The following is a 243,793-nucleotide window of genomic DNA, read 5'->3' as shown; positions in this document are numbered from 1 at the left end:
AAATGTCAGATCTGTGTTTGCCTAGCTCTTTAGGTGTCACATAAATAAGTCTATGAATCCTAATTTATCCTTTTGTCTAAGTCACCATTGAAGATAATGTGTTAATAAGTGAAAAATAAGTGAAATCAACAAAAAATGACTATTTCTCATTTGAAAAAATGAGTTATTAACAGCTTGTCTTAAAGTTCTGAAGCAGCACATTCAGTTCTTAAGGCAAAAAAGGCCAAACTTATTATTATAAATTATAAATTCTGGTAATTCTTCTTTTGGCATTAAAAGTCACAGCACAAGTTCTTATGCTCTAATAGATAATATATTAGTGTATATCTGAATATATATTTGCTATCATTCTCCATCAGTATGAAGTTGTTCTGCGCAGTAGAGGTGGTGAAGTGTGGCGGGGCAACATTTAATGGTCACCCGGGGCATCAAGGGACATAGAATGGCTGAGTCTTGACTTCCCATTCACATATATTGTATTTGATTGAACTGTAACCTAAGAGAAAGAAACACACTTTGCAGCCATCAATGTAAAAATGGGACAGCTATCTAATTTTGAATTTTCATCAATTACCAACATTTTAATTTCTGCTTAATTGTAAATAGTAACATTTCATGTTATTCAATAAATTTCAAATAATCAAGAATAAATGTTCATTTTACCATGAAATTAAAAATTAGCTATTTCCACAACAAACAAGTTAAATAATCCATTAACACATCTTAGTCTTTACAAAATTACCAAATCAACTCAAAGGACAAGAGCATCAACAGACTGCAGGCCAAGCTGTTAAAGCGCATTTTTAGCTAGATTAATCCTGGTTCCCTCAAAGTACCTTGGAGAATGTAGAAAAATATAGTGAATCCCACACAGCAATGAATTCTGTAATTTTCATATTGATGATAGATATTAACTTGAAGTTACTCTCCCAGGTACCCCTTATTTATAAGAAAAAATAGCTTTGGTTTTTAAAATGCCTTCATTTGAAGGGCTAAAAATGTCAAACCTGTGACTGTTCTGCCAAAACTGCAAATATATTCCTAAGTTCCAAAATTTTATGGCAAAGTTTCCTATTTACAAGCTGTAAGTAAGTAAAAAACACTAAAACCAAATTTCCTAAATAGCTTGAAATTCCAACATTATAAGAATATAGAAGAAAATTATCTGGATTCTGCATAGTAAGCAGATATAGTATTTTAAAATATTACATGTAAAATATAACAATATTTTAAGAAAAATGATTTATCTCTTGATTATAATTTGACTAGCTTAGCTTCCTAACCAAACATGATCCTCTTCTCCCAAGCAGAGAACTAAAGTACAAAAGGCCAGATTCTGCCTAGCAACAGAGTAAGTTAGTGGAAAGGAAAATGAAATTGGCAAATTTAGTTGGCTTTGGTTTCCTGGTGCTTCATTTCTTGCCTTTTACTAAACAAAGATAAGTAATCCAAACTAATCAGTTTTCTTGACTATCTTAGGAACCCAAGACTGAGTAGAATGGTTGACAACCATCCACCTGAAACAAAACAGCTAAGGAAAACAAGTTGCCACAGAGGAAGACACTTGTCTGCATCCTTTTCAGTACTCATGTGGGATTACTTTCCAAGTACAGCCAACGGACAGGTAATGGCTTTTTGCTATGCGGTCTTGGTCTGAAAAGTCTGTGTGTGAGGGGTTATTGTTGTAATTCTTGCCAAAACTGCAGGTCTCACATTCTTTGTAAAGTAAAACAGAGAAAATTTGGTTTAAGCATTTAAAAAACATGCTGCTGCTGCTAAGTCGCTTCAGTCGTGTCTGACTCTGTGCGACCCCATAGACGGCAGCCCACCAGGCTCTGCCATCCCTGGGATTCTCCAGGCAAGAATACTGGAGTGGGTTGCCATTTCCTTCTCCAGTGCATGAAAGGGAAAAGTGAAAGTGAAGTCGCTCAGTCGTGTCCGACTCTTAGCGACCCCATGGACTGTAGCCTACCAGGCTCCTCCATCCATGGGATTTTCCAGGCAAGAGTACTGGAGTGGGGTGCCATTGCCTTCTCCGTAAAAAACATACAGATGGTTCTAAATATCTACAAGTAAAGGTGCTCATTGCAACATCATTTATAGGGTAAAAAAACTAGAATCCAGTTAAATGTCTACCAGTAAGGAGCAAATACGCTATGGTTCTTTCACACAAATTCTGTGTAGTCTTTTTTTTTTGGCTGCGCTGTACAGCTTCTGGGAGTAGGAAATGGCAACCCATTCTTGCCTGGGAAATCCCATGGACAGAGGAGTCTGGCAGGCTACAGTTCATAGGGTCGCAAAGAATCCAACACGACTGAGCAACTAAGCACAAACACACACACACACACACACACACACATATATATATATATATATATATATATCTTAACATAAAACACATTTTATAAACTACTGTGCTGGATGTAGTAATGCTTTATATGAAGACAAGACAAATCACCATGATTATATGCAGGTTATATGAGATGGGGGTAAGGTACAGGAAAAAAAGCCTTCAGAAACATGAAAATTCATGACTACATTTACACTAGAGCAATCAACTAGATAATTGTTCTAATGTGAACCAACTATATAATGAAGGTTAATTGCTCAAGTATGAACAAGAGCCATGAGGCAGGTTGGTACCTGGAGTTAAAGTGAACATTTGGGTGCCAAAATACAGGCTAACACAGAGCCAACTTTCTGATGAACAGTCTAAACCCACTGTCAAAATCACTGGAGATTTTGTTTGGCACTATAACTGTTGTTCTATAAAAGAAATGTTAGAATTTAAAACAAACCAAGAGAAATGTTCAGAACAGCACAGAAATATGGGATTTAAGCATACGAAAATTAGCGTAGGGAAGGAAAAAAGCGTAAGAAATTAGAGCCTTGTGTCTGTTTCTACCACCTTCTGCAGTTTTTTGAAATATAATACATGTACAGAGACGTGCATTAAACAGCATAATGAAAACAGACATATATGTAGCCCACCACCCAGGTCAAGAGAAAGAATACCTCCAGCTCCCTACTGATCTTGTCTTTATTTAAAATTTTGACTTTATCATGGATTTTTGCATTAATTTTTATATTTAAAAATATTGCATTAAGATATATCTTTTAAAAAAGAAAGTACAGTATTTATCCTGATTACTAATATTTTTGGTTCCCTCTTAAATTGTGTTCCAGTCTTGCTCCAATAAACCTCTAGCAACCCCTTTTCTTCCCCTCTGGAAGTAACCCTATTGTGACTTTTGTAATTACTTCCCAACTTTTAGGAATAATTGCCACCTATGCATGTATCACTATATAATTTAGTTTTGCATGCCGTCAACTTTACACATATCTTTTATTGTTATCTTTAGTATTTCTTATCCAATTTATTGCCATTTGATAGTCCATGCTTTAAATATACCACTATTTATTCTACTATTTTTGGATATTAAGGTTATATGTATTTGGAGCTATTACAAACAGTATTCTTGAGTCTTGGCACATAGAAACACCTTTTTAGCATATATAACTAGAAGTGAAGATGTTAATCATGGCATATAGATATCATAAACTCCACTAGACCCCGTGTCTTTCTTTAGAGGGAGAAAAAGGATTATGTAAGGGATTTTCCTTAAACAGAATTTAGGAGCTGGCACTATAGAGAGTCAGAGCTATCAATAACCTCCTACTGAAAGAGAGAAAATTTAGATTCAATAGAACCTAAAGTAATGAGTAATAAATAGGATACAATTATAGGATCATCATTTAGGGCCTGCTTTCTGTGTTGATTCACATCCAGCGCGTTCTGGAAGCAATGAGAGCTTTATCTGTGAAGAGACTGCCAAATCAGGGCCCATAACACACCAAGTGTACAGCTGCCTGCCTGTATGATTCTGTTGGCCTAAAAGGCATTTCCAACTTAATGCACTATTTTCTGCAATTAGTTCATTGAAACTGATTATTAATAACACATCCACTGACTTAATACAAAGATACTGCAGTTATTTTCTGTTCTGCCGTGAGCCTGAGGAACCACTGTTCTCAATCCCTGGCTCTGAACACCCAGAAGGCAGAGGCTTCATTTGACTCAATTTTGTATCCTCAGTATCTAGTACAGTGTTTGGTATTTTTCTGTTTTTAAAAAATGCTTATCAAATTTTTGAATTGAGAACTTTGAAACTATCCTTAATTTATAAGATTAGAAACAATTAGAATTATTTTCATGAATGAGAATGTACAATTTATCTACAGGAACATATTTCCCCCCAAAAGTATAAATGTCATGACCTGTGAAATACCAATTTTAATATTCCTTTTTGCTGGTGCTGTTTGCTGCCTGGGACCTAAACTCAAACTCTACAAAAATTCTACGACATTCAGACCTACCCCCCTGAATTATTCCTTTGTGTTTCCTCCACTCCTGACAGCACACAATATTTTGCCTTGTCACCATGTGTGCCCAGATGGGAATGCTCAGTCCTCTGGACAAACAGCCGTCACTCAGGGCTCCACTGAAACCCACGAGGAAACTGACTGACACTCACAAATGGCTCCCCCTTTTTCTATCTTTGCAGCATTTCTGTTCCTTCGCAAATTTCATTTTTGTTGAGTTCAGTGATTTGCTCAACAAGTCTCTTACTCTTCTCTAAATAGCTTCTAAAATGATTAGAAAAGCAATTCACAAAATGAAATGCCTAGGGAGTCAGTGAAATAATGAGTACTTTTCTTGTCTTGGTGTTGAGGAACTTGCAACCAAGATGACTAAGGGAAGAACAAGAAAGACATTTGGGGAGACTGCAGCCTCTGGAAGTCCAAGTCATGATGCCACGCTCAAGGCTTCACTATATCCTGTTTCAGAGGATGAGGGCGACAAAGAGGAAACTCATCTGAAATAACTCCCTGTGTTGCTTTCTGGTGGTTACCCGAGAATGGAGGGCATCACCTTGCTCCCTCACATATCAGTAGACGCTAGACTCCGGCAGTACATTATTAAGACTTGAATTTCTGCATTAGATCTCATCTAAATTCCCTAGATTTTCCCTACATTTTTTTTAGTTTAGCCTATAAAACTCCTCCCCCCTAACCAGCCAGTCAGTACAGTAGTAACTGATTACTATAGGAGCCAGGACTGAAAACTTCCAGGCTCTTACAATAGCACAGCTTTTCTGGAGTAAAGGAGGGACTTTCTTTCCAAAAGACTCTTTCTTGCTGTGCTAACAGGTTCTTAAAATGAGAGTCCAGAGCACTTTCTATATATAGTTATATAATAATGAGCAAAACTTGCTTTCTGCACCTGGCCCATGTTTTGGAAAATAGACCTGACATAGTTTTAAGGATGTGTAATACTCTGGACTCTCTCAGCTTCTACTTCAAAAGTGACCCTTGACATAAAAGAGGAACTTCTGGCATCTTCCCTATTCAGATTTAAAAGCCAGAAAACAATTTCCCCTAAGTATTAGTTTGACAGTGTTGAAAATAAACCCAATGTCACCCATATGATAAAGAAAACTTACCCTTTTCAATTTGGCAGCAGCCTCTCCAGAACGAATTGCAGTCAGCAAACTCTGTCGGATCTGTTCTGGGTCAGAGCTTTGGAATGTCGAAGAACTTTGTCTCTTAAGGGTGAACGACGGGCAGTCAGTTGGAGATGGTATTTGAGGATTCTGTTCATTATGCACAGAGTTATTTTCCTATAAAAATAATTGTGAAAGTTAGATGAATACTAGGTGAAGAACGGGCCAATGTTCAAAACACTTTCATCATCAATAGCTCTTTAAGAACCCCCATTTGCTACACTGCTGTTTTAAACTATTTTCTCATACACTGAGTTATCTCTGATGTCAGGCTCAGCTGGAAGATGATGGCCTTACTCTCCCTCATTTTGAACTCAGGAGGCTAAGGAAGAAAAGTGATATGTCTCTTTGTTTCACAAATGCAGTGGTAATTTTACTGTCCTTGAGTAAATGAAATAATGCTGATTTCTCCAATAGAGTCAGTTAGAAGAGACAAAGTAATAATAAAAATCCACAGATTTGAAAAAAAAAAACACAAAAAAACCATAGTTCCAATAATATTAGTATTATGAAGTTATTTTTGATGGTACAAATGGAAAAATACTGGCAATTTCATACTGGTTGAACCTAACACATCTTCTAATAAAGGAGTATTAATGACTATGTAACAGCTTATTTTGTCTTTCTGGAAGTCACTGGGACGAAGTGATGCCCATGTTTTATTTTTCCCATGAGACTGAAAATAGATATTAGAAATTTCCAAATTTAAGAATCAAAATTTAATTAAACTTCTTAGAAAGAAATATTTAGTAACTGATTTCACTGGCAACTGTATTCAAACAATCTTAAAAATGTCTTTTTCAAACTGCCAAATAAACATCTTTATAAAAGATGAGTTAAACAGAACTCAGGCAATGGCTCAAAAACTGTATTATCTAAATCAAGCTTCTGTTGTTTAGAAATGGTATTCCATTCTAAGTGAAAAACACAGGCTTTGCTCCCAAGTAAAGAATTAATCTTTAGATCATATATCTCTTCCTGATATATCAAAGAAATAAACATAAATGCAAAATATAAAGAAATATTTTTCAAGGTATTTTTTTAAATTATGGAAAAATCTTTACTTGGCAACATGGTTAATGTTCTGTTACTCTGGGAGTGTTTGAAAAAATAGTATAAAATACTTCTGGAACTGTCATACAAATATGAAAGTATTCTTTAAACACTATCAGAAAAAGTACACAATGTATTTTTTTTTAATTGCATGGGGATTATCGTAATTCATACTGTGAATTGCATCCTCTGACTATACTACTTGAATCTAGCAAATTATATCATTTAGTTGATCCAACATGAAGTCAACAGATTCTCCTTTTTGCACATCACTAAGGTTAGATGGTGGTTAAGTGATATTTTGGTCAACATACATATAACTGGAAAGTTAACACTGAATTAACAAAATGGGAAATTTAGAAAATTACATATTTAAACTCTGGTTTTAATTTAAATTATATATAACAATGTTTGGTAAGCTCAGGTTGAGTGTATATGATAGAAAGTGCAGGGCTGAGATATGTTTGGTTATTTTATCTAGTCTTTGATGCTGCTTATGTTTTTATATAATTAAAACAATTTATTTTGCCATTATGGAGAATTGGAGAAGAAAATAAAGTAAACCAGGACATCCAGGAAAGTTTTCAACAAACAGATAAGCAAAACCCAGAAAACTAGTCAGAACTATAGTACACTATACAAATGTATGAGCAAAGAAACTTTAAATATTTGCTAATGGAGGTGATTATATAATGACCTTATAGTAATATCTGATTAAATTATATGAATTATAATGACTAAGAGTAAATAATAAGATTCTATGTATTACTACTCGTTTTTTTTCCCTACAGCATCTTGATTGTAGATTATGAATTAAGTAACACACATGCTTGTTAAACCCATTTAAGTCATTTTGTTAAGAATCCCCTATTTTATAAAAGGTTACATTTACCTTATCACTCACACCTACTTGTGGCATGTTCTCAAATGTATTTACAGAAGGAATCTTCCCTTTCTCTGCATCAGTTGGAGTTCTGGCAGAGGCACCCTTGACTTCCTCACTGCATGACTCTGTACTGCTTTTGCTGAAAGACTGTGACCGTTTCACCACAGCGAGGGCAAACGGTGAAGGAGCAGAGCTGGAGTATGGTCGTGGGGCACCAAAAGTTTTCAGAGTTTTCAGATTTAGTGTTGCTAACTGACTCTTGGGAAGAGGAACAGGTTTGGAGGCCACGGGAGGAGGGGGAAGGGGAGAGGCCACGGGAGGAGGGGGAAGGGGAGAGGCCAGAGAGGGAGGAGGAAGGGGAGAGGCCACGGGAGGAGGGGGAAGGGGAGAGGCCACGGGAGGAGGGGGAAGGGGAGAGGCCACGGGAGGAGGGGGAAGGGGAGAGGCCACGGGAGGAGGGGGGAGGGGAGAGGCCACGGGAGGAGTGGGCAGGGGGGAGGCCACGGGAGGAGGGGGGAGGGGAGAGGCCACGGGAGGAGAAGGAGGTGGCAGAGAGGCCACGAGAGGAGGAGGAGAGGTTTCAGTAGGCTTCTGATTGCTGTCATCATCAGTGTTTTGAATGTGTGGCTGTGGAAGAGATTGAATAGTTTTACTTAAGGGAGAAAGAGCTGGCTCTGGAGGAGGTATTGTATCTCTTTCCACCTCTTTCTTTATTAATTCCTTTGGAGCAGGATTAGAGGCAGCTTGAACTCTCTTGGCGGCTGCAGATGACACATAATGATCTGAAACTCTTTTTTGCATCTTCAAGAAAAAAGCACTTGGTTTGGAGTGGGGATTTGAAACCCGCGATTTAAATTTTGACTCCAAAATATTGTTTATATCTTCCAATTTTGGCGCAAAAGGAGCTGTGCCGGTGTCGCTCGTCATTCTGGGAGTAGGTTTCAGAGGATTCATCATTGTGCTGCGGGTAAAGCTCTCGTCACTTTGCATCTGATGCTCTGTTCTCAGGGTAGGCTTTGATTTCAGGTCTGCTTGTGACTCCTTTGGGCTTTCAGAAATGACAAGATCTTCTGTTTGGATTGTAGTTTCTCTCACATTCTCATAAGTGTCCTTTTTCCCTAAAGTATGTATCTCCTGATCATTTTTATACCCTATGGTTTCTGAATCCCAATCTTTTGATATTTCTAGGGATCGGGGAGGCACTATTTTATAAGTAGTCATCCCAATTTTGGGTATGTACTCTCTTGTAATTTCATTTGAAGGTTTTGGCTTGGGATTATAATCTTGTCTGTAAAATGGATAATTCTTTACATAAGAAGCTGTTGAATTTTTATCAGTTCCGTCTACAGGAAGCAAAAGATTGTCATTACCATGTGCACAAGTTGGATCTTTTATGGTGAGTTGCTCTTCTGTATGTACAACAAGGGGGCCCTGACTCCTGAATTCTCCTGAGTTATCTATAGAATCTTGTGGGCTTAAAGATGAACGTTGAGTTGATTTGTTATTACTTGAAGTTTGCACACTTTCATCAACTTTGACGTGAGACAAATTATGATCTTGCTGATCCCCATCAAAACTGTCACAGGAAGGGATTGTCTGAATTGCTGCATCTTGCATTTTTGTCTTTTCTGCACTGGGTTGAATCAGGTTTTGATCTGGTGCTGATGAAACAGGAAGATGATTTTCTTTGTAATGTCCAGCAGTATCAGTTTTATATGCCTGATAATTTGATAGTCTGTCAACTTCTATGTCCACATTGTTATTTTTGGCGACACCTGCTACATTGACTTCTGTTCTCCTCACTCCATTTTTCATATTATTTTCTATGTTTGTTGGAATGACAGTCATTTCATGTTGATCTACTGAGAAAAAAAATAAAGTATATGAAAAAAATAGAAACAAATTTTCAGTACCCATCCTCCACCAAAGTGAACAGGTTGATTTGAATTCTACAGATAAATATTCAGCTCACCAGTTATACAGTAATTATACAAGTAATGGCATAAAGAGAAAGTGGCATGGACTTTGGGATCATAGAGACGTGAGTCAGGAATCCAGCTTGACTAATTACAATCTGTATAGGCCACATCATGTTACTCACCCCGTTTGGGCCTCAGATGTCAAAAACAAAACTATGTATTATATATCACTTATGTAACATGCTTATTAGGATACCATATTGCCCAAAACAAGTACTCATAGAAGATAGCTATGATTTTAAGTAAAGACCATAAACAAGTACTCATAGAAGATAGCTATGATTTTAAGTAAAGACCATATTTCAGTCATTGTTAAGAATGACAAAAAGACACTGACAAATTTTAAAAAATGTTTTTATTCTGTTTTTTTCCATTTTGATTCTGTCTTTTCTATAATCCCTAGTATATTTATAGTTCATACTTAGCATTTGTTAGGATTGTTTCCCTTTTAATGTTATCAGTTTTAATTAAGGCAGACCACAAAACCTTACCTTTAAGAGCTGAAATAAAAACAACCTAAGTTTGTCGTCTTACTAATTAGGTGTCCTTGCTAAATAATTGTAGAGGATTTTGTTTTCAGTCACAATATGGGTGGTTTCAGCTACATTAAAAACAACCATGTGGGTTTTTATTTTTTCCTCTGTGAGAAAAGATAACTTTATTTTTCTCATGTCAGAATCCGGGTAGAGAAAACAAACTTCCCTCTCCCGACACTACTTTTCCTCTTAATTTTAATTCAGACCTCCTGAAAACAAAAATCATTTGCCAGTATCTAGGTTAACAAAGCAACAGTTTCCAGCCAACAACATGATGGCAAAGAGTTGGAATGAGGCATCTGGAAGGAAACACAGGCTTATGAATGTGCACCATGTGTCTTGTACTGAGCCAAGTGATTTATATATACTGTGCTCCTCTAGTCAAGTACCATGAAGAATCATTTCTTCTGAATAACCAGCTAGCTCTCTTCTTCAAAATCCTTGGTGGCCTTTCCTTTCAGATATGACAGTTTGCACAGCACAAGTGAAATGTGGGCCTTAGAAATCAAATTGTGAAAGGATGTCAAGTATTTCTCTATGGTTTTATAATCACTCACCTTCACCTATAAGATAAAGTTCACTGTCTAAAATATAAAATGGATCCTCTGTGAAAAATGAAAAGAAAAAAAGGAGCCTAAATGTATTTCCTTTCCTCTTGCTTATTTCTCATTTTCCACTGAATATAGATATATCCCAGTTACAGAATGGAAACACTTTCTAAAAGAAGGTAAATCATTATAAAAATATATTTTTAAATGAAATTCCCTATAATAAATCCTAATTTATTGGTTTTAGAACTTGTTCACATTTTCTGTGGGTTATAATTACTTTACCATTATCTACTGAATTTCTCACCAAAATTTCAAAATTTTCAATGATTGTCAGGCCTGGAAACCTAGAATCACTACTGAATTCATTAGCTTGTCCATCCTGCTACATATCTGCTGATAATGCAAACAAAATGTCAATGAATGGACAGACCATTTTTCAGGAATGGCCAGTAGAGGGAGAATGTATATTTTGTACTATATACTATCCTTTCCCCTACTCAAAACTGACGCGAACATCAACAACCTGATGAAAGGATAATTTATATAAGTGCACAGTTTAGGTTTAAAGAAAAACAGAGAAAAGCAGAATAAAATTAGTTCTAAGGATAAAAAATTATTTTAAAAACCACCCAGAGTTGACAGTGGTCATTGTAAATCAAGTGCAAATCAAAATAAGTATATTACAGAAATGTGCTTGGGACCCTAATACTAATATGATACCCAGATCTTTGCAAAAATGATTTAATTTTACTATGATTTTAAACAGTAAGCAGCTTTTAAATCACATCTTCTCAATACAGATGCTATTGCCATCATAGTATATGTTGTTAAAAAGCTGTGTCAAGAAGAAAACAGGGGGAAATTATATACAAGTATATAAGTTGTACACTTGTATCTCAGGAGGTGATTGACCATAAGGAAAATGAATCAAAGACATTCGTATTCAAATTAACCAACACATACCACATATATAAAATGACATATCTATATACATCTATCTTGTTTGTGACATTGGGATAATCCAATACCTATTGGATTTATATACGTATATATCTATCTATCTATATATATATATAGATATCTGTTTTCTATGGATCTTAACCTAGTTTTAAGTACTAACAGAATAGATTGGACTTGAGAATAAGCCATTTCCTTCATATCCCCTTAAAATACCATTGTGTATTCACTGCAATTCTGATTTGTATAGTATCATTTTTCTGAAATTCAATCCTAACTATATATTTTAACTGTTATCTCAGTATTTTGCTAGGTTCCATAAGGAATTCAAACAAAGTATCAGATATAATTTCTCTGATCGAAGACTGTCCAATCTAGTCAAGTAGTCGAGATACAGAACTACATGGCTTCCAGCAGTCAAACAACGGAATAAATGAAGTGGCAGGATTTGCATAATAGTTGAGTGGGTGAAGATTATTTTCCAGACAAAGACAATAATAAAATAACCATAGGCCTAATGATAGAACTGAGTGAAATATATATATCATGAGAAAGAATAAACTACCTTGATCTGGAGGTATGGGAGGAGGAGTGGGAAATACTGGTAAACTTTATTACATGATTAGATGGCTTGAGCCTGAAATATCAGGCAGACAAGTTTTACCCAAGGTATATCAACTTGACTATGAAATAAAACAGGCTTGAGTTAGGGAGTCAGTAGAAGGGAAAAGGAGAAGTAGATCATAAGTATGCACAGAGTATACAATGGTAAGATTCAGAGCCAAGTTAGATAACCGCTAAGATTTAACAACAACAACATCAGAACACATGGTAGTGAGAAGCAAATTTTGGAATCAACACATATTGAACACATACTGCCTGAGTTCAAATCTGAGGTCTACCACTTACTGTGGGACCTCAGGCGAGTTATATAATATCTTTGTGGATCAATCATCTGTAAAATGGGACTAAAGTAACAATACCCATAAATGAGTTCATATACAAGATTAAATGAGCTAATATAAAGTGTTTAAGAAAGGTCCTTGACACATAGTAAGTGCTATGAAAGTGTTAGTTATTAGTGCTTATGGAACTCACCTTTCTCTTGGTTTGGGTCCAGTGACTTCAGGTTTCCTACACTGTCAACTACCCTCTCTTTGTCGCTTGAATTACATACCATAGTGTGTGGCCTTCTGTAAAAATGATATTGTATATTATATATGATACTATTCAAACACACACTCACACAACAATAAAACAGGCAATAATTTCCAAAGACAGACTGGAATAATCGTCTTTTTCTGCCAAATACTGGAAATTTAATAGCAAAGAAAAAATACAGGTAAGAGGAAATGGTGCTATGAAACATTAGCTTTCATACGTGGCCCTGTAACAAAGAAAGATTATTAGAAGCTTGGTAAGATGGACACTTTCCCCAAGAGAGTATCTTTTTGTTATTATCAATTATTATCTTTTAAAGAAAAAGGAGCTAAATGAAATTTACTTTCATAGACATTCCCTTACATCTGGCAAGGTCACCTTGAGGCAAGTCAGAATGTGAATTAACTTCACTGTTGTTTTTTTTTTTTTTTAATGATAGAGGAGTTTAATTTGGAGACAATCTCATGCAAATTATAGTAAAACTTCAATAAAATCATTTGTTTTACGTTCTTGATTTCATCTTTATTCCTAGTGTAGTATTTCTAACAGAATGTAAGTGTACTTTATTATAACTTTCTATTTCTAGAACCAAGGAGAAAGTGCATGCTCTGCTTCATAAAATTGACTGTAAAAATGATTAGTGGCTTAACATCATATTCTAATATGCAGAATTGTTTTATAAACCAGTCCGTAAAAGTTCTTTAGGAGTATTTGGTGAAAATTGAGATCAAATATTTCAGTTAGGCCAAATAGGTAACAGGCAAAACAAACACAACACAAACAAAAATGCTAATAATATTCATACAAAATAACTACATATTGTGGTTTATCTGCCACAGGGACACCAAAACGGTTGGACTTGCTTTTATTTAAAACCAATCACATGTAAATAGATACTCTATGAATAAAATTTTTTTAATGATGGTAAAAGGGATAAAGTATAAACTAGAGAAATGACTTCACTTGTGTTTAAAATATCATTTCTGTATCTCAGAAGACTACTATCAATTAAACAAAGCACCACCACCACTTCTGGCATACAGACTACTTACTGTTCATCTGTGTTTCTAGTTCCTTGTTTTTCTTCTTTGTAGTTTTGTGAGGACTCTCCAGTAGCACTGCCAGGGGCTGAGTCAGGATCATTTTTCAGTGTATTTATTGTATCAGTAGATACAGTAGGAATGTCTTGTGACTTAAGAGAAGTATTTTCAGCCTCATCTTTAGGCATTTCACTCAGTTCTTCCTTTTCATCTATCTCTTCAAGGCTATAATCAGAGCTTATTCCAGCTACAAAGAAATGAGGATATAATCCTAAATATTAATTTGTCTCATTCATCCTATGCAATTCTGGCAAGGAAGGTATTTTTAAAATAATAATTGGTTGGACTCTTTTAAATTCTGATTCAAAGCTAATAGTAAAATACTTGTCTAATGGTGAATAATTATGTTAATGTATAATCAGATTATCTCAGACATGCATTTCTAAAAATAATATGCTATCACTCTAGGTTTTCTTTGTGGTAGAAAAAAGGTTATTTAAGCTTAAAAACTTCAAGTTATATATTTCATTTAAGAATGTATCTTTCAATTTAAATGACTTTTACCTTGATCCAATAGCAATAAATGTAAACAAAAAGAAGACAAATTTTTAGATAGTCTACAAGTGTAATTACAAAGTTTGACTCAGTAGTTATCAGTACTATGATTGAGAACTGTCTGAGCATCTTCTAAAAATACTGATGCTCACCTCTACTGTTTAAATCGGAATCTCTGAAGGACAGGACCAAGAATTTTTAAGATTCTTTGGGTGATTCTAGTGTGTAACCAAGGTTAAAAGCCACTTACTTAGATGCTTAATATAATTTTTAAGATAATAATAAAATAAGTATTATCCTATGAAAATTAATTTTAATTCCTATCGAGTTTGATTCTCAGAGGCAACTTCCATTAAGTTTTCTTTGCTCTGTATTATCAAAGTATAATGAGCATATACCTTTTAAGCAGATATACATATATTTCCTTCTCTCTTTCTTGTTGGTTTATTTAATATAAATGGAAGCATCCTGTATCTGATGTTTTCAACTTTTCTTTCTCCACTCAACTGTATCTTAAAGGTTGTCCCATATCAATGTGTGTGTGTGTGTGTGTGTGTGTGTGTGTGTGTGATTCTTTTCAATAGCTGTGGTTAATATTTTGTTGAATAAAATGGTTTTATCATTATTTCTTAGTTCTAACAACAAATAGCCAACAGGGTGAAAGACAAGGAGCCATCCTAAGTGGTTAGTGTCCACACTAGTTCTGAAAGTAAATGTAAACCAACGATTGAGGTTCTGGATATCTGCTTATTTGAATATAATTCAGAACCCCCACCTACACAATAGCAGCTGAACAAAGTTTAATTTTGCCCCAACTGAGGGAGAAAAAAAAGTAGTGTAGCATTGAATTGTAGTGATCTGCACATCCACAAAATTTAACAAAAAGTTTAATATATTTCAAGAATATTTGAAATACTTAAAATGTATTTATCTTTAAGCATATGGACAGACTAGTATGCCATTTGTGATTTTTAATAAATACGGGGAATTTTAACAACATTTTTGTTATAAATTGAAAAGTAGATTACTAAGAAAAAATAATTTGACTTTAAGTAAATTTATATATATAAATATATGCACATACTTATACATACAAGTCTTTATTGTGACATGAAATAGTTATTTTGATGCCAATGTACAATATTATTCCTTTAAAGTAACTATATAGATATGACATCTATATAGTAAGAGCATATTTACATAATTTAAAAAATGTATCCAGGAAAACTTAATGGCCATTATGGTTTAGATGCAAGTGTGTTTTATAGATGGCTCCTTGATATATGTTAAGCTCTTCTGAAATTATATTAACTGAGGTAACATTTAGCAAATTATTGATCTTTCTCCCTATTTCTCTCTTCACAATCACAAGTATTTTATATAGATACACAATTTTAAGCATGAGGTCCTCGCTGAGAAACTGGTCCTAAAGTATGAAGAATGAGTCACATGTTTCAAAAGTCTTTTCAAATTATTTTTCTGGGGTTTTATACTTAGTAGTTATAAGCATTATATGTGTGGATGCTCAGTTGTGTCTGACTTTTTGTGAGCCCATGAACTGTAGCCCACGAGGCTCCTCTGTCCATAGAATTCTCCAGGCAAGAATACTGGAGTGAGTTGCCATTTGCTACTCCAGGGGATCTTCCCGACCCAGGGATTGAACCCTGCGTCTCCTACATTGGCAGGCAGATTCTTTACCATTGTGCTACCTGGGAAGCCCACGCATTATGTAGCCTTTCTTAAATAAATGCATTCCTGTCATTAAAAGTTTTAGAAAAGGCTGTGATTCTTTTAAAAAAAATTCTAATCATCCAAGAGCACTTTCACACTTTTGTTATTTGATTAGTACAGATTTTCCCAAGCTTTAAAAAATATTAAATCAAGTTTGTTTTGAATGTATTAATAGATTTATACTATGGTCAAATGACCAAATTTTAGAACTACTACAACAACAACAACGACTATAACAAAATGAAGTGGGGGCTGTGAACAATTAATACTTTTCACAAATGTTATATTGCAACTATCATATTTCAGCTTCATACATTCTAAGGGAAGACAATTCACTTTCAAAGAACAGAATATCCAAACCTTTAGTGTAGCTTGAAGATACAACAACTTCCAAAGTATGTTTAAAATATATATATATCATTTGAAAGTGTAATTATTGAAATTTCTTTTACATTTACTTAGCTTTCTATAATTTGAATATATTTATCATAATTTTTTCAATCCTAAAGTTTGCAAAATTGAAACAAAAATAAAATTTAAAATATTTAAAATTCAATTATGTAAAAGAAATTCAAATAAACTTAGTTTGTAGCATCTTATGTTATTAAAGCTTAAAATTTCACTAAGCCTTTTGGGACATCGTGTATATTTTTCCTGGAAATGGTGAAAAGGGCAAAATTGTTTGACAGACACTACCCTTTGCTAAAACAGAATTGTATTAGATTAAATCTATTCTTGTGAACTTTAAAAAAAATTCATTTATTCAGGCAATGCTCACTGTACCAGACACTGTTGTAGTTGTTACATGAGTTGTTTTCTCTTTCATTTTTAGAGACTGAGGAAAGGCCAGGTAACTTACAGGGCAGAGATGCGGCAGCAGTGTCAGGCGTTCCAGGGCGCCCCGAGACAGGGGCTCCGGCCGGCAGCTGGGACACAGAGCACTGTTCGTGTCCAGGGCCGAAGGAGGCTTCTGCCAAGAAGAAAAATCTGTGGTGATGGCACTTAGAAAACAGAATTAAGCAAGCAGAGACCGAGAAGCATTTTGGAAGAAATTATATTTGTCACCTCACAATTAGCCATGCATTAAATAAGAAGAGATAAACGAGGTGGGGGGAAGAACAGAAGGAGAAAGGGCTATGAAGCAGAGTTCAAAGAGCAGCCACTTTTCTTTAACACTTCAGAAATCCTCTCACTTCATTTATACAGTTTGATATTATTTAATAAATTTCCATGTGAAACAGAATGGTGTTATTGATATTACTCTGGGTAAGACGAGAAAAATCATTACTAGTTACCTAATGATAGTGTTTTTAATCACAGAGGAAAGGAGAATTCTATGTCAAAATCTTAAATTCCTAAGTATCACCTAAGGATTAATGATTCAGGAGCACTTGGGTGCATCTGAGTTTTTCTCTATTTGTGAACATGTATTATAAAAATTAAGAAGTTATATTAAGCAATTTTTATACCTATCAAATTATCACCATGTTAAAGTACTGACATAGTAATATTCTATTTTTATCATATTCATTTATATCTAACTAAGTCTAAGGAATAAGAAATTTTATCATACCTATAATAGCTACTAAATAGCTATTATTTAAAATACTGGGAAACAGTATTAGGCTGAATTATTTTTTTTTACTGGAATTTTACTTATTTGGAGAGAATCCAAAATAAAACCATATAACAGTAAATATTTCACAGTAAATTTTTACCATTAGATTAGGACACTATGAATTCACACCTATGACAGTTGCATAAAGAATGATACTTTACACCTTCATATAAGTTTTCTTTTGAACACACCAGGGTACATTCCTGACTAACATGTGTTGTTCCTCTAGGGGAGAAGATTACTAAATGGCAACCTGACATTGCATAAGGAGAAGCAGGAGACCTATAGGAAAAGTACTCAGGGTACCATCACAGAATTAAAATTCTGATTGTTGTATTTCATGCTCTGAGCTCAGGAGGAGAATATTTTTCATTTCATACTATATAATGTGGGTGTTAGCCACTCAGTTGTGTCCGACTCTTTGTGACCCCTTGGACTGTAGCCACCAGGCTCCTCTGTCCATGGAATTTTTCAGGCAAGAATACTGGAGTGAGTTGCCATTTCCTTCTCCAGGGGATCTTCCTGACCAGAGACTGAACCCATATCTCGCGCATTGCGGGCAGACTCTTTACCAACAGAGTTACCAGAGAAGCCCCTCTCTGGTGGGAAATGGAGTCAAAGTATCTATCTCCTTCATGTACAGAGCATTACAAGTAGCTTCTAACTTCATTCCCTAACTCTACTGGAAGTTCTTAGTGGTTACAAGATGAGGAACAGAGGTGTCATACCTGGGTTGGACAGGCCCTCAGAAGAGCTCACTTCTCCACCACTGTTGGTAGGAACTGCAGGTACTAACTGCGTGGCTAGAGGACAGAAGAGACAATAACTTATATAAGCAGGCAGGTCACATTCACCAATGAAACAATTCCTTACTAGCTTAACTTAGTGACGTTTATATAGTTCAGAAAGAGATAGCCCTAACCTCGTTAGAAACCACTTTACTAGTCTAGCTCTGATACAGCTAAATCTGGTTAGATTCCCAATCCTACATGTAGTCAATCCTGGAAAGACAGTATCTTTCTTAATAGACTCATAAATTATAATATGCTCATTTTAGGATCATGGAGCTGTACAGTTTTACATTTTATTTTGTTATGTTGCAGATTTTTCAAAGATGGTGAGAATAATCAGGGACTATCTAAGTATTACTATTAAAATCAATTAAAAGTTAAGTTTAAGTACTATTATTATTTAATAAAAAGACATGATTTTTAACCTATATCATCTCTGTTGTCTAAAGAAAACACAGCACAAATGTAATGTTGATGGGAAAATTAATATTACCAGTCACATGACTGTTCTCATCGCTTTGCAGCAGGACTGTTTTCAAGGGCGGGGAAGGTGCTTTTCTCTTTGTCCTTTTCAAAGATGAATTCCCAGCAGATGTGCTGCTGAGCTGCAGAGAACCCGTCCTCACCCTGCCTGCTCCATAGGAACTCTATAGAAAACAAAACGACCAAATGGAATCTCCATTCAAAAATGAACAGCAGGCTTTAGGAAGACACTGACCTTTCCATTCAAACACATCACATTGCCAGCATGGAGCTTAACAGTCAGAAAGCATTTACAGAGTATCTGCCATGGGCCAGAAATGGATATGTAAAGAAAAATAAAACATGGTCCTTCTCAAGAAAGTCAGGCTAGAATGGGAGGCAGGCATATAAACAACTAATTAAAATGTACATGACTCATAAAAACTAGCTTCCAAAGAAAAATCTAGAGGAAACTACTGGAGTAAAGTCAGAAGTGAAAAAGGGAAGAATATTTGTACATTGAGACTGGCTTGATTAATCTTTCTCTTTTTAGCACAATACATCAATGACAAACATTTCAAAAATCTATATGTTTACCAAAGGCAAGGTCATCTGAGGTCCTTGACTCTATACACAGCTGATGCTCACACTCACAGCATGTGACTGTCAGCAGGCTGGCCAGTGCCTCCTGGCCCATTGCCACGTCATCTTGCTCTTGCCCTTCACAACAAACCTGCTTAAAAGAGTTATTCATAATTCTTTTCTCCCATTTCTCATCTGCCACTTGAACCCCTCCAATCAGACTTCTCTCAATCTTTGATCCATTAAAACTATTCCTGTCTGTGAGATAATATAAATACATGAAGGTCTCTGTCCCTGTTGCTGGCACAGAGCTCCTAAAACCCTTGAACTTTCCTAAGTGACAAGAACACTAGAACCATCTCTTGTTCTAATATTGGTCTTGGACCCTGGTTCCTGACACAGAGCTCCTGAAACCTTTGTAGTTTCCTGGGTGATAGGAGTATCTTTTGTTGTAATGAGGCAACTCTGGAGGCTTCCTGAATGAGGGCTTGTCATGGGGAAGTCACAATTAGAAGCCTGAAATATTTCAGCCCTGCCCTCACTCTCTTGAGAAAGGAGAAGAGCTGAAAATGGAGTTAATGACTGACATGCCTGTGTGCTGAGGCTGCCATGAAATCAGAAAAGTATGGAGTTCAGAGGGCTTCTGGGTTGATGCTCATCTGGAGCTGCTGGGAGAGTGCCACACCTGGACAGGTCATTGCAAGCTCCATGCCTCTTCCCACATACCTTGTCCTATATGTCTCCTCAATCTACATGTTCACCTATATCCTCTATCATATCCCTTAAAAAACAAGTAAATATAGGCAAGTGTTTCCCTGAATTCTGTGAGCTGTTCTAACAGATTAATTAAACTGGAGAATGGGGTCGAAGGAACCTCTGGTTTATAGCTAGTCGCTCAGAAGTATAGGTAACAACTTGGACTTGGAAATGATATCTGAAGTTCAAGAAGAGGGTCACTGGAACCTCTAATCAACAGCTGGTTGGTCAGGGCTTGTGACTGGTGTCAGAAGTGTATATGGGAAGGGAGGGTGGGCATGTGGGACGGAGCCCTTCTCCTATGGAATCATGCTGACTCTGGGTAGATGGGTCAGAATTGAGTTGAATGCTGGTGTCTAAAAATTGCTTGGTGGTGTGGGGGAAAACCTCCACACATCTGGTGAGCAGAAGTGAAATGTTTTGTGTGAGTAGCAGAGAAGACTCAGGGAAGAAACACACAGTAGGAAAGAACTGGGTTTTCCCTACATTTGTAGAAAACTGAGTTTTTATACTATGAAAGTCATCAATGACCTCCTCCCTGACTAAATCAGAGGTTACTTCTTAGAGCTTACTTATTGGACATATTAGCAGCATTACATAGCTGACCATCCTCTAAAGTCTCCCTTTTCTTACATCCAGAATACTATATCCTTATTCTGCATACATCTGAACTTTCTATTTCTGTGTGGGTTCCTTTACATCTAGTCCTTGGACATATTCTCTTTAATATCTATGCTCACTCTTTCTTAGTAATCTCCACTATCTCTAGGTTTTCTGTATTATTTATATTATTTACAGGTCTTGAACCTTGTGTATATATTTTCTGTATTTATTTATATAAATAAATATTTATATTATTTATTTTCTGTATTATTTATTTGTTGGTGATTCCAAACTATGTCTCCATTCCTGGATCTCTGTCTGATCTTCATTTAGTGTCAAAGCCCATTTCAAACTCAGCATGTCTAAAACTAAGATCCTGATAATCCCTCCTTTCATCTCCCCCATTAAAAATAATCCTGTTTTCACAGTCTTCCCTGTTTCAATAAAAAGCAAGTCATTCTTCCATTTGTTTAGGCCTGAACTTGTGGAGTCATGCTTCCTCATCCCCTGTCTCTCACACTGCACATCAAGTCCATCCTGTTGGCTCATCCAGTTCGACTGCTACCACAGAGTCTGAGTCACCACTAAGAACCTTCTACCTGGATTGCTTCTTCCACACTGCTTCCCTACAGTCCTTCTGCAACATAGCAGCAAAGGCTCCTGTTAAAACAAAAATTAAGGGGCTTCCCTAGAGGCTCAGTGGTAAAGATCTGCCTGGTCAAAGCAGGAGACACAAGTTTGATCCCTGATCTGGGAAGATCCCACATGCCAGGTAACAACTAAGCCCATGTGCCACAACTACTGAACCAGTGTTCTAGAGCCCATGAGCTGCAACTACTGAACCCATGTGCCACAATTACCAAAGCCCACATGCCTAGAGCCCACGCTCTGCAATAAGAGAAACCACTGCAATGAGAAGCCCACACATTACAACCAAGAGTAGCCCACACTCAACCCAACTGGAAAAGGCCCATATGCAGCAACTGAAGACCCAGCACAACCATAAATAAATCTTAAAAAAAAAAAAAAAAAATCAGGTGAAGGCACTTTGTTCAAAACCCCCTAATAATTTCCCAAGTGATACAGAAAAGCCAAAGTCCTTGTAATGACTTCTAAGGTTATCGGTGACCCAGCACCCAGATCTTTCTGACCACCTCCTTCTCCAAGCGTGGAGCGGAGTGAGCCACACTGGCCTTCGTGCTGCTCCTCAAATGTGCCAGAAGGAGTGTTCTCACCTCAGGATGGTTGCCCTGGCTGTTCCCTATCCCTGGAATGCTCTTTTTGTAACTTAACATCTTACCCTATCATTTTCTTCAGGTCATTTCTCAAGTGTCACTTCTCAGTGAGATCCTTCTTGACTCCCTCCCCCTACCCACACACATACTTCCTATCTCTCTTCCTAGCTTGATTTATGTGCTTGTGCGCTTGTGCTAAGTCGCTTCAGTCGTGTCTGACTCTTTGCAACCTTATGGACCATAGCCTGCCAGGCTCCTCTGTCCATGGGATTCTCCAGGCAAGAAAACTGTAGTGGGTTGCCATTTCTTACTCCAGGGGGTCTTCCCAACCCAGGAATTGAACCCACATCTCTTGCGTATTCTGCATTGGCAGGTGGGTTCTTTACCACTAGTGCCACCTGGGATATTTATTGTCAATGTTTAATCATCACTCACCTAGAGCCAGACATCCTGGAATGTGAAGTCAAGTGGGCCTTAGAAAGCATCACTACGAACAAAGCTAGTGGAGGTGCTGGAATTCCAGTTGAGCTATTTCAAATCCTGAAAGATGATGCTGTGAAAGTGCTACATTCAATATGCCAGCAAATTTGGAAAACTCAGCAGTGGCCACAGGACTGGCAAAAGTCAGCTTTCATTCCAATCCCAAAGAAAGGCAATGCCAAAGAATGTTCAAACTACCACACAATTGCACTCATCTCACATGCTAGTAAAGTAATGCTCAAAATTCTCCAAGCCAGGCTTCAGCAATATGTGAACCATGAACTTCCAGATATTCAAACTGGTTTTAGAAAAGGCAGAGGAACCAGAGATCAAATTGCCAACACCTGCTTGATCATCGAAAAAGCAACAGAGTTCCAGAAAAACATGTACTTCTGTTTTATTGACTATGCCAAAGCCTTTGACTGTGTGGATCACCACAAACTGTGGAAAATTCTGAAAGAGATGGGAATACCAGACCACCTGACCTGTCTCTTGAGAAACCTGTATGCAGGTCAGGAAGCAACAGTTAGAACTGGACATGGAACAACAGACTGGTTCCAAATAGGGAAAGGAGTACGTCAAGGCTGTATATTGTCACCCTGCTTATTTACCTTATATGCAGAGTACATCATGAGAAACGCTGGGCTGGATGAAGCACAAGCTGGAATCAAGATTGCCAGGAGAAATATCAATAGCCTCTGATATGCAGATGACACCACCCTTATGGTAGAAAGTGAAGAGGAACTAAAGAGCTTCTTGATGAAAGTGAAAGAGGAGAGTGAAAAAGTTGGCTTAAAGCTCAACGTTCAGAAAACGAAGATCATGGCATCTGGTCCCATCACTTCATAGCAAATAGATGGGGAAACAGTGGAAACAGTGTCAGACTTTATTTTGGGGGGCTCCAAAATCACTGCAGATGGTGACTGCAGACATGAAATTAAAAGACACTTACTCCTTGGAAGGAAAGTTATGACCAACCTAGATAGCATATAAAAAAGTAGAGACATTACTTTACCAACAAAGGTCTGTCTAGTCAAGGCTATGGTTTTTCCAGTAGTCATGTATGGATGTGAGAGTTGGACGGTGAAGAAAGCTGAGCACCGAAAAATTGATGCTTTTGAACTGTGGTGTTGGAGAAGACTCTTGAGAGTCCCTTGGACTGCAAGGAGATCCAACCAGTCCATCCTAAAGGAGATCAGTCCTGGGTGTTCATTGGAAGGACTGATGTTGAAGCTGAAACTCCAATACTTTGGCCACCTGATGCAAAGAGTTGACTCATTGGAAAAGACCCTAATGCGGGGAATGATTGGGGGCAGGAGGAGAAGGGGACGACAGAGGATGAGATGGCTGGATGGCATCACTGACTCGATGGACATGGGTTTGAGTAAACTCCGGGAGTTGGTGATGGACAGGGAGGCCTCGCGTGCTGCAATGCATGGGGTCACAAAGAGTCGGACACGACTGAGCGACTGAACTGAACTGAATCTTTCTCTAACAGACTATAGGATGGCCTATTTACCTTGTTTATTGTTGCTTCCACCAGGTTTGACTGCTAGGGTAAGGATGTTTTTTCCTCCTATTTTGCTCATTGCTGTATCTCCAGAATAATGTCTGGTTCATAGAAGTTGCTTGATAAATATTTGTTGAATAAATGACAGAAATGAACCAAAAATTGCCTTCTTCATTTGTAAATAAAGGCTTTTGATAACTTGGAGAATATGTAAAGCTTGGGCCATTCCAATCTTATGAGACAATGTAAGTTACAGCTAAGGAAAGCAATTCAGTTCATAAGATGTTTATTAGTCATTGTTTTGCTACACACCACAAAAAGTTCAGCAAATTTACTCTTTTGAAATATTGTAATATTTCTGTCAGAGAAGGAAGAAAGCTTACCCTCCCAGAGAAAATTTTGAGTCAGCTGTTGTCACTGCCAGCTCTGTTAGGTACCAAAGTAGACAGCAGATCATCTCACAGGGACAGAAGCAGAATCCAATCCACAGTGGCAGGCACTTGGCGAAATACACCTCTCACTAAGGTTAAGTCATCTTAACAAGGGGCCAGACAGGGTGGCACCAAGCTGACCTTATCAGTAAGTGAAACATTAGACTTCTGTACCAGTTGATAAATAGCTGCAACCATCAGTCTCCTCTCCTCGCATTACTCTGGTCCTGTCTACAGAACCCTTTAGATGTCTCCAAAATCCAGCATGAAATGAGTTACAGCCTTCCACCCAAACCCAGATTTTGATTCAGAGTCACTAAAGCCAATTCTGATTAAAATCAGAGGGTCACCCCCCACACACACACACCTCACCTGGATAGGCATATGGGTGGGTCCTCACTCATATGCTGCTTGGGCCTTTAAATAATTAGGAGAAAGGCCCTTGATGATAAAGAGATGAGAAAGGAATGTAGTGATGAATCAGCAGTATTTAAATGTCATTTTGAGTAGAACATAAAGTTTAAATAAAAACTTTCTTATGATAATGTATCTGTGTTTGGAAATGTTCACTTGCCATCTTATAAAAGTAACAAATTTAGGGATGGTTAGGAAGAAGGCCAAAAATTCTCCTAAAACAATGAGGCACTTCACTTTTTGAAACATTGATCTAAAATATCAAAAGCAGTAAAAATGTCATTTTATTTCTTGATGAGATTACTTCTGTAAAGCCCTATTCACGTATGCCTCATTCCTATCACAGACCTAGTTCATCAGTAGAAACACAGTAGGTGATCAGTAAGTAACTGGTGAATGCATGAAGTCATGGCAGCAGCTGAGCTTCCTCCAAGTTCTACGCTGACATCATGTTTCCCATCTCTGGACTGATTGCTTTCGCATCATCTGAAAACAACTTATGTTCCCCTTCAGGTCAAGTTCCCAGCCACAGTCATTTATTGGTCTTTTCTATGACCTGACAAAAGCAGTCACAACATGAATTTCTCAGACAACTATATCTGTTTAAGAGTTAGAGCTCTTAAAATTTCATTATAATATAATAAAGCAGATAGCACAGAAATAAAAAAAGGAAGAAATGTATATACAGAGACTCACAAATTTATATGGACCTAATAACTCAAAGACAGAGTAAAAATAAACTCATGTATTTCATTTATCACCCTAGAGGTCTTAAAATAAGCTAACTTTTCTTTTGTACAGGATATTTATATTTCTATGGATAAATAATTTAAAATTTATCAAAATATACATATTTCAGCATCACAAATGTTAAGCTATTTTTAATTGCATTTGTGAAGACAGTTGAGGGAATGCATGTTAGAAGGGCAAAGCCATGAATGTCTTGCGGGGAGCACATGTTTTATAACCTTATTCTGTAAGATTTACCCCCTTCCTCTATTGTACGGGTGTGTAATGAAAGCAAATGCACTTGTGTTTCTAGACCAGCACATGGGTCATACAGGCTTAAGAACAAAGACCTTTGAAGAGAACATGATCATCACTGTGTGTGACCAGGTCAACTTATGTTAACTGTATCACTAGATTCCATGCTATAATTAATGTAAGAGCTTACTAAGTTGATGACAAAAATGTAAACTTAACAAATGCTGTAAGATGGACCAGGCAAGATTTTTTAAGGACTAAGAATGGTGAGTTTAAAAAATAAGCCTCAATTAGTGATGGGAATATTACTTTCGTTCTGAGATATGAATGATATTAACATTCAAAGAATAGCTTCATATACATTTTTGGTTGTCCTATAAGAGACAGCCACTAGGGTTTTTAAATGTGTGTGTGTGTGTGTGTGTTTAGAGGCTGTTAGAAAAGAATTTTAATCAGCTAAGCAGCAGCCAAGAGAAAATCAAACTTGGACTTATTTCGTGTTAATTAAAATACCGCTATTAACATTAAAATGAAGAAACCCCTGGATCCTATATGAAAACATTTCTCTTGGGTAAAAACCTGCAGAAAAAGAAAGGGCATTTAAGGTAGACGATCTAGGTATTTCTAAATAGATTGTAGCCAAGAAAACTGGCATGTACCTTGGGATACTTGTAGACTATACAGATCCAGTACACAAGCTTTCTAAAAAACAGACATACTAAACTAATGCAGTTATTTAAGTAAACACATCATGAGTTCCCATATAAAATATTAAAGAAATAAAAAAGGGTGAGGAAGGGCATTGTGTTCTGTGCACTTCAGGAATATGCTCCTTAATCGACTCCCAGTAGTTCTACTCTTTCATTCATCAGGGTTGAGCTACCCAGGATGTTGAGTGTGAATCTAATTGGAGAAAAGTTTACAGAGGGTTTGCAAGCTGGAAGAGAGGCAATGTAATGGTTACCAAACACAGGAGCTTTGGAGTCAATGCCAGGGCTTGCACCAGGAGAGCGTAGTATTTATTGTCCCTGCAACCTTCTGCCTCCTCCTCCACAAAGTGGGAAAAGTAACAGTACCTGCTTCATTGGGGCTGGATGCTCATGTGAAATGATCTGTGTCAGGCACTGAGTGCTGCATGTAGTACAGGGTACCTGCTCCATAAATAGTAGCTCATGTTATGACACGTTAATTTGTCTGTTTACAAGTATGTGAAAGTGTAAATAAGATAAGCAAATGACAGTTATAATTAGGGGTTAGAGTAAAAAGTATAGATAAAAGGAGGTATTTAAGACTGGTCCTTTCTTTAGTGCTGGTGGTGGTGGGAGTCCTGCTAGAGTCAATCTCAGTTATAATCAACCTCAAACAACTACAGGAACTAGTGCTTAGTCCACTGCACGAACCAATTCCACTGTGTGTAAAACTCCACCTTAAGTCACTTCAGGCAGCTTCATCATACCTTCATCATACGTTAAAGGAGTTTAATAAAAGCTAAATGTTTAATACCAGTTTGTTAAATCTTAGTGAGGGGGTGTATTAAAGTATATAAATCTGAAATATTTCATACATTTAGTGCAAACATTTAAAATAAAAGAACTGCTTAGAACTGTCTTTAGTTTTTACCAGCTAGCCAAGGTACATTTCGTTTGTTCAAATTATGATGGAAATTTTTAAAAGGAGCTGAGATCAGATTATATTTAAGTCCAGAGGATTTACAAAACAAGAAAGCAGACAGGTTTCTTCTTACTATGGGAAAAATGCTTTGGTTTATGATTAGAGATCTCCAGTTATTTATTTTAGTTAGAGTCACTAAGTCTGCCTGCCTTCAGCAAAAACTACACCTCTAATGTACCTCACTGAATTTTATTGTCTGTGAAAAAAAACAATTACTGCATAAACAGAATTCACTAATGAAAGTGATAAGGTCAAGATGAAAACCATGCCAGATAGTTAATCCCTCATAATTCACATCCAGATCAGAATTCACTGGTTCAAAATAAAAGTTAACTTAGTTGAAGAAAACAGAATTGAAAGTCATTCAATAGATTTACTTAGTACTAGCACTGTAGTAGTTATTAAATTACTGATTATTCACAGTTGAATTATAAGATGTGGATCACTGAAATCAATATATTCTGGTTAAAAGAGAAGAATACAAATAGGAAAATAAAAAGACTAAATCAAAGGATGGAAATACAGTGATTCAACTTCAATGACATTGTTAAATGTTTCTATTAGAAGCTTTTGGATTTTAGTTTGTTTATAATACGATTATCCATGTACAGTGGGGTTGGGTTAGAGAGAACTTAAGCAATCTCTTAAAATTGTCTTAAAACTCATATAATTTTCTTTTCTTCATTAGGCACAGATTCCCATTATCCTTCTCCAATTTGGACACTCTCAATAAATGCTGTAAAATATTATAATACCTTATAATTGACATTAGGTTTTCCTAATTTACTATGGATTAATCATTTCTATCCTAATGACTAAATTTCCACTTAACTGAAGGTCATGCTTTAACGTTTTTTTTTAAGCCAGAGCCATGGCTTTCAGGACCTTAGTTCACTGACCAACAACTGAACTCTGCAGTGAAAACATGGAGTCCTAACCCCTGGACCTCCAGGGAATTCTTTTTTTTTTTTTTTTAATTTTATAAATTTATTTATTTTAGTTGGGGGCTAATTACTTTACAATATTGTAATAGTTTTAGCCATACATTGACATGAATCAGCCATGGGTTTACATGTGTTCCCCTTCCTGGACCCCCCACCCACCTCCCTCCCCATCCCATCCCTCTGGGTCATCCCATTGCCCCGGCCCTGAGCCCTTGTCTCATGCATCGAACATGGAATGGTGTTCTGTTTCACATACGATAATATACATGTTTCAATGCTATTCTCCCAGAACGTCCCACCCTCACCTTCTCCCTCAGAGTCCATAAAATTGTTCCATGCATCTGTGTCTCTTATTCTGTCTCGCATATAGGGTTATCGTTACCATCTTTCAAATTCCATATATATGCATTAGTATACTGTATTGTTGTTTTTCTTTCTGGCTTACTTCACTCTGTATAATGGGCATTCTTAACTCTTAACTCTTGATAGAATTCTAAAATACTTTTACAACTTAAACAACAAATCAGTTTTCCTAAACTTTAAACATAACTATTATACCAGAGTGAATATAATATAGAAGTATAAGATATTCTATTGAATTTCAAAATAGGCAAAGCTCTGAAGGTAGGTTTTTCTTATTACAAAGAAATCGGTTTTATTATTGATTTGATCATAAAGTTAGCACAATCTCCCATGAGATTCAAACAGTGCATATGTTGACGAGGAAAAAAAAAAAAGAAATATTACTATAAATTTCAGTAAATACAGGTTACCTCCTAGAAATTTTGTTGTCCAACCTTTACCTTATACTTGCATACACTCACACCGACAAATGCACACAAGCTTTGACTTGTACTGGATGAAAGCATACATGCCAGTTTCTTTGTCTATGATGATTTTTCACACAGCATGCTATCTTTTGGTGGGTCTAGAGCAAGTAAAGTAATGCTCAAAATTCTCCAAGCCAGGCTTCAGCAATAAATTGCCAATATCCGCTGGATCATCGAAAAAGCAAGAGAGTTCCAGAAAAACACCTATTTCTGCTTTATTGACTATGCCAAAGCCTTTGACTGTGTGGATCACAATAAACTGTGGAAAATTCTGAAAGAGATGGGAATACCAGACCATCTGATCTGTCTCTTGAGAAACCTGTATGCAGGTCAGGAAGCAACAGTTAGAACTGGACATAGAACAAAAGACTGGTTCCAAATAGGAAAAGGAGTACGTCAAGGATGTATATTGTCACCCTGCTTTTTTAACGTATATGCAGAGTACCTCATGAGAAACGCTGGGCTGGATGAAGCACAAGCTGGAATCAAGATTGCCAGGAGAAATATCAATAACCTCAGATATGCAGATGACACCACCCTTATGACAGAAAGTGAAGAAGAACTAAAGAGCCTCTTGATGAAAGTGAAAGAGGAGAGTGAAAAAGTTGGCTTAAAGCTCAACGTTCAGAAAACTAAGATCATGGCATCTGGTCCCATCACTTCATGGGAAATAGATAGAGAAACAGTGGAAACAGTGTCAGACTTTATTTTTTTGGGCTCCAAAATCACTGCTGATGGTGATTGCAGCCATGAAATTAAAAGATGCTTACTCCTTGGAAGGAAGGTTATGGCCAACCTAGATAGCATATTTAAAAGCAGAGACATTACTTTGCCAATAAAAGTCTGTCTAGTCAAGGCTATGGTTTTTCCAGTAGTCATGTATGGATGTGAGAGTTGGACTGTGAAGAAAGCTGAGTGCTGCAGGATTGATGCTTTTGAACTGTGGTGTTGGAGAAGACACTTGAGAGTCCCTTGGACTGCAAGGAGATCCAATCAATCCATCCTAAAGGAGATCAGTCCTGGGTGTTCATTGGAAGGACTGATGTTGAAGCTGAAACTCCAATACTTTGGCCACCTCATGCGAAGGGTTGACTCATTGGAAAAGACCCTAATGCTGGGAAGGATTGGGGGCAGGAGAAGAAGGGGACGGCAGAGGATGAGATGGTTAGATGGCATCACTGACTCGATGGACATGGGTTTGGGTAAACTCCGGGAGCTGGTGATGGACAGGGAGGCCTGGCGTGCTGCAATTCACAGGGTCACAAAGAGTCGGACACGACTGAGCGACTGAACTGAACTGAACTGAGAGCAAGTTTATTTTGCTGCCTTGAATCCTGCTTTTTCTATACCCTTTTCCCCCTTGGGCAGCACTTTGTCAAGACTCCTAAACATTTAGAACTTATATATTCTGTTTTATTCTCTCTGTAATCCTGTTTTAAGATTCTTCATTGATAGCACTGAAAGTCTAAGCTTGCTTTAGTCAACTTAGATTGTAAAAAGTCATATCAGTGAAGGAGTGTAAGAAATAGGGGTGATATTCCAAATGTCAGACAACTGTAATTAGGGAAAGGACAAATAGGGAAGCAGTCTCAGAGCCTGGAGCTCTCAAATCCACACTATATAAGCAGGCATCTATTCTGCTAATTTTAAAGGTGCTTCTATCAATCCCCTGGAATAAATTCTACAAGAGGTAACAATGAGATTAGAGCTGGATCCACTTACAAGTGTCTAAATGACTACTACCACCTTTCACTTGTGACTTTTGGAGTTAATACAAGTTAAATCTCTTCAGAGGATTCTGCGTGGCCAAGCCCGCCAAAGCATTTGTCTTAGAATCATCTAGTTTTAAACTCACTGTTCAGTTCAGTTCAGTCGCTCAGTCTTATCCAACTGTTTGTGACCCCATGGACTACAGCACGCCAGGCCTCCCTGTCCATCACCAACTCCCAGAGTTTACTCAAACTCATGTCCATTGAGTCAGTGATGCCATTCAACCATCTCATCCTCTGTCGTCCCCTTCTCCTCCCGCCTTCAATCTTTCCCAGCATCAGGGTCTTTTCAAATGAGTCAGTTCTTTGTATCAGGTGGCCAAAGTATTGGAGTTTCAGCTTCAACATCAGTCCTTCCAATGAACACCCAGGACTGATTTCCTTTAGAATGGACTGGTTGGATCTCCTTGCAGTCCAAAGGGCTCTCAAGAGTCTTCTCCAACACCACAGTTCAAAAGCATCAATTCTTTGGCACTCAGCTTTGTTTATAGCCCAACTCTCGCATCCATACATGACTACTGGAAAAATCATAGCTTTGACTAGATGGACCTTTGTTGGCAAAGGAATGTCTCTGCTTTTTAATATGCTATCTAGGTTGGTCATAGCTTTTCTTCCAAGGAGCAAGTGTCTTTTAATTTCATGGCTTCAGTCACCATCTGCAGTGATTTTGGAGCCCAAAAAGATAAAGTCTGTCACTGTTTCCACTGCTTCTCCATCTATTTGCCATGAAGTGATGGGACCAGATGCCATGATCTTAGTTTTCTAAATGTTGAGTTTTAAGCCAACTTTTTCACTCTCCTCTTTCTCTTTCATCAAGAGGCTCTTTAGTTCCTCTTCACTTTCTGCCATAAGGGTGGTGTTATCTGCATATCTGAGGTCACTGATTTTTCTCCCAGCAATCATGATTCCAGCTTGTGCTTCATCCAGCCCAGCGTTTCTCATGATGTACTCTGCATATAAGTTAAATAAGCAGGGTGACAATATACAGCCTTGACGTACTCCTTTCCCTATTTGGAACCAGTCTGTTTTTTCATGTCCAGTTCTAACTGTTGCTTCCTGACCTGCATACAGATTTCTTGAGAGGCAGGTCAGGTGGTCTCTGGTCTTCCCATCTCTTGAAGAATTTTCCACAGTTTGTTGTGATCCACACAGTCAAAGGCTTTGGCATAGTCAATAAAACAAAAGTACAGGTTTTTCTGGAACTCTTACTTTTTCAATGATCCTGCGGATGTTGGCAATTTGATCTCTAATTCCTCTGCCTTTTCTAAATCCAGCTTGAACATCTGGAAGTTCATGGTTCACGTACTGTTGAAGCCTCACTTGGAGAATTTTGAGCATTACTTTGCTAGCATGTGAGATGAGTGCAATTGTGTGGTAGTTTGAGCATTCTTTGGCATTGCCTTTCTTTGGGATTGGAATGAAAACTAACCTTTTCCAGTCCTGTGGCTACTGCTGAGTTTTCCAAATTTGCTGGCATACAGTGGCAAACTCACTGTTAGTCAATGATAATAACATCTGTGTTATCTTCCTCAAATTTTATTACCTTCAGCCTCTTTTAAGGGATGCTCAAAACACATATATTTGCTTTTTGTGTTACAATCAAGAGTTCAAGGAGAAAGATCTCAGTTAGCCCATGATTTATTTTGCTATCCTTCTTCAGGTTTCAAAAATCTTTAGATGAATAATACCAAGACTAGATATCACTGTCTAGTGTAACACTGACCAAACCAAAGATCTCTACAACAGAGCACTTTCATTTGTTAAAGCTCGATTTTAAATGACTCAACAACTTTAACAAAAAACAATTTTATAATACTAGAGTTGAAAAGGACTTCTGGAAATTTTGTTACAAAACCTATTCTACAGAGGAGAAACCCAAGCCACAAAGTTCAATGGCTTCTCCTTCAAGGTAGAAGATGATGAAGAAGACAATGAGAAAAATGACCCCAAAACAAAGAAGAATATAAGAGACCTCTGGCAGATTGAAGACTCTCTCTAAGCCAGGCTAGGGTTTATTCTGCCACAAAATAATTCTTTCCAGCCCTCTCCACATATATGAGAACAAAACTAAAACACAAATTTTGCAACCTGTTGTATACCTGTTCTTGCAAGGGTTTTACATTTCTCTCCTTCAGGCCATCTGCTTCCATTTTATCCACCCTCCAATATTTTGAGAAAATATGTAATCAAGTCTTATTAGTGGTAATCCCTTACTTATAACATTTTTTTTAAATGCCTGAAGATATGGGCCTAAGTAGTATATCTTGAATGAAAAAAAGACAAGATGAACCAGGAGAAAGCAGAGCTCAGGATCAAGTTAAAAAGAGGACGGTGGTAACTGTGGTTCTCTGTGGTCATAGTGATCAAGACAGAGGGGTGTCTACAGGCAGGGCAGGAGAATACTCTACAGGTAACTGAATTAGGGCCTCTACCAGAGTAAAGGAACAATCAAGGGAACAAACTAGGACCAACTCAGTTCATCCCAGAAGAGAGTTCAGGCTGTGTGGCCGCCATTATCCAAGTGACCCCACCATTTTATTACTGCAGCTCCAGGAAAGGGGCCAGCTTCTCTCCACTCTGACCTCTGTTAATATGCTGGTTACCAGACAAAGGCATGTCTTTAGAACCATGTGTTCCCAAATATCACAGTGGTAGAAAGGCTAAGAAAGCTTCGTCCTACAAGAACTTGTAAAGGAATACCCCTAACACTGATTATTTTCTATAACACTTAAAAAAAAAAAGTTTTGGCTGTACCCTGCAGCATGTGGGACCTTAGTTCTTCTATCCAAGATTGAACCTGTGCTCTCTGCATTGGAAGGTGGAGTCATAACCACTGGACCACCAGGGTAGTTCCTCAATGATATTTTATCCACTCAGAATACATAGAGAGGCAAACTAGATAAGGACGTGAAATCCCCACTAATTCCACAAATGACCTATTGTTCCTTGAATAGTACTCTTCTTTAAAATTTAGCAACTTTATAATGTGCTTAGTTCTTTGCATTTAGGTCAGAGGTAAAGCTGGCAGAAAAGTAATTACTCAGAGGAATGTCATGAGCATTAAATGAATAAAGTGAGCTTTGTCTGAAATATTAGCAAATGTTATATAAACATTAGTCATTATTTCTGCCCTTGTGTGATTATGACCCTTTCAAGATCTGATGAAACTACAATGCAAAGTATGTCTTGTATCTGTGAAAACCTTAAAAGAGGAAGCATATTAAATATTTTATTGTGCTGGTGCATTTCTCTGCTCAATGAAATAAGTCATATTTTTGGAAGTACAGACAGCTGTATACTGTATATCAAGCTGAAAATGCCATGGCAACCACTGTTCCTAGGCAATTGGAGAATTATATGTGTGGTCCACTTTCTATATAATAAGTGGAAAGTGGAGGTGAAAATCAAATGTTACGAGATAACCTGGAGAAAAAAATTAAAAAGGGGTATATTTCTGAAAAATTATAAATATATGCTCTATTACAACAACCTTAATGCCTCTGCATAAAATGACTAGATTAAACTCATTAAGTGAAGCTAAGACCAAATATATGCTTGCACATTTCATAAACGTATGACAACCTCTCATCTGCTTGTAAAGCATGATAAATATTAAAAGACGAAATTGGGTAGAAGATGAAAAATGTCAAGTATTTAAAAAAAAATCAGCTGTTAAAAAACTAACACTCTAGGTATTATATTTCACTTGCATAAGACTATATGGCAAAGAATTTCAGTTTCTCAACATTTGAGTGTTTGTCTGCAGCAGAAAGCAAAAAGAGACCAAGTGAAATGCCCAGTCAAAAGCATTCCTTATTGTGTTTCCAGCCAAAAGTCAATATCCTAAAGAAAATGAGATGTCATGCTAGTAGCCCACGAAAAGCAGTTTTCTGTTGTATACACACACATCCAAGCAGCAAAGCCACACCAAATGTATGAAGAATTCTCTGAAAGGTTCTTTGGATTCTATGGGTCAAGATTACTGCAGCTTCTGTCCAACTCTCCTTCCACTTCTTCAAATGTAAAATAAGCATAAAAGGTTAACTTGTCAATAATACTAGGACATCCTTTGGCCACTGATTTCATTAAATGTCCTCTTCACAGATACTTGGTCAGCAGACGTGGGTCAGAAACTGGATTTCTGAACTTAGTTTCAATCCCAGAATTCTAAGTCACTTTTAAGTCAATACCACTGCATTTCTGACTTCTGTCATGTATGAAGTCAAGGACAACCTTATTTGAAAAATTATGTGCATTTTATGTAGTGATACATGTGATCTAGTCCATGAAATGACAGCATGGGCCAGCTCTTAACATATGTTGTTGCACAAATGGCATTTCACATCTTCAGGCAGAATTATATTCAAAAAATGCTTTAAAAGAACCAAGAAAAAATGCCAGAAAATTTCTAATTGGATAGGTTTTCTCTTCCAAATGAACATTTCCATAAAAGACAAGGTGTTTCACCTTTACAAGGAAAATGACACTGTAGTAGTGACAGTAAATTATGTAGTCTTTTAAGATATATGCTATAGATGGATAGAAAGAATTTTAGATGCAGAAATGTTCCCCCAAAAGGTTAGGATAAATTATTTTACTAAATAGGATCATCATTGAGTTCTCTTTGGAAACTGCACGACTGGTTGCCAAAATTAGCTCAGAAAATCAACAGCCTTTTATGTGAATATTTTCAGTTGATGCTCCAAAATCACTATCCAAATACCTTAATTTGCCAGTACTGAGAAATGCCTTAGAGGAATGAAGCAAATTATTAAATATAGACTGCCAAAAAGTATAAAATATATGTGGTTAGCAACATTTTTTCCAAGCTACAGACAGACTGACTTATCTCTAAGCCTAAGGCAAATAGAATATCAGTGATTACCAAAGAACATTAAAATAAAAACTCAAAATGAATAAAACTGTGCTAACTATAAATCACTTTCTCACACATTACTGTTATTTCTCTCTCTAGCTTTGTTTCCTGGTAGTTCACCCACAAGAGATAAGCATTTGCTATTTCTAATATATTGTAACTATTTCCAATGTTTTCTTTCGGCTTTATTCAAAGGATGTTTTGGGGGAAAAAACTGGAAAAATCAGAATGCTATAGTTCTGTTAAACAGCGCACCCTTGTGGTTTATTTTACCACCTAAACAATGAAAATCATAGGACAAGGATGTATCCAAAATTTTCACAGACTTAGAAATTATTTTGTTGCTTATTTTTTTCCAGTAATTTTTCCCAGCTTGGTATTACTTTTAACCAGTAAAAACGGTGCATTTTAAAAATTTCAAATTCAAAACTAAATTGTTAAAACAGATATAAAATGTCTACAGTGATTATGACTATATGCTTTGCTGAATTTCCTGAATATTTTCATCTGACACTGTAAAGAAATTTCAATTCAGGAGAGAATTTTAATTATATGCATTATGTAATGCACACTACATTTTAGTTGTTGGTCCTTAAGCTTTTAACACAACCTTGCCATAATTCTGGCTTCTTTGTAAAAGCTTAGGAAAAATATTGCCAAGAATTATGTGAGCCAATTACTATTAAAAGTAAATGTAAGCAATGTTTAAATCATCCAAGTACTTCTGAAAATTTACCAGATCTACCCATGAAATACTAGAATTTTATTTGACATTTTCATTGTATATCCTGTACCTGATTGTGTGAAACTGTGGTTAAAAGTTTACTTATCAATTCTCTTGAACACCTACTGTGTTACAGAATTTCTCTGGGAAACACAAATCCCATCCTCTGGTTGAGAATTTAAAAAGGGAGAATTTAACGATGTTATAAGCTTTAAACAATAAACTAATGTTTATATTTAGAGGATGGGGTGTCTATCCCATAACATGTTATATGCATCAATGGAATATTATGCAATCTTAAAAAGGGAAGCCCTTTATGTATTGATAAGGAAATCCAAAATATATCATTTAGTATCAACAAGTGAGGTATAACATAATACATGTAGCATATGACTGCCTGAGAAATTAACAGCATATGTAGGTTGAATACTGACTTGAATATATATACATATAGTCAGGCTGGAAGAATACACAAGACTGTTATTGGTTGCCTTTAGGCATAAGAATTTGGCAGGCAGCAAGGTTGGAAAGAAGAATTTTCACTGTATTTTCCTTTTCATCTTTAGAAATATATATCATAGGAATATACTACTTAAACATACACATAAATTAAAATGAAACATAAAGACACAAGAGAGACAAATTCAGAGAAAGTAAGATCATCCCATGTTGGAATCTTTAAAAAATTCTCCATGAAGCAGGTAAAGGAAAGGTATATTTGAATTAGTGAGGAGGGATAAAGATGAAGCTGGGGGAATTACTCTATTCTAAAAGCATAGGAAACAGGGTTTTTGCACAAGTGATTCAAATCTTCTGGTTAGAGTTAGAAGCATACTGAAAATGATGAGGAATTAACATTTAAAAAAAAAAAAAAACTTGAGCTTTTGTACAGCAACAGAAACCACCAACAAAATGAAAAGGCAACCTGCAGAAAGGGAGTATTTGCAAATCATGTATCTGGTAAGGGGCTAATATCCAAAATATATAAAGAACTCATACAACTTGGTAGCCTAACAAATGCAATTTTAAAAATGGGCAGAGGAACTGAATATTTTTACAAAGATTTACAGATGGTCAATCAGTATTAGAAATGGTATTTAACATCATTAATCATCAGGGAAGTGCAAATCAAAATTACAATAAGATACCATGTCATACTTGTTAGAATGGCTATTATCAAGACTATAAGAGATATGTGCTGACAAGAATGTTAAGAAAAGAGAATCCTTGTGCACTCTTGGTAGGAACATAAATTGGTGCAGTCACTATGGAAAACAATTTGGAGGTCAGTGAAATAATTAAAAATAGAAACTACCATATGATCCAGCAATTATACTTCTGGATATGTATTCAAAGGAAACAAAAATAGGATATTAAAGAGATATCTACACTCCCATGTCACAATAGCCAAGACATAGAAACACCCTAAGTGTCCATGTATGGATAAAGGACAAAGAAGATGTGATATGTTAAATATGTGTGTGTATATAATATATATATATATATGATACACACACATATGCACACACACAGGAATATTATTCTGCCATGAGAAAGAAGGAAATCCTGCCATTTGTAACAATATAGATAGACCTTCAGGGCATTACAGTAAATGAAATAAGCCAAAGACTGGCAAATATTGCATGGTATCATTTACATGTGGAATCTAAAAATCAAACTCAGAGTATAAGAGGTTACCTGGGCCTGGGGGGATGGGGAAATAGAAATTGATAAAAGAGGACAAACTTTCAACTAGAGGATGAATAAGATCTGAGGATCTAATTGAAACATAGTGACTATAGTTGACAACACTGTATTATATAATGGAAATTTGCTAAGACAGAACTTATATGTTCATACCAAAAAAACTCCGATAATATGTTAATTAAATAGTGGGAATTCTTTCACAATGTATTTCAAATTGCTACAATGTATTTAAATAGCTTACAATTTTATTTGTCAATTATACCTCAAAATAACTAGAAAGAAAGAGAGAAAGGGGAGAGAGGAGCGGAGATGTGTGTTGAGCCTTTCACACCCACCAAACTGTGTGTAGAGGGCCTTGAATGCCTGGAAAATAACAGAGAAAGTTATCTAAAGTTTCTGAACTGAAAAGTGACAATTATAAAATATAAATGTGGCAGCTTGCCACATCCTTCATATTGTGAAGACGACAAGGGGCAAGACAAACTAAGTACTGACCTTCTACTTACATTCCTGGCCCTAGACTTCCCTGAGGCATTGCTTTAGCAGAGGGAATGGAAGAAAGGGACAAGGAGACACTGAAGAGAAATTCAACGGTTAGTCACTAAGTGGATGTGGAAAGAAAAAGAAAGAACATCAGAGATCATCTTGAGCTTTTCAAACTGGGAGAAAAAAGTGAGATTGATTTTACATACATTGATCTCTAGATGATCAATGCCTAAGTCAGACTGATTATATTCCTTGTAGCCGGAGATGAAGAAGTTCTATACAGTCAGCAAAAACAAGACCAGGAGCAGACTGTGGCTCAGATCATCAGCTCCTTATTGCAAAATTCAGGCTCAAACTGAATAAAGTAGTGAAAACCACTAGGCCATTCGGGTATGACCAAAATCAAATCTCTTATAAGTGGAGGTGATGAATAGATTCAAGGAACTCGATCTGGTAGACAGAGTGCCTGAAGAATTATGTATGGAGGTTCCTAACATTGTACAGAAGGTGGTGACCAAAACCATCCCCAAGAAAAAGAAATGCAAGAAGGCAAAATGGTTGTCTGAGGAGGCCTTACAAATATCTGAGAAAAGAAGAGAAGCAAAAAGCAAAGGAGAAAGGGAAAGATATACCCAGCTGAATGCAGAGTTCCAGGGAATAGCAAGAAGAGATAAGAAAGCCTTCATAAGCAAACAATGCAAAGGAATAGAGGAAAACAATAGAATGAGAGAGACTAGAGAGCTCTTTAAGAAAACTGGAGATACCAAGGAAACATTTCATACAATGTATGGGCACAATAAAGGACAGAAACAGCAAGGATCTAATGGAAGCAGAAGAGATTAAGAAGAGTAGCAAGAATACACAAAAGAACTGTACAAGAAAGGCTTTAATGACCCAATTAACTACAATGGTGTGGTCACTCACCTACAGTCAGAATCCTGGAATGTGAAGTCAAGTGGGCCTTAGGGAGCATGACTACAAACAAAGCTAGTGGAGGTGATGGAACAGTTGCGCTCTTAATCCTAAAAGATGCTGCTGCTAAAGTGCTGCACTCAATGTGTCAGCAAATTTGGAAAATGCAGCAGTGGCCACAGGACTGGAAAAGGTCAGTTTTCATTCTAATCCCAAAGAATGTTCAAATTACTGCACAACTGCATTCATTTCACATGCTAGCAAGGATATGCTCAAAACCCTTCAAACTAGGCTTCAGCAGTACATGAACTGAGAACTTCCAGATGTACAAGCTGGATTTAGGAACCAGAGATCAAATTACCAACATCTGCTGGATCACAGAAAAAGCAAGGGAATTCCAAAAAACATCTGCTTCATTGACTGCGTTAAAGCCTTTGATGGTGCAGATTACAACAAACTGGAAAATACTTAAAGAGACAGGAATATTAGACCACTTTACCTGTCTCCTGAGAAACCTGAATACAGGACAAGAAGCAACAGTTAAAACTGGACATGAAACAACAGACTGGTTCAAAGCTGGGAAAGGAGTATATAAAGCTGTATATTGTCACGCTGCTTGTTTAACTTATATGCAGAGTACATCATGTGAAATGCCAGGCTGGATGAGACACAAGCTGGAATCAAGACTGCCTGGAGAAATATCAATAGTCTCAGATATGCAGATGATATCACTTTAATGGGAGAAAGCGAAGAGGGACTAAAGAGCCTCTTGATGAAGGTGACAGAGGAGAGTGAAAAAGTTGGCTTAAAACTCAGCATTAAAAAAAATGAAGATCATAGCATCCAGTCTCATCACTTCATGGCAAATAAATGGGGAAAAACTGGAAACAGTGACAAATTTTATTTTCTTGGGCTCCAAAATCACTGCAGTGACTGCAGCCATGAAATTAAAAGAAGCTTGCTGCTTGGAAGAAAAGCTATGGCAAACCTAGATAGCATATTAAAAAGCAGAGACATCACTTTGCTGACAAAGGTCTGTATAGTCAAAGCTATGGTTTTTCATTAGTCATGTATGGATGTGACAGTTGGACCATAAAGAAGGCTGAATGCTGGAGAATTGATGCTTTCAATGAACTGTAGTGCTGGAGAGGACTCTTGAGGGTTCCGTGGACAGCAAGGAGATCAAACCAGTCAATCCTAAAGGAAATCAACCCTGAATATCCATTGAAAGGACTGATGCTGAAGCTCAATACTTTGGCCACCTGATGTGAACAGCTGACTCCTTGGAAAAGGCCCTGATGCTGGGAAAGAATGAGGCAAAAGGAGAAAGGGGTGACGGATGAGATGGTTGGATGGCATTATTGACTCAACAGACATGAGTTTGAGTAAATTCAGGAAATAGTGAAGGACAGGGAAGCCTGGCGTGCTGCAGTTCATGGGGGCTCAAAGAGTTGGACATGATTTAGCAACTAAACAACAACCAGGCAGTGAGGAGTCAATAAACAGCCATGAGTTCAAACTGCAAGTGGAACGATATTGGGATTGGAATACAAAGCTGATGTATTCATTTCCTAGACTACCGGAACAAATGACCATGACTGGGTAGCTTCAACCAACAGAAATTTATTCTGCTGCAGTTTTGGAAGCTAGCAGTCTGAGATCAAGGTGTCAGCAGGCCCATATCCCTCAGAAGCAGTGGCGGAAGTGTCCTTCCTTGCCTCCTCTAGGCTCCTGGAATTCTCTGGCTTGTGGCAAAGCCACTGCAATCTCCATCTCTCATCACATGACTTCTCCTTTGTGTCTTTGTGCCTAAGTCTTCCCTGGTGGCTCAGTGGTAAAGAATCTGCCTGCCATTGCTGGAGATGTGGGTTCCATTCTGGGTTGGAAAGATCCCTGGAGAAGGAAACAGAAACCCACTCCAGTATTCTTGCCTGGAAAATCCCATGGACAGAGGTATCTGGTGGGCTACAGTCCAGGGGGCTGCAGAGTTGGACATGACTGAGTGACTAAACAACATTCCCCTCTTGCTGTTGTAACAACACCGGTCACTGAATTGGGCCCAACTTAAGTCCAGGGCTTTCTCATCTCTAGATTTTTGGCTTGGACTTATCTTTCGGGGGACATTATTCCAAACACTACAGCTGAGAACTCAGAAAAGAATAGATGTTTTCTCTGAAAGAGTAGACATAGACTAACGTCATGGATTCAAGCACCTCCAAATTTAGAAAATGGGTAAAGAAGTTGTGGCAAAAAAAAAAAAAGAGAGAGCTGATCTATAAAAAGAGAATTAGGACGACAGAAGAGAGAAAAAATAAGACTAAAGGGTGATCTATCCCATTAAATATGGCGAAGTTGTTAAGGAAATACGTGGTAAGATGCCTCGGAAGGCATGAACTCATATGAGCATGCATGTGTGCATGTCCACACACTCATACACATACTCACACACAGAACCACAGCTTCACTGTTAAGAATTTTTGTAATGAATAAATTTTTAAAAATGATTTTTCAGCTTCTCTAGGGAAAAATAAATAATTCCAGATCCTGCTAAACAATACATCAAAGAACTAACCAGATGTCCAGATCAAAGGAAAAAATAATTAGAAAATTATATAAAAATGTCTAATTTTCCAAAGGCAACAAACTAAAAAAAAAAAAATTAGTCTTGAACATGGGGGCATCGACTGGTCACAAAACAGAGAGTGAGAATCAAAAGAAATGGTTTTTGGTGAGGTCACTGGTAATACGGCCTAGAATTTTAAGAAACTGACTTTTAGAAAGACAATGTAGACCTCTTTAGGCTCCAAACACAAAGGAGGTTTACTGTAATAGATTGGATGAAATCATCTGGAAAGGTTTGTGAGCATGGGCTAAGATGTATTTCTATATAAAGGAAAAGACAGACTTTGGTAACCACTCAAGAGTGTAATAATTTGTACTCTTACAGTACAGTTTTATGGTAATTAAAAATATAAAATGATCCTGAAAGTGCTACCTTTTAAATGACTTGCTATGAAGAAGTACAAACTAGTTATGGTCACAAATGAAGTCTCTGACCCTGAGGTGGGGTCCCTGCTTCTCTCACTCCGTTTCAATCTCTGTTTCTTGCGCATGCCCAGACTCACCAACAGTCCTCACATTCCTTGCATCTTTCAACAGGGTTCCTCTTGCCTGACTAATGCACTCCCACATATTTTTAAAGACTGAACCCAACCACCAAGCATTTGCCCTGGAAAATTCTATAGTACATGATTCTATAATTTGAAAAAATCTTCCTGATGTATGAGATTTTATACCACAGCCATTTGACAAGAGAGCCTTATAGAAATAATAAGACAGCTTAATAAATGACTTTCTAAGTAACTACTGAGTTTCAGCATTTTTTAAGTTCATTTCTATCTAATCCAGTTGTTACTTTCTAAACACACATATGACAGTTTATAAATTACAATTTAAAACTATAGTTAAAATATCTCTAAGATTAAGAAAATACAAAAAAGTTTATTAGTTGAGAAGGGTTAATTTCTTGAGCATTGAATTTACTAAATTTCTAAGGCAGAAACAAAATCCTTCAACTAGACACAAGAAAACTGACTTTCTCAAATACCTCAAAATAAAATTTGCTCTAAGTTACTTAAAACAATTGTCAACTCCAAGCAACAAAATATATGATCTCATGTTCAATCACAGTTACTTAAAACGTCAAATATAATTCACCTGAATAAAGCAAAGAATGTACAGACATTACAGACATGAAAAGTTGTTTGCAAATGGATTTCTACAAAATAGAATGTTCCAGGAAAATTTGGGATTAAAGAGAAGTAATAGTGAGAATGTTTGGGAAAAAGGTATACCTAGAACAGTGCCTTGAACATCAAAGTATATGATAGTAACTGTAGTATTTTATATATAAAGACTTTTTGATAATAGACTATATATGTATCAGGCACACCCCCTGAGAATCTGACAGTCAGGTCAAGACCTGACTGTATCTAGTTAGAAACCCATGAAAGTAACGTAAAGACTGTATTGCTGTTAACAAAAAGAAAAAAAGTTGTGTTCAAAAATAAATATTTCCTTTCCTAATACATGCATCAAGCAAGAACCTCCAGCTGGGCCTTAATAAACCAGGACTTTAAGGTTTACAGATGATGTATTCGCTTGCATATGCTGCTAAGTCACGTCAGTCGTGTCCGACTCTGTGCGACCCTATAGACGGCAGCCCACCAGGCTCCCGTCCCTGGGATTCTCCAGGCAAGAATACTGGAGTGGGTTGCCATTTCCTTCTCCAGTGCATGAAAGAGAAAAGTGAAAGGGAAGTCGTTCAGTCGTGTCCGAATCTTCGCGACCCCATGGACTGTAGCCTACCAGGCTCCTCCATCCATGGGATTTTCCAGGCAAGAGTACTGGAGTGGGTTGCCATTGCCTTCTCCATTCATCTAATTACATATGAGTAAATGTTACTATTAGCAGCCTATGTAGAAAAGGACTAGTTAAGAGGAAAAATGGATGGTCCCCTTCCCCATCTTAAAAATACAAACAGTTTAAAAAAAAAAAAACCTTCATTTTTTGGACCTGCATATTTAGGTGTTTTGGAACACAGTTGTTTCCTCGAGTTTCAAATATAAGACTGCTATAGTCACATGACAATATTGAGAGGTGGAATCTTGTTTGTTACTGTCATTCCCATTCCTTTTCGTTTAGAATCAGAATAAAGTAGTATTTCAAATATCAAAAAAAAAAAAACAAACAAAACAAATGTACATACCTCCTCTGTTTCATCCACACTCAGGGATTTCACCACACAAGAAGCTGGCCTCTCCTGGATGTGCGCGAGTTCCTGGGGGACACTCTGAGACCCTGGCATTGGAGGCAGTGGAGCACGCCTCTTCTTGGGGGCATCCGACGGCAGGGTGTTTGAAATATACTGTTTGGAAATGGTATTGCTCTTTGTAAAAGTTGGCCGGTGCTTACTTACTAGAGGAGTCGCAGGGGCACTGACAGTCTAATACAGAATGAAAAGGCAAAATCTACAGGTAATTCCATGGTAAAAAGCACATGCAATTAAAAACAGATTAGAAGAATCTTATAAAATACTACATAAGAAAATACGTACTTGCTCCCGCTTTTTCTTACTGCGTTGAAATAAGCTGAAAAACCCTTTACTTTCTTTATCCTTCATAAGGTCTAGGTTTTGTGATATTTGGCAGGACTCTAAAATAGAAAAAAAGCACCTTACTTTTGTTCACAGGGTTATATGTTCACCTCTGAGGTTTCTCTCGATTACTTTTCCTTGATAACTGTATTTAATGGTAAAAGCTACTAGCTATGGTCTACTATGAACCAGGCACCTCATATTTTAATTAACTCAAAGCAGCAAGCACATTTCTTATTATTGTTCCTGTTCCACAGTATGGAAAACTGAAGCTTAAAGAAACTAAGATACATACTTGGGGCAAAGGTCAGGAAATGACAGAGCCAGGACATAAACCCATTTTGTAGTGACTCAGAGTCGGTTTTATACACACCTACCAACATTTTAGAAGTAAAAAAGACACTTTTTACTTTTAAAAGGACGTTGTTATCATACAGTTTGTCTCTTTGTTGATTTTGAATTATACTTTTTTGTCTCAGAGCTAAACCATCATGAAGTATTTAATTCTCCAAAACATGATTCATTATAATTACTTTGCACTCTGTTAAATGTTTTAAAAATTTTATTTCTCTAATCCAATGGTTCACAACTGAGGGTGATTTTGCACATACAAACACACACACATTCACCCAAGGACATTTAACAATGTCTAGGGACAATTTTTGGTGTCACGACTGAGTTAGGGTGAAGAGAATGTGCTGTTGGGATCTACTGGGTACAGGCTAGTGATGCTGCTAAATAATACTGTAAAGCACAAGACAGCCCCCCAACAACAAAGAATTATCCAGCCCCAAATGTCAATAGTGCTGAAATTAAACCATATTTTAATCAGAATGGCAAATGTGAAGCCTCAATGTTGCATAGTTAACATTTCATTTTCTAAACAGTATTTTCTAATGTCAACTGAAAGGGCCTACAAACAACAAATCCAGTACCCCTGAGTCACCCTGGCCCAGACTGTTTCTAAATCCCATTTCCCACTAAAAGGAACCATCTCAGGAACCAATCTGATACGGTTTCTCCTGGCCACAGTAAGGACAATTTGGACATCATAAGAATAACTCAAAAAAGTGAAACATAACACACATGTTTAATTCCATGAATTCATAATACTACTAAAAAGTAACTGATTCTCATTGGCCATTATTTTAAAAATTAAGGGAATCACATTTTATCCTGCGTTTCTGAATGAATTCTATTGCGAGAGACAAATAGCTGACATAGGAAAACTGGCTTTTTTTAGCAATATCTCAACTACTAATTACAAGAATATTTGTTACAGATTATAATTGTTTTATAACTCTTAATTAACTAAGACATGTGCAGTGATGTTCACAGTAGCACTACCAACAATAGACAAGACATGGAAATAACCTAAATGTCCATCGACAGATGAATAGATAAAGAAGATGTGGTATATACACACAATGGAATACTACTCATCCCCCAAAAACAGTGAAACGATGCCATTTGCAGCAACATGGATGGACCTAGAGATTTTCATACTAAGTCAGACAGAAAGAGAAATACAAATACCATATGCTATCATTTATACATGGAATCTAAAATATGACACAAATGAATCTATGAAACAGACTCAGAGACATAGAGAACAGACTTGTGGTTGCCAAGGAGAAGGTAGGGGTGGGGAAGGAATGGAGTGGCAGTTTGGGTGCAAACTGTTATATCTAGATAGGATGGATAAGCGACAAGGTTCTACTGTATAGTACAGAGAACTATATTCAACGTCTTGTGATAAACCATAGTGGAAAAGAATGTTAAAAAGAATTATATATATGTATAACTGAATCACTTTGCTGTAGAGTGATATATCAACTATACCTCAATTTAAAAAGATACTGGCAATGATTATTGATGGCTAACATCAATAAAGGTAACTTGTTATTACATGTCTGCTAATGGAAATATACAACACAACCCATGAAATATTCTTATCAAAAATATCTCCCCCAAATCTGATCAAGTCTCTAGATTTAACAATCAATTTACAGGAAATAGAGGATAAAGGAACATGTTAAGTGGCACCACAGGATGCAGTCAGCCAAATTCTGAACGTGGAAAACATCATAAGACAAATGACCTGGTTTCTTCAACAAGTAAGTTGCAGATTTTAAAAAGAGAGACAGGAGTGGGCATTTATACATTTTAAAAACATCTCTCCCGTGAAACACATATGAGTTTTATGGCAAGTCACAATATAATCTCTGTGACATTGGAGACAAAGTACTATACATTGAAATGTGTGGGATATATCTGTAGCAGAACTTACAGCTCAATGATAGTCTTAAATACATAGTCTTTTCTAGTCTTTTTATTTAAAGAAAAAGTTTCAAAAATTAAATAATTTATGACAAAGTAGGAGTTATTCCAGGAAAGCAAAGACAGTTAACACCAATAAATATATTAATGCAATATGCCTCAATAAGACACTAAAGGAGAACCATATTTCACAAATTAAAACTTCATAAATCTGATGCTTCAAATATTAAATAAGCATTATGTATTCTGTATGATGAGTTTACTGACAATGCTAGCAAGTAGCAATAATAGGCATGTGGACAGCATTTTATGGTTAAAAAATTTTTCACATGCCTAATTCATTCTTTAGAACAATTCTGTGAGGTAGGTGTCACAAGCTACCTGAACTATTCTGAGCCCTTATTATAAGTTAGGGACTGTAAAGAATTGAAAGGCCTGGGTGACAGTGACTAGACAGTTTGAGAAACTTGCACCAAAACAAACAGACATTAAACACTAGAATTGAATCCAGTACCCATTTAAAGATGACGCGCAATACCTCTGACTTCTTTTTTTAAGAAATGCTACTATTTCATTTTAAGATAGACTCCTCCACTAGTTGAATGTAGATATACAATTAAATTTCATTGGAACAGTAAATAGCAAGTTCACATGGCGGTGTAGTGCAGTAACTATAACCAGAGTACTCATGTAGTTATTTTTGGCAAAGTAATTTCCAGGCATCCTCAACAGTGGTTAATTCCTAAGTCTTCAGTTAAAGCTCAATTTCAGTGATCACTACAAGTCAGAGTTAAACACCAGGACAAACAAGGACTTGAGCTTACTTAGAAAAGCAACTCAAATACTGTAGTTTCCTGTTTCTCAAAGAGAGGCTGTAAATAATTGCACACAAAGTTCTAAGCCTTCTGATCATATCAGACAAAATAAGGAGGCAGGAGCATTTACAACATTTGGATTGACCTTGTAGATTCTGACACTGTAAAAGGAGCTTTTGACGTTTTCCTGTTACAATCTCTTAAGATTATATTCACAACATTTAATACTCTGCATAAACCACATACTTTTTGGGCTGGAGGGGATATTAGAAATCAGCTCATTCACCACTTCAAAATGAGGCCAACAAGATTATGGAATTTGCTTTGGGTTATGTATGTACGGAGTGGCAAAGTTAGGAGTGAAAGCCATGTACAAGTAACAGAATGCTGTTGCTTGAAAGAATCAAGGGAACATTTTTTTCTCTTGATTATCATAAAAGTGGGAGGTGAGATCCAGACAAAGTCATTAGCCTGATCAGCTTGCCAGATGAGCTTAGTAGCTAAGGTAATATCAGGATTAACATGCCTATCTTCTGATTATTCGCCAGTATACACTTTACAATCATAAGAATTTTCAACTCCTTTGATTAGTCTACTCTTCATGATAGCCACTAGAAATAAATAAGTACACTATTACTTATGTGGGCTTAATTCTTGGAATCGAGAGGTTCATTGTGTTTTGAAAAAATTCTAAATGGTGAAGAAAGAAGATTTCAGTCATTTAATAACAGTTGGACACGACATAGCAACTTCACTTTCACTTTTCCCTTTCATGTACTGGAGAAGGAAATGGCAACCCACTCCAGTATTCTTGCCTGGAGAATCCCAGGGACGGCGGAGCCTGGTGAGCTGCCAACTATGGGGCCGCACAGAGTCGGACACGACTGAAGCAACTTAGCAACAGCAACAATGTGTATGGTTTATTAAGTTTTTTTTAGTAGGGGGTAGTTATTACAGTAATCAATTATCTGAACCTATTCTTTTTTAATGGGGAAAAGATTTCCAGACTTTATTATCATTGGCTAATTTTTAATAAAGTTTTCTGCTATGAAAGTAATATATTTCCATTATAAAATTCTATAATATAAAGAAAAGAAGGATGAAAAAAGTCACTCATAGCCCTACCACCCAAAGGTATCCTCACTTAAAATTTTTATATATTCCTTTTCAGAAATTTCATGTAAAAGTTTTTTTTAACATATACTATATTAAACATTAAAGAGCTTTAAAAGCTGATTTTAGCATAAGCACTTTCCATATTATTACAAAATATTCACAAGCAATTTAAATTTGCAAACATTTCCTATAATGAATATGCCCTTAATATTCTGAATAGCTATTTCAAAAGAAATAATTTGGGACCCTTCTTGGAACCACCAAGCTTTCAATGTATGTACCCAATAAAGGCCCTAGCAAAATCACTTTTTCTTGTCTGAGAGTCAAGGATATGTTTTTCTCATTCTTAATGTGATATTAATTTTCAAATAGTTGTTGAAATGTAATTACTGTATTAAATTCAGAAATCAAGTGGGAGCTTATAAACTATTTTTCAGAAATAAAACCCAAAGATTTTCTAAATTAAAATCTCTTACAGAATGTACATATTAGTAGTGTTACGAAAATAGATAATATTATCAGCTTAATTAGTGTTAGTCACTCAGTCATGTCCAACTCTTTGCAATCCTGTGGACTACAGTCCACTAGGCTCCTCTGTCCATGGAATTCTCCAGGCAAGAGTACTGGTGTGGGTAGCCATTCCCTTCTCCAGGAGATCGTCCCAACCCAGGGATCGAACCCAAATCTCCAGATTCTTTACCATCTAAGCCACCAGAAAAGTCCCATTAGCAGTTTTTATAATTTACCCAATAGAAATAGAGATTTCATATTTAACCTTTCTACAGATTCATATATCTTACCTTGTAAAGATGACTTACTGAAGGCAGTAACAGAAGTGGCTACAGAAGAAGGGAGTAAAAGAGGGTAAATTGACTGTAAAGAAAATGTCTGTTCAAGTATAAAACATCACTGAGTTGAAACATTTGTCTATGAATTATTTAAAGCCACAATCTCAAGATAAAGTTGAAGTTCTCTACATAGAGAAGATGTAAGTAATCATTCTTCACAAAGCTTTTATTACTCCTAATAAAACAGATTTGTGTTGAATAAATAAACTTGCATTTATCTATTAGATATCATATAAACCAACATTATCTAAAATCTCCAAGTTTTAATACATTATTTCTATAGATTTATACTCCAAGTTATTCCTATTTTGAAGATTTTTGTAACTAGACTGACTCATTTTATAAGCTAATTGATTTTGGGTGCTGAACTTGGAAAAATATTTATCAATATACTCCTAAATTAGAAAGAAAATTAAGACTCAGACAAAACCATGGTGAGTTTCCCACAGTACAATCGGATTTTTTACTGTGTGAGCCACCAGGGAAGCCCATGAATATGGGAGTGGGGTAGCCTATCCCTTCTCCAGGGGATCTTCCTGACCCAGGAATCAAACCAGGGTCTCCTGCATTGCAGGTGGATTCTTTACCAGCTGAGCTACCAGGGATGCCCTAAATATTCAAAGGTAGATGGAAAAGTGTAAAATGTAGACAGCTAAGAAAGACAAATCTTTATTCCAATTTAGTAACTGAACTCAAGTTAAATTTTATTACATTTAGTTTTCTCTTTTTATTTCCAATGACATGTTCTGACTTTACTACAGGATTCATTATGAATTTGAGAATTCCTATACATAAACACAAAACATGCGCACATATGTACATCCTGTCAAATGAACAACATGAAAAGTCTTACTTACCTTTGCTGACATCGATGGCATATAATTCTCTCAGTCCCAGTTCATTAAGAGATTTTGTCAAGTCAAGGGGCTCCTGAGACTGATAGTCCTTCAATAACTGTGTGTGTAATGGATCAAACTCACATTTGCTGCATATAATGGCGATAAGTTCTTGAAGTGGTGCATGGGGGCTAACTCTCACTATTGTCTTCTGCGTTTTCTTAAAATTGATCACTACTCTCACAGTTTTCTGAAACACAGATCAAAGCCAGAGTTACACCATAATTTACTGGGGTTTTTTTTTCAAGATAATAAGAACCTTCATTTTATTGTGTAAGAATCCTTCTTCCATAGCCAAGTTCAATAATATAGGTAACATTAAGAATTAAAGTGAATAACATGATGATATACAAGTCCTGTGACCTTATTTTTAACTTATGGTGTTTCTGGTGGAAGTAAGTGGCCTGAGTTTCCATCCTGAGATCTGGAGAAGATTGGAGGCATTTTCTAGAATAGTCTTTGTAGCACTAGAATGTCATAAATTTCTGTCTCATACTTCAGACTTTAACCTAAGCCCCAGGTTCTATTCCTATATCTCTAGCACCCTCACATTGCATAATATGAAATTATCATAGTTTACTGACAAAGTTTCTACAGTGATGTCTAGAACAATGAGATAATCTATGGAAAATTATGTATTGGAACAAATACAATATACAGTATTTTTCTACTTTGTGGTAAAATTTTCATTTTGATTAATGTTACTTCCTAAATCCAAACCAGATTCTTGGAAAAAGTTTGCTTATTAAGTAATCTAGATTAAATTCATAATTCTTATAAAGTATTACGTAGATTTAAATCCAAAATGAAACATAAAAGCCTCTTATCTAGTCCTACAGGTGTTTTTGCTTTATTCCTTAAAATATTTACTTTAAAATTAGCATACATAATAGAATTATAAATGTTTTATTCTAATATTTATCTTTTTAATGGTTTGTCAGTTGTCTCAATGGAAAAAAAGGGATATTTTAATTAACACACTAACATTTTTGAGCTTCTATTTGAGATAAGTGAGTTAATCCATATGAAGAACTTAACACACTGGCATATTGTAAATTATCAACACATAAACATTAGCAATTGTAACTATTGTTGTTGTCACTACTATTATTACTACTTTGGTTAATTTTAATATATTAGTAAAGAATAGTATAATAGTCCTCATTTAGATATTTAATACTGCTAACTCAAAGTTACCAATAAGTTTTTAAGCCCCTCCATATTTTAATGCAATTGAATTAAATTTTGTATGTAAATGGAATTTAGAAACATGACCACGTTAAGTGAAACTTACTGACTGCAGATCTTTAAAGTTTAAAATATATTCCTAAAATACCACATATAGTCCAATGCTATAGCACAAATAATACAATTTCCATTTAGATAAATAGTATACATATCTTTATGGAAAATAGCCCAATATCCTAATTAATATTTAATATTCAATCAAATGTTGTAGAAGGCAAAGAATTTTTAGTATTGTCCAAAAAAGTTAACTTTTTTGTAAAAAAAAAAATTCTCATAAGAATATGAAGAAAACATGAAAATGTATGTACTCAGCTCACGTGTAAATGAACTAATTTAATAAATAAACCTTTATACATTTTTGAAGTTAAAAATGGTTTATGTTGTTCCTAATGAAAGAGTATTTCTAGAAACCCATTACTTCTACCCCCCCTTTGCTTACAGAAACACAACAATTTTATAAAGGAGAACTGATAATATTATCACTGCGCTAAAAAATTTTTGCTTAAAATTCATACATTACAGAAAACCGAGCCATCATGCAGCTCAAATTTTTTTAAGATTTTGTTTTTAAATAAATTTATTTATTTTAGTTGGGGGCTAATTACTTTACAATATTGTAGTGGTTTTTGCCATACATTGACATGAATCAGCCATGGGTTTACATGTGTTCCCCATCCTGAACCCCCCTCCCACCTCCCTCCCCATCCCATCCCTCTGGGTCATCCCATTGCCCCAGCCCTGAGCATTTGTCTCATGCATCAAACATGGAATGGTGTTCTGTTTCACATATGATAATATACATGTTTCAATGCTATTCTCCCAGAAAGTCCCACCCTCACCTTCTCCCTCAGAGTCCATAAGACTGTTCTATGCATCTGTGTCTCTTATTCTGTCTTGCATATAGGGTTATCGTTACCATCTTTCAAATTCCATATATATGCATTAGTATACTGTATTGGTGTTTTTCCTTCTGGCTTACTTCACTCTGTATAATGAGCTCCAGTTTCATCCATCTCAATAGAACTGATTCAAATGTAGTTTTTTTTTTTAATGGCTGAGTAATATTCCATTGTGTATATGTACCACAGCTTCCTTATCCATTCGTCTGCTGATGGGACATCTAGGTTGCTTCCATGTCCTGGCTATTGTAAACAGTGCTGCGATGAACATTGGGGTACACGCATCTCTTTCAATTCTGGTTTCCTCGGTGTGTATGCCCAGCAGTGGGATTGCTGGGTCATATGGCAGTTCTATTTCCAGTTTTTTAAGGAATCTCCACACTGTTCTCCATAGTGGCTGTACTAGTTTGCATTCCCACCAACAGTGTAAGAGGGTTCCCTTTTCTCCACACCCTCTCCAGCATTTATTGCTTGTAGACTTTTGGATAGCAGCCATTCTGACTGGTGTGAAATGGTACCTCATTGTGGTTTTGATTCATGCAGCTCAAATTAACAATAATTTATAAGTTAAAAAGTTACAACCACCACTTACCAAGTATAGAGAAGTCAAAAAAAATTATTTTAAATTCTTAGAGGAATTTGTATTAAAGAATTCTAAAGCCTTTTTTAAAAAATGTAAAATATTTTTTAAAAGAATAGCTCAAAATATAGATCTTTCATAATTGTCAGATTCTGATACTATCAAAAAGATCACTTTAGCACATTTAAAATTTAAGTATTCCCCAAATCCTAGTTAATCCAAGGATAAACAACCAAGTGAATCCTAAGCAAAAAGGTCCAGGAAAACATGATAGCCATACTTACATCGAATTAGACCAGGAAAGGCAAATTTTATTTCATTTACACTGAGCAGCAAAGAGTGATTTTAAACATTAACTTAGTATTACATCAAAATCTACTATGAAAAACTTACCTCTGGTATTAAAGGTGTAGGCTTTTTCTTATCCAGAATTTTTGGCTTTAAAATCACTTTCTCCACCTCCAACATTCCTATTGGTGTGTTTGGCTTAAATTTAATGGGGTTCTTTTCAGCTGAGAGCAGATCAATTGTGTGACTTGATGGATTTAAGTGATATTGCGCACAGAGGAAAATCAACAAGTCCATCATAGGTTTACTGTAAAACAAGAGTAGTGCTGATCATGGAACAGCTTCATTAACCTGTTCAATTTATTGTTTCAAGCATTTTTTCTAGGGCCTCTGGGGAATGGCAACCCACTCCAGTACTCTTGCCTGGAGAATTCCATGGACAGAGGACCTGCCAGACTACAGTCCATAGGATCACAAAGAGTCGGACACAACTATGTGACTAACTTTTCTTTTTTTTCTCATCTTCAGCAGATAAAACAAGCCTACAGAATACTGTGAAAGCTGCTTAAAAAGCTAAGTACAGATATTATATTTAAGCATACAAAATTATAATAGTTTAAAAATTCTAAGTAGTATTCAAGAAAACTTGGATCCTTGTGTTGATTTAAAACTTCTGTATATTTTATCTGCCAAACTGTCTTCATATCATAGATTTCAGGAGAAGGAAAAGATCTTCCTTACCCAAAAGCAGTCATTTAACTTAGCAGATGCTCCTTTACAATGTCATTTGGAATATGAGCAATCTTTAGCTTACAAATTGGTTGTGATAAGAATACGGTATTGTCACTTTTGGTCTTTAGAAAGCATAGAATCTACATGAGGAAGCCCACAAAATCCTAACAAAAAGTGTCATACAGAATTCTTAATTCATTCAAACAGCATTTAATATTCCTAGGCACTGGTGACAGGGTACAACTTTATGGCATAACTTCTCTCATATACCCAAAACACTGCTAGATGGGCTAGACTAAGTGTCAGCAAGCTACCATCTGCAGGTCAAAGTGGGTCCACAGTCTTGTTTTCTTAAATAAAAGCTTATTAGCATGCAGCCAAGTTCATTTGTTTCTATAATATCTAGGGCTACTTTTGTGTTATAATGACAGATTTGAGTAGATGTGACTGAGACTGTAGGGCCCGCAAAACCTAATACTTTTTTACTAATTGGCTCTTGACAGAAAAAGTTTAGGGATTCTTGTGCTAGACAGTGAAAAAATAACCAAGTAAGGGTATGATAAAATTTCAAACAGTGATTAAGTGTTGAACACTAATAGTAATACAGAACCTATTTCTATACGGAATTGCTAATCCAACGTGAGATTCAGAGACACTTAATTTTTTGCTTCCCTTTCCACAGATTCCAACTGCTGACACAGACTTGTTTTCATTCACTTCATCTCCCTTCTCTCTCCCACTTACAAGTTGTACCCATTATACATATACCAAGAAAAATAAACAGAATCGTGTGGTCTCAAACTCTTTCTTAATTGTCAGCATTTGAGGAAAGCATACCAAAAAATCTTTTGTATATGTGCTTTCTGCAAATGTCTGGAGGTCCTAAGCTGTTAGCTCATACTCAAAACTGAGGCACTAAAATGCTGTCTAAAAGTCTAATTTTTGTGAACTGTGGTTTACAGGTTGATGGGCTTCACTTGAGGGTAATCAGGTGGCCAGCTTTTTTTCCCCCCAATGGTAAGTATAAATGTCAGTAAAAGATAATTCTCCAATTTCTTGCCTAGATTATGAACAGCTATCAGTCTTTTAGAAACTTGACAGGGAAATGAGACTAAAAAATCTCACTGTTCAGTATGCTATTTTTAATTTACTACATCTATTCCCATATGCACCCACCCTCGGTCTCCTAGGTGGAATTCCCAGGTCTGTAGCCTCTCCGGTGCAACGCTTCCAGAGAGGAAGTATCCTGCTGGGGAAGAATTAGTTGTCTGACACTGTGTGGTCCTGAGGTCAAATACTTTATACAGATTTTCAAACCATCCCCTGGGTTCAGCTCCCTACCTCACCCTCAGCTTCTGTGGTTGTTGCCCATTCTTAGGCCATTCCACTTGTTACGGGATAAAGAGGCATTTTTCATAATGATGCACTCACTTCCCTTCTCTTTCTCATATACTAGTTGTACCCATTATATATATGCCAAGAAAAACGAATAAATAAAAAATAAGTCCCTCAGTAAAAAAAAAAATTAGTTCTCTGTAATATGTTTCAGTCCCCCAAACATGTTTCCTATGTCTTTATTAAAGGCTTGCACGGTAACATTTAGGAGTTTTATTTCTTTCTCTTGAGCTACCTAGTATGTTCATACATAAATTTTCTATAATTGCCCAAATTTTGGCTTTGGATAGTACACACTCAATTTGATCCAGAGAAAGACTAGCATAATAGTATTGTTGAAGTTCATTTTTTGGTAACAGTACTCTATGATAGCAATTTGATGCTAAATACCAATTCTAGATTTGGAAATGGTACTTCTTTCCCTGATAGTAAATAAAGTTAAGAAGGATTAGGTAATGTCTAAATAAATACAATATAAATACAAAATATTTATACAAAATAATTATAAATTACAATAAATTATAAATCCTTATACATATAAGCTGGAAGAGGAGAGAATTTTCAGTGCCAACTCAATGGAGACATGTCCACTGTGGTCTATGAGTAAATGGTGTTATGGTAAGATTATATTTCCCTTTCTCTCTATATATAAATGTGCCAGTTAACACATGTAAAAACTCAAAACATACTTCACACATCTTTTACTTGTTAAATGTACAGTCCTTTTAGAATCTCTGCCAGAGGGCTTCCCTGGTGGCTCAGAGGGTGAAGCGCCTGCCTGCAATGCAGGATACCTGGGTTCGATACCTGGGTCAGGAAGATCCCCTGGAGAAGGAAATGGCAACCCACTCCAGTACTCTTGCTTGGAAAATCCCATGGACAGAGAAGCCTAGTAGAATCTCTGCCAGAAATATACACTAAACATTAACAAGACAAAAACAGTGATTAGTATAAAGTTTTGTTTTTGTTTTGTTAATCTCTTATTTTTATGCTACCATTTTTTATCTTTTAGGGAAAAAGATACTTTACAAACTTTTAAAGAACAATTTGACACTCTAACTCTTCTGATATGCCTTAATGAATTATTGTATTTTTATCTGTGATATGCAAATTTTCTAATTTAATAAAGGTGATGGAGAATGGGCCAAGAATATTATAATTACAGCTTATTCCTTTAGTCAAAGTGGTCACCTATAATTTGCACACTATACCAGATTTCACAGCAAAAAAGTTGCATGGTGACTAGAACCTTTGAATTCACTGCCTAAATATCTTCTAAAACAACTCTTGGAAAAGCAACTAAATGTTACAGATCTTCTTTATGACCTTATTCTTTCATTCTATAATTACAGTTTCAACTTTTATTTAATACTTCCAGAGGCCAATTCTCTCTAGAAAATATTGGTAGGCAGATAAAAGCAAAAGATCAGTAAGTTCTGTAACAGACAAAAATACACAGGGATTTGATATGCCTATAATAATGATATTTCGAGTTTCTGGGCACAGAATTGAATTTTCAACAAACTTGCTCAGTCATGTTCAACTCGTTGTAACCCCGTGGATTGTAGCCCATTAGGCACCTCTGTCCCCAGAACTCTCCAGGCAAAAATAATGGAGTGGGTAGCCATTCCCTTCTCCAGGGGATATTCTGGACCCAGAGATCAAGCCTGGTCTGCTTCATTACAAGTAGATTCTTTATCATCTGAGCCACCAGGGAAGCAAATCTGACTTAAAAAAAAAAAAAAGCTACCCATCTACCTTATTCCTTACACTAAAGTAAGCCTAGGCAGACCACTGTATAAATATGAGAATATAATTCTGGGGGAAAAAACAGAAAAGAAATCCATCTTCATGTAGTTCATGATCTAGAGCAGAATGTCCAATAGAAGTTTCTGCAATGATGGAAATGTCCTGTATCTGTCTTGCCCAATACAGGGGCTTCAAACTGCATGTGGCTGTTGAGCATTTGAAATACACTAAGCTAGTGGACTAACCGGAAAAGGCAATGGCACCCCACTCCAGTACTCTTGCCTGGAAAATCCCATGGACAGAGGAGCCTGGTAGGCTGCAGTCCATGGGGTCACGAAGAGTTGGACATGACTGAACGACTTCACTTTCACTTTTCATTTTCATGCATTGGAGAAGGAAATGGCAACCCACTCCAGTGTTCTTGCCTGGAGAATCCCAGGGATGGCAGAGCCTGGTGGACTGCCGTCTATGGGGTCGCACAGAGTCGGACATGACTGAAGCGACTTAGCAGCAGCAGCAGTGGACTAACAAATTGAATTTTTCATTTCACTTAAATTCAATTTGAATAGTTTAAACAAACGTGATGAGCAACCACTGTACTGGACAGAGTAGCTCTACTGCACTGATTCTCAAAGCGTGATTCACAAGTCAACAGTATTTGTGTTACTGAGAACTCATTAGAAATGGGAATTCTAAAGCTTCAGTCCCAATCCTTGAATGGGAAACTCTGGTAGTGAAGCCTAGGAATATGTGCTTTGACATGCACTCCAGCTGATTCTAACACATACTATGGCTTTCCCACCAGTGATCTGGAGAGAAGATAAAGAAACGAGTAAATTATATGGTATATCAGATAATGATAAATGCTATGATGAAAATAAGGAAGGAGATTAGAAAATGTCCTAACTGAAGAAAAATGACATTAGAAAAGAGATCTGAACAACAAAAGATACTGGTGAAATAGCAATCCCAAGCAGAGCTGACTAGTGCAAAGGCCCTGAGGCAGAAGTGTGTCCCACGTGTTTAAAGAAAAACAGAAACCAGCTTGCTGGGGTGAAAGCAGTAGATAAGATATTAGAGTGATTTTCTTATAGAGCTGGAAGGCCTGGTGGAAGCCTGGGATTTTATGAAGTGAGATAGAAAACCACAGAAGGGCTGTGAGGAGTGATAGGATCTACATTACACTTGTAAAGGATTATATTCTGATTGCTGTATTCACAGTGGTCTGGGGGAGCAGTTACAAAGCTACTGCAAAAATTTAGGTGTGAGATGGTGGTCGTTTAGATTAGTCAGATTCCAGATGTATTTCATAAGGTGGTGAAAGGATTAAATCTAGTGTGGGAAGAAAGGGTAAAATGACACAAGAGACAGAAAGAGGAGACAGGACTTCCCTGGTGGTCCAGTGGCTAAGATGCTGCGTTCCCAATGCAAGGGGTACGTGTTCAATCCCTGGCCAGGGAAAAAGATCCCACATGCTGCAACTAAAGATCCTGTATGCCACAATGAATACCTAAGATCCCAGGTGTTGCAGCTAAGACCCAGAGCAATCAAATAAATAAATTAAAAAAAAAAGAGAGCGAGAGAAGCCAGCCAATGGGAAGAGACCAGGATTGCGGGAGACACTACCAAGTGGCAACGTTGCTAAAAGGACCCTATGGAAGGTCTGAAATGCTCATTGAAGTGATTTGGTATGTGATATGCTTACTAACCTCTCCCCAGTGACCCCAAACCATTGTGCTGGTAGCTTTGAGAGTGGTTAAATCAAGGACAGAAAGAACATTTCAAAAAATAAGGGACTGAAAAATAAGAATCCAAAGTTAAGATATAAAGTCCAGGTCAAAGGTGGCTCCAAGAACACAAACCCTTGGGAATTTACAATAATATTATAAAGGGTATTTATGAAGCAAGGGTTCAGGCCAATCTTTCAGAGACCTGGAAGAGCAGAGTGATTTCAAGATGTTATCTGGGTACCCCTATACCTAGACGTGAACTCCTCTCTAGCAGGTCCACCTCTTAGCAGACTTTCTTTCCAGGACCTAATACAACACAGGTCAGCATCACTGAATGAGGAATTTATAGAAGCCAATGATTATTTATCTCTTAGGTAATTCTGCTTAAATATCCATGAGCTCAAATACACACCAGACAATATGCATTTGAGATGGCTGTTCAGTGTCTGATGCATGAAAAGGTGAAACTGTCAAAAGGAGACTCACATGCTTAAAAAAAAAAAAATACAGAGGTGAGAAAGTGGTTTTGATTTTTGTTTTTTAATTAACAAACTTGACTAGTAGCCTTGTTGCATGCAAAGACAGTACACTTAACATAGAAGTGTGGTATAAGCATTAAGTTGGACTAAGACTTTTTCCAAAATCAGCCTCAGATCAGTTCGACTGCTTGAATTATTTGATTAAAGGCTCAGCATTTGGCCCTAAAACCACAGAAGAGATGACCCTGACCTAGCCAATTCTGAGGGTGGGAATTACTGACCATCTGGTTCTACCTTAAAGGAGTTGTAACACAATAAAAGCAGGACACTAACTTTAAAGCAGGCCCTGCACACAGTGGGACTGCTTTGGGGATTAACTAGTCACAAAATGCTCCCCTAGAAAGCAAAATCCTCTCTTGAGTATAGTTTAGAATTATCCACCTGAATGCCAAGTTACTTCTACCAAAAACAACAATTTTAGTTTGATGGTAATTATCCTAAGCTGATGTACCTAACAACCATTGGCTGAAAGGTTTAACCACGTGATCACCATAGTAAGGACACTTGTTTTCTTATTTGCTAAGGTGGGAGCACATACCAGCAGTCCACCCGAAACCCAAGCCAAATAACTAAAAGTTGAATAGGATTGGCTGAATTTGATCACCACTTCCTCATTCAAACAAGAAACAGTCTTTTCCTCCTCTATATCACCATATTACTTTGATTTTTGGCTTATTATTTAACAAAATCTGCTTTGCACTATTATTTACAGATTTTTTTTTGTAATCTTGTAAAATAATGACCTTCTAAAGAGCGGACTTCAAAAAAAAAAAACCTCTTCTTTGAACCAGAAGAAATCCCTATGAGATTTCCCACTCCATTTTGAAATAACAATCCTTTGCATTAATTTCATATCTAGTATCTCCTTTGAGTTCACAACCACCACAAAAGCTACTTCCACTTTATGAATGAAGAAACTGTGGTTAGAAAAGTGACATAAACAGATTACAAAGAGCATAAATAGAATTGGCTGCAGTCAGAGTGAAAATGTCCTGACTCCTAATCCAGCTACACTTTAGCCTCAGGATCACATGCAGGACTCAGAGCAGATGGCTTGCAACAGGTTATCTGCTATCTACTGCAGTTTTACTTCAAAGATTGATGGCATCACTAAATAACTATCTGAAATCCTCCAATGACCCTTCCTGCATTTAGGGTACATATGAAGGGTAATCTTATTCTAGTTTTATTACCTGCTAGATAAAAGAAGACTTCTGCTTTGAGATTTTAAAAATCCACTTAGGTATTAAAAATGAAAGTCAGGATTCACCAAAGAGCTTTCAGATTAGCTCCAACAACTGCTGCTGCTAAGTCACTTCAGTCGTGTCCGACTCTGTGCGACCCCATAGATGGCAGCCACCAGGCTCTGCCGTCCCTGGGATTCTCCAGGCAAGAATACTGGAGTGGGTTGCCATTTCCTTCTCCAGTGCATGAAAGGGAAAAGTGAAAGTGAAGTCGCTCAGTCGTGTCCGACTCTTAGCGACCCCATGGACTGCAGCCTACCAGGCTCCTCCATCCATGGGATTTTCCAAGCAAGAGTACTGGAGTGGGGTGCCATTGCCTTCTCCGGCTCCAACAACTACCTACATGAATTTCCAAACCCTAGAGGTGCTTAAACAAAGTCACTTACCAATAGGGTTGCTATGTAACTGACCCAATCTGGACACCTGAGAATGAAAGGGGGTTAGTAATTACTCTGGGAAAATAGACACAAACAGGGACTGTCATAAGAAAACGAGGATGCATGATGAAAGTACTTTTTATGACCAGATGGATTTCAAGCATCTGATAAGGGGTTGAGGTTGAATGAATAAGATTCTTTCTTAATAAGATCCTTTAAATCTACCCTTGTGTCTAATAAGGTATATTTTACTCATTTTCAATAAATCCTCAAAACTGAGTTGAGTTGAATTGGTTCCAGCTGTCCCTTACAAATGTATACCAACAACCCAATTAAACTTATTGATGACAGTATAGGAACTTTTAGGACATTCTCTGTTGTTACTGATGTTTATCTTACGATAACCCACCTCATTCAATAAAGAGTTCAGGAATGAAGCTAACCCACCTAGTTCAGAATGAGTTCAAGAATGTCCATGTGCCTGAAATGAAGTGGATCAGGTACATAAAACAAGAAACCTAATCTCAAAGTTGAGAGTGCTTACTGAATTATGCAATAGGAAAAGGTTATATACCACAATGTTAATAGCTGTAACCGGTCTTCTTAATTATAACATGGTGTTTTAAGTATTATTTTTTTTTTCCTGGCTTGTCTGTATTTTCCCACTTTCTATAATAATCCCCAACCACTGCATTTATCAGGCTTCTCTGGGCTCAGTTGGTAAAGAATCTGCCTGCAATGCAGGAGACCCACACTGTTCGATCCCTGGGTTGGGAAGATCCCCTGGAGAAGGAAATGGCTACCCGCTCCAGTATGCTTGCCTGGGAAATTCCACAGAGGAGCCTGGTGGGCTACAGTCTATGGGGTTGCAAGTCAGACACAACTAAATGAGCAAACTAATCACCACCACTGCATTTAGAGTCATAAAAAATTAAAAATAAAATTAAGAAGGGTCATTGTTGCAAGGTATAGATTCCAGGGAAAGAAAGGGATGAGGGCGGCCCTTCTAGGAACCACACTTGGAGGGTGTTGTTAGTATTCAGTTACCCTAACAACCAGGAGAGCCATCAGCCAATAGATGCTTATGTGCTGCCTGGCTCAGGGCTGTGGGGGGCAGTACTGAAGCCTGGTGTACAGGATTCAAACTAGGTAAAAACTCAGGCAGGGCTGTTATACTTAAATGACTTAACAGTTAAAATTCCAACTTTTATTTAGCAGCTGTAGTTGAATAAGTATCTAAATCAAAATTTAGAGCTTTCTTATGGAGCTCAATGGAAATGACTCTGATGCTGGGAAAGATAGAGGGCAAGAAGAGAAGGGGGTGATAGAGGGTAAGACAGATGTGGATGGCATCACTGACTCAATGGACACAAGTCAATGCAGCATGCCAGGCTTCCCTGCCCCTCACCAACTCCTAGAGCCTATTCAAACTCAAGTCCATCAAGTCGGTGATGCCATCCAACCATCTCATCCTCTGTCGACCCCTTCTCCTCCTGCCTTCAATCATTCCCAGCATCAGGGTCTTTACCAATGAGTCGGTTCTTCACATCAGGTGGCCAAAGTATTAGGGTTTCAGCTTTAGAATCAGTCCTTCCAATGAATATTCAGGACTGATTTCCTTTAGGATGGACTAGTTGGATCTCCTTGCAGTCCAAGGGACTCTCAAGAGTCTTCTCCAGCACCACAGTTCAAAAGCATCAATTCTTTGGTGCTCAGCTTTCTTTATAGTCCAACTCTCACATTCATACACGACTACTGGAAAAACCATAGCTTTGACTAGATGGACCTTTGTTGGTAAAGTAATGTCTCTGCTTTTTAATATGCTGTCTAGTTTAGTCATAACTTTTCTTCCAAGGAGCAAGCATCTTTTAATTTCATGGCTGCAGTCACCATTTGCAGTGATTTTGGAGCCCAAAAAAATAAAGTCTCTTACTGCTTCCATTGCTTCCCCATCTATTTGACGTGAAGTGATGGGACCGGGAGCCATGAACAACAACAAATGGAGTTCAATGTGGTTGTGCCATGCAACAGATTTTCAGCAGTGTGTTTTTGAAATCTATCACCCTATCATATAATGTATTTACTACACATCTGTCATTTGACATTTTTCAGTAAATATAAGAATGATTCTGAAATTCTGAAGTTCTTCTGAGATCCATACCACTTGCTGTATTACTGGTTTAGGGGTGGGATGTAAACAAAACTGACCCACATTAATTCAGTAATATCTTGTCATTTTTCATAGCCTACTTTCTTCCAGTAGGTGGCACTGCAGTTCACGTAAAACACTCTTGAGTTAGTTCTCTGACCCACCGGGTACCAGTCGAAACTCTGCTCACAAAGGTCAGAGATATGAGGTGACTTGCTTGAGGTCACATAGCAAGTTATGGAATAAACTGTAGAGCCTGAGACTTCTAACTTCAAGTTCCATGCTTTCTTTATTTGTGTTTTCATTCCTGATACTCTAAGATTTGCTCATATCAAAACAAATCCCTATTTATGGTATTCAGGACGTAAAATATCACAAACTATAGGAGAGAGAATAGACTAATAGACATAGAGTGCTCTCCCTGTAGGCCAACAGAGAGTTAATGTCAATCTTTTATCAAATTTCCAAATGAAAACTGCTTTTAAAATGTCCCCAGAGAAAACGGTAAAAATATTTATTCAATGAGAATGACACCTGACTATAAAGCAAGGACATAGGGTGACGTACAAACATACCTACATACTTCCTTTTTCACTGTAGTATCTATCAGAGTTTAACCTATAAGCTCATTTTTATTAAAAATTAACTTTTCCCAAGCACTAGTAGATACCACCACATATGCTATTGCATAGCGTGGCATTTTCTGAGGAGCTCAGCCCCTACGCAGCTTGCCTCTAACAATATTCTTTAATGCTCACTTTTTGCAAGGCCCAGAGCTGCTTTGTCTAGTGAAAAAGATTGTTTACTTGACCTGCACACACAGACAGATATGTATATATATATATATATGTATGTATGCATGCATATATATATATATATATACACACACACATGCATACATATACATACACATATACCTGTACTTCCTTCCTTCAATCCAATCATTTGTAATAACAGGACAAACAGAAATGCCCAAAGTTTTCATGCTGCCACTCAGCTATCTTAGATGTAAGCCAAGGATCACAAAGGCAAGATGACAGACATTGGGTGACTTTTGGTCACTAAAGAGGCAATATCACCAAGCTCTGATACCGAAAGATTGGTAAGCCTGTACAGGTAGCTCTTAACCTGACTCAGGATAACAAGCTTTTAGTTTTCCCTTGAGCATAAGTCTATTACCATCTCCAAGTTTATTGTGTTCCTTAATCTGAATAAGCTCTTCAGTGAAAAATCAAGGTACAAAGAAGCGTATTCTAAGATAATATTGTGTGTTACATTCTCAAAAATGGGACTTTCTGAGCATACCTCTGCATGTGCTGTATGAGAACAGAAGGCAACTTTCTAAAGAACTTCCCCAAGAATACATTTTGAAAAGCACAATTTTTCTGAAAAGTTAAATGAAGCATAAGTTTCTAAATATTTATTTCAGGCTCATATTGACATTATTCTTCAAAGGAAATATATATAAGTAACACCATTGAAATATACAATACAAATATACAAATTAAGAATAAATGGCCTCAAAATAATAAAAATATATTAGCCCCTTCATAGTGACATAAGGAACTTTGATTTATTAATTGCTAAGAAAACTTTATGCCCTTAATTAAATTACTTAATTTAATTAAAATACTCTTCCATAGCATACTCTTCCACTAAATCCCTATATCATTTTGTTGAAAACTGTCTTATTCCATTTATGGTAACAAAGCCAGGAAGAAATTTAAGTTATCTATACCATGGCTCTGCATATTGGGTAGCTAACATATTTCAGAAATAGAAAATTTTTTTCTATAATTACATTTTTTGTTTTTCTTATTATTGTTAAACATTGATTTTTTTTTTTTTAAACAATGGGCCAGCAATTGCTGCAACCTTCAAAATATCCCAAATCACACTGAAGATAGCCTGAACTGCCCTCTAAAATATTTGGAATCACTTCTAGATATCCATAATCATACTCCTGAAATATTCAGAATTGCACAATCACTTTTAATCATAAACAATATAAAAAAATTAGTCATAGTGTTTTCAACTTGAGTCATTCCTGAGTGATAAAACTATTAGGAACAAATTCTAAAATCAAACTCCCTCATAAAAATACTGATATAAAACAAATTCTACTCTCAGAAAAGTTTTTCAGCCCCAAACAAAATTTAAAAAGCAATCGGAATTTGGGGCATTCTTGCCTTGCTCTCTACCTGAGAAAATATCTTTATTTAAGAGATTCTGGGAAAGCTACTGAGGCCCATCCAAATGTCTCTTCAAGACACATCATTTAAGTTGCTATCTCCATCAGCACACAAGATTTAAGGAGACAATATCTGAATTTACTAAATGTCTACTACATTGCAAGAAACTGTAAAAAAATAAATAAATAAATAAGAAAAAGAAAGAAAAAAGAAACTGTGATAAGGACTAAAAAGAAAAGTCATCACACCTGCCTGGATGTTTTGGTTTGTTTAAGAAGATAAGACACACATACAAATTATAGCCTGAGATAATGTATGATAACCATCAATGGTATCAAGTGTCAGAGGAGTTTGGAAGTTAGAGGTAAACAGTTCTTTCTTGGGAGATCAGGGAGCCTTTATATAAAAAGTTTCACTTGAGCTCTATTAACTGGATAAATGTGGCTGGTATGGTACTCAAGATGGAAAGGCTTTCAAAAAAAATGTGCGAGTGGACAAAGCAGAGTATCTGTAGAAGAAAAGAGTCATGTGGCTAAAGCTGAAGCAATTTAGAGGGGAGTAGTGAAGGAAAGCCTGCCTAACTTCAGAGAAGTTAGGCGGGGCACCTCATGTGCAGGCTTGGTAGCTTGGACTTCCTCACTTTGGTGTTGAATTGCCATTCCCCGCAGTCTTTTATCATAGGGAGTGCCACAAACAGAGGGGTGTTTTAGTCAGATTACCCTGAGGGTGGAGAATGAATGGAGAGAGCCCAGGATTAAGGAAAACAGTTCTCAATAGAAAATGGAGAAGGCCACTATGTGCCAGGCACTGATAGTATTTCATTTAATCCCCAAAACAATTCAGTTATAAAACATTTTTATAGATAAGAAAACTGAAGCAATTCAACAATAGTTGGCAGCCCAGAAACAAAAAGCTGACTGGTGGAAAATTACTCCGGTTTAGGACCCTGGAAGGCAAACAGGCTAGAAAGTCAAAGGGGTGCAGAAAATCTAGGGTCCTTGCAAGTACAAATGCAGTAGAAATGACCAATGAATTCAAGTCAAATATGAAAAAAACATGCAGCAATCGGAAGAGAAGTCATCAATTAGACTTAAGGAGGATGAAGAACAACTCCAATTTAAAAAGTGGATAAGCTAGATTCAAAAAAACTGTGTCAAAGTGGAAACCCTAAGATCTCACTTTTGAAACAGTTTCAAAGTAATAAGATACAGCTGTCCAGTTGGACAGGGGAAGTAGACTATGGACACAGTTTTCCAGAGTTAAGGAAACAGAAGGAAGTTAGCTTGGTGTAGCAGGTGGGAAAATCTGAAGTAATTACAATGGGTTACATGATAGAGAGGAAACCTGTGATTCTAATACTGAAGTCATTGAGGTTAAAAAAAAAAAATCTAAAGAACCCAGAGGGCTAATAGTAGGGAAGATGGCTGTATAAACAGGTGACTGGTATATTCAAGAAGAAATTTTGAGTACTGATGAAACCACTGTTATCTGTCAGCATTAGTGAAGAACTAGGAAAAATAACTGACTTAAAAAAATCACCTTGTATCCAGGGAACATAAGAGGAATTGCCTTTACATTACCCAAGCCACATCCATTATCATCATTATTTTGAAACCAGGGTAATGGTGTGATTTCAAGGGTTAAAGATGATACAATGACCATTGTCTCTAACTCACAAGATGCCTTCTTCACCCAGAAGCGGTGGAAGCCCCCCAAGGTCAATCACAGGGTTCCCAACCTCAAAACATGATTCAATGTGTCAACTCCAAAACTATTTTCAACACAAAACAAATGGCAGAGTACAACTTACTTGAATTTAATAAGAATTTAATATGCAATACTATGTACTGTTTGCTAATGCTGAACTTGTCTATTTTCATGTACTTTCAATAATTCATAAAGTTGTACATAATCTTAAGGATAAATCTCAAAAGTAAGGTATCTTGAATGAATTTCTTCTAGATAAAACCACATTACAAAAATGCAATACCCAATAGATTGCTTACTTATTCTTTCATTCTACAAACAAATATATATACATACACATGCAACTAAAGGTCAAAATAGCTTCAGTTTCTAAAACACTACCCCTGATAACAAACAGGTAGTTAAAGGTGAAAGGAACAAGACCAAGTATACAACTCATGTAACTTTCCTCTTCAAAACGAAATGGAAAATTACACTTGGCTGCATTCCATTTTTCCAGTTTTTATTCAGGTATTTAAAATATCAGTCTCCTAAATCACATAGTCCCTTCTTCTGGGTTGAAGTTTAATTTTCTGTTTCTATTAAATTTATCTACATTTTAATAAATTCATTAAATCATTCAATGATGTAAAAAAATGCTGCTAGTTTTAAAGACAGATTTATCTGTTTGGATAAAGAGAGTACCTTTTAAGAGTAGCTTCTGCAAGTCAAATTTGGAGAAGCAGCTTAAAAAAGAATAATTTGGAAGCGAAGGGAAGGAGTTTTCTTATGGATCTCTGGCTTGCTTTGTAAGTTTGACTTAGAAAATCAATAAAACTGATGACTATTTTAAAAAAAACTTAGTAAATGACTAACAAAATGTAAAATAGTTCCAAATTACAAGAGTCACTTCACCAGGGTTGTGGAATCCATATATTTGATATTTAAAGCATTGTCAGGAAAATTCTAATACCTCTTATCATCTACTTCTTTTTTTAATAGATAACTAAACTGAGTGATGAATAACGTATCTGTCAAAGAAAAAAGATGTCCAAACAGAGGGTTTCAATTACAGAAGAAAGGGAAGTCCTGGTGTTTCATTCACTCCACCGTACCTGCCATTAACAGTAGTAGATTTGATAATATCTCCAGGTAGAACCACTAAGAGTTCAATGTCTTTATCTGTCATGTTCTCTTTCTGATCCATGATAAAGGCAGAAGATTCTACAGAATCATCAACTGAAGAGGCATCAAGGCATTTGGTCTCAGCTGGAGGAAGTGGTGCCTTGGCTTTTGGTTTTCTCCTAAAACAAAAACAAAACACAAAGAATAAAGTATACATGTTTTAAAAATAACTTGCTAATATGATCTCATTTAATAAAAACACAAAATGTGTGTATGCTTTTTCAGATCTAGGAAAAATGCACTGAAACACTAAAACTGTTAGCTTACTAGGGATGGTAGAATAAAGTTAAAAAATTTTTTTTGCCTTTTTAAAAATCAGCATATTTGTTTGTTTTCAACAATACGCTTGCATTACTTGGCAATACAAATGGGATAACAAAGAGATTAGATATCGGCCTTCATTAAATTCAATTAATGTGTGTTCACTACAGCAGGCAAAAGTATTGCATTTTGTTTGATGGAACAAATTATAAAATTCTTATTGTCCTAATATCTCATTTCCATACCCCCTACTAGCTCTTACTTTCATGTCTTTCATTGTACTTTTTTCTAATGTAGTGTATTCTGCATCTTTATCCAGATTAAACTCTACTTATGCTACTAAATCTAGCTGCAACGACCCTCCTCCCACGCCCTACATCAATATGAGGTGGCACATATCCTACATGGCACATACAACAAATTACACAAATGTAACATTTTTTTTTCCATTTCCCCCCAGTGGAAAATTTCATCTCTCTGCCTACAATTATTACTCCCTGTAAGAAAGAAGTATGCTGTATTTCCCACTGGGCTTACTAATCAACACTGAACAGCGATTGGTTATTTGTTAAATTATATGGAATTTTCCAGGCAAGAATACTGGAGTGGGTTGCCATTTCCTTCTCCAGGGGATTTTCCTGACCCAGGGATGGAACTTGGGTCTCTAGCATTGTAGGTAAAGTCTTTACCAAACTGAGCCACCAGGGAAGCCCCCAAAATAAAAAATGTTACAAGTAATTATTCTAATGAATATGTTTCAGTGTCACTTACCAGGACAACCCCTTAACTGATTTATAACAGAAATAATAGTAGACATTCTGCACAAGACCAATTCAATGATTTGAGGGGTTGAAAAAAATGAGATATGGAAATAAACATCATGTAACTATAAGTAAATACATACACGTATTTTCTAAGTACTGCAAATTAGAGCTTTTGAAAATGTTACTTTTTACTTTTTTTATTGAAATATAGTTGACATATAACGTTACAGACATATAACATTAAGTTGTGTCAGGTGTACTACATAGTGATTTGACATTTGCATATGTTATGAAATGATCCTAAGTCTAATAACCATCTGTCCCATACAAAGTTATTACAATATTACTGATTATATTTTTGTGCTATTAATATATTGTATATATCCCTGTGGCTTATTTAAAATTGGAGATTTGTATCTCTTACTTATGGGCTTCCCTGGTGGCTCAGTGGTAAAGAATCCACCTGTCAAGCAGGAGATGCAGGATCAGTCCCTGAGTCAGGGAATACTCCCTGGAGAAAGAAATGGCAACCCATTCCAGTATTCCTGAGTGGGGAATCCCACGAACAGTGGAGCCTGGAGGGCTATAGTCCACGGGGTCTCAAAACAGTCAGACATGACTTAGCGACGAAACAACAACAAATCTCTTAATTTCCTTCACCTATTCTTTCCCATCCCCAGACTGATTCAAAAAGAAAAAATACTTCTGCTTTCTACCTCTTTCCATTCCTAGGTAAAAATAAAAACCATAAAGATAAAAGGGCTTCTCTGTAAGTAAATATGTAACATCCAGTCATTCAGTATTTTCAAAACTTAATGTCTCACAAATCTAAGCACCTTTGTGCACTCAGCATCATGAAAAAAACAGAAACAAGGTTACTACATTAATTTTCTAAAATAATAGAACTTTAATTTTTAGGAGTATAATTGCAAAGTTATATTACACTTTAGAAAATATTTCTTTTACAATAGTGACAAAAAATGAATTTTTAGAAGTATTTCAGTAAATATAACAAGTTTATAAAATTTCTATGAAGAACAACTTTATCCAGTTTCCAAATGTTTTTTAATATATTAAAATTGACTGCTCATCTATTCAACAAACATTTACCCTGTATCTGACAATCATGTAGTGCAGGGAGCCAGCTCACGAGATCCCACCCATGGCAAGGTCATGAGGAGAGGACAGATTGAGCACGGCTTCTCAGGCCTCAGGGATTCTCGGAAGGCTGCCTCAGCACTCACCTTAAAGACGGTATCTGTCTTTCTGATGTTTGCTACAATAAACCTCTTCTTATTTTCTGTGACTTAGACAAAAGGCTTTTCCTGATTCTCTTCTAAAATAGATCTATCTGAAATCTCAATCGACAAGGCCCCTGAACGGTAGCACCCTAATAAAATTATCTAGGATATAGAGAATGCTAATCTAAATTCCTCTTGCTAGCATATTGGTTTGTTTAATAAATGTACCTGTGTCTTTGGAGCTAATGTGTATGACTGCTCCTTAACAATAAACAGCATTGAGAGCCTCCACACAGAAAGCCCCAATGGGCACGGAAACCTTTTGTAGGGAAAAAGATTTGTTAGGAAATATAGGAAATATTGCTTTATGAAACTGTTACTTTGTTTATATTTACTCACTATGTTTTTGCTCTTAACGTATTTAGCCTATATAATGAAAGCATAATAGTTAGAGATTTATATAAATAGAAGTTTAGCTTTAATACAAATAATAAGACAATTGTTGATTTAACTGATGATTCTTACTTAGAGCTGACCTTCAGCTTGCTGTTCTATGACTTTATGGAACCACATTCTTTTCTGTTAAGCTCAAGGCATAGAATAAATTACCGAAAACAGGTTTTACCTTGAAACTTTCTATTGATGAATTCTTTCCTGCTGTGCCTGATACAAAAGTGTTCTGACTGATCAACCCTTGTCAATGGAGAGTCACAAGATGTTAGCAGGCCCCCAGGCCAGAAGATGATGTAAACAAAATGAGGCTTTTTGTAACTAAAGATATGCAAACGGTTTTGATGAGGGTCAAAACTGGCGACCCGTTAAGCTGATTTGGTATGACTCTACACTTTACATTTGTTTCTATGTACCACTAAAAATATAAAAGCTGTCTTGAAAACAATAAAGTCGGGAGACACTTGGAAACACCGGGACTCGCCGTGTCTTCTCATTCGCATCGCTGACGCCGTCCATCCTGAGGGAACCCCTGGACCAGCTGGAGCTGGACTCCGGCAATGTAGCAGATTCAGCTAAACACTGGGGATGTAAAGACTGTGACAGCCAGAACCAGTTCTCTTACCCGGAAAAGGACTGATAGATACATGCAAAATTATAATAAAGTTTGATGACTCTTCTAGTACAGGTATGCGGATGATACAGCTGAAGCTCATAGGAAGAGAAACCTGTGTAGCAATCCAGAAATGTTTGAGAGATGGGAAACATGAGTTGAGTTTGGGAAATGAATAGAAACTCACAGGAAAAGACAAGAAATAATTGATATTTTAGCAGGGAAAAGCAATCTAACCATGAAAGAAAGTGGTACTTCTCAAATTTGAAGAGTTTGGTAAAATTCAACAGAGAAGTCAAAGGAGAGGAGAAATCAGTGAATCAATGAAAAATTTTTATAAATAAGAGAATTCAACAAGGTGGCTTGGCACAAAGTGAACATGCCAACATCAATAGCCTATGTAAACATAAGTCAAAGTATAATGAAAGAGAAAACTTCTTTTACAGTAGCAACAAAAATGAATTTTAAAAATTATTATAGTAAATACAAGAATTTTGCAAAATCTATATGAAGAAAATCTTAAATGCCAAATATTCTGCTTGGATCTTTCCCTTCAACTCCAGATTTGTAAATCCAATGCCTACTTGACATCTGGACTCAGATGACTGACTGGAATCTCCAACTTAATTTACCTTCCAATTCCTCTTCGCAGCTCCTCCAAACCAAATGATTTACTCTCCAAGACTTCCATCGCAGTAAATCATAATTAGCTCAGTTGCTTGGGCCCCAAATCTCCTCTTTGATACACATACAATCCAATTCATTGACAAATTCTGCCAGCTCTATATTATAAATAGACCCAGAATCCATCAACAACCTTGACTACTAAATATCTCCATTCAAGCTGCTCTTGGTCTTCCCGTTCCCAGCCTTGTCACTTTACACTCTAGTCTCAACATAGCAACTGGAGTGATCCTCTTAAAATGTTAAGCCTGGTCACAGAACTTCCTTTCCCACCCTTCGATGGCTTCTGACCTCACCTAAAATAAGATCTAGAGTTTTATAATCCGTCCACCCTTACCCTAGCCTCTCTAAGCTCCTCTCCCACATTCTTCCCAGGCTCACTGCACTCCAGTCCTATGACTCTTGCCTTTTCCTTGAACACTTTTAGGACAGTTGTACTCAGGCCTCTCTAAGGGGTCTGTCCTGACCTTAAGATAACACCTCTATTTCTCTGCTTTACTTTTGTCTGAGGGCTTATCAGCAACTAACATACTTGCTTATCATGTCTCCTTCCATTAGTAATTAACCCCATGAGTACAGGTTCTTGTCTCCACTGTCTAGTGTCACACACAATTGCTAATATGTGAAATCTCTAAAGCAACGTCTGCTACATAGCAGACACTCAAATTGCTAAATGAATGAATTCCGTGAATACTTCCCATAAGATGAGGTACCTAAGCATGTAATTGAGAAAGAAAAAAGTCGTACCACTAAGGTGCATCAGAATTAGCTGTGTTGGATTTTAGAAACTGATTGTTTTATTTTTAAGAAGATGAATATTGAAAAGTGTGCACTAGTTTTATTAGCCAGGGATAACAGAACTTTAGGGCTTTAGAGGAGTTTCATGAGAAAGGTCAGATGACAAGTCCAACTCGCTATAGGCACAGAGGTAAAGCATCAAGAACGATCTTGCACACAATGAACCTGGCTTTCAAGAGAAGTGGTACCATAGAAGGTCTAATAGGCACCGCCGTCTACCAACGTCTCCTGCGTTCATCTTTGAACATACCTTCCCATCTCCAAGTGTTCCTCCTTCTGGTCTCTGTTTGAATGCCCTCCCTGTTTTCCCTGCTTTGACACATAGTATCTACCCTTTGAGGTCCAGATTGAATCACAATTCTGTGTGACATTTTCCCTGTCTATTGCATACTGAAATGAATTCTAACAGTTTTAATGTTCTGTATATATGTGACTGTCTCATTTCCTAAGCTTTGAGTCTATGATGCAAATCCACCTTAGATTACTAAAGGTAACCCAACTTAAAAGAAAAAGCAGAACAAAGCATTTGTTGAAATATTTTTTACATGGAACATCTATTAAGAACATCTCAGTGTTCCCTATGATTATAATAAAGCATTTGTCACCTTTGGCCCTGAAAATTGGTAAGCATATTGAGAATCAAACCAAGATCCTTCCACAATGAATCAGAAATCCAACAGGGAAGATGCAATATGTAGGTAATTAAACAACAAATACAAAGGAAAAAAAAAAACATATAACAGGTAACCTTGAAAATTCAGAGCAATGAGAGCAAGCTAAAATCCTCTGTGAGGGTGAGAAGACAGGTATCAAGGTATACTTCAAAGAAAAAGAAAAGTGACTCAGTTTGTGAAAGAAAAGTAGTATTTAGGAGGTAGAGGCTGTAGGTCCATCTACGCCTTAGTTCCCAACTGTGATCCGTTTGCGCTAAACTCAGGAATGTGTCTATCTAAAGTTTACTCACTATATCCTGAAGTCTAGTGAAAGGAATTCCACACAGAGGCCTGGATTGGGCCTGAATTCTAAGTAGCTTTAAGACTTTGTTAACTTACTTGATCTTTTACTCATCAGCAAAAATTTCTTAAATGCCTTTCACTTACTCACATACTTTCCAATGTTTTAAATGTTTTAGTTGTGATGCTTTGAAGTGATAACAAAATTAGGTTAAATGTCACCCAAACCAAAGTATAGTAAAAGTAATCAAAGTTTTTAGCATAATCTAAGCATAGGAAACTCTGGTAAAGAGAGTAACGTATCAACATGCAATAACAACTATCATTTATGGCTTATGAATGCTAGTTTTTATTAATACATTAAAATTACAGTACCATAATTGCCATTGAAGTCCCTACACCTCTTTTAAATAAGAATGATGTTTGAGCCAGTTTTCTCCTCTAGGGATTTCCTCTTAAGCTCCTCTTCACCAGTGGCCTAGTTTGACTCAGTTTCTGCTCCTCAGAGGCCACTACTTTCAACAATAACAACAGCAAATTTTATCCAAGAGTGGTAGCTGCTGCTGTTGCTGCTGCTAAGTCGCTTCAGTCATGTCCGACTCTGTACGACCCCATAGACGGCAGCCCACCAGGCTCCTCTGTCCACGGGATTCTCCAGGCAAGAATACCAGAGTGGGTTGCCATTTCCTTCTCCAATACTGAAAGGATATTTAAGATAGAAATATTTCCTATGTCAAGGCAAAAATCCATTAATCGAGCCCTAAAAATAACAAGCCACAGTAAAATTATTGCTTAAGCACTGTTTTACTCATTAAAATTATCTCAATATTATATTCAACTTTCACAATGAAAATTAAGGTACCATCCCACAATATGAAAGAACATCTCTTTAAAATACCCAAACTTAACTTTAACACAGAATTTAAATGGTATCCTGTTACTACTACTGATCGATTTTTTTATCATTTGATCTAAAAAGTACTTAAAAATCATGTATCCATTGCAATCATCTCTCCATCCCTGTCAATATTAGTATCTTTAAGATAAATGAAAAGGAATAAAAGAGAAGCTCAACAAAACAAGTGTCTGCTAAAATACCTCTACCTGGCTTAAAAGAAAAAAAGCTTTCAGTTGTATTGGGTTGGCCAAAACTGTATTTGGGTTTTTCCATAAGATATTATGGAAAAGACTGAACAAACATTTTGGCCAACCCAATATGAGATCTACTAGCATTCTTAATAAGCTACTCAAGTCCAATGGGATCTCAATTGATTGATATATTTATATTGTATCCTTATAGGTTCAGAGAAATACTATACAAAAATACAGCTTTGATATTAAAAAAAAATGTAAGAATGAAATCATGTCTTAACAGTAGGTTTTTAAAGTATTAAAGTCTAATGAACAAAAAGAAATTTAACAGCCACACTCTCTCAGTACTGGGCTTCCCTAATAGCTCAGTTGGTAAAGAATCTGCCTGCAATGCAAGAGATGCCGGTTTGATTCCTGGGTCGGGAAGATTCACTGGAGCAGGGATAGGTTACCCACTTCAGTATTCTTGGGCTTCCCTTGTGGCTCAGCTGGTAAAGAATCTGCCGGCAATGTGGCAGACCTGAGGTCGAACCCTGGGTTGGGAAGATCCTCTGGAGAAGGGAAAGGCTACCCACTCCAGTATTCTGGCCTGGAGAATTTCATGGACTGGAGTCCATGGGGTTGCAAAGAGTAGGACAGGCTGAATGACTTTCACTCTCTCAGTATAGAGGGCTGTACTAATCAAACATTAGAAGCATTGTAGTTAAGTGTTGACGAGGCATCCTTTAAAGCATCTGGCAATATTTTGATGGTTCCTAACTTACGCATTTCAACGATAGAGACCAGTTCTTCAAAATAATTTCTTAGTGTGTCTCCCTGGGTTTAATAAAACAAGGGAAGATTATTTTAAACAAAAATCTGTTCCAATGGTGAACATAACACTGTGCTATGTGCTTGAGGGAATGCAATTAAGTGCCTTTTCTTGATGAGCCTTATAGCTAATCAAAGTGAATATATCAACGTGGCTTTAAAAGATAAGCAGTGATGAAAGGCAACATGGGGAGACCCAAGGCATTTTATGACTCTTAACAGACATCTCTCTGGTCAAGGTCACCAATCACTTTTGTGTGTTCAAATCTAATAGACAAATTATACAATGCATCTCAGTCACATTTGAGTAACCTCCTAAATTCCAATAAGGACACATTTCACAGCTTCCCAACCACCCTCTGCTTGGAGTTCTCTTCACTTTATCTCTTTGTGTAACAACACAATCTACTGTTTTCTTCTTTACTGCCACTTCTCAGCCTCAATGCCCTTAGAAGTCTCCTGGTCTGACTTCTAAGTATTGGGCCACCTAAGGGTTTCCTGTCTGCCCCTTTGTCTTCTCTTTCTACAATCCTCACCCTCAAGTAATTTCATAAACTCCATGGCTTTACACATCATTTACAAGTTCAGTTCAATTCAGTTCAGTTGCTCAGTCATGTCCAACTCTTTGCGACCCCATGAATTGCAGCACGCCAGGCCTCTCTGTCCATCACCAACTCCCGGAGTCTACCCAAACCCATGTCCATCGAGTCGGTAATGCCATCCAACCATCTCATGCTGTTGTCCCCTTCTCCTCCTGCCCCCAATCCTACCCAGCATCAGGGTCTTTTCCAATGAGTCAACTCTTCACATGAGGTGGCCAAAGTGAAGGGCATGGCAAACCACTTCAGTATTCTTGCCTTGAGAACCCCATGAACAGTATGAAAAGGCAAAAAGATAGGACACTGAAAGATGAACTCCCCAGGTCAGTAGGTGCCCAATATGCTAATGGAGATCAGTGGAGAAATAACTCCAGAAAGCATGATGGGATGGAGCCAAAGCAAAAACGATACCCAGCTGTGGAGATGACTGGTGATAGATGAAAAGTCCGATGCTGTAAAGAGCAATATTGCATAGGAACCTGGAATGTTAGGGCCATGAATCAAGGCAAATTGGAAGTGGTCAAATAGGAGATGGCAAGAGTGAACATCAACATTCTAGGAATCAGCGAACTAAGATGGACTGGAATGGGTGAATTTAACTCAGATGACCATTATATCTACTACTGTGGGCAAGAATCCCTTAGAAGAAATGGAGTAGCCATCATGGTCAACAAAAGAGTCTGAAATGCAGTACTTGGATGCAATCTCAAAAACGATAGAATGATCTCTGTTCGTTTCCAAGGCAAACCACTCAGTATCACAGTAATCCAAGTCTATGCCCTGACCAGTAACGCCGAAGAAGCTGAAGTTGAACGGTTCTATGAAGACCTACAAGACCTTCTAGAACTAACACCCAAAAAAGATGTCCTTTTCATTATAGGGGACTGGAATGCAAAAGTAGGAAGTCAAGAAACACCTGGAGTAACAGGCAAATTTGGCCTTGGAGTACAGAATGAAGCAGGGCGAAGGCTAATAGAGTTTTGCCAAGAGAACGCACTGGTAATAGCAAACACCCTATTCCAACAACACAAGAGAAGACTCTACACGTGGACATCACCAGATGGTCAACACTGAAATCAGATTGATTATATTCTTTGCAGCCGAAGATGGAGAAGCTCTATACAGTCAGCAAAAACAAGACCGGGAGCAGACTGTGGCTCAGATCATGAACTGCTTATTGCCAAATTCAGACTTAAATTGAAGAAAGTAGGGAAAACCACTAGTCCATTCAAGTATGACCTAGATCAAATCCCTTATGAGTATACAGTAGAAGTGACAAATAGATTTAAGGGACTAGATCTGATAGACAGAGTGCCTGATGAACTATGGACAGAGGTTTGTGACATTGTACAGCAGACAGGGATCAAGACCATCCCCATGGAAAAGAAATGCAAAAAAGCAAAATGGCTGTCTGAGGAGGCCTTACAGATAGCTGGGAAGAGAAGAGAAGTGAAAAGCAAAGAAGAAAAGGAAAGATATTCCCATCTGAATGCAGAGTTCCTAAGAATAGCAAGGAGAAGTAAGAAAGCCTTCCTCAGTGATCAATGCAAAGAAATAGAGGAAAACAACAGACTGGGAAAGACTAGAGATCTCTTCAAGAAAATTAGAGATACCAAAGGAACATTTCATGCAAAGATAGGCTCGATAAAGGACAGAAATGGTATGGGCCTAACAGAAGCAGAAGATATTAAGAAGAGGTGGCAAGAATACACAGAAGAACTGTACAAAAAAGATCTTCATGACCCAGATAATCACGATGGTGTGATCACTCACCTAGAGCCAGACATCCTGGAATGTGAAGTCAAGTGGGCCTTAGAAAGCATCACTACGAACAAAGCTATTGGAGGTGATGGAGTTCCAGTTGAGCTATTTCAAATCCTCAAAGGTGATTCTGTGAAAGTGCTGCATTCGATATGCCAGCAAATTTGGAAAACTCAGCAGTGGCCACAGGACTGGAAAAGGTCAGTTTTCGTTCCAATCCCAAAGAAAGGCAATGCCAAAGAATGCTCAAACTACCGCACAATTGCACTGATCTCACATGCTAGTAAAGTAATGCTCAAAATTCTCCAAGCCAGGCTTCAGCAATACGTGAACCGTGAACTTCCAGATGTTGAAGCTGGTTTTAGAAAAAGCAGAGGAACCAGAGATCAAATTGCCAATATCCGCTGGATCATCGAAAAAGCAAGAGAGTTCCAGAAAAACATCTATTTCTGCTTTATTGACTATGCCAAAGCCTTTGACTGTGTGGATCACAATTTACAAGTTGATAACCCTCAAATTCACATCTCTAACCCTGACATGTACGCTGAGTTCTGACTTACATGCCCCCAAATTTCATTGTCTTTTCCACCAGAAAGTCTCAAAGGTATCTCAGAATCAAAACTCTTGATTCTCCTCTCTTCCCCCAATTCTCATCCAACCCTTCCCCAGGATGTCCCATCCATGTAAAAGGCTCCACGCTAACCACCTTGTTAACTCAAGCAAAAATTTTGAGCATATTTTGATTCTTCTCTATTCTGTTCTAGTTTCAATCCATTATCAAGTCTTGTGGGCTTTTAACTCTAAAACATAACCTGAATCTGTATCCTTTTCACCAGCTTCTCTGCTACACCCTGGCAATTAAGCTATCACCTCTTACTTGGACTGCTCCAATAGCCTCCTCACTGATCTCTCCCCTTTTCCTCTTGTTCCTTAAAATCTTCTCCTCTTGTCCCTTAAAATCTATTATTCTCTGTAGTCAAGAGGGATCTGTTAAATATGTAAATCAGATTACACCACATCTCTGACCCTTCACTGGTCTCCCAAAGCACTGAGAATAAAACCAAAAAATGTCCTGATTTACTAGCCCTAGATGAACCAGCCTGCTGGTGGCAGCTGGGGTGAGAAATGCAAACTCTGAGGCCCTACCCTCAACCTAAATAATCATAAACACTGAGGATAGAGCCCTGCAATGCACCTTTGACAACTCTCCCAGAACTCCTGATGTAAGTGAATGTCTAAGAAATCACTGAGCCAATCCATGTCAACATCTGAGCTCCCCTCCGATTGTGTGTGTGATAGTTGCTCAGTCATTTCCAACTCTTTGGGATCCTGTGGACAGTAGTCTGTCAGGCTTCTCTGTCCATGTAATTCTCCAGGCAAGAATATTGGAGTGGGTTTCCATTCCCTTCTCCAGAGGAGCTTCCCAACCCAGGGATTGAACCTAGGTCTCCTGCATTGCAGGCAGATTCTTTACAGCCTGAGACACAGTGGAAAGCCCTGGGAAGCCACTCCTATTACTTGGTTACAGCTCACTGTGTAGCTCACCCTGGGCTTCTTTCCTTTCCTTCACATCTGAGTATTTGTAGAGCTACTCCTTCTGCCCCAAATGCTTTTAACTACAGAACTTCAAACTGCCTGTGCCTTCAGCTCCTTCAGATATCAGATCAAATATTAGTATTTCCTTGTCATACAGGTATTCTCTGACCACTCAAAAAGGGTGCCAATTCCTATACCCACTCATCTCAGCCCAATCTTCACCCAGTGGTGCTCAAATTTGACAACAGAATGAACTCACCTGAGGAGTTTTATAAAATGCCAATGCCTGGGTCCCATGCCCGGAAATTCCAGTTTAACTGGCTACCAGGATTTGTTAATTCTCCCCAAGGGATTCTAAAGGGCAGCCAAGTTTGATAAGTACAAGTCTACCATAACGCCTGACAGATAGTAGGTATTCATTTAAAGTTAATGATTTATATTCCTAAGGACTTTGCAGAGTCTGAAGCACCCCCTGAAGGTTGCTATTTAGGTCAATCAAGTTTGTGTAAATCAAGAAGGTCTTAGTCTCAGTGAAGGTAACAAATTTTAAAAGTAGGCCTGAAGTTTAGTAGTAACTTTTCCAAATTTAAATCTTCATTATATTTTTGCTTCTTTTTCTCTAAGAAGGAAATCCTTTATGAAAGGAAAGAAAACATAAATTTCCCTTGATATTTTTCACTAAGTTACAATTTATACACAGAAAAACATAAAATACAAATGGATACATTTTCATATATATGTGAATGTGGAATATGGAACCATCACACAAAGATTAAAGTAGGCAAATGTATCTATAAATTAAAAATCAAATATTAAATTTCTAATATCTGTCCCATAAATGTTGTTGCAACTTCAGCTTGTTTCAGGGTTTTCTAAATATCTTATGTGGGATGTTTGTTTTACACACAGTTAAGAAACTCAAACATCAACAAGAGGAGAAATGAGGAAAGCCTTCAAGCAAAGAACATATCAATGGAGGAGATACAAAATTCATCAAAACAAATGAGCAAAGTTGAAAAAACAGACTTGAAAGCAATGTAAACAGTGAGTCAAAAGACAGTCTTCCGCATTAATTGGTCACCCACTGTGTCCTTCATTACTATAAAAAGAATCCGGGTAGGTTAAAGAAATACCATATGAGGTCCTCTGACACTAGTAGCTTAAAAATGAAATGAGTCCAAGCAAACAATTTCAAAGATATCCTAAATGCGCCCTACAAAACTAACTTAACTGAAGCTTATCTAGTTCTAGGAACTGTGCAAATGTTTTACATAGATAATCTCTTAACAAGTGCTATTCCTTTTTGAAAAAAAATTAGTATCTTATTAAACTCTTAAACAGTATAGAGATTAGTAGGTAATTTTTTTCAAAATAAATTGTAACTCCAAAACCATCACCCATTGCTCACTGGCTAACTAACCCATTCACTCTCTGCATTAGGCTTCTGCTCAGTAATAAATGTCAGTAGCAACTGGGTTTAGCATCATTTACTGACAGCTTCCTTTGAACTTCATATTGTTGCCTTGCAGGCAATGTACATGGAAAAGTTGATGCAGTTTATGAAAATTAGTCTGAAAGGGTAAATAAAAAATATGATTGACAATACAACTTAAAAATTCAAAAACGATGGGTAGACAAGACTACATAAAACTTCTTGGGCTTCTTTTTTCTTTGCCGCATAATAATTACGTATAAAAACCTTATATATTAATATTTACACTTTTTCAAAAGAGGTTTACTTATTAAATTTAAGACAGAAAAATCATCCACAATTGTATTGTTTTATATACTAGCTTCTCTGAAATAACAAAATAGTAAAACTAAAAAAAAAAAATTTTTACCCCTAAAAGGAAGTTAAAATGATCTTAGTTTGCAACCTAGATACTCTTCAATAGGTCAATGGATAAATAAAATATGGTACATACAGACAATGAAATATTACCCTATCATTTCTACTTTTCTACTAAAAAAGAAATGAACTATTAAGTCATGAAAAAAACACGGAGGACCCTTAAATGTATATTACTAAACACAAGGAGCCAGTCTGAGAGGGCTGTATATTGTATACTTTCAACTATATTACATTCTAGAAAAGGCAAAAATATGGAAAAATGAAAAACACCAATGGTTGCCAGGTGTTTTGGTGAGAGATGAATAGGTGGAATGCAAAAGATTTTTAGAGTAGTGAAAATACCCTATATGATACTATAAAGATGAATACATGTCATTATGTTTTTCTCAAAACCTGTTGAATTGAACTTTCCTGGTGGTACAGTGGATAAGAATCTACCTACCAATGCAGAGGACATAGGTTCAATCCCTGGTCCAGGAAGATTCCACATGCCATGGGGCAGTTAAGCCCATGTACCACAACTACTTAAGCCCATAATCCTAGAGCCCGTGAGCCACAACAAGAGAAGCCACTGCAATGAGAAGCCCATGCACTGCAAGGAAAAGGAGCCCCTCCTCACTGCAACTAGAGAAAGCCCACGTGCAACAGCAAAGACCCAGCACTACCAAAAATAATTTCTTTACAAAAATCTGTAGAATGCACATCAAAAGTGATTACTAATGTAAACTATAGACTTAGGTGATTATAATGTATCAGTATAGGTTCATCAGTTGTGATAAGGGTACCATTCTGGTAGAGAATGCATGTGTAGGGGCAAGGTTATATGGAAAATCTGTATCTTCTGCTTAGCTTTGCTGTAAACCTACAACTACCCTAAAAGTATTAAGTCTAAAAAAAAAAAAAGTTCTTAGTTGAAATGTTTTCTTAATTTTCCAAATCAAGCTAGGTAAGGAACTTAAAAACATTAAATGTGGATTAAATGTGGATATTATAATTATTAAAATATATGCACACATGCATATTAAACAGTAGGAATGTATATGTCAGCCAAGCAAGCACACTGGTAGACTAACCAACCCTAAAATGAAAGCATAAGATGCTTTCGAATCATAACCTCAATAACCTACTCTCAAATATGTACTTTTTGGTAAATACTAAACAGCACTTAGTCATTAGTCTCTGTTAAAGTTTTCAATCTATGTTTGGGAATGGTGTCTGTTGTCATAAACCATGTTCAAAGGCATAACATTCACTGCATGTTGATAAAGAAAAATCCTAGGAATGAATTGTCCAAGTTAAGTTTCCTAGCGATAAGCTTTATCAAACACTGGCTAGAAAAACTACTTAGAAACAGTGTCTCCGAGTTTACAAAAATTAACCTAAAACTGATCTAAATGTAAAATATAAAATTATAAAATGTTCAGGTCAAAACATAGGAGAAAATCCTTGGGACCAAGGCTTAGGCCAAAGGATCTTAGACATGACAAGATTCAATCCAGAAGATTTTTTAAAGTATCAGTAAACTGAACTTCATCAAAAACTAAAGCCTTTTGCTCTGTGAAAGACTAAGTTAACAGGATGAAAAGACAAGCCACAGACCAGGAGAAATTATTTCTCAAGACACATAGCCAACAAAAAGTCATATTCAGAATATATAGTTTTCAAAATGCAATAGTTAAAAAACAAAGAATCCGATCATTAAATAGGAAAAGATTTGAACACTTCACCAAAGAAGAGGTAAGAATGGCAAAGAGGCACATGAAAAGATGTCCAACACTATTATTCATTTAGGAAAATGCAAATTAAAGCTATGATGAGATACCACTACCCACCTAAATCAAAACTACTGATAATATCAACTACAGACAAGAATGCAGAGAAACTAGATCTCTCATAGATGTCTTAAACAAAGTGAATGAAAAGTGGTATGGCCACTTTGGGAAAGAATTTGACAGCATAATATGAAACTAAACATATGCATACCATTGACCCAGCAATCTCCTCCTGGGTATTGACATGATAGAAACGAAAACTTTTATGTTTGCATAAAACCTGTAAATGAATGTTTATTGCAGCTCTCTTTATAACAAACCCAAAGAGGCAACAACCGAAATGTCCTCCAACGTGAGAATGAATAAACTGTGATGCATCCACACAATGGAATACTACTTAGCAATAAAAAACAAGCCTTGATATACATCATCTTGGAGGATCTCAAGGGCATTATGCTGAGGGGGAAAAAATCAGTCTCATAAGGTTAAGTACTATATGTTCTATTTATACGAGTCTCAAAGTAACAAACTTATGGTCAGATCACTGGCTGCCAGGGTCGGAGGCAGGGAGGGTTGGAGGCAGGGTGTAACCATTAAGAGTGACATAAGGGAGTTCCTCTGTGGTGATGCAACAGTTCTGTATTCTGCTTGTGGAATGCCATACAAATTTACACATGTATGAAAATTTCATAGAATTATAAATCAAGACAAATTTTTTAAAGTAAAGAATGCATGTAAGAGGTGATAAAAATCTAAATAAGGTCTCTATCTGAGTATTGTACCAAAGTCACTTCCTTGATTTTGATAACGTACTATGGTTATGTAAGATACTATTATCAGGGGAAGCTTGGGGGAAGGCAAAGGGAAACCTCAGCATTATTTTTGCAATTTCCTCCAAATCAAACTATTTTAAAATAAAACTATACACAATTTCATTTACAATAAAATTATATCTAAGGTAGAGATTCTCAAAATTCAATGAGCATTTGAATTATCTATGAACTTGCTTTTAATACATATCTGCTTGAGTGGGCCCACATTATACTTCTTAAAATAGATTCTGAATATGGGGTCCTAATTCTATATACTAGTGGTCCAGCACATTACAGTTTGAGACCCACCAGACTAAAATAAAGGAAAAGGTATTAGAAAGAAAAATGATGATTTCCATCAATACATATTGTTCTATTTAATGGCTAATTACTAAAGAAGTCTTAACTACACAAAACCTCATTCACAGACTATCTTACTGAGTCAAGAGGCTCTCATTTATAGACTAAATGAAAGACATAAAAATAAAACCAATACCTGATCTATTTTTTAAAGTGCAAATATCAATATTCATAACACAAATCTGTTATATCAATACAGAAGGGAAAATGCTGGCATTAAGAGAAATGTTATTAAAACAAAGGCATGTAAGGGAAACATTCTCAATAAGAAACACAGGTCACATTTTTAAATGTCTATTAAAGGTCTTTACCTGTGCGCCTATGTAAAACCACTATAGTTGGCAAATTACACACACATACATAAGCATGAACGCATTTGATCTAAAAGCTTCTTTTTGAAAAATAAAATGTTAAAAAGATCAACCTAGACATTACTTCACATACAACAAATTAAAAATTAAAACCCAAGAAGTCTACCAAGACTTCCATCAATTATCCCCTCACTAAGCAGTTCAATTTTCAAACTCAGACCAATGGTTTTTGCATTTCTACTGGGAAGTCTTTGTGCAAATGACCTACTGGTTCCTTTCACTTTCCTCAGGGAGAATGACTGGCAGTTTCACACTGTCTTCCATCCATCATATTACCAGGAGAAATGTAGCAATATAACAATAAATCAAGTGTTAGAAGACCTAAGGTTGCTAATTTCTGAAAGACTGCTAATCTCTATCTCAAACAGATGCTATAAACTCTAAAATGCTAGCTCCCTTGCTCTCAGCTCTGTAGAAAACTAATTCAAAAGAATTCAAAAGGATGAAACATCAGTCATTTTCTGATTATGCTCAAATAGTTCAGCTGTTTAATAATTATCAACATAATAATTATCAAAATCTAGAATGTGGATAGTTTACAACCCAGTTTCTCTAACAAATTGACAATGTGGGGGAAAAGATGGAGGGGTAAGAACTGATAGAGAATGAGAGAGTTAAGTGACATAAACACCAAAGTAATGTGTGAAACTGAATCCAATTTGGACAAAGCGAACGTTAGAAAAATTTAAATAAAAACTGGGTGTCAGATGATATGCAAAAGGAATTGTTAATTTTGTTGGGTACAATAATACTGCAGAAGGTATGTTTAAAGTCTTTATTGCTTCTTCTACTCAAATAGTTCTAGTGAGTACTTCAAGTAAGCAAGGATCATCATTTTCCTTTCTAATATCTTTGCCTTAACTTGAACACATCTCAAGCCCTAAGCAATCGCAAAGCAACTTTCTGTCTCAATACACTTGCCTTTTTGGACATTTCATACAAATGATATCATACAATATGTGTCCTTTTGTGTTTGGCTTCTTTCACTGACCATAACCTTTTGAGGTTCATCCATGTTGTAGCATGTTATCTGTACTTTTTTACTCTTTATTACCCGATAGGATTCCTTTATACAAATATATACCGTTTTATTTATCTACCAACTGATGGATACTGAATTGTTTCTACTTTTTTCTATTTACTATTGTAAATAATGCTACTATGAACATTTATAGGCAAGTCTGTACACATCCATTCTTGGTACAGTATGTCATGCATATGAAGACTTTACAACAAAACTAATACAGCCTCTTCCTAGTATTCCTAGTACTCAGTGTAACTACATGCATGCTCAGTCCATACTCGGTGTAATAATTCCTCCCAATTCCCACAGGCACAAGGAAATAGTTTAAAGCCAAGATTCCTCAACGTTATTTGAAGTCACTTGCACTTAAAATTAACACATAGTTACAAAAGACCAATAAATATTCAAGAATTATAAGCCACATGTAGACTATACAAAACACAGCTTCAGACACAAACTGATTATCCAAGAAACATTTCAATTATAATTAAAACAGCTCAGACCATAGGGCTTCCCAGGTGGTTCAGGGGTATACAAGCATCCGCCTGTAATGCAAGCAACAGGAGTTCGATCCCTGAGTCAGGAAGATCCCCTGGAGAAGGACATGGCAACCCTCTCCAGTATTCTTGCCTGGAAAATCCCATGGACAGAGGAGCCTGGTGGGCTATATAGTCCACGGGGTTGCAAAAGAGTCAGACATGACTTAGCGACTAAACAACAAGGACCATAAGATTCTGTTTTTCCATTAACTATAATGAATAATATAATTAAACTGATTTGTTTTTAGACAAGATACAAAGTAATAATCATTGAATAGACTAACATATCTATCAAAGGAAGAGGTAGTTGATAATATCAAAACTCAGTATAACTGCATTTAACTTATATACTGGCTTCACTACCTAAACACAGAAAACATAAGATTCCCCGCTAGGTATTGCTTATATAACAAAGTGTAGTTCTAAACTGTACTTTTATACTCATACATAAAACTACACAAATGTTTTTAGTATTTTTCTCATATATTTAAAGTTTTCATTGGGAGAAAAAAATCTATTGCGTTTCCAAATATATAAATAGAATAGACATTAATGTTATCTTACAGAAAACAGTTTGAGAATAGGGATTTAGGAAAAGGATCAAAAAGGAATGCAAACATAACAAAAACCCTTTAAAATTTCTAATCAGTAGGTTATTTTAAAAAGCCATTTAAAGTGAGAAATCAAAAGTTCAAGTAAACCTTAAGCATTGTAACTTAAAATACACGATAAATTAATTCTTGATCTTTGTTGCAGAGTGAAATGTTTATATCTGGAACTGTACCCACTGACTGAATTTTCAGCTTGTCCTTCCTGTATAAGCAGCACATAAAGGCTTGCCTCCTGCTTCCAATTTTTTTAACTTTGTCAAGAATTTCAAGACACCTGCAAGCAATTCGAACGCAAATTCCTTGATTTTAGCATTTTATTTCATTCTTCAGTTGCCTCATTACATGTAATTCAACAGTACATTTTTTGGAGGGGTGGGGAGCTGGCTCACCAAAGATTCTTTCTTAAGTATTTAACTTGGCTTTTATCAGACAACTCTTACTGAATTCAAATCATATGTCTGTCATATTTAGGTTAATTACATTATTATAATAAGTAATTATAAAAACAGGCCTTAACAGGTTAGGAAATAGTCAAAACAAATTTTTGATGAAATATAACAAGAGGCATGTGCAGACAATCTAGAGCGCATTAATAGCTTACTGACTTTGGGAGTTCATTGTGCCAAGGACAGCCTTCGGCACGTTTTACTAAGGGAATGGAAAGTTTATTTGACCCAATGAATGAGCTGTCTGAAATTTAAGAGCTTCGACAGTATTACTAGACATAAGATTGCTGGAAAACTGACCCATACACTGACAAATCTTTAAGACACTGTGGCCCAAAACTCAATTTGTTAGTTCATCCAAACACTTGAAGTCCAAGCAAAAACCACACCAGCTGCCTCTTCATTTACCACTTAATTTTGTAAGAAAGATAGTGAAAAATGAGAACACTATGGATCAGTTCACACATGTCAGTTCAGTTCAGTCACTCAGTCATGTCCGATTCTTTGCGACCCCATGGAATGCAGCATGCCAGGCCTCCCTGTTCATCACTAACTCCCAGAGTTTACTCAAAGTCATGTCCATTGAGTCAGTGATGCCATCCAACCATCTCATCCTCTGATGTCCCCTTCTCCTCCCGCCTTCGATGTTTCACCAGCATCAGGGTCTTTTCCAATGAGTCAGCTCTTCGCATCAGATGGCCAAAGTATTGGAGCTTCAGCTTCAACATCAGTCCTTCCAATGAATATTCAGGACTGATCTCCTTTAGGATGGACTGGTTGGATCTCCTTGCAGTCCAAGGGACTCTCAAGAGTCTTCTTCAACACCACAGTTCAAAAGCACCAACTCTTCGGCACTCGGCTTTCTTTACAGTCCAACTCTCACATCTATACATGACTATTGGAAAAGCCATAGCCTTAACTAGACAGACCTTTGTTAGCAAAGTAATGTCTCTGCTTTTTAATGTGCTGTCTAGGTTGGTCATAACTTGACTTCCAAGGAGTAAGTGTCTTTTAATTTCATGTTTGCAGTCACCATCTGCAGTGATTTTGGAGCCCCCCAAAATTAAGTCAGCCACTGTTTCCACTGTTTCTCCATCTCTGTCAGAAATGATACTATTTTTTCTCTTAATAGAATAACAATCTAAGCAGTAGTAGGATATAAATACATAAGTATAACTCTCCAGAAGCCATCATTTTAAACTTCTGTAGAAATAATCCCTTTTATCCAAGGAAGAAGGACATGAAACAATCCAATTCTCTTCCCTGCTCCCCCCATTGAAGTGCAGTTGACCCACAATACTTCAGGTGCACAGCAAGTGACTCAGCCATACACACACATGTGCACACACATTCTTTTACAGATTTCCATCCACCACAAGGCACTGAAAATAGTTCCTATGTCACACAGCAGACCCCTGCAGTCCATCTGTTTTATACACAGCAGAGTGAATCTGTTAATTTGAAGTTCCCAAATTTATCCCTCCCCCAGAAACAATCCATTTCTATTAATTAAATGCTTTCATGACTACTTTTAGTCCTCAAGTAAATAATTTCATAAAAGGAAGTAAAAATTTATTAAAAACTGTATTTATGCCATAACTAAAAATCACAATGAAATTAAGACCAAATAATATTTATTGACAAAGAATACTGACAAAGAGATAAAGACCTCTGTGAAAGAGTTGTCCTTCCTATCGCCTTAATTATCTTTAAGGTATTTATTTGTTGTAAGCACATAGTGGCATACTAAACGAAAGATCCCAGTTTACATACCATATCCTTTTCATACAGTGTGATGTTCAAATGGCTTGTTATATATGGTCACATTTCTGATTAGTGATTAGTTCAGATCAGTGAATGGAAACTCACTGAGTCAAGGCACTTTACTCTCTTGTTTAGTACTATATCCTGAAGGATCTAGGAAACTTTGGGCACAAAGAAGGTGCTTAATAAAATATTGTTCAATGAATGGATTCTCTCTTTTAGATAAATAATGTACACATGCGCGTCAGGTACTTAACTATCTTCCTAATTTTCTAAAAAATATCCAAATTTCTTAGAAGCATACTGGGATAGAACATTTGATGTATTCAGTATGAAATGACAATTTCCTTTCACCATTTGACCCTGATTTTCAGAAAACAGAAAAACTTATAAAAGGAATAAATTATCCTCAGTCCTACAAAAGTCTGATTGTCTTTAAGCAATGGATAAAAATAACCAATCAACACTTAGGATTCCTAACATCTATATCCCGTTAAAACTGTTTGTTTTCCTCCTTCCATCTAACAGAAAGTCATTTATCTTTGTCAATATTTTCTTACATTGTCAGGCAACTCTTCCAAAGAAATTATTTTATATACATAGTTTCCCATAATCATCAGCAAATAAGAATGTACTTTATATTTCAGTTTGTGAAAAAAATCAAATCATAGATTAATTAATTAAAATGAGCTCTTTTAATGTAGTAATCATAAATTAAAGGTAAGGATACAAGAGAAAGACTCTGAACCAGGAGATAAAGAAACACTAGGGCTCCCCACATACACTCGCATACAACAGGTAATTACCTGTTCAGCACCTACACTATCTTATTGCCTTTTCATACTGTTCATTGTGGTGCTGGAGAAGACTCTTGAGAGACCCTTGGACTGCAAGGAAATCAAACCAGTCAATCCTAAAGGAAATCAACCCTGAATATCCATTGGAAGGACTGATGCTGCAGCTGAAGCGCCAATACTTTGGCCATCTGATGCAAAGAGCTGACTCATTAGAAAAGACCCTGATACTGGGAAAGATCAAAGGCAAAAGGAGAAGAGGGCAGCAGAGGATAAGATGGTTAGACAGCATCACCGACTCAATGGACATGAATATGGGCAAACTCCAAGAAATAGTGAAGGACAGCCTAGTGTGCTGCAGTCCATGGGGTCGCAAAGAGTTAGATGTGACTTAGAGATTGAACAACAACAGTTCGCTTCCAAGCCCATTTCCTTTCTCCGATGCCATTCTGTTGGTGGATTTCCTACTACATACATCCAGCACTGGTCAAACAACTATTGGAAATCTTAAAATTCTACTTAGAGTGACAGATTGGAAAGAAAAAAACATTGTGTGAAACTATCCAATAAATACAATTTATTTTCTCTGGAAGAAGCACTGACTCAGCAAAAGAAAACCATGAGACATGTATATATGCTAAAGACTAACTTCATCAGAACCGTGCCTTTGTGCTCTATAAAAGCACAATCCTTTCAAACAGGAAATCACTCACAAGCTAAAAGGTAAGTTTTGTGTCATCTGCATAGTTTAAGCAACCCAAAATACTATTCCAGGCCTTCCCAACTACCATATATTTCATTTCCACAAAAAGGTAGCGAATTTACCATAGAAATACAATAAAATCCATTGCAGTTCTTCCTCCTGAGAAACAACAGAAGGAAATGACAAAGAAATATACAGTAGTCTCATTTATATAAACTTTCCCTGAGGAAATAGGTGGAACTAGAAACAAAGGCATATATAACATGCCAAGTACTGGTGGGCAATACAGCACAAAGTCTTAGCAAAGATTTTGTTCAAAAATAGCTCTTAGAATATCAAAGCCATTAAAACAACTTTTTTTTAGCAGAAGAATTCTGGTATAATAGGTGTGGTCCTGTTATGATAAATGCCAAGATAAAGGAGCTAAAATAATAACAACACATTCACTTTTTGACCCTAAAATAAAAACGTATTGGATGTATTTATTGCAACGATCTCACAAAAAGACCATTACATTCTTTTTGTCCCCTAAATTTCTTAAGCACCAGTCCCATGTTATTTTTACATTTAGGAAAACTAAACATGTAAAAAAAAATAATGACTAGAAAAGATAAAGAATGTTATATTTTATCTCACAAGCAAAACTAACCTTTTTTCTATTTCTCTTTGATAAGCTATTGCATGTTTTCATGAATTAGATGAGATATAATGTATCTGCACTTCAAAAAATGACAATTAACTTTGACCAACAACCTTTTTTCCAATTCATTATGAAAACTGGAAAATTATCTTTAGTGATTCCATGAGAGTAATTCTCAAGCAAACAAACAAACAAACAAAAAAGCCCTCAATCAAATGTAACCAGTCATCAGTTTAATACTTCATCCAATTTTTGTTTGTTTATACAACAGTTTTACATTGTTTTCCAAAGAGGTTCTCTTTGAGAAAAAAAAAAATGGGTAGGTACATATTTTACAAAGTGAAAACGATTAACAAACAAATCACTCTGACAAACAAAACCATCAGTGGATTTTCCATATGACTTGAGAGTTTAAAAACAGAATTGACTATAGGCTGAAGTTTAATAAAAAGGAAAGAGGGGAATGAAAGTCATTACAAGGGACAGCATTGTGGGAAGGCTGAAACAGTAGGGTTCAAAAAACATGAGTTTCTAATTGTATATCTCCATATATATGGTTTATAGACTAACCACTGCAATCTGTCTTTGCACAAATAACTCTCGTCTTTGTTTTGACAAAGTTAACGAGTGAGAAGAACGCATCCTCACATTCCATTTAAAGTCATAACTATGTAACTCCAAGATTCCGCAGAAAACACTCACCCAAATTTAATTCTAAAGACTAATGCATAATCATTTCAAACATGAACATGGAATATAATTATATTCTTAATATTGAATCTATAATGACTTTGGGTTAAATAATTCTATTACTCACCTTAGCTTTTCCCTTATTCCATCTGGTTCAGTAATTTGCTTTCTAAAGAGCATATGCCTAGTGGGAGTAAACAAGATACCCCAGAAGTACTCTCTCTACTTCCTTATTAATGGCATCATTAAATCTGCCTATTTATAGTCTCAACTATCTGACCTCATGGCTTACATGGATAAATGGATTTGTTTAGTTTTTAATCCTCAGTGTGTGCTTAGCAGCAATTAACCAGAAGGAGATAATAACATGATATATCTTTTTGATCTTTAAAATAAAATATTGTGTTACTGCATTTTCTAGTTTTGACTTACGTGAACCTTAGGTATGATAATGTTTCTTTGTGAGTAAAATTAGAAAAACATAAATCTCATGTACTTATTTCTATGAGAAAAACTAAATTTGAACTATGCAAGTCAGATTTCTACAAGGTATTTAGAAATATAGCCATTGTGAAAAATATAACCACTTTGATTCTACCAAACAAATTATTTTTCAGGTTTCAGATCTATTTTATAATAGCATGTTGATTTATAATCTGAAACACGTAAAATCTTTCCTAGGAACAGATAATTGTTGCTTTTTCTCTATTCCCTAAGGTTTCTATAATCTTATCATTTCTAAGACTTCTTTAAATACTAAACACCTGTAAGTAATACTTCTATGCACTGTGATGGAAAGGTAAATTGGTGCAGCCACTATGGAAAACAATGTGGATCTTCCTTAAAAACTTAAAAATAGAACTACCGTATGATCTAGCAATCTCACTTCTGGGTATATATTCAAAGGAAATAAAAAGAGGATATCAAAAGATATCTGTACTCATATGTTTATTTCAACATTATTTACAATGGTTAAGACATGAAAACAACCTAAGTATCTATCAATGGATGAACGGATAAAGAAGATGTGGTATATATATAATATATCATAATATTCCATATATATAATGAAATACAATTCATCTAGGAGAAAAAGGGAAATTCTGTCATTTGTGACTACGTGAATGGACTTTGAGACCATTATGCTAAGTGAAGTAAATCAGACAGAGAAGGACAAATACTTATGATATCACTTACATGTGGAATCTAAATAGCTGAACTTGGAGAAACAGACATTAAATGGTTTTAACAGTGGCTAAGGAGTGGAGGAAACAGATGTTGGTCAAAGAGTACAAACTTCCAGTTATAAGATGTATAAGTTCTAGAAATCATTAATGTACAGTATGGCAACTATAGCCAATAACAATACTCTTATTATATACATGAAAGGATTTGCAAGAGTAGACCTTAAATGTTCTCAACGTAAAAAAAAAAAAGTAATTATGTGATGTGATAGAGGTGTTAAAGCTATGGTGGTAATAATTTTCAGTATGTAAGTGTATCAAACCAACATGTTGTATACCTTACACTCATTCATACATGTTATAGGTCAATTACATCTCAATAAATAAACTCTTCCCTGGTGGCTCAGATGGTAAAGTATCTGCCTGCCATGTGGGAGACCTGGGTTCTATCCCTGGTCAGGAAGATATCCTGGAGATGGAAATGGCAACCCACTCCAGTACTCTTGCCTAGAAAATACCATGGACGGAGGAGCCTGGTAGGCTACAGTCCATGGGGTTGCAGAGTCGGACACGACTGAGCGAATTCACTTTCTTTCTTTCAAAGCTGGAAAAAGATACATTCCACCACAAGACAACAGTAGCTCATATTTTTCTTCATCTTATTATTTAAGTCACCAAACCTCCAGAGATATCTACCCACAAATTTCAGCATATACAAAAAGACTCATTTTCACATTTCATCTAAGGTTATGTAATGCCAGGAAGCTATTTTAGCAATGAGATTAGTGTAATCTTTAAAAAGAAAAAAATATTTTCAAAGGAAAATACTAGACCATTTTCAAAAGCAGATGATTAGAAAATGTGAAATTATTTTAAAAGTTGTACAAATCATATTTCTGCATTTTTACAAAAGAAGTACAGTACTCTAAGCAAAGTGATGAGTCAGGTTGTGTTCTTTGGTTAGTTAAGTGAGCAAAGTTATATGTAATCAAGCACCAGCCAAGTCAGAATTTCCACTAGCAACTTTCTTATATCATATGCTGACAGAGTTAATATTACATTCAGAGTCTGCTCTAAAAGTATTGTGTTAACCATTGGATATTTTTTTAATTCAGGTAAATTTGACTAAATGCTATTTTAACTCACTACCTAAAGGGGTCTTAACACAGACAAGCCCCATGCCAGGAAGGTATAATGAAGAGCACAAATCTAGAGATCAAAATACTACATTCTAGTTTGAATTTCTCTGTTAGACAACTTCACACCTCTGAATTTCAGCTTTCCTGTTTACTGATACTGAGTGAAGAAAACATCCGAAGAGTGTTTATAAGGTTCTTGTATTTAAAAAGATAGTGATTAGTACTTTGTAAAAGTGAAAACTCTAGATAAGTGTAATTACCATACGTTCTTATTGAAAGTGAAAGTCACTCGGTCGTGACTCTTTGCGATCCCATAGACTTACAGTCCATGGAATTCTCCATGGCCAGAACACTGGAGTGGGTAGCCTTTCCCTTCTCCAGGGGATCTTCCCAACTCAGGGATCGAAGGTGGATTCTTGACCACCACCACCAGCTGAGCCACTAGGGAAGCCCAAAGTGAAAGTGAAAGTTGCTCAGCTGACTTACTGAAATGTTCATGATAATTTGAAGAAACTTTACTGCATCTTCAAGCTTGAAAGTTTCAAGAGCAGAAATGAACAGCAGTAATTAATTTTATATTTACATGGAGTTTAGTGAATTAAACATTAAATTTTTGTTCTTCTCCAACAAGTGTAGGTTACATCATTGCCTTATATTTAATGTGTCAAGGAAAATTAGGTGATTTACTCTCCAAAATACCAATTCAAAAACCCATAAGTATTTCAGCCCTTTCTATAAAAATTTTGACTAAATGAGTACTCACATACGTTAAAAAATGTTTAATAATAGTTCATAGGACAATATCAGACCATTTTTAAAAGCAAGTGATCAGAAAATGTGAAATTGAAAGTTTTACAAATGATATATACCTACAATTCTTTCCAAAAGTCTCTATGAAACAATACTGTTCCATTGGCTACTTACACTTCGAGAATGTTACACAGACTGTCCTGTTCTGTTACTGACTCTTCTGTTTATAATGTGTTAAGTGCCAGGTACTCCTTACTTCTGGCAAGTACGTAAAAGAAGGAATTCACTGGTCTTACAACATCATTCCAGGAATGATCATGTAATGTTTTCACAGGTCTTTTTTCTGAAGAGAATGTATTTTACACAGTAGTTTTAAAAGTAACTCCTTACCAAACAGTTTTAAAATCAAAAATTTCAACATGTGTTTCCTTTATAAAGTTATAACTTTGCAGATTCTCAACATATGTAATTTTAAAAAGATTTTAAGCAACATCTTACTAAATAATTATTAGATGCTAGTTAAGAAACACATCTATATAATATTAAAGAAAAAAATTATTTGCAGATAGTTTGAAGAAATTTGGGTATATAAAAATCAGATTCAGAGAAAAGATCAGGCTTTTGAAATTTGTAAAAAGAAAAAAGAAACAGGAAAATTCCCTGCAGATGCTCCAGTTGGTTCAAGACAAGCACCATTTCCTACCAAGGAAACCCTGATACAGCCAATGGAAGCTGATACTTGAGTTGCACAGGTTCACTCCACTACTCCAGAAAGACACGAGCCCTGATGTGAAAGCAGTGTAATCTGTAAGGGTAAATTTTGTAGTTGGTCCTTTTATAAATTAAAGCTCATCTTTGCAACAATTTAGATTTTTCTAGGAAGTTCAAAATCAAATACACATTATTCAAATAAAAACAACAGAAATTTTGATCCAAAATTGCATGTACCACTACTTTCACTAATAGAGGTGGTTATTTCTTTTTCCACAAGTGCAATATTGAAACTAATGAAATCACAGTCTAAAATAAAACTGAGAACCTCCGCTGGGAAGTTCTGGGGCTTGCTTTCCAGTTTTGAGGAGAGGAAAATCAATGGTCTCTTGGGCTTCCCTGGTGGCTCAGTGGTAAAGAATCTGCCTGCCAAGGCAGGAGATGAAGGAGACTCAGGTTCGATCCCTAGATCGGGAAGATCCCCCGGAGGAGGGCATGGCAACCTACTCCAGTATTCTTGTCAGGAAAATCTCGCGGACACAAGAGCCCGGTGGGTTACAGTCCATGAGGTCACAAAGAGTCAGACACAACTGAAGTGACTGAGGAGCAGCTGCAATGGTCTCTTAGAGCACTCTAGATATTTTTCACCAACCTCTCCACAGCAAAACCTCTTTACAAGAGTATCTATGGCTTCCATCCCTACTTCCCTACTTTATGTCCACTCGGAAGTGTATACCCATCTGGCTACCACTAACCCCTACCTCTATCCCTAACCCCACTAAGACAAGGCTGTCGTATGGTTTTTATTATCACCAGTGATGTATCATCTGTATATTTCGATGGATACTGAAGAGACCTCTTCTCTGTTCTTATCACACTTGATATCTTTGTAGTATTCTAAACATCTGATATTGTCAATCCTGAAATCTTTGCCTGGAAGTGGATTCCCACATATCATACATTCCACTTTACCAAAACAGTCCCATCTGGCCTCTGTTGTCTCAGCTTTAGTACTTAAAATTTAAATCCCACCCCACCCTCCTCTCACTCTTGAAGGTGTCCCTGGCTGCACAGTCAATTGCCTGGTCAGCCTACCTGGGTGTTTCTGCCCATTTTCTTTACACCTCCTGTTTGCTATCTAATTGGGCATCCTAGATTTGACAATGTTGGAAGTGAAATCTTTGTCTCTTCTTCCCTAGTCTTTCCTATCTCAATAAACAGCCCCATTAAAGCCAAAAATCTAATAATTAAACTTAAGCCCTTTCTTTCCCTCTCTGCCCCCATTTAGCCCAGAATAGATGCTGAAACCATAGACTTAATTTCCACCACAACCATCCCAGTCAACCCACCACCCACTCCAACCTGCAATCCTGGTCTTCCTGCCTCTTTGCTCATGCTGCAATCCAATCTCTTTCCGAAACTTCCATGGTGATCATTTTAAAACAAACTTTTTCAATTTATTCCATTTTCAATCCTCTGAAGCCTTTCTACAGCTCTAAGAATAAATCCCAAATGCCTCATCCTGGTAAATGAAGCCCAACAAAACTGGCCTCTCAGGCTCTCACCGAGTTTCCTTAGCCTCCCCTGCACACACACCCCTCACTCCATCCTCCTCCTATGCTCCAGCAGCCCTGGCTTTCTTTAAGGTCTGTCATCCACGAGCTCTCCCAGCCTTAGCAGCTTTGCCTTTGCTGTTCCTAAGACCCAGGATGCTTTTTTCCTTGAACTTTCCTCACCACTGAGATCTCAGCTTCTCATAAAGACTTTGGATCTCATCGACAGTAACAAGCCAGTTGCTATCACATCACCCTATTTTAATTCTCTTCAAACCACATCTCACTGTTATTTTTCCTTCATATGTTTTGTTGGTCTGGCTGTCCTCAACAAACTTAACTTCCTTCAGAATCTAAATTCTGACAAGAGATACCATGCCTTCTTTTCACTACAGGACATCTCCCAGCCTCCCACAGACACTCAGGCCCAGGCAGGGCTGGGTCCTCAGAGCAGGGGGTCTCCTTGAGCACCTAACCAACAAGTCCCTTCCGCTCCAGCAAGAGAGAAGGCACAGACTAGGAACTCCACCAGCCACCATCCCAGTAATTAAGTCTAGGGAGAAAAAAGAAGAGCTTAAAGGGTAGACCTCCACTAGTTTAGATGCAAAATTAAAAGCAAAGTAAGAGAGGTCCAAGGGGGAAATGTGGGTCAGGCCTCCATCTGCAGAGAGTTCTCCTGTTGCACTGAGCCGGAGGTGAGGCCTGTTGAAGCCTCATGCACTTTTATATTTTAAAAGGTAAAATTAAGATGTGATTACTTTTATTCTTTTTGTGATTTAGATATATAATTATGGCATCACTTCCCTGTCTTAAAATTCAAAGTGCTACTTTTGCTAAATGTGGGGCAATCTAGCAAGATAGAGCTGATCACATGGGCTGATTCCCAGCACTGAGTGGCTGCGAGATCCAGGGCCAGTTACTTATCCTCAGTCTATCTTAGATGCTTATCTGTGAAATGGGGTGGAATAATGCATACTCAGGGGTTTACTGTGAAAATTTACTAAGTTGATATAAAGTACTCAGCACAGTGCCTGCACCATTGAAATAGCTAATACTTATTGAGATTTCCAATGCCTCAAAGCAACAAAAGAGTTTCAAATTCAGTACTGCTCTTCTTTCCTCAGCTATTTGTAAAGCCTCCTCAGACAACCACTTGGCCTTCTTGCATTTCTTTTTCTTTGGGATGGTTTTGATCACTGCCTCCTACACAGTGTTACAAACCTCTGTACATAGTTCTTCAGATCTAATCCCTTGAATCTAGTCATCATCTCCATAATCAGAAGGGATTTGATTTAAGTCATACCTGATGCTGGGAAAGATCGAAGACAAAAGGAAAAGGGGGCAGCAGAGGATGAGATGGTTAGATAGCATCACAGATTCAATGGACATGAATCTGAGCAAACTCACGGAGATAGTAAAGGACAGGGAAACCTGGCCTGCTGCAGTCCACAGGGTTACAAAGAGTCGGACACGATTTAGTAACTGAATATACGATGCCCCAAAGAGAATATAAGCAGACCTCCATGGTAAATAATTCAGAAAGTAAAATGATATTCAATTCCATTTTTAAATAGGTAAATCAATTAAAAAAAATTTTTTTAAGTGGACATAATCAGACATATGGACACACAACTACATATGGACATCACCAGATGGTCAACACCGAAATCGGATTGATTATATTCTTTGCAGCCAAAAATGGAGAAGCTCTATGCAGTCAGCAAAAACAAGACTGGGAGCAGACTGTGGCTTAGATCATGAACTCCTTATTGCCAAATTCAGACTTAAGTTGAAGAAAGTAGGGAAAACCACTAGACCATTCAGGTATGACCTAAATCAAATCCCTTATGATTACACAGGGGAAGTGAGAAATAGATTTAAGGGACTAGATCTGATAGACAGAGTGCCTGATGAACTATGGACGGAGGTGTGTGACATTGTACAGAAGACAGGGATCAATAACCTCCCCATGGAAAAGAAATGCAAAAAGGCAAAATTGTTGTCTGAGGAGGCCTTACAAATAGCTGTGAAAAGAAGAGAAGCCAAAGCAAAGGAGAAAAGGAAACATATTCCCATTTGAATGCAGAGTTCCAAAGAATAGCAAGGAGAGATAAGAAAGCCTTCCTCAGTGATCAATGCAAAGAAATAGAGGTAAACAACAGAATGGGAAAGACTAGAGATTTCTTCAAGAAAATTAGAGATACCAAGGGAACATTTCCTGCAAAGATCGGCTTTATAAGGGACAGAAATGGTATGGACCTAACAGAAGCAGAAGATATTAAAAAGAGGTGGCAAGAATACACAGAAGAACTGTACAAAAAAGATTATCATGACCCAGATAATCACGATGGTGTGATCACTCACCTAGAGCCACACATCCTGGAATGTGAAGTCAAGTGGGCTTTAGAAAGCATCACTACAAACAAAGCTAGTGGAGGTGAAGGAATTCCAGTTGAGCTATTTCAAATCCTGAAAGATGATGCTGTGAAAGTGTTGCACTCAATATGCCAGCAAATTTGGAAAACTCAGTAGTGGCCACAGGACTGGAAGAGGTCAGTTTTCATTCCAATCCCAAAGAAAGGCAATGCCAAAGAATGCTCAAACTACCACACAATTACACTCATCTCACATGCTAGTAAAGTAATGCTCAAAATTCTCCAAGCCAGGCTTCAACAATATGTGAACTGTGAACTTCCAGATGTTCAAGCTGGTTTTAGAAAAGGCAGAGGAACCAGAGATCAAATTGCCAACATCCGATGGATCATCAAAAAAGCAAGAGAGTTCCAGAAAAACATCTATTTCTGCTTTACTGACTATGCCAAAGCCTTTGACTGTGTGGATCACAATAAACTGTGGAAAATTCTGAAAGAGATGGAAATACCAGACCACCTGACCTGCCTCTTGAGAAACCTGTATGCAGGTCAGGAAGCAATAGTTAGAACTGGACATGGAACAACAGACTGGTTCCAATAGGAAAAGGAGTACATCAAGGCTGTATATTGTCACCCTGCTTATTTAACTTATATGCAGAGTACATCATGAGAAACGCTGGGCTGGAGGAAACACAACCTGGAATCCAGATTGCCAGGAGAAATATCAATAACCTCAGATATGCAGATGACACCACCCTTATGGCAGAAAGCGAAGAAAAACTAAAGAGCCTCTTGATGAAAGTGAAAGAGGAGAGTGAAAAAGTTGGCTTAAAGCTCAACATTCAGAAAACTAAGATCATGGCATTCGGTCCCATCACTTCATGGGAAATAGATGGGGAAATAGTGGAAACAGTGTCCGACTTTATTTTGGGGGGCTCCAAAATCACTGCAGATAGTGAATGCAGCCATTAAAAGATGCTTACTCCTTGGAAGGAAAGTTATGACCAACCTAGATAGCATATTTAAAAGCAGAGACATTACTTTGCCAACAAATGTCTGTCTAGTCAAGGCTATGGTTTTTCCAGTAGTCATGTATGGATGTGAGAGTTGGACGGTGAAGAAAGCTGAGTGCTGAAGAATTGATGCTTTTCAACTGTGGTGTTGGAGAAGACTCTTGAGAGTCCCCTGGACTGCAAGGAGATCCAACCAGTCCATCCTAAAGGAGATCAGTCCTGGTTGTTCATTGGAAGGACTGATGTTGAAGCTGAAATCCCAATACTTTGGCCACCTGATGCAAAGAGTTGACTCATTGGAAAAGACCCTGATGCTGGGAAGGATTTGGGGCAGGAGGAGAAGGGGACGACAGAGGATGAGATGGCTGGATGGCACCACCGACTCGATGGACATGGGTTTGAGTAAACTCCAGGAGTTGGTGATGGACAGGGAGGCCTGGAGTGCTGTGATTCATGGGGTCACAAAGAGTCAGACACAACTGAGCGACTGAACTGAACTGAACTGGTGTGTGTGTGTGTGTGTGTGTGTGTGTGTGTGTGTGTGTGTGTGTGTGTGTGTGTGTGTGTGTAAGGGATTCTGAGTGAGTCACATGAAAAAGTTTTGAGATTTTTTTCATGAGGGTTTTTCCTAGACCGGCTTTTTTCATGTGGCTTCCTCTTGGAAAATAGTTAAAGTTAAACATTAGTTGAAGAGGTAAATAAGTTGAAGAGTTAAACATTATTTTCCTTGGCTCTCAAGATTTTGGGCTATGAGCTCTACAAAGACAGAGACATCATCACCACAAAGTACAGACAGAAGATGCAGGTCTCCTATTGATTTTGCATCCACTCCACTTTTACGTGTTTTCAGCTTTGTGCCTTATTTAGAAACCAAACACTGTTTGCCCAGGGTGGTGCTGCCAGTGTCTCTGCTGGGCTAAGTGGAAACTCAAAGGTAGGGTAAGCAGAGACACAATGGAGATGCTGTTTTCATGGAGACACGTTGTCACCTTGTGAGGTCTCTGGGCAAGCGGTAAATATAATTCCCAGTCAATAATTTGCTCTTCCACTTGGTCAAACTCTAGAACAGACACCCTTTAAGAATACCTTGCCTGTGATGTGCATGTTTTCCCCTGGGTGTTTCTTTCATCTTGGGAGAATTTTAAATGCACACAAACACAGCCCCCTCCAGAATTTCACCAGCAGTGAGTAATGTGTTTTCCTCTGTAATATTCTGAACTTTATACTATTATATTTTCATTGTAAAAATAATTTTCCTGACTTTAAAATCAAAAGCATGAAAATAAGATTTGACACCTTCTATGAAAATCACCTTGAGTAATGCAGAGAAAACAGCCATTTACCTTCTTTGCATTAAGTTATCAGACTTTTTATCAAAAGTCTTCATTTTTAGGAGCCTTCTATCAGGGTTCCATCCCTGGGTCAGGAAGATCCCCTGGAGGAGGGCATGGCAACCCACTCCAGGATTCTTGCCTGGAGAATCCCAAGGACAGAAGAGCCTGGTGGGTTTCAGTCCATAGGGTTACAATGAGAGTTGGACATGACTGAAGCAACTTAGCATGCATGGATGCATCTATATGACAAAAACATCACAATAATGGCCAATATCCAAAGGAAAAATGGTATGGGGATACTCACGGAGAGGGGTTGGAACAGTTTTGTCATAGGTCGTTGACAATAAAACTGCTCCCAATAAGCTGTACAAGTGTTGAGCTAACATTTTAATATTCAGATAAAGAATGCTTTGTCATTGTCATGGGGCCCCCACCTACTGGACACTTATTGCAGAGAGCTTTTCAGGCCCTCTTTCACTCTTCCTCATAACAGTCCACAAACAGGCACTCTACTTGTCTGCAAGATAGTAATACTTAAGGATACGAACAATTTTGAGTCTTGTCAATGAAGTAGTTCAACTGAGGGGCAGGATTTGAACCTCAGCAATCTGACTCCAGTGTTGTTAAAATTGTAAAGTAGGCATTTTCATATATTCTTTGGAAAGCTCCTCTGTGCATGGAAAAAAACGTAGGTAGGCATAAGTTAGAATCCATGGAAAATACACCACAATTAATAACTAAGTATCTTCTAAAAATCATAGGAACTAGACAATTTAATATCTGCTTTTCTACTTAGTAGTTAAAACCCATATACAACTTCGCCTAACCTTATAATATATTATATTCAAAGATGTGAATAATAATTCTTGGGACTTCCCTGGTGGCTCAGATGGTAAAAAAATCTACCTGCAATGCAGGAGACCCAGGTTTGATCCCTGGGTCAGGAAGATCCAATGGAGAAGGGAATGGCTATTCACTTCAGTATTCTTACCTGGAGAATCCCATGGACAGAGGAGCCTGGAGGGCTACAGTCCATGGGATTATAAAGAGTCAGACACAGTTGAGTGACTAACACATAGTCAGTCTGACTCCAGACCTCACTAAACTTAAAGTCAAATTTCATTCCAAATGTGCTCCACATTAAATCTTTCCACACAGTTTTGTTTCAAAGGGCCTCACTGTGAAAGAGCTTATCTATAAGCACTCTGCACTCAAAACATTCTTTTTAAAATGCATAAGGGAACTACAAGCACAGAGGAAATCAATAAAACATATTTTTCAACAGATATCAAGACCACTAATCAACACTATAATTAGTATTCAAATATCACTACTGTTTTTTAAATAAAAAGTAAAAATGCTTTTCTAAATAAATTATAACTTTGTTTATCATCAACGTACTTCCTTTTTAAACCTGAACAAAGTCACACATTATTTTATAATGGTATTTTTTCTTTAGCCTCAGAGTAGATTATCTAGTAGAAAAAAATGGAATTTTTATCCTTGTAATTTAGGATGTATTTTCATTTAGATGATATGTTAATTCCTGGTTACTCTGCATTGCTTTTTGTTTTACAATAAGAAAATGCCTAACCTACTTATTTCTATAACAATTTTGTGAGTTTTTTATTTAGTCTGTTAACAAAATCACCAATATATTAATATGAAAGAAAATTTCTAATGTACAGCTGTTTATCCCTAAATCAACTCTATATGTTGGTGAATATATTAAAAAAAAAAATTTCACCTTATCAGAAAATGAGTCTAATTGAATAGAAAAGTATTATTACACCACTATATAAACTAAGCAATAAAGATTAAACCAGAGTACTTCCATTATTTTGCAACCTATGACATCAAAGTATATACATCAAAAACCAAACAGAAAACAGATTAGTGGTTGCCAGGAGCTGGGGAGACAGGATGTGGAGTGACTGCTGAATGGTCATGGGTTTCCTTTTGAGGATGATGATGAAATGTTCTAGAACTGGATAGTCATGGTTGCACAACACTGTACATGTATTAAATGCTACTATATTGTACACATTAAAACAGTGTATCTCCTAGGACATTATAACTTCCCAAAGAAAGTTATAAGTAAAGTAAAATGGCTGGGTTTAAAATGTTATTAATAGTTCAGTAGATTGTCTACTTTCCAACATTTTTTTCTTCTATTATACACAGGTAAGATTAGTATGCGATTATGATGACCATGTATTTTTGGACTCTACAGCAATAATCCAACAATAAATGCCAAAATTTCACAGATCTGTCAGAAAGGCAGAGTGCATACCTCTTGGACTGGGGTCTGTGGCCCTGACAGGCCATCCACTCAATCAGTGTCAGAAACACAAGTCCTGGCTGGGCTGGCCAGAACCAAACACTAAAATCTCCTCCTCCATTCCAGACATTCCACACACATCCCAGATTTAGAGATAATGGCACTGCACATTCTAATCCTGTAAGCAAGAGGTTAAGGATGAGTTCAAACCATCAGACACTACTGATAAGAGTGGATATTGTCACACTCTTTCGACAGACGCCAAACCAGGCCACAAAGAAGAGAAGTAGCAGGTCCAAGTAGACCATTACAACCTCAGGGTTCTTTTCTCTCCTTAACTAGTGATGATTTCTTTTTCTCACTCCACAGTGTTCACAGTGCTTATCTCTAATGTCATTCATATTAATTTTATGGACTGTCTAAAATGCTAACTTTTCCTCTATGTATGTTTTATATTCTCAAATAGACTTTATAGACTAAAAACAGGTTTTCCAGTGGCTCAGCAGGTAAAGAATCCGCCTGCAATTTAGGAGACACAGGAGATGTGGGTTTGATCCCTGAGTTGGGAAAGTGAAAGTGAAAGTCGCTCAGTTGTGTCTGACTCTTTGCGACCCCATGGACTATATAGTCCATGGAATTCTCCAGACCAGAATACTGGAGTGGGTAGCCTTTCCCTTCTCCAAGGGACCTTCCCAACCCAGGGATCGAACTCAGGTCTCCCTCATTGCGGGCAGATTCTTTACCAGCTGAGCCACAAGGGAAGCCCAAGAATACTGGAGTGGGTAGCCTATCCCTGCTCTAGCAGATCTTCCTGACCCAGGAATCCAACCAGGGTCTCCTGCATTGCAGGTGGATTCTTTACCAACTGAGCTATGAGTTGGAAAGATCCCTTGAAAGAGGAAATGGCAACCCACTCCAGTATTCTTGCCTCAAAAACTCCCATAGACAGGGTCACAGGGTTGGACATGACTCAGCGACTAAGCAGAGAAGAAGGGAGTGCTATACCCACAGACCATGATGCAGCAGCCACACCATAAAGATTAGGAACACTTATAATCCTAGATTGTCTTATTGTTCTATTTTCATGCCTGCACTGTGTGGGGGTGTGTGTGTGTGCATGCACGTGCGCACATGCACAGGCGCACACAACCACATACGCTTAGTCCTGTCCAGCTATTTGTGACATGGAATTTTCCGGGCAAGAATCCTGGAACAGGTTGCCATTCCTACTACATGGGATTTTCCCAACCCAGGGATAAACCTGAATCTCCTGTGTCTCCTGCATTGGCAGGCAGATTCTTTACCTCTGCACTACCTGGGAAGCCCCAGCATTTTGTATCTCTAACTAAAGTTTGAGTTCCATTTGTTCACTATTCATAGATTTATTTTTTTAGTCCCCCAAGTTCCTTACACACTGCTAAAGCATATAGAAGGTGTTCTATCCACATATATAATTATTTTGCATGGCCACTTCCATGAATCCCGTTGGTGATGTGTGCATATCTATTGTCCAAAGCACTGGTTCTCTTTAAAAGGACAGTTCTCTCTTTTTTTTTTTTTTTGGCCATACTGTGTGCAATGCAGTATCTTAGTTCCCAGCCCAGGGATGAATCCATACCCCTTACAGTGAAAGCAAGCGTCTTAATCACTGGAAGCCAGGGAAGTCCCTAAAAAGCCAGTTACAATGTTGTAATCTGTATTCCTTTCTCCTTTCAGAACATTCTAGCCCCCTGTCCTATGTTCACTAAGCCACTGAGAGTGGGCCATTCACAAGTAATCAGGGTAAAAAAGCTCTATATGATATTTATTACTCATGCGTTTGTTTTCCTTCCTATATTATAGATTTATTTATAGGAATTTATAGAGCAGGAGATTTTTCATTTTTCAATTTCAATGGTACCAGAAGGATCTATAAATTATTTTTAATGATGAATATAAAAACAAATGGACATAAAAGTATTTTGATTTATTCACAAGAAAACTTCCAGAGAACCTTATGAATGAATTGAAGTACTCAAAGATTTAGAGTTGGGTTTTTTGTGTGTTTGTGTTTCTGTTTGTTTGGGGGTTTTTTTTTAAGCAAAAAAAAAAAAAGGCAATATTTTTTATGGTGAAACAGAGAGACACACAACTTTCAGAAGGGAAGTTTCACCAAACATTTCACGTGTGAAAGGCCTTTTGGCTAAGATCAAGTGTAGTATGGGAGCGTTCCTGGTGACTCCATGGTCAAGAATCTGCCTGCCAATACAGGAGACCTAAGAGATGCAGGTTCGATCCATAGGTGGGGAAGATCCCCTATAGAAAGAGCAACTCACTCCAGTATTCTTGCCTGGAGGATTTACGGAAAGAGGATCCAGGTGGGCTACAGTCCATGGGGTTGCAGAGTTAGACACAACTGAGCATGCAGGAGCTCCAAAAGTGAGACAATGCAATTGCTCAGAGTTGCAATGGCAGTGAGAAAAACCCTGGTACAGATATTCCAGTCATCATTTAACTATGCTGTCCACTTGTTGAGGGGTTTTCAATGATGTTTGAGCCCAAGAAAGGAAAAATAACATGTAAGGCTCATTCTCCAGGAAGAGACTGTATCTAGTGCACTGGCCTCCTGACACCTATACTCCATCGCCACACCGGTACCCCGTCATCACAGGATCTTGTCACTGCCTGAAAGATTGCCACGTCAGAAGTACTACACTTTAATACCTCATCCTTCTTACACCTTTTCCGCTCCTGCATCCCCCTGCTCTGTGAACTTGATCTCTCAAATAAACACTATAGCCTCATTTACTTGCCATCCACCACAGACTACCTGGTGAAATCACCTGAGCTACACTCTCACCTACAATCTTAACTACTTTGCATCCTTGATCTTGTAGCTTATGGCTCATAAAATCCCGACTTGAAATTACTATAGTAATACTTCCCCTAGTCCTAGCCGGGGCTAAAAAAACCCCACGAAATTGTTCTATTATTGATTTCAGACTGTCTTCTTTTATGATTTAGTCTTATAATGTCTGTAACAAAACTGAAATATAAACTATTAGAATTTGAAGATGTAAGAAGCCTTTTCTTCATTTTGAATAAAAGTATCAGCCACCGTAGCAGACTCTTGTCAGTTGCTTCCTCAATCTCCATTTCATACTTCCTGTACAGTTTAGCAGTTTTGGTGACTAGAAAGAACTGATTTCCATAAGCTAACCACACGAGTGGGTACTAGCCTAAAACAACTGGCAAAATCTCACCATCTTACTATTGTGATTGGCAGTAATTCAAGCCCAAACCAACTTGAGGCTGGCATCACTCTGACCATAGGAATTGCTATGGAGACCAGAGCTTAAAAATGGTCCAGAGTGAAGCCCAGGAGTCCTCTTTGACAATCAGGGAAGAGGGACTTTCTTCCCCAAGAAAGACTGAAATGCAGATGTGACGTTTGAATTGCTTCATCTATTGCACTAGAATGCATCAGAAGAGCCAAACTCAAATCAATTTTGCATCTTTTTTTTAATCTAGAAAATGATAACAATAACTTTTATGGAGGTTAAGAAAATTATGAGATATATGCAAAGAATCTGCCACCAAGTTATCCAGGCCCACTTTCTCACCCTAGTTGTTGTTATTGTTCAGTCACCCAGTCATGTCCAACTCTTTGCGACCCCACTGACTGCAGCACGCCAGGCCTCCCTGTCCCTCACCATCTCTTGAAGTTTGCCCAAGTTCATGTCCATTGCATCAGTGATGCCATCCAGCCATCTCATCCTCTGACTCCCTCTTCTCCTTCTGCCCTCAATCTTTCCCAGCATCAGGGACTTTTCCAATGAGTCGGTTGTTTGCATCAGATGACCAAAATACTGGAGCATCAGCTTCAGCATCAGTCCTTCCAATAAGTATTCAGGGTTGATTTCCCTTAAGATTGACTGGTTTGATCTCCTTGCTGTCCAAGGGACTTGCAGCAGTCTTCTCCATCACCACAGTTCGAAGGCATCAATTCTTTGGCATTCTGCCTTCTTTACAGTCCAGCTGTCATAACCATACATGACCACTGGGAAGACCATAGCCTTGACTATATAGACCTTTGTCAGCAGAGTAATGTCTCTACTTTTCAACACACTGTCTAGGTTTGTCATACTTCACACTAGTAGCACCCATTATCTAGAGGACTGAAATGGGAGATATTATAAATTTGGGCTAATTCACTTCTATGATTGGTGGCATGTTGAGCAAAAGTTTGTCCATGGAGAAGAGAAAACTTGAAAGTGAGCTGGCTATTGAAGGGAGTTTAAATGACTGATCCAGGAGTTTAGACAGAACAAAAGAATAAATGCATAAGAAGTCAGGTAACTAACAACATACAAAAATGTGTAAGAGGTGTAAAGAGCAAATAGAACAGGTTTAGTAAGAAAGAGAGGAGGATTAGAATCTATAGAGTGAGTGAAATGTCTGAACTAATTTCAGAGGTATGCTAATTCCAGTTTGTAACAAGAGAGATAGTTGGCAGGACTACAAAATAGGGGATTTTATTTTTTTGTTTTTAAAATAAAAACATAAAACATCCAGGGTACTAGATGAGTCAAATACTCCATCTTAATGGAGAGGATGAGACAGTTTAAAGGGACTGAGAAAAAAACTGGTAGGGGATGGGCAGCTATTTTTCTGTTAACTTATAAACTGGCATCTCATATTTTACTCACTAAGCATAAAAACTTTTAAGAAGATAAGAAAAGAAAAAAGATGGAAAGACTACACAAGGAACTCCAGAAAAGAAAACATGGTTTATATGGTCAAGTGTTTGGACAAACAGTATCCATCTCCCAGATAATGAGCATTGCTATCAATCTCTAAGGTAGTGAGGATTCTTGATTTTTTTACATCCCCTCTGACAAGAATATAGAATAATATGAAGCAAAAATAGGATTCAGGGAAAAGCTACTACTAGTATTACCTCTGTGCTCAGGAGAATGACTATCTTCCAAAGGAAATGCAATGTTCTTAAAAAGCATGAATAACGTGGACAGGTAGACAGAGGTGTGAAGTTGTGTTTGTTCCTGAGAAGTTCAGAGGATATACTGAATACTTAGCCATCCATTAATTCTCAAAAGTCTCACTATTTTTAGCACTGTATTATTTCTATGCAGATTTCAGAATAGGTGAGAAGATTAATTTAATTACTACTTAAATGTAATACTTACCTGAAAACCTATAATCAGCAAGCCTATTTCTCATATCAGAATATAGATTATAATTGCATATATTCTCTCTGCAATTATGCCTTTCATAGGACATTTTCCAAACTAAGTAATAATTGAGTGCAACTGGATAATTCTCAGCTAAGATTACTACTTACTTTGCCGCCCTTAAGTTGATGAATGTTTCATATATATTGGGCCAATTAAGCTGAGTGCCGAAGAATTGATGCTTTTGAACTGTGGTGTTGGAGAAGACTCTTGAGAGTCCCTTGGATTGCAAGGAGATCCAACCAGTCCATCCTAAAGGAGATCAGTCCTGGGTGTTCATTGGAAAGTCCAATACTTTGGCCACCTCATGCGAAAAGCTGACTCATTTGAAAAGACCCTGATGCTGGGAAAGATTGAGGGCAGGAGGAGAAGGGGATGACAGAGGATGAGATGGTTGGATGGCATCACCGACTCAATGGACATGAGTTTGGGTAAACTCTGGAAGTTGGTGATGGACAGGGAGGCCTGGCGTGCAGCAGTCCATGGGGTCGCAAAGAGTTAGACACAACTGAGCGACTGAACTGAATAATTCCAAAACAGTGAGCTGGTTTTTTTAGCCTATCAGTTTTTTTTTCTTATACTCAGATACATTGAGAAGAAACAGATGAAGGTGATAAAAATACAAATGTCAAAATAAAAATATGAATACAAATTTTCTATAATTAAACATGAACCAAAGATTCTTTAGTCAATTTTTTCTTTTAGCTTATAAACTGGTATTTTGTATTTGCTCACTAAGCATAAAAAGTTTTAAGGAGATAAGCAAAGAAAAAAATGGAAAGTCTACACAAGGAATTTCAGAAAATAAAACATGGCTTATATAACACACATTGGTCATTCAGGGAAAGTTTCGGAGGTCACTCTACTTCCCTCTAGAAACCAGTTCAGCTTTTGACCATTTTAGGCATCTGAGCTGAAAACATCTGCCAAAAGACAATTCCAGCTTAGAAATAACTTCCTTCCTCTCCTACTTCTATGTAACTGGAGCGATGGCCTTATAAAGTACTCTCCAAAAGATAACACCCATCAGAAATCTCCAGGAAAATTCATGTCTCAATTACTTTCCATTCAGAAATAAGATATATATAAATACATAAGTTTATATTACACATACACACTTTATTCTCTGCAGCTTACCTTTGAAAATAGAATACTGCAGAACACTCTCCCTGAGATTTAGGACACTTTTCTAGAGTTTTACTGCTCACTTTTTTCTGGTACTTTGGGATTAAGAACTAGAGTTTAGCTCTAGCATCCCTTGCTCTACTTGCTATAATATCCAACCTCGCAAATTAAAAAAAAAAAAAGTATAACTACAGAAAAGTAAAATCAAATATTTATTTTTAAAGTATTTATTCACTAAAAAATCCCCTAATGGCATGGTTAAAAGAAAATCTTTGTGGTTATCAGAGGTAGGAGTGGGAGGGGGGCAGAACTGGATGAAGGTGGTCAAAAGGTATAAGTTTTCAGTTATAAGAGAAAAAAGTACTAAGGATGTAATGTACTATATGATCACTATTATGAAGACTATTCTATGTTATATGTGAAAGTTGTTAAGAGAAAAAATCCCAAGAGTTCTCATCAGAACAGTTTTTCTTTTATTTTGTATCTAAATGAGATGATGGATGCTCAGTAAACTTGCTGGTGATCATCTCATGATATGTGTAAGTCAAATCAGTATGCTGCATACCTTAAACTTATACAGAGCTATATGTTAATTAAATCTTAATAAAAGTGGAAGAAAAAAATGAACAAACATAATAACTGAAAACAGATTACATCTAGTAGTCAGTAAGATATCATGATGGCAGTTTCTCAGAAATTAGATTATTAGTAGGAAAAATTGTTGTCAATTATATATATGTACCTGCTGAAAACACTGGACAGGAAAGGTTGGAAAATCTTCCACAGGACACAGGACCAGAAAGGCTGCAAGTGATATTTTAAGGAGGGTTGGAGGTGAGAAAAATCAGGAAATGTGATCATAGAAAAAAAAGCAAGGTCTTCACTGCCATGCTTCTTTTTTAATGGTATTAATGGTATGATGAATATAGTGGATGGGTGCTCCATGCCAGTTTTCTTGGAGGAAAAAGTCTCCATGCCAACTTTCTTCCTGTGTGCCTTCCTGTATGACATAGGCCAAAACCAGTCACATTTCTTTGTCCAGGCTCCCCTGCAACTAGTAGTCTACTAATAAGATATACAAGCATGAGATTAGGAAGAAGAAAATGAGCTAAGCCAAGGTTGTGAGACACTGCTGCAGCAACCGAGTGTCCAGTAACTAATCTCATGGATATAAAAAAGCAAAGCATGGGGCTTTTTTTTTTCCTGGGATGAAGGTAACATGCCCAGAGTGGTTCCTGAGCTGCTTACAGTGATGTCACTGTGACTCCTGGATCACAGATACACTCCCAAGGCAGTTTCTCCACCTTCCTGACTGTAGGAGAGGCACAGAACCCGTCAGATCAGATAAATGGTATTTCCACACCTGAAAGCCTAGCTCAGGTCCTGCTACTCCAAACTGACAACACTTTTGTAAGTATCATTCCCTTTTCTTTTCTATTTAAAACAACTAGCTTTTCTTCTTTTCACATGATACCACTCTAATGGCACAAAAACAGTGAAGAGGAACTAAGAGCCTCTTTATGAGGGTGAAAGAGGACAGTGAAAAAGCTGACTTAAAACTCAACATTGAAAAGCTAAGATCATAGCATATGGTCCCATCACTTCATGGCAAATAGATGGGGGAAAAGTAGAAGCGGTGACAGATTTTCTCTTCCTGGGCTCCAAAATCACTGCAGATGGTAAATGCAGCCATGAAATTAGAAGACACTTGCTTCTTGGAAGGAAAGCTATGACAGAACTAGACAGCATTCTAAAAAGCATAGACATCACTTTGCCAACAAAGGTTCATCTAGTCAAAGCTATGGTTTTTCTAGTAGTCATGTATGGATGTGAGAGTTGGACCATAAAGAAGGCTGAGCACCAAAGAACGGATGCTTTCAAACTGCGGTGTTGGAGAAGACTCTTGAGAGTCCCTTGGACAGCTAGGAGATCAAACCAGTCCATCCTAAAGGAAATCAACCCTGAGTATTCATTGGAAGGACTGATGCTGAAGCTGATACTCCAATACTTTGGCCACCTGATGCAAAGAGCCGACTCACTGGGAAAAAAAACCGTGATGCTGGGGAAGATTGAGGGCAGGAGAAGGGGGCAACAGAGGATGAGATGGTTGGATGGCATCACCAACCCAATGGACCTGAGTTTGAGCAAACTCTGGGAGATAGTGAAAGAGTGAAATGTGGCATGCTGAAGTCCATGAATTGCAAAGAGTCAGACACAACTTAGCGAATGAACAACAACCACACAGAAACAAAACTAAACACTATGTATTAAAATTACATATGTCAAGTATCTTAACAAGCACTAGATGTCATGAGGGGGCAAAAATTCCCATTTCAAGCCACTCAAAAGTTCTTAGGGCTCAGTAAGACTTCTAGCAACATTTAAATTTTGGAAGCCTCCATTCTTCAACTAATGCTCTGTTTATGGAGAGAACACTTTAAAGCATGTACTCTTTCTCTGTGAAGATCCAGCCCTTTAAAACCTCCTGCCTTCAAATCAGAGTTGGGACAGATTAAGTGACCCCCTGCTGCTCCACCCCAGGGTTAATCCCTTCCATGGCCTACTCCTCCAGGGCGTCTCCCCAGGGCAGACATTCCAGGGAAAGTGCATCCTGCGGTTCCCACCCATGGGCATTCCCACCACACAACTCCACAGAATTTCCTACTAGGGGTCACTACTCAGCCTGGGGTAAAAAGAATCACTAATTTATCTTCTGCCCCTTAATTACAAAAGCTGTCCAGAGATAATATGCTCCTAGACACCCCCACCAAGAAGCAGAAATATGTGTTTATCCTAATAAGCCAGATGTACCTCTAAGTAGAATATGATTAAAATCTCTTGAAATACCCAGTTTATCCCTTTCTGGGGTGACCTGCACACTATTTAAACTGTAGAAATAAATGGAACCTTTTTTACAGCTGGAACAAAACCCTTCCACATAAGAGTGGTTTATAAATCCTTTTCAGGAAAGGTTTTGGTTTTTTCCTCAAAACATTAAAGTAAGAAAGAAGGGACTTAAACCATCTTAGATCTCCAGCACTACCAAAACTGAACCTTTCACAAATGTGATATACTTTAGCTAACAAGACTTAATTTCAAGAATTTTCACATGTATGTAATTTTGCCATGTATTTTATTTTGCTGCAAAACGCTAGAGGAAAACAAATGAGAGACTTTTATGATAATATTTTACCCTAATTCATCTTTATTCTTGCATCAGATCCTTATGACTCAAATCATTAGTGATTGATTAGGAAGTGTCTTGTACTTTGACATATTTTTGTTTTTATAGCTTTCATGTTAAGTTCTATGTGAAAAGTCTCTTCCAATATTAATGGATCTACATGTGATGAGGAATAAAAAGGAAAAAAGAATCCTAGTATTTCACAGAATAAGACAGACATTTGTATGAGGAAACATTCAGCAACTCAAAAGCAAGCATTGGTGCCTATTTTATAAGCAGGATAGCAGGCTGAGATTAGTATCATGTTGCTTATCATAAAAACCAGTTAAGACCAGAAGTATTTTCCTTTCCAAAGCATTACAAAGTATGAAAATCTTGAGGCTCATTTATTATAAAAGTAATTTTCAATTACAGATTAAAGATTTGTGTGCTTGGGTCTTCTTTTTATTTTTAATTGGAGGATAATTGCTTTACAGTGTTGTGGTGGTTTCTACCATGAACAGCCATATTGTTCATGAATCAGCCATAGGTAGACATATGTCTTGCCCCTCTTGAACCTTCCTCACACCTCCCACCCCCCACCCCATCGCACCCCTCTAGGTTGTCACAGAGCACCCAGCTGAGCTCCCTGTGTTATACACCACCAATTTCCCATTAGCTATCTATTTTACATATGGTAATACATATAATTCAGTGCTACTCTCTCAATTCCTCCCATTCTTGAGTCTTCTTTTTTTTAAGATTTTTTTTTGGATGCAGACCATTTTCAAAGTTTTTATTGTATTTTTTACAATACTGCTTCTGTTTTACTTTTTGTTTTTTTAGCCAGGAGGCAAGTGGGATCTTAGCTCCCAAACCAGGGATCCAACCCTCACTCCTGCCTGCACTGGAAGGCAAAGTCTTAACCACTGGACTGCAGGGAAGTCCAGTGTGTGTGTGTATGCATGTGTTAAAATTCATGTTATGAAAGGTTTTGCAAGATAGTTAAAACAGCTTCTATATGTTATTTATATATAATATATATAATAATATGTTATTTAATTACTCAACCATAGTTAGGACCTCCACAAATTACATGATATTTGATTTACAAGGTCACACATACCTAGAACAGGTATAAATTTGAATAAAGTAACAGCAGGACTCTCTCTATCAAGCAAAAAAGTTGCCTGACTTTTTAATGTGCCAATCTCTTTGAAAGGATAAAGTCCCTCAAAACTGAAGTGGAACCACACACAGCCTTCTCATCTGTATCCTGATTATCATAGCACCTATAGTACATATTCTGAATGTCATTATAAGGCTTAAATTATGCATAACTAAATAATAATTCCATAGATGTAAGACAAAAGAAAACTGCAACTGAAGCTGCTCAATGCAACTAAATACAATAGGGAATCTTGAATAGGATATGAAAACAAATAATGGACACTAGCATAAAATCCTGTGAAATCTGAACAAAATCTGTACTTTAGTTAGTAATACTGTATCACATGTTAATTTCTTTGGCTTTTAATTTTTTTTTTTATTTACAACATAGTATCAGCTACATGCAACAAATTCTGATAAATTCACTTTTCATTTTCATTCCATTACAAATATTTTCTAGTTTTCTTTGTTACAGTTTCTTAGATATACCCATCACTTAAAAGTGGACATTTAATTTCTAAATATGTGGGTTTTTTTAAGTTGCTTTCATATTAATTTCTCATTTTGATATTAATTTCTCATTTAAATGCTTTCTTCTCTGCCATCACCCTCTGTGTCTTTTCAGCCTTTTAGCTATATTGAGGCTTTCAATGGCTAAGTCAAAATCTCTCTTGGTAAAATCTTTCTTGCACTTGAAAATACGTGGTTATTTTCAAATATCTTTTGATATTGATTTCTAACATAATTCTATAGTGATAAGAGAACAGACTCTGTATGATTTCAATGCCTTTAGACTATGAAAATTTTGCACATTGTTTTATGTGCCTGGATATGTTCCAGTGACTCCTGGTTTATAGTCTGTGGGAACTTGAATAGAATTTGAATCCTGCTGGTTATGTGAAAATTATATAAATCCTAATTATGTTAAGTTGGTTCATAGTACCTCTCAGGTCTACTATATCCTTCTACTTTTCTGTCTATTCATTTCATTAAGTATTGAGAGTTTTATATTGAAACTTCAACTAAAAATCTTTATCTACTTAAAAAATAATTATAATATATAGTGGAACTATATGCAACTTTGTTCTATATTTTCCAAGTCTTCTGTAAATGTGTTATCATACTTTCATAATTTAAAAAAATAAAAAGGAAAGAAAATTCACTAAAATTTAAAAAAAAAAGAAAAGAAAGAAAACTACACTTGTCTAAAGGCTACACATGAAGGGTAGAGAGAATATCTTTGAGTTTGAGAGGTATCTTATACCTGGGGACAGTCCTGGTAAGAATTTTCAGAAGTATACAGATTCCTTTCAGGTGATTTGGGGCATGGGGTGAGGTGGGTAGGAGAGACAAAAATCAGGGAAACGCAGACATCCTTAAAAATTGTACAACGCCATACTTACAATTCTGACATTCAGTGACCCTTTAGTTTAGGTATGGTGATGACCCAGCAAATTTCATACTACTTGGCAAATTCCACTGTTCAGTCAGGTGCACACTCTTGAACAATGAAGTCAGAGATGAAGGGAAGAGAAAGAATAGGACTAACTGGAGATCAGTTACAGACACAGCACAGGTACTTAAACTCCCCAGGAATCACAAGGGAATTTAAACTCCCTAAACAGAGTATGATTGTTCAAAGACATCCCCTTTCACTCCACCCCTTTCTCCACCCTCCCTGACTTGGGTTGCTGGAGTGTTTTCTTCTTAAGTCAATGCCATTTATACATAAAAGCGAAAGACATCGGTAAACTCACAAATCCCTTCCCCACCCAATAAGGACTAGTAATGAAGACCTGGTATTGTTCAGAAAAGCCAAGAATATGAATTTTTAAGCCTCCTAAGCCAATGCCAACAGCAAGAGCCAATACAAACAACAGTGAATTGTGAGGGATACTTATCACAGTTAGCAGTCTTCACTAAGCCCATTTCCTTCTAGGACTCTTCTCATCTTCATCCCTAGGGGAAAGTTGCTTCCACATATCAAGTAATCAAATACGTTTATTCTGAAAGGGAAACTACCTTAGATGCTTCTTTTAAAGTTACTCCTTTATAATAACATACTAAAATGAAGACTTTGTTTTTTAAAAAGTGACACAGTACTTTGAAATACACTGAAAAGTTTTCAACAGAAGAGGATTATGCACATTACACACATACACACAGAGAAAGAAAGAGGGCAACAGAGAAGACATTACAAAAAGGAAATAACACTTTTTACTTCTGATAAAAACATGCAATTCCCTCAGGGCCTAGCAAATTAAAATGAATTAAATCCCACTTAATTTTTTTCATGGCATTACTACTAGTCATTTCCATTGATTATATTTTATTAAACTTACCATGCAAATATCTTCCAAACCTTCTTGTATCTGGAGTGGGTAGACTGCCCAATTATCATCTCCCAGTTAAATTAACTCTTTCTAGGATTGCATTTTGAGAAAACTAAGCCTCAGCGTGTGCTTCCTAATGTGACAGGCTATGATTTCATATGACAAATATATTTTAGTCAAAAAGCCATTTAACTTCAACCTATATTGGTCAGATCTAACTTTTCCATACAGAAGGATTTAAGAACAAACTTACACCACCACAAGAAAGCAACAGAAAAATCCAGAAAGTGCAGAAAGTTGGACAAACGACCTGCTTCTTTCAAAAGTGAGTGTCATGACTGGAGAAGTTTACAGGACATAACCAGATGTACGGCAAAATCCCAGAGTAGATCCTAGTTAGAACAAAGTACCTATAAATGATTTAGAGGTGGCTGAACCATTGTGAGAATGGACTGGGTATTATGTAAAATGAAAATGTATTGACATGGGAAGGTGAAAATCATTAACAGAAAAAATAGCAACTGATAAACCAGCATAAACGGCATTTTATTTGCATAAAAACAAATGTGTGTGGACATAAACAGATGTTAAATTCTGCATATTGAAGGATAAATGGAGATAATCTCTAGATAAGAGAATGTCTCTTTACCTTACTTTTGCTTATTAATACCTTCTACTTTCTAGAATGGATATTTTTAATAAAGTAACATTAACAAAATTATAATTAAATAAAAACCTTAAAAAAAAAAGGTTGAGCTTCTGCCCAGGCAACCAATCTCTTAAAATTTTATAGGAGACAGGTATCTGTGTGATGACAAGTAAAGTTGCTGGCCTTCCAAAAAGAAGGAAAGGTGTTTAGTTAATAAAATCATCTGATGGAAAAAAGTTAATTGAAATCCTTTCACATTTAGTACAGCACATTAAGGTTCTAAAACTCAATGCTGTTTACAAGGCTAGAAGGAAAATGGAGCATTACTTCTAGGAATTTAGGTGACGTCATCAGTTACACGTAAAGTATCCATGTAACTGAAAGTCCTTTCATGTGCAGGCATTACCAAGCTAAGCAATGTTGGCGCCCTGCTGGCTGAAATCTGTCAGGCAAGCTAGAAGAGGGGGATGATAAGGGGTGACAGAGAGGGATGGACCTGCAGCTTCTCCACTTATACTAGACCCTAAAACACCCTCTCCAAGACAACCATGATTAACTTGAGACCAGATGATGCAAAACTAAACAGCTTACAGCAGATTTAAAGGATGTTATGATCAAAATTCAGCAAGTCTTTCATATACCATTGTTAAGATTTCAGTTCTCATAGGTTTTATAAATAGTTCCTACACAAGACAAGAAATTGTATGCAAGGCAAAATGAGTATGAAGTTCACATTTTGCATAATTTCTACATTTGATATGCTGGTATAACCCCTAGAACAGATGATATGTGAGTTACCAATTTACTGCGTCTTGGTCCCAAATGCTTCAATGAAGGCCCTGAGATAAACAATGAAATCCCTTTAAGCATTCCTCCTTTAAAGTAGATATAATGTTAAGCTTTCATATAGAGGGCACAGGACACTAAAAAGTAAGGGGCTTCCTGGAATTCCTAGCCTGAGTCTCCCAGATGTCGCTACTGGGTAAGGACATCTGGTAGACCTTGCCTCAGTCAGGGGCATCTTGCTGCTGCTTCCTAGAAATAACCTTTCTGAGAGCCCCCTCAGACCAAATGATCTGAAGGGCTTCTGCCTGTGGTACTGGTGTCTTCACTTTCTAGGCAAGGCCCTTCATGGCCCACACACAATTACTTGTGACCCAGAAGGTCATACATCCCTTCAACTTCACCAGCCCCATCATCCCGGTTCCCATTATCTCACACACTGGGAAGGACTTCTGCCACCTTCTACCTGTAGCACTTAAGACTCCCATGGCAAGTTCACACCTGCTCTATGCCTGCACTGTGGAAGGTGGTCTACTGCTTATCCAGAAACTGCACAGCAGCTCCAGACTGGCTAACCCAGCAAGCTTCTCTGTTCTCTGGGGACTGATCCACATCTTCAAGGAGGTCTGAACCCTTTGAGAGTCTATTCATCCTTGGTTACTCTCCTTTTGCCCTAGGACAGTATGCAGTGTTTCCTTACATGTTATAGTTACTCATCTATCTTAGTTAATGATTCTTGATATTATATTACATTAATATAAATAATTCTTTGTGTTATGTTAAATTACCCATTTAACTTAGTGTGTGCTTTCTGTGTCCTTAGGAGACCCAGATGGCTACAGATGCTAAATAACACGGTCAGTTTTCTCAGGAACATGAAGTAAGAAACTCACATAATCACTACTTGGCCTATTACTTTTTATCGTGCAACTTATCAGTCTAATACCTTCATGAGCTCACCTGAAAGATAAAAATGTCCACATAAATCCTGTATGGGAACTTTCTGATCCCAGAGTCTATGCGCTTTCATTTCATCAAGCCCATCTACTCATTCCTCCCATCAGATGCTTATCCTTCATCAAAATGAGCATAACTGAGTACTTTGTCAGCTAGTCTTTAAGATATTTCAGTTATATTTTTTGAACTAAGGTACATTTTTCTTCCAAAAAGAGCAGGAGGGAATGCGGAGGACTCTGCTCACTTTTGAAAAAGTCACTGAGCATTTTGTTTCCCTATGAAAGAACTGACCCCTCCTTTGTTTCCTTGTCCCCCAAGCAAGAACTGTTCTAACAGATACAAATGTTACTAAATAGTTTCAGTTTCTGGGGAAACCCATATTGAAACTGAAACTATATAATTTTACTCCTAAATAATTATGCTTGGCTAAAGAATTAATAAAATTTACACTGAAAGGATCAATTATTACCAGAGATAAGGTCAGAAATCTATGGTTATGTTGGCTTGTGCTCCTTATACTGAGAGCAAACTTTAAACACAAAAGTGGCCAACAAATTTAAAAGAAAATCTATTTGCTCTAATTTCAACATAAAAAATTGTTAGTGCTCTCACTGTAGAATTTTTGCATAGATGATAAATCCGCAGTAAAGAAAAAATAAAATCTGAGACTCCTATGCAAATTAAGAAAATCTATTCCTTCTTTAAAATACCTGCCTCTACGTCTTATTATCATTTGTGTAAAAAATTTTTAAATGTGTAACATTTTCCATGATTTGTTTCATACACACAGATTTGTTTTTTAAATATTAATTCTTTAATTCTCTCTAAAGTTTGCCAAGGCTGCCAGCCTAATCAGTCTTAAATAACTCAAACATAATCTTTCATGACTGTTCTTTAAGGAAAATTGTCATAAATATGTCACTCTGACATCACATGTTCAACTTCAATTACTCAAGCTAAAAATACTACAATAAATACTTTAAGACTACAAATAGGCATTGGATATTCAGAATTAAGAAAAGAGTTGTACCATAATTTTCCTACAGGGAGTAAATGAGGAAGAAATGTTACCAGATCTCAACACATCAGTGGATTCCCTGCTAATAACAAAAAAAATTAGATATGTGATTAAAAAGATAGCTACAATCACTGCAAAAGAGATAGTTCTTGGTTCCAGTTGCAGGGAAGATGAGGTAATCACACACTACCCTATCATTTGAACAGAATACAACTATAAACCTTAGACAGGATACATGAAAAAACAATTTGAAGACTCAGAGTAAACTGGTGTAAATGACTGAAGACGACCAGAATTCAAAGTACCACTAAATTGGCCGTGAATTAGCCATTTTTTCCCTTTCAGTATACCCCAGCCAGGATTTAAGACATCCCCAAACTCAGAAGCAGACAATAGATGCAAAGAGAAACCCAGCCCTGTAGTTCAGGGTCCAGGAGCGGGAAAATGGTCTCTTAATGCACAGAAATAAGAAGGAAAATACCTTTTACATTTTCCTTTCATAAAAGAAAAAAAAAAATTCTACAGAATAGCCAAGAAAAAAATTTTAAATATCACAAAAATGAACTACTTGGGTATAATATCTTCATCAAAATGTACACAATTTATATTCTAAACCTACATTACACTGATAAAAGAAATTAAAAAAAAGACTTAAATAAATGAAGAGGCATACAATATTCATGGATTAGAAGACTAAACACAGTAAAAAGGTCAGTTCCTCCCAAATTGATCCATATATTTAACACATTTCCAGTCAAAATTCTAGCAGAATTTTTGTATCTATATACGAGCTAATTATAAAATACACAGTAAGACAAAACAATAAACATAGAAACAATTTTGAAACAGAAGAGAAAGCTAGAGAACCTGAAAGAGAAGAGAAAGCTATTTGATTTCAATCTTACTATAAAGCTACATTAATCAAAACAATGTGGTATTGATAAATGGACAGACACACAGGCTGACAAAACACAACAGAAAGTCTAGAAAGAAAGCCACACAAACATGAAGAACTTATTTTTGACATAGGTTAAAATTAACTAGACAGCGGATAGTCTTTTTCAACAAATGATCTTTGAGTAATTGGACATATGTATGCTAAAACCTTATACCTTTAGCAAAATTTAACTCAAAATATAAAATAGCTTTAATTAGAAAAGAAAATCTCTAAGACTTAAACACACAAAATATATACAGGAGAATATCTTCATGATCTTGGGTTAGGAAACAAGTTTTTAGATAAGATACCAAGGAACAAGCCATAAAAGAAAAAATTTTCAATACCACAAAAATGAACTACTTGGGTATAATATCTTCATCAACATGTACAAAGAATTTATATTCTGAAACCTACATTACACTGATAAAAGAAATAAAAAAAATTTGACAAATTGGACCTTATTGAAATAGGAAATTATAAAATACACCATTAAGAGAATGAAAGGACAAACTATAGTTTGGGAGAAAATATTCACAACTTACATTAGACAAAGAGCTTATATATAAAATACATTAATAACTGAATATTCAACAATAAGAAAACAAGCCAACTTAAAAAAATCAACTTAAGTAGACATTTCACTAAAGGCAAATAAGCACACAAAAAGTTCTTCAACATCTAGCACCACTAGGGATATATAGATTAAAAGCAAAATGAGATCACTATACACCTATTAGAATGACTAAAAGAGATATGGACAATGCCAAGTGTTGATGAAGATGTAGAACAAACAAAAGTCTCGGGCATTGTTGGTGGAATGCAAAATGGTACAGCCACTCTGGAAAATGGTTTGGAAATCTCTCATAAAGTTAAATACACACTTATCGTATGACCCAGCAATCACTTTCCTAGACACAAGAGAAATGAAAACCTAGTGTTTACACAAAAACTTGTACATGAGTGTTCTATTCATAATGACTCATAACTGGAAACAACCCAAATGGCATTCAATGGACGAATGGAAAAACACACCATAGAACATCCATATTATGTAATACTACACTAAGCAATATAAAAGAACTAGTGATACATATAAAAATTGGATGAATCTCAAAGGCAGTATGCTGAAAGAAGATAGTCTCAAAAGGTTATGATTCCATTTGTATGACATTCTTAAAAAGCCAGCCTGGAGAGAGAATAGATCAGTGGTCAAAGGTGTCAGTGACAGGGGAAGGTCTAACTATAAAGAAGAGTTTTTCTAGAAAGATAGAATCGTTCTAGGTGCTGACTGTGGTGCTTTCACAAATCTGTGCATGGGTCAAAATTCGTAGAATTGTACACCCAAAAAATGTGATGTTTACACAAGTTAAATTAAAAATGTTTAATAGAATGGCCTTTATTTATATCCATACTGTCACATAATTTTTAATGTCCCTTCCTCCACTCCATTTTAAAGTAAAAATATCCATGTCAGGAGAAGGCAATTGAACAATAACACATTTGTTTCCATTATCTGTGAACATGCGATACATTTCTAGGAAAACATAGGCTCTAGAGGCTGAAGGAAGGTTAGTGAAAGTGTTAGTTGCTCAGTCATGTCTGACTCTTTGCGACCCCATGGACTGTAGCCTGCCAGGCTCCTCTGTCCACGGAATTCTCCAAGCAAGAATTCTGGAGTGGGTAGCCATTCCCTTACCCAGGAGATCTTCCTGAACCAGGGGTTGATCCCAGGTTTCCTGCAGGAAACTGCATCTGAGTCTGCAGGCAGACTCTTCATTGTCGGAGCCACCAACGAATACAGTGTAAATTCCCACAGACACTGCTAGTCATCTGAATCATGTTTTGTCTGAGCATTCAAAAGGAAAAATAAAAAGAACATAAGAATGTTTTTTCCTAATTCTTTGTAATTACACTTGAAGTAAGTGTGAAAGTTCATTTTAGCTTAGAACCTGGAAATACAGAGTTAGCAACTGAATAACAGAAGATGAGCATTCACAAATGGATGCTAGTAAATAACAAAAAAGAAGAGCATATCTGTGGGGAAATCCAAGTTAAGAATCTTAAAAAAAAGTAAAAGAGTTGTATTTTTATAGACTTCACAGCATTTGGCACAGTACCTGGTACATCGGAAACAATCACCATAATTCCATAACTTATCATCTATTAAAAAGGAATATCCAATATCAGCCACCCAGACCAAGCATGTACCAACACACTGAAAGCTAACTTTTAACAATTCACACAGGCAAACGTGTGGCAGCACCTGCCAGTAATGAACCTGAAGACAGGGAGTGATGTAAATGTGCTGATTCACCTGGGCCAGCACAGCAGGAAAAAGCAAGGGATGGGGGTTACTGAAGTCAGTTCAGTTCAGTTCAGTTCAGTCGCTCAGTCGTGTCCAACTCTTTGCAACCACATGAACCGCAGCACACCAGGCCTCCCTGTCCATCACCAACTCCTGGAGTCCATCCAAACCCATGTCCATCGAGTCGGTGATGCCATCCAACCATCTCATCCTCTGTTGTCCCCTTCTCCTCCTGCCCCCAATCCTACCCAGCGTTAGGGTCTTTTCCAATGAGTCAACTCTTCGCATGAGGTGGCCAAAGTATTGGAGTTTCAGCTTCAACATCAGTCCTTCCAATGAACACCCAGGACTGATCTCCTTTAGGATGGACTGGTTGGATCCTCTTGCAGTCCAAGGGACTCTCAAGAGTCTTCTCCAACACCACAGTTCAAAAGCATCAATTCTTCAGCACTCAGCTTTCTTCACCAACTCTCACACCCATACATGACCACTGGAAAAACCATACCCTTGACTAGGGGAGGGTATATGCTCAGCTTCCTCTGCAACATTCACCCAAATACACTGACTTACTTTCCAAGTAAGGTCCACTGGATGGTGGGACAGAGGAAGTTAGAGTATGTGGATGTTCAGGGATGTAGGCTACAGAAAATTTGAAACAAATTAAAATTCTGAGATCGTTTTATTTCAATACTAACAGGTCTCATTCTTTTAATTACCAGTATTTTGAGATACAACTATTTTTAAAAGCCTGTACCATTCTCTGAGAAACATCCAATTACATTTACTATCAAGTTGGGAATGACACTTAAAAATCAAACTTAAAACAAGGGAGACAGGAAGGAAAGGGAGGGAAGGAGAGAGGGGAAGAGAGAAATGATTAAGCAAAGACATGACAGATGCTGTCCAAAACCAAACAATAGTCACACAGCATAGCAGTGCTAAATGATCTTTCCCTTTCTGAAGAACAGAAATTGTCACTTCAATCAAGGATTAAAACCTGCATTATAATGGGGGGTAAGGAGGTGTTCCCATGGTGACTATGACACTATTTTGTCCGACTCTTTCTGACTCCATGGGCTGTAGCCCACCAGAATCCTCTGTCGATTGATTCTCCAGGCAAGAAAACTGGAGCGGGTTGTAATTTCCTTCTCCAGGGGATCTTCCCAACCCAGGGATGGAACCTGTGTCTCCCACCCTGCAAGCAGATTCTTTACCTTGAGCCACCAGGGAAGCTCCTCCCTATGATAAACCTTATCTTAAATCAAAGGAAAAAATAAAAGAAATGCAAAAGAGCAAAATGGCTGTCTGAGGAGGCCTTACAAATAGCTGTGAAAAGAAGAGAAGTGAAGAGCAAAGGAGAAAAGGAAAGATATACCCACTTGAATGCAGAGTTCCAAAGAATAGCAAGGAGAGATAAGAAAGCCTTCCTCCATGATCAGTGCAAAGAAATAGAGGAAAAGAATAGAACGGGAAAGACTAGAGATCTCTTCAAGAAAATGAGAGATACCAAGGGAACATTTCATGCAACGATGGACTCAATAAAGGACAGAAATGGTAGGGACCTAACAGAAGCAGAAGATATTAAGAAGAGGTGGCAAGAATACACAGAAGAACTGTACATAAAAGGCATTCATGAAAAGATGCTCAACATCACTCATTATTAGAGAAATGCAAATCAAAACCACAATGAGGTACCATTTCACACCAGTCAGAATGGCTGCTATCCAGAAGTCTACAAGCAATAAATGCTGGAGAGGGTGTGGAGAAAAGGGAACCCTCTTACACTGTTGGTGGGAATGCAAACTAGTACAGCCACTATGGAGAACAGTGTGGAGATTCCTTAAAAAACTGGGAATAGAACTGCCATATGACCCAGCAATCCCACTGCTGGGCATACACACCAAGGAAGCCAGAATTGAAAGAGGCGCGTGTACCCCAATGTTCATCGCAGCACTGTTTTCAATAGCCAGGACATGGAAGCAACCTAGATGTCCATCAGCAGATGAATGGATAAGGAAGCTGTGGTACATATACACAATGGAATATTACTCAGCCATTAAAAAGAATACATTTGAATCAGTTCTATTGAGATGGATGAAACTGGAACCCATTATACAGAGTGAAGTAAGCCAGAAAGAAAAACACCAATACAGTATACTAATGCATATATATGGAATTTGAAAGATGGTAACGATAACCCTATATGCGAGACAGAATAAGAGACACAGATGCATAGAACAGTCTTATGGACTCTGAGGGAGAAGGGGAGGGCGGGACATTCTGGAAGAATAGCATTGAAACATGTATATTATGATATGTGAAAAGACATTCATGACCCAGATAATCACGATGGTGTGATCACTCACCTAGAGCCAGACATCCTGGAATGTAAAGTCAAGTGGGCCTTAGGAAGCATCACTATGAACAAAGCTAGAGGAGAGGATGGAATTCCAGTTGAGCTATTTCAAATCCTGAAAGATGATGCTGTGAAAGTGCTATACTCATTACGTCAGCAAATTTGGAAAACTCAGCAGTGGCCACAGGACTGGAAAAGGTCAGTTTTCATTCCAATCCCAAAGAAAGGCAATGTCAAAGAATGCTCAAACTACTGCACAATTGCACTCACCTCACACACTAATCAAGTAATGCTCAAAATTCTCCAAGCCAGGTTTCAACAGTACGTGAACTGTGAATTCCCAGATGTTCAAGCTGGTTTTAGAAAAGGCAGAGGGGTCAGAAATCAAATTGCCAACATCTGCTGGATCATTGAAAAAGCAAGAGAGTTCCACAAAATCATCTACTTCTGCTTTACTGACTACGCCAAAGCCTTTAACTGTGGATCACAATAAACTGTGGAAAATTCTGAAAAAGATGGGAATACCAGACCACCTGACCTGCCTCTTGAGAAATCTGTATGCAGGTCAGGAAGCAACAGTTAGAACTGGACATGGAACAACAGACTGGTTCCAAATAGGAAAAGGAGTACGTCAAAGCTGTATATTGTCACCCTGCTTATTTAACTTATATGCAGAGTACATCATGAGAAATGCTGTGCCGGGAGCCAGTTCACGAGATCCCACCCATGACAGAGTCATGAGGAGAAGACCTGACGAGCAGAGCAACTCAGGCCTCAGGGAATCTCGGAAGGCTGCTTCAGCGCTCACCTTAAAGCTGATATCTGTCTGTCTGATGTTTCCTATAATAAACCTCTTCTTATTTTCTGTGACTTAGGCAAAAGGCCTTTCCTGATCTTCTCCCAAATAAATCAATTTAAAACCTTAATCGACAAGGCCCTCGAACTGTGGCACCCTATTAGATTATCTAGGATATAGAGTATTTTAATCTAAACTCCCCTTGCTAGCATTTTAGTCTGTTTAACAAGTGTGCCTGTGCCTTTGGAGCTAATGTGCATGACTGCTCCTTAACAATAAAACAGCATTGAGAGCCTCCGCACAGAAAGCCCCAATGGGCACAGAACCCTTCGTAGGAAAAAAGGCTTGTTAGGAAATAAAAGAAATATTGCTTTATGAAACTGTTACTTAGTCTGTATTTACTATGTTTTTACTCTTAACGTATTTAGCCTATATAACGAAAGCATAATAGTTAGAGATTTATATAAATAAAAGTTTAGCTTTAATACAAATAATAAGACAATTGTTGATTTAACTGATGATTTGTACTTAGAGCTAACCTTCAGCTTGCTGTTGTATGACTTTATGGAACCACATTCTTTTGTTAAGCTCAAGGCATAGAATAAATTACCGAAAACAGGTTTTACCTTAAAACTTCCTATTGATAAATTCTTTCCTGCTGTGCCTGATACAAAAGTGTTCTGACTGATCAACCCTTGTCAATGGAGAGTCAGGAGATGTTAGCAGACCCCCAGGCCAGAAGATGATGTAAACAAAATGAGGCTTTTTGTAACTAAAGACATGCAAACGGTTTCGATGAGAGTCAAAACTGCTGGCCCATTAAGCTGAATTGGTTTGCCCATTAAGCTGCATTGGTATGCCCACTAAGCTGAGTTGGTATGACTCTATACTTTACCTTTGTTTCTATGTACCACTAAAAATATAAAAGCTGTCTTAAAAACAATAAAGTTGGGAGACACTATGAGACGCTGAGACTTGCTGTGTCTTCTCATTTCTCATTGCCGATGCCATCCTTCCTGAAGGAACCCCTGGACCAGCTGGAGCTGGACTCCTGCAACGCTGGGCTGGAGGAAGCACACTCTGGAATCAAGATTGCCAGGAGAAATATCAATAACCTCAGATATGCAGATGACACCACCCTTATGGGAGAAGATGAAGAAGAACTAAAGAGCCTCTTGATGAAAGTGAAAGAGAAGAGTGAAAATGTTGGCTTAAAGCTCAACATTTAGAAAACTAAGATCATGGCATCTGGTCCCATCACTTCATGGGAAATAGATGGTGAAGCAGTGGAAACAGTGTCAGACTTTATTTTGGGGGCTCCAAAATCACTGCAGATGGTGACTGCAGCCATGAAATTAAAAGACGCTTGCTCCTTGGAAGGAAAGTTATGACCAACCTAGACAGCATATTAAAAAGCAGAGACATTACCTTGCCAACAAAAGTATCTAGTCAAGGCTATGGTTTTTCCAATAGTCATGTATAGATGTGAGAGTTGGACTAGAAAGAAAGCTGAGCACTGAAGAATTGATGCTTTTGAACTGTGATGTTGGAGAAGACTCTTGAGAGTCCCTTGGACTGCAAGGAGATCCAACCAGTCCATCCTAAAGGAGATCATTGAAAATTCATTGGAAAGACTCATGCTGAAGCTGAAACTCCAATACTTTGGCCACCTGATGCAAAGAGCTGACTCATTTGAAAAGATCCTGATGCTGGGAAAGATTGAAGGCGAGAGGAGAAGGGGATGACAGAGGATGAGATGGTTGGATGGCATCACCAATTCAATGGACATGAGTTTGAGTAAACTCCGGGAGTTGGTGATGGACAGGGAGGCCTGGCATGTTGCAGTCCATGGGGTCACAAAGAGTCGGATATGACTGAGTGACTGAACTGAACTGAACTCAAAGGAGGAGGGAGGGGTAATATCCAAAGGATCAGGAGACCAGTACTATGATCCCAATACTGAAAAGTAATCATGTGGCAAACTATCTCCAAACACCTCCCCCACCCCACCTACTACTGGGATCCTGACCTCTACTTACATTTAGTGTTATTAGCAGACAGATTTCTGACTGAGGATGCAGAAAATCAACTCCACCATCCAAGGGCCCTCAAAGAATTGAATTAAGTTCCTACTGCTACAAGTTTCTGCCGAGAGCTTCAAGAAACACCAAACACAAAAAACACAGCATCTAAAGCAAGGTGCCTCTTCCACACACAGAAGAGTCCTTTCCTGAAAAGATCAAGGTGTGGGATAAGGGGTTTGGGAAAGAGAGAGTCCATCTGTTTGTACCTTCCTCTTTGAAGAACTCAGAAAATAACCCACTCTCCAAAACACCATACTTAAATTGCAATATGTGAAAAGATAAAGCCACATGAGGCTTGCCAACGTTGCCCCCAGCACAGAAAGCTCACTGTCTCCCACAGCATAACTTCAGCGCCACACATACAGTCTCTGACCCACAGACTGAGTGATGTCCTCAGTGCCTAACCATGTTTTAAAAATCAATTAAAAATTAACTTCTGTTTCTTTTAAAATTACATATCAATGATGTTCTAAAACTTTCTCACACCAGTGAGTCATCCCCTACTCCCCCTTTCTCTGGAGATTCCACTGATTTGGAAGCAGATGATGATGCTCTAAAATGGCTAAGGGGCAAAGAAACAGATTTTTCCATATGACATTTTTAACAGATTTTTTAAAAGAACATTTTAAGCTTTTGGAACAGTTGATGAGACAGTACAAAGAGTTCTCATATACCCTGTCCCCTTCTCCTCGCCCAGATTCCCCTATTATTTATATCTTATACTAGTGCAGTACATGTGTTATAATTGATGAACCAACACTGAAACATTATTATTAAAGTCTATAGTTTACATTAGGGGTCACCACTCATGTTGTACAGTTCTGTGGGTTTCAAATAATGTACTGATGTGTCCATCATTACTGTATCATACACAATAGCTTCACTGCCCTACATATCCCAGACTCCACTCATTCACACCCCCTTCCCCAGTCCCAAATGTCAAGCAGTTTTTTTTTGTTTTTTTGTTTTTTTTTTACTGTCTTCATTGTTTTGCCTTTTTCAGAATGTCTTGTAGTTGGAATAACACAGTATATATTTTCAGACTGGCTTTTTTCACTTAGCAATATACATTTAAGTTTCCTACATGTCTGTTCACGGCTTGATAACTCATTTATTTTCAACCATGAATAAAGTTTCTTTGTATGGGTATCAACTACAAATTCTACAAATTGGCACTTGCCATGGGCACTTGTCATCTACGTCTACAAGGATTAAACCATGTGCTTCTGCACCTGCTGATTTTCAAACCCCTCCCCCACCACCAGCACCCCTGGGTCCCAAAAGGAGCTCAAAGTGGAGAGCAGAAATGAGGCACTCTGCGCTCTGGGAAAAACTGGCCGAACAGGTCTTCAGATAATTAGATACTCTCAAGAGCCAATTTTATGAGCCCAATTCTTATATCTCCTCACATCTAGAAAAGCACTAAAATCTTTCATGGTGATGACTTCTCCTCATGACTAGCAGAAACCTGCAAAAAATATGTGCTGGATTGTATGTATTCCCCCTTCACCAAAATCACAGAGATACTAAGCTTCCACCCTACCTCTTTGGAGCAGTTTCTCAGAGCTATCTGAAATGCTGTCTCCTGGGCTGTAGTCCTCATTTTGCCCCATATAAAACTTAACTTGCAAATCTCATGTTGTGCTTTTCTTTTTTAATTGGCATTAGCATACCACAGTTAATCCATTCACCTGTTTAGAGAAATCTTGTTTGCTTCCAAGTTTTGGCCTTTATGAATAAACCTGATATGAACAATCATGTAAGGTTTTTGTGTGGATATAAGGTTTCAGCTCATTTTGAAACATATACATACCAAGGAGTATGATGACTGAATTGTATGGTTAAGAATATGTTTAGTTTTGTCAGAAACTGCTCACCTGTCTTCCAAAGTGGCTGTACGATTTTGCATTCCCACCAGCAATGAATGAGAGTTCCTATCATTCAATATCCTTGTCAGCATTTGGTGTTGTCAGTGTTTTGAATTTTAACCATTTTAACAGATATATGCATATTAACTTTCACATCTAGACAACTTTCTAAAACTTTTCATTGTCTTTAAATGTTTTTCCCTTGATTAGCTTAGGTAGCTTACTTACCAAAAGGGGGCAGGAATAAAGAAAAAGGGAGGGGAAAAAGTATACTCCTTTGAAATGTATATACCTCTCATTGCCATATTTGATCTAATAGCACTCTCTAGAACTTTCAGGGGGAAAGTTATATAGTAATGGTAATGGTGGGTGTCTTTGACTGATTCCTGGTTTCAGTGACACAGCTAATATTGCATTATTAAATACAATGTTTTTTATTAGCTTAACACACATATTGCTTAATCAATATCCCTCCATTCCTAGGTTTCTAAGTTCTTAATTTTCCATCGTCTTTTGAGAAGAGCTATTCAGTGGCAGAAGGACCAGACAATGCTTTATCTCTTCAAAGGACATAATTATGTATAACTGTATGTATATAATTATATACAACCACAAAGTAAAAGTTATAAGGACATGCACTTCAATTCCATAAAGAACACTGTTCTGTCTGAGCTGCCCAATTATACCATATAATCTTTCCCAATCTTTGTTTCCTTTCAAGGTTTTCACCACATTAGAGTAATATTAATGTTTTATTTGTATATTTTACTCAATTTAACTTCTTTGATTTTAATTAACAATATATCAAATCCATGAACTTATATTTTCTAACAAAGAATAAAAATGAGCATTAGAAGGAAAAAAATTACATCCCCCCAAAACAGTTTGTTACAGCATTGAGAAGTATTGATAGACCAGGAATTTTTCCGGTCAGGAACCCTCTGCTATTGACCTTTGTCTCCCCAGATACTAACACAGTGGCTGGTCCTGAGCAAGCACTCAGTAAACATTCATAGGATGAAAGGACAAGTATGATGTCAAGGACCTTGACTGGCTCAGAAGGGTGTGTGGCCTCTTGCCTTGGAGTTATTTTAGTGTTAGAGAAAAGATATAACTGGGAGATACAGCAAGGTAGATAACCTCCAACAAGTCTAGGATAAGTACTTCAATTTGTAAGAATAAGAATCACTTCCCAGGAAAGGATAATGACTAGCTAACTTTTGCATCACAAAACTAAGTTTAACACCTAGGTCTGTCACTTATAAACTATACAACCCTGAACATGATTTTCCCTTGATTTATGAGTGTGAGATATAGATTGATACTAGTAAGCCATATTTTAATTCCTGTAATAATTCTACTTAGTGACATACAAATTTATTCTATTATTATTTTATTAAATATTATTATTTTATTTTGCATGCATGCATGCATACTAAGTCAGTTCAGTCCTGTCCAAGTCTTCATGACCCTATGGACTGTAGCCCGGCAGGCTCCTCTGTCCACGGAATTCTCCAGGCAAGAATACTGGAGTGGGTTGCAATATCCTTCTCCAGGGGATCTTCCCCATCCAGGAATCAAATTCACATCTCTTGCATTGGCAGGTGAACTCTACCACTGAGCCATCTGGGATGCCCATTTGTTACCCTGAGAGCTTAAAAGAATTTGATTATTATTTCCATAAATGGTCTTTGTTTGAGCTTTAAATAATATTTTTGGGTCAAATAATGTCTCCGTACAACTTGTATTTATGGAAATAAACTAGGTTTTCTTCTGGCCCAGTCTATAATTAATTTTTAACCTTCTTAAATATAAAAAGTACATTTTACCTTAGTTTGCTGCCCTATGGACTCTTTTAAGTGGGTAAACACTATTTTCAGTGCTCTACGCTTGCTGGATTACATAACACTTTGGGGGCTTCACTAATATGTACAGGCCCTCATGGTAAGGTCTACCAAGTCCTTGAATCTAGTTCTAATAGCTTTTTCTGTCTCTTTCTTTCAGTCATCACCACTTGCTGTTAGAGTGTCACTTGCAGTAGTCTATTTCCACTATTCTAAATCACTACTTCTAGTATCTGCCTTTGCTTTTGAAATATAATAGTACCACCTGTTAGGAATAAATGTTAAATAAAACCTGATAAGGTTTCAGTAAAGAGTCTGTCAGTACCCTTTGAGAAAAATGCTTGACCTCTGTGAAAAAAAGCTTTAGCTATTCCAATCTCATAATATTTACTTACTTTTTTGTTCTCAGTTTAGTTTTCCAAGGCACAATGTAAGTTTAACTAACATTCCCTGGTAGTTCAGATAGTAAAGAATCCACCTGCAATGCAGGAAACATGGGTTCAATCCCTGGGTTGGGAAGATCCCCTGGAGGAGGGCATGGCAACCCACTTCAGTATTCTTGCCTGGAGAACCCCTATGGACAGAGGAGACTGGTGGGCTACAGTCCATGGGGCAGAAAAGAGTCGGACATGACTGAGCGACTAAGCACATAGCACAAAGATTAGTAAAATACTTTAAAGTATTTATGTACTTTAATTTTAAGGATTTTAAAAGTACATAAGTACATTTAAACAATAAAATGCTACCCATTTTTTTTTTTAATTTGTGTAAGTATATAGAGAAAAGTCCACAGTATTTTTATAGTGTTTTCTATATCACTGTCTTTGAGAGAGGCTATCACTAAGTGAAATTGTTTCAACCAGAAATAGCTGGTTTGCTCCCCCACTCACAGTCTTAAAGAGAAAGAACAATGTTTCTTTTTATAACTAAACAATGTGGTACTTTCTACAACATTCACTCATCTCAATGTACCTTCCTTTGAGAGCAGCACTAGACCATACTTAGGATTCTTGAACCATTGGACTATCATCCTCAAAACATAATACGTTAAGTAACTCACATTCCCATTTTGTCTAACAGTGTTTTGTTAACTTAGAGAATAAATTCTGTCATTTCATTGGATCTGAATAAAATTTATATGATGAATTTCAATAAAACAATCTTCAGCAATCTATTACCACATTTCTGTAGAAACCACAAAGTTGAGAAATATATGCAGTTTATATATTTTAATACTCTGGTAGGTATGTTTAATAACATTCATATAAACTATGTGGTATACATATTCACATACAAAGCAAATAAATATTCCTTATTACATAACAAATTTGATGATAAATTATTTCTACATTATATGATAAAATTTCCCTAGACAACAAAATTCTTGTTTATAAGAAAGTCATGCTGGGGATTCCTAGTCTTCACCTATATAATCAGAAGATTAATATAAAATTATTTTTGTGGTCTAAAATTCTACAGGATTAGTTGCCCAAAGTAAATGTAAAATACCTCCAAATTATAGAATTGTTCTTTCAAAAATAAATAGCCAATTATCAGAGTATTAAGAAATAACAAGACAACACTTAGTCTCTAAGTTATCAGCTACCAAGCAGTTTATCAATAAATTTCATACTTGGGGCTTTAAAGAATACAGAGACAAAACAAACTGGACACTCTTTCAGAGATCTGTCACTTATTATCAACTTACACAGTAATGTATTGATGAATTTATAACAGAGAGTACATACCTTCTAATCATAAGATTGATTACCTATATTTCTTATGGGGAGGATGTTGCCAGTTTAACTTTTTAAATTTATTTTTAATTGGAGGATAACTGCTTTACAATATTGTGTTTGTTTCTTCCATACAACAATGTGAACCAGCCATAGGTATACATACGTCCCCTCTCTCTTGAACGTCTCCCCAATCCTCCACCCTATTCCATCCCTCTAGGTCATCACATAGCACTGGGTTGAGCTTCCCGAGTTATACAGCAACTTCCTATTTAGCTATCTATTTTACATATAATAATGTGTATATTTCAATGCTTCTCTGTCAATATGTCCTACCCTCTCCTTCCCCTGCTGTGTCCAAAGTCTGTTCTCTATGTCTACATCGCTATTCCTGCTCTGCAAATGGATTCATCAGTACCATTTTCCCAGATTCCATATATATGCATTAATATACAAAATTTGTTTTTCCCTTTTGGACTTACTTCAGTCTGTATAACAGGCTTTAGATTCATAACGTTAGAGAAGGTGTGGAGAAAAGGAAACCGTCTTGCTCTGTTGGTAGAAATGTAAACTGATACACCCACTATGGAGAACAGTATGGAGATCCCTTAAAAAGCTACGAGTAAAACTACCATATGTTCCAGCAATCCCACTACTGGGCATATACCCTGAGAAAACCATAACTGAAAAAGACACATATACCCCAATGTTCACTCTTGCTGTCTGTTGGATCATCGAAAAAGCAAGAGAGTTCCAGAAAAAATATCTACTTCTGCTTTATTCACTATGCCAAAGCCTTTGACTATGTGAATCACAACAAACTGTGGAAAATTCTTCAAGAGATGGGAATACCAGACCACCTGACGGGCTTCTTGAGAAACCTGTATGCAGGTCAGGAAGCAACAGTTAGAACTGGACATGGAACAACAGACTGGTTCCAAATAGGAAAAGGAGTATGTCAAGGCTGTATATTGTCACCTGCTTATTTAACTTATATGCAGAGTACATCATGAGAAACACTGGGCAAGATGAAGCACCAACTGGAATCAAGATTGCCAGGAGAAATATCAAAAACCTCAGATATGCAGGTGACACCACCCTTATGGCAGAAAGCAAAGAAGAACTAAAGATCTTGATGAAAGTGAAAGAAGAGAGTGAAAATGTTGGCTTAGAGCTCAACATTCAGAAAACTAAGATCATGGCATCTGGTCCCATCATTTCATGGAAATTAGATGGGGAAACAGTGACAGACTTTATTTTGGGGGGCTCCAAAATCACTGCAGATGGTGACTGAAGCCAAGAAATTAAAAGACACTTGCTCCTTGGAAGAAAAGCTATGACCAACCTAGACAGCATATTAAAAAGCAGAGACATTACTTGGCCGACAAAGGTCTCCCTAGTCAAAGCTATGGTTTTTCCAATAGTCATGTATGGATGTGAGAGTTGGACTATGAAGAAAGCTGAGCATTGAAGAATTGATGCTTTTGAATTGTGGTGTTGGAGAAGACTCTTGAGAGTCCCTTGGACTGCAAGGAAATCCAACCAGTCCATCTTAAAGGAGATCAGTCCTGAATATTCATTGGAAGGACTCATGCTGAAGCTGAAACTCCAATACTTTGGCCACCTGATGTAGAGCTGGCTCATTTGAAAAGACCCTGATGCTGGGAAAGATTGAAGGTGGGAGGAGAAGGGGACAACAGAGGATGAGATGGTTGGATGGCATCACTGATTCAGTGGACATGAGTTTGAGTAAATTCCAGGAGCTTGTGATGATCAGGGAGGCCTGGCATGCTGCAGTCCATGGGGTGGCAGAGAGTCAGACACAACTGAGCAACTGAACTGAACTGAACCCCAATGTTCATAGCATCACTATTTACAATGGCTAGGACATGGAAGCAACCTAGATGTCCACTGATAGATGGATAGATAAATAATTTGTGGTATATATATACAATGGAATATTGAAAGTGAAAGTGAAGTCACTCAGTCATATCCAACTTTGCGACCCCGTGGGCTATAGCCTACCAGGCTCCTCCATCCATGGGATTTTCCAGGCAAGAATACTAGAGTAGATTGCCATTTCCTTCTCCAGGAGATCTTCCTGACCCAGGAATTGAACCCAGGTCTCCCACATTGTAGGCAGACACTTTACAGTCTGAGCCACCAGGGACTCAGCCATTAAAAGAATTCCATTTGAGTCAGTTCTATTGCCTATACTTCTAACAAAAACCAACATATTTTTGGATGCTTGACTATGGAAAAGTTTCCTTGGCTGATATTTGAGATGTATTCAATTCAAGATCTTTTTTCTTAAGAGATTTGAAAACTGAATTTGGGGCAGGGAGTGGTCATATTCCAAAAATGTAAGAATGTCATATACATTTCCAGAGCAAACGTTTAACAGGAAAATTTGTTTTTTAAAAAAGCTTAATTTCTAAAAATTCAAGTGATATAACATAAGAATAATTATATAACAAATCATGTGCCAAACAAGAGTTAAATAATGGCACAACAATACAGTTGAATATGATGTAGAATTAAAATTCTGATGAAGATTGTACCAACATAGAAATATTTATATAAAAATACAAAATCTAAAATTTTAAAGCAGTTCAAGAAAGCACCTAAAATCAAAATATTTTATTTTTTGGATGACAAAATTGAAGCTAATTTTTATTGTTATCTATGCCATGAACAGATTTTAAAAATTGATTATTCTCCAAATCACCAATTATCAATATTCTTACTGATGAATTTTATTCAGTTCCCTAAATAGAATTCAGATGTCAGAGATGTGGTTGACAGTGGGAGCTTTAAAAACCAAAACTATCCTAAACAAAAATTATTTGAAAAGAAATAAAGAAAAATAAAAATATGAAAAGCATATACCAATTAATTATAAAAACATTCACTATATTGCTTACTCCTATCCAAGTACAAAGATTAGATCAGAAATACACACACATTAAGTGGTATTGGTCACTTGTGGAAGGTGACTAGAACAGGAATGGTGGTTAAAGGGGACTTTAGCTTTATCTATAATGCTTTCTGTCTTTGAAAAAAACATAGTAAAATATTATGAAAAAATGTTAAATGATTTCTGGGTGGTGAAAATCTGAATGTGTTTTGTAACTTCTAAAACATATCTGTGTTTAACTTTTCAAAACAAATACAGAGAGCAAAACAACATAGAATCCTTCAAACATTTGGACGGTATTGTGCTAGAGTCACTTATTGAATCAGGAAGCTGCCATGACTTGAGGAAGGAACTACCAAGTGTATGTTTCAGTTCAATGATCAGACTGGTGGGACTTTTTTGTCATGCCCCAACACTTACATGCCAGGAGCACAGAATTTCACAACATGATAGAGAAACCTAAAAGCTTCTAGAGTTATCTACCATACATTTGGGACAACAGGTTTAATTTCATACAAAGGAAGAAAGTGTGGAGAAAAGAAAATAATATTTTTTCAATTCTAAAAAAGAGCATATCATATTTTTATTCAAGTATTCATTAATTGTAACAATTCTCTGAAGGAAATATCATCATCATCATTTCTTTTCTTGGATGAGAAAAAAATGAGAGACAAGGAATGCAGATAAATTCCAGAGACACAGGTTTGTAAGTCCAGAACCAGAATACAAATAACTCATCTGTTCAACCACCAAGCCAATAGGCTTGCTATCACACCAGCCTCCTGTTAGATCAAAACATCTGTCCCAGGGGTATTATGAAAAGATCTTCAAACTAGCAGACAGAAACCTAGTGTCTGGCTTCAGCTTTGCTCCCAGAGTTCTACAACACTAAACTAATCACTGTGTACCTCAATTTTCTCATGCATAATAATGTCTAGTGGTGGGCATAAAACAATATTTTGTCAATTCTAATCCACAATTTTCCCTCACTTTTTAACAAGCGTGAAGCCTAGTTGTGTCTAACACTCAATGTCACCTTACATTCACTGTTGGCCAGGTGACAGTCATGATGCAGAATGTCCCCGTGTGGCCCTAGGTATCCATGTTGTCATTAACCTCCGAGAATTATATGCACTCTTGCAGCTACTCATTTGATACCGCCAACCAGGCAAAATAGCAGGAGGTAAAGAAACGACCAAAGCTCAGAGTGAAAGCAAGAAACAGCTGATGAGACCAATGACTTAATGCATCCAACAAGTGAGAGCTGGACTATAAAGACAGCTGAGCACCGAAAAATTGATGCTTTTGAACTGTGGTGTTGGAGAAGACTCTTGAGAGTCCCTTGGACTGCAAGGAGATCCAACCAGTCCATCCTAAAGGAGATCAGTTCTGAATATTCATTGGAAGGACTGATGCTGAAGCTGAAACTCCAATACTTTGGCCACCTGATGCAAAGAGCTGGCTCATTTGAAAAGAACCAGATGCTGGGAAAGATTGAAGGTGGAAGGAGAAGGGGATGACAGAGGATGAGATGGCTGGATGGCTTTACTGACTCAATGGACACTGAGTCTGAGTAAACTCCGGGAGTTGGCAATGGACAGGGAGGCCTGGCATGCAGCAGTCCATAGGGTCGCAAAGAATGGAACATGACTGAGCGACTGAACTGAATTGAACTGAAAGAATAACACAAAGACTAAAGGCAGGATGTGAAGGGGTGGCAGAGGATGAGATGATTGGACAGCATCACCAACTCAATGGACATGAACTTGGGCAAACTCCGGAAGACAGGGAGAGACAGGGAGGCCTGGCGTACTGCAGTCCATGAGGTCACAAAGAGTCAGATATGACTCAGCAACTGAACAACAACATAATTAAATATGTCAAATTTATTTAAAATCCCTTTCAACATTATTAAATATAAAAACTAATTGGAAATATATTGTGTATGGAATTTTTCTCTAGCTCAGTTTCGATAGTGTTGGGATGGTATGTTATGACTGCTTTTGTTTGTCAGAACTTACAGCAATAAACATTAAACTAAGTAAAATTTACCATACAATTATGCCTTAATATAAAAAAGAAAAACTTAAGAACAGTGTACTAGTTTAATTGATACTGTTTTTTCTTCTGCTAAATCACTTCAGTCGTGTCTGACTCTGTGCGACCCCATAGATGGCAGCCCACCAGGCTCCCCCATCCCTGGGATTCTCTAGGCAAGAACGCTGGAGTGGGTTGCCATTTCCTTCTCCAATGCACGAAAGTGAAAAATGAAAGTGAAGTCTCTCAGTCATGTCCGACTCTTAGCGACCCCATGAACTGCAGCCTACCAGGCTCCTCCGTCCATGGGATTTTCCAGGCAAGAGTACTGGAGTGGGGTGCCTTTGCCTTCTCCGGTTTTTTCTTCTAGTAGTATATAAAATAAAGGTGAACCTAAAACTCGATAGCATTTTAGATTCAATGAAATATATATAAACAGTGACTATTAGAGGGCTAAAATCCATCATGTGTGACCAGTGTCTATATTCGGTTAGACTTTCCACACCCCAATGCAAATATTTGCACCAGTTTCTCTCTCAATTTCCTTGCCTCTATGACTACTGATTTTAAAAAGATATTCGGGGGGGGAGAGGTATTCTAGAAAAAAAATCAAACATTAAGGATGAAATTAACAAGTTTAAAAAATGACACAGACAAAAAGCAAGTCCAAGTTTCTGCCATCAAGTTAAGGCTAAGAATAAATCAAGAATCTGAACAGCAATCTGCAAAAATGCAGGGGAAAAAGTTTTCATTTATATCTTCCAAGTCAAATGCTAAACATCTACTCACAACTATTAATATAAATTTATCATCCTCTGTGGTAGCATTTTTGTAAGATATCACAACTAGAGGTATTTGGAGACTTACTTTCACAAACATCCAGCACCACAAATAAAAGAGAAGAAAACCAATAGAATTTCTGACATTCATTGTATTATGTAAGAAACTAGATCAGTAGACAAGACACTGAATGCCTTTATGGTTAATGCCTGCTTTACAGACAAAATTTAAATCATTATACATGTATAATTTTTTCATACCACAATTCTACAAAAATGTATTTTAATCAATTCCATTTTGAAAATGAATTAACTGGTCTACTGTGTGCTAGGTATTTGTAACCTATGCAGGGAAGTAGGTAAGGCATACATTGTCTCTGTACTCCTCTAGTTTCATAATCTACTTAGTTATTAATGATAAATTTCATTTCCACAGGAAAAAACCTTCATCAAATAGGAACCATTCTTGTAATACTAGAGAAGCCTGGTAGACTAGTGGTTAAGTGAATGTGAACGGGTCCACACTGCTGTTCTCACCACCTTCTAAGTCTCTAATCTTGACAACATCTCGCCTTTCTCTGCCTGAATTCCTCCAGTTGTTCAACAAGCATCTTAGAACTCATCTCTGAGTTGCTACAAAAATAAAACACATGCTAAGCTCTTGGTACAATGCCTGGCTTATAATAACTAAACACTTCATAACTGTTTGCTAGGTTCTATGTTTACAAAAAGTAGGGCCCTGATTTAATATAGAATAAACCTTATTCTATAAGGCAGTGGCACCCCACTCCAGTACTCTTGCCTGGAAAATCCCATGGACGGAGGAGCCTGGTAGGCTGCAGTCCATGGGATAACGAAGAGTCGGACACGACTGAGCAGCTTCACTTTCCCTTTTCACTTTCATGCACTGGAGAAGGAAATGGCAACCCACTCAAGTGTTCTTGCCTGGAGAATCCCGGGAATGGCGGAGCCTGGTGGGCTGCCGTCTATGGGGTCGCACAGAGTTGGACACGACTGAAGTGACTTAGCAGCAGCAAACCTTATTTTAAAAAGTTATTAACTTTAATTACACAGTTGCAATGTGATGTGTAACAAGATAGTCCTTTTTTGTATTTTCTCCATAAATACGGTGTAACTCAATAAATTTCATTTGTTGTTGTGTTAGTAACTCAGTTGTGTCCGACTCTTTGTGACCCCATGGACTGCAAACCGCTGTCCATGGAATTCTCCAGGCAAGAATACTGGAGTTGGTTGTCATTTCCTTCTCCAAAAGTTCATTTATGTAAACTCAAATATATTAGGGCTTGATTATTCACCTCACCCCAAATTTCACATTGATTCCTTTAAATAACTTATTTCAGTATATTTAAGATCAAAAATCAAATTTCCAAATTTAAAAAAACCTATTTTGAACAACTTTTCCAGAATTATAGAAAGTGACATATACTTCTAATTATGATTCATATAGGTGTATCAAATAGATTGATGTGGAAACATTAAATTAATACAGTATTACACATCTTCACTGTAGTGAGTTGCTACTTTAAATCTAGTTTTTCAGCACAGTTTAACACAATACCAACAAGAAAATCCACACTGTCATATGACATCTTCGTTTAATCAACAACAAAGATTTTCTAGTCATGCGTTTACTTTAACCACTGGATAAACAACCGTGTACCTTCAAAAGACCTCATGGGGTAACCAAATGTTACGAAATTGTGAAGTCAAATTGGGCACTCAAAAAGCTTACCTGTAAGGAAAGATTTTATATAGAATCACAATTGCTTCCCACATGGCACAGTGGTAAAGAATCTGCCTGCCAAGGCAGGAGATGCAAGAGACGCGGGTTTGATCCCTGGGTCAGGAAGATTCCCCTGGAGTAGAAAATGGCAAACCACTCCAGTATTCTTGACTGCAAAAATTCCATGCACAGAGAAGCCTGGGGGCTACAGTCCACGGGGTCACAGAGAGTCAGACATGACTGAGCATGATCGCGTGAGCGTGCGCGCTCACACACGTGCACGCATACATGCATATGCGCACACACACACGGTTGTTTAGCTTAAGAGATAGAAACCGCATTATTCCCATTATGTAACTGACTCTCATCATCCAAATGGAACATCGAGGGCGTGGATTATTTCTCTTTGCCTGACTGCAGAGCTGGTAGCTCTTTCAAACACCAAGAAGTAGTAAGAAGTCATGAGGTAATTATTAACGAAAGCATTTACATCCCTCTTAAAATAAGAAATGGACAACAAAGTAACAAACAAAACACAAGACTTCCAATTTCAAGTTCAACGTTTACTTTCTAACTTCACAGCTTATTAGGCTGCTGGGACTCATGCTGTTTACAAGAAAATTGTTGGTGGTCAAGCTAAAAAAATTCAGTACTACTTTTTTATACGGTTTTGTGATTGAGTCATTTTATGGAAAAGTAAAAGAGAAAAAGATATGGGAACTGCATTTAGGGATCTACTACCACGTGCTTTACAAATACATGAAAATGTTTTAATTGCCATTTTATGAGCAAGGGAACAGGGGCTCTGAGAGTAACTTCCCCAAGGTTACTCAGTAAGAAAATGGCACATCTTCAGACCCAAGTTCATGTGACAGAGTCAGAACAGGCAGACAGAATATTGTTTGTCAAGAAGTTTTAGAAAAGTAATTTCTAAAGAAAGTCTTTCACATGAGATGTACTAAAATCACATATACTTTGAAAGGATGGATCATAGCAGTAAAGTACCAAGGATGATTTTGGAGAAGTTGCTTTCTCTCTCATTATCTCAGGTTTTGTTCTGTTTTATTTTTTTATCTGATAAATAAGGACAAAGATAGTAGTATTACGTACACAAGTTAGAAAGACAAATGCTCTAATATAGTTAACATACTTATCGTAAGATCCAATACCTAATAGTGTGTGTGCTCAGTTGTGTCTGACTCTTTGCAACCCCATGGACTGTAGCCTGCCAGGCTCCTCTGTCATGCGATTTCCAGGCACGAATACTGGAGCAGGTTGCCAGATCCTTCTCCAACCCAGGGATCAAACCTGCGTCTCGTGTCTCCTGCATTGTCAGGCAGATTCTTTACCACTGTACCACATGGGAAGTCCTTAGCATCTCATAAGGTCTTAATAAATGTTCATCAATTTTTGTACATTACTCTTGCTGTCATATGTAAAATTAAAGAGTGTTCTCTGCTGATCATCAGTTGTGAGGTCTCTGAAGAAGTCACTAGGTCTGTCCTATTAGAGAGTGTGGAATAGAGTAAGCGCTCAACAGTTATTGAATAAATAAATCTAATAATTTCCCTTTCACTTTTATCTCACTGCATAAATATTGATGGTCAGTAAAATAAAAGTTATCACTTTTGCTAATTTATTCTTCCCACAGTGATGACTTGATTCAAAAGTTCTGAGGACAAATGATCCTTCATTGGAAATCCTATTTGATTAAAAAGGAAAAAAAAAAAGAAAGAAAACACAGAACTTCCATATATCAGGTAAAGAAAAACTAGGCAGACATATATGCAAAAAAAAAAAATTTAATTCACAGCTTTTCTTTCTCCATTTGAAGGTAATCACCTTGAGCTCTAGAAAAATGTATAAATTCTCATTATCTTCTGAAATCTTCCACCACCCTCCAATAGGATCTAATCACCAGTCCTCTAATCATACAGCAAAGGAAGAAGAGCTAAAAATCAATTCTTTGTGTTTATCCACTGACCAACTCTATATAAACATCTTTGAATTAATGTTTACATTTTTAACTTAACATCTTTATAACTGATTCTGATAAATTAATTTACCTTGTTGTCACCTTAAGCATCTACAAGCTGATAAGCACTAGTTTGGGGAAGGGTACCCACTGAAATTACTTTTTCCATTACCAGCTGAACTTGACGCTGAACTTGATTTGATCTCTGCAGCAGGTAGGTAGGGTCAGAAACATACACTATTCAAATGCTCAAGTAAAGCAGGACAGCGCTGTGATGGACAATATAGGCTTTGGAATCAGACAGACTTGGCATGAAAACATGGTTCTATCCTTTCCTCCATCTCAGTTAAGAAAACTATGAGCCTCAGAGTGTCCTCCTGTGTAAAAAGGAATGAAACATGAATCCCATAGGGTTGTTGGGAGGACTAAGTGAGCCAGTGTATGTAAAAGTGTTGCCATACTAGTTGGTTTTAATAATATCAATAAATGATAAGGATTATGACTTATTTTCAAGCAACTTTCAATGAAAGCACTGCAATCACTTTAATTAGTTAAAGGTCCATAGGGAGTGCTCCTTCCCAAACCATTCCTTTTAGAGCCTCAAGCATTCACCCAGATTCTTCTGACTTGTAAGAAGGAGAAAAGAGAAAGAACAGGCTAGAATAAATAGGCAACTATCGTAAAAACACAAATCCTTCCACTACATTGCTCTTTGTAAAAAGTAGTTTCTTAGACCACCAAAATCCTAATGTGGACAAAGCAGTAATTGAAAACCCACTGTGAACAAAATAATGTGAACCACTGCTATTGTGGATAAAATGATGAATAAATCTTACCCTTAAGAAGCTTACAACTTAGTGAGAAACAAGTTTATAAACAAAACAAAAATAAAACACAGTAATACATGCTCTGACAAAGTTAGAATCAAAGCACCATGAAAGCAAAAAGTAAAAAGAAATATATTTGGCTCAGGGATCTGTAAAAGCTTCCAGGAGAAGGTGGAATTTGCAACTGAGCCTTGAAAAAAATGTGTGGATTCCTCTGGGCAGTGAGGTAGGCCAGTAGAATTCCACACTGAAAAACACTTGACAAAACCAAGGAGACTGAAACTTCCCAGTATTCAGGAGATACCCCCCAGGTCTGAAAAGAATGTGAACAGAGGGAGATGATGGGAGATGAAGCCAGAAAGGAAAGTTAAGACCAGGCATCCATGCATTCCCAATGTTTGCTACAGAGTCTGGCCTTTACAGTACAGTAAGAAAAGACCTTTTGGGGGAGAGCAAGGGGAGCTTGATAAGAAATACCTCGTGATTTGGAAATATTCCTATAATTATATTAAATCCTGAAAAATAAAAGAGCAAAAAGGGGCTATCAAAACAGCCCAGGCTCAAACAAGAACATCAAGGAACAGGACATTACATTGTAAGAGTCCACAAGCTTCACCAACTACTAATTCTTATAATGTACAAATACATTTCTTCCACTCAGAATAAAAGTAAATAGTGGTCTAAGGGGCATGGGGGCTAGAAGAGCTAACCAGCCTGTGAGACCAAAAGTCAAAATTAACCCCCCAGAGTCGCTAGGCTTAGGTTCAGTATTGGTTATAAAGGGTATCTATACTATAATAATCACAGAATGTGGTTCACTGGAGAAGGAAATGGCAAACCACTTCAGTGTTCTTGCCTTGAGAACCCCATGAGCAGTGTGAAAAGGCAAAAAGATAGGACACTGAAAGATGAACTCCCCAGGTCGGTAGGTGCTCAGTATGCTACTGGAGATCACTGGAGAAATAACTCCAGAAAGAATGATCGGGTGGAGCCAAAGCAAAAACTATACCCAGCTGTGGATGTGACTGGTGATAGAAGCAAAGTCCAATGCTGTAAAGAGCAATATTGCATAGGAACCTGGAATGTTAGGGCCATGAATCAAGGCAAACTGGAAGTGGTCAAACAGGAGATGGCAAGCGTGAACGTCGACATTCTAGGAATCAGCGAACTGAGATGGACGGGAACGGGTGAATTCAATTCAGATGAACATTATATCTACTACTGTGGGCAGGAATCCCTTAGAAGAAATGGAGTAGCCATCATGGTCAACAAAAGAGTCTGAAATGCAGTACTTGGATGCAATCTCAAAATCGACAGAATGATCTCTGTTCATTTCTAAGGAAAACCATTCAATATCATGGTAATCCAAGTCTATGCCCCATCAGTAACACTGAAGAAGCTGAAGTTGAACGGTTCTATGAAGACCTACAAGATGTTCTAGAACTAACACCCAAAAAAGATGTCCTTTTCATTATAGGGGACTGGAATGCAAAAGTAGGAAGTCAAGAAACACCTGGAGTAACAGGCAAATTTGGCCTTGGAGTACAGAATGAAGCAGGACAAAGGCTAATAGAGTTTTGCCAAGAGAACACACTGGTAATAGCAAACACCCTATTCCAACAACACAAGAGAAGACTCTACACATGGACACTACCAGATGGTCAACACCAAAATCAGATTGATTATATGCTTTGCAGCCAAAGATGGAGAAGCTCTATACAGTCAGCAAAAACAAGGCCAGGAGCTGACAGTGGCTCAGATCATGAACTCCTTATTGCCAAATTCAGACTTAAGTTGAAGAAAGTAAGGAAAACCACTAGACCATTCAGGTATGACCTAGATCAAATCCCCTATGAGTATACAGTAGAAGTGACAAATAGATTTGAGGGACTAGCTCTGACAGACAGAGTGCCTGATGAAATATGGACAGAGGTTCCTGACATTGTACAGGAGACAGGGATCAAGACCATCCCCATGGAAAAGAAATGCAAAAAAGCAAAATGGCTGTCTGAGGAGGCCTTACAAATAGCTGTGAAAGAAGGGAAGTGAAAAGCAAAGGAGGAAAGGAAAGATATTCCCATCTGAATGCAGAGTTCCAAAGAATAGCAAGGAGAGATAAGAAAGTCTTCCTCAGTGATCAATGCAAACAAATAGAGGAAAACAACAGATTGGGAAAGACTAGAGATCTCTTCAAGAAGATAAGAGACACCAAGGGAACATTTCATGCAAAGATAGGCTCCATAAAAGACAGAAATGGTATGGACCTAACAGAAGCAGAAGATATTAAGAAGAGGTGGCAAGAATACACAGAAGAACTGAACAAAAAAGATCTTCATGACCCAGATAATCATGATGGTGTGATCACTCACCTAGAGCCAGACATCCTGGAATGTGAAGTCAAGTGGGCCTTAGAAAACATCACTATGAACAAAGCTATTGGAGGTGAAGGAATTCCAGTTGAGCTATTTCAAATCCTGAAGGATGGTGCTGTGAAAGTGCTGCACTCAATATGCCAGCAAATTTGGAAAACTCAGCAGTGGCCACAGGACTGGAAAATGTCAGTTTTCATTCCAATCCCAAAGAAAGGCAATGCCAAAGAATGCTCAAACTACCGCACAATTGCACTCATCTCACACACTAGTAAAGTAATGCTTAAAATCCTCCAAGCCAGACTTCAGCAATACGTGAACCATGAACTTCCAGGTGTTCAAGCTGGTTTTAGAAAAGGCAGAGGAACCAGAGATCAAATTGCCAACATCCGTTGGATCATCAAAAAAGCAAGAGAGTTCCAGAAAAACATCTATTTCTGCTTTATTGACTATGCCAAAGCCTTTGACTGTATGGATCACAATAAACTGGAAAATTCTTAAAGAGATGGGAATACCAGACCACCTGACCTGCCTCTTGAGAAATCTGTATGCAGGTCAGGAAGCAACAGTTAGAACTGGACATGGAACAACAGACTGATTCCAAATAGGAAAAGGAGAACATCAAGGCTGTATATTGTCACACTGCTTATTTAACTTATATGCAGAGTACATCATGAGAAACGCTGGGCTGGAAGAAACACAAGCTGGAATCAAGATTGCCGGGAGAAATATCAATAACCTCAGATATGCAGATGACACCACCCTTATGGCAGAAAGTGAAGAAGAACTAAAGAGCCTCTGATGAAAGTGAAAGAGGAGAGTGAAAAAGTTGGCTTAAAGCTCAACATTCAGAAAACTAAGATCATGGCATCTGGTCCCATCACTTCATGGGAAATAGATGGGGAAACAGTGGAAACAGTGTCAGACTTTATTTTGGGGGGCTCCAAAATCACTACAGATGGTGATTACAGCCATGAAATTAAAAGACTCTTACTCCTTGGAAGGAAGGTTATGAGCAACCTAGATAGCATATTTAAAAGCAGAGACATTACTTTGCCAACAAAGGTCCATCTAGTCAAGGCTATTGTTTTTCCAGTAGTCATGTATGGATGTGAGAGTTGGACTGTGAAGAAAGCTGAGCGCCGAAAAATTGATGCTTTTGAACTGTGGTGTTGGAGAAGACTCTTGAGAGTCCCTTGGACTGCAAGGAGATCCAACCAGTCCATCCTAGGGGAGATCAGTCCTGCGTGTTCATTGGAAGGACTGATGTTGAAGCTGAAACTCCAATACTTTGGCCACCTCATGAGAAGAGTTGACTCATTGGAAAAGACCCTAATGCTGGGAAGGATTTGGGGCAGGAGGGGAAGGGGACAACAGAGGATGAGATAGTTGGATGGCATCACTGACTCGATGGACATGGGTTTGGGTAGACTCCGGGAGTTGGTGATGGACAGGGAGGCCTGGCGTGCTGTGATTCATGGGGTCGCAAAGAGTCGGACATGACTGAGCAACTGAACTGAACTGATACTATAATAAAGGGCTATTAGTTGGTAGATAAAACACAACAGCTCAGGTCTCAAGACACTTGTGGTATATGTAGAAGTCAGGTTGGGCATGCAGCCAAGGCTCTTGGTGCGTCTCTGTGATTCACAGCAGGCTCACAGCTAATTAAAGGCCCTAGAAATCTAGGCACCAAGAGTAAAAACTTAGCTATCCAGGGACTCAGGGCCCAGTCCAATGACGTAGTTCCAAGGCATGACTCCAGTGAGGCATAAGAAACATCCATGGACTCAGTGGGGAAGCCTTGGGTATATGGATGTTGACAGCACACTTAACACTGGTGCTTCAAATAGTAATAATTCTAGACCACACCCAAGGGTGGAAGAGGCTTTGTTGGAATTCACTAACCAACTTTTGAGCCCACAAGTTATGTCTTTAATACTGAGAAAGGCCAAATAGGACACGAAATAAAATTGTGCTACATAACATGAACTTTAAACAGAAATGTTTTTCTGAACTCATAGCCTAAATTCCTTAGGTGATGTGATTGTAACAGTATAGGTTACCAAAAAAATTAAAAAAAAAGATGAAGACCTAAAAACAAGACAAAGTACTAAAGCAAAATGTCTTTCAGTCCACCATACTCTTAGGAGAACTTGCATAACTGGGCTCAGCTTTGTCTGTAGCCTCACCTGCCCCTGCCCAGCCCATATGCTCTACTCACATTGGACTACTCCACATTTTCCAATATTCAGGGCATTCTGGTGTATGTATGTGACCATTTACAATATCCGTCTCCTTTTTCTGGCTTGGCAACTTCCATTTATCTGTTAAATCACCTTCACTGTAAGAACCCTGGTGCCATCAACCAGAACTAATCACTGGGTGAGTTTTTACGGCATTTTCTACATACCTCTCCCAGAGGAGGATATACTTGTCTTTCAAGATCAGCTCAAGAGTTACTTCTTCCAGGAAGCCTCAGAGCTCTCACAGCCATCCACGTGTGCCTTTATTCCTAGCCTTGCTACCAACAGTGTCACATCAAACACATCAAATAGGTATTTCTACCATTCAATTGTGAACCACTCATAAGCTATATCTAAACCCTAATCACTATTTTATGTCCAATACCTAGCCATCTCTGACATAAACTAACCCATCCATATGCTGAATAACATTTTTTTCCCCCCATTTTCCAGGGTTCCATGAATTCCTAATGGAATTCAGGGATTTCAATAATAGAGGGCTATCGTGTTTTCTCACTTAAAAGGCATCAAACCTGAACAAGACTGAAAGTGTTTATCCTCACTGTCCTACACTAGGAATTCTTATGCCTTTCTTGGCATCACCCATTATCTAGAACTCATCAAACCCAGCAACGAAGATGGCGGAGGAATAGGACGGGGAGACCACTCTCTCCTCCACAAATTTATCGAAAGAACATCTGAACGCTGACCAAACTTCACAAAACTACTTCTGAAGGCTGGCTGAGGACGTCAGGCTTCCACAAAAACTGCGCATTATCTTCAAAAGAGGTAGGAGAAATTATAAAAGATAAAAAGAGAGACAAAAGAGTTACGGACGGAGACCCGTCCCGGGCAGGGAGTCGTAAAATAGGAGGAATTGACAAGCACCAGGAAACCCTCTCACCGGCGGGTGTGGGGGAGGATTTTTTTTATCTCGGAGGGCAACGTAACTGGGAGGAAAAAATAAATAAAATCCACAGATTACGTGCCTAAAGCAACTCCCAGCAAAGAACCCCAGACGCTCGCATCATCCGCCACCAGCAAGTGGGGGCTGAACGGAGAGGAGCGGGCGGCATTGCCTAGGGTAAGGACCGTGCCCTAGTGCCCCGAGGGCAATCTGAGGGAGCTAACGTGAGATAGTAACCTAAACTGTGGGACAGCGAGAGAGAGAGAGAACTATCCCGCGAAAAGCCCAACTCTAAGGCACTGCCGGCCCGCTCACAGAACAAAGGACTGAGCGATACCAGAGGAGAGCTAGCCGGCTGCGGACCGCCCCATCCCCCGCCGGACACAGCCGGCAGGCGGGGCCCGCCAGAGCCGGAAAGGGGCAAACTCGGCTCCAGAGAGGGCACCCCCTACCAAACTGCAAACAAGCTCCCAGTTTCTAAGCAAAGACTGCCTGAGATCCCGGAGGGTCGACAGCCGCCGGGAGGGTCGCAGCCAGAGACCAGCTCCCCAGAACCGACACAAAGCACACCGGAGCCGGGCACGCCCGTAAACCGAGGCGGGGACCAGGGAGGTGATAAGCCGCACCGCCCCAACAGGGGAGAGCGCCCTCGCCAAACTCCTGGCCGCCTGGGCAGCTCCGACCGGGAACGACACAAGCCGCGGGCGAAACCGAGTCTGCGCCTTTGTGGAGTAACCGGGAGCCTGAACCTGAGTGGCTTAGACCTGGGAAGTGCACGCAGCTCAGGGCCCGCTCCCCGGCCGAGTAACCTGAAGCCTGAGCGGGGTAGACGGGGAAAGCACACACGCCGTGAGCGGGGGCGAACCCAGTGCGGCCGAGACACTGCGAGCTTACCACATACACGCCAGAATTGCAGTGTTCCTTCCTCCCCACAGCACGATTGAACAAGCGAACCTAAAGAGATCACCTCCACCGCTTTGTTGCAGGGCGGAAATTAGATACTGAAGAGATCTCCAAACAGAAGCCAAATAAACAGAGGGAAGCGCTTTGGAAGGGACAGGCCAACAGATTAAGATCCCTGTAGTTAATACCGACTGCAGTAAAAAGGACCTATAGATCTTGAAAAGTATAAGCAGGAATAAGGATCTATCTAAAACTGAGCAGATCCCACACTGCTCACAACAGCTCCAGAGAAAGTCCGGGATATATATATTTTTTATTTTTTATTTTTTTTAATTTTTTTTTTAATTTTTTTTTAATTAAAAAAAATTTTTTTTCTCTTCTTTCCTTTTTCTTCAAGTCCTCTATTACACCTTTAACTTTCATTTTCATAACCCACTATTAACTTGCAAAAAAAAAAAAACCCCTATTTTTGAAGCAAACCACATACATATATCTTATACCTTTTGTGGTTTTTTTTTTTTAATGTTTTTTTCCTGTTCTACATTTTTTTACTGTTTCTTTTTTTACTGTTTTACTGATTTTTTCTTTTTACACTGTTTCCTTTTTTCTTTTTTCTTTTTTTTTTTTTAGATTGTAAGTTTTATAAGAGTCTAACCTCTACTCTAGATTTTTAATCTTTGTTTTACATTTTTGATATCAACTTTGTACATTTAAGAACCCAATCTTTAGGACCCATTTTTACTCAGGAGTGTGATCACTGGCCTGATCACTCTCTCCCCCTATTGATGCTTTCTTCTCCCTCAGGGAACCTCTATCTCCCACCCTCCTCCTTCTCTTCTCAACCCAATTCTGTGAATCTCTGAGGGTGTTCTGGGTACCAGAGAACACTTCAGGAACAGGATACTGCCCAGATCTCTCTCTCCCCTCTTAATTCCTCCCTTTCTACTCATGCTCACCTCTGTTACCTTCCTCCCCCCTCTCTATGTATCTCTGTGAATCACTCTGAGGGTTCCAAACTGTGGAAAGCACAGAGGGAAGTGCTTACTGGCTAGATTGCTCTCTCCACATTTGAATTCCCCTCTTCCCCTCCTGGTCACCTCAACCCACCCCCCCCACCTCATCTCTCCATGTAACTCAGTGAACCTTTCTGGGTATCCCTCACTGTGGAGAATCTTTTCACCATTAACCTAAAAGTTTTATTATTGAGGCTGTATGGAAGGAGAAGTCTTGAGGCTACTGCAAGAATAAGACTGAAAGCCAGGGGAAACATTAATTAATAAGAGACCATCCAATAGCCTCCATAAATTCACTGAAACCAAGCTCCACCCAAGAGAATAAGTTCCAGAGCAAGACATACCACACAAATTCTCCAGCAACGCAGGAACATAGACCTGAGCATCAATATACAGGCTGCCCAGAGGCACACCAAATTCATAGACATCTCAAAAATTAATACTGGTCACTCCATTACACTCTAGAGAGCAGAAATCCAGCTCCACCCACCAGAACACCGACACAAGCTCCCCCAACCAGGAAACCTTGACAAGCCACCTGTCCAACCCCAACCGCAGTGAGGAACCTCCACAACAAAGAGGAACTTCATACTACCAGAATACAGAAGGGGCACGCCTAACACAGCAATCTAAACAAGATGAAAAGGCAGAGAAATACTCAGCAAGTAAAGGAAAATGAGAAATGCCCACAAAGCCAAACAAAAGAGGAGGAGATAGGGAATCTATCTGAAAAAGAATTTAGAATAAGGATAATAAAAATGATCCAAAATCTTGAAAGCAAAATGGAGTTACAGATAAATAGCCTGGAGACAAAGATTGAGAAGATGCAAGAAATGTTTATCAAGGACTTAGAAGAAATAAAAAGGAATCAATATAGAATGAATAATGAAATAAAGGAGATAAAAGACACTCTGGAGGGAACCAACAGTAGAATAACGGAGGCAGAAGATAGGATAAGTGAGGTAGAAGATAGAATGATGGAAATAAACGAAGCAGAGAGGAAAAAAGAAAAAAGGATCAAAAGAAATGAGGAAAACCTCCAGGACCTCTGGGACAATATGAAACGCCCCAACATTCGAATCATAGGAGTCCCAGAAGAAGAAGATAAAAGGAAAGGCCATGAAAAAATACTCGAGGAGATAATAGTTGAGAATTTCCCTAAATTGAGGAAAGAAATAGTCACAGAAGTCCAAGAAACCCAGAGAGTTCCAAACAGGATAAACCCAAGGCGAAACACCCCAAGACACATATTAATCAAATTAACAAAGATCAAACACAAAGAACAAATATTAAAAGCAGCAAGGGAAAAACAACAAATAACACACAAGGGGATCCCCATAAAGATAACAGCTGATCTTTCAATAGAAACCCTTCAGGCTAGAAGGGAATGGCAGGACATACTTAAAGTAATGAAAGAGAATAATCTACAACCCAGATTACTGTACCCAGCAAGGATCTCATTCAGATATGAAGGAGAATTCAAAAGCTTTACAGACAAGCAAGAGCTGAGGGAATTCAGCACCACCAAACCAGCTCTCCAGCAAATGCTAAAGGATCTTCTCTAAACAGGAAACACAGAAAGGATGTTTCAACACGAACTCAAAACAACAAAGTAAATGGCAACGGGATCATACTTATCAATAATTACCTTAAATGTAAATGGGTTGAATGCCCCAACCAAAAGACAAAGGCTTGCTGAATGGATACAAAAACAAGACCCCTATATATGCTGTCTACAAGAGACCCACCTCAAAACTAGGGACACACACAGGCTGAAAGTGAAAGGATGGAAAAACATATTCCATGCAAACGGAGACCAAAAGAAAGCAGGAGTCGCAATACTCATTTCAGATAAAATAGACTTTAAAATAAAGGATGTGAAAAGGGACAAAGAAGGACACTACATAAAGATCAAAGGATCAATTCAAGAAGAAGATGTAACAATCATAAATATATATGCACCCAACATAGGAGCACCACAATATATAAGGCAAATACTAACAAGTATGAAAGAGGAAATTAACAATAACACAATAATAGTGGGAGACTTTAATACTCCACTCACGCATATGGATAGATCAACTAAACAGAAAATTAACAAGGAAACACAAACTTTAAATGATACAATAGACAAATTAGATTTAACTGATATTTACAGGAGTTTCCACCCCAAAACAATCAATTTTACCTTTTTCTCAAGTGCACATGGAACTTTCTCCAGGATAGATCACATCCTGGGCCATAAATCTAGCCTTGGTAAATTCAAAAAAATTGAAATCATCCCAGCCATCTTCTCTGACCACAATGCAGTAAGATTAGACCTCAATTACAGGAAAAAAACTATTAAAAGTTCCAACATATGGAGGCTAAACAACACGCTTCTGAATAACCAACAAATCACAGAAGAAATCAAAAAAGAAATCAAATTATGCATAGAAACGAATGAAAATGAAAACACAACAACCCAAAACCTATGGGACACGGTAAAAGCAATACTAAGGGGAAGGTTCATAGCAATACAGCCGTACCTCAAGAAACAAGAAAAAAATCAAATAAATCAACTAACTCTACACCTAAAGCAACTAGAGAAGGAAGAAATGAAAAACCCCAGGGTCAGTAGAAGGAAAGAAATCTTAAAAATTAGGGCAGAAATAAACGCAAAGGAAACAAAAGAGACCATAGCAAAAATCAACAAAACTAAAAGCTGGTTTTTCGAGAAGATAAACAAAATTGATAAGCCATTAGCCAGACTCATCAAGAAACAAAGGGAGAAGAATCAGGTCAACAAAATTAGAAATGAAAATGGAGAGATCACAACAGACTCCACAGAAATACAAAGGATCATAAGAGACTACTACCAACAGCTATATGCCAATAAAATGGACAACTTGGAAGAAATGGACAAATTCTTAGAAAAGTATAACTTTCCAAAACTGAACCATGAAGAAATAGAAGATCTTAACAGACCCATCACAAGCACGGAAATCGAAACTGTAATCAGAAATCTTCCAGCAAACAAAAGCCCAGGACCAGACGGTTTCACAGCGGAATTCTACCAAAAATTTAGAGAAGAGCTAACACCTATCCTACTCAAACTCTTCCAGAAAATTGCAGAAGATGGTAAACTTCCAAACTCATTCTATGAGGCCACCATCATCCTAATTCCAAAACCAGACAAAGATGTCACAAAAAAGGAAAACTACAGGCCAATATCACTGATGAACATAGATGCAAAAATCCTTAATAAAATTCTAGCAAACAGAATCCAACATCATATTAAAAAGATCATACATCATGACCAAGTGGGCTTTATCCCAGGAATGCAAGGTTTTTTTTAACATCCGCAAATCAATCAATGTAATACACCACATTAACAAATTGAAAGAAAAAAACCATATGGTTATCTCAATAGATGCAGAAAAAGCCTTTGACAAAATTCAGCATCCATTTATGATTAAAACCCTCCAGAAAGCAGGAATAGAAGGAACATATCTCAACATAATAAAAGCTATATATGACAAACCCACAGCAAACATTATCCTCAATGGTGAAAAATTGAAAGCATTTCCCCTAAAGTCAGGAACAAGGCAAGGATGCCCACTTTCACCACTACTATTCAACATAGTTTTGGAAGTTTTGGCCACAGCAATCAGAGCTGAAAAAGAAATAAAAGGAATACAGATAGGAAAAGAAGAAGTAAAACTCTCACTGTTTGCAGATGACATGATCCTCTACATAGAAAACCCTAAAGACTCTACTAGAAAATTACTAGAGTTGATCAATGAATATAGTAAAGTTGCAGGATATAAAATTAACACACAGAAATCCCTTGCATTCCTATACTCCAATAATGAGAAAACAGAAAGAGAAATTAAGGAAACAATACCATTCACCATTGCATCAAAAAGAATAAAATACTTAGGAATATATCTACCTAAAGAAACAAAAGACTTATATATAGAAAACTATAAAACACTGATGAAAGAAATCAAAGAGGACACAAACAGATGGAGAAATATACCGTGTTCATGGATTGGAAGAATTAATATAGTGAAAATGAGTATTCTACCCAAAGCAATCTACAGATTCAATGCAATCCCTATCAAGCTACCAATGGTATTTTTCACAGAAGTAGAACAAATCATCTCACAATTTGTATGGAAATATAAGAAACCTCGAATAGCCAAAGCAATCTTGAGGAAGAAGAATGGAACTGGAGGGATCAACCTGCCTGACTTCAGGCTCTACTACAAAGCCACAGTCATTAAGACAGTATGGTACTGGCACGAAGATAGAAATATAGATCAATGGAACAAAATAGAAAGCCCAGAGATAAACCCACGCACATATGGACACCTTATCTTCGACAAAGGAGGCAAGAATATACAATGGAGAAAAGACAATCTCTTTAACAAGTGGTGCTGGGAAAACTGGTCAACCACTTGTAAAAGAATGAAACTAGAACACTTCCTAACACCGTACACAAAAATAAACTCAAAATGGATTAAAGATCTAAACGTAAGACCAGAAACAATAAAACTCCTAGAGGAAAACATAGGCAAAACACTCTCCGACATAAATCACAGCAGGATCCTCCATGACCCACCTCCCAGAATATTGGAAATAAAAGCAAAAATAAACAAATGGGACCTAATTAAAATTAAAAGCTTTTGCACAACAAAGGAAACTATAAACAAGGTGAAAAGACAGCCTTCAGAATGGGAGAAAATAATAGCAAATGAAGCAACAGACAAACAATTAATATCAAAAATATACAAGCAACTTCTGCAGCTGAATTCCCGAACAATAAACGACCCAATCAAAAAATGGGACAAAGAACTAAACAGACATTTCTCCAAAGAAGACATACAGATGGCTAACAAACACATGAAAAGATGCTCAACATCACTCATTATTAGAGAAATGCAAATCAAAACGACAATGAGGTATCATTTCACACCAGTCAGAATGGCTGCTATCCAAAAGTCTACAAGCAATAAATGCTGGAGAGGGTGTGGAGAAAAGGGAACCCTCTTACACTGTTGGTGGGAATGCAAACTAGTACAGCCACTATGGAGAACAGTGTGGAGATTCCTTAAAAAACTGGGAATAGAACTGCCATATGACCCAGCAATCCCACTGCTGGGCATATACACCGAGGAAACCAGAATTGAAAGAGACGCGTGTACCCCAATGTTCATCGCAGCACTGTTTACAATAGCCAGGACATGGAAGCAACCTAGATGTCCATCAGTAGACGAATGGATAAGGAAGCTGTGGTACATATACACAATGGAATATTACTCAGCCATTAAAAAAAATACATTTGAATCGGTTCTACTGAGATGGATGAAACTGGAGCCCATTATACAGAGTGAAGTAAGCCAGAAAGAAAAACAACAATACAGTATACTAATGCATATATGTGGAATTTGAAAGATGGTAACGATAACCCTATATGCGAGACAGAATAAGAGACACAGATGCATGGAACAATTTTATGGACTCTGAGGGAGAAGGTGAGGGTGGGACGTTCTGGGAGAATAGCATTGAAACATGTATATTATCATATGTGAAACAGAACACCATTCCATGTTCAATGCATGTGACAAGGGCTCAGGGCCGGGGCAATGGGATGATCCAGAAGGATGGGATGGGGAGGGAGGTGGGTGGGGGGTCCAGGAAGGGGAACACATGTAAACCCATGGCTGATTCATGTCAATGTATGGCAAAAACTATTACAATATTGTAAAGTAATTAGCCCCCAACTAAAATAAATAAATTTATAAAAAAAAAAACAAAAAACCAGCAACATCCCTTGCTTTCCAGACTTTTCTCTCCCTTCCCCAAGATATCACAACTACCTAATACTCATATTGTGTACTAGAAGGCAATCTGATAACAATAATAGCTATCAGCATCTATACCCTTTGCTTATGGGTGTATATACATATATATATATACACACACACACACACACACACACATATACTCACATATAATTCTCATAACAGCCCATATTACAGATGAGGATATGTAAATATAAAATATGTAAATACCCAATATTTCCCTGGAGTAAAGGGCTAAAGCGGGAATTTATATTACAGTTGACCCGTGAATCACATGGGGACAAGGAGACTGACCCTCCACAAAGTTGAAAATCTGAGTGTAACTTTATACCAGCTCCCTGTATCCTGGATTCTGCATCTATCCATAGGTTCAACCAGAAAGGATCACATATTACTATAGCATGTATTTAGTGAAAAATACCCACATTTAAGAAGGCCCAAAGTTCAAACCTGTGTTGTTCAAGGGTCAACTGTATGACTCCAATGCTATGCTCCATCCATTACACCAGTTCTCAATCTTTCCCTTTAGTTAAAATCATCTGGAGGGCTTACTAGAAGACTGCTGGGCTCCACTCTCAGACTTTCTGATTAAGTAGGTCTGAGAATTTGCTTTTCTGTCTAGTTCCCACTTGATATTAACACTGCTGATTACACTTTGAAAGCGACTGCACTGTACTGTAATGACAAAGTTAATTTACTTAGTTGTACTTTCATGCACTGGAGAAGGAAATGGCAACTCACTCCAGTGTTCTTGCCTGGAGAATCCCAGGGACGGCGGAGCCTGGTGGGCTGCCGTCTATGGGGTTGCACAGAGTCGGACCCGACTGAAGCGACGTAGCAGCAGCAGATACCTGGTTAATTCAGTAGCTCTCAAGATGATTTGTTATTGGCAGAGGGCATCTAGGAAGGCATACTTTTTCCCAATGGTAAAATCTGTAAGTTCTGCTGTTCTTAACAGAGGTAGACATCAAGGAAAGAGAATAGTGCTGGGGACATGTTCCCAAATGAGAAAATTCAACAGAAGAGCAATACCAATTCCCTAAAAATTTGTATGAAAACTGAAGGATGCTAATCAATTCTCATTTCCAATTCTAAATTTAACATAGAAAAAGAAATGCCTGAGAACAGCCAGAAGAATTTCTAACAAGAAAACTAACCATGATGACTTACCCTACCAGATCATTAAAACATACTAAAGAGACACCTAAACACGTTTAAGTAAAACATTTTAGCCCATAGAAAAGTAGAAAAATCAACAGAGCTGAAGAGAAACACAGAACACAGAAACAAAACAAAACATTAACAAACACAGAAACAAAAATAAACAATAAATGTGCCACTTCAAATCGATAGGAAAAGATCAATTGTTCAATAGATAATGTTGAGGCAATTTTTTAAAATTTAGACCTTATTTCATATCACAAAAGGATTAACTTCAGTCTGTTTCTGCCAAACATTTAATCTATCATAAATTTAAGATAAAGGAATAATTTTAAGACTTATACAGTAATGCATTTCTAAGCAAGTACATGCATTTCTGAGCAAGACAAAGGAAAACATATGGAATTGTCTCTCAAATAATAAAAAACTAGAATGCTAAATATGTTTCCATAAACAAACCTGTATGATAAGAGATTAAAACTGCAGAAATATTTAGAACACAAGAAATAAAAAGTCAATATTTTTTCCATATGAAGAAGAAAATACACATTAAGGACTTTCACAAAATCAATAAGAGAAAGATGAATATAGAAACATAAATGAGATAAAGGGTATGAAGTAGATTTTTAAGAGAAAAGTGAATAAAAATTAAACACTTTAAGAGTTCCTCTAACATCACAAATGATCTAAGAAATAGACATTTAAAATAATCATAATTATTTTCCCCCATGAGACTGGAAACCATCAAGGTTTTACAAGGCAGAAAGTGATTTTTTTTTTTCAATCAAATTGAAAACTAAAAAAATGCAGTGAAGGCTCAGTGATACCAGAAAAGATGCCAAACTGTCAACCACATTGGATTCTTTACCACTGAGCCAGCTGGGAAGCCCCATAAAATATTTAACTACTGTCAGGAAACTAAGTATGTCTGTTTCTCTGAAATCACAAACTAGTAATGTGCAACTATTGTTCATACCATTCAAATAGCAGCCAGTTTCAATAAGAATGCTTGCATTTTTAACAAAACATATCAGTTCAAAATGTGAACACACTATAATGTGCTACCCTCTTCCACGATCATCCCTTCTTTCTTTACGACCTTGAGGGTTCTCACCAATTTTCCATAGTTTATGACCAGAGGGGATATCTTAGTGAGAAAACAATGTAGCTGTTCACTTTATGACCAAAGTAATTATCTACCTTCCTTCAGAAATGGCATTGACACTTGTGAATTGAATGGGTATGGCACAGTGGTAAAGAATCCACTTGCCAACACAAGAGACTCAAGACACTTGGATTGTTGGGTTGGGAAGACACTCAGTCCCTTGGTCGGGTAGATCCCCGGGAGTAGGAAATGGCAATCCACTCCAGTATTCTCACCTGGAAAAACCCATGGACAGAGGAGCGTGGTGGACTACAGTCCATGGGGTCACAAAGAGTTGGACATGACTGAGCACACATCATGTGGAAATGAAACTGGCAGGACATGAAGATGGCACCAACACACTTGATGAGAAAGAAGAGCTTTATGCAAATGTCACCTTGTGCTCCACACCTAAGAGAATTTGTGCTGTCAAGAGAACTAACCTCATCAAGAATCTAAGAAGGAAATGCATAACGCGTTCAACCAAATCACTTCAAGACAGGCATCTGTAACAATGTATAAATGGTTCCCATCTTACAGATCATTTTTAATGTAAAGGGGTTATTTATAGTTTACAGTATGTGAACATCTGGTACCAGGTTCCCAGCCTGTATTCTGCTCCTGCAGCTTCCTGATAAAAGAATGAAACCCGAGCCATGGATAGGGAAGGTCCAAAAGAAAAAAAACCTGGTCTTCTTATACATGAGGGAACTGCCTTGGAATCTCAAAGATAAGCTCTTTTCATCAGGAAACACTGCCAACAATAAAGCCCAGTGAAAGAACATATTTGGTTAGTTGGTTATTTTCTTTTTTAGAGGAAAAAAGGAATAAATGTTGACAATATACAAATTGTGTGCTCACTATCTCCACATCTTACCAGGTAGAGGCTTTTCCAATGATTGTAAAGGGCAAGAAAGTCTGCTTACAGAGAATCACATTCCACGAAGTAACAAATTACAAAACAGCATGATTTTTGTTTGGGAACCATGATCCTTACCCAAATGCCAAATACTAATTTACTTGAAACCATGAGTCAGCAGCTTAAACCAATCGTGTGAACTTTTAATATGGCTAATGTTCAAAATCTTAAATAATTTAACTACAGACATTTAGTTGTTAAATTTAAATCACAGTCAGTGAGCTTTATTATTCTGTCAATATTTCATGATTTCACAAACAAATACTTCCAGTTAACCTCAGGCTTGAGCCTATGAAATAGGTGTCTTCATTTGCAGATGGAAAAAAGAAAAAGAAAACAGAAGCAAAGAGGTGAGACAATTTGTCCAAAATGTCCTAACTGTTCAGTGGCTGAGCCAGGACTCAATACTACATCATCCTGAAATGCCAAGACTATTCCCAGTGCTTCTTGACTGTCACTTCACACAGATCAGTCACAAGTTTAAGGCTACAAAGGTGACGGCTGGAGTCCAGTAGCATGAAGAATAACCTCCACTGTTGCCTGATGTCAGACTGGTGGCTCTGCCCCTGCGCCTGCTGAGCTGCGCCCCACCCCCAGCCCCCCCAACTCCCTGCAGGGAGCTCCAGGCAGGGAGGGAACAGGCCAGAGCCAACCACCTCTTGCTGCCATAGTGACGGTCCTCAGGCCTCCTGGGCTGCTGGATATTCCCTTTAGGAATTTTCCCTTTGGCACCTCACCGGGCCTTGCAATCCACTGCTCCCATGAGGGCAGCATTCTCCAGTCTTGCCATTAAAAATCTCAGGCTGAGGAAGACAGTTTAGACAGTCAGTTCTAAGAAAGTCAATGCTAACAACTTCCTAGATTCCAGTGAGAAGAACTAATTTCAAGGAGAATTTTCATGGGGGGAGTGAGAGGGCGCATATACATTTACTAGCTCTATATTCAAGGAAAGGTTCATCTGAGGAACCAGACATAATGTTAACCAAGGCAAAAAAAAAAAATTGAAACTACAGAGTAACTGGCATTTCAGAGATTTGGACTTTACTTATTTTAAAACAGAGAGGGTATTGTTTACCCTGCCTTGGAGGTTGTTCAAAGATGTGTATTTTTAATAAGATTGAATCACGTTTTAATGCCAGCCAAAGTAATTCTATTCCATGAATATAACTTCCATGTACTGTATATTTTCAATATAATTAGCTGCCAATGCCCAGCCCAATGCCTGACACATCATTAACCCTCAATAAGTGTTTGTTAAATGGGGGGAAAAAATGAACTATTGATTCTTTCAGGGAGATTTCTTTTCCTTGTTGTTGTTAAAATGAGTTATCTATTAAAGAACTTCAAACTCAAACCTCCCCAATTAATCCAAGTTTAAAACCACCCTTCTCAAAAGCCTAGCCCAGTTTTATCACCCCTCAACAGAGCCTGAGACTCCCAGCCCTCTCACCCTCCTTGACCCAGGGAAGATTTATTAACTCCAACTCCCCATGTGTCCAGGCTTCTGGGAGGAGATCAAGCCTAGCCTGGGGACCACACAGGCTGCATGTGAAGAAATGCATTCTTCCAAATCAAGTGGCTAATTATACACAGAGACACCTAAATTCCCAGCCCATTCTAATAACTGACTACTCCTATTCCCCCTAAGAATGTTCTTCCTTTGGCACGTCTCTCTCAGAGAGCAAGTCACAGGGCCATCCTACACAGATTTCTTTGAAACTTCTAATGGTTTTCAGAGTTTCTAGCTAGGCTGGTTTCCTCGCTGCTAAAGACTCTGCAGTCTTTCAGTTCTTGAATCACATTTACCCAAATCTGAAACTCAGACCCTATTAATGATTTCATGGGAAATGGTCCAAATGTTTAACCACAGATGAAAGATTTTTTTAAAAGAAATGCAAACACACACAGAGACCCACAACTATTTCAAAAGGCATCTTTAAATGAGTTTTAAATAGCTGGAATAACCTATAATACAATCCTGGAGAAAAGGTAAACAAAAATAGTATTTGTAGTTAAAAATTTAGATGTTTATTTAAGCACCTAGAAGGATGCATTTTATCTAAACTATATTTGAAAGAACACTGGTTTTAAGATACAAATTAGTGTTCTTCTCATAAATTTGAAAAATGTTATTTTCCATGTTTCCATTTTGGAAGCCCATTGCACATATTAGCATATTAAAGTTTCCAAGAAGATCTTTAGGGAAGAAAACAGTTTCATTTTGTTAAACCCAGACTTTCCCAAAATTGGGACCTCCCTGATAGCTCAGTTGGTAAAGAATCCGCCTGCAAAGCAGGAGACCCCAGTTCGATTCCTGGGTCGGGAAGATCCACTGCAGAAGGGAAAGTCTAGCCATTCCAGTATTCTGGCCTAGAGAATTCCATGGACTGTATAGTCCATGGGGTTGCAAAGAGTAGGACATGACTGAACATCTTTCACTTTCACTCTCACTTCCCCAAAATTATTTGACCATATAAGTTGTTTTGACAGAAAACATGTTAACATATCTTATTCAGAAAGTACCTTGAGGAATGCTAAAATGTAAACCATGTAACAATGGTTATCTCCAGTTGGTCTAGCTAACGATTATTTTTCTTTACATATAGGCTTATTGCTTTCAAATATTCTGTGATAAGCATATCATTTAATAACCAGAATAAAATAAAGCAAAATACCAAAAAAAGTTTAGTTGCAGTTTACGTCACTCCTATTATTAGTTATTATATTGGCTTTGCCACCCCTACCAGTTGGGGAGGGAGGGAAGCAGAATGCAAAGTGGTCAAAACAATGCATCCCACTCTGAGTTCGGCCACTGCCTAGCCATGTGACTCCAGACAGGACCCTCAGCTTCCTCTTCTGCACAAGCTGGATAACAACTACATCACCTTTATAGACTGTTAAATCCAGTAGTACATGCCATGGATTTAACACAAACCTGGTGAACAGTGTTCCATAAACGCTTTTTGCTTATATAATCAGAGTCACTCAAGCCATCATCCTCTGTTCTTAAACAACTGTGACCCGGATCCTTTCAATTAGTAGAAATTTGAAGGAATTTAAAAATATTTATTCAATCTCTGAAGCATTTAATAAGGCTCCATATGATTTTACATACTATCTTGTAGAACACAGAGGGAAGGAGATCCAAGACGGAGGGGATATATGTATACATACAGCTAATTCACTTCAATGTACAACAGAAACTAACACAGCATTGTAAAGCAAACACACTCCATATTTTTAAAAAGTACATTTACCAGGAATACCTTAGTGCTCAAGAAACTTTCCAAGTGCAGAGTCTGTACATGGGTATAATTTATTCTGCCTGAATTTTTTCATTAAACTTACCAAGTTTACTTGAAAAGTGTCAATTTGAAAGCATCAATTGATGCTTTCGAATTGTGATGCTGGATAAGACTCTTGCGAGTCCCTTGGACTGCAAGGAGGTCAAACCAGTTAATCCTAAAGGAAATCAACCCTGAATATTCATTGGAATGACTAATGCTGAAGCTCTAATACTTTGGCCACCTAATTCAAAGTGTCCATTCCTTGGAAAAGACCTTGCTGCTGGGAAAGATCGAAGGCAATCAAAGGAGAAGGGGACAGCAGAGAATGAGATGGTTAGATAGCATCACCAACTCAACAGACATGAATTTGAGCAAACTCCAGGAGACAGTGGAGGACAGAGTAGCCTGGCATGCTCCAGTCCATGGGGTTGCAAAGAGTTGGACACAACTTAGCAACTGAACAACAACAACAATTAAGGGAATATGGATCTTAATTAGGCAAGGAAATTTTGAATTAGGCTTTCTTCTCTGACATCAAAACTCACCTCCAAGAATAGAGAAAATATTCCTATATAACATCTGGGAGATGGTGAAGGACAGGAAAGCCTGGCATGCTGCAGTCCATGGGGTCACAAAAAGTCAGATATGACTGAGCAACTCAACAACAACATAAAAAGTGGATCCAGGAAAATAAATGAGGCTAGTTTAATTATTTTCTCAACAACAGACTTTTAGTCAAGGGTATACTGGGTTAATTTTCAGACTATGTCATCACATTGCCACCAGAACTTAAAGAAGTACAATTTTACATAATCTGGACAAATGCTGCCCACTTGCCTCCTCTGTACTAAATAATACAGTCATAGCATCATTGAGGGTGAAGGAGTCAGCACCTGGAGATCCCTCTTATCAATAACTAAAGTTAGTTTCTAAATTGTCACTTCATCCTACAGCATTTGTGGTAAAAATATAATGATTCATTATACTTTTGAGTCAAGTAAACTTTCTTGACACCACCATTATGGCAGAAAGCAAAGAACTAAAGAGCCTCCTGATGAAAGTGAAAGAGGAGAGTGAAAAAGTTGGCTTCAAACTCAACATTCAGAAAACTAAGATCATGGCATCTGGTCCCATCACTTCATGGGAAATAGATGGGGAAACAATGGAAACAGTGACACACTTTATTTTGGGGGACTCCAAAATCACTACAGATGGTGACTGAAGCCATGAAATTAAAAGACGTTTGCTCCTTGGAAGAAAAGTTATGACCAACCTAGATAGCATATTAAAAAAGCAGAGACATTACTTTGCTGACAAAGGTCCATCTAGCCAAAGCTATGGTTTTTCCAGTAGTCACGTATGGATGTGAGAGTTGGACCATAGAGAAGGCTGAGCATGGAAGAATTGATGCTTTTGATCTGTGGTGGTGGAGAAGACGAGAGTCACTTGGACTGCAAGGAGATCCAACCAGTCCATCCTAAAGGAAATCAGTCTTGAATATTCATTGGAAGAACTGATGCTGAAGTTGAAACTCCAATACTTTGGCCACGTGATTCAAAGAACTGACTCCTTGGAAAAGACTCTGATGCTGGGAAAGATTGAAGGCAGGAGGAGAGGGGATGACAGAGGATGAGATGGTTGGATGGCTTCACCAGCTCAATGGACATCAGTTTGAGCTAGCTCTGGAAGCTAGTGAAGGATAGGGAAGCCTAGCGTGCTGCAGTCCATGGTGTTGCAAAGAGTTGGACACGACTGACTGACTGAACTAAACTTTGTTTATAGGAGGTGAAAGATCTTATTATAATCTATGTGTAAAAACAACAAAAGTTCTCTTCAATACATGATAGCTTATGATTAGAATGGTGTATCATACCTCAACTCCCTCTTTTGAATATTGATGTTCTAATGTATGATACCACAATGGAAAATTTTCAGTCTCTACATATCAGTCCTAACAAAATCAGAGAAACACAGTTAGGGTTACTCTCACCTTACACAGGAGAAAAGTGAAATATTAAAAGGTAGGCACTTCCCAAAAGGTGAAGCAGAGAAACAATTGCAATCACCTTGGTAGCATATTCCAAATCTCAGACAGGGCATTTTTCTCCTTTAAAAGAGAATGTGATTTTCATCCAGATCAGTACCTATTCTGTATTCAGTGTTCCAAGAACACCTTCCCTGCATCTGGCATCGGAACTTTCACAGTATACTTAGGAAGAAAACCAACCCATTGCCCACTTCAGAGAGAGGAAAATAAGAATAGGGCCTGCCTCCTCGTTCTGTGGTTTTCAGTTAGTGTAGTAATGATGCCAGCATTACAAAAGGCTGAGTACCAACAAAGTAGACAATATTTAAAAGTTAACAAACGTAAACACAAGCCTGGCATATGTTGGTGTTACTTTCGTACTTTGATTCTGGGCTGTCATCTTCCTCCACCAGGAAGGAAACCAAGGTCAGGTGAGAGAAGTGTGTGTGCTTTCTCAGTTGTGTCCAACTCTTTGAGAGGCCATGGATTGTAGCCTGTCAGGTTCCTCTGTCCCTGGGATTTTCCAGGCAAGAATACTAGAGTAGCTTGCCATTTCTTCCTCCAGGGGATCTTCCCCACCCAGGGATGGAACTGCAATGACTCCTCAGTCTCCTGCATTGCCAGGTGGATTCTTTACCACTGAGCCACCTGGGAAACACCTGTGACAAGAGAGAAAGTGCCTAAGCCAGTGAGTAGCAGAGCAGAGATTTGGTTCCAGGTTTACTGCCTCCAACTCCTCTCTGCAATAGCTGCTGCCAAGTGCTTATTCTGACTTCTGGCTGGACCAGTTTTATCTGAAACCAAAACCAAATGCTGTTAAATGCCAGAGAGCCAAATTAAATGTACTCATTCACCGCATCAGACAACAGTAAGGTAGGCTGCTGAGTTAAATGGAGAGGATCAGACTTGCTTAGAACGCTTTACAGAATGATCTCTCACCTGCCCATGCATTAAATGATTACTTCTTTAGAGGGTTTTTTTTTTTTCAGATCAATTCTGGCTTAAGAATTTTATCTTACTTTGGAACAGTGTAAAATTCCAACTTGTTGGTGAAAGCGCTCATGCATTAAATTAAATCCAGCAATACATACAATAACAATATTTAAGAACATGGTGTCACAAAGGAAACCATTTACAAAACAAAAAGACAACTTACCGAATGGGGAGAAAATGTTTGACAATGATATAACCAATAAGAGGTTAATATCCAAACCAGATAAAGAATTCATACAACTCAATATGAAAAAAAAAAAACAGTTAAATGGGCAGGAGACCTGAACAGACATTTTTCCAAAAATGACATACAGATGGCCAACAAGCATAAAAAAAGATGCTCAACATCATTAATCAAAGAAATGGAAATCAGAGCCACAATAAGATATCACCTGCCAGAATGGCTGTCATCAAAAAGCCCATAAATAACAAATGTTTGTGAGGATGTAGTGAAAAGAGGACCCTTGTACCCTATTGGTGGTAATATAAACTGGTACAGCCACTATATAAAACAGTATGGAGGTTCCTCACAAAACTAAATACAGGATTACCATTTGATTCAGCAATTTCACTCTTGGGTATATATCCAAAGAAAAGGAAAGCATTAATTTGAAAAGATATATGCACCCCAATGTTTACAGCAGCATCATATAGTTGCTAAGATATGAAAGCAACCCAAGTGTGCATCAACAGGTGAATGGATAAAGATGTAGCACACATACACACATACACACAATGTAATATTTCTCAGTTATAAACTATAAGAACAAAAGTTTGCTATTTGCAACAACATGGATGGACTTGGAGACTATTAGGCTTAGTGAATGGACTTGGAGGCTATTAGGCTTAAAAGTTAAGTCAGACAAAGACAAACACTGAATGATACACTAACGTGAAATCTAAAAACTAAAAGAAACTAGTGAATATAACAAAAAAAAAGAAACAGACTCACAAATATAGAGAACAAACAGTAATTACCAGTGCAGAAAATGAAGAGGAGGGACAAGATAGGGGTAGGCAATTAAGGGGTACAAAGTGTAAAATAATACACTTAGTATTTTACACTTAGTATTTCGCTAAGTGTGAAATAAATAAGCTACAGGGATATGTTGTATAGCACAGAGAATATAGCTAGTATTTTATAATAACTATAAATGGAATATAATTTTTAAAAATTGGAATCACTAAGTTGTACACCTGAAACTTATGTACCACTGTAAATCAACTTTTTTTTTTAATAAATTTATTTATTTTAGTTGGGGGCTAATTACTTTGCAATATTGTAGTGGTTTTTGCCATACATTGACATGAATCAGCCATGGGTTTACATGTGTTCCCCATCCTGAACCCCCCTCCCACCTCCCTCCCCATCCTATCCCTCTGGGTCATCCCATTGCCCCAGCCCTGAGCATTTGTCTCATGCACTGAACCTGGAATGGTGTTCTGTTTCACATATGATAATATACATGTTTCAATGCTATTCTCCCAGAACGTCCCACCCTCACCTCCCTCACAGTCCATAAGACTGTTCTATGCATCTGTGTCTCTTATTCTGTCTCGCATATAGGGTTATCATTACCATCTTTCAAATTCCATATATGTGCATTAGTATACTGTATTGGTGTTTTTCTTTCTGGCTTACTTCACTCTGTATAATGGGCTCCAGTTTCATCCATCTCAACAGAACTGATTCAACCGTATTCTTTTTAATGGCTGAGTAATATGCCATTGTGTATATGTACCACAGCTTCCTTATCCATTCGTCTGCTGATGGACATCTAGGTTGCTTCCATGTCCTGGCTATTGAAAACAGTGCTGCGATGAACATTGGGGTACACGCCTCTTTCAATTCTGGTTTCCTCAGTGTGTATGCCCAGCAGTGGGATTGCTGGGTCATATGGCAGTTCTATTCCCAGTTTTTTAAGAAATCTCCACACTGTTCTCCATAGTGGCTGTACTAGTTTGCATTCCCACCAACAGTGTAAGAGGGTTCCCTTTTCTCCACACCCTCTCCAGCATTTATTGCTTGTAGACTTTTGGATAGCAGCCATTCTGACTGGTGTGAAATGTATACCTCAGTTTTTAAAATAAGGTTTTAAAAAGGGGAAACAAGAGAAAAGAAATGTGTATAGCCTGGGTAAAATGTTATGCTTTATATCTCATATAAGAATAATAGAGTCCACAAGTGCCGGGAGCCAGCTCACGAGATCCCCACTCATGACAGAGTCATGAGGAGAAGGACTGATGAGCAGAGCAACTCAGGCCTCAGGGATTCTTGAGAGGCTGCCTCAGCGCTCACCTTAAAAATGAGATCTCTCTTTCTGACGCTTGCTATAATAAACCTCTTCTTATATTCTGTGACTTAGGCAAAAGAACTTTCCTGATTCCCTACTAAAATAGATCATTCTGAAACCTCAAATCAACAAGGCCCCTGAACGGTAGCACCCTAAATAAAATTATCTGAGATATAGAGTATGCTGATCTAAATTCCTTTTGCTAACATATTGGTTTGTTTAATAAATATACCTGTGCCTTTGGAGCTAATGTGCATAACTGCTCCCTAGTAATAAAACAGCATTGAGAGCCTCTGCACAGAAAGCCCCTATGGGCACAAAACCCTTTGCAGGAAAAAAGGCTTGTTAGGAAATACAAAAAATATTGCTTTGTGAAACTGTTACTTAATCTATATTTACTCACTATGTTTTTACTCTTAACATATTTAGCCTATATAATGAAAGCATAATAGTTAGGGATTTATATAAATAGAAGTTTAGCTTTAATACAAATAATAAGACAATTGTTGATTTAACTGATGATTCTTACTTAGAGCTGAACTTCAGCTTGCTATTCTTTGACTTTATGGAACTACATTCTTTTCTGTTAAGCTCAAGGCATAGAGTAAATTACCAAAAACAGGTTTTACCTTAAAACTTCCTGTTGATAAATTCTTTCCTGATGTGCCCTATACAAAAGTGTTCTGACTGATCAACCTTTATCAATAGAGAGTCACAAGGTGTTAGCAGGCCACCAGGCCAGAAGATGATGTAAACAAAATGAGGCTTTTTGTAACTAAAGACATGCAAATGGCTTCGATGAGGGTCGAAACTGCTGGCCCATTGAGCTAACTTGATAGGCCCATTAAGATATACCCATTAAGCTAAGTTGGTATGTCCCTTAAGCTAAGTTGGTATGTTCCTTGAGCTAAGTTGGTATGTCCCTCAAGCTGAATCGGTAGGTCCCTTAAGCTGAATTGGTATGACTCTATACTTTACATTTGTTTCTATATACCACAAAAAATATAAAAGCTGTCTTAAAAACAATAAAGTTGGAAGACACTTGGAAACGCTGAGACTCGCTGTGTCTTCTCATTCGTATTGCCGACGCCGTCCATCCTGAGGGAACTCTGGACCCGCTGGAGCTGGACTCCGGCACACAAGGAACTACTGTTCAATATTTTTAGTAAGATTGAACTAACCTCACAGTACATGACTAGTTAATAATGTGTCTTTAATCATTTAGTAATCATCTAGCATGTGTTAAGAACCACATGGAATTAAGAATTGTGTGTGTATGCATGCACACACACAAAGAGAGATGAGGTTAACTCCAAGTTATTTAGCCAGAAGTGAATCTTTGTGCCAGTGAAAAGACTGGTACAAAATTGTTCACAGAAGCTTTGCTTATAAGAGCTAAAAACTATAAAAGGTCCAAATGTCTATAAATATTACAATAAAAATATATACTTACATGATGGAATATTAACAGCAATGAAAAAATGAATTACTGCCAACAAAAATATGTAGATGAATCTAACAGACATAATGCTAAACCAGACACAAAAGAACTATTTGATTCCATTTATATGAAGTTTACAATAAGCAAAACTAATCTATCGTGATGGAAGTCAGAGTAATGATGAGGAGAGAGCAAGACAGAGGACTCTATGCTCCTAGAAATGTTCTATATTTTGATCTGGTTTGTGATTACAAGTTCACATGTGTAGAAATTCATTGAAGATGAAAAATTTAAAAAAAAAAGAATATGGTCTCCGCTTTCTAGGGTTTCTCAATCTAGTTAATTTAATCAAACATACCAGGAAAGGATATTAGTACAGGAGATTGTACTCTGATTAAAGGATGCTTAATAACACTTAATAATCACTTAATAACTGTAAAAGGGAAGGAGAGGGAGAAATAAATCCAAGTATCCATCATTAAGGGACTGGTTGCATAAATTATGGTCATCCCTACAAAGACATAACACGCAGTTATGGGGGAAACAATAGACCCCTTTATGTAATAAAATAGAAGATAAAAGGGTAAGAAACAATATGCATACACACACCCATTTCCTCCTGACTGTAAGGAGATGCTCTGTCCAGTGGAGTAGACCCCAGCCACATAAGGCTTTTCAGCACTAGAGATGTGACTAAGAAACTAAAATTCAAATTTTGCATAATTTATCTATATTTCAAATCTGACGATGTAAAATATATTTTTCTATTAAAGACAACTTCACTGTTCTGTATAACTAGAAGCATGTTAACCACTACATCATGTAATATATCACTTAAATTGAGTTTTTAAATCTAACTCCTAGATTTAAAATTGTATTTGTGGCTTACATTATATTCCCATTGGACAGCACTGGTGTAGAGTATCCCACAAGGGTTCATAAGAACCATAACATGATTGCCTCTAGGGAGAAAACCTGGGTGAACAGTAAATAGGGAGAATGTCTCACTGTTTCATCATTTTTCTCTTTTGAATTCTGTGCCATTTGAATATATTGCCTATTAAAAAAATAAGTAATAAGGTGATGCAAAGCTGCTAAGTCGCTTCAGTCGTGTCCGACTCTGTGGGACCCCATAGACGGCAGCCCACCAGGCTCCGCGGTCCCTGGGATTCTCCAGGCAAGAATACTGGAGTGGCAAAATGGATTAAAGATCTAAACGTAAGACCAGAAACAATAAAACTCCTAGAGGAAAACATAGGCAAAACACTCTCCGACATAAATCACAGCAGGATCCTCCATGACCCACCTCCCAGAATATTGGAAATAAAAGCAAAAATAAACAAATGGGACCTAATTAAAATTAAAAGCTTTTGCACAACAAAGGAAACTATAAGCAAGGTGAAAAGACAGCCTTCAGAATGGGAGAAAATAATAGCAAATGAAGCAACAGACAAACAATTAATCTCAAAAATATACAAGCAACTTCTGCAGCTGAATTCCAGAAAAATAAACGACCCAATCAAAAAATGGGACAAAGAACTAAACAGACATTTCTCCAAAGAAGACATACAGATGGCTAACAAACACATGAAAAGATGCTCAACATCACTCATTATTAGAGAAATGCAAATCAAAACCACAATGAGGTATCATTTCACACCAGTCAGAATGGCTGCTATCCAAAAGTCTACAAGCAATAAATGCTGGAGAGGGTGTGGAGAAAAGGGAACCCTCTTACACTGTTGGTGGGAATGCAAACTAGTACAGCCACTATGGAGAACAGTGTGGAGATTCCTTAAAAAACTGGGAATAGAACTGCCATACGACCCAGCAATCCCACTGCTGGGCATATACACCGAGGAAACCAGAATTGAAAGAGACGCGTGTACCCCAATGTTCATCGCAGCACTGTTTACAATAGCCAGGACATGGAAGCAACCTAGATGTCCATCAGCAGACGAATGGATAAAGAAGCTGTGGTACATATACACAATGGAATATTACTCAGCCATTAAAAAAAATACATTTGAATCGGTTCTACTGAGATGGATGAAACTGGAGCCCATTATACAGAGTGAAGTAAGCCAGAAAGAAAAACAACAATACAGTATACTAATGCATATATATGGAATTTGAAAGATGGTAACGATAAACCTATATGCGAGACAGAATAAGAGACACAGCATGGAACAATTTTATGGACTCTGAGGGAGAAGGTGAGGGTGGGACGTTCTGGGAGAATAGCATTGAAACATGTATATTATCATATGTGAAACAGAACACCATTCCATGTTCGATGCATGTGACAAGGGCTCAGGGCCGGGGCAATGGGATGATCCAGAAGGATGGGATGGGGAGGGAGGTGGGTGGGGGGTCCAGGAAGGGGAACACATGTAAACCCATGGCTGATTCATGTCAATAAAAAAAAAAAAAAAAAAAACGAATACTGGAGTGGGTTGCCGTTTCCTTCTCCAATGCATGAAAGGGAAAAGTGAAAGTGAAGTCGCTCAGTCCTCCGACTCTTAGCGACCCCATGGACTGTAGCCCACCAGGCTCCTCCGTCCATGGGATTTTCCAGGCAAGAGTACTGGAGTGGGGTGCCATTGCCTTCTCCGATAAGGTGATGAGACCTATAAATAACACTATAGAGAGTAATTGTCATTGGCATAACTATTAATTAATGTTCATGGAATCTCTCCTCCCACAAAACATACAGGATATTTTTGAAGACGTTATATGTATATTTGGGAGCAGAAAATGCTTTCTAATAACCTAACATCACAGAAGTGTTTCACAAATTAATAGTATCAGAGTTACAAACTGAATGTAAGAGATTAAAGACTACAAACCTCAATCTGCTAGTTTAGTGCCTGTGTAGTCTAGCAATTTTGCACCACTACCTCCTCTTCTGCCATCAGAGACTGTTCTGTTCTTCATTTTTCCATCACTGAATATATTTTCCCTATTTTCCTGTTTCTTTCTTCACCTACCTCCCCACATAAAATTGTAATTACCTCTACAATTCCATTTAACTCAGCATGCATCCATTTGGCTAACCAAAGAAGGAAAAATGTCAGGAAAATTCTCCCCTTCACAAACCATGAAATTTCATTTATTTTCCATGAAACAAAAGTGTAAAAACATAAGCAGATCACATAAGGGCTCAATATACAACTGAAGTACACTTAATGTATTTAAATATAAAAAATCAAATTACATACAGGTATTACCATCTCTCCTAAATTTTTCCCACTTTATTTTAAAAATAAATACTTTGAACATTTTTTCTGCACTGACAGAGCCAATTTTAGACTTTTTTTCCTTTTTGGCCATGCTGCAGGGCATGCAGAATCTTACCCTCACCAACCAGGGATCAAACCCACACACCCTATAGTAGAAGCACTAAGTCCCACCACTAAACCTCCAGGGAAGTCCCCAGTTTTAGAACTTTAAAAACATACATCAGTGAAAACTGTTTCTTGTTGGCAGTGTTAATTTTAAACCTGGTTTTCTAGGATTCAAAGAAGAAAAAAGGCTCCATTCTCAACTCCTAAAGGCTCCCCTCCTTTTCTTGCATATTCTCCATCCACCTTCACAAGAGTCCCTGACTCAGGGCTGCACTGGTAAGTATCATCCTGAGGAAATACTCCAGGGGCCACAGAGAACAAGTGTGCAAAGTTCAGCCCTGAGACACACCCTCCCCAGTCACACAGATCACATACCAGGATGCACAATCATCACAATAAACCAAGGCTTTGACTGGGTTTGATTTGAGAGCATAGCATTCTGAAATGCCTTTAACTTGTAAAGCAAAATGGCTAAGTGCCAGAATTTTAAAAAATTGTTTCTTGACAGGAAATTTTATGATATCCCCTGTGAAGACTGGTAAGTGGTAAAGATGTTGATGATAAAAATAAATAGCTACCACTGTACAATTCCCTGCCTCCTATACTGAATGTGCCTTCAGTATAGCCTGTCATTTCTGGGTGCTCCAAGGTTGTTCCTTTAACACCAGTGGCACTTGGGATGCTTTTGTGTTCAAATCATTACAATTTTCTGTGGAGTTCCAGAAATTTGATCTCTTTACCTTGCCTAGATTTTACAGTGATATAAGGAAACTGTGAATTCCCCAAATCCAGGACGTTCAAATATTCTATACTGACAACTTTAACTTGTGTTATGCTTAATACCTGGAAGAATACAAAAATTACAGCAAACATTCATTCAACACCTTCAGATAACTTTCAGAATTGCCACTAAGTTGAGCCTGAATAATCTGCTTAGTGTCCTAAATAACTACGAGTCACACAAAAATACAAGTCCAAAATACTTGGTGTGCCACACACACACATATATATATAATCCTAAATTTAATTAGGAAACTCTAAAAATGCCTCTAAGTGCATACATTCTAGGCTATATCACTTATAACTACTAAATTAGCTGAAAACACATTCCTAGGCTTCACAAAGTTACCAGCACAAACTTCAGGACTATGTTTTCTTAACATCATCTAAGAGTGAATTTCCTATGTATTTCCACACACATACAGGATCACAACAGATGAACAGACTATATGAACTACTCTTGGATACTGCTCCTTTCAGATCAGATTGTATATCACAAATGTATGATAAACTAGAGTAAACCATAGGTTGGAATAGGTTCTAGATGCAAAATTTGTTCTAATTATATACAATGGGGGAAAAATCAGTATTATTTCCCCTTTCAGATCTAGTGTTAAATTAAATATATATGTATTTTTTTCAAATGAAGTCACATCTAACTCTTCTGGGGGTGGGGGAAAGTTCATTAGTAATAAAGTGAGTCAAACTTATCCTCTTTTAGAGAGAAAACTGAAGACAGACTACTGGTAGCCTGGTATCAAAAGACAATGTGTAAAAAGTAGTTTCTCTCCACCTGCCAACATTCTTTGCCACTTTCAGCTTTGCTCTTTTGAAACACAGCAAAAAAAAAAAAAAATGTTTTAAGTTAAAGCATCTAACTGCTTTCTGGGAATGGGCACCTTATGAAGAAACAAAAGAGAGAAAGGTAGGACACGTTACTCAGTAGTTCTGCAGCCAGGAACTAACAGAACCGTGAACACCTGAGAATCATGACAGCTGCTCAGACCACGAAACACAGAGGCTGTCCTGTAAGACCAGGACCCTGTCTCTTTCCCGATTGTCCTCGAGCAGGGATATCTGACACAAAAAGGAGGAGGAAACAGAGTGTTGCTCCTCTCTCTGCCACTTCCACTTTGTGTGTAACATGCAACCACGTTAGCACAAAGAAGAAAATCAATTCAATGGCTTTGTAATTATCTTGACCACTGTGAACTCAGTTGGTCTACAAACTACAGCACATCCATCAGACGTGGGAAAGGCAAGGTGGTAGCCATTTTTGGATTTAGCAACTCAATTTCCTGCTTTCCCAGAGCAACTGAACTGATATACACGACTATAGCAGCTGTTAAAACTCTGGCTGTTCCCCTTGGGGTTATTCCAATACTTCTTCACTTCCATTTCTCCAGAAACAATAGCATGTGTGAATGTGCTTGTAATAGCAGGCGTACAGGTTACAGAGACGAAAGTCAAGGACTGGTGATAAATGGCGCACCTAGATTTGAGCATCTTAACTCTATTTCCTTACAAATAAATATTGGTGTTAAGTACAGAAGCGCCAATCGATCGCTACAAAGTGAAATGGTGTAATTTTAAAAAATACACCAAAATGCGTACAAAGTAGTTTTAATCTCTCAAATTAATTACATTGAGAAACAATGCATTTTTCCACTAATATTATTGTTTAAAAAAAATATTGAGGTCCCCTTGGTATTCAACTCTATTTAAAATCAAGTTACATGAAAAAATCAGAATCATTATTTTAAAAGCAGATCCACATTTTAGACCCAAAGTGTTGTATCTCAGGTTCTTTTTTGACCCCACTGCAGAGGCTTAACTCTGAACCACTTTGAAAGTGAAAGTGAAACTCACTCAATCGTATCCGACTCTTTGTGACCCCATGTACAATACAGTCCATGGAATTCTCCAGACCGGAATACTGGAGTGGGTAGCCTTTCCCTTCTCCAGGGGATCTTTCCAACCCAGGGATTGAACCCAGGTCTCCCACATTACAGGTGGATTCTATACCAGCTGAGCCACAAATGAAGCCCAAGAATACTGGAGTGGGTAGCCTATCCCTTCTCTAGCGGATCTTCCCAACCCAGGAATCTAACCAGGGTCTTCTGCATTGCAGGCAGATTCTTTACTAACTGAGCTATCTATTTTTAAAAATCAAATCCCACCCAATATGGATGGCATTTCCACTTTTAATTTCATCCAAAGCAATTTTCTCCAAGCCTGAGGCAATTACCAAGGAAAATCTCTGTCTTATTAACTCATACTCTTTTTCAAAAAGTAATTATTTATTTACATTTTTTCTAAAGCTCTGTTTTCAGTGGGGGAGGGAGACATTCAACAGGAAGGGTACACGAGTACGTACAGGAAAGAAGAGGAATTCAGAGATCATTCCTCTCCCTGCTCACCTAGCACTTCCATCCTCACCACCTCGCAACCACATACCTGAAAGCCATATGAGGCTACCTTTTTTTTTTTTTCTAGAGAGTAGAGGTTAAGAAAATGACTCAGTTCTGTAATGTACTGTATTTTCCTCCCGCCAAATTCCTGAAAGCCTGCCTCTGTCTGAGCTAGCAGTCTGAGCTACACAGCATGAAAAGGCACATCACGATACTGCCCCATATAGGATACTTAAATATCATTTGTTCCCTGTGAAACTTGGAAATTGTAACCTTTGTAAAGATGTGTAGCTATTTAATATACAGTAAAAGTTGCAAATAATTCTTAGTTTTTGGCTTTCTACAAGTTGAGCTTAAACTGTTTCTCCTGCCTGCATTCTTTGCTGTTGTAATGATGAGATGAGCATCCCATTTAAAGCATTTCTTGGTCAAACTACTCCACAATTCAACTCCACAGCATTTTTTTTCCATTTTTTCCCCCTAGCTTTATTGAGATATTACAGAATGCAGTATTTTTACATACCTGACAGAAAAACTAAAATGGAAAAGACTGATCATTACTAATTCTTAGCGAAACTGTGAAACAACTAGAACTTTCACATGTTGCTGATGGGAAGTATAAATTGGTGGAATCACTTTGGAAAAATGTGTCTATAAAAGATGAATATACATGCATACTCTTCTGACCTAGCAATTGTACTCCTAAATATACATGCTCATCTGAAGTGAGATTTTTTTAATTATTTTTTTTGTATTTTGACTGTACAGTGTGGCACGCCAGATGGTTCCTGGACCAGGGATTGAACTCAGGCCTCTGCAGTGTAAGTTTTGAATCCTAACCACTAGACTACCAGGGACTCCCTTCCACAGTTTTTTTTTTTTTTTAATGTCCAAAATCAATAAATAGTCTTAACTTATTTAAATTTATAAGCAGCAATGTGAACTTAAAGTACGGGGCAGGCGGGGAGCAAGCTCACTCTAGCATTTTTCTAAAGACTAGTCGGCCTTTGAGAATCTTTTCCAAGGGATTCATTCCTCAGATATGAAGTTTGTATCAAAATTGAAGACATTTGGCCCTTTATAAATAGTCATGGGAAACTTCTTTCTCCCATACTTTTAGTTTGTTTTTACTGTAACAGATGGGGAAAAAATTTAGCAAAGTCATTGAAAAAAAAGGTCTTCTAATAACTGTCACTCTAATGTTAGAGCACTAAAAGCTACAGTATATGAAAGATCTTTAATAGCAACAACAAAAACACTTACTATTATAAAGACAGTTTGCTTAACTGAAAATAGGTACAGGCCAGAAAAAACTAGATAGGAATTAAGTATACCTTTGGTCAAGCCTTTCCTAGGCACGTTTGTTTCTAAACACCTTTACCATACATCAGTTATTTTTCATGAAAGAATCTCCAGCACAGAAGTGTAGAACTTTTCTTTAAAATATATTCTGATATTACATCAATGTTATAATTTCTACATTGCTTGCCAACAGGCCAAGCCTAGGTTTTCACTTGGAGGTGGGTGGAGGGGCAGAAGGAAACACAACCACTGATCACCATTGAATATAAATGCTTACTATAAGAATTATCTTGCTTTATGCAAACAAATATCATTTTGTTCTAATTTATATTTAAGTTCAATACTTACATGCCTCCCTACCAACTAAATAAATTTGGAATCATCACTACTTCATTTACCAATTTCATAAGTTGGCCCATGGGATCAGCAAACTTTTTCTGTACATGGACAGAAGGCTAATATTTCTAGCTTACAGATCATAATATCTCTGCCTGGACTACTCAGCTATAATATGAAAGCAGTCACAAACAGTATGCAAATAAGTAGGTATGGTTGTGTGCCAATAACACCTTACAAAGACAGATAGAGGATAAGGGATTAATATCTGGAATATGAAGAGAATTCCTAAAACTCAACAGCCAAAAAAAGCAAACCAAATGAAACATAGGCAAAAGCTTTAATAGACATTTCTCAAAAGAAGATAGACAAATGGCCAATAAGCACATGATATGATGCTCAACATCATTAGGGAAAAGCAAATCAAAACTACAGTGAGATATCATCTCACACGTAACACAATGGTTGCTTTCAAAAAAATAAAATAACAAGTGTTAGCAAGGATGTAGAAAAACCAGAAGTCTTGGGCTCTGTTTTGGGAAATGCAAAATGGTATAGCTGCTATGGAAAACAGTATAGTAGTCCTCGAAAAAATTAAAAATAGGATGACCATGCTGTGTGTGTTGTGCTAAGTTGCTTCAATCGTGTCCCGGAACCTATACACAGCAGCCTACCAGGCTCCTCTGTCCATGTGATTCTCCAGGCAAGAATACTGGAGTGGGTTGTCATTTTCTACTCCAGGGGACCTTCCCAACCCAGAGATGGAATCCACGTCACTTTTGTTTCCTGCACTGGCAGCAGGGTTCTTTACCACTAGTGCCACCTGGGAAGCCCAGAATGACCAATAAGATCCAGTAGAAAGAAAGAAAGAAAGTGAAGTCGCTCAGTTGTGTCTGACTCTTTGCGACCCTACGGACTGACTGTAGCCTACCAGGCTCCTCTGTCCATGGGATTTTCCAGGCAAGAATACTGGAGTGGGTTGCCATTTCCTTCTGCAGGAGATCTTCCCAACCCAGGGATTGAACCTGGGTCTCCTGCATTGTAGGCAGACGCTTTACTGTCTGAGCCACCAGGGAAGTCATCTAAGATCCAGTAATTCTGCTTCAAAAGAACTGAAAGCAAGGTCCCATAGAGATAGCTAAACACTCAGGTTCCTAACAGCAATAGTCACAGTAGCTAAAACATGGGGAGCAACCTGTGTCCCTCAATAGATAAATGCATAAAAGTGGATTGCTATTCAGTCTCAGAAACGAAGGAAATTCTGATATATGATACAACATGGATGAATCTTGAGGATATTATAATAAGCTAAGTAAGCCAGTCACAAAAAGACAAAGACTGTTTGATTTCACTGATGCGAGGTAATCAGAGTGGTCAAAAATCATGGAGATAGAAAGCGGAAGAGCAGATGTCAGGAATGGTGAAGAGAGGAGAAATGGGGAGTTAGTGTTCAAAGGGTATCGAGTTTCAATTATGCAAGATGAAAAGAGTTCTGGAGATGGATGGTGATAACAGTTGCACAACAATATGAATGTACCTAATACTGAACTGTACACTTAAAAATGGTTAAGATGGTAAATTTTGTGTGTATTGCACCACAATTAAAAAAAGAAAAAAAAAAGGAGGAAAACATAAGACAAACAGATAGAGGGCCCATTTCAACCTTCTGAACAAAGTTTGCTGACCAATGAACCATGACATTATATTTTAAATCCTAAGCATATCCACAGTATGGTTTTAAAGTTAATATCAAACTACCACTTCTACACTAACAGCACTTTCCTTTTTTCCCTGCATAGTTACAAATAGTTTTTTGGTAAAGTTCTTTAGATCAGGAGCCAGTCTCCCCGTGCCCAGAAAAATGTGTTTTATATAAAATAAGGGCTCACAAGTTTTGACTAATTAATTGCATTAGAGCAGGTGTCTCAATAACATGAAGCTTGAAATTTATTATATAAATACAACTGGCATTTAAATAATAAGGCTAAGTGATAACGGTATTAAATTACCCTCTAATACATTCAGAAAATTATAGATTTTGAAAAAAATGTCTAGCAGTGTCTTAATAAACACTTTTATTTTTCTTATTTGGTCAAAAATCCTACTTTTGAAACTATGCTATACTAAATTTAACTGCTGCCTAAGAGCAAAAACAAGTACAGCTATGACATATCTGTCATCTGACAAAAAAAAGGTGTCAATTTACTATGAAATAAATCATCCCAAACACAAGAAAATGTTAAATATGACTTTAAAGATATAAACCAAAAACTTTAAGTTCCTTTTAAATGGTAGGCTTTGGGTTTTTTCATATGCATTCAATTTTGTAGGATTTTTTTTTAAACATACTACAAACATAATTTTAAGAAGAATCAAGACAATGTATGCATAAGGCCACTTTAAATAATCCATTCAGTATCATCCATGGTAGCAAACATCCTGGGTAACAGGCCTAGGGATGAAGAGTATAGTTTTGGGGATCAGACCTTGTTTTTATTACTCTTGCATATCTTAGCATTGTATAGCCTTGCATATGCTAATTAAGTTATCTGAGCCCCAGTTCCAAAATCATAAAATGGAGTTAATATACTTCCTCAAAAAGTAAAAAAATAAAAATTAAACAATACTATGGAGTATATAAATGGAATCTTTCAAAAGGTAAAAAGAAAGCTGAACACTAGGGTCTTGAGTTCACTAAAAATGATTAATAGCAGCCTCCATTCCATTTATGGCTTCATCTCTATCTCAGCTGGTGATACCTGCTTAATCAGTGATTCTCAGATCTTGATGCATATTAGAACCACCTAGCAGTATTTTAAAACTCCCCACACCCTCCTCCCCTCCCAGACCAATTAAAATTAGGATAGGTAGGATTGTGAGAGCATGTGTACCTGTTTTAAAGATACCCAGGTGATTATGTTGAAACCTTTGCTAAGGCGTTCAGCTTCTAAGTAGTCAATACATGTTAGCTAACAAGACCTGTTTAAACAATCAAAAGTAAAACTTTCAAACCAAAGATGCCTCCAAATAAAAGCTAAAGGAAGCAGCTGCTAAATCATTTCTTCTTAATTTTTTTTACTATGCCTTCAATTAGCTCCATAGTTCCAATGCTGCAAGACGATAAAGAAATATGCAAATGTGCCATGCCTGAAAATTTGTTTCAGAATCAAAACACCAATAAGGTCCCTCAAAGCAAGGTCAGCTTTTGACATTTAAATTTCAAAGAGTTAAAAATATCTATCCACTTTGGCAAATAAAATCACCAGCACTAGCAGCTCTAAAGATAATGTATCCAGCTGAAATGTTATCATATTGTGATCTGAAAAAGATTAAAAGCAATTAATGCAAATGAACTAGGCGACTAACACCCTGGGTTTTCCTTCAGGTTTTGCCATTAATTTGCTCCGGGCCTTCGAAAATCACTGTCTCTGTGCTTCAGATTCTCATTTGTAAAATAAGGAGTTGCATTAAATTTCTTTCAAGTGACAGGTTACAAGGATCTAAAACTTGGAAAAGTACATACAGAAGCATTCTTTAGAGCAGCAATATTCAAGAATAAGGACTAAGGTAGGCCTCATATGTTACTGGAGTCATGAATCATGATTTAATTAGTAAAGAATGTCCTTTCCAAACCTAACATTTTATTATAACATATAGATTGGCCCTACCACTTCCCAAAGAATTGTCCATCTCTATGATAATTCCTTTTTTTCCCTCAGAATTAAAACCTTTTTAATGTACTGGGGTTTTGAGAAAAAGAACAAAAGTAATATTGAATAATGAATATTCAACAAATACTATATAACAGGTACTTGGAATACACCCAGGGACAAGACAGACAAGTGAAAGCAGAGAAGTAATTTTTTTTTTTTTAACATTTATACTTTTCAAACATTTTTAACTTCTCCAAATAATATAATACAGAGTCAAATGATATGGGGGAGGGAATGCTATTTTAGATAAAATGTTGAAGCATTTTTTCAACTTATCTCTTCTTAAATTTGGAGAGGGCAGGACAAATTTTCTAAAATGTATTTTCTTCATATTTGAGAAATTAGATAAAGCAACTTTGTACATTCTTTTGAAGCACAGAATTTCAGTTTAACCTTTAAATCCTCAAAAGTAAAATCTGAAGTGTCTTACTACAGTCGTGCTTATCATTAGAAAGCTCTTCTCATTTCCTTTATGTCAGAGGCATCTGACTTCACCTATTTTACTCACAGAATTATTTGACTTCAGAACACCCATAAAAGTATACTAGTGTATTTTGTGTATGTGTATATGCTGGGTTCTTTCTTTTTTTTTTAATAGTATCTGTGTGTGTGCTCAGTGATGTCAGACTCTCTGCAACCCTATGGACTGTAGTCCGCCAGGCTCCTCTGTCCATGGGATTTTCCAGGCAAGAATATTGGAGTGAGTTGCCATTTCCTCCTCCAGGGGAGCTTCCTGAGTCAGGGATCCAACCCTCCACTCTTGTCTCCTACACTGCAGGCGTATTCTTTACCACTGAGCCATGGAGGAAGCCCAAATAGTACCTTAATCGAATCCACTTTCAAATCCACCAAATTAATACTATTTTATTTTGAGGTACCTGAATACATTTCAGTATTCCTGCAGCTCCCTTTAGAGGTTCATGCTTTTATGATTAATATCTTCCTACCAATGTACTTCTTTCCCCATACATCCTAATGTGATAATATATGAAAGAATATGTATGATCATATCTAAATAATGAAAAAACTGGGTAAAAAATAGGAACGGAAGTCAACAGAAATACAGCTATTTGCAGAAGGAGAAGATAACTAACTGGAAGAAAAATAATTAATTCATACACTGCATGTTTCCTCTACGTAAGCATTATACTAAATATCTTTTATATTAGTCATGCTGCTTTGAGACGTTTCCATGTTTCCTCTAGACAACTGCCAATGTTCGAATGGTCTCTGATGAATAAACATGCTGTGACTTGCTTCTAAGGAAATGCGTGTCATGTTCCGGGGTAAAAATGACTTTTCTACTCTCAAATCAAGAAAACTGTACAATTCTCATTCATTAGCTACAAAACTTTTCCTTACCGATTCTTTTCTGAATGTTCATAGTCTCTTGAGAGCACTGCTGTGTTCGGATTAACTATCGGAAAAGAAACTGAATTGGGGGAACACTTGAAGGAAAATGTTACACTTTCCCAAAGGGATTTCCCACTTTAGAAGTTCAACTAGCGCCCATGTTAAGCCTTCACTGTTTACCAAGACGAAGGTTATTTTCAGGTCCTCCCCACCTCTTGCAGAACTACCTGTTCTCATTACTGTTTACCCAAACGCTTAGCAAGGTGATTATTAGCATATCTGGCAGGAAGACGCGCTCCATTGAATATTAACTCATCATGTGACAGCCCCTTCCATTCCAATCTCTCCTAAACATGTGAGGGTACAAAGAAATGTACCATGTTTGCGATCTGACTCTGCGCTAGGCTTTGGCACTGGCAATTGGCCACAGGCATACACACACCCCCAATCAGAGGCGCGCACCGGGCCGGGTCCCGGAACTGTCATTGCGGGCTGACAGCTGGCACACCTTCCTGTCGCCCTCCACCCGCTCGCAGAAAGCCTCTTCCTTACAGTCACCTTGACACGGCTCACCTGCTGAGCCTCAGCCCTCGGCCAAGGAAACTTTTTTTCCCTTTCTCAGGAGCTCACTTACAGGTACCGTCCGCCGGTCTCCCAGAGCCCCAACAAGCAGCCCTTTGTTACCATTTCTGCTCCCGGAGTCCTTACCCAATTCTTGGCATTCAGCTGCCCTTTAGCAACTCAGAGCAGCCCGGGTAGGAAAGCAATCAAAAACTACCGAGCCCCAACACCGGAGCGGCCTCTAAGGAGGCCGGGAGGAAGCCGCCCCGTCGGCCGCGTGTCCCGCGGCTGGTGAATTCGGCTGCCGACGGGGCGGCGAGCTGCCAGCCAGGTGACGGGTGAAGGCCCGGCAGCTCTCGACCTCCCGGGTGAGCGGCGGCGCGGCGCTCGAAGCTTACCCTGCGGGTGCGGCCGGCGGGAGCGCCGCCGGAGCGTCCTGCACGCGCGGGGCTCGGCCGTCCATCGCCTTGCGGGGCGCTGCGCGGGCTCTGGCTCCGAGGCGGCGCGTCACTGCTGGAGTGGGAGAGGCCGGCGGGTCAGGGCGGGACGCACGTTTACCCGAGGCCCGAGCGGGGCTGGCCGCACGTCAAGAGCCCGCCCGAGCCGCCCCCAACCCGGGGCCCGCCCGCCTCCAGGGTGCGCTTCCACCTGCGGGCCCGGCTCCCCGCCCGCGGGCAGCGCCGCCGCCGGGTCTAGCAGCCGCCCGGAGCGGTGGCGGCAGGAGGCGGCGCTGCAGCCCCCGCCCCGCGAGGTTACTGGGTAGCCATTTGGCGCCTCTCGGGGAGGGAGCGGAGCTGCCCAGGCTGGAAGGAGGAGGAGCGGGGCGAGGCGCACAGGCACAGCCGCCACGCCGGCAGCGCGATCCCGGGCTCCGCCGGCCGAGTTCGCACAAACAAAACGCCCTGGGAAAACTTTTCGCGAAGAAAAGTTGGGAGGGCGCCTTTGTTTTTTCCCGCCCAGGGTTCCTACTTTCTTTTCAAAAGGAGACAGTGGCTCCCTGTTCTCTCCCGCGGCTTCCTCTCCCACTCTTCCCTCCCCCGGCCGGCGCGCTCGCGTTCGGCTCCCAGCCGGGACTGGGAGGAAGGGGAGAGCGGCAAACCTCTCCCAGGCTCTGCCCAGCGCAGGCCAGGCCAGACAGCGCCTCCTCTGCCCGTGGGCGGGTGCCCGGCGCTGCGGAGCCTCTCCCCGGGCCGGCTCACTCACCCTGCCCCATCTCTCTCCCTGGAGCCCGGGAGCTCGCAGCCGCCTCCGCCTGACGGCCGCCCAGAAGTGGCGATGGGGCTCGGCGGCATCGGAGCGAGACAGGCAGCCAGCCGGAGAGAGAGGAACGGGGCGGGGGTGGGAGAGCACCGAGTGGTAATTTCCTCCCCCCGGGGCTTCGGGGTCCAGCTGGGGGAGCCGAACCGAAAGGAGGCTCCCGCACGGCGTGTTCTTACTCCCACCGCTAGGGCATCGCTTCGGGAAGCCCAGACGGACAGGTGGGGAGGAAGGGAGCGTACCCCCTGCGAGGACCGGAGAGGAGGACCTGGGCGCTGCGGAAGTACCGGGAGAAACCAGCAGGATGGGGCCTGCAGCTTGCCCTCCCTCCAGTCTGACCTCCGTCCAGGGTGCTTTCTTTTTTTTTCCCCCAACTTGACCTCTGAGGTTGCTATCCTGTTAAAAGCATACCTGTGACACTGTGATCTTTCTAATTGGTGGCAGGTTTAAGTTTGTTCTGTCTTCAGAGGCATTTTTTTTTCCTTCTTTTTTTATTTTTAAGCTTTTAACAGCTGTGACATGAGGACCAGACAGTATTATGTCTAATAACGATCTATAAACTAAGAATCTAATAACAGGTTTTACTCACCTCTTGAAAGTTTTATGCGAAGAAAGGACTCACATAGGCACAACCGTGTACTTGTGTATACGTTTTAGTTCCCACGTGCATGCTCTTTACGGGATTCTTTACACCTGACAAGTATTTGCAAATCCTGTGTGTGCCTGCCAGGTTTTGTAAGGTGCAAGCCATTTCTGATGGGCCCGAAAGTTTGCATTCCGAAAAATAATGTGAATTAATTAAGAAAGTAACTTTACAGTTTAAACTATTTCCATCAACTGTAGTAGAGAGGTTAAGTGAAAGAAGGTCGTAAATGAGGCCTGTACTGTGTGGTATTAGCATCGTGTAGTACATCTGTGTTAGCCATTTCACCCTATTGATACAATAACATTTGGAAGGTGGTAAAAATTAGGTTGATACTTAGAACCATTGTTTGACTAAATGTTCTCTCAGTTATATACCCATTGTAGCTGAAACTACAGTGATTGATACAAAGATTGCTGAAACTAAGTAACATACTAAATATCTAGTAGTATGCCTTTTGTCTCTATGGAGAGGCATTAATTTAATATTTATTCACTCCTGTGCATGATATATGCCTTTCAGTGTATCTCTGAATATAAAAAGGGGAAAAAAGTAGCATATGTGGATTACAATATCAGAACCATACCAGAAAAATTTGCTTTTCAATATTTTCTTTGATATTAATATTAACCAAATCACTCCATTTAAATCCACCTGAATTTTAGTCTTTAAATGACACAGGTTAAATAGTTTCATTAATCAGTTATGTAATTTTCAATCGCTAGATGAAGAATAAACTTTAGTTAGTTTCAGCCTTAATTTATGACATGCTAGTAAACTCCATTAGTCTAATCTGAACCATAAAACGTTACCATAACATTTCATGACTGCTAAAGGCATTTTGAGTGTTTATCAATTTTTCCTGTCCTCTTTCTGGGTTTAGATGTAGGGGAGAATTATACTCTCCACCCCACTGAAATTAGGTATGGTGATGTAACTTGTAAGTAAATGTGAGCAGACATGTAATGTTTCATTTCCTGGTAGACTCATTGACAGGCCAGTGCTTGGTTCTCTAGGTTTCCTTCCCTTGCTGCTGCAATCACAGAAGGTTACAGTAAGATGGGAGTGGCACAGGACTGAAGGACCCTGGGATGCCCTATTATTACCCTGAGCACAGCTGCCCTGGATAGCCCAGGACCTACAACAGAATCTGCATAAAACAAGAAATAAACTTGTTTTGGCTTAAGCTTCTAAAATATTGGAGAGATTTATTGTCCAACATGACTTAGCCTACCTTAAATATAGTTGACCACTTTCAGAATCCCTAATAGGCTAGACTTGGTGTTCTCATATGGGAGGCACTAAACTGTTCCCCTGTAATCTGCTGGTTACATAGTTCATTAGCAAAATAGTAAACAAAGTTGCTGTAAGTCTTTATATATAATAGTGGGAAATTATCCTACTCCCTGCATCCTTTCCTCTCATTGTGATGAACTACTGCAAAATTGTCCAAGTTTCCAAGATTCTGCTCAATTTCTATTTGGAAATCTCCTTTCAACTCTTGATCCAGTCATGGTTAATGCATGTGCTTAGGTGTTATATACTCTGGAAGACTTTCTGGACTACACATTAAGAATTGGACCCTCCGTTTCTTAGCCCTCTTTAGATTCTGCAAGGTGGGGCCAGGCCCCATGACACTTTGTTTCAGTTATTCATTTACACAAGAACACAATTGGGGTGTTTAGGGGGCCACATCTTATTCTGTGTCCTGAAAGAACAGCCCAGAACACAGGAAGTTCTCTGCATATATTGGTGGAATGAATTAAGGAGTAAAGTGAAAGTCACAGTCATGTCCGACTCTCTGTGACCCCATGGACTATACAGATAGCAAATCATTATTTTGTTACCTGATGGATCTTCAGGTCTTGCACAGAAAAGATCTTTTAAGCAGCAGGATTGATGCTTTATATTGGGAAATAGTATATCAGTAAAGGTCACTATGACAGTATGACTTATTCAAATACAGTGCTATTACAAGCAGTCAGTTTTCGCATTCCAGAACAAATGACACTTATTTTTTATTTGTGTTTATGTTTCTCACAGAAACCTTATTTGAAATGTTTCATTATTTACTGTTGCTTTTTAGAAATGAAAGAAATGGAACTCTTTCCATGGAATTCTCCAGGCCAGAGTACTGGAGTGGGTAGCCTTTCCCTTCTCCAGGGGATCTTCCCAACCCAGGGATCACACCCAGGTCTCCTGCATTGCGGGCAGATTCTTTACCAGCTGAGCCACAAGGGAAGCCCAAAAATATTGCGGTTGGTAGCCTATCCCTCTCCAGTGGATCTTCCCAACCCAAGAATCCAACCCGGGTCTCCTGCATTGCAAGCGGATTCTTTACCAGCTGTGCTACCAGGAAAGCCCTATTAAGGAATAAGGGAATCCTTAAAAACTCCACTTCTAGGTTACTTGTAAGATGTAAGTGGGACGTCAAATCAGGGAAGGTCTTTCCAATTCAAAGGATCTGCACCCCACTCCAGTATTCTTGCCTGGAAAATCCCATGGATGGAGGAGCCTGGTAGGCTGCAGTCCATGGGGTTGCTAAGAGTCGGACACGACTGAGTGACTTCACTTTCACTTTTCACTTTCAAGCATTGGAGAAGGAAATGGCAACCCACTCCAGTATTCTTGCCTGGAGAATCCCAGGGACGGGGGAGCCTAGTGGGCTGCCGTCTATGGGGTCGCACATGGTCAGACACGACTGAAGCAACTTAGCAGCAGCAGTGGACTATTTAAAAAAGAACAGATAAGATAAAAGTTGAGTTTGTTCTATTAGAGAGAGAAGATTTATTCTCTGCATGGAGTTAGTTTCAAAACCACTAGCTAGAGAGAAAATCTGCTGCTGCTGCTAAGTCTCTTCAGTCGTGTCCGAGTCTGTGCGACCCCATAGATGGCAGCCCACCAGGCTCCGCCGTCCCTGAGATTCTCCAGGCTAGAATACTGGAGTGGGTTGCCATTTCCTTCTCCAGTGCATGAAAGGGAAAAGTGAAAGTGAAGTCACTCAGTCGTGTCTGACTCTTAGCGACCCCATGGACTGTAGCCTACCAGGCTCCTCTGTCCATGGGATTTTCCAGGCAAGAGTACTGGAGTGGGGTGCCACTGCCTTCTCCGAGAGAAAGTCTATTAAGCTACATATCTCTGAATGATAATCTAGGCCTCAGATTTCTGCTAGAGAATATTAAAAGGGAAGGGAGTTTACATATTAAATAAATATGTATATGCTTACATAAAAAGACATATACTGGTTCAACTGGGCAATGGAAAACGTGTTAGAAAATGAAAATGGGGTATGTCTAAATATTTGAGGTATGTCTAAATAATCTCAAGCTCATGGACAGGCTCCTCTGTCCATGGGATTTTCAGGCAAGAATGTTGGAGTGGGTTGCCATTTCCTTCTACACGGAATCTTCCAGACCCAGAGATTTAACCCACGTCTCCTCCTAAATATTTTAGGAATTATTTGGAACAATGATAGTTTTCTTAATATTTAGGTGTGCTCTTGTTTGGGGCTTCCCTGGTGGCTCAGTGGTAAAGAACCTGCCTGCCAATGCAGGAGACATGGGTTAAATCTCTGGGTCTGGAAGATTCCCTGGAGAAGGAAATGGCAATCCACTCCAGCATTCTTGCCTGGAAAAACCCATGGACAGAGGATCCCGGATGGCTACAGTCCATGGGGTTGAAAAAGAGTTGGACATGACTGAGTGATGTCAACAATGCTTTTGGTTCAGGTATAAGTCAACTAAACAACAACAATGCTTTTGTTCATGTATAAGTCCTATTAAAAAGGTTTATTTAAAATGGAAATATCACATTTCTGAGGTGGTAAATATCTTCCTATGCATTTCATTTTTGCATATTACAACATAAAGAAAATGATTATGTTATGTCTTCCAAAATTGTGCGTGTGTGTGTATGTGTCTGTGGTTTATTTTTTTTTATTTTTTTATTTTTTTTTAGAGAATGAATTTATTATTACCAGGGGAGAAGGGTGAGAGAGAGAGACAGTTTGGGAGTTTGGAATTGACATGTACACACTGCTATATTTAAAATAGATAATCAACAAAGACCTATTGTAAAAAATTTAAAAAAAATTTAGGGAACTTCCCTGGTGGTAAAGTGGTTAAGAATCTGTCTTCCAATGCAGGGGCGGTGGGTTTGATCCTGGGTAGGGGAACTAAGGTCCCATATGCCACAGGACAACTAAGCCTAGGCATCGCAACTACTGAGCCTGCACACTTGAGAGCCTGTGCTCCACAACCAAAGGAGCCTGTGTACTGCAAAAAAGACCTAGTACAGCCAAAAAAGAAATTAAGAAAAACTTTTTTGAAAAGGTGAGCTGCTGCTGCTGCTAAGTCGCTTCAGTCGTGTCCGACTCTGTGCGACCCCATAAAAGGTAGCCCACCAGGCTCCGCTGTCCCTGGGATTCTCCAGGCAAGAGTACTGGAGTGGGTTGCCATTGCCTTCTCCATTTTCAAATGAGTCAGTTCTTTATATCAGGTGGCCAAAGTATTGGAGTTTCAGCTTCAACATCAGTCCCTCCAATGAACACCCAGGACTGATCTCCTTTAGGATGGACTGGTTGGATCTCCTTGCAGTCCAAGGGACTCTCAAGAGTCTTCTCCAACACCACAGTTCAAAAGCATCAATTCTTCGGTGCTCAGCTTTCTTTACAGTCCAACTCTCACATCCATACATGACTACTGGAAAAACCATGACAAAACGGACCTTTGTCAGCAAAGTAATGTCTCTGCACTTTATTATACTGTCTAGGTTGGTCATAACTTTCCTTCCAAGGAGCAGGCATCTTTTAATTTCATGGCTGCAATCACCATCTGCAGTGATTTTGGAGCCCAAGAAAACAAAGTCTGTCACTGTTTCCACTGTTTCCTCATCTATTTGCCATGAAGTGATGGGACTGGATGGCATGATCTTAGTTTTCTGAATGTTGAGCTTTAAGCCAACTTTTTCACTCTCCTCTTTCACTTTCATCAAGAGGCTCTTTAGTTCTTCTTCACTTTCTGCCACAAGGGTGTTGTCATCTGCATATCTGAGGTTATTGATATTTCTCCCAGCAATCTTGATTCCAGCTTGTGCTTCATCCAGCCTAGCATTTCTCATGATGTACTCTTACTTCAGACTTTATATTTCTAGAAGCTATTTAATCTCAAGTGAGCAAATGTCTTATTCAGATATTTATGTATGAGTTTATTGATGACATCAGGGAGTTAAAAATTGGGATTGCAGCTATATTCTGAAATATATTTGTTGTTTAGTTGCTAAGTCATGTCCAACTCTTTTGCGACCCCAGGGAATGTAGCCTGCCAGGCTCCTCTGTCCATGGGATTCCCCAGGCAAGAATACTGGAGTGAGTTGCCATTTCCTTCTCTAGGCAATCTTCCTGAACCAGGGATCGAACCCGTGTCTCCTGCATTGGCAGGCAGATTCTTTACCACTGAGCCACCAAGGAAGCCATAATAGTTTATTATTGTTTCATCGTCACATAGTGTTTTATAGCTTTATAATTCATAGAGTTCTCCTAAATGAGTTAAAACATAGAAAGTATTGTTAACATTCAGTGTTCCCTATATAAAGGCTCCATAAGAGAGCTTTATGTCAAAGTACCAAAAATCTTTCTTTTTCTTTACTGCCAGGACTCCTGGGCCGGGTTTTTGCCTTTGGTCACTACTGCCTCTCTCTTTATCATTGGCATATCTGCTTTTCTGTCCCCTCTTATTCTTCAACAGTTGTTTTACAGGTGAAAAGAAATCAATTCACTAGATATATATTTGTTGCAATGTTAGTTTCTTTAATATAGAAATTGCTATTTTTTCTTTCTTTTTTTTTATTGATTGGAGGATAATTGCTTTACAGTGTTGTGTTGGTTTCTACCATACAACTTTGCAAATCAGTCCTAACTATATATATACCCTCCCTCTTAAGCCTCCCTTCCACCCACCACACCCCCATCCTGCCCCTCTAGGTCATCACAGAGCACCAGTCCGGGCTCTCTGTGTACTTCTACTAGCTTCTACTAGCTCTGTATTTTACACATGGTAGTGTATATATGCCAGTGCTTACTTTCATAATTCACCCCCCACCTTCCCCACCATGTCCACAAGTCCGTTCTCTATATCTGTGTCTCCATTCCTTCCCTGAAAATAGGTTCATGAGTACCATTTTTCTAGATTCCATATATATGCTTCAATAGACCATATTTGTTTTTTATTTCTGACTTAGTTCACTCTGTGTAGCAGGCTGTGTTGTGTACTAAGTCACTTCAGCGGTGCCTGACTCTTTGTGACCCTATGGACTGTATGTAGCCCATCAGGCTCCTCTGTCCATGGGGTTCTCCAGGCAAGAATACTGGAGTGGGTTGCCGTGTCCTCCTCCAGGGGATCTTCCCAAACCAGGGATCAAACCCACGTCTTTTACGTCTCCTGCATTGGCAGGCAGGTTCTTTACTAGCACTACCTGGGAAGCCCAAAATAGGCTTATTTTCATCCAATTCACTACAACTGATTAAAATTCTTTCCTTTTTATGGCCGAGTAATATTCCGTTATATAAATATATCACAAATTTCTTATTCATTCATCTGTCAATGAATATCTAGATTTCTTTATGTCTTGGCTGTTATAAACAGTGCTGCAGTGGGAACATTAGGGTGCATGCGTTTGTTTGAATTGTGGTCTCCTCAGGGTACATGTCCAGTAGTGGGATTACTGGGCCACATGGTAGTTTTATTCCTAGTTTTCTTGAGGAATCGCCATACTGTTCTCTATAGAGGTTGTATCAATTTACATTCCCAGCAACAGTGCAAGAGGGTTCCCTTTTATCCACATCCTCTCAAACATTTATTTTTTTGTAGATTTTTTGATGATGGCCATTGACCACCCAACTTGCCTCTTGCGAAACCTGTATGCAGGTCAAGAAGCAACAGTTAGAACTGGACATGGAACAACACACTGGTTCCAAATCTGGAAAGGAGTACATCAAGGCTGTATGTTGTCACCCTGCTTATTTAACTTATATGCAGAGTATATCATGAGAAACGCTGGGCTGGATGAAGCACAAGCTGGAATCAAGATTGCTAGGAGAAATATCAATAACCTCAGATATGCAGATGATACCACCCTTATGGCAGAAAGTGAAGAAGAACTAAAGAGCCTCTTGATGAAAATGAAAGAGGAGAGTGAAAAAGTTGGCTTCAAACTCAACATTCAGAAAACTAAGATCATGCCATCCAGTCCTATCACTTCATGGCAAATAGATGAGGAAACAGTGGAAACAGTGACAGGCTTTGTTTTCTTGGGCTCCAAAATCACTGCAGATGGTGATTGCAGCCATGAAATTAAAAGACACTTGCTCCTTGGAAGAAAAGCTATGACCAACCTAGACAGCATAATAAAAAACAGAGACATTACTTTGCTGACGAAAGTCCGTCTAGTCAAGGCTATGATTTTTCCAGTAGTCATGTATGGATATGAGAGTTGGACTATAAAGAAAGCTGAGCACTGAAGAATTGATGCTTTTGAGCCATGGTATTGTAGAAGACTCTTGAGAGTCCTTTGGACTGCAAGGAGATCCAACCAGTCAATCCTAAAGGAAATCAGTCCTGAATATTCATTGGAAGGACTGATGCTGAAGCTGAAACTCAATACTTTGGCCACCTTATTCAAAGAACTGACTCATTTGAGAGGACCCTGATGCTGGGAAAGATTGAAGGCAGGAGGAGAAGGGGACGACCGAGTATGAGATGGTTGGATGGCATCACTGACTCAATGGACATGAATTTGAGCAAGCTCCAGAAGTTGGTGAAGGACAGGGAAGCCTGGCGTGCTGCAGTCTATGGGATCGCAAAGAGTCGGACACCACTGAGCGACTGAACTAAACTGAATAATGAGTGATGTTGGGCATCTTTTCGTGTGTTTATTGGCCATCTGTATGTCTTCTTTGGAGAAGAGTCTGTTTAGGTCTTCTGCTCACTTTTTGATTAGGTTGTTTGTTTTTCTGATATTGAACTGTTTATATATTTTGGAGATCAATCCTTTGTGAGTTGTTTTGTTTGCAATTAATTTCTCCTATTCTGAGATATTTTTTCCATCTTGTTTTTAGTTTCCTTTGCTGTGCAAAAGCTTTTAAGTTTAATTAGATCCTATTTGTTTATTTTTATTTTCATTACTCTGAGTTGGGTCAAAGAGGGTAATGCTGTGATTTATGTCAAAGAGTGTTCTGCCTATGTTTTTCCATAAGCATTTTATAGTTTCTGGTCTTACATTTAAATTTTTAATCCATTTTGAGTTTATCGTTGTGTATGGTGTTAAGAAGTGTTCTAATATCACTCTTTTACACGTAGCTGTCTAGTTTTCCCAGCACCACTTGTTAATGAGGCTGTCTTTTCTCCATTATATATTCTTGCCTCGTTTGTCAAAGATAAGCTGCCCACAGATGTATGGGCTTGTCGCTGGGCTTTCTATTTTGTTCCATTGGTCTATATTTCTGCTTTTGTGCTGGTACCATACAGTCTTGATGACTGTAGACTTGTAGTATAATCTGAAGTCAGGAAGGTTGATTCCTCCAGCTCCAATTTTCTTTCTTAAGATTGCTTTGGTTTTTGAGGATCTTTTGTGTTTCTATACAGATTGTAAAATTTTTTGTTCTCATTCTGTGAAAAATACCATTGGTATGAAAATATGGAATGCTTCACAAATTTGCATGCCATTCTTGTGCAGGGACCATGCTAATCTTTTCTGTATCCTTCCAATTTTAGTATAGGTGCTGCTGAAGCGAGCACTAGAAATCACTATTTTATGAAAAATTCTCGATTTTTTTTTTTATTGGAAAGGTTTTTTCTTTTTGAAGACAAAGGTATACATAGGAAAATATTTTAACAGTTTTTAAATGATTTCATGTTTAGTATAACATCAAATATATGTAATTATAAAACTTATAGGATTCATTTTGTCCATTGAAATTGCTTCATGAGTGTTTGTCAGTTAAATTTAATTAAAAGCTTTACTAGATAGTTTTTGATAACCATGGTAATCATAGCCATTTTTATATGTAAAGAATGCTCATGAAATTTATAACATGTAAAATAAATAACATACTCAAATGAAGTGGTAATATAACTATTCATGTTATCAAGTGTTACTATAATATCTGCCTCCTGTTTATTGCATATCACATGTCTCTTATAAATGGCACTATATGTCTATATCATCATATACATTTCTAGGCATAATATGCATACTTTTTAGGATAAAGGTAAGACCTGGAGAAACATGCATGGGCATGTGGATGTATAAAATACTTAGTATAATGGACATGCAGGAGGGCCAACTTTTCAGTACCCATCCAAATTCTAAGCTACAGATTTAAATAGGTCAGCACCAAGTTGTCTAAAACCCACTTTCTCCTTCACTTTTTAAGATGCCCTTTTGTCAAAGTGAATTTCTGTTCTTTATTATGTAATCTGTTACTGGTTGGCAGTAAATTTTCTTACTCATTGAAAGAGAATATTCCCTTTTAGGTCATTAAAGTATCAGTGCTGTTAAAAAATACCCTTGTGATTTAAAATTTAAACGCGATTCAAATAATGGTTATTTCCTCTCTTTTAACAAGAGGCTAAGGATGAAAAATCAATTCAAATAGTATCTATTTGATATAATACAATTAAAATCTTGGTGTTTAGCATTTTAATATTGCCTATTAAATTGCAACTATAACTGAGAGCTGCACTTCTGCTTTTATAAATCTTAAAGAGCTTGGTAAACTCCTAACTGCTTGTCAGTTTCCATGTATCAAAATGTACAACTCTGAGCCAGGCAGCCACTAGCTCTGGCTTTCCAGGCCTAAAAATCTAACAAGTCTCAGCATATTTCCTTCTGGCAGGGCTTGCCACCCCCTTCTCTGCCTTTTCTCTTGGGAGGCTGAGTGAGCATGTGTATGATTAACTAACTACCACAGTGGCTCAGGCTCTGGAGCCAGGCAGATTTGAGTTCACGTCCCTGGCCTGGCTATTCACTATCAGGGTGACATTAGGAAAGCTACTGTTCCTGGTAGAGGAAAACCACCAGTGAAGATAAAATCAATGTCCAGGGAAAGTAATGGAGATCCTTTTCTTAAAGAATGTTCCAAATGGGAGTCACCTGTGTCTTGGTTAAGGCTTTGTTTATGAAGCAGAAATCTTCCTGCTCCAAGCTGAGACTTCTGGCCTTTTGTGCTTTTGATGATCTTAATCAAATGACTCAACTAGGGAATTTTCAATTTCCTTATCTCTATAATGAGTCTATAAATATTCCATGATCTCTAAGTTCTTTTTGTCTCTGTGCTGAGCAATCAAGCTCACTGTCAAGAACTATTGAATTTTTATAGGTGGATGAGTAATAAAACGACTTTGCACTATAACACCATGTGAAACACTTTTGTTTACTGACTGGGTCAAGCCTTTCAAGAATTTTCAGAGACAGACACTGCTATCCCCACTTAACAGTTCTGGAAACTGCAGCAAGTGACTTGCCCGAAACTACAGTACGAGTGAAATGGCACAACTAGGAACAAAAATTACTTCTTCTGGCTTCTATTTTTTAATTTTTTATTGACAATACAGCTACTTTGCTGCAAGTATAGCACTTTTAAAAAGTGCTACCACAGCGAATTAATGTTATTAGGTAAATAGTGTGTTGAACATCTTTTCGCATCTCTGAACTTGAGGTCAGCATTGAAGGTATAGTATTATCACACATCGCAAGACAAGTAGGTAGAAGATAAGACTACTTGAATAAAGTGGTTTTCTTATTTGGTATGTTTTTATATTATGACATAGTTACAGGAGCTATTTTGTAAATTTCAGGGATAATAATATGTATTTTCTACATATTTACTATTTTCTGTTTAAATAAAGTGATGACTTTGCCCAGAAAGAAACGAATATTCTTATACAGAGATCTGGGAATGTTTTAAACAAATACAGTTATTTTGGGAATAAAAACATTAAAATGGGATTAAGATGTTCTTTCTGAGGATGTTAATGAAGATTATATACCATATCAGTTTTAACCACTTAATTCCCTGATACATAGGAATTATTTATGATAATTAATGACCTTTTATTTGGAATATCACTAAAACATAGTTTTACAACTGGCAAATGTAAAGCTACTTTACATTTGATTACTTTATTTACTTTATTTACTCTGCTACTGCTAAGTCACTTCAGTCGTGTCCGACTCTGTGCGACCCCACAGGTGGCAGCCCAGGAGGCTCCGCCGTCCCTGGGATTCTCCAGGCAAGAACACTGGAGTGGGTTGCCATTTCCTTCTCCAATGCTTGAAAGTGAAAAGTGAAAGTGAAGTCACTCAGTCGTGTCCGACTCTTAGCGACCCCATGGACTGCAGCCTACCAGGCTCCTCCATCCGTGGGATTTTCCAGGCAAGAGTACTGGCGTGGGGTGCCATTGCCTTCTCCGCCAGGTTAACTAATGAAATAAAAACCTGATAAAAACTTTCTCTGGTGCCTCCAGTTCAAACAGCTCCCCCTAGTTCTGGGGCAGGCAGCAGCTATTGGGATGGCTCTTCCTTATTCCAGACTCTTCACTCGACTTTAGATTAAGTGTTGCCTCATAGCTCCAGGTATGATTCTTATGCATGTTACAAATTTTGCAATCTGTTAATGCTATAGAACAGGCTGAGCTATTGCTATCATTACTATTTCAACACCCAAGAGCTTCCTTCCAATTCATTCTGAAATATCTCACCTTTTCTCTTTTCCCCGAATGTTAGAGGAGGTTGAGGAATTTAAGAGTAAGTTGGTGAAACACAGTAATGGTAGTTTTGGAATACAATCCTTCCATTCAGACTTTAAAGTCAAGTCAATTCAGTGAAGCTAGTAATTTTATAATTATCATAGATTTATTAGTGGGTGTTTGTAATCCCATATCTGAAGGAAAATTTAGAAAATAATTTTGTTAAGTTTGTTCATCAATAAGATGGTGATAAATTAGTATGATAATCTATGTTGCAAGGTTTGAATTATGAATGAATATTTTTTAAAGTCTAACTGTAATAAACAGGGATCATACAATGTTAAATCTGAGGAAATCTTTGGAGATTGTCTACTCAAACCATTCATTACATTTATTAGAAAACTGAGACATAGGGTAGTCAGATTTTGCCAGATGTCCAGTTATATTTGAATTTCAGATGAACAATAGGTAATTTTTGGTGTAAGTATGTCCAATGTAATATTTAATTATACTAAATAATTATTTGTTGTCCATTTGAATTTCATATTTAACTGGGTGTCCTGTGTTTTATCCAGCAACCTTACCCACAGAGGTATCTTAATTTCTTTCTTTTCTTTTTGTCCATGCCATGCTTGTGGAATCTTAGTCCCCTAACCAGGCGTGGAGCATTTGCCCCCTCCAGTGGATTCCTAACCACTGGACTGCTAGGGAATTCCATAATTCTTTTCAAAGGGTATACAGTTAACTCTATGCTGATGAAGGAATAGAATCTGAACAATTAAAGGTTTACAGAAAACTCTTCCAAAGAATTAAGTTCTATAGTAGAATGTTTTAGAAAAGCAAAGTAACAATATGTCATAAATATAATTTTATAAAAATTGAAAATAACCAAATCATTTAAAATGGAAACTTTCTAATCTCTTGACTCTAGTAACCAAATTCTGAATTACTTTATTCTCTTAGAATTTGAAAAGAGCTCACATTTAAAAATCAGTTTCTTTTTTTTTTGTTAAAACAAGAGTAACTCAATGGGTCCTCACTGTTAACTGGAACTGAATAACAGCTATTCCTCTAAGCATGTTTCTGAATATGTCTAGTCAATGATTAAAGTAATTTTTAGGTATAGTAAAACTTTAGCTATGAAAAACTAAGAATAATTTAGTATCATATAGCTATGCTGCTGCTGCTGCTGCTAAGTTGCTTCAGTCATGTCCGACTCTGTGCGACCCCATAGACGGCAGCCCACCAGGCTCCGCCGTCCCTAGGATTTTCCAGGCAAGAATACTGGAGTGGGTTGCCATTTCCTTCTCCAGTGCATGAAAGGGAAAAGTGAAAGTGAAGTCGCTCAGTCGTCCGACTCTTAGCGACCCCATGGACTGTAGCCTACCAGGCTTCTCCATCCATGGGATATTCCAGGCAAGAGTACTGGAGTGGGGTGCCATTGTCTTCTCCCATCATATAGCTATAGTCTGATCTAAATTTGATGTTTTAGATAATCGCTTATTTTATCATATATTTTTATTACCATAATCTACCTTTATTCATTTTTGTGGGTAACATATGACAAACCCAACACTTAAATGGCACTGATGTACTGGTATATTAAGCAGCCTCAATTATAGATAGGCAAACAGGAGTCTTTCAGGGGGTGGGGTGGGGGTTCCTGGAAACTGAGGCAAGGCTCTTCAGTTGCCTTATTGTGCCCTGAAGTTCTTACTTAGGTTTTTCCATTTCTCCTTGAGCAAATGTATCCTTTTCATATAAATCTCCAACTTAATCATCTCACAAGTTTTCAAAATTATCAACATGAAGTTGTAATATTCTACTTGGTTAGCCTTGAAAAAAGCTGTAATTAAATTGCATATTTTCATTTCAAATATGTTTGCTCATGTTTTTTTCATTCTTGTTAATTTTGCTAGAGGTGTGTCATGTTATAAGACAATAATGAACTTTAGCTTTGTTGATTTCCACTACATATTTATTTCAAAACTTTTTCTCTAAAATTTTTAAATGCTATTCATTGCTCTGTGAAGTGGTCCCTGGGAAAAGGTAAAATTGGGGTTAGAAGCCAATTTATCAGGCAGGTTATAAAGATGATACCTACTCTGAGTAGGAAGTTGCACCAAAGATTTAGATACCTTCCAAATCTAAAACTCGTTGTTTTTGAGAAGTGAATTATTTAGAAAGAGTAGTAGTTGTAGCTACTCCAAGTTATAATTTTCTTTTTTGCAGGGCCAGGAATAGAGACATAGAGAATGAACATATAAACACAGTGGGAGAAGGGTAGGGTGAGATGATTTGGGAGATTAGGATTAACAAATATACACTACTATGTGTAAAATAAATAGCTAGTGGGAACCTGTTGTATAGCAAAAGGAGCTCAGCTAGGTGCTTTGTGGTGACCTAGATAGGTGGAGGTAGTGGGTGGGTGGGAAGTCCGAGAGGGAGGGGATGTGTGTATACATATAGCTGATTCACTTCATTGTAAAGCAGAAATTAACACAACATTATAAAGCAATTATATTCCCCAAAAAAGTATTCCTTAGAAATATGAAATAATATAAATGGTTAAAAAAAAAAAGAAAACAGATATTCTGGAGAACAAACTAATGGTTACCACTGAGGAGAAGAAGGGGGACAGGGGCAATATAGAGGTAGGGGGGTAAGAGGTACAAATTATTAGGTATAAAATAAGCTACTGCTGCTGCTGCTGCTGCTGCTAAATTGCTTCAGTCGTGTCCGACTCTGCGCAATCCCATAGACGGCAGCCCACCCGGCTCCCCAGTCCCTGGGACCCTCCAGGCAAGAACACTGGAGTGGGTTGCCATTTCCTTCTCCAGTGCATGAAACTGAAAAGTGAAAGTGAAGTCATTCAGTCGTGTCCGACTCTTAGCGACCCCATGGACTGCAGCCTACCAGGCTCCTCCGTCCATGGGATTTTCCAGGCAAGAGTACTGGAGTGGGGTGCCATTGCCTTCGCTACAAGGATGTATTATACAATAGCAAGGAAGCCCATTATGCGATACAGGGAATATATATTAACACAAAACAGCCAATATTTTATACTAACTATAAATGCAGTACAATCTTTAAAAAATTATGAATTACTATATTGTACACCTGTAACATAATATTGTACAGCACTATACTTAAATACGGAGAAGGCAATGGCACCCCACTCCAGTACTCTTGCCTGGAAAATCCCATGGACAGAGGAGCCTGGTAGGCTACAGTCCATGGGGTTGCTAAGAGTCAGACACGACTGAGCGACTTCACTTTCACTTTTCCTGTTCATGCACTGGAGAAGGAAATGGCAACCCACTCCGGTATTCTTGCCTGCAGAATTCCAGGGACGGCGGAGCCTGGTGGGCTGCCTTATATGGGGTCGCACTGAGTCGAACACGACTGAAGTGACTTAGCAGCAGCAGCAGCAGCATACTTAAATAAAAAATAAATAAAAGATCTTAAAATTCTATAAAACAGATTTTATTAAGAATCCAAACTACAACACATGGTACCTTTTAGCAAGTCACAAAGAAAGAAAATCTTGTACAAATATAATAATACATTTGATATTTGTTATATCACTTACTTGTGTTATATCACCACTTACAAGGTGGTAAAGAGCTCTATATATTTTAAAGATGTAATTAATTCTTGCAACATGCTTATGAGGCAAAGAGAAAGCATAATTATTATTATTTTAAAGATGAATAAAATGCACCTCAATTTTATTGTAGAATTACCCCAAGGACACACAAATTAGTGGAGGAGTAGTAACTGAGTCTCCACATTTCAGTAAACACAGTAAATCAACTACCTTAATACAAGGAGCTACTTAAATTACTTAAGGTATATACTATTATTTACAATTATTTTAACATTACATTAAGATTATTCTAACTAATAATAATATTAAAATCACTGTAAAAATAATAAAATGAAGTAAAAGTGGCTTGGAAGGGCCTCAAAATTTCTCTTATAAAAATAATTAGTCATACCAGGATGGCATTAGCCAAAAGCACTGTTTTATAAGAAAAGTGCAATATATAAATAAAATGATTTAAACATTAAAATCTATCTCAAAATCAGCTGGATATTTTGAAACCCCTTAAGAAAGGTTCCTCTTTTTTATAAAATTCATCAAAATGCTGTTCACTTTTGTCATATAAGTAGAGAGTACATTCAGATGAACAATATTTCCCTATAATGGTCTTAACTCAAATTTACTAAAGCTCCTAAATAAGAAATGATAAGTATCTAGTACATTCAGGGGATTTTGGTTACTAAATGTGGATAGACTGAGAAGCTGTTAACAGCTGAATGGTGAGAGTCTGAGAACTATTTTAATGTTTATTATTATTTAGCATTATATATTTTGTTTAATTTGTACATTTCATGTTATTTATACATTTAAGTATTATATATTTACTATTTAGCATTACATATTTAGTACTTACTTACATTTATTTACATTTACTATTGAGATATTTAATAAAAATATATTAACAAAAATAAATATCCAGACCTAAACAAATTATACAAGCAATATTTGACAAATGCCTACGATAATGATTTTATTGTTGTTTAGTCCCTAACTCATGTCCAACTCTTTTGCAGCCCCATAGACTGTAGCCCATCAGGCTCCTCTGTCCATGGGATTTCCCAGGCAAGAATACTGGAGTGGATTGAGGATTGCCATTTCCTTCTCTAGAGGATCTTCCCAACCCAAGAATTGAGTCTGTATCTCCTACATTGGCAGGTGGATTCTTTACCACTGAACCACTTGGGAAGCCCACAGTAATGATTTACACCAATAAATAACATCAAGATTCTCACATAATCTTGACATAAATCCTTCCTTTAGGAAATCCTTTAGGAAATTCTTTCACTTTCCAAGAGATTAAGATTCCATGCCCAAACTCCCAGTTTAAGGGGCATAGACAATATTTAAATATAAATTTAAAATGTTTAATTTATCACCAGCCTTGATTCATGGACCTAACATTCCAGGTTCCTATGCAATATTGCACTTTACAGCATTGGACCTTACTTCCATCACCAGTCACAGCCACAACTGCGCATTGTTTTTGCTTTGGCTCCACCTTTCTGGAGCCAGAAAGGTGGCTTTCTGGAGTTATTCTTTCTGGAGTTATTTCTCCACTCTTCTACAGTAGCATATTGGGCACCTATTGACCTGGGGAGTTCATCTTTCAGTGTCATATATTTTTGCCTTTTCATATTGTTCATGGGGTTCTCAAGGCAAGAATATTGAAGTAGTTTGCCATTCCCTTCTCCAGTGGACCATGCTTTGTCAGAACTCTCCACCATAACAGTCTGTCTTGGGTGGCCCTACACGACATGGCTCATAGTTTCATTGAGTTAGACAAGGCTGCGATCCATGTGATCAGTTTGATTAGTTTTCTGTGATTGTGGTTTTCATTCTGTCCACTCTCTGATGAATAAGGATAAGAGGCTTATGGAAGCTTCCTGATCGGAGAGACTGACTATGGGGGAAACTGGATCTTGTTCTGATGGGTGGGGCCATGCTCAATAAATCTTTAATCCAATTTTCTGTTGATGGGCAAGGCTCTATTCCCTCCCTGTTCTTTGACCTGAGACCAAACTATGTTGCAGGTAATGAGGATAATGGCGACTTCCTTCAAAAGGTTCCATGCACCCACTGCCGCACTCAATGCCCCCAACCCTGCACAGGCCACTGCTGACCCATGCCTCTGCCGGAGACTCCTGACACTCACAGGCAAGCCTGGGCCAGTCTCTTGTGGGATCACTGCTCCTTTCTCCTGGGTCCTGGTGCTCACAAGGTTTTGTTTGTGTCCTCCAAGAGTCTGTAAATTGGAAGTGGTCAAAAAGGAGATGGCAAGAGTGAACATCAACATTTTAGGAATCAGTAAACCAAAATGGACTGGAATGGGTAAATTCAATTCAGATTACCATTATATCTACTACTGTGGCAAGAATCCCGTATAAGAAATGGAGTAGCCATCATAGTCCACAAAAGAGTTCAAAATGCCGTACTTGGGTGCAATCTCAAGAATGACAGAATGATCTCTGTTAGTTTCCAAGGCAAACCATTCAATATCACAATAATCCAAGTCTATGCCCCAACCAGTAATGCTGAAGAAGCTGAAATTCAATGGTTCTATGAAGACCTACAAGACCTTCAAGAACTAACACCCAAAAAAGACCTCATTTTCATCACAGGGGACTGGAATGCGAAAGTAGGATGTCAAGAAATACCTGGAGTGACAGGCAAATTTGGCCTTGGAGTACAAAATGGAGCAGGGCAAAGGCTAACAGAGTTCTGCCAAGAGAACGCACTGGTCATAGCAAACACCCTCTTCCAACAACACGAGAGAAGACTCTACACATGAACATTACCAGATGGTCAACACCGAAATCAGATTGATTATATTCTTTGCAGCCAGAGATGGAGAAACTCTATACAGTCAAAAAAAACAAGACCGGGAGCTGACTGTGGCTCAGATCATGAACTCCTTATTGCCAAATTCAGACTGAAATTGAAGAAAGTAGGGTAAACCACTAGACCATTCAGGTATGGCCTGAATCAAATACCTAATGACTACATAGTGGAAGTGAGAAATAGATTCAGTGGATTAGATGTGATAGAGAGAGTGCCTGAAGAACTATGGAGGGAGGTTCCTGACATTGTACAGGAGGTAGTGATCAAGATCATCCCCAAGAAAAAGAAATGCAAAAAGGCAAAATGGTTGTCTGAGGAGGGCTTACACATAGCTGAGAAAAGAAGAGAAGTGAAAAGCAAAGGAGAAAAGGAAAGATATACCCATTTGAATGCAGAGTTTCAAACAATAGCAAGGAGAGACAAGAAAGCCTTCCTCAGTGATCAGTGCAAAGTGAAATAGAGGAAAACAACGGAATGGGAAAGACTAGAGATCTCTTCAAGAAAATTAGAGATACCAAAGGAACATTTCATGCAAAGATGGGCTCAATAAAGGAACGAAATGGTATGGACCTAACAGAAGCAGAAGATATTAAGAAGAGGTGGCAAGAATACACAGAAGAACTATACAAAAAAGATCTTCATGAACTAGATAACCACAATGTTGTGATCACTCACCTAGAGCCACACATTCTGAAATGAGAAGTCAAGTGGGCTTTAGGAAGCATCACTATGAACAAAGCTAGTGGAGGTGAAGGAATTCCAGTTGAGCTATTTCAAATCCTAAAAGATGATGCTGTGAAAGTGCTGCACTCAATATGCCAACAAATCTGGAAAACTCAGCAGTGGCCACAGGACTGGAAAAGTCAGTTTTCATTCCAATCCCAAAGAAAGGCAATGTCAAAGAATGTTCAAATGACCGCACAATTGCACTCATCTCACATGCTAGTAAAGTAATGCTCAAAATTCTCCAAGACAGGCTTCAACAGTACATGAACTGTGAACTTCGAGATGTTCAAGCTGGTTTTAGAAAAAGCAGAGGAACCAGAAATCAAATTGTCACCATCTGTTGGATCATACAAAAAACAAGAGTTTCCAGAAAAACATTTACTTCTGCTTTATTGATTATGCCAAAGCCTTTGACTGTGTAGATCACAACAAACTGTGGGAAATTCTCCAAGAGATGGAAATACCAGATCACCTGACCTGCCTCTTGAGAAATCTGTATGCAAGTCAAGAAGCAAAAGTTAGAACTGAACATGGAATGATGGGTTGGCTCCAAATTGGGAAAGGAGTATGTCAAGGCTGTATATTCTTACCCTGCTTATTTAACTTTTATGCAGAGTACATATGTGAAATGGCGGGCTGATTGAAGCACAAGCTGGAATCAAGATTGCTGGGAGAAATATCAATAACCTTAGATACGCGAATGACACCACCCTTAATGCAGAAAGCGAAGAGGAACTAAGAAGCCTCTTGATGAAAGTGAAAGAGGAGAGTGAAAAAGCTGGCTTAAAACTCAACATTCAGAAAACTAAGATCATGGCATCTGGTTCCATCACTTAGTGGCAAATAGATGGAGAAACAATGGAAACAGTAACAGACTTTATTTTCTTGGGCTCCAAAATCACTGCAGATGGTGACTGCAGCCTGAAATTAAAAGACGCTTGTTCCTTGGAAGAAAAGCTATGACCAACCTAGACAGCATACTAAAAAGCAAAGACATTGCTTTGCCGAAAAAGGTCCATCTAGTTAAAGCTACGGTTTTTCCAGTAGTCATGTGTGGATGTGAGAGTTGGACTATAAAGAAAGCTGAGCACTGAAGAATTGATGCTTTTGAATTGTGGTGTTGGAGAAGACTCTTGAGAGTCCCTTGGACTGCAAAGAGATCCAACCAGTCCATCCTAAAGGAGCTCAGTTCAGTTCAGTCGCTCAGTCGTGTCCGACTCTCTGCGATCCCATGAACTGCAGCACGCCAGGCCTCTCTGTCCATCACCAACTCCCGGAGTCTACCCAAACCCATGTCCATCGAGTCGGTGATGCCATCCAACCATCTCATCCTCTGTCGTCCCCTTCTCCTCCCGCCCCAAATCCTACCCAGCATTAGGGTCTTTTCCAATGAGTCAACCCTTCGCACGAGGTGCCCAAAGTATTGGAGTTTCAGCTTCAACATCAGACCTTCCAATGAACACCCAGGATTGATCTCTCCCAGGATGGATTGATTGGATCTCCTTGCAGTCCAAGGGACTCTCAAGAGTCTTCTCCAACACCACAGTTCAAAAGCATCAATTCTTCGGCGCTCAGCTTTCTTCACCGTCCAACTCTCACATCCATACATGACCACTGGAAAAACCATAGCCTTGACTAGACGGACCTTTGTTGGCAAAGTAATGTCTCTGCTTTTAAATATGCTATCTACGTTGGCCATAACCTTCCTTCCAAGGAGTAAGCCTCTTTTAATTTCATGGCTGCAATCACCATCAGCAGTGATTTTGGAGCCCCCAAAAATAAAGTCTGACACTGTTTCCACTGTTTCCCCACCTATTTCCCATGAAGTGATGGGACCAGATGCCATGATCTTAGTTTTCTGAACATTGAGCTTTAAGCCAACTTTTTCACTCTCCTCTTTCACCTTCATCAAGAGGCTCTTCAGTTCTTCTTCACTTTCTGCCATAAGGGTGGTGTCATCCGCATATCTGAGGTTATTGATATTTCTCCTGGCAATCTTGATTCCAGCCTGTGTTTCTTCCAGCCCAGCGTTTCTCATGATGTACTCTGCATATAAGTTAAATAAGCAGAGTGATAATATACAGCCTTGACGTACTCCTTTTCCTATTTGGAACCAGTCTGTTGTTCCATGTCCAGTTCTAACTGTTGCTTCCTGACCTGCATACAGGTTTCTCAAGAGGCAGGTCAGATGGTCTGGTATTCCCATCTCTTTCAGAATTTTCCACAGTTTATTGTGATCCACACAGTCAAAGGCTTTGGCATAGTCACTAAAGCAGAAATAGATGTTTTTCTGGAACTCTCTTGCTTTTTCGATGATCCAGCGGATATTGGCAATTTGATCTCTGGTTCCTCTGCCTTTTCTAAAACCAGCTTGAACATCTGGAAGTTCACGGTTCACGTATTGCTGAAGCCTGGCTTGGAGAATTTTGAGCATTACTTTACTAGCATGTGAGATGAGTGCAATTGTGCGGTAGTTTGAGCATTCTTTGGCATTGCCTTTCTTTGGGATTGGAACGAAGACTGACCTCTTGCAGTCCTGTGGCCACTGCTGAGTTTTCCAAATTTGCTGGCATATCGAGTGCAGCACTTTCACAGCATCACCTTTGAGGATTTGAAATAGCTCAACTGGAATTCCATCACCTCCACTAGCTTTGTTCATAGTGATGCTTTCTAAGGCCCACTTGACTTCACATTCTAGGATGTCTGGCTCGAGGTGAGTGATCACACCATTGTGATTATCTGGGTCGTGAAGATCTTTTTTGTACAGTTCTTCTGTGTATTCTTGCCACCTCTTCTTAATATCTTCTGCTTCTGTTAGGTCCATACCATTTCTGTCCTTTATCGAGCCCATCTTTGCATGAAATGTTCCTTTGGTATCTCTAATTTTCTTGAAAAGATCTCTAGTCTTTCCCAATCTGTTGTTTTCCTCTATTTCTTTGTACTGATCGCTGAGGAAGGCTTTCTTATCTTTCCTTGCTATTCTTTGGAACTCTGCGTTCAGATGGGAATATCTTTCCTTTTCTCCTTTGCTTTTCGCTTCTCTTCTCTTCCAAGCTATCTGTAAGGCCTCCTCAGACAGCCATTTTGCTTTTTTGCATTTCTTTTCCATGGGGATTTTCTTGATCTCTGTCTCCTGTACAATGTCACGAACCTCTGTCCATAGTTCATCAAGCACTCTGTCTATCAGGTCTAGACCGTTAAATCTATTTGTCACTTCCTCGGTATACTCATAAGGGATTTGATCTAGGTCATACCTGAATGGTCTAGTGGTTTTCCCTACTTTCTTCAATTTAAGTCTGAATTTGGCAATAAGCAGTTCATGATCCAAGCCACAGTCTGCTCCCAGTCTTGTTTTTGCTGACTGTATATAGCTTCTCCACCTTCGGCTGCAAAGAATATAATCAATCTGATTTTGGTGTTGACCATCTGGTGATGTCCGCGTGTAGAGTCTTCTCTTGTGTTGTTGGAATAGGGTGTTTGCTATTACCAGTGCGTTCTCGTGGCAAAACTCTATTAGCCTTTGCCCTGCTTCATTCTGTACTCCAAGGCCAAACTTGCCTGTTACGCCAGGTGTTTCTTGACTTCCTACTTTTGCATTCCAGTCCCCTATAATGAAAAGGACATCTTTTTTGGGTGTTAGTTCTAAAAGGTCTTGTAGGTCTTCATAGAATCGTTCAACTTCAGCTTCTTCTGCATTACTGGTTGGGGCATAGACTTGGATTACCATGATATTGAATGGTTTGCCTTGGAAACGAACAGAGATCATTCTGTCGTTTTTGAGATTGCATCCAAGTACTGCATTTTGGACTCTTTTGTTGACCATGATGGCTACTCCATTTCTTCTAAGGGATTCTTGCCCACAGTAGTAGATACAATGGTCATCTGAGTTAAATTCACCCATTCCAGTCCATCTTAGTTCGCTGATTCCTAGAATGTCGACGTTCACTCTTGCCATCTCCTGTTTGACCACTTCCAATTTGCCTTGATTCATGGACCTAACATTCCAGGTTCCTATGCAATATTGCTCTTTACAGCATCGAACTTTGCGTCTGTCACCAGTCACATCCTCAGTTGGGTATCGTTTTTGCTTTGGCTCCATCCCATCATTCTTTCTGGAGTTATTTCTCCACTGATCTCCATTAGTATATTGGGCACCTACTGACCTGGGGAGTTCATCTTTCAGTGTCCTATCTTTCTGCCTTTTCATACTGTTCATGGGGTTGTCAAGGCAAGAATACTAAAGTGGTTTGCCATGCCCTTCTCCAGTGGACCACAATCTGTCAGACCTCTCCACCATGACCCATCCGTCTTGGGTGGCCCCACACGGCATGGCTTAGTTTCATTGAGATAGACAAGGCTGTGGTCCGTGTGATCAGATTAGCTAGTTTTCCCTGTCGGCCGCCGCCCCCGGCCCCCGGCCCGGCCTGGCCTAGCCCCTCTCGGCCGCCGCCCCTGGGTCCCGCCCGGCCCGGCCTAGGCCCTCTCGGCCGCCGCCCCCGGGTCCCGGCCCGGCCTAGGCCCTCTCGGCCGCAGCCCTCGGCCCCCGGTTACACGTTTAGGGAAAACAAAATGGGAAAAATCGTTCTTCCAAAATGGAGGCACTCGTTCATTGGCACACGGGCCGGGAGCAACCCTGGGAGCGGCGCCATCACCTTTCTCTGGCGTGTTACTGTTACCAAGCAGTAAAATTACCTGGTCTCTGTGATACTATTTATACTGAAATCACAATGCCTGCTTCATTAGTCCACGCTCTCCTACACACCAAAGCTGAGATCCAACATAACCCAGACCTTAGTTAATTTGCTTGTCGTATCCAATTTCCTCTTCCAACAGGGCTTGCCTTCAACAAGCCCAGCCTGCAGCTATGACAACCTCTGCAGAGGAGGTCAGGCAGTAGTTAACCTAGGATAGAAAAAGAAGCTCAGTCCTGAATATTCATTGGAAGGACTGATGCTGCAGGTGAAACTCCAGTATTTTGGCCACCTGATGGGAAATACTGACTCTTTGGAAAAGACCCTGACGCTGGAAATATTGAAGGCAGGAGAAGGGGACAACAGAGAATGACAAGGTTGGGTGGCATCACTGACCTGATGGACATGAGTTTGAGTAGGCTCTGGGAGTTGGTGATGGACAGGGAGGCCTGGCGTCCTGGGGTCCATGGGTTCACGAAGAGTCTGACACTGAACTAACTAACTAATCATTGAGCGCTGATTATATTAATAAAATGCTGATCAAAGGAGAGGTTAAAAGAAGTATACAGTTAAGGCAACTTATGGAGTTAAATAATTCTGTACAGTTCTGTTATTTGGTCTTTATCAATAGTAGAGGATTTTATATAGGCTGAGCTGCATAATCACTAGTATACCCATTACAGATACTGATTTCCTAGTCTTCTGATCCACTCCCACCCTGCCCTTCCAACCCGAGTATAAACTACACCTCAAAATATGGGAAACTTTGAGGTAAGCAATTAAAAAAGAAAAAAAAAAACTTTTATTGCCCTTCATTTGTCTTACTGAGACAAAAATTGGGGGATATACTGAGTAATTGTGAAATTCCTGACTATACAAAGAAATTCTTAAGGTCGTCAATATCCCCAGTGCTTAGCCCAGAGTTAGGTGTGCATAAGGTCCATCATACATTTATTGAATTGGCAAAGTGAAAACAAATAGTAATAAAACAAGGTTTTCTGCCTTCTAGCATCTTGCTCCCTTTCCTGGGTGTGGTTAGATGTATACACATGAAACAGCAGCAGTACAGAAGCATATGAATGCGTACATGCTTAGTTCTTGGTTTTATCTAACTCTTTGTGACCCCATGGACTGTGTGGCCAGCCAGGCTCTTCTGTCCAAAGAATTTTCCAGGCAAGAATACTGGAGTGGCTTGACATTTCCTACTCCAGGGGATCTTCCTGACTCAGGGATCAAAGCTGTGTCTCCTACATCACAGGTAGGTTCTTTACCATTGAGCTACCTAGGATGCCCACACAAAGATGTTCCTATGTGCAAACAAATGGCTCAGAAAGCAAGTGCTCCTGACGTTCTGAGTTGGAAGAAATCTGTAGAATGTTTTGCTAAGGAGAGAGGCCTGGATAGACGTTAATTTGAAATATAGATGCAGAAGTATTCCTCATTGTGGAAGCAGCTTAGCCTAATGTGTGGCAATTGGAATAAACTCTTAATTTGAGAGACAACATGGACCCAGTCTAGAAGGGTATTTATAGTTAGAAAACAAGAGAGCATTGTCAAAACTAAGAACTTTGCATTCAATGGTAGGATGTGTGTATCACATAAAAGACCAACTTCCTTTGTAAATGATAATTTAAGAAAGTATAATTGAGCGAATATTCAGGAGACAGTCTTGAACATTTTTCACATAACTAAGAGGGGACAAGGGCTTCCCAAGTGGCACTAGTGGTAAAGAACCCACCTGCCAATGCAGGAGACATAAGAGATGAGAGTTCGATCCCTAGATTGGGAAGATCCCCTGGAGTAGAAAATGGCAACCCACTCCAGTATTCTTGCCTGGAAAATCCCATGGACAGAGGAGCCTGGCAGTCTACAGTCCATAGCGTCGCAAAGAGTCAGACACAGATGAAGCAATTTAGCATAGCAAGAGGGAACAAAGGGAAATTGCTGGTTTTTCAAAGCAGGCTTTTTGAGAGAGAATAAAATGATGCCCTTTTTACCTGTATACACTAATGTTTAGAAGTGGTGAGACAAAATTCAGAATTTCATCATTTCTGAATTTTCATTGCTATGTAAGTCTTGGTTGAAATGAAATGCCTTAAAATAGAAACTGATGTGCTCCAGAATGTTTTTAAATCTCACACTCTCTGGGTGTTTCCTCATCTTAATGTCTCTGCCAGTGTTAACAATTGCCGTTTTCCTTCTCATCTTTGGATTGCCATTGACTGCTACCTAAGCAAGCTATTGTACAACATGACCCTCAAAAGGCAAAAAATCAGATTTTCTTTACCACAAGGTATTAAAAATTAGTCATGTAGAGTCTGTAAAGCTTTTCTTCCTTAAAGATTGAAATGAACTTGAGGCTAAGACAGGCAGTAGCCTGTATATTTTCGTTTCTGACTCAGGTTGCATACAATGATTCCCGAGGTGAAAATTTTAAAGGAATGAAAGCAAACCCATTTTTATAAAAGTTTTATTTCTTGGCTAGCATTGTCTTATCATATTTAAACACCTGGAAAAAATAATGGAGACTTTTCAGTGAAGACATTTCTATTAAGTTTAACTAATTTTGTGAGTCTATTAAAAAATTCAGATTTGTCCTCCTTGACCATCTCTGTGCTCACGGATTGTGGCTACCCTCAGGGAACTCTGGTTCGGCACTTGAAAGAGTTGCTTGTGGAAACACACAGCTCTGCTGCAACCCTGAACAATATGAATGCATAATGAATGTGATAGTGCCAGCCAGCACCGGAGAGGACAAAACTCTAAAAAGATTATTTAAATCTTCCAAGTTGGCTTGTTTGCTGTCACTTTTTAATCAGTCTTTTGGATTTCTTCAAACAAACAATCTTATCAGGTATCTTCTACAGAGAAGCCAAGAAAACAATAGCAACAAATTAGCATATATTTAAGACTTCCCAGGTTCCAGGCACTATATTAAGCACTTTGTAGATGGGCTTCCCTGGTGGCTCAGATGGTAAAGAATCTGCCTGCGATGCAGGAGACTCGGATTCCACCCCTGGGTTGGAAAGATCCATCCCTGGGTCAGGAAGATCCCCTGGAGAAGGGAATGGCTTACCCACTCCAATATTCTTGCCTGGAGAAGCCCATGGACAGAGGAGCCTGGTGGGCTACAGTCCATGGGGTCTCAAAGACATTATTTAAGAGTCTTAAAAACATAGTGTGGTTAATATTATTACCTTCCTTTTATGGATGAGAAAACTCATAATCATCACTGTAAAAAACACTTCACAATATTAGAGTATCTTTTTCACAAATGTTATGTGAATAACAGCACTATAATAGCCTTTTATTAGAAGATGCTATTGATTTTCTATATAAATAGTATATTGACTCAGAGCATTTGACATCCAAGAGAAGAAGGCCATGACCCATGGTTGACAAATAAAGAATAGATCCTTCGTAGTCTTTTTCGTTTCTGTCTTGCACTCATTTATATGTGTTTTCATCAAATATCCATGACTGTCTTTACAAAAGATATTTAAATGATGAAAGCATTGGTGAGGCAAAGTGGAAATGAATGAGTTATTTTCTTCCAGCTTATTTTTAAATTAAATATGTAACTAAACTTTTATTGTGTAATTCTGATAAATTTATCAGAATTTGGTGCCCTCTGATAAATTTATAGCTGTCTAATTTCTACTAGAGGGTTTCCCTGGTGGCTCAGTGGTAAAGAAGCCGTATGCCAATGCAGGTGACATGGGTTTGATCTCTGGGTCAGGAAGATCCCCTGGAGAAGGAAATGGCAACTCACTCCAACATTCTTGCCTGGAAAATTCCATGGACAGAGGAGGCAGACTTCCTACAGTCCATGGGGTCACAGGAGTAGGATATGACTTAGCAACTAAACAAACAGAAAACCAGTTTTTACTAGACATACCCCACACTTACAGTATAAGTTAAGTTTAAACATTGTCCTGTTAAAGTGTTGCACTCAGTATGCCAGCAAATCTGGAAAACTTAGCAGTGGCCACAGGACTGGAAAAGTCAGTTTTCATTCCAATCCCAAAGAAAGGCAATGCCAAAGAATGTTCAAATGACTGCACAATTGCACTCATCTCACACGCCAGAAAAGTAATGCTCAAAATTCTCCAAGACAGACTTCAACAGTACATGAACTGTGCACTTCCAGATGTTCAAGCTGGTTTTAGAAAAGGCAGAGGAACCAGAGATCAAATTGTCAACATCTGTTGGATCATACAAAAAGCAAGAGGTTCCAGAAAAACATTTGCTTTTGCTTTATTGATTATGCCAAAGCCTTTGACTGTGTAGATCACAACAAACTGTGGGAAATTCTCCAAGAGATGGAAATACCAGATCACCTGACCTGCCTCTTGAGAAATCTGTATGCAAGTCAAGAAGCAACAGTTAGAAATGGACATGTAATGATGGATTGGTTCTAAACTGGGAAAGGAGTACATCAAGGCTGTATATTGTCACCCTGCTTATTTATTATGCAGAGTACATATGCGAAATGGCAAGCTGGATGAAGAACAAGCTGGAATCAAGATCGCTGGGAGAAATATCAATAACCTCAGATATGCAGATGACACCACCCTTATGGCAGAAAGCAAAGGGGAACAAAAGAGCCTCTTGATGAAAATGAAAGAAGAGAGTGAAAAAGTTGGCTTAAAACTCAGTGTTCAGAAAACTAAGATCATGGCATCTGGTTCCATCACTTAGTGGCAAATAGATGGAGAAACAATGGAAACAGTAACAGACTTTATTTTCTTGGGCTCCAAAATCACTGCAGATGGTGACTGCAGCTATGAAATTAAAAGACATTTGCTCCTTGGAAGAAAAGCTATAACCAACCTAGACAGCTATTAAAAAAGCAGAGACATTACTTTGCCAACAAAGGTCCATCTAACCTAAGCTATGGTTTTTCCAGTGGTCATATATGGATGTGAGGGTTGGACTATAAAGAAAGCTGAGCACTGAAGAATTGATGCTTTTGAATTGTGGTGTTGGAGAAGACTCTTGAGAGTCCCTTGGACTGCAAGGAGATCCAACTAGTCAATCCTAAAGGAGCTCAGTCCTAAATATTCATTTGAAGGACTGATGCTAAAGCTGAAACTCCAATATTTTGGCCACCTTATGCAACGAACTGACTCATTTGAAAAGACCCTGATGCTGGGAAAGATTGAAGGCAAGAGGAGAAGGGGATGACAGGGGATGACAGAGGTTGGATGGCATCACTGACTCAATGGACATGAGTGTGAACAAGCTCCAGGAGTAGGTGATGGCCAGGGAAGCCTGGCATGCTGCAGTCCATGGGGTCTCAGAGAGTTGAATATGACTGAGCTACTGAACTGAAACGTTGTCCAAAGAAAAATATCCAAGAAGCCTCTATTTGCATGGATTTATTACTCAAATTGTTGCTCTTCATTAGAGAGAAGCCTAGTCTTTTAAACCACCACGTAAGGTAGGGTTTTGTTGAACTTTCATTACCAAGATTTCTCTCTAATTTCATCCACTGGTCTCAATACTGGACCCATTCTATTATAGGAAGTTGCATCCATTTATTTTGTAGCTATGTTCATAGATATTTTCCTGACATAGATATCTTTATAGAAAGCCATGTAGATGCCATCTCTTTGAAATGTAATTTTAATTTTTCTTTTAACTGTTTTTTTCATTAAGGAAATGAGTAATATTAATTGTTCTTCTTGTTACAAAATGTAACATTCACTCAAGAAAAAAATGCATAAATGACTACTTGTATGATCATTTTACAGGAGTTTTCCTTCCTTGAGAGAGATTATGAGACCTTTTCTCTATGCTATGCTGCAGCACATGAGGTATTTATCTATTATCTATTTAGAGAAGGAAGTTATGCAGTTCTACATTTACTGTTGTGTACTTACTAAATAGGATCTTCCCTGTAGCTCAGATGGTAAACAATCTGCCTTCAATGCAGGAGACCCAGGTTCGATGCCTGGGTCAGGAAGATCCTCTGGAGAAGGGAATAGCAATCCACTACCAGTATTCTTGCCTGGAGAATCCCATGGACAGAGGAGCCTGGCAGGCCACAGTCCATGGGGTTGCAAAGAGTCAGACACGACTGAGCAACTAACACTACTACTGCTGCTGCTGCTGCTGCTAAGTTGCTCAGTCATGTCCAACTCTTAGCGACCCCATGGACTGCAGCCTACCAGGCTCCTCCGTCCATAGGATTTTCCAGACAAGAGTACTGGAGTGGGGTGCCATTGCCTTCTCCGAACACTACTACTACTTACTTAATAAATAAGTAAACATGTCTAGCTCCCAAAATTAGTCATAAGATTAAGAATAAAACTGAATTAGTGATAAATTCAGGTAGACACTTCTAAGTAAGGTTTAATACCCTGTATTTCTGCCAACTGAAACATTTCTCTCCACCAAAAGATTCTTGCTGTCTGCAAGGTTCATGTGAAAATGAATCATACTCATGCCATTACTGATTTGTACCTGCCAATTTATGATTACTGGTATTTAGAATAATTATGCATAATCATGATTCAGAATACAAAAAGTCATACAAAAGGAAAACAGGACAGTTTTGATATGTATCATACGTACCCAAGACAACTAGTCTTATTTGCATTCTGGTTATAAAAATGTTTACTCCATAAATGACTCCAATAGAGCCAACAGCTAACCCTGATATAACTTTAACTGTAGTTTAAGATAACACTCTCCTCCATAACAATTATCCACATTGTTTAGTTATTAACTTACTTCTTGCAGGAATAAAACTGGAGATTCCATTCAGTCAAAACCAGGCAACTAGCTTTTACTATATATATTTACAACGTATTTACATAGAGAATATATAGGGCATATAAGCATACTTGCAACTTTTAGATCCCTTTTCCTGGTTTAAGCTCATTTTCTAAATTCTATCTTATAATAACAAGAAGAACAAACAGAATCAGAAAGTGACTTACAATTTCGATAACTGCTGTCTCTTAGGACTGGTGACTATGTACCTGTGCTGTTACATATAAAGATGAAAAAATCAACAAACAATGCAGTAAAAACAGTCACTGGAAAATTCTCTTTCAGATTAGATGGCTTAAAGCTCCTTGTGTATCTCAGGGTATTTTAATGTTAATTATTACACATAGACGTAAAATAAGCCTAATAGTGGTAGGGTTAATTGCTCTCTAACAAACTGAATAATCCCTGAATTCTTCTGCCCTTCTCTGTGATCCCACACCTGGCCCTTGATTGGGTAGAAGTAGTGTAGGACACCAGAGATAGATCAATTCTGTACTCCTACAAAGTCACCTCTGCCTATATTTTCCTCTCTTTGGTCTCCATCCATCAACTTCATTCCAATCTCCTTTAGTGACAGAGTGCCTGGAATTTAGTCCCCATTAGACTAAAAAGGGTCCATGGGGTTGAAAAAAGTCAGATACAATTTAGCACTGAACAACAAGTGTATAAAGGATGCTAGAAACTTAAACGTCAGTAACAGCAATACTATATTTGATACAATACACCAGTGCATCTTCATGTTTACTCATCTTCAGAGCCTGATGGTGCAACAGCTTGCATTTTGAACAACTGCCTGATATGCCCAGATCCTAAGGTTTCTCCTACTGAGGAGAGAAACACAATACCTAGCATTAAGGCTAAGCCAACAAGTTAAGTGATCCTTGAAGAAAGAGACTGTGACTAAATTGAAATGCCTGCAGAGAGGAAGGACAAGTAGACAATAGCTTCTCCAGTCTAAGGGACTGGTTGAGAAAAACTGGCAGAGCCGGAAGGAGAAGGTCAGATCTGTGCGTCCTCATCTCCCTTCTTCAAAGGTGGAAAGTACAGAAAAAGGAATGTATTAGAAACAGCCTGATAAGTGTAAGATAATCTGAGAACACAAAAGTGTGTGGACTACATTCTGAGGCCTCTGGTAGGAGTCAGCTTGGTGACATACAAATATGGTACAACGGTGAAAAGGGTGGGTGAAGAGGATTAGAGCGGCAAGTAAGATCAACACAGCACTCCTGCCATTCCCTCTTCTTTGGAGCAGGAGCTCTTAGAAGGTGTCAAGGGGGGCTAATATAGGCTAGCTTTGGGGTCTGGGCCGTGAGCTGGTGTATGAGGATGCCTCAAATGCAATAAGCATCCTATTGCATCAGAGTGGTAACAAATACAGTAGTCATTCTGACCCAGTAGGGTCCAGAAGACTGTACATGTATGGGACTCTGGCACCATTACCCCTTTCCTCCCCAAGTTCACATAAGCCCCTACATGCCCAGAGCCATGTTGTAGAGATAGAAATCTAAAAAGCTGAACATTTAGTTGAAAAAGAGTATCGTTTAAAAGTGATAACATGGAGCACTTGCATCTTATAAAAGTGATACAAAGTAACATCATCACCTCTTGCTATCCCACTCAACAGGCCAAAGCTCAGGAGGCAGGCAGGAGCTCACTAGGGTTAGAATGATTCAGCCATCCTTGTATTGAGTACATGGAAATATTGAACAGAATGTACTTATTTATCACAGGGAGTGAAAGGGATGATCGACCATTGCTTGCTTCAGTCTGGGGAAGGGAAGAGAAAAAAGAGTGAGGATGTTGGTACCCAACCTTCTGATTCTGTGTGGTTGTTTCCATCCTCACCCTCCTTTTTAAACTGTTCTCTTTCAACTTGGCATGGTTTGGCTGGCTGTAAACTGGGAGAGGTTTGGCTGACAAGACAAGGGTGGCTCTCTTTGATGTCTTTGGTTGTAAAGTTTTTTTAGTTAAAAAACACTCCAGCAGCTGCCAGCTTCTTACCAAAAAACCAAACCACAAAACCAAACGCCATTTTTCACAACTGTATGAATCATTCTTTTTTCCTTTTTATTCTAAACTCTGTTTGAAGCTAGTTTTTGTTCTCTTATATTGCTTTTTTCCCTTTCAAAAAGTGGCACCTATAAAAACTTGCCTGGGCAAAAGAAGGGAAGGAGAGGTATTACAATTAGTTCTAATCAACCAGTTCCCCCAAAATTGGTAAAGAAACAGATAATCTGTACAGCACTATAATCCATTAAGACCTAATGGTATTTATAGCCCAGGACACCCAACAAATGCCGAACACACGTTTTCAAGTGCATGTGGTATATTCACCATTATAAAGCATTTGCTGAGCTAAGAAACAAACCTCAGTATATTTAAAAGATTTGCAATCATACAGAATGTACTCTAACTGCCATGAAGCCCAACTAGAAATTAGTGACAAAAAGATATTTAGAGAAAATTAACTACTTGGAAATAAATGCACTTCCAAGTAGTTCATGGGTGAAAAATCACTAGGGAAATTAGAAAACGTTTTAAACTTTATGTTAATGAAAACACATCATATGGATATTTGTTGAATGCTGCTAACATTAATGCTTACAGGAAATTAATATTGGTACCTACTGTTGCATAACTTAGGGTGACCGATTTTCTTCAGATTTTTCAAGGTTAGCTACCTTCTCTAATTTAGAGAAAACTGTCAGTGGAAATGTAGGCAAATCCTGAAAATGTAAATAATGTGCCTGTAAAAGGAATTTTTAAAGCAAATACTAGGGGGAAGGGATAGTTAAGGAGTTTGGGGATGGACAAGTACACACTGGTATATTAAAAATGGCTAACTGAAAGGACCTATTGTCTAGCACAGGGAACTCTGCTCAGTGTTATATGGCAACCTGGATGGGAGGGGAGTTTGGGAAGAATGGATACATGGACATGTATGGCTGAGTCCCCTTACTGTCCACTGCAAACTATGAAAACATTGTTAATATACTCCAATACAAAAAAAAAGTTTTCTTAAAAAAGTAAATTCTAGGATTAAATGTATTGTAACAACATTTGGGGATACATTTTCTTCAGTGTTTAAATATCTGTGAAACATTGCTGTAAGTCAATAAAAAATGTGATATACACTAAGATATTTGGTTTTGGTGGGCATTTAATGGAATTCATCTAATGCACAAAGCAAAGTTAAATTAATGATACACAGATGAAAAACCTTATTTGCATAGCATGTAGTTTATTGATATTATTTGGTACAAAAGTTCCCACAGAGATAGTGCTTTATACACACTAAATATTCACAGCACAGGTTGAAACAGTAGAAGTATTGTGCAGATGGAAAATCATTAGTTTAGATGCTAGATTGAATTAAAGGGGAAAGCAGATTTTTTCTGGTGTAGTAATTAGTAAACACTGGTAATTTTTATAAATATACAGTGATTTTTTTAGGGCTTTTGGGGTACTAGAGTATTGCTCTTCATGCTTTCTGATATTCAGGTTCACAGATTACTAGTGAATAAGTACCATGGGCTTCCCTGGTAGCTCTGTGGTAAAGAATTTGCCTGCCAGTGCAGGTTCAATCTTTGGGTCAGAAAGAGTCCCTGAAGAAGAAAATGGCCACCCATCCCAGTATCCTTTCCTGGGATAATCCCACGGACAGAGGAGCCTGATGGGCTACAGTCCATGGAGGTGCCAAAGAGTCGGACACTACTGAGTGACTAAACAACAACTGTCACTTGTCAAGAAAAGAGGGGATTTGAACCTGTGCACAGGACTTGTTATGAAACTTCATTTGCTAAATTATAACCAGAAGGTCCTCTTTCAATAGTTAACATTAATATTTTTTCTCCTCTATAAACCCAGGTCAAATCATACCTCCTTTAGGCAGGCTTCATTAACATCCTCTCCCCACCCCCAGACATAGGAGCTCTGGCCTTCCTGTTAGCTGCTTAGTCTCTTAGTTTTATTATATGTGGCCCTGTCTTTCTTTGTACTTCCCATATTCCTTGATGTGAGGTTATCAAAGTACCTATCATTCTGATTTGCACATAGTAAGTGCTAACAATACTTGGGAATAAATAACAATGACTAATATTTACTGACTCAAGAAATGGGGGTGACAGACTTTTTATAGTTCATTATTACCAATACTAAAGAAAGGTTAAGTTATGTGGCTGCATTGTGCCATGAGAGCATCTTCCAATCCCATAACTCCTTGATGCCAGCTTGAGAAGCACAGTTAGAGTTTGCCTAATACATGGTATAAGGGTTGTTGTTTGTTGTTCAGTTGCTAAGTCATGTCCTACTCTTTGGGACCCCATGGGGTGCAGCATGCCAGGCTCTCCTGTCCTTTACTATCTGCCAGAGTTTGCTCAGATTCATGTCCGTTGAGTCAGTGATGCTGTCCAACTATCTCATCCTCTGCTGTCCCCTTCCCTGTTTGCCTTCAATCTTTCCCAGCATGAGCGTTCAGTACCTGGTGTAGTGGAGGGCTCAACAAGATTCAGGAAAGAATGGTATTCGTATTTTAAAATAATTGAAAAATACCAAAATAAAATAATATTGTGTGATGTGTGAAGATTTTATGTAATCAACATTTTGATGTCCCTAAAGAAAGGTTTTTTGGAAGAGAGCCACATTTATTTGTTTGCATTTTGTCTATGGCTGCTTTCATGGGAAATGAAGTCAAATAGTTGCTATAACAAGGGACATCCCTGCCGGTCCACTGGTTAGGACTCTGTTCTTCCACTGCAGGTGGCATGTGTTCAATCCCTGTTTGAAAAACTAAGATCCCACAAACCATGTGGCATGGCAAAAAAAAAAAAAAAAAATTGCTCCAACAGAAATTGTATGATTACAAAGCCTAAAATATTCACTATCTAGATCTTTTTAGAAAAGTTTGCCAGTCTCTAGTATAGTGAATTATCATGTCAGTATGGCATATCAAACTTTCTCTTAAACATTTTATTGTGTGAATCTGACTTTAAAAATCTCATAGGCAGAATGGAAAGACAGGAAAGACATTAAACACATCCAATGCTGCAGATTATTTTGCTAGGCTATAGATTTTACCTCACATGGATCACTCCATTTCATGATCTCTGACTGAACAGTGAATTCTGGATAGCCATCATAAAAATGCAGGATATAATCTGTAGGTGGATTTGTGTGATTTCATCAGCACTTGTGAGTGATAACTTACTGTTAATTGTTCTACTGAGAGTAATTAACAAGCAAAGATGGCACATTTTTTTGGGAAACACCTCTTACCTTGCAGGCTCTCAATAAATATGAGAAATTCAGCCATTTTTAAAGCACTTAAAAATAATATGACAGTATTTGTTCCATTCTAATGTAGGGCATTTTGTGCCCTATGGATGATGTGAAGGGATAATACAATTGTGAATTAAAAATGAGAGACATGGACAAGCAGAGAAAAAAGGACTACAAAATAGGAGTTTGGAGTGTCAACATTTTTTCCTTTAACAAAAAAGCTAGTCCAAACAGAAATTGTTATTACTTGGTTGGTTTTTCAAAATAAAATGATGATTTCATGTGACCGTAATAGCAAGAACTCAAGGAAAAAGAAAATGGAGTGTAGCTAAACCTTTAGCAATGCTTTCTCTTTTGAAGTCTTTTGTTGGGGTGGCAGAAAAGAGACCAGAAGCTGTGAGTTAGGAAAAAGGTTAGTGTTGAAATCCATCATCTTCCATGAGGCTGAGAGAGGTTCAAGAACAATGTGAAACAAGTAAAAATTTCTCACATTAATATCTTTTAATGACTCCAACTGCTCTGAAAATATCATTTAGATAAGAATAGATAAGGAGTACTGAGTATGAAATTATGAAGTAGTAATTTATTCATAACACTCAGAATATTTCTATGTAGTATTGTGAATTCCCACATTGTCCATAATATGTTCTTTTTCTTATGAGAAACATTGATCAAATCCATATGAAATAAATTAAGCCTGAATAAAGGGTTTTACTCTTTTCTATTCAGATGCTGTAGTGATAACAATAAATTATCCCCTAGCATTCAGTCTTATCTTCAGCACGTGTCTTCTCCTTTCCTCTATCCTTCTCTTCTCTAAACTACAGGCTAGAAAAAAAAGAGATTCTCAGAACCTTGTGAAAAGATTATGTGATCAACAGAATCCTAAAATGCTACCTTTTCGCCTTGAGTGTAATGGGGGCTTTCCAGGTGGCCCTATTGGTAAACCTGCCTGCCAATGCAGGAGACACAAGAAACGCAGACTCATTCCCTGGGGTGGGAAAATCCCCTGGAGGAGGGCATGGCAACTCACTCCAGTATTCTTGCCTGGAGTATCCCATGGACAGAGGAGCCTGGCCATCTACAGTCTATGGGGTCCAAAGAGTCAGACTCGACCGAAGTAACTTAGCACGCATATGAGTGTGATGAGCTATTAGGTCTGTGACTATGTTATGTTACAGAACAAGTGGGGTTTTACAGAGGTAATTAAGATTACTAATCAATTGACCTACAGTAGCGAGACTATATCAAGTTGCACCTAACTGAATCACAGGTGCTCTTTAAAAGCAGAAAGTTTTCTTTAGCTGACAGAAAAAAAAAAGGAAAGCAAGAATTGTTGAAGAGTAGAGGGATTCAACTCACTGTCGCTGCTTTGAAGATGAAAGGGACTACAGAGAGCCTCCAAGAGCAGAGTGGGTCCTGGCTGTCAGCCAATTTGAGATGTTTGTCTTTTGTGATTAGCAGTAATCTTTTGGTGTTTGAGTACATGTTGTTTTCATTTGTTTCCCAGCAAAAACTCCTATATAGCCTAGTTCTTCCCTTACCTCTTGGAGTAATTACTCAGAGCTATCTGAAAGGCTGTCTCCCAGGCTATGGCCCTCAATGTGCGTGAATGTGTGCTAAGTCACTTCAGTCATGTCCAACTCTTTGTGACCCTATGGACTGTTAGCCTGCCAGGCTCCTCTGTCCATGGGATTCTCCAGTCAAGAATACCAAGGGGGTTGCCATACCCTTCTCCAGGGGATCTTCCCGACCCAGTGACTGAACCCACATCTCTTGCATCTCCTGCAATGGCAGGCAGGTTCTTTACCACTAACGTCATCTGGGAAGCCCATGGTCCTCAATAAGGGCCCCTAATAAGGCATAACTTGCAACTTTTAGATTGTGTGTTTTTCTACAGTTGACATTATGTTTGTATTACAGTCATGTTTTCAACTTTTTGAAAATGATATATTATCTAAAATATAATTAAATCCACTTTAAATTTCACACTTAACTTTTTATAATTTTATTTTGATTGATGATTTTTCACTTTGAGATTTTACTACAGCATAAGGAGTGTTTAGCTTGTCTTTTTAAACTATTAGCTTTAAAAATTTTAAAGGAAACACTTATAATTTGATGACTACCTTGCTCTTGGTCTTGGGAATTCCTATAATGCTAGATGAGAGGAAAACATCATATTTCTCCAAATCAACTGGTTAATTTAGGTTTTTACTCTGTTTCATCATAAAAATCACCAGATCTATTTCTTGGTAATTTATCATTGTCTTGTTTGTTTTAAATTTGCAACAGTATTTTCCAATAAGTAAATTCATTGATAGCTTCGATATCAACATTCCCTTCTTATCATTTTTTGCTTGTTTGTTTGTTTTTGGCTGCACCAGATCTTTGTTACAGCATGTGGGCTTTCTAGTTGCAGCATGCAGGCTCTCTATGCCCGGGGGCATGTGGATCTTAGTTCCTAGATCAGGGATCAAACAAACCTGCATACCTTGAATTGGAAGGCAGACTCTCAACAACTAGACCACAAAGAGAAGTTTCCCTTCTAATCATTTTTTCTTTGAAGAAAACTGAGACACCATAGTTTTTGAGTGTGATATGCTACTTATTTCCACAGAGTCCCAAAGAGTTGGACATGACTGAAGTAACTTAGCATGCACACACTCATGCTACTTATTTAGGAGCAACTGTAACTGGGTAAGTGAGAGCTGGTCCTAGAGAAAGAAGAGTAAGTGTCAATGACTGAATGTAGAATGTGATCAGTAGGAGCAATAAGTACATAGAGATATTAGTAGTAAATAGAGATATTAGTAGTAAAAAGAAATTTATTTTTAAATTATTTTTCATAGGGAAAATGAGCTAACTATTTTTAATAAATTGTACTTGGAAAAAGAACAGTGAAATATGTATATATTTTGCTTTACCTTTAGATTTCTTATAGAATGTCTTTCATTTTTATGTATACAATAAAACCAGTTACAGTATTTTAGATGATTTGAATACCTAGATCAAGTTATATTTTGTCAAGCAATATTGAAATTATTCATGCCTGCCTTATTCTGGAGAGAGATTTTATAAGATGAATAGAGTAGTTGGTCTTGGTTAGTCAGTAACTCTTCATGATCATCAATTTTCCCCAGTAAGTCTTCAACACCAATCTATAATTTAAGTAATTACTATGGTATTAGCTTAATTGTTCAGCCAGGAAACTCTTCCTAACCAGTTACTGACAAACAAACACAACAATAGGATATCACTCAATTTATTTCAAAAATAGCAATTAAATTCAGCAAATTACAGGTTAAATTTCTTTGTTACATGATCAATGCAAAAGCTGAGATCCTGCTGTAGATGCCATTGAACTAGTCTTTCCCAGACAAACATGGAATTAAAAGTAGAAAGTGCTATTGAATAAAAACAAAATTTTACTTTGTTTTTCAAGAAAATAGTTTAATTAACAAATATTATGTTAATTAAGGTATATGCAGAGTACATCATAAGAAACACTGGGCTGGATGAAACACAAGCTGGAATCAAAGATTGCCAGGAGAAATATCAATAACCTCAGATATGCAGATAACACCACAATTATGGCAGAAATCAAAGAAGAACTAAAGAGCCTCTTGATGAAAGTGAAAGAAGAGAGTGAAAAAGTTGGCTTAAAACTCAACATTCAGAAAACTAAGATCATGGTATCTGGTCCCATCACTTCATGGCAAATAAATGGGGAAACAGTGACAGACTTTATTTATTTATTTTGACTCCAAAATCACTGCAGATGGTGACTGCAGCCATGAAATTAAAAGACGCTTGCTCCTTGGAAGAAAAGTTATGACCAACCTAGACAGTATATTAAAAACCAGAGACATTACTTTGCCAACAAAGGTCCATCTAGTCAAAGCTATGGTTTTTCCAGTAGTCATGTATGGATGTGAGATCTGGACTAGAAAGAAAGATGAGGGCCGAAGAACTGATGCTTTTGAATTGTGGTGTTGGAGAAGACTCTTGAGAGTCCCTTGGACTGCGAGGAGATCCAACCAGTCCATCCTAAAGGAGATCAGTCCTGAATATTCATTGGAAGGACTGATGTTGAAGCTGAAACTCCAATACTTTGGCCACCTAATGAGAAGAACTGACTCATTTGAAAAGACCCTGATGCTGGGAAAGATTGAGGGTGGGAGGAGAAAGAGATGGCAGAGGATGAGATGGTTGAATAGTATCACTGACTCAATGGACATGAGTTTGAGTAAACTCTGGGATAGGTGATGGCCAGGGAGTCCTGGTGTGCTGTAGTCCATGGGGTTGCAAAGAGTTGGACCCGACTGAGCGACTGAACTGAACTGAAGGTATATCCTGGGAGTTCCCTGGCAGTCCAGTGGCTGGAACTGGGCACTTTCACTGCCATGGACCTGTGTTCTATCCTTGGTCCAGGAATTAAGATCCTACAAGCTATGCTTTGGGGCCAAAAACAATTAATAAATAAAAAGGATATTCTGATTTGTACTTTTTACCTGCAGTCACAGGACTGTATATTTGATGGTGTTCCACTTGGAAACAATTTAAGATATCAGTTCCTAGGTTGGGTGTTGGTTGACCACATGATGAATATACAGGAAAGTACGTCCTGAATTTCACTGGATACTTGGGAAAGGAAGAAAGTAGACTAAACTATGTGTGTATTTTTTATACAGATATGTTTTTATATTTGATACACTCCAGATTACATTGAGAGCCAACATTTCCATAATTGTAAAAGTTTATTTATTTTTTTTGTCTACAGAATTTTTCTCAGAAGTGTAGACCCTAAGATCCTGGACAGAGTTGAAATTCTATCTGTTCCTTATAATGATCCCTGTGAAGTAACATGTGAAGAATTGATTAATTAGGTTGGTTTCAGATCAGCCACAGTATTTTATTTCCTGGTTAAGGAGGTAAGGGATCACGTATTTGCTTTAGCTGTAGAGTAGAAAATTCATTATTTTACAGATGTTTGAAAAAAGCATTGTTTTTAAAAAAAATTATACTTACTTATTTTTAATTGATTGATGATTGCCTTACAATATTGGTTTGATTTCTATCATATATCAACATGAATTAGCCATAGGTGCACATATGTTTATTTACCTATTACTGATAAAGTTTTCCTGAGCCGTCAATTCACTCAGTGGGGATAACTGAGGTAGGGATCAAAATTTCAATTTGCCAGGAATTCTCTGGCAGTCCAGTGGTTAGGGTTCCAGCTTTCACTGCTATGGCCTTGGTTCCATCCCTGATTGGGAAACTAAGATCCTGCAAGTTTCGTGGAGCAGTCAAAAGAAATCAAAAGCAGACAAATCAAAATTTGTCAATTCAAGGTATATCATTTTCTTTCAGCTTAGACAGTTTCTTTCTAGTTAAAACAATTTGATTATATAGAACAAACATTTAGTCAACTAAAAACTCAAATTTTAAAAGTCAAGACTATTTGTCCTGTGCTTGCTTCCTTCAAAAGAAGGCATTAGATGAAGGGAAATTGAGGGTCCTCATTGGAGAGATGAGGTCCTCATTATGGTCTTTGTGCTGGTCTAGATTTGCAGTGGTTGATATTTGACATCCACTGACTCACCTAACCCAGTCTGCTCCAATCCATGAGTGTCTTGCTAGTGTTCATCAGTGAAATCTATGGAAATTATGATCTGTTTATCTTGACTAGGGCAGAACTAATTGCTTTTCGTTTGTGTGCTATCTTGATCGTTGGGCTTCCCTGGGGACTCAGATGGTAAAGAATCTGCCTGCAATGCAGAAGACCTGGGATCGATCCCTGGGTCGGGAAGATCCCCTGGAGAAGGGAATGACTTCCCACTCAAGTATTCTTGCCTGGAGAATCCCATGGACAGAGGAGCCTGGCAGGCTACAGTCCATGAGGTTGCAAAGAGATGGACATGACTGAGTGACTACCAATTTCACTCTGATCCTAGGTTGCACCACAGACCTCTCATTTGTTCTGGATGTATCTCTCACTTGCTATCCTGATCTGAGTGCCTGTTTGAAGTGCTTTGCTATAAGAAATGCTTTGATTTCCTCATTGTAACCACCTTTTTGATTGTTTCCATCCATAGTCTCAATACCATTACAATCTCCTCTCCCTTTCCCACTGTAAGGTTGGTCTCATGGTACCAGAGTACAAAGTGGGAGATGGGGTCAAAGTTCCTGATTCCTGTTCTCCTTTCCACTTACCTAATACCCAGCTCCCGATTGACCTCTGAAGGGTTGTTTTCTCTGCCTCTCTTTTTCTTCCCAATATCACTCCTCCTGGAAGAGAAAGGTTTCTACTCCTTCCTCCTTTCTGAAAGAAAGTAGCTGATGCCAAATCATGGGTTTCTTCTTCCCTGTGATCTGAAATAAAAGCCTACCATCCCATTTCCTCAGCCTTGTTCTCTCTCTCTCTCTTTTTTCCCCCACAGCATACAGCCTGTGCATTTTTGTTCCCTGACCAGGAATCATACCTGGGCCCATGGTAGTGACAGCCTGGAGTCCTAACCACTGGACCACCAGGGAATTCCCTCAGCCTTATTCCTAATACATTCAAGGGAGCTCAATAAATTTGAAAAGTATTTTGTTTCTCAACAAATTTTGGCATTCAAGCCTATGGACTGCCTAAAAATTTACACCTTGTTGGTCAAAAGCTGAACCTTTTTTCCCCCCTTTGGATTTCTATTGTAATCATCATAACTATCCTAGAGGCAAATGGATGGCTCTGAAACAATTTGTTTATTTTTTCATTTAGCAAAAATTTATTGAGCATATGTTTCAGGGGCTTAGATGCTAGTGGCAGGGACTGACAATAAATCAAAGAGATAAGGAAGGTATTAGTGATAAATACTAAGAAGAATGAGGCAAAGAAGGGCAACTGAAGCTGTACTATTCCCTTGGGTGGGGATGGGAGTGTTTGCGGGTGGGGAAGGCTTCACTGAGAATGTGACAGTTGAGAAAAATCTGAAGGAACTGAAGGACTTAATCATCCAATATCTAAAAGAAGACCATTTCAGGCAGAAAAAATAAAAAAATCAAGTTCAAAAGCTAAGGGCAGGAAAGTGTCTGCTTGGCACAAGAAAGGAGCTGGAGATGAAGTCAGAGAGGTAATGAGTAATCAGAACAGAGAGCCTTTGCAGATCAGAGTTGGACTTTGGGTTTTGCTGGGAAGTCCAGCTCTTTTTATAGGCAGCCTCTAGAGCCTTTTAAGTGAGGAATGACAGGATCCAAAGCAAGTTGTTTCAGTCTATAGAAGGATAAAAAACCAGAAATGGAAAGTAAAGGGAAAAAAAGAAGCAAGGATGGCACCAAGATTATGATATGGAAAACGAAAAAATGAAATTAACTGAACTGAAAACTAAAATGGGTACCTATGGGGCGAGGGAGTATCAAGAGTTTAATTACAGACATGATAAATGCGAAGGGTCCATTAAACCTGCAAGTGGATGTTAAGTCAGCAGTTAGATCCAGTTAGGTCTGGAGTCCAAGGGAGAGGTCTGGTTTGGAAACATTCTTTACATTGTTGGCCTATCAGCCTTAATTTGGTTACCTAAGAACAATACAAACTTGCCTTGTTTGACAGGAAAGAAACAAAACCAGAGTAAATTGAAAGAAGTCAATGGGGTGCCTGAAAACCATACCAAAATTTTTGGTTAACAATCATTTTATAGAACATCTAAAATCTGCCCCTCCCCAACGAGACGTTGGAGTAAAAAAAGATCAGAGATGGAAATTACTCAGCAGTTCTTAATGACTGAGAGTATTCAGATAACTTCTCAGTTTCAGTTATCTGTGTGACTTGTTCCTTCACATGCTTTAAGTCATTGTTCAATTATTTCCCTTTTAAAAGAGGACTGCCCTGACCAATGTACGCAGGTTTCAGACATATTCTGTAACATCACATGTAAAAATCTGAACGAACTTTTTAGCCAACCCAATATATATATTTTTTCACCCACTCCATTCCAAATCTCCTTAAACTGCTTTATTTTGTTTTTTAGTTTATCATTAGCATCTGTCATTTTCTCAAATACTGCATGATTTACTAGTATTTGTTCATTGTCGCAGTGAACACAACTTGTCCAAAGCTCTCCATTCTGCTGAACTCACCTATGATTCCAACTTTGGCCATGAACACAGGTTCCCTGAGGGCTTTGATCAGCTTCAAGCAGCTTGTGTGAAACTTGAACATGCCTCACCTTAGACTCACATCTTGAATTCCAGCCTTAGGGTTTCTTTGCAGACTGTTTTTGGAAATCTTAAGCTCAGAGGATAAAGAGTCTGTGTGCAATGTGGGAGACCTGGGTTCAGTCCCTGGGTCAGGAAGATTGCCTGGAGAAGGAAATGGCAACCCACACCAGTACTCTTGCCTGGAAAATCCCATGGACAGAGAGACCTGGTGGGCTACAGTCCATGGGGTCACAAAGGGTCAGACACGACTGAGGACTAACGTTTTACCTTTACCTTTGGAAACCTGCTCAGTACAAAGTAAGTGTCAAAGTGTACTTATTTTGGGTACAAAATAAGTAACCTGAAGGGGAGGGCGGGGAGGGTTAATTCTGAAGAGCTATTCTAGACCAATGGGAGGTGAGCATTTTCTCCCCTCAGGCAGATGTTCCCAGACACTGTCCACAAAGTATCCCATGGGATGGAACAACCAGAATGGCAGCCAACTTATTTCATCTATAAATTGATTATTCCACATTCTTTTTTCCGCCCCCCCCCCCCAAGACCTGTCCATTGAGATCATACTCCTAAATTAACCACCTACATTTAATGAGCCATTAGTCATGGGCTTTGCTTTATGGAGAATTCAAGTGAAGATTTTTTTTTTTTCTGTTTTCTACCACTTCAGCTGTCCAAAGGGAGCTGATATGTTCCAAACAACTAGAGGACTATCTGGCATCTGACAGGTTCTCAACAAATTTGCGGTGAAATGAGTTGAATGTAATTTGGTTCTCTAATTTCTAAATCAGGTTGGGAGTAGGAATTTGGAATTCAATACCAAAGGACAACTATCAAAATGATATATTACCTCATAGATCTTTGACCTACACTACAGGGGAGCTCATTCTGTTGTTTTCCTCTATTTCTTTGCATTGATCCTGAGGAAGGCTTTCTTATCTCTCCTTGCAATTTTTGGAACTATGTATTCAGATGCTTATATCTTTCCTTTTGTCCTTTGCTTTTCACTTCTCTTCTTTTCACAGCTATTTGTAATGCCTCCTCAGACAGCCATTTTGCTTTTTTGCATTTCTTTTCCATGGGGATGGTCTTGATCCCTGTCTCCTGTACAATGTCATGAACCTCTGTCCATAGTTCATCAGGCAGTCTGTCTATCAGATCTAGTCCCTTAAATCTATTTGTCACTTCCACTGTATAATCATAAGGGATTTGATTTAGGTCATACCTGAATGGTCTAGTGGTTTTCCCTACTGTCTTCAATTTAAGTCTGAATTTGGCAATAAGGATTCCATAATCTGAGCTACAGTCTGCTCCCAGTCTTGTTTTGCTGACTGTATAGAGCTTCTCCATCTTTGGCTGCAAAGAATATAATCAATCTGATTTTGGTGTTGACCATCTGGTGATGTCTATGTGTAGAGTCTTCTCTTGTGTTGTTGGAAGAGGGTGTTTGCTATGACCACTGTGTTCTCTTGGCAAAACTCTATTAGCCTTTGCCCTGCATCATTCTGTACTCCAAGGCCAAATTTGCCTGTTATGCCAGGTGTTTCCTGACTTCCTACTTTTGCATTCCAGTCACCTATAATGAAAAGGACATCTTTTTTGGGTGTTAGTTCTAGAAGGTCTTGTACATCTTCATAGAACCGTTCAAGTTCAGGTTCTTCAGCGTTACTGGTCAGGGCATAGACTTGGATTACCGTGATATTCAATGGTTTGCCTTGGAAACGAACAGAGATCATTCTGTCGTTTTTGAGATTGCATCCAAGTACTGCATTTCGGACTCTTTTGTTGACCATGAAGGCTACTCCATTTCTTCTAAGGGATTCCTGCCCACAGTAGTAGCTATAATGGTCATCTGAGTTAAATTAACCCATTCGAGTCCATCTTAGTTTGCTGATTCCTAGAATGCCGACGTTCACGCTTGCCATCTCCTGTTTGACCACTTCCAATTTGCCTTGATTCATGGACCTAACATTCCAGGTTCCTACGCAATATTGCTCTTTACAGCATCGAACTTTGTTTCTATCACCAGTCACATCCACAGCTGGGTATTGTTTTTGCTTTGGCTCCATCCCATCATTCTATCTGAAGTTATTTCTCCACTGATCTCCAGTAGCATATTGGGCACCTACTGACCTGGGGAGTTCATCTTTCAGTGTCCTATCTTTTTGCCTTTTCATACTGTTCATGGTGTTCTCAAGGCAAGAATACTGAAGTGGTTTGCCATTCCCTTCTCCAGTGGACCACATTCTGTCAGACCTCTCCACCATGACCCATCCATCTTGGGTGGCCCCACATGGCATGGCTTAGTTTCATTGATCAATGCAAAGAAATAGAGGAAAACAACAGAATGGGAAAGACTAGAGATCTCTTCAAGAAAATTAGAGATACCAAGGGAACATGTCATGCAAAGATGGGCTCCATAAAAGACAGAACTGGTATGGACCTAACAGAAGCAGAGGATATTAAGAAGAGGTGGCAAGAATACACAGAAGAATTGTTCAAAAAAGTTCTTCACGACCCAGACAATCACGATGGTGTGATCACTCACCTAGAGCCAGACATCCTGGAATGTGAAGTCAAGTGGGCCTTAGGAAGCATCACTACGAACAAAGCTAGAGGAAGTGATGGAATTCCAGTTGAGCTGTTTCAAATTCTGAAAGATGATGCTGTGAAAGTGCTGCACTCGATATGTCAGCAAATCTGGAAAACTCAGCAGTGGCCACAGGACTGGAAGAGGTCAGTTTTCATTCCAATCCCAAAGAAAGGCAATGCCAAAGAATGCTCAAACTACAGCACAATTGCAGTGATCTCACATGCTAGTAAAGTAATGCTCAAAATTCTCCAAGCCAGGCTTCATCAACACATGAACCGTGAACTTCCGATGTTCAAGCTGGTTTTAGAAAAGGCAGAGGAACCAGAGATCAAATTGTCAACATCTGCTGGATCACTGAAAAAGCAAGAGAGTTCCAGAAAAACATCAATTTCTGCTTTATTGACTATGCCAAAGCCATTGACTGTGTGGATCACAATAAACTGTGGAAAATTCTGAAAGAGATGGGAATACCAGACCATCTGACCTGTCTCTTGAGAAACCCATATGCAGGTCAGGAAGCAACAGTTAGAACTGGACATGGAACAACAGACTGGTTCCAAATAGGAAAAGGAGTATGTCAAGGCTGTATATTATCACCCTGCTTATTTAACTTATATGCAGAGTACATCATGAGAAACACTGGGCTGGAACAAACACAAGCTGGAAACAAGATTGCCGGGAGAAATATCAATAACCTCAGATATGCAGATGACACCACCCTTATGGCAGAAAGCGAAGAAAAACTAAAGAGCCTCTTGATGAGAGTGAAAGAGGAGAGTGAAAAAGTTGGCTTAAAGCTCAACGTTCAGAAAACTGAGATCATGGCATCCGGTCCCATCACTTCATGGCAAATAGATGGGGAAACAGTGGAAACAGATTTTATTTTCAGGGGCTACAAAATCACTATAGATGGTGATTGCAGCCATGAAATTAAAAGACGCTTACTCCTTGGAAGGAAGGTTATGACCAACCTAGATAGCATATTTAAAAGCAGAGACATTACTTTGCCGACAAAGATCCGTCTAGTCAAGGTTATGGTTTTTCCAATGGTCATGTATGGATGTGAGAGTTGGACGGTGAAGAAAGCTGAGTGCTGAAGAATTGATGCTTTTGAACTGTGGTGTTGGAGAAGACTCTTGAGAGTCCCTTGGACTGCAAGGAGATCCAACCAGTCCATCCTAGGGGAGGTCAGTCCTGGGTGTTCATTGGAAGGACTGATGTTAAAGCTGAAACTCCAATACTTTGGCCACCTCATGTGAAGAGTTGACTCATTGGAAAAGACCCTAATGCCGGGAAGGATTGGGGGCAGGAGGAGAAGGGGACGACAGAGGATGAGATGGTTGGATGGCGTCACCGACTCGATGGACATGGGTTTGGGTAAACTCTGGGAGTTGGTGATGGACAGGGAGGCCTGGCCTGCTGTGATTCATGAGGTCGCAAAGAGTTGGACATGACTGAGCGACTGAACTGAACTGAACTGAACAGGGGAGCTCAAACAGATATGGAATAGAGAGTAAGGTTAAAGAGTTTGCATTTAGGCATCATACTGCTTGTGTTGTGTGTAATTTGCTGCACATATGAACTTGGAAAGTTACTGACTTCCTCTGTGCTACAATTTCCTCATTTGCAGAATGGGGATAATAGTAATCTTTAATTGAAAGAGTTATGAAGAGTAAGTGAGTTAATATATACAGAACTACATGGCATATAGTAATACATTTGAACATGAACATACGTGTTTTTCATTATTATTGGTATTAATTTCCACTGCACATATTACAGAGACCCAGCATAAATTAAAAGTAGACATTGCCAGATTTTAAAGAAATCTAGCCAAAATTAACCATTTTCTGATAACTTATTTTCTTTAGTTGTAATTAGTAGTTGTTCCAATAAACATTTAGACAATATAGAAATATATATCAATGAAATATTGATTTATTTGTTTACATATGTATATACATATATATGGCTTCCCTGGTGGCTCAGATGGTAAAGAATCTGTGTGCATTGCAGGAGACCTAGATTCAATCCCTGGGTCAGGACGAGCCTCTGGAGAAGAGAATGGCAACCCACTCCAGTATTCTTGCCTGGAGATTTTGATGTACATAGGAGCCTGACAGGCTACAGTCCATGGGGTCACAAAGAGTTGGACATGACTGAGAGACTAGCACAAGCACACAAGGTTGCACAATATGTTCCAGTGTCACAGCTCAGTTGAATTTTCACTTTATTCAAGTATGAATTATTTTGTTTGCTAATAATATCACCCCGATTTATAAATTAATTAACCAATTCAGGATAAATACTGAAATTCCATCAAATTTCACTTGAGACCCAATGCAAGATGCAGACAACATCAACTTATTTTGCAAGTCTGTACCTTATGGACAAAACATCAAACTAAGTTTCAGAATACTGAAATACCATTTGTGAAGTGAAGATGGCTATGTCTACCTCACTGTGTGTGAGAGAGAACAGATGTCACAGTGTTCATGAAGAGAGGCCTTGCAGTCTCTGGCATGTAGTTGATATCAATATCACTAATTGAAAGCAATGCTTAATTGACATAATACTAAATGAAATCTCATCCATATCCCCACTTCCCTGAGTTAGGTGTTGTGATTTTCCTTAAGAATTCATATACAAGGTCTTAGCCCTACACATATTTCATTAGTACTTGGCAAATGGAACATGTTCATGAAAATAAATATTCTGGAGATGGGTGTTAGGGACTGAAACCTTTTCACTAGCCATAACAGCATCATTTACAGCTGCATTTCAATTTGTAATTTAATTTAGTAGATCATAATGAGAATTATTAAAAGCAACCAAATCCGAGTTCTTTGAATTCTTTTAACTTGAGAGTGTGTGCTGAGAAAATGGGTTTATTAAGCAAGCTGCTTGTAAGGCATGATACCTTGGTTCAGACACTAACCTGTGTTTTACTAAGTTTAAACTTATAAGTCATGCTGAGTGTAATTTTTAAGGTAATAAAGATAAGGTAATGAATGGAACACTATACCTTGTGTTAAAAAATTAAGCTCTAACTGGACGATCTCGACTTAACCCTTGATTTTTAACTCTATAAAATTTGTAGTTATGGCAAGGTAGAAGAGATTATAACAGATGTCTCCTATTTCCTTCATTGATATTTATGCCAAAAAACTGTACAAGGAAGGTCCTATATACATTCAAGACATTGTTCTTTTAGCAAGCTTGAACCTCAGAGTGAGATTCAAAGACTAAGAGAATACTTCCAAGAACCTGAAGGAGGAAATAAGATGGCTTACTTTTATTACAGATGGCTGCCAACTTCAGGATGTGCCTCAATCTTTTTCTATTATAAGGTGATTTATGAATATCATACAATACCCATTTTAGCAATTTTACTGCTTTAAGGTTAAGTGCCATAACCTCATGGGATCTGTAACCTCACAAAATCAAAAAGATGAGAAAAGCATGATTTTTAATCAGTCAGTCCTCTAACATGAATTTATTCGCAACCACTTTGACTCCTGAAATTATTTTGTCCTAATCACAAGTGAGATGATTTAAAATAATAAAATTGTGCCTTTTTACATCAATACTAATTAAGTGCCTGAGGCTCAGCAGGTATGTCCCATGGAGTTTCATTCAGATCAGTTCAACCCAGTTGCTCAGTCACGTCCGACTCTTTGCGACCCCATGGACTCCACCATGCCAGGTCTCCCTGTCCATCACCAACTCCTGGAGTTTACTCAAACTCATGTCCATTGAGTCAGTGATGCCATCCAACCATCTCATTCTCTGTCGTCTTTTTCCTCCCACCCTCAATCTTTCCCAGCATCAGGGTCTTTTCAAATGAGTCAATTCTTCTCATCAGGTGGCCAAAGTATTGGAATTTCAGCTTCAACATCAGTCCTTCCAATGAATATTCAGGACTGATCTCCTTTAGGATGGACTGGTTGGATCTCCTCGCAGTCCAAGGGACTCTCAAGAGTCTTCTCCAACACCACAGTTCAAAAGCATCAATTCTTCAGCGCTCAGCTTTCTTTCTAGTCCAACTCTCACATCCATACATGACTACTGGAAAAACCGTAGCTTTGACTAGATGGACCTTTGTTGGCAAAGTAATGTCTCTGGTTTTTAATATGCTGTCTAGGTTGATCATAACTTTTCTTCCAAGGAGCCAGAGTCTTTTAATTTCATGGCTGCAGTTGCCATCTGTAGTGATTCTGGAGCCAAAAATAATAAAGTCTGTCACTGTTTCCACTGTTTCCCCATCTAATTTCCATGAAGTGATGGGACCAGATACCATGACCTTAGTTTTCTGAATGTTGAGTTTGAAGCCAACTTTTTCACTCTCCTCTTTCACTTTCATCAAGAGGCTCTTTAGTTCTTCTTCACTTTCTTCCATATGGGTGGTGTCATTAGGAACATAGGTGGTTTCATTAGGGAGAAACAATTATTACTAAAGTAAACCAAAATAATAGAAGAAACACATATGACGTCATTTTAAAAAAGGGTTTCTGAAGCTTAAAATGAAGAATTTTTTACTTGAAATAATAATGGGTAATTAATGAAAAGGACTGAGTCTGTGTAAGAGCTTTCACTAAAATCTTTTTCAGAATAATTCTTCAAAAATAGGATTCTAGAATTCAATTATCCCTTTTTGCAACCTTAAGAATGTACTTAGTTGATTTGAGGCTACATACAATGCTAAATTCTACATAACCAAAAATTCCAGAAATGCAGATCAAAGCAACAATTAATTCTCAGCCTTTTAAGATCATCATTTTTCAAAGGGGCTTCCTGCCCAGTTTTAAATGTCTGGTGCTAAAAATGATAAGCGAACACTTCAGTCAATAGACCGCTTATATTCCTTACTCTGTTCTCAAAGTGACTGAGTGCCTTGATTCCAGCAGCGATTGTCCCAGTCTGCTTTCTCCTTAGGTTTCCATTGTGACTGTTAACTGCAGAAACCCAGCCCAGAACCGAGGATCCCAGGATCTGCACGTTGCAAGTGATACCAAAGAGCTAAATTAACTCATCCTTCCACCTCTAGGAAGGACAAACTGTGTCCAAATATTTCCAGAGGAATAATTTTACATCCTAATGAGAGTGAAAAACTAATGGGAATTCCTCAGAAGCTCGTTTGCGTACTTTGGGACTATTTCTATTCTAATACAGTTGCAACAACAAGGAAAGTTCTACAGGGCACATGGGTGGTGCCCCACACAGCCAGATGAGCGCATGACTGGGATTAAGCATCTAACTCTTACAGACTCATTAATTTGCCTGAGAAAATTCTTTTTGCAGATCAAACAACCCCATAGAATATGATCTCCTCATATATCTTCTTTTACATGGATAAGCATTTCTACTCTTAGTAATTTTCCTTCTCTCCCCTTCCTTTAATTTCCCTCTCCATTCTTTTCCATTTTAAATTTGATCCTTTCTCCCTGGCCTGCTCTTTACCCTCCACCCCGGGTAATGACACACCTAAACTTGAAGCTAAGCTCATGACCTTGGCACCATCTTTTTTTCTGACCTTTTGTATTCTCTTGGAGCCCAAATTCTGAACTTTTAAAGCTTTAAAAATGACTCCTGAATCAGTCTTTTCCATTCTGTTGCTATAAGCTTACTTTAGTCTTCTACTGTGCTTTGTGTGGATAGAAATGAATTTCCCTGCTCTTCTTGCTTTGCTTTCTCTCCAGCTCGCAAGTATATCTCATGCACCGCTGTCAAAGTGGTCAGTATAATGCATAGCTTGAACTTCACCTTGCATTGGAACCGTCACTGATTCCTCACTGACTTCCCAGATGTCAAATCTCCTGACTTGACTCTTATATCCCTCCTCCCCATCCTATGATCCAGTTCCCACCTAACTCTCTACATTTACCATCCACTTCTCCTCTTTCACATGGATGATCATCATCCTAAACTATATAAACTTTTCTGAACATACTCTAAATTTTCTTATACATTTTTCCTAATTCCATGTTTTTGCAATCTTGCTTTATCTTAAATTTTATTTTTCCCATATTTATCTATTGAAATCTAATACATCCTATCAACCAAGCAATAGTCTTGGTCTGTTGGTTAACAGACCAACCAATCAAACACTAATAAAAGCAGCTTTGTATTACCATGTGCTCTTACCACATTAGGACCACACTGATATCCTAAATACATTACCTCTAATCCCCACTCAAATAACTAATAGGAGGGTATTATTATAATCAGTTCACAGCTGAAGAAACTGACATTGAGACGAGTTCGTGTTTTGTACCGAGCCTGCTCTATTAGTAAGTGGTTTGTGGCATATCCTTGTTGATAACCACCGTAATACTCTTTCTTCCTTTTTTTTTTTTCTCTTTAGGAGAACCCTGATTTTTTTTGAAAGGGTGGAACAGTGCGGCCAGAGTAAAAAACAACAACAACAACTATATATCTCAACCTCCCTTAGAGCAGAAAGTGCTTTGTGACATAGTTCCAACCAAGAAGACGTATGTGGCAGTCGGCTAGGGATTTTTGACCATGTTGTGCTATCTCGTCTACGTGTCTTCCTTCCTCCTTATTCTTTAGAAGCAGGGCTGAGATGCCTGGTGAAGCAGGGACTATGAGGTTCGGGGTCTAACACTAAAATAGGTAAAGCAAAACAATGAGAAGAGCCTGAGGCATGGATAATACTGGGTCGGAGCTGCTGCACTGTCACTTATCCGGAAATTCTTGTTGGGCAAAAAAACCAAAGCCAGTTAGCTTAATTTATCCTTTGGGTTTTCTGTTTCTTAATTGATGCATGATGGAAGTGGGTTTTATACCTATATCTATCATCCAGATTTTCCTTTAGACATTGTCACTGTGTTACCCTTCGTGGATCCACTTAAAGTTTACCCAAATCCTCACCTCAGAAATAAATTTTTCTTTTTTATATATGCTCATGAAATTTTGGCTACTTTTAAAGGCCTTATGATTTCCTCTTTTTATTTGGGATTTTTATTGTAGATTGTGAATTTCTCAATACTAGAGTCTGTAACTCCTTTTCTTCCCTATCCATAGAAAACACTGAATGAATATTTACTGTTTGAGTAAAATCCATAAAATTTATGGTGTAGTTTTCTAGTATCTGACTCCCTTATAAATTTTGGTTTATTCTTCTCTAAATTTGTTAAAAATACATGTAACTCAAATCACATTGATATGAATTCCCAATGAGTCTGCCAGAAATGAGCTCCCTCAGCTCTTCCTGCAAGTTTCTCAGTTTATTGCCTTAGGGTTGCTTGGAAACAGGGTCCTCTGGTTGGTTCATCTGCTGGTTCTCATTTTCTCTTCTGATGCTGCTGAGGCTACCACTCTGCATATTCCTGACTTAGAGGAGGAAATGCTGCCCTTACTACCCCTTTACTCATACTGAAACACAGATCTTTTCCTCATTACTCATTGCACAATTTAGACCAGCTTGGCCACAAAGAAAACAACCCGAGTAGGGAATGATGCAATGGAAGCATGTAGATTACATTCGGGACCTTGTATCCCATAAATAGTTTCCAATAGCTGAATGAATTTTCTTAATAATATTAAAATGGATTTATCGTCAATTTTGTCAATGGCTAGTGACATTGGGATCTTGTTGCTAATTTTCACGAAAGACATTAGAAGTTTTAAAATGCAGTAGTAACCTCTTGATTTCAAACAATTTAAAGAGCTAGGAACTGAGTGTACATAAAATTTTAAGATATTTTTGTGGAAAAGGGAATAGAGTAAATCTCAGGACAAGGGTTGGAACTTAAGGGAATGGTAGGGACCAGGCTTTTGCTAAATAAAGAAACATGAAGAAGAAGGAAAAGGGGGATGGAAAGGAAGAGAATTGAAATAAAAAGGAGAGAAGGAGATTTAATTAAAGACCTGTGAGTAATATCCTGGAATTCTCCTCTGCAGTGTACAAACAGTGCTCTGTGCTCTTAATAGGAAGAGGAAGTTCAAGAGATATGTCTTTGAAGAGAAGTTATTTAGGAATTAACGTGGAAAGAACTTAACATCAAATATTTTTTTCAGGCACAAGAGCAATATAATTAAACTATGTTCTTTCGTCTATACCGTATGTGCTCTATACCAGTATGTACTCTATACGGTATACTGTTCATGTACTCTATACCATATGTACACATTTTCTCAGGCTTCTGTTGGTCCGTGTATAATTTTGTAATACTTTTTGATGTTTTATTATTGACTTCGAAGTGAGGTCAGCTTTGATAACACATTTTGATTTTAAACTACTATAGTAGAAAGTTGTAAAATCTACTGTTATTTAAAATCTTAAAAAAAAAAAAAGACACTCCGAATGTGCTCCAGGAGGCTGAGGCTGATGCAATAAGACATTGTAGTGCTATTTAGCCTTGGGATTCAGTCGTTAAGACACAGCTGCCAACTCCGCCTTACCAACAGGGGAGTGATTTTGTTCACTCTTCTCTGGCTCCAGCACAGAAAGCGAGCTGTCTGCAGCCTTTGTAAAGCTTAAGGTAGCTCTTCCCTTGGAAGATAAGACCCTCATTGCTATTTGATCCTTTCCTGGAATCTTAAGGTGGTAGAATAGATACTGACTTACAGGAAAGCATGTAATAAAGAGAAATTAAGAGATGCATCTTAATGATGAGTTTTATAGATGAGTTAATAATGATTGTTGGTTGGCATATAGACTTTCTGGGTTGGCTACAAAATAGATGTGATAAACTCTTTACAAATTCTAGACTATTTTATACTTTGTGAAGTAAGCTCTTTCAGACTGAGTGATTCTTGGATATTTAAGAGTTATTCTTGGATATTTATATTGTTGGAGGCCCTTGGGATATATCAATTGCCATGAAGACTATAACTGGTTTGTAAGATTTAAAGCCATGTGAGCCGATATTCTTACGTGCAATGTCTAAACAGGGCTCTGTGCTCATGGATAAAAAGAGAAAGCTCGGGATAGTCTTTAAAGAGAAGTTACTTAGGGGTTAAGGTGGAATGTGAGGTTGGATACTTCAGTGTATTTCAAAGGAACATATCCAGTCTGCCCCTGGAAGGAAGGATCTCTCCCTCTCTCTATTTCTTGTTCCAGGCAAGCAGAAAGCCGCAATTAAAAAGCCTGCTTGTTCCTCCTTAGTTACTGTCACTGCCTCCTGCTGGTCTTTCATTTAGCAGGAGTAGGGGTCAGATGAGTCTTGATTAATAAATCCTCATTTCCCTCCTACACACAAACTCTGCTATCATAGAGTTGACGTTAAATTGGTAGGACAGGAGG

The 243,793-nt window shown here is 38.1% G+C and overlaps 1 protein-coding gene and 1 non-coding gene across 2 annotated transcripts; both read right to left on the bottom strand.

The window, feature by feature from the left end:
- Window positions 1-264: 264 nt before the first annotated feature.
- Window positions 265-187,444, bottom strand: COBLL1 (cordon-bleu WH2 repeat protein like 1). The gene is made up of 16 exons (XM_081581254.1): window positions 187,374-187,444; window positions 186,569-186,683; window positions 68,832-69,020; window positions 54,029-54,230; window positions 50,870-51,098; window positions 49,965-50,003; window positions 44,915-45,012; window positions 44,567-44,803; window positions 18,916-19,069; window positions 18,360-18,434; window positions 13,740-13,974; window positions 12,625-12,719; window positions 8,079-9,365; window positions 7,510-7,802; window positions 5,505-5,681; window positions 265-496 (listed from the first exon to the last, which is right to left on the bottom strand). Exons 1-16 carry the CDS (start codon window positions 187,381-187,383, stop codon window positions 410-412), a joined length of 3,522 nt encoding a protein of 1,173 aa, XP_081437380.1. The 5' UTR covers window positions 187,384-187,444; the 3' UTR covers window positions 265-409.
- A 9,311-nt stretch (window positions 187,445-196,755) lies between these two features.
- Window positions 196,756-196,862, bottom strand: LOC145543885 (U6 spliceosomal RNA). The gene has a single exon (XR_014081131.1). It is a non-coding gene; the product is annotated as a U6 spliceosomal RNA (small nuclear RNA).
- Window positions 196,863-243,793: the final 46,931 nt, after the last annotated feature.

Source organism: Giraffa tippelskirchi, chromosome 3 (genome assembly GCF_054371585.1).
Source record: "Giraffa tippelskirchi isolate mGirTip1 chromosome 3, T2T-mGirTip1v1.2.pri, whole genome shotgun sequence".
Lineage (NCBI taxonomy): Eukaryota > Metazoa > Chordata > Mammalia > Artiodactyla > Giraffidae > Giraffa > Giraffa tippelskirchi.
The sequence above is the reverse complement of the archived record's forward strand: the minus strand, read 5'-3'. Positions and strand labels throughout refer to the sequence as shown.

Bases quoted from the DNA above. Each gene is read 5' to 3' on its own strand.
- COBLL1 (XM_081581254.1), bottom strand. The intron at 13,975-18,359 runs GTATGACACCTC...ATTTCTTTGTAG, and splicing joins TGAGGGCCTGTCCAACCCAG to CTGGAATAAGCTCTGATTAT. The intron at 5,682-7,509 runs GTAAATGTAACC...TTATTTTTATAG, and splicing joins AAGTAGGTGTGAGTGATAAG to GAAAATAACTCTGTGCATAA.